The 217024-nt window shown below is 37.3% G+C and overlaps 3 protein-coding genes and 1 pseudogene across 27 annotated transcripts; 1 reads left to right on the forward strand and 3 right to left on the reverse strand.

Annotated features, from left to right (window-relative positions):
- Positions 1–17629: 17629 nt before the first annotated feature.
- On the reverse strand, positions 17630–18742 carry LOC143409000 (RNA 3'-terminal phosphate cyclase pseudogene; annotated as a pseudogene).
- A 19188-nt stretch (positions 18743–37930) lies between these two features.
- Positions 37931–45461, reverse strand: Epm2aip1 (EPM2A interacting protein 1). Of its 2 annotated transcripts, none has more exons than XM_076843405.2 (2): positions 42730–45461; positions 37931–39771 (listed from the first exon to the last, which is right to left on the reverse strand). In XM_076843405.2, exon 1 carries the CDS (start codon positions 45333–45335, stop codon positions 43509–43511), a length of 1827 nt encoding a protein of 608 aa, XP_076699520.1. In that variant the 5' UTR covers positions 45336–45461; the 3' UTR covers positions 37931–39771; positions 42730–43508. The 2 variants fall into 2 exon arrangements, with proteins under 2 accessions (XP_076699520.1, XP_076699528.1); XM_076843413.2 differs by having other exon boundaries at positions 37931–38730; positions 39688–45461.
- A 158-nt stretch (positions 45462–45619) lies between these two features.
- Positions 45620–89533, forward strand: Mlh1 (mutL homolog 1). The gene is made up of 19 exons (XM_076843424.2): positions 45620–45921; positions 48188–48278; positions 50652–50750; positions 54342–54415; positions 56178–56250; positions 57452–57543; positions 59444–59486; positions 59627–59715; positions 61591–61703; positions 64101–64194; positions 66319–66472; positions 72245–72621; positions 74407–74555; positions 80315–80423; positions 84397–84460; positions 86827–86991; positions 87509–87601; positions 87882–87995; positions 89221–89533. Exons 1-19 carry the CDS (start codon positions 45806–45808, stop codon positions 89386–89388), a joined length of 2277 nt encoding a protein of 758 aa, XP_076699539.1. The 5' UTR covers positions 45620–45805; the 3' UTR covers positions 89389–89533.
- Positions 89534–91282: 1749 nt separating this feature from the next.
- Lrrfip2 (LRR binding FLII interacting protein 2) lies at positions 91283–180958 on the reverse strand. Of its 24 annotated transcripts, XM_076843450.2 has the most exons (31): positions 180676–180957; positions 179232–179303; positions 172015–172085; positions 170479–170621; positions 153604–153690; positions 152215–152265; positions 146896–146952; positions 146755–146799; positions 142716–142784; positions 139993–140034; positions 138153–138218; positions 136266–136340; positions 134866–134913; positions 134741–134785; positions 133867–133914; positions 133377–133433; positions 131072–131149; positions 129027–129116; positions 123712–123756; positions 122143–122259; positions 119129–119200; positions 112032–112202; positions 109249–109341; positions 107875–107967; positions 102046–102144; positions 101630–101762; positions 99538–99587; positions 96393–96513; positions 93836–93915; positions 92920–93024; positions 91283–92231 (listed from the first exon to the last, which is right to left on the reverse strand). In XM_076843450.2, the coding sequence occupies exons 4-31, from the start codon at positions 170566–170568 to the stop codon at positions 92121–92123; spliced, it is 2238 nt and encodes a 745-aa protein (XP_076699565.1). In that variant the 5' UTR covers positions 170569–170621; positions 172015–172085; positions 179232–179303; positions 180676–180957; the 3' UTR covers positions 91283–92120. The 24 variants fall into 24 exon arrangements, with proteins under 24 accessions (XP_076699565.1, XP_076699558.1, XP_076699571.1 ...); XM_076843443.2 differs by lacking the exon at positions 172015–172085; XM_076843456.2 differs by lacking the exons at positions 172015–172085; positions 180676–180957 and adding an exon at positions 180240–180605.
- Between the last annotated feature and the right edge of the window lie 36066 nt (positions 180959–217024).

Consider the following 217024-nt stretch of genomic DNA (forward strand, 5'->3'; position numbering starts at 1 on the left):
GATTTTGAGAATTATAGTTCAATATAAATAGTTTTCTCTGCAATCATTTCCATTTTATTTTGTGCATTTAAAAATATCCTGAGCAGGGGTCTGTCAGATTGCTAAAGGGGTCCATGACACATAGAAGGTTAAGAATTCCTGTTTTTGATCTATCAGTTCATAGGATACAAGGAGAAATACATGTTAAAATGACAAAATGAAGATGCAGCCAACCAAATCCACTATGTGAACATTTCACAGGGAAAATGATCTGTTTTTTTTTTTTTTTTTCACCAAATAAATGGAATTTTTTTAAAAAAATAGGGAGCGGAGGAGGGATGAGTAACTCATAATGGGAGTATAAGAGATTTAAATGACATATCAATTAAATGCAGTACATTAGCCCTGAGCCCTGAGTCTAACAAGCCAACTATAAAAATACATTTCTAAGACAATCTAGAAAATAATAACACAGGTGCTTTGATGATATTAAGAAATAATTGTTAATTTGTTGTGTATAATAAGCATTGTGCTTATGTTTTATAAAGTTTTTTTCCTATCAGAAATAAATACTTGATATTTCTCTCTTTAAAAAAAACAATGCAATGATTTAGTGTATGGTATTTGCTTTAAAATACTCAATCAAAACAAACAAATCAAAAAGCTGGTTTTATAGATAAAACAAGATAACGTTGAAACTGGGTAGTAGTAGGTCTGTGGAAGTTCTTTATAGCATAGTCCCCATCCCCATCCACATTTTGTTTTTTACATTTTCAGTTACCTGCAATCAATCACAATCTGAAAATGTTAAATGTAAAATTCCAGAAATAGATTTAAATTGTGCACCGTTCCGAGTAGCGTGATGAAATCTCAAATCATCCCACTCCATCCAGCCCAGAACATGAATCATCCCTCCTTCCACACAATACCAGTACTTGCCCATTAGTCACTTAGTAGCTGTCTTAGTTATCAGATTGACTGTCACTGTATTCTATGTTTGTGTTCAGGTAACTCTATTTTTTTTCTTAACTTTTTATTTGTTATTTTTAGTTACACATGACAGTAGAATGTATTTTGAAATCATACATACATGAAGTATAACTTCCTATTCTTTTGATCGTACATGATATGGAGTTAAACTGGTCATGCGTTCATATATGAACATGGGAAGGTAACGTCCAATTCATTCTACTGTCTTTCTTATTCCCACTCTTCCTCCCTTCCCTTCATTCCCCTTTGTCTAATCCAAAGTACTTCTATTCTTCCCTCTCCCCCTTATTGTATGTTAGCCTCCACATATCAGAGAGAACATTCAACCTATGGTTTTTTGGGATTGGCTTATTTCAGATAATGTGATGGTCTCCAGTTCCATCCGTTTACCTGAAAATGCCATAATTTCATTCTTCTTTTTGGCTGAATTATATTCATTGAGTATGTATACCGTATTTTTAATCCCTTTATCTGTTGAAGAGCACCTAGGTTGGTTCCATAGCTTAGCTATTACAAATTGAACTGCTATAAACACTGGTGTGGCTGCATCACTGTAGCATGCTGATTTTAAGTCCTCGGGGTATATACTGAGGAGTGGGATAACTGGATCAAATGGTAGCTCCATTCCAAGTTTTCTGAAGAATCTCCATACTGCTTTCCAGTGTGGTTACACCAATTTGCAGGCGCTCCAGCAACATATAAGGAGTGTTCCTTTTCCCCCACATTTTCACCAACATTTATTGTTATTTGTATTCCTGATAATTGCCATTTTAACTGGAGTGAGATGAAGTCTTAGTTTTAATTTTCATTTCTCTAATTGCTAGAGATGATGAACATTTTTTTCATGTATTTATTCACTGATCATATTTCTTCTGTGAAGTGCCTATTTAGTTCCTTTGCCCATTTATTAATTGGGTTATTTGGGGGTTTGGGTGTTAATTTTTTTGAGTTATTTATCCTGGAGATTAATGCTCTATCTGAGGTGCAGGTAGCAAAGATTTTGTCTCAGTCTGAAGGGTCTCTTTTCACATTCTTGATTGTGTTCAGGTAACTCTTAATTTACTTAATAATAGCTTCAAAGCCCCAGAGTAGTGATGCTGAAAATTTCATTATGCCAAAGAGAAGTCATAAAGTGCTTCAAGTGAAAAGGTAAAAATTCTTGCCTTACAACAACATTTTAAAAAATCATATATTAAGGTTTCTGAGATCTACAGTAAGAACAAATTTTCTATCTGTGAATGAAATTGTGGAGAAGGAAAAGGAAATTGGTGCCAGTTTTGCAATCACACCTCACACTGCAAGAGTTATGGCTAAAGTGTGTGAAAAGATGGAAAGGAGTTAAATTTGTGTATGTATATATAGGAAAACGCATAATGCATATAGTTTCAGTACTGGAGGTGGTTTCAGGCATTCATTGAGGGTCTTGAAGCATATCCCCAGAGATAAAAGGGACTATTTCACTATTCTCTCCATTTTTGTGAAAATAGAAATTGTTCCATAAAGAAGAGTTTAAAGAAAAAAAAAGAATGATGAATTAAAAGCTACTTGGAAATTCAGAAGACATGAGTTCTGGATTAATAAATAGTCTTCAGACCATCAGGGAGTCAGTAGGGTGAGGAACCTTTGGGTCTTCTCACTGGCTGGACAGGTGAAACAATCTAAATAGTTTAGGAGCTAAGCAGGTATAAGGGAATTAGGGGCCTCAGAGTCTGGGATATAAATTGAACATTTGCAATGTGGTAACTTTACCCTCAGTTCTGGTATTGTCAATCCTAAGACCTATTTTTATTTCCTCAAGAGAATAAATAAAGCCTCTTTTGCCTGATGAAGAAGGGGCAGCGGAAAGCTGAGTTGGGATAGGATCTAGGAGTCTGCTTTTTTGGGGGGTGACCAGAGGGATCGTAACGGGGATTGAACTCAGGGGCACTTAACCACTGAGCCACACATCCCCAGCTCTCTTTTATACTTTTTATTTTGAGACATAATCTCACTAAGTTGCTTAGGGCCTTGCTAAGTTGCTGAGGTTGGCTTTGAACTCGCCCTCCTCCTGCCTCAGCCTCCTGAGCAGCTGGGATTACAGCTGTGCACCACCACACCCTGCCCTGTACTTCTTAAACTTTCAACCAAATTTCCTTACCTTTAAGCTGTTTCTTTATCCCTATTTCTAGAAATATCTGGCACCAATGGTTCTGAGCCTTTTGGGGACTGTTCTGTGTAAAACAGGCTGCCTCTCAGCTTTCCACACTGCCAATTTACCATCCACTCTCTTACATCTAAGCCATTTCCCACTCAAATAGGTTCCTAACTTCCAAGCATTTCTTGCTGTTGCATTTCCCCCTGTTATCCCTCTCCATATGTTTTAAATAAAAGTCCTTTTACACACTTTTTCTGAGGTTTCAGGAGGAAGAAAATGCAAAGACTTGTATTCAATCCACTATTGTGCTTATACTTTTGTGTACTTTTATATACTTTGCAGGGGATGAGGGGTGGCTACAGGGGATTTAACCCAGGGTTAACCACTAAACTACAACCTCAGACCTTTTTTCTATTTTTTTGAGACAGGGTCTCACTAAGTTGCCAGGGGCCTCATTAAATTGCTGAGGTTGGCCTACAACTTGCAATCCTCCTGTCTCAGCCTCCCAAGTTGCTGGGATTACAGGTATCCCATCACTCCTGGCCTAATATTCTTTTTAAATGGTTGGAAGGCCTACCTTTTGGAGAATGTGCTTTGTAGTGCCGGTCTTCTCATCCACACTTCCACTTCCATGCCCAGCTAAGCTTTTGCATGACACCTATCCCTTTTTTATGATCTTGAACTACAGAGCCCGATCAAGGGGTGATTCACCTGGGCAACTGTTATTCACCTCTAGGGAGCCCCCAAAACATTGCTGGAAAACTAAGAAGATGGAGAAGATTTTTTATCTACCAAAACTCTGGGGGAGTTTTACACAGGATTGGAAAGGGTATTTGAGCATACCAATTGATTTGGGGGGTGGAAGCAGAAAGGGTGGAGAGCTGCTCCAAAGGACAATGTCACTAACAACAGATGGTGTATTCAACTGCTTTCTAAGGAGGGAGGGTCCTGTTAGGTGAGGGCTCTGCTCAAGCACAGCACAGCTTATGAGTAAAGTCAGAGATCAGTTCTCTGAACCACAGAAGAGAGACTGCCATTCCAGCAGCATCTTCCTCCTCTGCTTCTGCCCATGTACTGCTCTGCCCCTTCTCTGTCAACAGATTAAAGACATTTAAAGAATATGGTGTCTATGGGTTTCTGTTCTCTGAGTCCGTGGCCCTGCATGACATACCCTTCTGCTTCTCCCATGTGGTTGGTTGGTTCAAAGAGTGGTAAGCTATTCTGCCTTGAAAATGTCCAAGGACCCATTTAATAGCCTTGAATAACTGAAACTGGTAGTCTTGAAGAAAATGGGCTGACCAGAAGAGTCATGAAAACAAATGACTCTTGAGATATGCCAAAATGACCACTATGCCAAGTGAAGACTGCAGACCTATGTGCCCAGATAGGTCACCAAGTAAAAAGAAAGACAAATATTCAGATAGATGATAAAGAACATTTTGTCATACACCATATAATGGCATTTCAATCAACGGTGGACTGAATGTACAAATGATGGCTCCTTAAGTTTATAATGGTGCTGAAAATTTTTTATTGCCAAGTGACATCATATCAGTCACAATATCATAGTTCAATGCATTATTCCTCATCTGTTTGTAGTGATGCTGGTACGAACAGACCTACTATGCTGCCTAGTATCTAGAAATGTAGCACATAAAATTGTATATTATACATAATACTTGATATTTTGGGGGAGGATACTGAAGATTGAACTCAGGGGCACTAGACCATGAGCCACATCTCCATCCCTATTTGTATTTTATTTAGAAACAGGGTCTCACTGAGTTCCTTAGTACCTCACTGTTGCTGAGGGTGGCTTTGAACTCATGATCCTCCTGCCTCAGCCTCCTGAGCTTCTGGGATTACAGGCACACACCACCACACCCAGCTCATAATGCTTAATATTAATAAGTGACTGTGTTACTGGATTATGTGTTTACTATACTAAGCATTATATCATTATTTTATTTATTTTGGGGGTGGGTGTTACTGAGGATTAAATCCAAGGGCACTTAACCTCTGAGCCACTTCCCCAGCCCTTTTAATTTTCCATTTAGAGACAGGGTCTTACTAGGTTGCTTACAGCCTTGCTAAATTGCTGAGGCTGGCTTTGAATCTGCAATCCTCCTGCCTCAGCCTCATAAGCCACTGGGATTGCAGACCTGTGCCACTGTACCTGACTTATCATTATTTTAGAATGTACTCCTTCTACTTACTAAAAAAAAAATTACTGTGAAATGATATACCATAATCATACTGACAGCAGCCCCAACCATCTCTTGATTATTGTGTCTCTTGATTGCATCACAAGACAATGTCAGGTGACTGACCCATAGCATCTAGGTTTGTGTACTCTGTGATGTTAGCACAGTGACAATATTGCCTAATGATACATTTCTTGGAACATGTCCCGTTGTTAAGAAACGCATGACTGTACATAAATAAATATGAGTTGACTTTCTTTAAAAGAAAGAGCTTACATAATGCCATGTATATGAGGAAGTACAATTTATTTTTTTTTCAACATTTGTATAGCAATATTTCTTAAGTCCTTAAGATAATGTATGTAAGTTATTTTCAAAACAGTCCTCTATCAAAAACAGTCCTCTAAGAAGGGTATTAATCATATCCATTTTACATAAAAGACAAGTAAAGAAATGAAAGATAAAGCAGTTTACTATACAACCAGTTGGTCAAATTGCTGAGACTAGAAGAAAGAAACACGCTCAGAACGGGCTTGAACTCTGAGCTCAGTCTATCCTGTACTCTGATGTTGAAGAAGGGTGTCACTGGAGATCACTGGGGACATTGTATTTTACATTACATATTACACATGCCTAGCATATGCCAGGAGATAGGCAGGTCTATACAACAGAAAGAAAACAGAAAGCAAATTCTTCCAACTTCAGTGAAACTGATTCTTACTCCGTGTAACTTTCTGTGAATATCAGTTGTGTCATAGATGAAACTAATTTATCCTGATAACAAAGGACATGCAATATGGGTTATGTAACCTCAAGACATATGAATATTTATGCTCTCACACAGATACTATAGGCATCCAGCTTGATATTAACTACAGCCATCTTGCCTACAGCATGCATTCAAAACCCTACAGAAAAACAAAGTCATTAAGATAGTCAGCTGAGCATTGTACATACCAGTCACTGATTCCCAAACTTTTTTTTTTTTTAAAGGTGGGGTCTCCGGGCTGGGGTTGTGGCTCAGCGGTAGAGTGCTCACATAGCACGTGTGAGGCCCTGGGTTCGATCCTCAGCATCACATAAAAATAAAAATTAAAAAATAAGGTATTATGTTCAACTACTTCTAAAAAATAAATTAAAAAATAAAAAGGTGACTCAGGCTGGCTGAGTTCAAGTGATCCTCCTGCCTCAGCGTCCCAAGTAGCTGGGATGACAGGCACATGCCACTGTACCTTGTTCAGACTGTTTCATAACTGACATTTGGCATATGAATAGTTTTCAAGAAAAAACAGGTACATCCAGGTTGGCCACAGCCCTCTTTGTCTAGCTTAGCCTTTGCTCCTTCATTGGACTGTGGGAATCCTCCTGTTCTGCTGCCACCAAAGCTAATTCTGTCTAATAAGTCCCTAGTATACTGAACTTTCTACAATCCTGGATCTATCTGGTTTTTCCTTCAGTCTTTCAGTGCCTTCTGCCTTTGGCAGTAATTTCTCTTACACAAAGACCTAGTTTTTCTGAAACAGATACCTACACCCACACAGAGAATGGCACATTCTCAAAAATCTATATGCAGAGAGTAAACCCATGATCATCTCATTCAAACCTATGCAGGTTCCCCCACCCAACCACCCTCACACTGGATACTCTGTTTTCTCTCCTTGTTTTGAATGAACTCAGCTATTCATATGGCACTCACCACACTCCATTCAACTCCTTCCTCATAGCAGGAGCTGCTCCTCTCAGTCTCTGGTCCAACCCTAAAGAGACAGTTATATTATTTTTAGCCTTCACACTCCCAGTACTTACTACATGCACCTGATGCTTCCCATTCCCATATAATCAGGGATGGTTCTCAACAAGGGATGGTTTACCCCTGGTGAACATTTGGCAATGTCTGGAAACATTTTCACTTGTCATACTTTTCAGGCGAGGTCACTGCTAGCATTTGCCAGGTAGAGGCCAAGGATGCTGCTAAACATCCTACAATGCACAGGTTGATCTCCCACAGAACAGAATCATCCAGCCCAAGATGTCAATGTTGGGAAACCTTGTCTTTGAAGAAGCATTAGACCATTGTCCTGCCTTTAGTCACCTACTAATAAACTACGTGGTGATGCTTCCACCATCATAACTAACCATGGTTTGTACCATGAGAACCCACTCTGGATACAGCTACTTGGGCCAAATGGACAGGCGCCTATTCTAGGGTCACCAGTGTACAGACTAGCCAGTTCCTCCTGAGTCAAACTGGCAAGAAAGCTATTCCAACAGAGACTTGCTAATCGGGCCATCTCTCAATTATTTGAACTGGAGATTAGAATGGAGAACCATGCAAATGGTAGTGATAGCAAAAGATGAAAAACAATGAGAGAAGGCAGCTAGAGGGGACCATTAGAACTAGAGACAATGAAAGCCACCTGGTAAAGAAAGATACACAGAATGAAGGCAGTTGATTGGGAAAGGAAAAGGAGAGATGGAGGGGGCAATGGAAGCAGAGGCAGAGGGACTGGGGCATCATGACGTTAGATGATAGCAAGAGTTGATTGTTAGCAAGAGTCAATGAGAACATATTGATCTTGAGGAAGCAATTCACCTTGTTCCCAATCTGCAGGAAGCCTGGACAAAAAGTGGGTTCTGTGAACATGAGTCCTACCTCTCTTGTCACTACCTGTGACTTCTTGACATATTCTGTGGTAAGCTGAATTGTTTCCCTCAATAAATATATGTTGAAGTCCTCATCCCCAGCACCTCAGAATGTGACCTTGTTTGGAGATACAATCATGAGTCACTTAACATTGGTAAGATGTTCTGAGAGATGTTGAGCAATTTTGTCCCATTTAAACATCATATACTTAAACAGTCCTAGTTACACACCTAGGATGTGTAGCCTATATATGGTGTCTGTATACGCACACACACACACACACACACACACACACACACACATGTATTATTTATATAATGATATATGGTATATATATATATATAAGATGTAATCAAGCGAAACAGTAAACACAAGATGTATGAGGATACTATCAGTATAATACAGCACGGTTCTACAGTACACTAAAACAACAACAAAAATTGTATAGTATATACATAAACCAGTAATAGTATTATCAAGTGTTATGTACTATGCATAATTGTGTATGCTATAGTTTCATCCAACTGGCAGAGTAGTAAATTTGTTTACACCAGCATCACCAAAAACATGTAATACCTTGTACTATGACATTATAATGGATATAATATCATCAGGTGACTAGAAATTTTCAGCTCCATTATAATTTCATGGGACCACTGTTATATATAAAGTCCATTGTTGACCAAAATGTTGTTGCTATGCATGATTATACAGTTGTCACAGATAGAATGTTATAATGAGATCGTCCTAGAGTAGTGCAGGCCCCTAATCCAGTGTGATTGGTGTCCTTATAAGAAGATGTCCATGTGAAGACACAGACATACAGGGAGAACATCATATGAAGATAGAATTGGAGTGACATATATACAAGCCAAGGAATGCCAAGGATTCTCAGCTGCACCAGAAACTATAGAATAGACCCTCCCTCAGAACCCTTAGAAGGAACCAATCCTACTGATGTTTTGATTGTGACCTTCTACCACACAGAACTGTGAGAAAATAAGTTTTTGTCATTTTTTTTGCATACAAAAAGAATATTGTGTATTTGAGGACTATAGTTAACAGTACTGCATCAAATTCTGAAAATCCCAAAGACAGTAGAATTTTAGGTGTGCTTAATACAGAATAAAGTAATTATGTGAGATGATGGATTTTATTAACATAAAAGTATACACATTAATGTGATTCAGTGTAATATTTTATACATACATTCACATATATTAATAATATCAATATATACTTATTACATCTTTGATACCTTATTACCCACCCTAGCTATAGTAATCAATATTCTATTTTAACAAAATTTTATTTTGGTTATCATGAATAAAAGATGTAATAGTTTTCTGTGTCTTTCTTTACTTACAACACATCATCCAATTTATTTTTACTTATGTCTGGGTAATACTGCATTATGAATATATAGTATACTTTCTGATAGATATATTAAATTGTTCAGGTAAAACTGATTTTTCTCTTTGTATGTATTGCTAAGCACAGTTATACAACTTAAACAACAAAAGAAAGTAACAACAACAACTTAAAAAAATAGAAAATTGCTTTTTGGCCTATTTTTATCAAACTTAAAAGAAATAATCCAAAACATAGAGATAAATAAATAAATACAGTTTCTTTTACTTTAAACTTATTCATAAACAAGATATCAATATGTTAATTCTCTTTGTGCCTGTCACACACAAAACTAATTTTAGAGTGTTCAGTAGATTTTATTACATTACACAGAAAACCTGCTCTAGGGCAAACAATGAAATAAAACATCAGTGTGATAGGGAATGTATGATTCATACTCTTTCTGCACATGTATACTTTCAGGGTTACAATTATTTGGCTCAATACTCCCAAGTTTACATTATCCATCAATATATCTATAATTGAAATCTTCAGTTATTTGTGTATGTGTGCATGCATGCACAAGAGACAGAGATAGAAAGAAGAGAGAGAGAGTTATATAGAGACAGAGAGACACAGACAGAGAGAGAGAGAGAGACAGAGAGAGAAAGGCAAAAAAAAAATTGATCCTGAACTTTGTCATTCTATTCTGATAACTACCACAGTCTAGGCAAGGAGTTCTGCCCATGGTGATCCCCAAGTACCGCTGCCACGCACACTTCTCTTCAAGCAAGTTTTATCTTGAGCAGAGTTTGTGTGGATGATGGAAGGAGTGGGTCATCATTATACAAAATACATGTATGAAGATGTGAATTTGGTGTTAACATACCTTATATATGAACAGAGATATGATAAATGGTGGTATGAAGGTATATTAAGAATTGTATGCAAAAAAAATAAGAGAGCTCATGTATAATGGCATAATTTGGCGTTTACATATTTTATATACAGAGTTACAAAAAATGTGCTGATAATTATGAATGTAATGCCCTCCACTATTGTCATCTATGTAATAAATAAATAAATAGGAAAAATGTAGACAATGCAGTGGATACATTTTAAAAAAATGATTATTGATAGGACTTGATCAAATATCTTAAGTTTTTGTCACTTTAAGCCATGCATTTGTGGCACTTTGATACAATCAATCTAGAAAATTAATTCAGACCTCCTTACCTACAGTAACCCAAGTGCCCCTGTGCCTGTCAACACTTCAGTCCTGATCCTGGACTTTATGAGAGTCCAGAACTCTGGATGTCCTCTCATCATACCTATCCCTAGTGGGTAAAGAGTCTACTGCTCTCTGGGGCTATGCCACCCAGACTCTATACTTTCCTTCTAGACCATGTTGTCAGTACCTAGAACCCCATAATTCCCTGAAAAAGTAGCTCTGAGACAGCAGTAAGTCTGTCCTCCTGAAAGTGGACCAAGTACCATTATGATATCCTTTGGTCCAAAGGGTGCCCCAGGGGCAGCTGTGAGTTAGCCAGGGACTTGGGAAACCTTTGTCTATTTGTACTCTGTGCTCCCAAGACAGTCAGGTTAACCTAAATTCTCACCCTCACAGATCAGGATCAAGTTTCAAGAAATGGGCCCTGAGGGTGTTTATTCATCATTCTTCCTTGTGTGCTGCTGCCTCATTTCTCTCCCTGAGTTCCTACCCATCCCCCTCTGAGTCACACTGTACCCAACCAACCTTAGCATCTGGGCCAGCTCCAGCTCCTGGGCCCTATTTCCACTTCCTGACCACTCTAGGAAAGGGATCTGCATTGGGCTTCTTAAGAATCCCAGCCAACTCTTATAACTGGAGCCCCTAAATGTGTCAAAATGGAGCTCACAAATTCAGCTGCCTCAGGGGCCAGGTAAGTATCACAACTGAGTATATCTGGCCAGGTATAAGTACCAGAAAGAGGAAAAGTCTGCAGCAAACTGCAATAAGAGTCTAAGAGTCTGCTAGGCTCCTACTAAAGTGGCTCTGGCTAATTGCTGCCATGGAGATGGTGGACTTGATGTTAAAAAAAAAAAACAAAAAAAAAACTTTTTTTTCTTTTAAGAGAGAGAGAGAGAGAGAGAGAGAGAGAGAGAGAGAGAGAGAGAGAGAGAGGGAATTTTTTAATATTTATTTTTTTAGTTTTGGGCGGACACAACATCTTTGTTTTTGTATGGTGGTGCTGAGGATCGAACCCCGGCCGCACATATGCCAGGCGAGCACACTACCGCTTGAGCCACATCCCCAGCCCCCCAAAAAATCTTTAGATATTTTTTTATAGTCTGGAAAACTTAATTGTCTTATGTGAAAATTCCTATCCAACTAATTTAATACTAATACAATATACACCAAATAACACCCAATCACAGAAAAGCCAGATAAGGTGGAAAGTTTATTACCACTAACGAAAGCAAACACCTAGACTAGGTCTAGTTGATAAGCTGAGTCAAACCCGGAGCTTTCCTCCATTTGGTTGAACCTGACCTCACTGAACCCCAGAGAGTTTGAGGAACTAATTGGATTTTCACATGTTGTTATTTTTATAGCCTGATATGGCCTTCCCACTCTCTTCTATCTGGCAAACTCCAAAACCCCTGTTATGACTGACTCATCTCTGTCATCTCCTCCCAAATGTAAACCTGGACTGACCCATCCACCCAGTCCAGCCTCTCCACTGTCACCACTTCCTTCTCAGTGCTCCTTATTTAGCCTCTGTTATAGCTCTTGTCACATTGATTTATAACTATTTGTCATCTATACAGTGAGTACCTCAAAGTCTAGGAGTTTATCATAATCATCCTATGTTCCCAGCCCCCTGGCACTCAGCTGACACAATGCCCGTGGAATGAATGAATAAATAAACTCTATGTATAAGTAATGAGACCAACGTCATGAAACAACTAGCTAAATTCCAAATTAGTATTCATGACAGTCAGTTTATTATCATATGAAATTAGTGCCAGGGCCAAATAATATTGAGCAGGATGGCTAAGAAATTTGCATTCAAACTGGGAAACTGATTCTCATGGGAAGGCAAAGGAACAAAGGAAGAACACTTAGGGAATGAAACCAGAAGACTCAAAGGACAGAAAGTAAAGGGTGAGCTCTGAAAGGGAAGATGCTGGGGTGGTAAGAAAATCAATAAATGAAATAAAGTGATTGAAACAGAGGGTTCTTGGAGGAAAAGAGTGGGAAGAGGACTGAGTAGGGACAACTGAAGTGGAGGGGAAAATAAAAACAAGAAAGTGCTGCCAGGATTCTGCTGTCGGCCATCTTGAACAGTGCCACACTGTAACAGGGGTCTACGTCACCTTTTGAATATAGCCCTTCCTGCTTATTTTAAGAGACATGTGTTTTATTTTCCTCTTCTCCCTCTCCCCCTCCCTAACCTGGGGGTGGGGCATAAGATCACCTTGAATTCTCTGTCCTTGAGCATATACCTGCCATGGGAAGGAGATGTCACCTGAAGATCAAGGAAGTGACTATCTCCCAAATGAATGAGTAAATTTCAACACACCATTAGGGAACACCTGGAATCCCCTCTCAGGGTAACCTGGATATAGCCCCCGAAGAGTTTCTTTAAAAGCCCTCTGTTGGGGCCAGGGTTGTGGCTCAGTGGTAGAGTACTTGCCTGGCATGAGGCTGAGTTCGATCCCTGGAACCACATAAAAATAAAAACAAATAAAATAAAGGTATTGTGTCCATCTACAACTGAAAAAGAGGAATATTTAAAAAATAAAATCCCTCTGTTTTCCCTTATGGGCAGAATCTTAGCCCGTTCTTCTCCTTTGCTAACAAAGCAATAAGTCTTCTTTTTACTTTTCTTAAACCGTGTCCTTATTATTGGATTGGCATCTGAGAAAAGGATGAGCTTTTGGTAACAAAATGGGCATGCCAGATAGGACCCAGGAACAGTTCCTGCTCCAGCTTTCTTTTGGACAAGGCCTGGCACTCTAAGCAACCCACTTCCATGCTGAAGATGTAAGGCAAATATGTTGAGAGCTGACTACCAGAGAGTTAGGGGATGGGCAAGTTTGAGTATGCCTCAGGTGGAAACAGAGGAGCCATTCCTGAGAGTAAAGGGAGGGACTGAGGTGGCTTAGGAACCAAATTCCTCAACAAAACTCCTAAAGCACAGAAGTAAAATCAAGAATCAATCAATAAATGGGATGGTCTCAAACTAAAAATCTTCTTCACAGCAAAGAACACAATCAAGAATGTGAAGACCCTACAGAATGGATAAAACCTTTGCCACCTGTACCTCGGATAGAGCATTACTCTCCAGGATATAAAAACTCAGAAAACTTAACACCAAAAAAACAAATAACCCAATCAATAAATGGGCAAAGGAACTGAACAGGCACTTGGCAGAAGAAGAAATATGAATGGTTAACAAATATATGAAAAGAAATCAACACCTCTATTAGTTAGCCTCACAGAGTTGCCTTCACATTTGAAAAAATCTTATTTGGGGTCTGTTACACTCACTGTCTAATGATCAACTAGCTTTTCTCAGGGGGCTCGGGGTGAAAGCATCCAGTCACAAAGAACATAGCAATGGGCTCCAGTGCTCTTAAATTACAACCTGGAGACAAAATAGTCTCCCATTTTTAGATCTGACAGGATGCCCCATTTGACCAGGGGACACTTCTGGGTGAAACCCTGCCTTTTGCCCACAGATCTAAAATACAAGGACCTCCCAGAGTCCCCATATATGGCCCTGATGATTTCTCTAGAGAGAGGTCCCTGACAGTCTCCGTATGATCAATGTGACCTTCAAGATGTGTATGTCTGTGTGTGTGTGGTGGTGTGGGTGTGTGTGACATATGGAAATGGGGGGGAATATCTCAGGGTATAATTGACAGTGGGGAACTACTTAAAGCTTAAAGGTGATACATTATGATGGTGATGAGGGAGACTAGTCAATGATATCCTGTGCTCCAACCCCTTGAATTCAAACTAGGGGAAAAATAAGATAAAGTCACAGTTTTTTGTATATGCCAGATTGTCCTGATCCCTCTCCTAAGATAAAATTTGTTATGTAAATTCAATGTATAGATAGATAACAGTCTCACTCCAAAGGCAACAACTTCATTTGTAAGTGCCTCCTAAGAAAAGAAAAAGATCTATAGGTCAGCTAAAACTAAGTAAGCTCTTTTCATCCTGAGACAGGGACCCTGAGAAAGTTGATCAATGTTATCTGAACTAAGATTCTGTTTTAGGAGAAAATAACTTGCAGGGGTCGGGAGTCACCCCTTAAGAGAGAGGCAGCTTAAGAGAGAGGCATTAATGGGGATTCATTCTCTTCGGACAAATTTTTAAAATGTGAATTGAGTCAGCTTTGCCTGATACCCTACAATAGGCCTATTCTGCCTGTTCAAAAACAAACAAAACCCTCATACTGATGAGTACCAATTTCTGCAAGTCTTGAGAGATAAAAAATATTTCAAGTGTAATGTTCATTGCTTTTAGAATTTTTCTTTGTCAGAGAAACTGATGACTTTCAATTTTAACCAGACTTGACTTTAATGAATAACCTAAATATATGTGACTCAAAATATGTGTGCTTCTGAAACTAAATAGGTTTGTGTGAACCCTATCTAAATGTTCTGTAATATTATAAATGAAAGTTCATGTAGGTTTAACCAACAAGTGCTCTATTTTTTACATTGCATCTGGCATAAAAGGGCCATACTGCCATTTGAAAAAATGGTTTATACATGTCTGCTTTGACTAAGTCTACATTTGATCATTAACACTGTTCTCTAAATGTATAAGAGGTTTAAGGCTATCCTTGATTTTTGCTAGTACTACTAAACTCTGTATAAAGTGGCACCCCCTTTCTCCACAGAAAAGCCCTCTTCACCATGGCTGGTTTTAGGATTATCAGCAAAAGAGTCTCTGAGAAAGAGTCCAATGTAAATAAACTTCCTATTTTCGTGTTGCCCTGTTTTACTTGGCCACTGGCCGGGAAGATACCAGCGTTCCAGGTGCTGGACACCCCCTACTAGTTTTTCACAAATGTATCCAGTATAGTACTTTGTTGAAATGTGCAAACAAGGCCTCTGGCCTTGAGCTGGGCTTCACAGAGATGTCTACATTTTTAAGATAAGTTACAAATGGGCCCATGGTAACAGCTGGCAGGGGGAGGAAAGAAAGGGGAGATGAAGCTCTCCCCTTCTCAGGTGTTGTCCTTGAAGAGTTAACTTGCTCAGAACAGTGAAAGAAAAAGCTGCTTTTATGTGAACTTCTGCAGACTGTGAACTTCTGAGCCCCTCCCCTTACACGCTGGGTATAAAACTCTGAAACTCCCTGAACTCGGGGTTCAGGGGATTGATTGATTACAGCAAAGGCTGTACCCTCTGAACCTGGCTGCAGCCAAATAAAACTGTTTCCTGCTATCTTCGGTGCCTTGCCTCGTTTGTCCCTACAACATGTAAACCTGTAATTATCTGTGGATTCTGAATTTTGCTATGAAAATTAAACCTAGTTAATATAAGGACATTCGTGCAATTGTGACGCTATTACTTCTTCATGTATTAAATATATTCATGTCCTTCTAGTATCCAAGTTTTAAAATATAAAGCCTAGGAGAACACTTTACCAAGCTAGATCCTCCTGTAATGCCAGATTCATGGGACCCCAGTAGACCTCCAGGAGCCGAATCCGATGCAATCACACAAGAATCTTTATTGCAAGCTCGAACCTGGACTCGGAACCATTTCCAACGCAGCAATCCCAGGGAGTGAGTCCAGGTCCTTTGTTCAGTGAGATTTATTAGTTTTGGGGGATACTCTAAACGTCACAACATCACACAGCAAATCATTCTTTACCACGGGAAAATCAAACAACAACTCTTAACATTCACTGGCGGGAACAAGTTGGGTAGGGGTGATTGGTTAGTACAAGAGGGGGATTCCTTTGAACTGATTGGTTTAAGCCATGAGGGGTGTACGTGCTAAACTACATGGTTTCCCAACATGTTATTAACCATCATAAACTAGTGGAGGGTCATCTGGCATCCCAGGTATTTTCCCTGTCTCATGCTGATTGGTGGTTGCTAGGGGGTTGTTATGGATCCTCACCTAGCCTAACTGAGTCAGGGATATCTGGCACCACAGATCTTTCCTGTTATCTGTAGACAAACAACTCATCAGGGTGGGTATGTGCTTAGGAGTGCTTTGTGGGTTTTTCCAAGGACAAGGGTCACGCCCCCTTCCTTGGACAGGCTTTGCTCTGAGGTAGATGCTGGTTTCTCAAAAATGGAGTCACATCAGTTCCTCCCTCCAAACTAAACTTGTCTGTAATGGCAATTCTGGATTTATGGAAATAGCCAATTTAATTGGCTACTTATGTCATTTAATGTTCTATAACTGGATAAAAGTAACCTGTTATCAACAGGATGTATATAAAATTTTGTGTTACTTTTTACACGGGGGTGGAAAATTGAATGTATTTTTGAATGATGAGAGTCCAATCTGTTTAAAGATTAACATTGTGAAAAATGAAAACATTTTGCCACTCTCCCAAAAAAAAGGGGTTAGGAGCTTGTTTGATTCATGTCTCAGATGTAATATTGTATTTTGTTAACAGATGTTCATATAGACTCAGGAACCAATATGTGAGAACTTTGTAAAATGCTATTTAAGAAAGAGGCAAAGATCAGCTTCAGAAATAAAATAAACTTTATCTAAGATTTATCAAGAACCCCACCTCACCATAGTTAGGACTCTGCCTCTCACCTTACTCCATGTTAGAATGGTTCCAAAGTAGGCTAGACTTATACTCATTTAAAGTTATGTTCAAAGGATAATTTTTTATTGTAAAGACTACTGTGGTCTTGAAATAAACATGCGATATAATATATAACTAAGTGAGGTTTGGGATTATGAAAATTATGTTTCTTGGATCATAGCTATTATACAAACTGAATATGTTTTTGCTATTATGAATTTTATTTTATATTTTTCTTGTAAACTATAATTCTGTTACCTGTTGATGTTTTGCAGAGGTACTCCTTTTTTTCAGGTATAAAGAATATTTTAATAATTTAATATTGAAATTGACTATCATACATATCCATCAATTCTTACATTTTATTGCCCATATCTCAGGAGATATTTAAGTAAGATCAATTTGATGAAGCATTCTCAGTAAATCTAGAACATATTTCATATCCAAATTTAGTCAGTCCCTTTAATAATATTCGCTGTTTTGTAGCATACATGAAATAAGTTAGTGCAATACATCACTGGGGTATCATTTAAGAGGTACATACCCTATAGATTTAGATTTCTCATTCCAATTCCTTGGAATTCAATAATATAAGTGTCTTTAGAGTAATCTTCATCTTCTGATTTCTTCACAGTAAATTTAGCCTTTGCTAGTTGTTCAGCAAAATGTATAGCAGTTTGTGTATGGAGTGTAACTGGTCCTGTTTTTATTCTGGAAACTCCATTGGCTAATGCCATGAAAATAATCAGCTGGTCTTGCAGAAACTCATCCACAGTTCCACCATGTCTAAGATTAGTTAACAGCATTTCAGCAGCATCAGTTCCAACCTTGTCTGCATTTACACCTCGTTTCCCAAGCAATGATCCAGCAAACAGCCTATGGATGTCTCAGCAATAATTATTATTCCATTTCCATTGCCAAATGCTTGGTCTTTGGGTTCCTGAACAGGCTGGATGTTAACATATAGATTTCTGATCTCCTTTCTGATGGATGCATCTCACAGCGGCTGCCGCCATATCTTTTGCTACTTTAAATGGCAGAACACCAGCAATAAAAGCTCTTCCATATATCTTAGTCACAGAGTCACGATCCGTCAAATTTATTGGGTTTGACTGTGTAACTGGTGACATTCGAACAATCACTTCACCACCACCTTTAGGATAACAGCCCCTCATTTTGATGTCACAATTAAAATTAAAACCGATTTTTTCAACAATTGGCTTGAAGACCATCACGGTGTAGTCGATCTGTGGTGCCATTTCAGCATTAGTTCCACCTTTCAAACCAAGTACTGATGGAGAAGCAGCAAACAGAACACATGGCATTCAAACCTGCATCAAGAGGCACACACTCCCTTCTGTCTTGGTATCTGCTGTATGGATTCCACCTTTGATCTTCTCTGGTGTGAAGGTTACTTCAGTTGAACAAATTTCTGCCCCCTCCAGTTGCCCATCACACAAATCTCCAATCATTTCCAGTCCAGATAAATGTTGAGGCTTTCAGGTCATAATACTCAGGCCCTGCGTGCTGCGGCCTGCCTGGATCTTCTGCACCCGCAAGGGGAGGCCCAGGACACAGCTGGGGGCGGTGGAGACCCTGAGGATCTGGCTGCCACCTTCCATGATCCCACCGTCGACCTCCACCCACTGCCCCGACATGGGGGGCGCCCTGGGGCCTGGCCTGCTGGACAAGGCCTTTGCAGCAGAAAGAATAAACACCACGCAGCTCTGAAACTTAAATCCACGCCCGGGGCTGCGGTGTCTTGAGCAAAGGCAGAAGAAGCTGAGCCTCCAGAGAAACCCAATCCACTGGAATAGAGGTACTCCTTCTAATAGAACAACCTGAGTTAATTGGAAATAATAAGTCATCATCTGTAAGACACACAGAATATAAGGCTGACTTCCAGTTAATACTGGAATTCAGTTAATACTGACCCCAATTAAATACTGTAAAATTAAAACCCATTACTCCCACTTTAATACTGGCGAAACTGGCCTATACCAAAAACTTGGAGACTAAAGTCAAGGGAAGTAAAAGGGTCAAGAAGAAAAGCAGCCAATACTTGGCCCTTGCCCTCTAGGGTCAGCCACGATCCAAGGAAAGACAGGAACCCTCTCTGTGTCCGGTGAGTCACCCAATCTGCTCATCAAGAAGATCAAGACGACCCTAGAAAGCAGGAAGCCAACCAGTGCACATTCTGCAAAGAAGAAAGTGACTGGAGAGGGGAATGTCCCTAATGCTTCTAGGGGAAGCCACATGTAGTCAGCAAGATGCTGACCCATCCTAGCAGATGGCACAATTGGTAGAGGAAGACAAAAGAAGTCAAGAGGCTTCACACATGTTCCCAAGAGTGATCTCTAAGGAATCCTAGCTGACTCTTAATAGTAGATAGAAACAAGGTCAGTCAAAACTGAGCCATAGCCAAAGCAGAGCCATACATGAACATTTAGGAAAAAAGAAAAAATTTTTGAATGCATCTAAAGATGTACACTTGTATCAGCCCTACCAAAAATAAGTAAAGCTGGAGACTACATAGAAGGGTTCTTATGTGAGAATACCTAATAATAACTATCATCAAAGGACTCCAGAGTCACAGGTTTGTCCTGAGTCAATTTGAGCCTGATCTCACAGACCTACAAATCTTCCTAACACCCTAACACAGAGAAACTCAATCTGTTTTTCATTGTAATAATTATGAGCTAATATGTTCATCATCTCTAGCAATTAGAGAAATGCAAATCAAAACTGGTCTAAGATTTCATCTCACTCCAACCAGAATGGCAATTATCAAGAATACAAGCAATAATAAGTAAGTGTTGGCAAGGATGTGGAGGAAAAGAAACACTCATTCATTGCTGGTGGGACTTCAAATTGGTGCAAACACTCTGGAAAGTAGAATGGAGATAACTCAGAAAACTTGAAAAGGAAACACCATTTGACCCAACTCTCCTACTCCTTGGTTTATACCCAAAGAACTTAAAATCAGCATACTACACAGCCACATCAAGGTTTACAGCAGCAATTCACAATAGCTAAACCTTGGAACCAAACTAGATACCCTTCAAAAGATGAATGGTTAAAGAAAAGGTGGTGTATATATATATTTTTTTCTCAGTAAAATATTTGTATGAATAATTAGCTCACATGATAATATTTTAAATATATTGGATTGAATAAAATACATTACTACTAAACTTGATTTCACTTTTCTTGGTGTGGCTACTAGAAAATTTAAAATGACCTCTGTGGCTGGCATCATGGTTCTCTTGGTCAATGCTGCTGCAGTGGGGAGTGAATTTCAGTAGGGATTTTTTAAATTTGTTTTAATTAGTTATACATGACAATAGAATGCATTTATGCACTTTGATATATCATACATAGATGGGGTATAATTACTCATTTTTTCTGAGTGTACATGTTGCAGAATCATATTGGTCATGTAAGTTACATATACAGTAATAATGTCTGTTTCATTCTACTATCTCTCCTATTCCCACATCCCCTACCCTACCCTCCCATCACTTCTCTCTACCTAATCTAAGGTAATGCTATTATTTCCTAGTGCCCCCGCCTTATTGTGAATTAGCATCTTCATATTAGAGAAAATATTCTGCCTTTGGTTTGTGGGATTGGTTTATTTCGCTTAGTATGATATTCTCCAACTCAAACCATTTACTGGCAAATGCCATAATTTCACTCTTCTTTAAAGCTGAGTAATATTCCATTGAGTATATATACCACATTTTTCTTTATCCATTCATATATTGAGGGACACCTAGGTTGATTCCATAGTCTAGCTATTGTGAATTGAGCTGCTATAAACATTGATGTGGCTGCATCACTATAGTATGCTTATTTTAAGTCCTTTGGGTATAAACCAAGAAGTGGGAGAGTTGGGTCAAATGGTGGTTCCATTCCCAATTTTCTGAAGAATCTCCATACTGCTTTCCATATTGGTTGTACAAATTTGCAGTCCCATCAGCAATGTATGAGTTTACCTTTTTTACCACATCCTCACCAACATTTATTGTTGCCTGTGTTCTTGATGATTGCCATTCTGAAAAAAGTGAGATGAAATCTTAGAGTAGTTTTGATTTGCATTTCTCTAATTGCTAGAGATGTTGAACACTTTTTCATATATTTGTTGATCAACTTTAGCCCTCGACCCGCGCTGGCTTCATGAAAGAAGGTTCGAGACTTGAGAAACTGCTAGGGAGTTTTGAACTAAAGAGACAAGACTCTAATTACCTTTAAACCAGCTCCAGGATGGCTCCTCCTAGCTCCAGCCTCCAGCCACCTATTGTGGCAGCGAGGTTTATTGAAGAGGCTAGCAAGAGAGAGAGAACACGCCAGGGAGTGGACTTTTATTGGGGAACAAAAAATTCTGGGGAAAATCCCATCCAATGAAGATTAAGGGGGGCAGCATCCCAAGGTCAGGGGCGATGATTGGGTCTTCCGGATAGTGGCCAGACACGTCTCCACACGGATAAGCCCTCGAACCTGGAGAAGGATGAGGAAAGCTCTGACACAGCTGTGCCTAAGCGCCTCTCACCCAGCCAGGGAGGTAGCTCAAATCACGTTCAAGGATGGCCTCCCACAATCAATTGTATTTCTTCTTCTATGAGCTGTCTGTTTAGTTCCTTGGCCCATTTATTGATTGGGTTATTTATTTTTTGGTTTTTGGATGTTCTTTTTGGTGTTAAGTTTTTTGAGTTCTTAATATCTTAATATATCCTAGAGATTAATGCTTTATTGGAGGTGCATATGGTAAAGATTTTCTCCCAGTCTTTAGGCTCTCTCCTCATGTTATTAACTGTTTCCTTTGATGAGAAGAAGCTTTTTAATTTGAATCCACCCCATTTATTGATTCTTGATTTTACTTCTTGCACTTTAGGAGTCTTGTTAAGGAAGTCAGATCCTAGGCCGATGTGGTGAAGATTTGGACCTATTTTTACTTCTAGTAGGTGCAGGGTCTTTGTTCTAGTGCCTAAGTCTTTGATCCACTTTGAGTCTATTCTTGTGCAGAGTGACAGGTAGAGGTTTAATTTCAGTTTGCTACATATGAATTTCCAGTTTTTCTATCACCATTTGTTGAATAGGCTATCTTTTCTCCACTGAATGTTATTGGCACCCTTGTCTAGTATGAGATAACTGTATTTATGTGGGTTTTTCTCTGTGTCCTCTATTCTGTATCATTGATCTACAAGTCTATTTTGGTGCCAACACCATGCCATTTTTTGTTACTATAGCCCTGTAATATAGTCTAAGGTCTGGTATTTTGATACCTCCTGTTTCACTTTTCTTGCTAAGGATTGCTTTAGCTATTCTGGGTTTCTTATTTTTCCAAGTAGATTTCATGGTTGCTTTTTCTATTTCTATAAAGAATTTCATTGGGATTTTAATAGGAATTGCACTAAATCTGTATAACACTTTTGGTAGTATGGCCATTTTGACAATATTAATTCTGCCTATCCAGGAGGCTAGGAGATCTTTCCATCTTCTGAGGTTTTCTTTAATTTCTTTCTTTTGTGCTCTGTAGTTTTCATTGTAGAGGTCTTTCACCTCTTTTGTTAGATTGAATCCCAGGTATTTTATTTTTTTGAGGCTATTGTGAATGGAGTAGTTTTCCTAATTTCTCTTTCAGTAGATTCATCAAAGATGTATAGGAATGTGTTTTATTTATGGGTGTTGATTTTATATCCAGCTACTTTGCTGAATTAATTTATTAGTCCTAGAAGTTTTCTGGTGGAATTCTTTGGATCTTCTAGATATACAATCATATGTATCAGCAAATAGTGATAGTTTGAGTTCTTCTTTACCTATATGTGTCTCTTTAATTTCTTTCTTTTGTCTAATTGCTCTGGCTAGAGTTTCAAGGATGATGTTGAATAGAAGTGGTAAAAGAGGACATCCTTGTCTTGTTTGTTTTTAGTGAGAATTCTTTCAGATTTTCTCCATTTAGAATGATGCTGGCCTTGGGGTTAGCATATATAGCTTTTACAATATTGAGGTATGTTCCTACTATCCCTAGTTTTACCAGTGTTTTGAACACGAAGGTGTGCTGTATTTTGTCAAATGCTTTTTCTGCATCTATTGAGATGATCATATGATTCTTGTTTTTAAGTCTATTAATATGATGAATTACATTTTTTGATCTGTATATTGAACCAACCCTGCATCCCTGGGATGAATTCCACTTGATTGTGGTGCACTATCTTTTTAATGTGTTTTTGTATGCAATTTGCCATAATTTTATTGAGAATTTTTGCATCTATGTTCAATCAGGGATATTGGTCTGAAGTTTTATTTCCTTGATGTGTCTTTGTTTGGTTCTGGTATCAGGATGATATTAGCCTCATAGAAATGAGTTTGGAAGAATTCCTCCTTTTCTATTTCATGGAATACTTTGAGGAGTATTGGTGTTAATTCTTCTTTGAAAGTCTTGTAGAACTTGGCTGAGAATTCACCTGGTCCTGGGCATTTCTTTATTGGTAGGTTTCTGATGGCATTTTCTATTACATTACTTGAAATTGATTTGTTTAAAGTTTGAGAAGGTCATGTGACTCCAGAAATTTGTTGATGTCTTTGATATTTTCTATTTTATTAGAGTATAAATTCTCAAAATAGTTTCTAATATCTTCTGTATTTCAGACGTGTCAATTGTGATATTTCCTTCTTCATCTTGTATTTTAATAATTCGAGTTTTTGCTCCACTAGCATGGTCAAGGATTTATCTATTTTATTTATTTTTTCAAAGAACCAACTTTTTGTTTTGTCAATTTTTTTCAATTGCTTCTTTGTTTCAATTTCATTAATTTTAGCTCTGATTTTAATTATCTCCTGTCTTCTACTGCTTTTGGTGTAGATTTGTTCTTCTTTTTCTAGGGCTTTGAGATTTAGTGTTAGGCCATTTATTTGTTGACTTTTTTATTCTTTTAATGAATGCATTCAATTAATTTCCTCTTTGTACTGCCTTCATAGAGTTCCAAAGATTTTGATATGTTGTACTGGAGTTCTCATTTAACTCTAAGAATTTTTTTATTTCATCCTTGATTTCTTCTACTATCCATTCATCATTCATTTGTGTATATTTAGTCTCCATTTGTTAGTAGTTTTTATTTTTTATTTTATCATTGACTTCTAATTTCATTCCATTGTGGTCTGATAGAATGCAGGATAGTATATCTGGTTTTTGTTTTGTTTTGTTTTGTTTGTATTTACTAAGAGTTGCTTTGTGGCATAAGATATGGTCTATTTTAGAGAAGGAGGCATGTGCTGCTGAGAAAAAAGTATATTTGCTCATTGGTGGATGAAATATTCTATATATGTCTGTTAAGTCTAAATTATTAATCGTATTATTTAGTTCTATAGTTTTATTTAGTTTTTGTTTGGAAGATCTGTGCAGTAGTGAGAGAGGTGTGTTACAATCACCCAGTATTATTGTATTGTGGTCTATTTGACTCTTGAAATTCAGAAGGGCTTGTTTGTTGTATAAAAATGCTCCATTGTTTGGGGCATAAATATGTATAATTGTTATGTCCTGCTTATATATATATTTCCCTTAGAAGTATTTCCCTTCTTTGTCTCTTCTGATTAACTTTGGTTCAAAGTCTATCTGAAATAAGAATGGAAAATCCCTGCTTGTTTATACAATCCATATAAGTTTTTTCCCATCCTTTCACCTTCAGTCTGAGGATGTCTTTGCCCATGAAGTGAGTCTCTTGAAGACAGCATATTGTTGGGTCTTGCTTCTTAATCCAATCTGCCAGTCTGTGTCTTTTGATTGGTGAGTTTAACCCATTAACATTATTTGTATGTGGTGCTGAGGATCGAACCCAGCGTCCCGCGCATGCCAGGCGAGCACGCTACCACTTGAGCCACATCCCCAGCACCCCACTTTTTTTTCCCACTTAATCCTCATGGAATATTTTGTTGAGAATGTTCTGTAGTGTAGGCTTTCTAATTGTGAATTCTTTTAATTTTTGTTTATTATGGAATATTTTAGTTTCATCTTCAAATCTGAACCAATTTTGCTGGATATAAAAGTCTTGGTTGGCATCCATTTTCTTTCAGGGCTTGAAATATATTAGTTCAGGACCTCCCAGCTTTGAGGATCTGGGCTGAAAAATCAGTTGAGATTCAAATTGTTTTCCCCCTATATGTAATTTGATTTTTTTTTCTCTCACAGACTTTAAGATTTTATTTTTTATTCTCTGTGTTATTCATTCTCATTATAATGTGTTTTGGTGGGGTCTGCTGTAATTTTGTACATTTGGGGTCCTGTAAACCTCTTGTATTTGATTTTTCATTCCATTCTTTAGGTTTGGGAAATTTTCTGCTATTATATCATTGAAAAGATTGTGTATTTCTTTGGTTTATGTCTCTGCTCCTTCACCTATTCCAATAACACTTACATTTGGTCTTTTCATGTTATCCCATAATTCTTGGATGTTCTTTTCTTAGTTTCTTACCATCTTCACTGCATGTTCAGCTCTACTTTCAAGATTTTATATTTTGTCTTCATTATCTGAGGTTCTGTCTTCCAAGTGGTCTAGTCTGTTGGTGATGCTTTCTATTGAATTTATACTTGGTTTACTAATTCCTTAATTTTAAAGATTTCTGCTTTTTTTCCCCACATCTCTCTTTATTGAAGTGGTCTTTCACTTCCTGTATTTTTTCTTTGATTTCACTCCTTATACTACCCTTTACTTCACATATCAATTGAACTATATACAATCTGAACTCCTTATTGAACATTTCTTCTACTGTGTTATCAGTGGCTTCTGTTGTTGAAGCATCTTGTTTTGTTTGGGGAGCTTTATTCCTTTATTTCTTCATGTTGTTAGTGTGTTTCCCATCTAAAAGTAAGAAAATTGTATATATACACAATGGAAGATCACTCAGTCATAAAGAATAAAATTATGGCATTTGCAGGTAAATTGATGGAATTAATGAATATCATGATAAGTGAAGTAAGCCAATCTCAAAAAATCAAAGGTCAAGTGTTTTCTCTGATAAGCAGATGCTGATCCGTAGTGGAACAGGGGAGTAAGGAAGAATGAAGGAAATTTGGTTTGTGTAGAAAGGGAGTGAGGGAAGGAATGGGGCTATGGGGATGAGAAGAAAGGTAGAATGAGATAGACATTATTGCCCTATATACATGTAATACTACACTACTTGTGTGACTCTACACCATGTACAGCCAGAGGAATGAGAAGTTTTGCTCCATTTGTGTACAGTATATCAAAATGCATTTTACTATAACAAATTTTAAAAAATAATAATTATGAGTTGCTATCTTTATGGTTTACAGAGACTGGCTGAAATACTAATTGCTTTTGTATTGTTTACAAAACAAAGTAATGCTTTGCTATCTTGTTTATTGTTGCTTAACATGATCCCTGCCCCATATATGCTTTGTCCAGTTACCCACCAACCGCCACCATGGACCTCTGGACTGCCAAGATGCTGAATAACCTTAATTGTCCATGCCCCACCTGAAAGAGAACAAGGACTTTGTGTCACTTCCCCTCAACTTCACCCTCTCTCAGCAGGAAGCAGCTTAGAGATGTCATATTCATTTTTCCATAGAAATGGCACGTGGAAACTGACAGCGGGGGAAATGTAACAGTGGTCCACTTCACCTTTTGAATTTGTCCTTGCTGCTGAATTTAAAAGGCACATGTTTTTCTTTTCCTCTTCTCCCTCTCCCCCTCCCTAACTTGGGGGTGGGGATAAGATTATCTTGAGTTATCTGTCCTGGAGCACATGCCTATCACAGGAAGGAGATGCCACCAGAAGATCTAGGAAGTGACTATCTCCCAAATTAACAAGTGAATTTCAACACACCATTAGGGACTCCCCTGTCAGGCAATACTTGGAATATAGCCTTTCAAGAGCTTCTTTAAAAGCCCTGTTTTCCCTGACGGGCAGAATCACAGCTTCTGAGACAGGAGTCCCCTGTTCTTCTCCTTTGCTAGCAAGGCAATAAACCTTCCTTTTCCTTTGTCTCAGAACTGTGTCCTCATTTTTTGGGGGGTTGGCATTGGGCCAAGAACCGAGCTTTCTGTAACACTTGTAGAGGTGTCTGTTTCCTCCAGCGATACGATCTGATATGATCCTTGCCGCTGCTTTTCTCCAGTGTCTTTTCTGAAAGGACTTGTGACACCAACAGCTGCTCTTTTCTTTTAGGTATGCTGCCACCGGGAGGTGGGAGTGTGTAGCTGCAGGACACACTGACAGCTCATGGTTACCTCAGTTCAAGTGATGGAAACGGTACAGTTTCAACTTTAATGACATTTAAATATTATACATTAGCTGAAATCAAGCAAAAGAGAGACCAAGTGCCACCCATTTTACAATCAGGCCCTCGCTCCCTAATGTTTACTTTTTTTTTCTTTGCTGGTTTGTAAAACTTTTCAAGAACAGAGGTTTCATTCATCCTTCCAAAGAGCCTTGCACAACACAGGTGCTTTAAAAATTTCTGCATTAGGTATGGTAGTGCCCACCTGTCATCCCAATGACTTGGGAGGCTGAGGCAGGAGGATTGCCAAGTTCTAGGCCAGCCTCAGCAACTTAGTGAGGCCCTAAAGCAATTTAGTCAGAATCTGTCTTAAAATAAAGAATAAAAAGGGCTGAGGATGTGACTCAGTGGTTGAGCACTAGAGTACACCTGGGTTCAATCCCCAGTACCAAAAAAAAAAAAAAAAAGAAAGGTAAAATAAAAGTGGATATATATGAAGATTATATTTTATAACAAGTTGGTTTTGTTTTGTTTTAACCTAGGGGTGCTTAACCACTGAGAAAGCCCCAGTCTTTTTTAATTATTTATTTTAACTGCTTAGGGCCTTGCTAAATTGCTGAGGCTGGCCTCAACCTTGAAAACCTTCTGCTTCAGCCTCCTGAGTCTCTGGGATGATAGATACCACACCTGGCTAGCAAGTATATTTTTAAGATCCAAAAACATTTTTTTTCAAAAAAGTGAGAGTAAAAATGTCTCACACATAATCCTATCACCCGGAAACAGTCATTGATGATTAACAATCAATTCAAAATAATTAGATGTGTTCATATTCTCTGAGGACTGTTAGACCTATAAAGTTGTTGTACCATATATATAAAAATATAGAAAGAGGTTTATTTCAGTTTAAGTGAAAAACAATTTTGGTTAGAATACTATTCACTTTAACAGAGAACCCAAATGAAAATTAGTTTAAATAGAGATGCATTGGCACATGTGCTCATAAGTTCAGAGATCCGGTGGGATTCAGATATAGTGTGTTCAGTGCTTCACTCTCAGGAAGAGTCAAGCTTCCTGGTGAGAAAATATCAGCTCCAGAAGATATAGACGTCTTAGATATAAGAATGTAAGGCTTTCTCTTGATGACATTTGGCTCCTTTCCATTCCTTACCAATTAAACCAGCCAACTAGCCTAGGATATGTAGAGTCAGCTCGGGCAAACTTCCTATTTATTCATTATTAGATATGGCTCCATACAGTTGAGGTAATCCTATACATAAAAGATGGAAGTGAAAAGGGAAAAAATGACACCCCAGGGAATAAGGATGATTGAGGAAATAGGAAAAATTTTAAAAAACTGTCCATACACATCATCATTTACAGTCAATCACTTCAAGGAAAACAAGAATCTTAGATATATACTTCATTTGGTATGAATGTTTGTATCTCTCCAAAATTCATACTGAAGGGCTGGAGTTTTAGCTCAGTGGCAGAGCACTTGCCTAGCATGTGTGAGGCACTGGGTTTGATTCTCAGCATCACATATAAATAATTAAAATAAAGGTCCAGAAAGAAAGCTTCATCAGACACCAAATCTGCTGGTACCTTGATCACTAAAAAGAAATATCTAAAAAATTCATATTGAAACTTAATCCCTGCTACAGTGTGGATCTGGAATGTCCCCCAAAGGCTTATGTGTTGGAAGTGTGGTTCCCAGTGCAGCAATCACTGCAATAGCTCCTGGAATCTCACTGAAGATCAGAAACAGATTTTTAAAGGTCTCAGTTCTTTTCTACTCCTTTAACTATCAAAGAGGTGGTAGATTAATCCATTGATGGATTCATAGCTGAAGGGACTATTGGAGGTTGGGCCTAACTGAAGGGAGAGCCTTGGAGGCATGCTCTGGGAGAGTATGTCTTCTCCCTGGCCATTTTCTCTAACTTTCTGCCTCATGTTTGCCATGAACCGAGATGTTTTCTCCATCATATGCTCCCTGCCCTGGTGTTCTACCTCATCATGGGCCCAGAAGTAATGGAGCCAAGTGACCATGAACTAAAATCTCCGAAACTATGACCCAAAATAAATCTTTCCTCCTTTGTTTTCCTCAGGTATTTTGTCACAGTGACAGAAAGCTAACAATCCTAGTGCAAAGTATTAAAGATGGTGCTTTTAGGAGGTGACTAGGACTTGAGGACTCTTATCTTCATAAATGGGATTAGCACCATTATAAAAAAATTTTTAGGAAATCTGTTAGTCCCTTTTTCCCTTCTACCCTTCCACCATGTGAGGATGCAACAAGAAGGCACCATCTCTGAAGCAGAAAAAAAGCTTCATCAGACACCAAATTTGCTGGTACCTTGATCACAGATGTCCCAGCTTCCAGAATTGTGAGAAGTGAATTTCTACTATTTTTAATTACTCAGCCTAAGATTTTTTTGTTATAGTAGCCCAAATGGATTAAGATGATGTTTTAAAAATAATTTATTGAGATGAATTTACATACTTAAAATCCAATATTGTAAAGCAAATAATTAAGTGTACCTTCATTTAGTACTTTCATCATGTTGTATAACTACCATATACTATATTCCATAGGAATGGTAAAGAAGCAGGAAGGAGACCACCTCTTTGATAGTTAAAGGAGTAGAAAAGAAATGAGATCTTCAAAATCTGTTTCTGATCTTCAGTGAGATTCGAGGGGCTACTGCAATGATAGAACAAGAATAGGTTGTATTTCTCAAAAAAAATTAATCTAATAACAAGAATAATAGCTATACTTAAAAAGGCAAAGATAATGAGTTTAAAATAAACATTGCTTGAAACCAAAATTAGCAAGTTCAGGAACTAAACTTCATAAAATTAAAAAATGAAAATTAAGACATGCTTGACATATCACTTCAGATTACTATTATGCAAAGAAATAATATTTAATTAGTAAATAATATTTTCTGCCTTGTAAATTGGTACAATATTTAAACTCTCAAAAGCCCAAATGTCAATCAAATGTCAATCAATCTCACACACACACACACACACACACACACACACACACACGAAAAGGAAATTGTTTTGTAAAATCAGAATTATAACCAGGTGTAGTGATACATGCCTATAATCCCAGCTCGGGAGGCTGAGGCAGGAGGATCACAGGTTCAAAGCCTGTCTCAGCAACATCGAGGCACTAAGCAACTGAGACCCTGTCTCTAAACAAAATTAAAAAGGGCTGGGGATGTGGCTCAGTAGTTGAATGCCCCTGAATTCAATCTCGATACCAAAAAGAAAAAAAGAAAAAGAAAAATCAGAATTATAGATATTTCTAGGAGGGAACAGGAAACTTATGGTTAGAAAAAGATGTGGGGCTGGGGAGAATGAGAGTTTTGATGTAGATGTATAGGGCTTTATAGGAATTTATAATAATTTATTAAGATGTGAATTTGTATGTTTTTTGTACATATGTATTCTATTTCATAATTTTAAGAGTTTTTAATGAATTATTGAAGCAGAACTTTAAATTTCTATAAAAAATAATTTTGAAGCCAGAAAGCCATACCTACCAAGCCAGCTATCAATACTAAGGGCAAACTAAAACCATTGTTTACACCTAAAAGGATTTGGAGAGTTTATTTACTATTTACCTTTCCTGAAGGAGATAATGAAAGATATTGGCCAGGAATTCAAGTGTGAGGAGTATGTAGACAAAAAGAAATGATAGAACTAACCATGTAAATTTAATGAAAAGAAACCCCAGATACCTTGCAGTGAGTTTTTAAATAAATTTGTCCAAATTGAAATAAGACATCAATAACTGCCCCCATGTTCTTAAGAAGAATTCTAGAACAAACCCTAAGCAGTTTTAGAATAAGAAAAAAAAAGCAATTAATATACATGTGATTTGATGAAGGTTTTTACTTCCCCAATTGGGAGAAAATGTTTAAATTCCAAGAAAGTGGGAAAAGCATGAGGTAAATTTGAAGTAAACTAAAATGTGTTATGAATTTGAGCAATGGTGTTAGTTTGAGAAAAGAAAATCCACTTTACAATTTCTAGGAACAGTTATTGTCCTTTGAGCAGTTCTAGGGCCATGACATTAGAAGTATACAAGAAAATGTAATAATATGTCATAACAACTGAATATCATTTAGTGATTTTTAACTTGTGCCATCAACTCATAAACCAAGTATGGGGGTTCAGTTATGATTTCTGTGAAGAATATAAATATTTTTCAACCTTGACCATATAAATATAAAAGTGGAGTTCACTGAAACTTGGGAGTAGAAATGGGAGGAGAGATGGAGGTAAGGATAGAGGAAAACCAAGGGATACTGGTGAAATTTATTGGAATAAAAAAAATCAGTTAAGAAAAAAAAATCTAAATTTGTAAAAGTAACCAATAGAAAGAAAACCAATGATACAACTATTAAAAAAAAAAGTCATGTTAAGAATAAGAATAGGAGGACTGGGGTTGTGGCTCAGAGGTAGAGCACTTGCCTACCATGTATAAGGCACTGGGTTTGATCCTCAGCACCACATGAAAATAAAATAAAGATATTGTGTCCACCTATATAACTAAAAAATAAAAATTAAAATAAAAAAAAGAATAAGAATAGGGGCTGGGGCTCAGCAGTAGTGCAATTGCCTGGTGTGTGAGAGGCATTGGGTTCGATTCCCAGCACCACAGATAAATACATAAATAAAATAAAGGTCTATCAACAACTAAAAAAATTTAAAAAAAGAATAAGAATAAATATGATAGGATAAGTTATCTATATCCTTATTAATAATAGGCAATAGATAGTGTCTAGAATTGATAAACTGAGAATTAGTAATATTTAGAGATATGTATGGGCCAAAAGAACTAATATGAGAAAAGGTCATAAATGGTTATTACTAAAGGGAACGAATGAGGGAGGAGAGGAGAAAATAAGGGCACTGATGCTTTTCATTTTTTGTTTTGTTTTTAACCGTCAATGGACTTGAGTGTATAGTCTAAAGAGAAGCATTTTGTAAAGAGGACTTCTTTTTTCAATGTATACTTGCTACAGACATTTCATGCCTGTTGCCTGGCACCAGGCATTAAGAAGACCCTGTTGCCAGGGAAACCAGCTCTTCGCTGATAATGAAGATGACGCTGAGGGCTGCTGTTCACAAAGCAACCTTCTTTGTGAGCTGTGACACATCCCTAAACTATCTCTTGTCTAGGCATAATGCTGTACAGCTACAGGCAGTTTACAGAGTCATCTATTTTACTAGCTAAAGGGATTATATCAGTCAGCAATAATGTGCTGTCCTTGTTTGTTACAAGTAAACCTGCTTATAAAGAAATGAATAATGGTTGTTTTATAAGTGATATGCATCAAAGCACATAGAAAACAGAAAAACTACAGTACTTTTTCCATACTTGCCTCATTGCCCCCAAAGGGAGGAGAAGAGCAGGGAAAAGACTTTCAATTCATTTTTTTTCTTTTTCCTCTCTCTTTCAGTGCTTTTATGCATGTTAAACAAGTGCTCTACCACTGAGTTACACCTCTAATCTCTCTTTTAAAAATACTAATTATGTTGATTCATAAATAATATACAGTAAAATTCACAGATCTCAATTCATAAATCTTAAGTTTACAGTTTGATGGGTTATGACAAATATATATACCTGTAGAACCAAAACCCCAGTCAATAGAGAAACACTATAAACAATCTTGAGCAAAAGGAATAAACAGGATGTTCAAAAATTACATACTGTCGTAATTAAAACAGCATGGTATTGGCATAAAAATAGACCCACAGACCAATGGAACAGAATAGGGAACCTAGAAGTAAACTCATGCATCTATAGCCAACTGATTTTCAACAAAAGTGCCAGAACTCACAGTGAAGAGAGCACAGTTTTTTCAATAAATAATGCAGGGGAAATCGGATATCCACATATGGAAGAATGAAACTAGACCCCTATCTCTCACTAGCTATAAAAATCAATTCAAAGTGAATCAACAATGTAAATGTAAAACTGAAACTATAAAATTACTAGAAGAAAACAGGGAAATGCTACAGAATGTTGGAATGGACAACAATTTTGGGGGCAAGACCCCAAATTCTTAGGAAACAAAAGCAAAAATAGACAAATTGGATTACCTTAAACTAAAAAGTTAAACAAAACAAAAGAAATGATCAACAGAATGAAGGAGGTAAACTGAGAAGAATGGGTGGGGGTTGGTTTGTGGCTCAGTGGTAGAGTGCTTGCCTAGCATGTGTGAGGCATTAGGTTTAATCCTCAGTATCACATTAATAAAAAATAAATAAAGTTGTAAAAAAAAGAATGGGAGAAAACATATGTCAGCTATACATCTACAAAGGATTAATATGTAGATTACATAAGAACTCTAACAACTCAATAGCAAACAAAAAACTTTATTAAAAATTTAACAATGGGCCTAAATAGACATTTCTCAAAAGAAGAAATACAAATAGCCAACAAGTATATGAAAAAATGCTCAACGTTACTAATACTCAAGGAAATTCAAATCAAAACCACAATGAGATATCACCTCACTCCAGTTAGAATCGACTATTATAAAAAAGACAAAAGATAACATGTACCAGTGTTGGTAAGAAACAAAGGAGTCCCTTGTACACTGTTGATAGAATGTCTATTAGTTCAACCATCTTGGAAAACAGTATGAAACTTTTCGCAAAAAATTAAAAATGGTACTACCGTGATTCAGCAACTCCAGTCCAAAAATATTAAATTGAAAATTCCAGAAATAAACAATTCATAAGTTTTAAACTGTGCTCTGTTTTAAGTAGTATAATGAAATCTTGCACCTACTGCTCTGCCCTGGTAGGACATGAATCATGTCTTTGTCCAGCATATCCACACTACATAAGCTACCCATCCATTAATAATGTAGTGGTCATCTTGGTTATCAGACTATCACAGTATCACAGTGCTTGTATTCACATAACTCTTATTTTACTTAATAATGTCAAGGATATAGAAAAATAATCTAATGGAAAAAAGTATAAGAAAACAGAAAAAAATGAATTAAAGAAAATAAAAGCAGAAATCAACGAATTAAGACATAACACTAATATATAAGTGAAGAAGCAAGCTCTTTGAAAAAGATTTTAAAAATCTAGTGAGGCTAAGAAAAAGAAAAGCTCAAACATTAGGAATGGGAGGAAACATAAGCAGAGATACAGAGGAGAAAAGAGAAAATGCCACGAATAACTCAATACATTGAAAACTTAAATGGAAAATATTCAAAGAAAACTTAAAAATATTAAAATTAGTTTGATATGTAAAAAACAAAGATGAAATGGAAAAGTTGTCAAAGAACATTTAAAGTGACATTAGCCTCTTTCTTTTCAGATAAAATTTTTTAAACCCTCTCTAGATACAGGTAATATTTGTGCTTTTAAAAGCCTTTCAAAGTACATATCACAATATGAAAATTTTCTAATTTTTATCTAACATATTGATATCTCAAAGAATTCTAGACTCCTAAAGTATAAAGAGAGATACCCAGTCTCAGCCATTAATGACGGGCTAGAAACAAAGGTCAAGACTATGAGGATTCTGAGGTCTTCCACAAAGAAAAGAGGTGATCCCATAAAAGAAATAAAGGCATAGGCCAGTCTGGTCATTACAGAAATGACACAAGGGGGAAAGCACTGAAATAGTTCAGGAAAGGGCTGTTGTCCTGGTCCCGCTGAACAATTCAAGATAACCTTAACGTCTTCTGTAGGACCCACTTTCTTTACATTGTAAAGAAGTTGGAATAAATGATCTTTCTATGAACCATTTTTCTCTTCTTTAGTTCTTACTTCTATGGACCTTTTTAACAAATCCATAAATTCTGCTTCAGAGGTATCATGGAAAACTTGGACTACAGTAGGTAATAAAGTCTTTGGGATTGCTTTGAGTGTCCACCCGGCTCAAAACCTTCCAGAAAGTTTCCTCCTCTTAGGATTCCTTCCTTAGGATTGAGGGTCTAAGGCTATGGTATTATGCATCCCTTAAGAAGAATCAGTCAGTCACAACTATGTTTTCCCATAAAGAAAATGAGTAATCAAAACTAGGACAAAGTAGATATACAAAAAGGACAGTCAAGATTCATGTGAGAAAATTTATTTGGATTTACTGCTGAATCTCCACTGCGCTAGTAGGCCTTCAATAAGCAATTGTCAATTGATTGTTGAATTCAATACCCTCACATGGCTTCCAGGGGATTTTTTTCCCTTCCTGCAGTCCCTAATCATTCCTTCATTTTTCCCCTTTAAGTTAGTACAAGTTGGTTTCTTACAACCAGGAAGCCCCATCAAATACATTATTGGACTCTCCCTTTCATAACCACCACTCACGTCACTATGGGTATATGCCTGGCCTCTGAAAGGCATCACCAAAGACTGGACTTCCATGGGGTCCTGCCCAGGAATATGTAATTGACACATTAAGAGAATGTGGCAGTGGCAGTGAAGTGTGGTAGTGATAGAAGCGAGGGAAATGTATGAAGGCTGACTAGTGATAAAAAGAAAAGCTGACTAGCAAAGTGGTAAAAAGAAAGGCAGATGCAGAGAGAAGACAATGGTAGTCCTGAAAGGTATCCCAGTATTTTCTTACTACACACAAAACATCCACCACCAAATTTGTGTGGCAAAATCCTGATTCTCAATGTGATGACATTAAGAGGTGAGGTCTTGGGAAGCATTTAGATCAAAAGGATGGAGTCCCCACAATGGGATTAGTGCTCTTATAAAGACTTGAGAGCTTTTTAAAAACATTTCTTTAGTTGTAGATTACAATACCTTTATTTATTTTTATGTGGTGCTGAGAATTGAACTCAGTGCCTCACACGTGCTAGGCAAACACTCTACAACTGACCCAGGGCTGACAACCCGGGCTGACAACAGCTTATTTTCTCTTTTCCTGCTCTTCACCACATGAGAATACAATGCAAAGATGGTCATCTGTACACTAGAGGAAGTATTCACTCACCAGACATGGATCAGAGGGCACCTTAATCTTTAACTTCCCACTCTTCAGAACTGTGAGATGTTACTTAAGCCACCTAGACTATGGTAATTTTTTACAATATGAACTGAGACATTTCTTTTCAACAAAGTCTCCCCACCACCCCCTTAATTTTCCCTTCCCTTGGTCAAAACAAATGCAAACTTTTGAGTGACATTCGTCATTATTATTATTATTATTACCTCCACTTTGTTTATCCATTTTTATGCAGTGCTGAGGATCAAACCCAGTGGCTCGCATACAAGTGCTCCACCTCTTAGCCACAACCGCAGCCTCACATTCATTATTTTGATTATGGTGATTTTATGCACTTTTGTGTATGTCAAACCTAATCAAATTTTAAACGTGTGGCTTCTTATATTTCAATTGCACATCAAAAAAGTTGTAAAAATATGAGAATTTAATAACCAAATTTCATCAGTTACGTTATAACTACCAGTAATGTACCAACAATGGTATATTTAAAGAGGCCCCTTTTATGATTGCTATTTTGGATTTAACTTGTAGTACTTATTTATTCCATTGCCTTCCTCCCTCCTCTATCCCCAATTCCCATGCCCCACCTAGCTCTTGAGCAAGCAAATAACTATAATAGTGTCATAATCAAGTTGATGAATTCTAATTCACAATAAGTATGACTAAAATATATCAAAGTTCACACTTCTTTAAATTTATCCAGGTTTTGTAATTTAATCTCTAAATGTGTTACTTGAAGAAATTAATTTACCACAAACCAGAGTTATTGCTTATGTCAAAAATGTTGGGGTAAGGAGTATAGTTCAAGGGTAGGATCTATTCTTAGTATGCACGTGGTACCCAGCAACTAAAAGAAACAATTATCTACTTAGATTACAACCTCTTTTAAGGACAGAGCTAAATTCCCAAATTGACAAGCAATATCTGGTATAGAGCATAGTGAGGAGAGGGATAAAGAATAAGATGTAAACACAGAATAGGAAGAAAAAGGATATGTGTGAGTACTGATTGTGCAGGAATTTGTAGGCCCTGATTAAGACTTCGGACATTTTTTTTTTTTTTTTAAACAAACATGGGGTCTCTATGTTGTTCAAAGCTGGTCTTTTTGTATCTTTCTTTCTTTTGGGGGGATGAGGGGAGATGTGGATTTAATCCAGGGGCATTTTAACTCTGAGCTACATCCCCAGCCTTTTTAATTTTTTAAATTTTGAGACAGGGTCTCACAAAGTTGCTGAGGTTATCCTTGAACCTATTATCCTTTCTCAGCCACCCTGCCCCGCCCAAATAGCTGAGATTATAAATGCACCTGGCCTAAAGCTGGTCTTGAACTCCTGGACTGAAGCTATCGCTATCCCCCACTTCAGCCTCCAGAGCAGCTGAGATTACAGGCATGTGCCACTATGCCCAGTTAAGACCTTGGATTTTATGGGTTGTGATATGAAGTCAAGAAGAGGGTTTTAAGCATTGAATGGACATTGTCGACCTTCTATTTTAAAATAAGATCATTCTGGTGGCTGTGGCGAAGAACCTGTATGAAGGAAATATGGAAGCTGAATAGCTACCAATGAAAATACCAAAAGGAACATGTTCACTAAAAGACACAAAAATTTTCATAGCAACTTTATTCATAATAACCACAAATTGGAAACAATCCAAATTTCCATCAGCATTAGAATAGATAAATTGTAGTAGAGTCATACAATGGAATACAACACAAAGTAAAAATGAATTGCTTCTACTACATCCACATGGATTACCCTCACAAACATGTTGAACAAAGACACGAAAGAGTGCATATAATTATTCCACTTATATAGTTTTTAAACAGGTAAAGCTAACTGATGGTGACACAGGTCAGAATAGCAGTTATCTGTATGTGAGAAAGGCATAAGGACACCTACTGGGGTGACAGAAATATTTTCTATCATGATCTGGGTGGTACATTCAAACATACACTTAATTTTTGTCAACTTTCAAGTTTTACATCAATAAAAAGGCAAAAATATATTGAAAAAATTGTATAAATGGAGAAATATAATCATGTTAATCAGTAGTGTTATATTCCAAATATTTCTGGCTTTCCTCCTTGGTTGTGGAAGGATTATGCTCCTAGGATTGAGGTGTGGCTGTGTTACTTTAAGGGTCTACAAGTTATTTGCCAAACTTTTTTCATTTCCCAAATTAAGCAGCCACATCCCTGATGGTAACTGCTTTGTCAGCCTGAGTCCCAGAATAAGGAAAATAAAGAACAAGGATTAAGAAACTTTTTCTGTAAAGGGACACAAAGTAAATATTTTAGGCTTTGTGGGACATATACTTGCTGTTGAAACTATTCAACTCTGCCACTGTAAAACACAATCAGCCATAGAAAATATATAAATGGACAAGGCTGTACTCCAATAAAACTTTTAAAAAATAAATAAAACAATTAAAAAATAGTATAAAAAAAAAGAAAGAAAGAAAAGAGAGAGAGAGAGAAACATAAATCAGGATGGATTTTGACTATGGGCTGTAGTTTGCCAACCCCTTACCTAGAACAAAGTCCCTAGACAAGTTGCAAGAGACAAGTTATTTGAAACCCTAAGATTTTGTAGCAGTTACTGAATACTGAACCCAATGGCCTAGTGATTAGTTGGCAGGCATTCAGGAAGTTACTACTGGAGGATGAAAGAAATAACTTACACAGGGACAACTGCTATTAAGGAGAGGCCAAACTATTCCTTGAGATAAACTAGAAGGCTGATAATCTGCCCTTTACTAAATAAAAAGAAAAACAAATTATTTTGTGGTTGATTTTGGCTGCATCTGACAAAATGTAGAGAAGAAATAACTCAGAAAAGAACTGGTCAGTTTACAGGCAGAAATGGAAAGAAATAGAATCATAAACTCAAATATTTACTGGGTAGAATGAAGCAACTTTTCAATTATAAGACAAAAGTGAAAAATTCTTTCACTTAAAGGTTGATTAAATAGTTCTACAGCAAGGATCAAATCACTGGATGACTGCCATATCTACTGTTAAGATCTCTGAATGAATTAATGTGACTCAGATTAAAAATACAACTAAAAGTACAATGGTAGTTAATCCTGTAAATTAGAACAGTTTAAGGAAAAAGACTAAGGGTATGGCTCCCCTATTTAAGACTGAAGGCCTTTTACCCAGAAATTAAGTTCAGAGAGGCATGGAAATATGAAAGCAAAGAAATATAGCATATCTAAAAGTATGAAATAACTAAACAGCACTTTTGGGTCATCTTCCTTGCAGAGGTGATAAGAACCTTATGCAGGTGGGAAAGCAAATGAACTGAATAACTAGTGACCAGAGGACGAAGTCATTCTTCTATTTTGTTAAATTTACTTACTTTTAAATTCCAGAAGAGCCAGAAATCATCTGTAAAGGAAAGTAGCAAAATAAATAGCATGCCATTTACTCCTAGGGTTGATGCCTACAAAAGGAAAAATGGATATTAACTCTTATGTGGCATTATCTTTCTCTAATACTGAATGTAATTTTTTAATTACTGAAATTTAATCTTAGGTCAATCTAAAAAGTTGTCCAATCTTTTCTCTCTATATGTAGGTTCCTTTGGAAATCTGCCTTTAGAATAAAAGAAAAATAGACTATATCATGAATGGACGTAATATTACACAGTGGATTTATGTGAGTACAGCTGGGTTTGAATCCTAATACTCACTGTTTACTAGGGAAAATTGCAATCTCAGTTTGTTTCCTTGACAACATTCACATCTGTGAACCACATGCTAAGCACTGCACTAAATTCTAGGAATACAACAATGAGGTCCCTAGTCACAAAGAACTTAGCTTTATTGTTAATTTGCAATGTGTCTTACAACTACCTAGTGAACAGGTAGGATGACTGTGAAGGTTAAATGCGACTGTGCTAGAGCTTCAAAGATTGTAAAACACTACACAAATATTTATTTATTCAAACATTTCTTAAAATGCCAGGCATTGTGCTAACAGCTAAAGATAAAATAATGAGCAAGGTTTATATGGTCCCTGCCCTTGTAAAGCTTAGTCTAGCAGTGATCAACAACCAGTAATAAGAGCTAAGTGTATGGCAGGAAGAACAGGGTGTTTAGGGAGTTTAGTTCAGGGGAACTAGTCTAGAGGCATCAACAAAGGCTACCTAGATGAAGGTACATATAAACTGAGACCTGAAAGATAAATAAAAATTTGTATTATATTCTAAGGGCAATGATTAAAGCATAGGACTGGCATGAACAGAATGACTCAGTTTTTGGCTTGGGTAAGGGCAATTGGATGGTTGGTAGTGGTAATTCTGTTTACTGAAGAAAAGAGGAACAATGAGCAGGAGGTTTGGGGTCAAGATCAATGATGTGTTTTGGTGCCTGTGAAGCAGCAAGGTGGATTTGTTAGCAATTAAATATATGACTTGGGAAAAATCCAGGAAAGAAATATGAATTTGGGAGTATTTGCATACAGGTGGTAACTGAAGCCATGGAAGAAGATGAGATTGGCTAGGGAGATGGAAGGGAGATAAGGCAAGGGAGAGTAGGTAGCCTTGAAAAAAAAAAGAAGAACAGATATTTAAGGGAAGAGGTGCCTGTAAAGAAGACTAAGAAAGCATACCTGGAACTAAAATCTCCTCAATCTAAAGTAACAGTTCAAGGATGGTAAGGATATTGACAAGGATTTAGTGAGCTTGATAGAACAGTCTGAGTGGCAAAACAGAAAACAAGGAGAGCAAATTTTTCAAGAAACAAGTGGGAATGGGAGATATGGGGAAGTAATTGGTAAGGACACAAAGTTTTTTTTTTTCTTTTTTTAAATGGTACTTATTTTATCTATATGCACTGATACAACAGGAACAATAACAGCTATATATTTATAAAAGAAAAGACTGCCATGCAGCTACAGAATTACTTAATACAGAAAACAGTAAAATACACTTTTTTTTTTAAATAAACAAGACTAATTATAGCAAATTCTCTTTTGCTGAGGATCAATGTTAAAATCCTTGCTTTTATCTCTCCCCACTCAGTTACTATATGGTGCAAACTAATTTTAGTTATCACGTTAAGCAAAACATACTAGAATTTCACAAAATATACAAGATTTCAATATCTGAGGAACTGGGATTAGAAAGCAGAAGCGGCCTTCAAGTCTTACAAACTTTCTCACAAGTAATAAAGCATTTGCTGTGAAAGCAACACTCAAAAACTATTGGGAAATTACCGGTAGACTTATTTTTTTTCAGTTTTTCACTGTCATCTTTTCAGATATTTGAGCTTATTCTTTGCTAATCAAAATCTCAACTTGATGTTATTAATATATAAGAGGTTTATCTGCCCTAAACTAATTGTGTATACTAGGAGAGAGCCCTTTAATCCGATTCAGAATTAATTACTGATGTACAAATGCTATTATGTGAGCTACTGGAACCTTTATTGCACCTTACCAGCTAACCTTGGAATACTGAAATTAGTCTCCCCATCAAGTATTCCATCAGTTTACCCAACTTGCCTGTCTAATTTTGCTTCTACCGGTAATTTGCCCTGTTTCTTGACATAAGATAATATGTACACTGGGGGTTTACGGGCAGGGAGAGATAATTCTTCAAAATGCCAGGCTGTTGTATATATTGCAGGAGGGAGCGGTCTTTAGGTTGAAATGCCAGCAGAAAACCCCCCCAGCAAATAAGACAACCAAAAAGGTGTCCCTACACATTTTGTAGCATCCTCTAGAAGGGAGGGTTACTGCCTCTGATTGAGAAGCACTGAAACAATTTTGCTTCCTAGGCTCTAACAGTATCCATTAAGATAGCTTGTGCACCAGTTCCTTCTAAATTCTTGGTTGTTTCCTGGTTCCTTGAATTTGCTGGATTAGTGACCACAGCATAAAGTGGTGCAATAGTTAAAGACTTAGTAGCACAAGTTTTCAAACTGTACTTGGGAATCTATGATATACAAGTTAAGTTCTGTTTTTAAATTAGTTTTATATATTGGACTTTAATGTGAGATTGCCTTGTCACAATTAATATAAGTTTAAAGTAACTATTTTAGCACAAGGCAGATGTCTTACTAGAAATATTACTATCATCTGTGAATAAGACCAATTCTTGAAATTTAAATATTTCTACTTGTGCACTGTCTTTACCAAACGTGTGAGATAGTCTTAAATTTTAGAATAAATCAATTTCCAGCAACTAGCAAAATCTGATATCATTTTAAAAGTTTCCTTTAAATAGGATTTCTTTATAAAGCGGTAACACGCACATAAAATAAGCTAAAATATCTCACACCTCCTCATCATGAAGTGCAAAAAGCTGTTTTTTTCTCACCCTTTTGATAGGGCCAAACTGCTGTCTAGAGTAGGAAAAAGAATTGCTAACTAGCAATGGTTAAGATTCTATACTTACCAAAGTCCTTTGATAGGCAAGCTGATAAAACATCCCCCAGTTGTGAAAAATTCAGGGAAAACCCCCAGAAATTGGTTAAGTCTTAGCTCCAAATTGCAGGAAGCCTCCTAAAATCAGCAACCTAAAAACAATTCTTGCTCCTTTGACTAAATTTTTGATTACTTCCTCTGTTAGTAATATCAGATTCACTGGAGTGAATGGGGGAAATTAAGAGGAAGGAAATCTGGCAATATTTATTTCAGACTCAGAAATGTTTTAAAAATATAGTCTCAAAACATTTTGTTAGACAAAATACCTCCACTGTATGTTATGTTTTTCCTTTTTTGAACTCATGAACTTGCTATGTGAGTTTTTGCAAATTAGTTTAAACACTTAAGGGGTTGCTAACTTCAGACTACAGGAATCAAAATTTTAAAACTTCATTAAAATAAAAGTTAAATTTTTGGCATATATTCTCAGAACACCTCAAAAACAGACTTCTAATTCAACTAATGTTGTCAATATTAAACTCCTTAAAATCAATTATACCATAAAAGTAAAAGACAATGACTTTGCCATTAAACAAAGTTTTTTTTAAAAAGGTGGTATTCTCATGTTTCAGTCCCATGCTGCGAAATGAAAAAAAAGGCAACTGTCAGGAAGTTCTGAATTGTGATTGATTTGGATGTCTTGTAGTAAGCTTGGTGTTTTCCAACAATCCAAATTAGAAAACTTGGGGGAAAAAAAAATCAAAACAGATTTTTGCTTCTGGTATTCTTTCAATGTTGTACTACAAAGGCTTATAGATTAGCTTCATTTATTCCTCTCACAAGATCATCCCAACTGGGAACCATTTCAGTTGTGGCAACCCGAAACAGGGCTTGAAGATGCTCATCTGTCAGTGGCTGGCTCAAAGTGTGTTGGTTTCGAGTCAGATAAGAAAAAGCCTTTTCACAGATTTGGTTACTATCGAACAAGGATGCCACCTTATAGGCAACCCCTTTGATAATTGGGTAAGATTCAGCAGGCAATCCAGCATAGAACTGTCCCAGGGTTTTCACTCTATATTCATTCCAAAGGCTAGTATTTGCCTGAAGTTTTGTCAGCTCCACTCTTACTGAAATAGGTGCATATTCGGGTTTAAAGTTAAATGGATTTGAAAAAAGTTCTAAGTCCTTTTTGATGAATCTTAGGTCCTTAAAATGTCTCTCAAAATCTTTCTGCAGACGAGAGATCACCATTTGATATCTGTCAGGATCAAATATTTTTTGATCTTCCTTATATTGCTGTTTAAGCTCATCAACAACTTCTTTGAAAGCAGGAAAGTCTGTTAGATTTTTTTCTTCAATATGTCTCTGAAATAAATTCAGCTTACTTTCAAAAGTACAAATATGGTCAAAGGCAGAAGCAGCAAAGACTTTACTAGTTTGCAATTCTTCACTGAGTTCTTGAAGGTAGTTCATAACATCCACCAAAAAGCCAAAGTCACAAAGCCATTGCTTGTCTGTGAAATGGACTGTTGTTGCCCCTACTGAAACCAAGAATGCTTCTATTTCTTTTCGTAATGAAAATATTAATTTTAAAGATTTCCCTCTTCTAAGCCAGTTGTTCAGACATCGTCCATTAATCCTTTCACCATGCTCCGACTCAGATTCAGTTAGTAAAGACTGAAACTCCGGTCGCCTAACGCCTCTGGTCTTAATTAAAACTATCCATTCTGATATGGTATTTACGATCTGATTAATATCTATGTCATAAGAGCTCAACAGTTCCAAGTGAAGAAATCCTGAATAGTGGATAACATTCCAACAGTTGGGGCTCACGGCCTTTTCTCTCATGTATGAGACCAGTCCTGAGTTCTCACCAATCATTCTCAAAGTGTGCGTCGTGGTCAGTCCAACCATTCGCTGCAAGCTAAGCCCTGCTCTCTGCAAAGACTCTAGAATGGCCGACATGAGTGCACCAACACTGAAGTGATGAGTCAGGTTGATTATGGTCAGAAGGTCTTCCTGCACCTCCAAATCATGGCCCACGCCACGAATAAAGACCAGGAGATAGTTCTCATAGGCCACAAAAGCCTGGTCGTCCAAGGCAAGAGAATAGGCTTTAAATTGTCTGGCTCGGTTAAAAAGCTGACAACGAAGATTACTGTCAATGCTCAGAATCCTCTGCCTTGTGATCTCTGGAGACAAATTAATTCTTTGCAAGACGCCTACATGCTCCGGCAGTACCTCTTTTAGCAATATCTCCATGCACTGGTGTACAAAGTCCCCCTCAGCCCAGCCGCGACCCTTTAAGGCCAACAGGCGACAGAGCCCGAGGCCTGCACGAGCAGCTTTCTCCTCTGGAGTGAGCAAGGTGCTCAACGACATGTCGCCCTGACGCAGACGCTCCACCAAGGCCGCGCGATCGCCCTCCGCCACATACCGCTCATAGTATTCGTGTTCCGCCTCGTAGTGGCGCCTGACGTCACGTTCGCGGGTAGAAGCGACAAGGCGGCGACAGACCAAGCACAGGGCCCCATCGCCCTCTGGAGGTTCCACCACCAAGTAACGCTGGGTCCATTCGGGCCGGAAAACAAGAGCCTCGTCGACTTCCATCTTGCTCCTTTTGGGCGTCATCCACATTCTGCCAGAGTACACAAGAACGGGATCAACCTCAGAGAGGCCGCAAGGCGAGGGGAGGAGCCCGACTAGCGGCAAACAGCTCCAGCGCTCTGCGCCAGATCACCTCAGCAGCCGCACACCAGCCTTTGCCATGGAATCTCTGTTCCTATTGGCTGGAGATTTCGTAGTCCCTGTAGCTACGACCAACAAACCAATTGGAAGAGCGGACAGTAATTTCTAACGCGCAAGCGCACATCCTTCTAAGCGAGTGCGAGGCAGCCTTAGGAACAGACGAAAAGGCCCAGCAGCCCACGCAGTTGAGAAACTTGATTGGCAGTCAAGCTGCCCAATCAACAGCTGCCACTACAGGGTGGTACAGGATGGTGTAAACCATAATTGAAGGAAGACCAAGGGCTTGAGGGACTGAAGTGATTGGCTGAAGGTACTTCCGGCGAGCATCTAGACGGGACTTGGGCCTCTCTGGCGCCAAAATGTCGCTTGTGGCGGGGGTTATTCGGCGGCTAGACGAGACAGTGGTGAATCGCATCGCGGCGGGGGAAGTTATTCAGCGTCCAGCAAATGCGATCAAAGAGATGATTGAAAACTGGTATGGAGGGAGTCAAGCCTGTTCACGTAGATTCTACGGGCCGCTTCTCTGGCGCGGACACGCCTCCGTGACGAGGGCGGAGGCGCATCCGGCGCAGGCCCCTGTAATTGGAAGCCGCTGGAATCCTGGGCGCGCGTCGGTCCCACCTTTTCCTTTCCCGGGAACCAAGAATTTCTCCGCTGCTCTCGCGATACCTAGATTCTAGGGCGTGTGGGGCGCCTGTAGCAGGGATGTGTTCGGCCTAGCTTTAGTGGTACCGTTAACTCAGAGAGCTACTTAAAATTACGCAGAAGATGCGAAATTAAGGATGTATAAAAATTTATCGTGGGAGAAAAAAAATCTTTCAGAGTATACCATGCTATCAATTTCTTAAGAAATCAAACGTGTTCAAGGGCACAATTGTTGAGTTTTATTAAAAATAAATCGTTGGGGGCTGAGGCTGTAACTCAGTGGTGGAGAGCTCTCAAGCACGTGAGGCACTGGGTTCCATCCTCTGCGCCACGTAAAAATCAGGAATAAAATAAACGCATTGTGTCCATCTACAGCTAAAAATATTTTTAAAAATAATAGTAAATCATTGGAGTTTTAAGACAGGCTAATGGACGTTGGGCTTAATTTTGAATTCCCTTATTACCAAGTCAGTGGCCTCACTGCCTTTTACTTTTTGGAGAGGTGCTTTGAAGATATATGACTTATTTTTAGCCCTGTCGCAAACATGGAGCAAAGATGTTAAAAAATATGTGGAAAGAAAATTGGGCGTGAACTGTAAACCTTACAAAAGACAAGTACCCAAAGACTATGTCATGTCGTTTGTATTAAAATCACTTGATGTTAATAAAGTTCATACCTTATTAGAAAAGAAAAATCTTCTTTCTGGTGAAGAATGACAGATTTGTAGAGAGATTCATTGTAAAAACATAAATCATTCAGAGCGATGGGACTGAAAGAGCACTGGGTCAGAAAGGACCTCAGAGGGAAAATAAGAAGATTGGTAGAAGAGACACACACAAAAAGAAACATGGAACCTGGGGACGTTTTCATTTGATTTGTGGTAGCAGTATAAGTCGTTGTCTGGCTTTTGTTTCTATAGTGTTAGAATAAACAGAATAACTTAAAACCAATTATTGTACCTTGCCCAAATTCTGTACAACAAAACTAAACATACTAGTTCAGTGGCTTATAATTAATTCTGTAAGCAGAGATTTTATATGGAGTCCAGTTAGACTCTTTTAAATGTATGTCATGATGGCTGATACAATGTCAATAAAGAGGCTCCTGAGACAGGTCTTTAATGTTTAAATAACTTATTTTCTTATTTCTGAATAAAGAATTTTCTGTGAGCAAGTCAGTAACTTCTTTCTCATGCAGCCCCAGGCTGAATTTATTTTCTCTAATAGGTGCTTTGTGTGTATAGGCTACTCTCTGAAAGTGTGAAAGATTTATTGACTTCTTAAAGAACTTTCTGCCTTACCATTTTTTTCTTTACCATATAGGTATGTTTTTCTTTTGTTTTGTTTTTGGTGGTACTGGAGATTGAACTCAGAGGCACCCTGCTACTGAGCTACATCCCTAACCTTTTCTGAGAGAGGGTCTCCCTAGTTACCCAGGCTGGCTTCAAACTTATGACCCCTCTGCCTTAACTTCCAAAGGAGCTGGGATTATGTGCCATCACACCTGACTATATGTTCTTAAAGAGAAAGGATAATGGAGAAAAACATTTAGAATTTTTAAAAATGACATTAGAATCACTTAGAAATCTGAATAAAATTGATAGTAAAATTAGTTGAGAAAAGAGAAAGATGTGTTTGCTGAAAGTTTCCTACTTCTGAATTTGACTTTTTTCCCTAAAAGAATAGAAATAGTTTTAGGGGCTGGGGATGTGGCTCAAGTGGTAGCGCGCCCATACCTGGCATGCGTGCGGCCCGGGTTCGATTCTCAGCACCACGTACAAACAAAGATGTTGTGTCCGCCGATAACTAAAAAATAAATATTAAAAAATTCTCTCTATCTCTCTCACTCTCTCTTTAAAAAAAAATTAAAAAAAAAAAGAAATAGTTTTAAATGACCTATTAGAAATGATGTTGTTCTTCTTTCTATCTTACACAATATTTAAATTCATATGTAGACATGGAGTGTGTAAAACAAATGAAAAACACATCAATCAAGCACTCTTTATTTGGAGTTCATTGTTATTGCTTGACATATATTAAATATATGCAATAGAATAGTTGCAGACTGATAATCTATTTTCTGTTTGATTTGCCAGTTTAGATGCAAAATCCACGAGTATTCAAGTGGTTGTTAAAGAGGGAGGTCTGAAGTTGATTCAGATCCAAGACAATGGCACTGGAATCAGGGTAAGTAAGACCTCAGAAAAGCAGGATGTTTGTGTGCTTCATGTCATATCTCTGCAGGAAAATGCAGAACCTTTCCCCTTACTGGAAACTTTAGGCTTTTGTAATTTGAAATTTTTGACTGAAGAATTCAATACAAACAATAATTATGTGTTGTATTTTGTGTTGTATATTGTTCAGTGGATACAGCAGTGAATAAAATAGACAAAAATCCTTTCTCATACTACAATGGGTATTTCCATTATAGTAATGGGAAACAAGCAGGTATAATAAATAGTATGTCATATGGCATTAACTAAAGCAAGGGAAAGATAATGGGGGAGTGGGTAGGAATGCAACTTAAATAATTCAGGAAGGCTTTAGTATGGATATGATATTTAAGGAGAGATGTGGTAGAGATCAAGGAATAAATCATGAAATTATTCAAAGGATAAATCTTCTGGGCAGAAAGAACAGAAAAGACAAAGATCATGAGAGGAAGAATGCCTGGCATGTTTAAGGACCCACAAGGAAGCAAGTGTGTCTAAAGTAGGTTGAGCAAGGAGATGAGGTCAGAGAGAGAACATGCTGGACCTTGTGGTACATAGTAAAGTCTTTGGCTTTTTTAGTGACTGTGGTATGATACTACTAGAGGTTTTAAGCAAAGTGTTATATGACTTGGTGGTTTTATAAAAAGTTCTTTGTTTGCCATGTGGGAAAATAGACTGCAGAAAGACAGGGCAGGAACAAGGAGGAGGCTCTTGCAACAATTCAGGAGGGTATATTAGCGCCTTGGATCAATTTGGCTATAGAAGAGATATAAGAAGCAATGTGATCCTGAGTTAATTATGAAGGCAAAGCTCTCAGAATTTGTGATTTTGAGTGTGAGAGAAAAATCAGATTGAGTTAGGTTTTGGCCTGTATAAATGGTGAAAAAAATTGCCATTTACTGAATGGGAAAGATTATGGAAGAAACAGGTTTGGAGAAGATGGGAAGTTCATTTTGGTGCACATTAAATTTAAGATTTTTCTTTGTGTGGGGGTCTGGAATGCAGTGTATAGTTTGCAGGTAAAACTTTGGGACTCGTCTGCATTTTGATACTGTTAAAAAGCATAAGACTAGGGGCTGGGGTTGTGGCTCAGCAGTAGCGCGCTCACCTAGCACGTGCAATGTGCTGGGTTTGATCCTCAGCACCACATAAAAATAAATAAATAAATAAACAAAGGTATTGTGTTCAACTACAACTAAAAAGATATTTAAAAAAAAAAAAAAAAAGCGTAAGACTTACCTAAAAAGGTGCTCAGCGTTAGTGAGAAGGAAGTGCAAATACAAGCCACAGTGAGATACCATATCACACCCATTAGGATGACTGTTGTCAAAATAATAATAAAATTATTGGCAAGAAGATAGAGAAATTGGACTCTTTGTGGATTGCTGATGGAAATGTAAAATAGTGTAGCTACTATGAAAAATAGTATGGTGATTCCTCAAAAAATTAAGTTGAATTGCCATATGTTTCAACAATTCCACTTCTATTACACACAGAAAGTGAAAGCAAGAACTTGAACAAATATTTGTATGATCATGTTCATTGCAGCACTATTCACGATGGTTAACTGGTAAAAATTCAAGTGTCTATCAACAGACGAATGGATAAACAAGATGTGATACATATATACACAATGGGATGATATTTAGCCTTAAATAAGAATAAAATTTCGACAAATGCTACAGTATGGATGAACCTTAAAGACACTATGTTAAGTGAAATAAATCAGTCACAAAAGAACAAATATGTGATTCCTATTATATGAGGTTTCTAGAATAGTCAAATGCATTAAACTCAAAGTAGAATGGTGGTTTCCAGGGATTGGGGTAAGATGAAGAATGGAGAGTTATTGATGATTGAGTACAGAGATTCAATTTGGGGAAGATGAAAAAGTTCTGGAGAGGTTGCTTAACACTGTGAATGCATTTATCACCACTGAACTGGATAATTAAAAATGGTTAAGATGAAAGTTTTATGTTAACATGTATTTTATTACAATTTTAAAAGTTGTAGATATTTAAAAGTTTTTCTAATTAAAAAAGTAGGCTATGAGACCGAATGAGATCATCAAGATAGTGAGTATAGATAAGGATGAGGTCCACAAATGAAATCCTGTGTTACTCCAGGGGTAGGAGGGGGAAAGAGCAAATGACACTGAAAAGGAACAGCCTAGTAAGAAAGTAGGAATGCCAAGACAATGTGGTATTCTGGATACAAAGTGAGGAAGTCACCACTAATTTAAAAACACTTCTAAGAGAAATTTATTTCTAAATTGATAAAATGGAAATTCAGGAAGATTTAGAAAAATGGATAACATAATTATTTGCTTTTTAAAAAAATTTTCTAGAAGGAAGATCTGGATATTGTGTGTGAGAGGTTCACTACAAGTAAACTGCAGACCTTTGAGGACTTAACCAGTATTTCTACCTATGGCTTTCGGGGTGAGGTAAGTTAAGGTTTAAAGAAATGTGTAAAATATCCTCACATGATGACATTGGTGTCATTTCAGCATATATTTCTCAATATGAGAGGTAATAAGATTTGGTGGTTTTTATTTGTTAAATGTATGCAAATTTGAACCAATTTAATTAAATTTAGTTTCCAGGACTGAAAAGTATTCATAAATATTTAATATTACTATAAACTCCCCAGATATTATGTGTCACTTGATAGAAATACCCAAAACCACTTATAAAGTTTTCTTGTCAAAAACTGAAATGTGGAGCTGGGTGTGGCAGTGCATGCCTGGAATCACAGCTACTAGAGAGGCTGAGACAAGAGGGTTACAAATACAAGTATAGCTTGGGCAATGTAGTGAGACCCTGTCTCAAAATACAAAAATTAAAGAAGATTGGGGGTGTAGCTGAGTGGTAATGCATTTGCCTAACATGTCAGGTCCTGGGTCCACTCTCCAGGACCACCAAAAAAAGAAAGAAACAAAAAAGTGAATCTGGGGGCTGGAGTTGTGGCTCAGTGGTAGAGCACTTGCCTAGCACTTGTGAGGCACTGGGTTCGATCCTCACACCATATAAAAATAAAAAAATAAAATAAAGGTATTCTATCCAACTACAACTAATATATATATTATGTATATAATGTATATATTTCATTCATATATATATGAATGAAAGTGAACCTGCTCAATATTTGAATCTAAGTAGCAATATAGGAAAAACATAGAAGTCAAGCAATAGTAAAGAAGGATAACAATCACCTCTAGATTAAGAGAGATTTAGAAGGCCTTATGAATCAACTTCATTTACTAGAGCTTATTGAATCCTAATGTGAGCAAAGTGTGAAAAAAAATGAGACATATTTGAGATGTATTTGAACTACTTGATAGCATTAAGGAGAAATTATTAAGTCTCTTATTATAAAATATCGTGAGGTTCATTTGAGCTTGTGTTTTTTAAGACACACTCTAAATTATATGTGGGTAAAATTATAGGAATGTATGATATGGAAAATAGACAAAAATATTTTTAAGACTGAATGGGGTCTCTATTTTTTAACTTAATTCCTATGGATACCTTGTCATCCAATAAGTATAGGCCTACATAATTTTTAAGGGTACACATTATTTTATTATTTATGCATACTATAAGTTGTTTGAGTGACTTCCTGTTAAGACGCTGCTGTTTTTTCCAATGTAAAGCTTTGATGAAATACTGCATTTTGTTTAGTTATTTTCTTAGAATAAATTTATAGAAGTAACATTCCTGGGTAAAAGTAGACATACTTTTAAGACAATTGGTAGTGTTTTATTATTGCTGACTGCCCAAAATTACCACAAACTTAGTGGCATAAAACAACACAAATTTATTATCCTGTACTTCTGGAGGTCAGAAGACTTGGAGCTTACTTGGTCATTTTCTTTCTGGAGGCTACAGAGAACCAGAGAAACTGTCATGAGTAGTTATTTTGGGAAAACAAGAGTAGAGGTAGAGAAGAGGAAAAGAGCCTATTACTTTTCATTTCAGGGCTTTCTGTAGCTTCTGAACTTTTTATCATCATGGGCATGTATTACTTTTACTTAATTTTTAAAAATTAAAAAGTGTCTCTGATCTAATCTGTGTAATGTTGTTCTATTTACTTCAAACCAGAGTGTTCTCAAGCATCCTTGTGTTCATAGTAATAGTGACCCGAGGCTGCCTCAGGTCAAGCTCCAGAAACACAGTTTCATTCTGGCTTTGAAATTCCCTGGGTCAATTTCCAAGCCCATGGTCTCTGGAGCGTTGCCCTGGCTGTGGAACATCTTTAGGGCTATTATCTCACTGCAGTTAAACAGGGAAGATTTATTGAGGGTTTGTGCCAGCCATGGTTCTCAGCAGATGTATGTATTAACTCTTAATTCTGACAGTAGCCCCACAGAGTAGGTTTTTCAGAAGCCCTGTTTTATACAGGGAGAAGTATACAGAGTGATGAAGAATGTAGTCAGGGCACACAGCTAGAAAGTGACAGAGTGGGAAACTGAACCAGGCCCTTGACTCCACAATCTGTGCTCCTGTCTGTCTGTTTCCCTGTCAGCAACAATGCCTCTTTGAAGCAGCAAGACCATCTGCTGGACCATGTGTAGTGTCACTCTCTCTTCCAGATGTTGTGTAGTACTGTACTACTGTACATATGTAATGTTCTTCCTTATATAGGTCTCCAAATAATTTGCTTTTTTTAATGATGAAAATTACATAAACCAAGGATTCTTGACAAAGTAATCTCTGAGCCCGATCCATGTTGCTTTTTTTGTTTTTGCCCAGGCTAGTCACAAACTCCTGATTGCAGGTGATCTTCCTGCCTCAGCCTGCCAAGTAGAGCTATGTTCCTTTTATTGAACTGAACCTCCTTCAAGTGTATAGAAGCTTTTATGAAGACCCCATTATAACACAGTTTCTAGGTGGCATCTTTATATACTATGTTGTCCTTGTGAAGAGATTCAGATCTCAAAGGACCAGGAAACCAGTCTGAGTTATAAGGGGAAAGAAATGGTCATGGGTTTCTAAAATATATTTTGATTTAATTGTATCATTTAAATTTTATATATGTAAACATGTAATTGCTTATTAAAATAATAGCTTTGCTGGGCACAGTGGCGTGGCACACCTATAATCCTAGCAGCTCAGGAGGCTGAGGCAGGAAGATTGTGAATTCAGAGCTGGCCTTGGCAAAAGTGAGGTAATAAACAACTCATTGAGACCCTGCCTCTAAATAAAATACAAAATAGGGCTGGGGATGTGGCTTAGTGGTCAAATGCCTGTGAGTTCAAACCCTGGTATCTCTCTCCCAAGTTTTGAGTAACAATTTATAGCATCATCTATTTGGAGTGATTTCATTATCCATTTCTGAAGGCAAGTTTTAAAATTTATTGAAGGGGTTACAGGTATGACTTAGTGGTAGCATGCATGAGGCCTTGGGTCTTCAAAAGACAATGTGTTAAGGTCTTGTCCCCAGCTTGGCATTATTGAAAACTTTAAGAGGTGGGCCTAGTAGGAGGTCTTCAGATCATTGGGGGTGTGCCCTTTAAAGAGGTAATGGGCCCCTTCCTCTCCTTCATTTCTTTTGGCATTCCACAGCCATGAGGTGAGTGACTTTGCTTCCCCTATCCCCACCCATGCTCTTCACCATTATTGTGCCTTGCTATAGACTCAAAAGCACAGAGGCTAACTCACCATGGACTAAGTCTCTGACTGAGCCACACAGTAAGACTTTTCTCTTTATAATTTGTTTATTTCACATATTTGTTCTGTAGTGATAGAAAGCTAACTAATACAATGGCTATAGTTCTACCACCTGAATATAATTGTTGTTAGCACATTAATGCTTTGATGGGTTTTCTTTTGGATTTTTTAAGAAATATATTTTCATGTTCTAATGATTATGTTACTGATTCAATTTTATATCCTCTCTTTAAATATGTCATCAAAGTGCTGGTTGTTATCACAGGTGAATACAGAATGAAAGAGGCAATTTAGATAAGCTTTCCCTTTTGATGAGGTGGGAGATTGAGCAGTGTGTTATTATTCTATTTCCTTTTCTTTCCTAGGCATTGGCCAGCATAAGCCATGTGGCTCATGTTACTATTACAACCAAAACAGCTGATGGAAAGTGTGCATACAGGTATTGTGCTGACTTATTTTACTCCTGTATGTTCATCTTGTACTTTTTGCCTGGATCTCAGAGTAATCATAACTAAATACCAAGCGTGATCTTTTTTTTGGCTGAGATATTGGGTAAGTTTTCTTTCCTCTCTATTGATAAATTGATAATCCACAGGGATGATTACTAGATGATATTCTTACTTCTTGGATTCTTAAAATATAAAATGTAACATATTAATTGTCCAGCAAGGTGTATATCTTACCCATAAATATTCTGAGTAAATGGTGGTTGCTGATGTTAATTCTGCTTCTTTATCCTTTAGTAGGATATCATTTGGGGCTGATTACAGGGCTGTGACTGGGATGTTGAAGGCTCATAGTACCTATGCTGGCTCCTGAGCCACCAGCTCATGCTATCCTTATGTTCCTGGACTGTCTTGCCTTCTCATGAGTGGCTGCTTGCTGGCTGTTCTGCTGACACAACTTCCAGAGGCTGATGAATGGCCTTGGAACAGAACAAAATGGAATTCAGGGAATCAAAATTGCACTTTGTTTTTATAAGCCCTAGCTATTTACTAGATGAAGACAGGAGTACCCAATTCATGCCAAATTTTTTTTTTTGAAAATTAGACATACAGATTATTTGTCAATCAAAATAAAAAATTTCAAGTTCTAATGATTATGTTATTGTTTTAATTTTATATCCTCTCTTTAAATATGTCATCAAAGTGCTGGTTGTTATCACAGGTTAATACAGAATGAGAGAGGCAATTTAGATAACCTTTCCCTTTTGATGAAGTAGGAGATTGAGCAGTGTATTTTTATTTCATTCTATATCCTTTTCTTAGTCTTCTTCAGCAAACAAATGTACAAAGTAATGAGCACTTCAGAGTATACAGCGTGTAAGCTAGGGGAGTTGACTAGGTGTGAATTATAATTGCCCCAGCATCTGGGTGGACTGGTATGATTTGAATCATATAAAAAACTTGAAAATCGTTGCGAATTAATGTGTCCCAAATTAATTCTTGACTTCTGGGATCATGTTTTCCTTTTGTGACCGAATGAAATCTGGAGTCATCATCTTGGCAACCAGTACCTTCCCAGTGTGTCTTTAGTTTGCCCTTCCAGCCTCTTCTCGAGACACATTCCCAGCTGCCATGTATTCAGAAGCCTCTATGCTTTTTGTTTGTTTTTCCCTTCTTAGATGGTCTTTCTTGGTTTCTCCACCTGAAACCTTCCTTCCTGAAGCCCAGATGAACTGTCCTCTCCTCTTTGATGCCTTTACCAGCCCTCAATCCCACCCAGGCCATATGGCTCCTTCTCTAGATCACTTAGCACATTCTTCTGTCCTTTAGGTAAAACTGTCCCCTCTCTAGGGCAAGTGTTTTCTAAGATCTTTCTTTATCATCAGTGCTTCCATAGGCTTGGTACATGGTTGCTCCTCAATCATTGATTGCAGAATTGTTTCATACATTTAATATTGTCTTAGGCAATGGCAAAACTATAGTAGCTCAGAATTTAGCAGCTAAAAAAAATCAAAATAAGTATCTCATTTTCTTTTTTTATTTATTTTTTTATTAGCTATACATGACATTACAATGATCTTGGCAATTCATACATTTGAATCATTAGGGTATCTCATTTTTCTGATTGTACAGATTGCAGAATCACACTGGTTATAGAGTCACCTATATACATACTGCAATCATAATGTCTATTCTATTCTGCTGAGTATCTCATTTTCTATTAGATATTAATAATCTTGCATATTTTCTGATTAGAGCAACTTACTCTGATGGAAAACTGAAAGCTCCTCCTAAACCATGTGCTGGCAATCAAGGGACTCAGATCATGGTAAGAATGTAAATTGTTGAAAAAGAGCTTTGTATAAATATTGAAAAATAAATGTCTTGGAGTTTTTAGGCTAATAATAAAATTAATTTTTGCTAGTTAATAGAAGACCAAAGATATCACCCTGTAAGCAAGAAAAATGATTCTTGGGTTTTGTGGCATGGCAGCCTGCCCACCCTTTTATCTTTTGTAAGGAGTTGGGATGGCAAAAATCAGTGGCAGGGTAGTTAGAATTGAAAAAACATTAAGGTTGGCTCCAGACAACATGATTTGGAATCCCAGCCTGATCAGTCAATGGTTGTGTCTAGAGGCAAGTCACTTAACAAGTTTTCTCATCTATTAAATGGAACAAAGAATATGTGCACAGCTGCCTCAGAGTGTATTTGGTAGATCATACGACTATATCATTAGTCAGGAGGAAGTCCATCATGCTGCCTTATTTCTAGAATGCCTTGGTTAGTCTCTTTCCATTTTCTGACCCCACAAAACATCTGCTGTCATGTTATACACTCTTTCCCGCACCACAAATCCCAACTAGAGCACATCTCCTTGAAGGTCATTCTAACATTTTAACTCCTGGGCATGATGAAGCAGGCAGTAGGCATAAATGAATGTGGTATACTTCTTAGTGCATGTTAACAAGGAGCCTTGACAGGGTGACTACAGCATGATTTCCAGAAAGTCCAAATGATCTCAGAAATTTTGTGATTATCCTTAGTTTGAAAAATATCTTTAAATGCCATGTGATATTGTCATTTTTTATAAATTTACATGTATGACCCCCTAAATTATGATTTCTCCTAAGACTACACTTTAAAATTTGTATTCATATTTTGAGTAGAAAGCAAAGAGCCTAGAGCCAGGGATGTAGCTCAGTGATAGAGCGCTTGTCTAGCATGCACAAGGCTCTGGTTGATCCCCAGCACCACAAATTAAAAAAAAAAAAAAAAAAAGCAAAGCAAAAAGGCTAACATACAGATAGCTCTCATAGTTGAGAAATCAGTGAATGAATGTGAGAGGCAGAAAAAAATATTCTTCAATTCCTTTGTCAGTGTTGCCTACTTCCCCAATCAATTCTTTTAAGTATATTGTTAGTAAATATCTTTGGATTCACTACTTTAAAACTCAGGTTTAAGTGAACAATGTGAGCCTTTCTTTCCATGTTCTTCTATAAATTTACAAGAAAAATCAATCTTCTGTTCAGGTGGAGGATCTTTTTTACAACATAACCACAAGGAGAAAAGCTTTAAAAAATCCAAGTGAAGAGTATGGAAAAATTTTGGAAGTTGTTGGCAGGTACAGTCGAAAATGTGGGAGAAAGTCTCTGAGATATTTCATCAAAGGAATGTTTTGGTGCTTGCAAATTGAAAACCATTGCTGAGCTAAATAGTAAACAGCAATACTAGCGTACATATTGTTCTGAACAAAGCTTAGTCACCAATTCTGAGCTTTTTCTCATCTCCTCAGCAAAGAACAATTGGTCTTTATTATATCAGTGAGGCTGCTTTGGTGGCAACCAAAACAAACTGACCTTAGCTACCTTGAGTTGAACATAAATGTATTGGAAGACTAGAAGCGGAAAAAGGTGTGGTCAGCTGCTTCCTGGAGATGACAAAAAGCAGGGTGCCTTCAGGATTTTAGCATTATAATTCTGTTTCAGTTGTATTTATTCTTTTCCTGACCCTGCTTGAGTATCTTGTTTCCTGGAGGTATATCTGAAATTGGCATAACTTGGGTCATATGAGCTGCACCCATGACTATGGAATGAACACTTCTTGATTGGTAGTCTTACTGAGAATGCATCAGGTGGAATGGGAACAGGATAGAGGTGATTTCCCAAGGGAAGCTTAGAGACTGTTACCAGAAGTAGAAGAGGGAATTCAGGGTAGGTGAAAGCAACATTATGATCTTGACTGACTTAATCTGCTGCTATAGATAGCTCCAGCATGGGCTTTCCAAACCCACATGTTCTTGCATTGTAATAGGTATATTAATTATTTTTCAGTATTTCTAAAGAAACCTAAAGTGAATTAGACTTTTGCTCATAATAAACTGGTACAGATTTATACATTAAGTTTCTTGGATGTGAGGGCGATCTGGCTGCAACGTCTATCACCCAGTTGATCATCAGAGATGATTTGGCTGATCTGGCTGGCTATGCAGGTGTCCCCTTTCTCCCTCTCCACTCTATGTGCAAACCTCCCAAAGCTGCATGCTTAGTGGAAGAGGATAACCTTCCCCAGTAGAGGAGGATGTTCTTAGATCAAGGGTATATGAGTAGCTGTACTCCCTGCTAGAACCTCCAAACAAGCTATTTTTTTTTTGTTCCCCCTTTAAATTTATAAATCAGTGTCAGAATATTCATTATCTCCTGAAAATAAAGGAAGTTGGGAGTTTGGGTTCTAGGTGTGATAAAGTGATTTTTTTTTTTTTAACTTAAATGCATTGTGCTAGATTCAGTATTTCAGTTTATGGGGAGTATAGAGAGAGGGGTAGGCCAACCAAGCAAAGGCTGGGAGATACTGGAACAGGATCTAGGGGCAGGGGAGAAGCCCGGAAGGAGGGTCTATTGAGGGATCTGAGAGAGAATAAAAGTGTGCAGGGTTTAAAGTTAGCTTTTCAAGATATTCTGGAGGCCCCCAGGCCCTTCTGGACACTATGAAAATAAAACTGCAAGTAAAGAAGAGACTGTGTTGAAAGATCCTTGAGTCCAGTCAGCAACTTATAAAAACAGAAAGGAACCCTGTATTTTGTTTGATTTAGTCCCATTTTAGCATTGAGATCTCTCTAAAGTCTGCTGGTTTATTTTTCTGAGGGTAAAATAGGGTGTATTGAGATATTTTTGTTTGTGTGTGTTTGCTTCTCTCCTTTAGCTCTACTGATTTAGCTGGTTTACTTAACTAGAGAGGCTCTAACATCTATTTTGTATTCTGCCTTTTTTTTTTTTTTTTTTTTTGGTACCGGGGGTTGAACTCAGGGGCACTCAACCACTGAAACACAACCTCAGCCCTTTTTTGTATTTTATTTAAAGACAGGGTCTCATTGAGTTACTTAGTACCTCACTTTTGCTGAGGCTGGCTTTGAACTCTCGATCTTCTTGCCTCAGCCTCCCGCTGGGATTACAAGTGTGAGCCACTGTGCCTGGCTTTGTATTCTGCTATTTTTTGCTTATCATTTATTTTGTTTTTATTTCTAGGTATGCAATACACAATTCAGGCATTAGCTTCTCAGTTAAAAAAGTAAGTTCTTGAATTATGAGGGATGGTTTTGTATTATAACAAAAGGGAATTTTCAATAGTTTGCCTGTGGAGATAAGGTTATGATGTTTTGGTTACAGCTATGAGACAGTAAGTCATTGTGTCTTCTATTTGTTTATTAGCAAGGTGAGACAATAGCTGACGTCAGAACACTACCCAGTGCCACAACTGTGGACAATATTCGCTCCATCTTTGGAAATGCTGTTAGTCGGTACGTTGATAACATATATAAAAAGTCTTTTATATTTCTTATCTTAGTTTTCCATCCAATCACATTATTTTGTAATCTCAAGATAGCACCTTACTTAAGAGTTTGCTTTAGTCAAATATACAGGCTTGTCTTTATGCTTCAAGTTTGCTAGTAGAATTATTATTTCATGTAATTGACATTTCCAGGGTATGCGTGGCCTCTTAGATGCTATGACTGAAATCAGTGTGTTCTCTCCTGGTGTTTGTGTTTAGGATATTCATAGCATAGTAGAATTCTGTCGTTCTTTACTGCTTCCTCTTTTCCTTGAACTTACTTTAGAATTCCATTTATTTATTATTCAATATTTATTAATCTCCTCCCATATTCCAGGCTAGAAGTTAAGAGTAAACATGAATAAAATATTTCCTGCCTTTAAAGACTTGTTTTCAAGTGTCACCAAATCTGCATTGTCAGGAAAGCCTAAGAGGGGAGCTTACTTGTGTTGCAGATTCTTCTGGTGCTCACATCTGCTTGTAAAGACCACCATTGCCATTGTAGACTTCTCAGTGAATCTCAGGTATTCAGAAAGTCCAGATTGGCCATGTTACAATCTGAGGGGAAGAATACTGAAACCCTTCCATATGGCCACACATGCAGGAGGTGCTGTGGATACATAGATGCATGGAGAATCTGACAGCCCCTGGTTCACTTTTCCCAGAAATCTTAAAAGCAGCAGCAGTTGTCCAAGTACCAGATTTCTACTTTGAAAGACGAGTTATTCATTCTTTTTACCCTTTTATTTTTAATTAAGTATAAATGAGTTACTATTTTTAAACTGTGCTCCCAGAACAGAGAGAGCTCTTTTACGTTATAACTTTTTAGATTATTGACTAATTTTTAAAACTCATAATTAGGGAAATTCCTAGAGACTATAAGAGATTAGAAATCCCACAGAGCAGCATTTTCCAAAGCAGGTTTCCCGAACACCAGCCTCTTGAGACATTTTGGGAAGAAATGGTTTATAGGTTCAGTGTGTACAGAAAACACTATGCTGTCCAACCAGCAAATCCTTAGTGAGTGCCAGCTATTCCTCTGGTGCTGGGCTAGAATATATGGTGGGGATACAGTAGTAAACAAAACAGAAACAATTCTTGCCCTCTTAGAACTCTCCAGGTGGAAAGACGCATGAGACTACTATGTCATTCATAAGCAGATTGTGTTTGTTGCCTCAATTAAAAATTCAGGACATAATGGGAAAATCTTGGGTCAGATAGTCAGAGAAGGATCTTTGAAGAAGTATTCCTTGAGAGATGTGAAGAATAAATAGGAATTAATTAACTGCCAGTAAGTTAGCCCTCCAGGCAGAAGGTTCAGTCCTAGGGAAGGCCTTTAGGCAGAGATAAGTATGGCATATCCAAGAACCAGTCTTTCACATCAACTTACCCTCCCCAATAAACACAATCTGGGGAACAACACATTGGAGCTCCATTGTGGTGTCAAGTTTTATAGTAAGTTGTTAAGCAGAAATAAGTTCCTGGAATTTTAACTCTGGGATTTAGTTACTAAGATGCATAAAACTTTCAGCAAAACAAGGCTCAGAGCTTGCACCCATCTTTATACCCCAGCAATTAGAGCAGTCCCTGATGTATAGACTTAGTGCTTCACAACACTGACTGTGTGTTGGGTCAGTGATGTGTGTAGGTATGGATGCGTGAATGGACAGATGGACAGTTGGATGGGTAGGTCCAGAGGACCTCAGTGAACCAAGTCTCTGAGGTCCTCATTTGGCTGGGTTATTTATGGGAAGGAGCTGTGTGTTTTCTAATTCTGATTATTTTATAATGTTTGAGTTTTCCAGTGTTTTCAGAGGCCTCAAAATTTATCTTTTCTAACCAGAGAACTGATAGAAGTTGGGTGTGAGGATAAAACCCTAGCTTTCAAAATGAATGGCTACATATCCAATGCAAACTACTCAGTGAAGAAGTGCATTTTCTTACTCTTCATCAACCGTAAGTGAAAAAGAACTATGTGGGGATGTATGTTCACAGAGAATTTTATGGAACCCTGCAAAAATTCCTAACTCAGAGGTTTGATTATATGTGGGGAACCCTGTGCCAAATTTTGTTTAATTAGAAAGCATTTATGCTTTTTATCCTAAATCAGTGCTTGGCCCTCTCATTCGTGCTTATTGCTGTCATGGTCTGGTTCTTGCTTATAAGAGGGTCATAGGAGAAAGCATCACAGGCCCTATACTCCAGCACCTTACCCTCTGGAAGTGAATCCTCTACAGCATGCCCTAGATAAGGGCTGTTGTTTGATATTACACAATAGAACACATTGGGAGTGAGACAAAGACAGAAACAGACACCTTAGCTATTTTTACTGCCATTACAGTAAAAGTTACTATAACTTAAAAGTTAATATAACTTTTACTGTAATGGCAGTAAAAATACCGAGTTTTAATAACATTAAGATTTTTCTTTTTAAAGAATGAAATCTGTGATACAAAGAGCAGTTCTAGAGAGAGAAAATTAAGTGCATTTGATTTTTCCCAAATTCCTTTTCAATTCTTATCTTTCTGCTGACATTGTTTATGTAATTCTTATTAAGTAATACTATTTTATGTTCTGCTTTTGTAAACTTAATTGTACGTTACAAGGTTGTTCTTTTTTTTTTTAATAACTTTATTTTATTTATTTATCTTTATGTTGCACGGAGAATCAAACTCAGGGCCTCACACATGCCAGACAAGCACTGTACCACTGAGCCACAAGCCCAGCCCCTGTTACAAGGTTTTGATAAAGAAAAAACAACACATAATCCAGACAGTCTGACTCAGTTTATCCAAAAATAACATGCATCTTTCCATGCATTCATTTTCTTATGGCTTGTTTACCTTTATTATTTTAAAGTATTTCATGATAACTTTATAATTTTTGTTTTGTTTGCTGTTAGAAATGTTATATTTCCCTCTTCCACTTATAGGAATAATAATAATAATAAATGTCTCAAAGTATGCATGTTTTGCAGAAGTTATTTAAAGCAATATAGAAACAGTGATGGGAGAGTCAATCCTTTTATAGACAGATTGTGTTAAACTCATATATTAGCAAGGTTTTTTCCTATTGCATGAGGAACAATTGAAGCCTGATAGAAAACAAAGCTGGGTGCATGTAAGACTCACAAAATGATTTTCATTGGGTTTTTTTCTAACTATGAAGAAGAACTGCTTTATAACACACTTGTTGGCTCCAGAATAGACAAGCAGAAATCAGTGTAAGTACCATCTGGCTGGCATGTGTCTGTTTCTGCTGGAACTGCTCACCATAGTCTCTGTATTATAGCAAATCCTTTCATGATGCCAGGTTCTCGGTAGCAAAGAAAGGTCAGATTCTTACAGTTATACACTATGCAGGCTCACCTAGGTGGCAGAGACAAAGACAACTTGGCTAGTCTCAAGTTTAGAAATTACAGCAAAAGGGCTTCAGCTGTCCTTTTTGTCAGGTTCCCATTCCAGCTTCAGGCCTGTATGATCAGGGCATGTATTAAAGAGTACAAGCTCATTATTGCAGAGGCTTTGGATATGGCGAGCACACAAATAATAGTCTCCTCATTGGTAAAAATTATGATTTCACTTCTTGTTGGAAATACAAAGATGTGCAACATCCTTGGCTACAGTTGGGACAATAGATCATCAGCAAGTTTTCTAAAATCTGCCTCAGAAGAAAGAGCTGTTTTCTGAAAACAGATCTTTCCTCTGATTTTAGTCTTCTTTCTCCCAGTCCTGTTATATACCCAACTCCAAACCTGCATCATTTTCTGAATTACATTAAACATGCAGTCAGACATTTGTACTGCCTTAAATTCTAGAAAACTTATTTTTATCTTTCATTACTTGGTATGGAAACCCCACTGTTGGAACCCCCTGAGAGAGTTAGCTGCTCTCACACACCATGTAGCACACACCTCTGTAAGATAATGCTGACCATTTTGGGTTGGATTAGTCATTCACTAGCATAGTTTCTCCCAGTACTTGCACATATGATAGGTAGCTAGTATGTTTTTGCCCAATGAAAATCTGAGAGCTAAGTTCATATTTGTTGCTGGGCCCAACAAGGACACAACTAGTTAATCCACATGGGCTGATTGAAGGCAAGGGAGGTGGAGAGACATAATTTATTGCCTCTCATCTCTTCTGCTTTTGGATGAGAAGAGCAAGTCCCATGCCCATATTGTAGTGCTGGGAGGTGATGACAGGTAGAGGGGCCTTTCTCTACAGGAATCCAATATGGCTCTTGCTCTGGAGGTATTCTTCCTGGGAAAATTTCATGGCTTGGTGGGAGTGCACACCTGTGACCTCCCTATAAAGACAGTTTCAAGCATGTTGCTTTCCTTTTCTTTTTTAGATCGTCTGGTAGAATCAACTTCCTTAAGGAAAGCCATAGAAACGGTATATGCAGCATATTTGCCCAAAAACACACACCCATTCCTGTACCTCAGGTATGTAGCACCAAACTCCTCACTCAAGTGTCACAGGAACAGAAATTCTGAGAAAGATGTAGGCTTGCCAATTGCCCAATCAGTGAATCCTATCATGGCTGGCAGAAGGATGCTCTGTCCCTTCTCATAGAGAAAAGGCACAGTTTTTCCTTATGTATTCACTAACTTAGCAAAATCTCACCAAGAGCCACTGCTATGTTGGTGGTAGGAAAGTGTCTTTCCCCTTCAGGAGGATTAGATAGCTTGTAGGCAGAACAGACAGATGTGCTCAAGAAACTCTGAATATTCCTTCTGCTTAGGTCAGTCTGAAAAACTGAAACAGCTACAGTTTTCCTTCCATCAGTGTCTTCTGCTCTATGGAGGTTCTTGTCTTGGCATGTCCATTGTTGATTGTTCACTTAAATAATTTAGCCACTTAAATAGTTATTTAAGTTCATTTAAATAATTTTAATGATTATAAATAATTTAGCACTCACATTTATACAAACCAAATCCTGTGGTAGTGTTTAAAATACAGAATAAATGTGAAGTGCCCTACCCTAGAGAAAATTATAGTATGGAGAATCTTTTTTCATTGTTTCTTGCTCTACTACTAGCTTGTTTATTTCACAGCCTTGGCATTTTTATCACAACATTACAGAAGACTGCTCTCTTAAGAACAGGGCCCTCCCAGCAGCTCAGGAGGTTGAGGCAAGAGGACTGAGTTCAGAATCAGCCTTAGCAAAAGCAAGGCACTAAGCAACTCAGTGAGACCCTGTCTCTAAATAAAATACAAAATAGGGCTGGGGATGTGGCTCAGTGGTTGAATGCCCCTGAGTTCAGTCCCTGATTGCAGGTGCAACCCCCCGCTCACCCCCCCCCCCAAAAAAAGAACAATAGGGCCATATTTGTACAGGGTACGGTTCATTCTGAAACATCTCTGAGCAGAAATTTGTTAGAAAGAAAGTAATTTTCTCTTCGTTCTAGTTTTGATTGAAGTGGGAAGGGGTGGGAATCATGGCCAAAACTAATTTTTAAACTAAATGTAGAATTATTGATTCCCTTTTGTATTCCCTTGCTAGGTGATAAATTGGTCCAGTTATCACCTTCTTCTATCTCCGTACCAGTCCATGTCTAAACAGGAGATAGAAACCACACAACAATTAGAACTTGGGAAGTTTAAAAAAAGAATTATAAACAGGATTAAAGTAAAGGGAGATCAGATAGTAAAAGGTGAAGTGACAGGGAGCAGCCATTCCACCAAGGGCTAAGATAGAGTCCCTTCTGCATACCTTCCCCTAACACTGGGGGTTGAGGTGCTGATCTTGTTGAGGAGAATGAAGTGATTCACTGCATGATGGAAAAGTCAATAAGGCATTCCCCTACCACTCTGAGAGGCTCTAGTGACAGCTGCCTACAGGAAGGGGCCACATGCTGCTTGAGTATGGAGACTACTCACAAATGCACCCTAACCTGGCAGAGAAACCCTTCCTCCTCCTTTGTCCCTCTGGCGCCCTCTACTGACAAAGTTTCACATTGTAAAGCTTCATTATCATAGAACAAGCAATGAAAGATGATGGACTTGGAGCACAGACAGTAAATTGATAGCTGACACAGTCTCTGAACTGATTCTTTTGTTACATTTTACTGATGGAAAGTTCTCTTGCATCTTTTCTAGTTTTGATCCTCACATAATACTGAAAAGTAAGTAGGGGACAGATTCCTGGTTACCTTATTGTTACAAATGAGAAAACATCCAGTGAAATTAAGTGACTTTCTTGAGGTCACATAATAAAAAATTCTACTAATTCTAGAATGATGTTGTTAATAGCTAATGTATTTTAAATATGTTGAGTATGCAAAGTGCTTTACATGAATTTAATTCTGACCACAAACCTGTGACATAAGTAATGCTGTTATGTCTACTTTGCAAATAAAGAAACAAGGGGCAAAGAAATATATTGTAACTTATCTAAAGCTATATAGCTCTTCAGTAGTAAAACCAACATTTGACCACTCACTTGATCTTGAGATTTTAACCACTGCTATTTGGCTTCCCAAGTTATCTAGTCACCATATACACCATGTGTGGATTACGCCCGCCCTCTACAATCTGTGGTAATTGTCCTCTTTTTTTCCTGGCAGTTTGGAAATCAGCCCCCAGAATGTGGATGTCAATGTGCACCCTACAAAGCACGAAGTCCACTTCCTCCACGAAGAGAGCATTCTGGAGCGGGTGCAGCAGCACATTGAGGGCAAGCTCCTGGGCTCCAATTCCTCCAGGATGTACTTTACCCAGGTGAGGGTGTTTCTTTTCCACCTTTGTGCTTTTGTCACCTGGTAGAGTGCCCTGTCAGACATGAGAGCCCAAATTTTTGCCTTGTGCCTTAGAACTTTCTTTGTAAGTATAACTTTGATAGGTTTCTTTTAGCAGCATTTCTTTCTTTAGGTCTAATTGTGAAGCTGTTACACTATCATCCTGGGACCTAGAGTCATAGGACTGAGTTATCTTTTTCATCTGCCTCTGTCTGGGACCTTGGACTTCCTAGGAAAATGAGCTATCTGAAAATGGAATAGGTAGCTCCTTCAGTGCATTCTTTTGCCCTTGAGATGCTCAGGAAGAGACCAATTCTACCCATGCAGGGCTGAATGGAGGGGTTGGGCCCCGGGAGGCAGTAGGTAGAGTGGAAAGAACTTTAATATTATACAGACCTAAGTTACCAGCCATTGCCTAGCCTTGCCTCCTGGTCTCCCTCAGTAGTGATGGAACTGGTCACCCGTATATCTAAGGACAGTTACAAGCAGTAGGTTAACAGTGAACAGAAGATGTCTAGTCTAGGGGCTGGCACTATGTGTCTTGTTAGAATTATACAGGTTCAATTCTAAGTTACTTTCTTTCTTTGGAGCCTCAGTTTTCCTATCTGTAAAATAAGCAATTTGGACAATATATTCTTTAGTGTCCCCTCCCATTTCTGAAATGATGTGATTCTGGGCAGCCCTCCTATTCATAGCAAGGATGTGTTCATTATAAACACAACAGACACTGAAATTAAAATGGAAATATTTTCTCTATTGTATTACACTGTATTCTACAAACAGACTTTTGTGAGAGCAAGTTTCAAAGAAAGCTTTAAAAATTACTCAGTGGATGATTGCTTCCCATAAGAACATTCATTCTGTAGAGTCCTGACCCAGTATGTCTTCAGAAGGAAAGTGTATTTCTACATCAGAGAGCCTTACTCTGATGATGCAGTAACACCGACCTTATAGACTCCTTGCTGTCATGAACATGATGTCCAACCCAGAGTCCTCCCTGGTCTATAGGGTGATCAGAATACCTTCCTCTTCATCAACAGCAGCTGACCTGTAACTGACCTCTTAACTCTTCAGCTGTAGAAATGCCATCTTCCTGCTCCCCTGCTTGTGCCTTGTGCCCCACCACCCAGGGCCAGGAAATCAAAGTCCCTGGTTTGCAGTAAAGCCATTTGGTTTGGGAATCAGGAACCCTGGGCCCTCTTGCAGATTTGTTATAATTATGTCATATTGCATAAAGTATTCCATTTTTTTAGACTTTAAAATTCCTGCCTGCAAAGTGGTTTTGTTAACTTTTGCTTCCCCAAACCCACCTATGAATGCTGCAAAAGCAAATGAAGTAAATACATTATAGTGGCTTTAATTGTCCTACAAGAAAGGTTGTACTTTTTTTCATTTTTTTAATTTGTTCGAATTAGTTATACATGACAGTAGAATGCATTTTGAGACATTATACAAATATGGAGCACAACTTCTCATTTCTCTGGCTCTACATGGTGCAGAGTCCATGTACAAAGTAACATACTCATACACGTATATAGGGTAATAATGTCTCTCGTTCTACCTTCCTTCCCATCCGCACAGCCTCATCCCTCCCCTCACTCCCCTCTGCCCAATGCAAAGTTCCTTCATCCTTCCCTACATATCCCCACACTATGGATCAGCATCCACTTATCAGAGAAAACATTTGGCCTTTGGTTTTTTGGGATTGGCTTGTTTCACTTAGCATGATTTTCTCTAATTCCATCTATTTATCTGCAAGTGCCATAATTTCATTCTTCTTTCAAGCTAAGTAATATTGCATTGTGTATATATGCCACAATTTCTTTATCCATTCATCTGTTGAAGGACATCTAGTTGATTCCACAATTTAGCTATTGTGAATTGAGCTGCTATAAACATTGACGTGGCTGTGTCACTGTAGTATGCTGATTTTAAGTCCTTTGGGTAAAAACTGAGGAGTGAGATAGCTGGGTCAAATGGTGGTTCCATTCTGAGTTTTTTGAAGAATCTCTATATTGCTTTCCAGAGTGGTTACACAAATTTATAGTCCTAGCAATGAACGAGTGTCTTTTTCCCCACATCCTCACCAACAGTTATTATTACTTGTATTCTTAATAATTGCCTTTCTGACTGGAGTGAGATGGAATCTTAGAGCAGTTTTGATTTGCATTTCTCTAATTGTTAGAGATAATGAACAATTTTTCATATGTTTGTTGGTTGTTGATTTGTTGACTGTTTGTCTTTTCTTTTCTTTTCTTTTTTTTTTTTTTTTTCTGGTACCAGGGATTGAACTCAGAGGCACTCAACCACTGAACTACATCCACAGTCATATTTTGTATTTTATTTAGAGACAGGGTTTCACTGAGTTGCTTAGCGCCTTGCTTTTGCTGAAGCTGGTTTTGAACTCTTGATCCTCCTGCCTCAGCCTCCTGAGCCACTGGGATTATAGGCATGAACCAGCACACTCAGCGATCGATTGTATTACTTCTTCTGTGAGATGTCTGTTCAGTTCCTTAGCCCATTTATTGATTGGGTATGTTGTACTTTTTTGAACAGAGTTGCTACTTTATGTAATTTTATTATTATTATTTATTTATTTTTTGAGGCACTGAGATTGAATGTATGGTTCTCTACCACTGAGCTAGAGCCCTAGAATTTTTTATTTTGAGATAGGATCTCTCTGAGCTGCCCTAGCTTGCCTCAAATTTGATCCTCCTGCCTTAGTCTCCTGCATCACTGGGATTATAGGCATTTACCATGTGCCCAACTAATATGAATATTTCTAAAAATAGAAAGTAGTCAGTACAACCAATATCTATGTACCTGTCACTCAGGTTCTACAACTATCAACATTTTGCCCTATTAGTTTTATCTATCTCTGTCTTGCTTAGGGATGGGGAAAGGAGTATTTTAAAGTACATGTCTATGTCTCCCCTAGTACCTCTTTCTGCATCAAAAAATTTTTTTCTTATGTGATCACATAAGAAAATGTAATTTTACACTTAATAAAATTAATAGCAATATCATTTAATTACCAATCTGTATTCAAATGTCCCAGTTGTCCAAAATATTTTTATAGCAGCTTTGTTCAAATCTGTATCCAGTCAAGTTCCATTCATAGTATTTGGTTGTTTTTGTTTAATTCTCTTTGAAACTAGAAAAGTTTTCTTTTTCATTGTTGTTCCATTGGCTTGTTGTATAGGTTTCCTATAGAAGAATGCACAGTTTGGATAGTCTGATTGCTTCTTCTTAGTGTCACTTAACTTGTTCTGATCCTCCATATTTTCTTTGAATCTTAAATTAGATCTAGAGGCATGATTATATTCAGAGTCAAAATTTTTTTGTGGCAAGAATTCTTCTTTTTAATAATTTTTATTCACTTTATTTTACTTTTTGTAGTGCTGGGGATCAAACCTAGTGCCTCACACATAGCTAGGCAAATATTCTACCACTGAGACTCATCCCAGTACTCATGCACATTTTTGATCCCTTGAAAGAAGAAAATATTCCAAATTGCTAAACCTTGGTTTTCCAGACTGCCAATGGCCCTCTCCAATAAAGTCAGAAACTTCCTTACTCCAGTCAAGGAGGTGGCATTCGGTTTTCTTTTAAATTGTGGTAAAAGAGATATCTCTCTCTCTCTCTGTCTCTCTCTCTCTCTCTCACACACACACACACACACACACACACACACACACACACAAATGATTGTACAGTTAAGCAACATTAAATACATTTATGTCATTGTTGAGTTCACTAGTCTAATTTTCAAAACAACCTTGGATCATGACCTAGGGTCACAGTTTCACAAATGATAGCCACCTTACCCCCACTCATTTTGTCAGAGCAGCTCTTTATTCAAAGATGCTGTCTGTGGGCTTCATTCATGTTTGTCCATTTTCCTCTTTTTGGTGATGAGGAGACACATGAAATCAGTCAGACTGTGTAGAAGGGATGCAGAACAGGAGTGAGGAGTTCCAGCAGGAAGCAGCTCAGGGAGCGTGAACATGTTGTGAAACTTGAAGATGAATGAGAGAATCCTCTGCCTAGAGCAGTACTGGCATAGGAGTGTGCTGGGCCCATAACCCAGGTGGTTGTCTCAGATCCATCCCCTGCCAGTCCACTCCTGCCTTTGACCAATGGATGGCCCTTTTGACTCATCCATATTCTAAGGAAGACATAAAGTAAGGTATCAGCAGTGATACTCAATGAGTTTAGTGGGGTTTCCTGGGGTAGGAAAAGCAGTGGACTAATTTTTGCCCCAGACTGAGGAGTTTTTCACACATCCTCCTGCAATGGGGACTGGAAAGCACTTTGGCAACGACTCTGGATAGGTGGTACCCTGTGCTTCCTATCATGTCCCAGTAGGAGGCGCAGAGTGACTAGTTGTGTCATTTTGGTGGTAGGTTCATCAATGAGGTCTTGTGGTGACAGCCTGATTCCCTTTTTGTCAAATTGCCCATCAACACCTAGCTCAGTGGTTTCACCATTTGATGACCACTACCTGAACCAGTTATTTTATTAAAGATTATGATATTTTTGGTTTTATCTGTTTTTTTTCCTCTATCAATTGATTATAATTCTTTTACACAAAAGAATGTTGACTCATTTGTTAAAGCTGTTTGGTTATCCTGAAATATAGTTCATACTAGAAAGTAAGGCCAAATGCTGAACTCTGTTCCTTTAACTACATGAATTTTCAAAGAAATTAGTTGGTATCCTGGCATTTTCCAGTGGTGCTTAATGTTTTTTTCCTTTCCTCCTTTCTTACCCTCTTTCCTTCTTTCTTACCCTCTTTCCTTCTTCTCCCTCCTCTCTCTCTCTCTCTCTCTCTCTCTCTCTCTCTCTCTCTCTGTATTTTGTCATAGCTATTAACAAAACAACCTATTTTAATCAATTATAATTATTTTTCTTATTGATGTTCGAATGATACTATCTTAATCCACTGGAAGCCCCTTCTAGCTGGTGCCCTCTCTTTTTGACCCAGTTCTATTAGGCAGGATGTTGTAGGCATATTCTGTGCTTTCCCAGCCTAAGCCCTGGATTAGAAATGGCTACATTTCTCTGAGGAGCTCTAGTTCATTTTATTGGGGGGTTGATATTTAGGGACCATAATCTGGGATCTGGGGTCCTCATGGCTTCTGAGAAGCCATTACTTTTTGGCCTTTTAAGTGTGCAGAGCTAGGAAATATGTATATTTAAAAATAGGGGTGGGGATATAGAGAGCTTAAGGCCATGGGTTCAGCCCCCAGCACTGCAAAAAATAATTAAGTCAAATAAAATCAAAATAGGCTGGGAGGAGGAAGGAATGGGAAGTTACTGTTAAACACATAGAGAGTTTCATTTTGGGAGGATAAAAAAGTTCTGGAGGTGCATGGTGGAGATGGCTGCACACAGTGTGAATGTGCTTAATGCCACTTAACTCTCATTTAAACATGGTTAAAATGGTAAATTTCATGTTATATATATTTCACTTCAACAGAAAAACAAAATAATAGCAAAGAAAGGATAAAAATATGAAAACTTTACAGTGGTATTTTAAGTTAATTTTAATATTATACAGACTGTTGAATTCTTGAATTTTATAGTTGTAAACCTATTTTATTGAATTTTGATCAAAATTGCTTATAATAATAATTGTGTAATGCTAATCATATCTAGTTCTAACTTCTTTCTCTAAGACTGCTCCATTTTGGCCCATGGGCTTCTATAATTTATATTCTGAGTCTTTCCACTGTCTTCTTTTTTGATACAGACTTTGCTACCAGGACTTCCAGGTCCTTCTGGGGAGGTGGTTAAAACCACAACAGGTGTGACCTCCTCATCTACTTCTGGAAGTGGTGACAAGGTCTATGCTTACCAAATGGTCCGAACAGATTCCCGGGAACAGAAACTTGATGCCTTTCTGCAGCCCATGAGCAAGGCCCTGTCCAGTCAGCCCCAGGCCACTATCCCAGGGGATAGGACAGATGGTTCCAGTGGTGAGGCCAGGCAGCAAGATGAGGAGATGATTGAACTTCCATCTCCTGCTGAGGTGGCTGTCAAAAATCAGAGCTTGGAGGAGGATGCAACAAAGGAGGCTTCAGAAACAGCAGAGAAGAGAGCACCCAGTCCTGGCCCAAGCAACTCCAGGTATGGCTTTTTGAGGAAAGTGAAGCTTACCTCTTTGTTCTTTAATAAAACTATCTTCTAAGTTTGGATTTTCATGAACCACTTGCATTTTCTTTTGCCTGACTTGTCATCTCCCTCCACTGTGGCAGTGCTGTGACTGTGTCCACTGTCTGTCTTTGACCATGTGTTCTCTGAGGTACGTTAAACATCTATGGTTTCCAAGTAATAGTTAAAAACACATCAGAAAAAAAGCAGGTGTATCCTTTGTTTTTAGTAAAGCATTATGATAAAACTTCAACACCAGAGGTTGCTAAAGACAGAAGCCTAAAATAGCTCTTCTATCCTACAAAGCTGCTATCACTCTGTTTAGAAGAAGCCCACTTTCTGAATCCAGTTCACAAAACTCCTGAAGTATATGAGTGAGTGGTAAAAGAGAGCTAGGAAAAAGGGACAGGAATGATACTAGTATAATACTAGACTCATTTTGTTTGAGCATTTCCTGTGTACACTATGCATATTCTCTAAAAACTGTACCTCACTGAAATCTGTGAGGTGGGTATTCCTTTTTTTTTTTTAATTGTCAATGAACCTTTGTTTTATTTATTTATAGTCAGTGCTGAGAATTGAACCCAGTGCCTCACACATGCTGGGCAAGGGCTCTACCACTGAGCCACAATCCCAGCCCCGGTATTCTTTATTTAATATGTATACATGCTGAACCTGGAGCTCAGATAAAGTCTTTTGCCCCATACTGCACATTTATGTGGTGACTGACTACCAAAAGCCCTAGCACTAAATGTCCACTTCAACTTGGACAAATTACTTAACTCCAGTTTACTTATTTCTGAGACATCCTATCATGACAGTTTCTAAGGATTTTTTTCTAGACAATATTGAAAGATACTGGTATGTATCAAACATTTATTGTGTGTTAGATATTTTGTATACATTGACTCATTTAATGCTCTAAACCCTGCAAAGGAAGTATTGCATTTTATTTTGGAGGAACTAAGTAATATTTACCACAGAACAGTTAAAGCAAAAGTCATTGCATCACTTCTCTGCCAAAAACCCCTCGGTGGCTTACCATTGCATTGGGCTAAAACCTAAATCCCTGCCTGCCTTCCCTTTAAACCTCAACTTTCCCTCTTCCTCATGCTGCTTTAGCCACATGGCTCATGTGGCTAATCTGAATTGACTGAGCTTCTTACCCTCTGGTTGCACTTGCTGTTCCCTTAACCCAGAAGGCACTGACTTCTTGCCACTCAGGTCTCATTTCAAATGCCCCTCTTGTCAGAGGCCTTCTTTGTTCATTTAGATTAAAGCTTCCTTTCCTCTCACCTTCCCATCATTTTAGTATGTTTTCTTGTTTTATTTTCTTCCTAGCATTTATTGCTACTAAAAACAATCTTTTTATTTTTTCTATTGTCTTTTGACTCTCCCACTGGAAAGTAAGCATCAGGAGGGCAGGTACCATGTCTGCTATGTTTGTTGCTGTTTGTAATTAGCATATAACAGTGTCAGATAGATGGATGGGTATATGGAGGAATGAATGAATCAGGCTTGACAGCTTTATGGGCCAAGCTAGATTCCAAATCCTGGTTACATAGCCTGCTGCTAGGATCTAAGGATTGTCAGATAAGGAGTATACTAGAGAGTAGACATCTTGGAAAGGCCTACCACCAGTAGGGATCTCTCTGCAGCTGTGTAGAAGCTGCTCTCTTTCCCAAAATGCAACATGAAAAACTTGGCTAAGTCCAAAAATTAAAAGGAAAAGCAATGACCTATTTCCTTTTTTCATTGCAGAAAAAGACATCGGGAAGACTCCGATGTGGAAATGATAGAAAGTGATTCCCGGAAGGAAATGACCGCAGCCTGTATGCCCCGGAGAAGGATCATTAACCTCACTAGTGTTTTGAGTCTGCAGGAAGAAATTAATGAGCGGGGACATGAGAGTACGTAAGTGCTGAAATCTGCCTGCTAACATTAATAGGTTTGAGAAATGCAGAAAGCATATATGTTGTCAGGGTACCCACTGCATGTACTGGGCAAACCACTCTTCCCTCCCTTAAAGACACTTTTCAGAAGAAGAGAAGAGGGGAAATAGTTGGTTTGTTTTAATTAGAATTAATCGGTTATCTCATTAAACCATAGGAGTCAGAGTAGAACAGTTATTTCAGCAATTTCTAGTTTGTCTTTGTTACTGTTTTTAGTTAAAAGCAGTTTGACAGTCAGCAAAATTCTTATCCTGTAGCCTGAATGGGATATGCTGTTGCTGAAAGTTCACAGGCTTTGGAGGTTCCTGGCACAACCATTTCTACCATGTGACCTCACACTTGGGACTTGACCTTTCTATGCCTCGGTTTTTCCTCATCTATAAAGTGAGATTAATTTTACCCTGGAAGATCATTGTGCTGATTAGAGATTAAATATAAATAAAATACTTATTATAAATAAGGAGTCAGTAGATATTTTTGTAACTTGAAGAGAAAGTAATAAACTATTATCATCTTCCTCAGAAATAGCTTTTGAGAATACCAAAGTATAAAACTCCATCTTGGTCCCTATTACTTCAAAACTAACTTAATGGTTGTAGGAATTAAAAGTGGGGGCTGATCCAGGGATTGGAGTGAGTAACAGCAAACTGGCCTTCACACCATCCTGACCCCACCATCTGAGACAAGAACACCCCAAGTACAGGCTTTATTGAGCAGTGTTCCAGGTGGAAACTCTGCACTTGCATCTGCATAAAATTTAACCATGACCTTTTCATTTTTCATCTATTATATATTTTTGATTTAAATAAATTTCAACACTATTTTTCAATGTATTTTAAAATATGAACATCTGGATTAATTTTTAAAAGGAATGAATAGCTAAGGAGCAAATCGGTACTTTCCCACTAATCCTTAACCTTTTGAAACAGTTGCTGTGACTCAGCTGCCTCTTAAGGTTTTCCTAGGCTTAGTCACCACTTAGCTGATCTAATTTAGGAAGGCCTCAACTTGCCTTTCCCTGTTCATTCTCTTTTCTTAGCACTCTGGACCTTTGTTTACGTATAGGAAGAGATACATAGGATGTCTCTACACTTGGGCAGGGTAAAAACTTCCTATGACTGACTTTTTGCCAGTTGTATGGAAACGATTGCCATTTGGATTCTAATTGTTATTTCCGTGAAGATTTGCTCCAGTTGCTCTTTCCCCTGTTATTAGCTTTCAAGCTGGGAGCTCTTAAAACAATTTTCAGTAACGTAATGCGACTTGTTACTTGATTTATTTAGCAGTTCTCTTCACAACAGTCTTAGTTGACAGAGTCTCTCAGACTTGGAATTTACTGAGTTTGTCTCCCTCATGCAAAGACTATTAAAGATCATTTCAATAAATGTTTTAATAGTGTCAGACTGCTTTAGTGCAATATAATAACCACCCTGTCTCAAGCATGGTCAGGTTTGGAGTCTTGCTGAAGCCAAGACGATAAATCTACATGGTATAAAATTATACACACACATTATCTCATTTAATTCTCAAATACTTTTATGAGGGAGGCAGAGCAGGTGCTGTCATCTCCTGTTTTTTGGCAGCAAGTACCAGGGATTGAACTCATGGGCACTGTACCACTGAGCTGCATCCCCAGCCCTATTTTTGTATTTTATTTAGAGACAGGGTCTCACTGAGTTGCTTAGTGCCTTGCTTTTGCTGAGGCTGGTTTTGAACTCACCATCCTCCTGTCTCAGCTTCCTGAGCCACTGGGATCACAGGTGTGTGCCACCACACTCGGCTCCTGTTTTAATGACAAAGAAATGGAAGAGGAAGAGGATAAACTAGTTGGAACAGCCCAATGATCCAAAACTGTCTGAGAGTCAGGTGTGACAGTGTATGCCTATAATCCCAGCTACTTGGGGGCTGAGGCAGGAGGATTGCTTGAGTCTAGGAGTTCTAGGCCATCCAGGGCACCACTGTGGGCACCTGTCTTGAGGGGAAAAAAGGCCCAGGTACTTACCTTGGAGATGGTGGGTTGTTGCTTATCTTGGCAGTTACCCAGGAAGTCTCACCCAGTATTTAATTGCAAAACCAGGTTATTGGCTTGTGCAGGACAAGCACACCCTGTGATTCTGACACCATAGGGCAAGGCCAGTATTTTCAGACATGGGAGGTCTGTAGCATGTAGGGTCTCACAGCAGGAGTAGCTGTAATATGGGAAGTGGGGTGAGCAAAGCTAGAACCCTTATGAAGCGCCTGCCAGCTATACCTTTCATTGGCCAGGCAGAAATTCACTCAGCTATTAGGGCTTGGTTGTGCTGCTCTGTAAAATGTGCCACTATGACAGCCCTTAGTGGGCTGTTGTGAATACCTGAGATACTGTGTGCATGCTTTGGAAGCTCCAAGGCACTGTTCCAGGCATCTCATTTATACCCACAGGGGAAAACTGGCTGTCTTTGAGTGGAATGCTGCACCAGATTTCTCTGAGGGTCACTGACCTTATGATCCTGTTTGAAGAGATAAGAGCTGCTTTTCTCAAGACAGCCTTCTGAACTCCAGTTGGCTGTTTCATCAGTGTGTTGTCAGTGTCAAGATCACTGTCTCATTCATGTTGCCCGGCATGGTGCCTGGCATGTAGACTCAGGAGATACTTGCTATAGGAGAGGTCAAGTGGTTGAGAGGAACAGCTGGGAGGTGAAGACCTAGGATCTGCTCTAGAGAGGTATCCAGTTGAACACTCAGACAAGTTTCTTAAGCCTGGTGGGTTTACCCATCTGTGGTGAGCACATGTTCAGTTAACAAATGAGGTTAATTTTTGGAAGGCCAAGTATCCAGTCAGGTGTTCCATGACATTAGGGATTAGTAATGATTGGATTTATTGCTAGTCCCATAATTTTGATCTAATTAAATGGGGATAATGAGTGTCATAGCTGTTTGTTTTTGGTTTGGGGTTTTGTTTTGTTTTGTTTTGTTTTTGCCCCCAGACAACCACGATTTTATTTTCTTGGTCCTTGTGAATAGACTCAGGTCTAAATATATATACTCTTAACATGGTTTGTCACAGTTGACAGTTTCTTTTGGTATATGAAATCAGTCCAGCAAGCATTTGTCGTGTATCTTCTCTATAAAATTCTTTGTGCCAAGCTCAGAGGTAGAGGATGAGATGAATAGGCCATGAACACTGCCTTCTAGAATACCATGGTATTATGTGGGGATTGTTTAGTAAATAATTGGCTACCATTGCTATAGAATGAAAGAAATTCTATGGTAGAGAGAAGGGCAGTTCAGCAGGAATTCACAGTCAGAGCTCCCCAGAGGGCCTGGTAGGCCAGTTGATCATCTCAGGCAATAGCAGAGGTCCTGGCACACAGGGCTCTAGAAGGCAGCAGCAGGGCACTAGCCTTCACCTGCAGATGGACATCAGAAACTAAAGAACTGGTTCCTTTCTTCTGGTGCTTGCTCCTGGGCCCTTCCTTAGGCTTGGTTTTACTTGCTGGCCTCAGTTGTGAATCAGATGTGCATGCAGTTTGGCTTTAAAGCCCAGAAGGGTTTTGTCCCATTTTGCTCTTTGCAAAATAGCAGGGAAATAACACTGGTGGACTTCTAGGGTTGTGGGGAGTTTAGAGTAGGAATGACCTAGAGATGCTGTGACAAGCTGGGAAGAGGCCCAGGGAAGCAGAGCCCTGTGCATGGTGAACACATGCTGCCCTTCCCTGCCCTGCTGGTGGGGCTGCGTGTCAGCAGTTATGGGTGCAGCAGAGCAGGTCATGAATATTCTGCACAGAAACATCTCTGACCCATTTTTAGTAGATTACACTGCTTTCTCTTTCCTCCAGTGCCTCATTATTCAAGATTATTTGAAGTTCTCCAGCTTTTAAAATAATCATTCTCCGCCCACGCAGAACATCCTGTAGAGACATTGAGTTTTCAGTGGGAACAGAGGGAAACACTTATTCTAAAATGAATAAGTCTGTTTTTATGGGGGTGGAGGGGTCATCACAGAACTTATATAACACTATGAAAATTTTCTTGTGATGGCCAAGCTTAAAGAAAAAATATAGTAAAAATACAACATATAGGCCTGTTGCTGAGCCTAGATCTTTGCCCTGTTTTCTCCCTTCTTCCTTTTTGGTGGAGATTGATGTCTTTCATTAAAAATAATAACTCATGGACTGGGAAGATTGGCACACACCTATAATCTCAACTGTTTGGGAGACTGAGGCAGGAGAATTTAAAGTTTGAGGCCAGCCTGGGCAACTTAGTAAGAGCTTGACTCAAAATTTAAAAAGGCCTTAGGGGTGTATCTCAGTGGTGGAATGCTTGCCCATCATGCACTAGGCCCTGTGCTCTATCTCAGCACTGCCAAGATAATAATAATACCCCCACACACACGCATGCACACAAGCATATCCAAAATCATATTACAAAATATTGTAGCATCTACAGAGAAATAAATACCCTTAGAAATAACTGTTGTCCCAAATTTGCAATTATTTCCTTTCATTTTATTATATTTTTACCACCTATGTTTGTATTAAGAAACTATTCAGTTTTGCAAGCTTTATGTGAACATACACAGGCATATTATGTTCCTAAAATTCATCCATTTGTTACATACAGCTCTGGTTTACTTTTTCTGTATAATGGATTCTACCTCATGAATATGCATTCATTCATTCTGTGGAAGGACATTTGAAAGATTCATATGGCTTCAGTCCCTGGCTACTCAAATCTTACCCAGCTTCCCACCCATGAGTTGATCAGTGGCTTGGCACACTGATTGGGAAGCTCTGCTCTAGGGTGTTTACTTATAAGAGTTTCTGCTGGGTCATAAAATGACAAACTATTTTCTAATTTTCCTTTATACTCCCATCAACCATGTACAGAAGTATATTTGTACCCAAGGAATATTCTCTCCAATATTTGATGCGTCAGACTTTTTACCAGTTTGGTAATCATGAAACAGTAATCTGATGGTGGTTTTTATTTGCATTTCATTGGTGACTAGTAAAGCTCAGTTAAATGTATTTCCTCTAATGCTAAGTGCCTCTCCAAGTTTTATGCCCATTTTTCTGTTGGGTTTTTTTATCTTTTCTGATTTTAGTAGTTCTTTATATATATATTCTAGATAGTAATCAGTTATGTGAAAATACCTTCAGTTTAGGGCTTATCCAGGAACTTCTTTTAATGAACACTCGTTTCATCTCAATTTTGTGTGTACTGCAGTGGTTTCCTATTAGAATTCCCATTTCAAACCATTCTTAGACTATTGTTCTCCTTTCTCACTCTAAAAGTTTGTGATTCCTGAGGTTCGTCTAAAATCTTTGTATAAAATTGACTTTAGAGCTCTCATTCTTTCTCTGGGTTCCTGCTTTGTCTTTGATTAAACCTTGAGTATTCCTTAATCTTTTTAGAAATTCCTCATTACATTTTAAAGATATTTTTATTAGTTGTTGATAGATCTTTATTTATTCGTATGCGGTGCTGAGAATCAAACCCAGTGCCTCACACATGGTAGGCAAGCATTCTACCACTGAGCCACAACCCCCTCATTGCATTTTAAAAGATGAGTCTATAAATTCCTCATGTATGTGTGTTTTCAGCAGGAGGTTCAGTCATGGCATGTTTATCTGTTTGGTGTGTTTAGTGCTGGTTCTTGGTACCTTGGAGTATGAAGAAGTGTTGGTAGGATTTCATTACTTACCTGTTTTATATTTCTCTTTTTTGTTTTCCAGCTCTCCGAGAGATGCTACATAACCACTCTTTTGTGGGCTGCGTAAACCCTCAGTGGGCCCTGGCACAGCATCAGACCAAGTTATACCTCCTCAATACCACCAAACTTAGGTAAGTTAATGAGCATATATAAAAAGTAGAGCCACTTGGGTGGGGTTGTGGCTCAGTGGCAGAGCGCATTCCTCACACATGTGAGGCCCTGGGTTCAATCCTTAGCATCACATAAAAATATATAAAGATATTGTGTCCATGTATAACTAAAAACATATTTTAAAAAATTAAAAAGTAGAGCCACTAGATGAATGGTCCAGGGTGTAAAGCTGGGGAGGGCTGTTTGAGGTGGTTGGAAAGGTTTGGGAGTCGGCAATTATGATTCCAAATCCATGTTTAACCATTTCCCATTCTGTGAGCAAGTTACTTTTCTAAACTATGTCTCATCTGTAAATTAGGATATTACTATTTAACTTGAAGGATTTTTTTGTGAGGAAAATAACCTGGGAAGCCTAGTCCTCACAATGGGCTTAGTGCTCAGTGTTGAACTGAGTTAATTCAATGTTGTAGCTGTGAACCAGATATTGAGGAATTGGTGCTAGTAGAGAATTATGGTATTACTGTGTGCAACAGGGTACTGTGGGGGAGGCAAGAAGATCTTATGCCATCTGGCTTTGGAGATGTACCAAAGGCATACTGTACCCGCCAAAAAAGCCAGGGGGTATTGATCAGTACAGGAAGATGGACCTCAACAGGGCCATTTGCCTAGCAACATTTCTATTGATGGTTTCCTGGGACTTTGGTCAATGAGCTGTTGTCTGGAACCATTGCTAAATATGTTCTCAAATAGGTAATAGATATGGGATACTGCTGCTACCTTACATATATTAAACACCATTCACTAACAGTCGAACTACCCCTTTCCAAAACCTGCTGTGTGGCTTCAAGTGGTTCTCAGCCTTGTTGAGTGCAACAGCCAGTATACATTGCTTAGAGTTGGCACATGACATAAAATCTTGTTTCCATCTTTTACTGAGTAACTGCCCCAAGTCCAGAAATACACCATTGCCTCCATAGCTTATATATTTAGAACTCCTTCCTAGGCTTGGAAGAAACCTTTTTGGTGCAGCTCTTTTCCAGTTCCATTGACTTCTTTGAGAACCCTTGGGTTTGTATAGTGAGCTGCCATTTACTAATTTGTTGGTAATTCTACTTTGCTTGCTCTTTCCTTTGTGGCATATCTAAGTACATAACTTTCAAGGCTTCAAATCACACTTGCATTCAGGTTCTTTCAAGTCACAGATAGAAATCCATGCCAGTTCCAGAATTGCAGCTACAGTTTGAACATCCCTAATCTAAAAGCCAAAATTCTCCAAAGTCTGACACTCTTTGAGTGCCAGCATAATTCACAAGTGGAAAATTCTGCACTGTGAAACTTTGTTTCATGCACAAAATTCTTAAAAATATTGTATAAGATTACTTTCAGGATATATGTATAAGGTGTAAAACATAAATGGATTTTGTGTTTAGACTTGGATCATCCCCAAGATATCTCATTATGTATACGCAAACATTCCAAAATTTGGAAAAAGTTCAAAATACTTCTGGTCCTAAACATTTTGGATGAGGGATACCAACTTGTATTAATAAATGTGAATGGCTTCCAGTGAGAAGATAAACGTCACAAGGAGAGAACTGGGTTCAGTCTAATATCTAGATTCACCTCCTTCCTTTGTCACTTTATTAAGTGACATGGGACACATTATTTACTCACTTGATGCCTCAGTTTCCTCACTATATTGCAGGTCTAGAGGATTCTTTGTCTGCTTTGACTGATAATGAAGTCTTTCAGCAAGATCTCCAAGGTTTAGTTGTTCAAGAACTGTAAAGGGCAGATCTATAGTAACCAAAACAACATGATATTGGCATCAAAGTAGACATGAAGACCAATGGAGTAGGATAGGAGAGAGAGACAAACCTATAGAGATGCAGGTATCTGATTCTTGACAAAGGTGCCAAAAGCATATGCTGGAGAAAAGAGCCTTTTTTAAAAAAAATTTTTTGTAGTTGTAGATGCATAGAATGCCTTTATTTTATTTGTTGATTTTTATGTGGTGCTGAGAATCAAACCCAGTGCCTCATGCATGCGAGGCAAGTGCTCTGCCGCTGAGCTACAGCCCCAACCCCAGCCCCAGCCCAAAAAAAGAGCATTTAAAAAAAAAAAAAAATGCTGATGGAAAAACTGGATATCCACATGCAGAGGAATGAAGCTATACAGCCCTCTCTCTTACCCTGCAAAAATTCAAATCAAGGGATCAAAGATGACCAGAAACTTTGCAATTACTAGAAGAAAACATAGGGTCAACACCAATTTCCTTACTGAGACCCCAAAAACTCAAAAAATAAAACGGGACAACATCAAATTAAAAGGTTTTGAACAATTAAGAATGTGAAGAGAGGTCCTACAGAATGCTAGCTATTCCTCTCACAGGTGATTAATGTTCAGAATACATAAAAAACTCAAAAAGCTTAACATCCAAAAAAAATAAATAAATAACCCAATCAATAAATGGGCAAAAGAACTAGCAAAACAAAACAAAATAACGTAGTAAATAAATGGGCAAAAGAAATTTCTCAAAAGAAGTAGTATAAATGGCCCAAAAATATATGAAAAAATGTTCAACAATTGCTAGCAATTGGGGAAATGGAAATCAAAACTACACTGAGATTTCATCTCAGTCCAGTGAGAATGGCAATCTTCAGGAATACAAATAATAATAAATATTAGGATGTGGGGGAAAGCTACATTCATACATTGTTGCTGGGACTGCTCATTAGTATAACCACTCTGGAAAGCAGTAGGTGCTTCCTTAAGACTAGCCACATCAATACAATATAACAAAAGAATTAAAATTAGCATACTATCAAAATACAGGCACATCAGTATTTATAGTATGAAATTCACAATTATAGCATTTTCTGGTAAAGAGAACTGGAAAACATCTTGCCAAGTGAAAAAAGAAGAAAATCAAGAAAAACAGAAAATCAAGGGTTGGATCATATGGAAGCTAGGGCAAAAGAAGGGGAAAAAATGGGAGGCGGGGATTGGATATTATAAAGATATAGGGAAGACCAGTGGAGTGGAAAGAGATGGAGAAGGAGGAGGGAAAGGAAAGGGGAGGAAATACAGGGCAATTTTGACAAGATTATGCAGTGTACATGTATAAATATATCACAGCGAATTCCACCTTTATGTATATCTATAAAGCAACAATTAAATAAATGAGTGGAAGGAAGTCCAGTAGAGGAAAGAGAATGGGGGGGAGGTGAAGGGAAGGAAAGGGGGAACACTGGAAACTGAAATAGAGTAAATTAAATTCCATGCGTGTATGTTTATGTCAAAAAAACCCAGTTGTTATGTATAACTATAGTGCAGGAATAAAAGCACAAAGAAGAACTAGAAAGTATCATATAAATGTGACATTTAGTCCAAGTCTTTGTTTCTGTAAATAATTCAGTATGTTCTATATTTAACAGCTGCTCTTGGATTGTTGCCAGCCAGTGTACCATCTTAAGCCATATATCAGTGTAGTATAATTCTGCCTTATATCCTCTTTCCATTACTTAGGAAGATTCCCTGTCTTGCCTATACATTCCATGTAATTTTTTCCTATGTAATTTTTAATGTTGAGTTGTCAAAAAGTTGTTATAGGATTCTTTGTTAAGTGGGAAAGGCAAACAAAAAACTTAAATTTCACTACAGGATGTCAGAAATCTTTTATAGTACCCTAGGGCTGGGAACAGCATGGGTGATAGCAAGCCAGACGTAGTAAGCTGGACATAGAAAATATTCTGTTAAATTAATCCCTCTTTGTGGAGGCTGGCTACCCAATGCCTTGGTAGGAACAAATGTTGGCACTCCCAGCTCTTTGAAGGAAGAAGAAATCTTGTTAGACTGTAAACCAGATTCCACAGCCAGGCAGAACCATCTCTGTCCATGTTTCAGAGGTTACTTCTCCCATTTTGTGCCCGCTGTTCAGCCCACAAGCATGGATTCAGCTCTTCATTAAGATTACTTCATTTTTGTTTTCAGTGAAGAACTGTTCTACCAGATACTCATTTATGATTTTGCCAATTTTGGTGTTCTGAAGTTATCGGTAAGTTTATATTCTCATTTCTGGAACTTAAACAGCTGGTCATTTCTGAAAATAGGAGCTCTACACAAATATCTTCTTTGTAGTATATTAAATTTTTCTAAATATGCATAGGATAGTTTGTGTATTGTATTATTTGCTATGTAGGAAGTATCTAATTGCCATAAGATGTTTTTTAGCCAAATAGTCATTTAGTGGCCAACTTGAACAAATGTTTATTATAATAGAAATTAATACATATCTATTTAAGAAAGCTTGGAAAGAGATGAAAATAAATATTTCATCAAAACACAACCCCAACAATTAATTTTAGTCCATTTCTTCCAAGACTTTTTCAGTACCTAATTTTAATTCAGAGTTAAAACCATACTACCCATCCAGGTAGCTTCCTTTTTCATTTGACATACTCTATGAAAAAGCCTGCTGAGATTTTGATTAGGGTATGTTAAATATATAGTTTAACTTGGGGAGAAAATATCCTTTTAAATTAATCCCTTAATATTTCATATTTTTAATGCTGTGATAAATGGCAATTCAAATCTATCAGATTTTATACATAAGTGATCATGTCATCAAAGAATAAGAAGTTTCCTTCCTATCCAGTCTGGATGCCTTTTCTCTTTCTCTTGACTGATGGCACTGGCTAGAACATCCAGAACAAAGTTGAGAAGTACTGTTATCTATGGTTTGGGTATCAGGGTGTGCTGGTCCCATACTATCCTCTCCTTTGAAAAATATCCTCTCATTTTCTATTTTCTGAAAGGGTTTTTATGGAGTTTCTTCCTTAATTTTTGATAGAATTCATGAATAATTTCATCTAGGCCTGGAGATTTGTCTATGAGAAAATTTTAAACTATTAACTTAATTTCTTTACTGGATAAGGAGCTATTCAAATTACCTGTTTCTTCTTGGGTAACATTGGGCATTTTGTTTCTTCCAAGAAATTTGTTCCTTTAACCTGTTTTTTTCAAATATATTGGCCTAAAGTTGTTCATAATATTACTTATTCTTTTAATATCTATAGATCTGTAGTGATATAACTACTCTCAATCCTAATATTGGTAATTTGTCTTCTTTTTTAGCTTGATTAATCTACTTAAAGGGATGCTGATTTATTGATCATAAGAACTAACTTTGGTTTTATCCCTGTTTCTCTTGCTTTTTGTTTTCTATTTCATTGATATGTGCTCTGACCTTTATTTTTTTTTCCTGCTTATTTTGTTTTGTCTTCTATATTATATTCCTTAAGGTAGAAGCTGAGGTCACTAATTTGAGAGCTTTCTTCTCTGCTATAGATGTAAAATACTATAAATTTTCCCTAAAAACTGCATTAGCACAAATTTTGATTTTGTTGTCATTTTCATTCAGAACAGAGTACTTTCTAATTTTCTTTTTTATTTGTTCTTTGACCTTAGAATTGTGTCATGTAGTTTCTAATCTCTTGGGGATTTTTCAGAGATTTGTTACTGATTTTTAACTGAATTCTGTTTGGTCAGAGAACACATGTGAATTCTTACACATTTATTGAGATTTGTGTCATGGCCCAGAATATGGTCTTTGTTGGTAAATACCCTGTTTGTACTTAACAGAATTAGTCTTCTGATCTTGTTGAGTTTGTTCTATAATATCAGATGTATCAAATTGATATTTATGCTTAAGTCTTCAATATCCTTGCTAATCTTCTATTTTTTCTATTAGTTATTGAGAAATAGGCATTGAAACTTCAAGCTATAAATACAAATTTATCTATTTCTCCTTGCAGTTATCTTAGTTTTTTTCTTTAAATAATTTAAAGCACTGTTATTGGGTACTAAAGTGTTTAAAGTTGTTACATCCTTTTTTTAATCCTATTATTATGAAAAAATAACAGCAAAGGAATAGTAACAACATCAGAAGGGAAAAAATGGAGAATAGCTTTATGTTTCTCCTTTTTTGACCATAAATTGCCATCCTCTTCCTCACCAGATAGATGATTTACCTGAAATGTTGCTCAATTTGATTTATTCTCCCTCCTCCCTGATTTGATTATGGGTGAATCAGTGTAAAGAAATGTTCTGCCTGGTAGTTTTCTAGAACTGTGTTAGTTGAATCCCTAGAGCTACATAAAAGAAAAGTACCTGCTGGTAGCCTCAGCCCTCCTGCTGTTCAGTAGGCCTCTTGTCTGTCACAGCCTGTTTGTTGAAACATCCATTGACAAAGAGGAAAGAGGTTTTGTGTGGACTCTTCAGGCACTTCCTTGGAGGGAAATGGGGAATGTTAACATTTGTGGTATCTCACCTGCTCTTCTGGCAGTGGTTTGGTGGGAATTTGGGCTTTGTAATTTGATGTCCTTTTAATGCTTGCTCCTTGATGTTCTCACTCCTTCCTAGGAGCCAGCACCACTCTTTGACCTTGCCATGCTTGCCTTAGACAGTCCTGAGAGTGGCTGGACGGAGGAAGATGGCCCCAAAGAAGGACTTGCAGAATATATTGTTGAGTTTCTGAAGAAGAAGGCTGAGATGCTTGCAGACTATTTCTCTCTGGAAATTGATATGGTATGATGGCCATTTGTTGTATACAGCCTCTGCCATATTCTTCAGATTCCTAGATCAAGATGAGAAGTCTGGGCTCCCCCTCAGAAGCAGCATGTGACAGAAATGAAATCTTCTCTGTTCCCTATTTGCATTTCTTGCATATACAACTGTTTATGCCATTCCTATTCTCATGGTAAAGGATCCAGATAGGAGGAAGAGCTGAATTCCACGCTCTGCAGGCTTCAGTACATGAGATTATGCCACTTGCTTCTGTTTCTTTCTCTTACCTCTTAATCTTAGGGAGTTTCTGTCTCGATGTGTTGATTAGTGAGCAGAGCCAAATAAAAGGTTGTTTTGCTGTACACTGGGACCAAAAGCTTTTTAACTGCTTGGATCTTCCTCCCATGCCCAGTCCAGTCAAGTAACCAGAAACCTTTGAGGATGAGAACTGGGGAAGCACTAATGAAATTTGTTTATACTTTGTTTAAATAAATTTGTGAAATCTTGTCCCCTTTTCTGTTCTTTTTCCCACAAGCAGGAAGGGAACCTGATTGGATTACCCCTTCTAATTGACAATTATGTGCCCCCCTTGGAGGGATTGCCTATCTTCATCCTTCGATTAGCTACAGAGGTGAGTGATAAGCACGTACTAAGCATATGGTACGTGCATGGATTCTGGGTAAAGGGGGCATGTGACCGCACCTTCGTTTGGAACTGTCAAGATGACAAAGGTAGAACGACATGAAGACTCCATCAGCCACACCAATATTTGTCCCCAGCCATACTTATCAGTCAACTATTTCAATGCCTAAGAGTCACATTTCATTTTTTAGCTATAAGTAGTTCATGATCCCCATTTACAAAAAAATTGTTTAAAGCATGTTCCTAAGTTTTTGAATTCTTTCAACCAGGTGAATTGGGATGAAGAAAAGGAATGTTTTGAAAGCTTAAGTAAAGAATGTGCTATGTTTTATTCCATCCGGAAGCAGTACATATCGGAGGAGTCGACCCTCTCAGGCCAACAGGTACTGTGGCCTAGCACACTAGAACTCCAGGATAGGGAAGGGCCCTTATACAACCTTTAAGAGATGAAACTTGCCCATCTCTAAAATCTTGAGTTCTCATATATCTAACAGGGTATGTTCTCATTTATCAAACACAGTGGTCAGCTTTATTTACGAGTTTTTTTTTTTTTTTCCTTCTGCTGCTCTAGAACTTAGACCTCTAGAATGATCTCAGAAACTGTCCAATGTAGAAGCACAAGCCATCACATTGAGACAGACTGTCCGAGGCTGGTGGGTCCCTGAGTCCCATTGTCAGCCCAAGTCCTCAGAGTCTGGATGTGTCCCTGGTCACCCTTTATTTCTGCCATATCTACTGCTGCACAGCCAGGAAATAAGACTCTGGAATTCCACTTATAGGTCAATCTGACACAAATAACAACCAGCCAGATAATAATCCCTTTCAATCAGCAAGTATTTCAGGGGTAGTAGGGGTCAGAGGAGTGGAAATAGTACATAAATTAAACGATAGCCATTTTACTGCATAGCCATCTTAATGATTGTTCATGGTCACCCTGAGATGAAGTGGTCTGCATGCTTCACAGGTCAGAAAGCTGCAGGACAGTTGGCATACTCAGGGATCCCCAGTGCCTTATAGGTGTAGGAGATTCAGTCCTGGGTCTTTCTGGCTAAAGCCATGGGAATTTCTCACTCTGGTAGAAAAGGCAAGGCAGCACACTTACCATACAGTGCTGAGAGTTATCTTATTTGATTGGGAATATGTACTTCAAGGAAAGGAACTACAGATGATAATGAACATTTTCTCATAGGAACAATAAAGCAAAATTACCATTTTTTTTTCATTTCTCATCTGTGGAGGTTTTGGAAAAATAGCTACTTTCAGACCCCCAAATTTGAAGGTGAGTTAGATACTTCAAATGTTGCCATCCAGACACCAGTCAGGATCAGACATTATGTTAGATCCTGCAGTAATCAACACATTCCTTCCTGAGTGGACACAGAGATTCCATAGGAGATGGTCCTGCAAGAGCAATGGCTACTTTGCCCTCTCAAAGACCTCATCTCTTATGTTCAAGCCTCTGGAATAACTGAGATGCTAGGCTCCTTCATAAGCTTTAGACAACACAGTCCATCGCAAGTCACAAGGACTGTCTAGGCCCAGTGCCCACCCCATTGCCAAGAAGGCAGTGTGTACAGGCAGGCTTATGACATCTAACGTGTTTTTCAGAGCGAGGTACCTGGCTCCACACCAAACCCCTGGAAGTGGACTGTGGAACACATTGTCTATAAAGCATTCCGCTCACACCTTCTGCCTCCTAAACATTTCACAGAAGATGGGAATGTCCTGCAGCTTGCTAACCTGCCTGATCTGTACAAAGTCTTTGAGAGGTGTTAAATATGATCGGAGTATTCTATTCTTCCTTTATATCCCAAGGTGGTTGGTAAGACAGGATTGAAAATTTGCATATGCCTGTCAACTTGTGGCACTTTTTCTTGCATGGTGGATTGACTATAAATAAATTTTCTGATGTGTCTTAACAGTTTCTTATTTAACATCACACTTGAAAAGTTTCCTAGATCAGATTTTTCCTAGTATATACCAGGTTGTGTTGAAGAATCACCAAAGTTTGAAAGCCCCTGATATCTAATAAGGTGTTCTACAAGCACCGTGAGGAATTCTAAAATGGTCTTGAAGACTTGGCAGATAATGCTTTGATTTGATTCTTTTTGTATTTTGGCAAATTTTTATCCTCTGATACCATATATTGTGTCAGTCCAGCTGCCTTTTAAAATAAGTCCTGAACACCTAAGTCTCTACTGATCAACTATGGAAAAAGTTTGATTTGAGAATCTATCAATATCTTCAGTAGCCAAAGCTAATTTATTCTTAGGGTAAATGTCTTCATGTGTTCTATAACTGGTGTGAGTTTTTAACTTATCCCACCTTGTTAATGGCTATGAGTACTAGCAACTTAAGTTTCTAGGGCTGGGGGACAGGAGACCCTAGGTTCGATCCCTAGTACTAAGGAAGGAAGGGAGAAAGGAAGGGAGGGAACAGAAGGAAAAAGGTGTTTCTAAATATTTGTTTTGCAGTACTGGGGATTGAACCCACAGTGTCCTACCACTGAGCTACACCCTCAGTCCTAGGGATGAAGAAATGAAAAATAAAAGTGAAGCCCATCATAGGGAGGAACTACACTAGAAGAAACTTATTCTCTGAGGAGAAACTAATTCAAAGTAAACACCAGAAATACAAGTAAAATGACATAGAAAAGATCATTTCTTGCATGGTGGATTGACTATAAATAAATTTTCAGATGTGTCTTTTTGCAGTATTCTTTTTGCAGGATAATGTGAGTACACACTTAAAACTATAAGTGCCAAAATAAGATACCTTAATATTAGCTTGCAATTACAAAAACTGAGCATTCAGCACAGGGAGGAAGAATGCCTATAGTTTTAAGGTAAAATTCAGATTTACAGGCTTCTGTGAAGAAAGTTCAGTGGAAAAGAACAGAGTATCTCATGAAGAAATGAAACCATTCCATTTAGAAAAGACTGGGACAAAAGAGTGGAAGGGATATGTTTGTTGTGTCATAAAAGGGGCAAGATCAGTTTCTGACAACTAAAACTCCAAACATTGGATTGGGGCATTTCAGAAGTGAGGTTTCATGAGCCCAGAAGAGTGCCAGCTGAGTGATCTCTGGAGGAGAGGAAAGGGGCTTCCCAGGCCTTCAGAGCTAGACTGCATTTTAGAACATCCTCCTGCCCGTGTCCAACCTCAAAACTATAGAAAGATAATTTATAGGAAATTATCTCAATCTAGGAGATTGGTTTCCATATATTAAAAATGAAGGGCTAATTACTCTAAAGAAGGGAACAATTATTAAAGATTTTATTCACTTTTGAGTTTATTATCTAGTTTTAAATCTAGTTTTATTATCTTAAGGGTCCTTGATTCATTAGATTTTCCCCAACATCTTTTTTGTGTAAACTTTGAAGCTACAGTAATCATGTCCATAAACACCACCTTGATTCCAATAGTGAAAGAAAATCACAAATCCTGAAAAGTATCTACACTCGGTTATTTAAAAAAAACAACAACAACAAAAAACCCTTGAACTGGATGCCTTTAAAGATGAAATTAAAGTTTGTAGAAGGAAAAAGTTCTATATTCCAGATAATTTTTCCTTGAGGAGAGAAAAGAGGAGGAAGCAAGATAGGAGAGACGTGGCTGCCATGATTTGTTTCACAGTCTCCTATAATAAAATGAATGTGTCAACAGCCACTTGAGGTCGGCAAGAAGGGTATTTTTAATAGAATTCACAGGCAGATTTCCCACCTGCCTGCCCTACCCTTCCCTCCACCTTTGGGCTTGTCTGAGGTTCATTCCACAAATAAGCAGCTGTTGAAAATACTTTAGAAGGTACAGCATGTTGATATGAAGAATAAGGACCCTGCTCTTACTCTAAGAGAATAGGCCTTGGACTTCCACTACCCCCTGCAATAAAGCAAGTTTTATATACATTCCCCATATCTTTTTCTAACATTTTCTTATATAAATTTAAATATTTTACAAAAAAAGGGTTTTTCCTCCAAACATATAAATTTGAGTGAAACACATTGAGTCCCCATGCTTGAACTTATTTCTTCACTAAAATATAAACACTATCTCATATGACGGGTAGATGTCTTTTGACCGTGGGATACCAGTGAAGTCTGAATTGCTCTGTGGAGAAGGCACTTGTGTTTTCTGAGGTCTCCAGCAAGTATCTCAGCGCAATAGAACTGCTGTCCTCCAGACCCCGTGCCAAGGCCTCCAAGTGCCCAGTCACCGAGGGAGCTGGGGGAAAATGTTGAGTAAACATGATTCTAAAATTATGGAAACAAAAACATGAATAGCACAGACCAGTTCTTAGTCTAGAATCAAACTACACACAAAATCCAAAGTGTTCGTTCATGAAGATTCAAACCTGCTTCATTCTCATAAATTATAAAATACAAAGGTGGATGTTTTAATGACAAAACTCAAAACAGTACTGAAAGGGTTTGTGTCAATGTACAAAAAGAGTCAGTCCCTCTGGGCAAGGCCCCACAGAGCAGCACCCAGGTCAAAGGGCAGCTGCCCTATTGCTGGGCCAGAAGTGCTGTCCTGTTGGCCTTCATCTTCTCTAGCCGCTTGGCCAGGTGACTGTTGGTCATTTCCATCTCCTCAATCTTGTCCAGTGCTGTTCGTAACTGGAGACAGGGAGAGAGCACAGTGACTTCATGTGGCCAAAAACTCAGAAACAAAACTCAGTGCTACTTTATTTGCAATTTTCTGGGAAACAGAAGCATTGCAACTTGTGATGGCCTCACATGAGATTCCAAAACAGCCTATTTTTTTTTAGTCACCTAAAGGTGTTAAACAATGATTATATGTATTATTTGTTTAAATCACAGAAAGGGCCGGGTGTGGTGGTAAATGCTTGTAATCCCAGCTGCTAAGGAGGCTGAGGCAGGAGGATCACAAGTTCAAAAAAGCTAGCCTCAGCAAAAGTGAGGCAGCCAGCAACTCAGTGAGATCCTGTCTCTAAATAAAATACAAAATATTACTGGGGATGTGGCTCAGGGGTTGAGTGCCCCTGAGTTCAAACCCCGGTACCTTCCCCTGCAAAAAATCATAGAAAGGATATAGAGAAGATGCAGAAATAGACCTGATCTGAAACAAAAATGAAAATCACTTTTTTAACTTATTAAGTCTAACTGACCAAGACAAAAAAGTAAGTGGCAGTTAACATGCAGGTAACAAGAATAAGTGACATTCAACTGCTGTTTCCTTAAGATTTGACCCAGTGTCAAGTTTCTTAGGCAGTAAAGAATTTATTTCCAAAGGATTTTTTCTTTTTAGGAATGTATTCTCCAAGAGGTATATTAAAACAAGTACCTCTCGTTGTAGCTTCCTCTTTTCTGCCTTCAGTTCATCTTCAACTTTTTCAGCATTCTCAGCAGCAGTTTTGTATCTCAGCACCTGCCCCTCAAGCCGGTTAATCTGTGAATATGAGAATACAGGCGTCTAGTATTCACTACCACTATTTGGTAGCCACAATGGAAATATAACATCATTACGATTTCTAAATAATCTAACACTAATGAGTCCCCCTAGGATGAGTCATAGGTCTTCTCAGACCCACCTACTATTTATAAACCAAGAAGAATCCCCAAGAGGATTACAGATAGAAAGTCATTGGGCCAATTTCCCAATTTTATGATAAAATATTGTTTAAGTGCCACAGTAGCACTGTAAGAGGAAACTCATTGGAGAAGTTTCTAGACTTTTTAAAATGTACACTAAGGGATTTTGTTAGATGTTATGATCTTGAATTCTTCTGAAATATCTACAAAAAAAAACAATTACTAGATATATTTTTTTTATGTTTTTAGAGAAAACAGAAGGTTAAAGCGCCCTGCCAGGTGCTCTCTGCTGGCTTCTCTATTTTAAAGAGCTTTTTTGGAGACCCAAATAGGGTCTCCAAAACCCCAAATAGGCTGGGTATGTTGATGCATGCCTATAATACCAGCAACTTGGGAAGCTGAGGCAGGAGGATTACAAGTTCTAGACCAGCCTTGGCAACTTAGCAAAACCCTGCCTCAAACTTAAAAATAAAAAGGGCTGAAAATACAGGTTAGTGGTAGAACACTGCTGGATTGAATTCTCAGTACCACCACCAAAAAAACAAATAAACAAATAAAAAACTTCACAGTAACTCTTGCACTCATAGGGTTAGCCACTTAGATGCAGGAAGCGGAGATGTTTTTAAAAAAATTTAAATCACAAAGTACCATACAGAAGAAGTACTTACACTTTGCTCCAAGGTGGTTATATCCTGTTCTGCTTTTGAAAGCTTAAATTTGTATTCACTAATTTGTCTATTGGCATCTCCTAGAACAGAATATAATGATGAATAATCTTCATCTTTTGGATATGCAGCATGCAGAGAAATGTGCCCTCCAAGACTATGAAACACAAAACAGCAATTGCCACATCTCCAGCAGCCAGGTGATGGGCTGCTGAATCTCCAGCACTTATGCTGCAACAGCATTCCCTTGAACTAGAAATTCAGAGAAAAGTCTTTCTTCACCCCTTGATCTTTGTGAGCAAAACCTGGAGAAAGAAACACTGCCAAGGAAGCAACTTCATCTGCACCCCTGTATCCCACAGAGCCTCCATGCTCACAGAACTGGGCCATCTGGTTCCCCAAACCTAACCCTGTACCTCCCACCTTCCAGGTTTTGCTTCTGCTCCCCTAAACCTCAAGTGCCCTTTCATCTCCTCCATGACTCTCTTTAGTTAACTGTATCTTCTCCTTCCCTTATGGCATTAAAATTTGCTTTTTATGACATTGATCATGTTTTCAAATGGTGTGTGTGAGTATATGTTTGTGTATGTGTGTGTGTGTGTGTGTGTGTGTAAGGGGCTCTGTCTTAGCCTTGGATGCTTCAGTATTTGCTAGAAGAATTGCTTTTTAATAAACTGTGATAATGTTTGCAAAGAGCTATGAATCATTAGATGTGCATCTGACCTAAGAAATAAATCACTTAAAATGAGAAACTGAGAAATGAATGGGGCACGGAATAAAAATTCCCTCCAGGAACCCAAATTTAACAAAAATTTCCCTATACAATGATTATAGAATCATCTTAGCTTGAAGGAGATAAAGTAAATCTAACTTTTAAACAAAAAGAAATATTCAAATAACCTAAGAACTTTTCTATATTTCCACATGGTCAAGATTATAACTACTTAATTATCTTCAATGTAAGAGATGTTTGGAATAGTACAGCTGCTATCACCTTTCATGGGGTTATAAAGCCACCCTGGAAGTGAAGAGAGCTATTCCATTCACAAGCTCTGTAACAGAAGGGTCTTGTTTTTCAATTTTAGGGTCTTGTTTTTCAATTCTTATCCCTAGCAACCTATTGATTATCAAAATATGCTGCTTCCTTCTCACTTTTCAACCCACCCATTCCTTCCTGTTTACAAAAGTATAAGTCCCTTGTCTCAGTCATTTCATGTGTCATTTCATTCCAAAACACCATGTCTGCCAAGGTGCTTTTCAAAGCCAAGAGTTGCCTGGGCCCCTTTCCTGGCCTTCTGGTCCAAGGGAGCTGCTTGCTTTTGTTTTCACCAGCTGGGCCTGGCATTCCCACAGTCCTGCTCAGCTCACTTTGTTCTATCCCCCCCCCACCCTGCCCCCCCATCCCTGGAGACTTTTTCCTTCTGCAAAAACCTGCGCTACAACACCCACTTGGCTCTAGAAAGTAGCCACGCATAAATGCCAGCCCATTTCTCTTCAATTCCTTCTGAATTTCTCCTGTCAGAAGTCCCTGTACTGATTCAGGCTCACCATCATATCTTCCTAACTAGCCAGCCCCCTCTAATCCTGTCCCTGTTTTCATCAACCCTCCACAGTGAAATGATATTCTGTAACAAAACATTCACCAGGAAACATTATTAGCATTTTAGCTGACTCCAAAAGAAGAGGTAATACTAACTTCAAAAGTTGGTACTAATAAACCTTAATTCAAAAAATCTTATCTATTTGACCTAATTCAGATTATTTACCTAATAGCCAAGATTTTAAAATCAGTTATCAGGAAAGCTATTCAAATTGGAAAAATCAGTCTTCCCCTGTCTATAAATTATGCCACCACCAACAAAACCAACTATATACCAATGGCTGCTGAAATCTCTGAGCTAGGGATTTAATATGAATGCTATATGTGTGTAAAAATAATATGGGGTCAAAAGTAGAAAAGGCTAAATACTGGAATAATCTGGATAAACAGTACACTAGACTTGTGATCTTTTTAAAATTCCATCTAGAGACTAATTTGGGTTAAAAAATACTTCCAGAAAATGAAAAGCTGTGCTGCAACTGTGTAAAATGACTCAAAATGCATTCTGATGTCATACATACCTAATTAAAATAAATTAATAAAAAAAAGTACTTCTAGAAAAAAATTTGAAACTACTTAACATTAGTATTAGTCCCAAATCTCCAATTATCCAAGATAAATTCTACAAAACTTTAATGGGGGAAGGGTGCTGCATGGGAGCTTAAAGTTACACCTGGGTGTGACAAAAGACAGTATCGGGTTGTCAAAGGCATTTCACAACTTGCAAAAAGCTCCAAGAAACCCCTTTGCCCAGAAACAGCAGGAGAGCAAGACGGTGTCCTCTCACATACCTAAAGGCCACAGACCAATGCAGCCTCTGTTCAGCTGCTTTACTAAGTGCTGTCTAGACTAACCAATGACCAAAACAAGTGAGTATGAGAACCCAACAACCTGCTCACAATCCCATTCTGGGGACACACCTGTATACAAATGGAGACTGGCCTGTCCCCTAGTACCTACTCTGCATTTCGATAAACTGCAAGTCTGAGCCATTCTGAAGTCCTGCCAGGTCACCCGCTGTGCCATCATTCCTGGAGCACTTCTGCCGTTCCTCTTCTAACTGCAGTTTCAGTTTTCTAATCTGAAATGGAAATAAATGTCACTGGCAAAATCCACTCTCTCAAATGAAGCAGATGCTTGGCCCAGTGGCCACATCACAGAACAAAGCAGATTCTCATCATATTGGCCATACAAATCATTCCATTCAGAAATGATTTTCTTGAGTGCCTACTAAGGAACACACGATTCTAGGTACTAGAGGTAAGCTCTAAACAAATATAAAAAGAAGTGAGCCCCAGGACCAGGTGTCCCAATAAAAACAGCCATATTTTATTATTTGTGTATATTTATGGAACAGTACATCTTTGGGTATTTTACTTTTATTAAAAATGGAAAGTTTCACAAGCAGTTACAATTTATTCTTATCACCAGTAATGTTTAATTTAGAGATAAGTGAAATATTTAGAAAGCTTTCTATATACAAAAATGATTGGAAACGTCCAAGTGGCTTCCCAACTGTCCTCAACTCTATCCACAGTAGTCAAGAGGAAGTTTGCCACGAACCTCATGGGGAAAAGGTGAGCTCTGCACTGGACTAAACCCACGCTTCCCAGACACCTCTGACTTCTGAACATTCATGGGGTTGCCAGTATTCTCTGCCTTGAGGAAATCATTACATCCATTTCGAAAAGGGTTGTCCTTCCTCTTCTGCACTCTTCCCCCACAAGACTATACAGCCCATAACCTTCATCTCCTAACCATTCCCAGTGCCTGGAACTCTTCTACTGTGCCCTCTGGAAGTGTCAGTCCATCAGTAGCAAGCCCCTGCCTCCTTCAGCATCTTCTCTGAGCTCTTCCTTTACCTCAGTGCTCATCTACATTCTTCTGCAGTCCCACCAAGTACTGGGTGTTTTGTTTTTGTTTTTCTTCCACAGTCTCCTACAACTGAACCTGGAAATTAATAGGTGTCCTCTTGTTTTCCTTGCTGGTACTGAATTATTCTACACCCCATCCTCCTTTAAAGGCACTGTTCTTAATTTCATCTCTTCAAATTACACACACTACCTCCCCTCTCCTCACTTCCATCATCCCACTCCATCAGCATTTTAGTTCCTCAAGACCACCCATCTTCATTCTCAGTAATTTCAAGAAACACCTACAGAGAGGCTCTTGGACTCATCTCTCAGTTTCTGGAATACTTCCTCTCCAAGGATCTTGCTATCCACCCTTTCTTGTCCCCAGCCACTCATGCTATAGTCATAGATTAGATCTCAACATCAGAGAACAGTTCCTATACAATTCAGCTCCATTCATCCTCCCTCACCACGATTCCTAATCTTTCCAACTCATTATCTATAGACCCTAACATACTTTAACTCCACTATACTTCTAGTCCACTGATTCTATCGTATTTTCACAGTGCCTTGATGTTTTCTTGGATGTCCTCTCAATCCTCCTTATCCAGATTAATTTCTAGGTCCAGTAGACTCATCATTCTCTTCTATATTCCCTTCACCTCCCTTGCCCCATTATACTTGCCTAGTAAAATATAACTCTACTCAGTCACGACCTCTACCCATGGAGCTGACTGTAGCTAGTGAAACACTTATTATAAATGCATTCACATAAACTTTTAACATAGCATATAATTTACTTCTTAATTACATTCACTATTTATTATCTCTGATCTCTTCTCTCTACAATGTAAGATTCACTGGGACAGAATCAGTTTCTGAACTGATTTATTCACTTAAATATCCCAAGTGCATAGAATAGTGACTGTTAAATAGTGGCATCTCTCTCAACACTTGATGAATGACTGAGTAGGAGGAATAAGGGAAAAGTCAACAAAATAATTTAAGAAATTTTCCCAGAACTAAAAACAGAAGTTCCTAGAATTGATAGGGTCCAGTGTCATGCAATAAAACTTCAAAACACATCACTGAAATTTTAAAACACTAAAGAGAAAGAGAATAGGACATGAGCTTTCAGAAGCAGGGTAAAAATATGTCACCTAAAAAAGATTTAAAAATCAAAATGTCCTCAAACACTCTTAACCACACTGGAAGACAGAGAAGTTTGTTTAAAATCCAAAGGGAAATGCTGCAGACCAGAAGAATTAGATACTGATAATCAAGCAAGAGAGTAAAATAAAAGACAACTTAGGCCCAGAACATCAAGAAAAGTTAACAGCCCACATACCCTTTCCTCAGGAAGTTATGGAAGATACACCAAAATAAAAGAATAAATAAAGGAAGAAGGCATCAGACTAGGAAAAGGTAACTGAGCCCAAATCATAGGCAGAGAAAAGTCCCACGTGCCAAGATAGCATGATCACATCTGCATGTGGAAGGAGAGAGAAACTAGTTTAGAATGGATCAAGTCAGAGCCAAGACTTCCGAAGATAAAACAAGAGAATACCTGATGCATGTGAAAACAACAAGAATGGGTTTAAACTACTGCTTAAAACTCTGTGGCTAAATTAATGATAAACACAAAGAAAACCAGGAAAATGAAACGAAAAGAAAAACCACAGTATTAACAAATGGTTGTGAAAGAGATGAAAGTCAAGCCTAGAATGTCACACAGCTTCCTTGTGAGTAATGCTCAGAAGTTCTGATGACATAAACAGACTAGAATTACACTGTTCCTTCATTAGGAGGATATGAGGATGGGGAAGTATGCACGTCCAAGACAGGGACAGAGGACGAAAGACAGCTAAATTCTCATCTTCCACAGAGGAATGTCAACAGAGAATGCCTAAAACAGAACGATCAAGAAGCAACATAAGCAGGTTACAAACCAAAAGAGTCAGCTATAAACTAAATAGAAATGGTCAGGGCTGATAGAGGAGTCAGGCAAAGGACTGCTGTCTCCACTCACTCTGTGGAACTCAATGACTCACTGGAGATTGTGTCCTATAGTTTTTTAAGAGTAAGAAACAACAAAGACACAAAATATGCACTACCTTTTTATCTTTTAAATTTCACTTGAGTACTGAGGTTTAAAATAAGCACATTTCCAATTTCCAATGAATAGTTTATTAAAGTCTGCCAGGTAACTTAGGTAAATTAACAATATCTTCTAAAAAGAAGAAAGTCTTTACCTGTGATAGTAGCTCTTCCTTTTCTCCTGCAAGTTTCTGTAGCCTTACATCTGAAACAAATGAAAAAGGCTATAAACTAAATTTGTAATGAAGTAGTATATAAACAATTTCTCAAATAGCAAACATCTGATAAGTTACATTACCTACAGCTCCAAGTATGAAAAGAAATAGAAATTTTCATACTATTACTTAATTATCCCAAATATATTTCCACACATTGATGTTTATCAGGGCACCAAATACAACATTTGCTCCTAAAGCAGTGATTTTTTCAGTTAAGGACAAACTGAAGCACAAAGGAGACCACTTCCTTGTTTCTAAAATTTACAAACTTTCACCAGTAGACAGAAAAACTCAAATACCAATGGGAGTCCCACAGGCTTCTACTTTTAGCAGGAGAGCTCAAAAGTTGTGATAGACAGGGACTGGGCAAGGGCAAGCTAGAGCCAAGAAAACAGAGGACCACACTGCTAGAAGGAGCAAATTCCCACAAAATTTAGTGAGAGTCGGAAAACTCTTAAGATGGGGGCAGCCATGGGCAAATCTGGTGTTGGGAAGCAGGGTCATTAGGGCTTGCTCCCAGCCTGTGGAGTATGTTGTTTCTTCCTAAGCAGGCACCAATATAAGCCCTGTTATAGTTTGGATATGAAGTGTCCCCTGAAAAGCTCCTGTGTTAGAAACACAATCCTCAATGTAGCAAGATTCCAAGGAAAAAATATTGGATTATGAGAGCTGTAACTTCATCAGTGGACTAATCCGTTTGGTGGATTAATAATATGAATGAACTACTGGGTGGGAACTGTAAGTAGGTGGGGCATAGATGAAGAAACTAAGTCACCAGGGGCATGCCTCTGGAGACTGTATCTTATTCCTGCCTCCTTGCTTACTCGTCTTTCCTTTCTACTTCCTGACTGAGAGGAGCTGAAAAGCTTTCCTCCACTACACCCCTTCCACTATGATGTTCTGTCTCACCATAGCACAACAGAGCTAGCAGACCACGGGCTGAAATTTCTGAAACCATAGCCAAAATAAGTCTTTCCTCTTCCAAATTGTTCTTTTCAGGTTATTTTGTTCACACTGATGAAAAGCTAAGTAACATAGGCCCCTGGGTCTGAGGAGACTACAATAGTTCAGTTAAAGAAGCACATCCCACAATTAATAAGGGTCACAGACAAATATAAGTTCTGTTTTCTTCAGCACTTTCCAAACAGGCAGAAGAAATACTCTGAGCTACCCTAGACTCTACTTATTCCATTCTCTAGATCTTCCCTCTCACCCACCCAGCATCTTCTACTTTATCAAAGTGCCCTATAACTACATTTCAGAAATTCTGCACATTGAAGAACCTGCTTACTAACTTTTAAAATACTATCAGCTTGTGCCACTTTTCCAGCACCTCCTGCTCCTTTAGGAAACCTTGGCATATATAAAAACAAGATGAAAAATGTAAAAGGATTGTTTCTTAATAGGTAAAAGTGAGCTGATGATACAGTAACTATCTGTGTTATTCTTCTTCCTTTAGTAGGACTGTTAGGGACAACAGATGGGCACCCTGGTGGTTTCCTTGGGAGAGGTGCCACTAGGTTCTCAGAGTGACATTTAAGAGATCCAGATTTTAAGAGGCTTAGAAGCCCTGCTCTAGAAATCTCAGGCCTCTGATACCCATCGTTCCTGATCATCTATTTCTTGCCTTAAGAAATGTGATGGCAAAGAGCTATCCCTGAACTAAGTAGTGAAACACAAAACCAGATGTTCCAGGAAGAAAACACTAAAAATACACTTGGAAAGTTGCTGCCAACCCACAGCCTCCCTGGGATGGGCATGCTTGACTTTTTTCGTGAAAAGCACTGGGTGCAGACCCATGATGCTTCCATCCAGGGACCTTGTAGCTACACTTAACTGCCTCACAATGACTCAGATGCTGGTTACCCAATGTCAAAAGATTTCTAAAGATAATACATCCAGATTTTCCTTTTAGGGAGCTAGATGAGTTTCAGATGGCCCTTATCCTGTTTTTGTTTTCCAAGATGGATTATGAACAAGCTAGAAGTCCAACAACATTGATCCAAGATAAAATAGCAACCAGTCTTACCTAGTGGCCCTTCTCCCGCTGACTCCAGGACCTGAGCAGCTTTCTGAGACACAACAGTAATGGCACCAACCACTGGTTCATGATTGACATCACCATTGGGAGTGCCGTCAGGAATTATAACTAAACCATGTTTCTGTGGGAAAGGGAAAAAAAAAAAAAAAACACAACCCACCATCACAAAAGATGGCTCATATGGAAGCAGGAAGCTCTGTGAGGTAACTCTGCAACAATGTATGTTTGCCACGGGGGGAACCTAGTTAGAATCAATTACATGGAATATATAGACACCTCTGTGAAGAAAATGACTTAATCAAACCAGATCAAAATTGTCGTTTGTATTCAGGCTAGGAAAGATGACAGGATAAGAGAAAGAGTAAAGCAGTGGGGAAACTGAGCTCTAGCTCATGCTCACATACCTCTCCTGTCACTGTCTCCTGCAGGTCAGCCAGCTCCTCTCTGAGCGTATCTCGCTCATTCCTAAGGCAGGCAATGTATTCTTTCTGTTTCTCTAGGGCCTGGTTTTAGGAAGGGTAGCAAGGGAAAAAATGGCACAGAAAAAGAGCAAGTGAAAGGTAACTAATTCAAATAAGCAAAGATAAAGGCATAAAAAGCAAGGAGGCCATTAAAAGCTGGGAAACAAGCAGTCAGGGGAGGAAATGGTTATATGGGTATACATCTGCAGAAGAGAGCTTTAGTAGAAACTGGTTCTCATGCATAAATTTAGCAAAACATGCTTATCACATCAAGCAGGAAAAAATCTTTCTTTTCCAGTCAAAGAAGAAAATAGGAAAAGGAAGATGAAGACAGCAGCAAGAGTTAAAATTTTCCTCACTGACCTCCTTAGTACATTTTCATTTGGTCAACAACAACAAGAAGTATTTCATGTTTAACTAAAACAACTTATTCAAGAATATATCTGATCTCTTTAAAATAAAAAGTTGGTTTTGGAAGAAAAATAACCAGTATACATAAGTTATTTTAATTAAATATTGGCTGTATGATTGTTCTCCAAATAGTGTGGCAAAATACTCAAATACCACTTAGTCCAAAATAGCAAGTCTCCAAAGGGATTTTCCAGGATTTCTGTTAATTTAATAAAATACAATTAAGACTCATTTGGTTTTCTGATGTACTTTCAAAACGTGAAAAGCAAAAATAAAATATTGACAAAATAAATATAGCCCACCTATGGAGGCTGGCAGATTATGGGTTCCAGGATAAAGCTTTTAGGTCCTGGCATATATTTAATTTACCTATGCCTCAATTCCCTCATCTGATAAACAGTAGAGATAGCAACAGTGCTCACCTCAAGGGTAGAGGTTTAAAGGGGTACTCAGCAAAGAGCACTACCTGCAGTAGCCAAGGCCACAGGAGAGGTTCAGAGAAAGCAGACTGGTGTTTCCACTGGGAACTCCCTGAATCTCAGAACTATCAAAGGTAAGGAGGACAATGCAAAAGCAGAAAAAAAAAAAATCAAATCTACTATGTAGTAACCCAGACTTTAAAACATTACTACCTTAAGTAATCTATGCAGGGACCTCACAGCTGGGCTACTTCAAAAAGTCTCTCTATATACTTATTCTTGTATTTAATGTTTTCTGCCAGCATTCCCATAAACCTAAGAAGTTAAATTACAACAGGTAAACTTATCTCTCAGTTGACTGGGTTTCGAAGTGGGCCAACTGCTTAGTTACTATACAATCGAGCAATTTTTTAAAATTATTGTAATTCTATTCTGCAGCCAAATTGGGACAAAAAGGAATCATAGCAATGACCATTTGTGGAACACAAATTATATGGCAGGAGCTATTTTATGTACCCATAATTTCTCCCTTATATATAATTTTATATATGAAATTTCTACTTTATGTACTCTGCAAATGTACTACTTATCTTATCCTCATTTTATAGATCAGAAAATTGAGGCTCAGAGAAGTGTTTTTTTGTATGTGGGTGTGGTGGTGGTGGTGGGGTCTTCCTTTTGTTGATTGGTTGGTTGGTTGGTTTTCCCCCAAAGTCACAGTAAGTGGCAAGACCATAAAATGAATCTAGTTCTTTTTGGTTCCAAAGACCTTGCATACACAGTTTTTTGGTTTTTTTATATCACAGTTCTATAGAGGTTGCATTATGTTACTTGATTATCATCCCAAATGATGATAGAAAAGTAGGTCACAGGGCAAGTCGGCTCTTATCCAATTGCAATGTCAATATATAACTACCTCTTTTTTTTTTTTTTTTTGGCAGGGGCCAGTGAGAATAACTGGGGATTGAACTCAGGGGCACTCAACCACTGAGTCACATCCCCAGCCCTATTTTGTATTTTATTTAGAGACAGATTTTCACTGAGTTGCTTAGCACCTCACTCTTACTGAGACTGGCTTTGAACTTGATCCTCCTGCCTCAGCCTCCACAGCTGCTGAGATTACAGCAGGATTATGTGCTAACCACAGTTGGGCTAACTTCCTTTTATAGTTTATATTTGTATTATATGATCTACCTGTAAATTAATTTGAGTTTCTAGTACCATATGGTCTTTACTCTAACACTTGGGGATAGCATTAACACTCTATTAGATTATTAACAAATGGAACATCAGGAGAACAAAGCACAGTGATATCTTCCCATCAGCGGATAGCCACACTTTAATTTCTGCTGGGTTAGGTACTTTTAGTTATTGGTATCTGCATGCATAATTATGCCATGCATCACCACATGTAACTGAGTAAATGATCACTGTCACAACATGCTCTATAGAAACAATACCATTGAATATAAAAGACCGCTTAGGAACAGACCAATTTGAAATCAAGAATTCTAGCAAATGCTAGTACATGACATTTTCTCCTCTTTCCACATTTGTACTGCTGAGTTTTAATTTTTACTTTTAGACTTTTTAATTTCATCCTCCCACAATTGTAGATGGAAAAATAAAATATATCCTGTATATCTGTCCATTTCACCACAAAGTTTGAAAACTACCAAAATACCTTATAATTGGATAAAACGTATTCATGCTGGATTTGCAATCCTGTGGCATTACCTGACCATATATAACAACTACCCTTGTGTTTGCATGTAATAATAGTTCCTACAGTTGATTTTTTTTTTTTAGAGAAAAAGTACATGTTTATGGAGATCTAAATAACCTAACCTCAGAAGGCCAAACAGAGATATATGCAATATATATGGCTGAACTTTGAGGCAGCAGGTTAAATCACCATATAATTGTTCTGGGCCACAAATATCTTACTCAGAATGGGAACAAATGTATGATGGGTTAGCCAAGCACACAGGGCCTTTGTATACACTTACTCTACACATGGGCATTTGGGGAGAACTGCAGTGGATCTAGAGGCAAGACCATTGAGCTCATTGAAGGAACAACTAGAAAAACTGAACTCTAACCTGGGAATCACAGACATATTTCAACGGGAAGTCACAAAATCTGAATCTTGGAAATGATGCTAGAGACAAATAATGTATTAAGTAGTCACTGACCATAACTGAAATGTGTCTTCAAAGTTAAAAGAGGATTACCTTGAATCTATTAGAACGGCTAATAATAATAAGATAATAATGGCTACCTACAGTAAGAAAATAACACATATTGGAGAAACTGTGGAGGAATTGGAATGTTTGTGCACTACTAATGGGAATGTAAGAGGACATAGTCACTAAGGAAAATGGAATGACTGTTCCTCAAAAATTTACATAGAATTACTATATGATTCAGCAATTCCACTGCTGAGTATTTCAAGACAATTGAAAGCATGATCTCAAAGAGATAACTGTATACCATGTTCACAGGAGAATTATTCACAACTTCCAAAAGGGAAAAGCAACCCAAGTGTACATCAATGGATAAATGTAGTATACACATACAATGGAATATTAGTCAACTTTAAAAATTAAGGACATTCATTCTGACATATGCTACAATACTGATTATTGTAGAGATTATGCTTGATGAAATAAGCCACTTATAAAAGGACAAATACTATACGATTGTACTTATACAGTACAGTACCTTCAGATAGAGTAAAAAGATGGCTGGCAAGGATGGCAGCTGTTTGATGGGAACAAAGTATTAGCTGGGGAAGATGAAAAATTCTGGTGGTGGATGGCGGCGACAGTAGCACAACACTGTGAATATACTTAAATGCCACTGAACTATACCCTTAAGAAATGGTTAAGATGGTAAATTGTATGTTGTTTGTATTTTAGAACAATTTTTCATAAAACATTCTTAAATGGCAGCAGTATAGAAATAGAAAACAGAGCTTGGGGTGGGAGGGACAGGGGTAGTAGATATGGCCAAAAGGGAGGAGTGATCTGCTAGGCACAATGGTGCATGCCTGTAATCCCAAAGACTTAGAACGCTGAGGCTGGAGGATTACAAGTTCAAGGCCAGCCCTAGCAATTTAGCAAGACCATTGTCTCAAAATAAAAACTAAAAAGGGCTGGGGATATGGCTCAGTGGTAGAATGTTCCTGGGTACCAGAGTCGGGACAGGGAAGAGAGATCCCTTTTGGGAATGGAAAACTTCTGTATCTCAACTTATTATATACAGTATCCTGGTTGTGATATTTATTATACTAGTTTTGCAATGTGGGAACCTTTGGGAAAACAGAATAAAAAAGGCATACAGAATCTTTCTGTATTATTTCTTATAGTTGCATGTGACTCTAAAATGTTCTCAAAATTAAAAATGTTTAATTTTAAGAAGTCAAAGGAATGCATAATTGTACAGCCACAGAATAAAGAATTCCAGTTATTCATTCAAAAAATGTCCAGACAATTAAAAAGCCAAGTTTATAACTTAACCATCAGCATGCCAGTTTGGTAGCAAAGAACATTTTATTGAACTAAATGTTTTAAGAGTTTCTAAGACTGGTCCACAATACTCAGTTTCAAAAACTGAGACAACTATACAAATTAGAAACCCTGAATCTGTAGATTTGTGCTAAAGGAAATTATGTAAAGTCCTAAAAGAAGCCCACTGTAGACAATGACTAGATTTTTAATTACACTTTACAAATTGCCTAATTTGTAACATAAATTTTTCATATCTCATTTTATAGTTCCCAAGTAAAAGTTTAAATAAAATCAGCAGTTCGCAACCACAATTTCAAAATGCCTAATAGAGTTGCTCATTCATCCCTCAGAAAGCTTTCCTAGGTTTGGATGAAGTTTCAGAAACTCAGTAACTTAAGCATTAGAAAATTATCTAAAAGTAGTTTAGTTCTTTAAATTCTTGATCTATGAACTCCTTTGTGTTTATTAACTGAAGATGAGGTACCTGGAATGGTGAAAAGAATGGGGTACAGCTGACCACCAGCTGGGCATCAGAATGGCCCTAAAAAGGAAGGATCTGTTGCAGAGCATTCACATCTGAGCATGTCTGTCACATCCACAAGTGCTTTTGTGGATCTCTGCCAACATTTCACTGCCCTATCTAATCTTAAACAAAACAAAACAAAAACAAAACAAGACTTTCCTCATTTGTTTTTTGTTTCCTTTCCCTAAAAAGGTAAGCCTCTGGCAACTACGTAGGACCCACGGACCCACGGCAGAACAGAAAGCTCATGCCAAAAGACAGGATTGTCAGTTGAAGGACACCTGAGGTGAACTGGTGGGAAATTTTCAGTTTCCAGAGTACTTGGAATCTACCTGCAAGACTAAGCAAAAAAGCAATGAGGAATTTTTCCCTTATCTGGGCTCTGGCTTTGGGAGTTCTGGATTTATAATTAGAGATGATGTCACAGTTTGGCAACTCACCCTAGTCTAACATTCCTATCAACTTCCATAATTGAACTGATTTTAATCTCTTCCCATTTTATTCACTGAGAATTTATAGGAGGCTCATAACTTTTTCCCTATCCCCACTCCCTATCTTTCTGCTTCTTATTCAGATTCTTGTAAACTTATCAAACTACCCACAAACTTTTAATTAAATGCCTGTGGCTGCTTCTGGATATGGATCCTAGGAGCAAGAAGAACACTTTCTTTTAAAGTTCTACTCATAGGTTTCATAAGCCCCAAGTCGGCTGGAAAGATGAATTCTTTCCAAGCACAGAATCAGGTTTTCCCGTGGAAGACCCTCTATCTTCTGCTAATCATATTTCACATTGTATAACTACTCAAGAACAATCGAAAGGCCAGATTTTTAGGAGTCCCTAAGTTAAATTCTATTGCTCTGTTCCTCATCAATGAGCTTCTAATCAAAACCCAACTTCATCTCATACCCCAATTTTTTTATCTTTCCAAAGAAGTGTCTCCTGGAGGTCAAACACTTCTTTTGTCATGGTGTCTAGTTTCTGCTGCATGCGCTGATTCTCCTGCAGAGGAAGAGGGGAAGAGAAGTAATAAAAGAGCAGAAGAAAAAAGGGAAGGAATCAGAGGGAGGAAAACAGATAAAAAATAAAGCTGAAAAACTTTTTAAAAGTGTGGGATAAACAGAAAAGGCAAGAGTGGTTTGCTAAAAGGAAAGATGACATCCAGGATCTTGCAACAGGAGTCTCACTGGCTTGCCCCTACAAAAGTTGGGGAGGGGCTTCTAGGGGTGCAGTTCACTGGCAGAGTACACGTTTAGTATGCACCAGGCTTTTGGGTTTGATCCTCAGCATCGCCAAAAAAAACCAAAAGCAAGCAAGGGGACTGGGAATAACTGTTCCAACCACAGTTATGTGGCAGCAAGCCAGCTAGATTTCTGTGTACATGTGGCTCCATGTGTGTACTCTTTCTTTGATAACTGCTTTTCCCAAACATGAAACAACTTACATTTCTAGAATTGTTTATGAACAAATGATCCTTTTTCACAGAGAATAAGTAGGATTTTTGAATTTTATATTTTAAAACAGAACTAAAAAAATAAGACATGTATTAGCTTGATAACTGATTTTCTGTTAGCAGAATCTATAATAGTAGGAACATCATGAATTATAAAGGGAACATCATGAATTATAAAGAAACATCAGTTAGAAAAACCAGAATTTAACATTTAGCAATTCTCAAAGAATTCTTTTAATTAGGCAATGATACTTACTTGATATCCTCTTGTACTTAAGTTGCTTTGTTATACATTATTGGTAAATTATCACTGCCGACTTTCCCTACTCATACTGTAATTTGTGATTCTCCTGACTTAGCCTTCTGATTATCCTGTAATCCCAGATAATCAGGAGGCTAAGGCAGGAGGATCACAAATTTGAAGTAAGCCTTGGCAACTTGCGGAGACCACCTCAAAATAAAATAAAAAAAGCCAACAAATGTAACTCAGTGGTGGAGTGCCAAAGGGTTTAATACCAGGTATAAAAATAAAGACGAAAAAGTTCAGGAGATCTCATATACAACAATGTGAATACACTTAACACTACTCAATCATATCTTTTAAAATGTTTATTGGGCTATTGAAGGGGGAATGTTTATAGGGTTCATAGTCATAATTTGTTTTAAATCTGCCTTTACGTTTCATATTTAAAATTTTTTAGGAGACAACCAAATTTGAAGACACAATGAACTCTGTAGCATTTTACCTTTCTTCTCCCAGCATATATACCTGCATCCTAATCAACTCATGTTCTATCAAAATTGAGTATTCCCACAGTTCATGGACATACCTCAATAAGCTCATCTCTTTGCCGAAGGCCTTCTTTAAGTTCATCCATCTTATGCTGCAGCACACTACACATATGTTTCTGCCTTTCTAGCTCCTGTTATTAAACAAAAGATATCATTTATATGGGTCATGGCAGAGAACATATGTGATAAAACACAGAGGCCAAGTGTGAGTTTCAGACACGTCTGGACTGCCAGTTTGTAGGAACCTAGAACAACTGTACATTACACAGAAAGATTTGAAAATCTTAAAAAGTTTCATCTTATATGAGAAAGCAAGTAAGAGAGAACCAATTAACCACACAGAAATTTAATGGAAAAAATGTAACCAAAGGTAGAGAAACTTTACCTAAAAAATCTGAAAGCAATAAGGGAAAATGAAGCAATAAATTAAACTACATAAAAATCAAAACTTTTAGCTTGGCATGGTAGTGCACATCTGTAATCCTAGTAACTCAGAAGGCCAAGGCAGAAGGATTGCAAATTCGAGGACAGCCTGAGCAACTTATAAGGCCCTGTCTCAAAATAAAAAAATAAAAAAGGGTTAGGATTTGGCTCAGTGGCAGCACGTTCTGGATTCAATACCCAATACTGGAGGAAAAAAAATGAAAAAGTTCTAGAGATCTGATGCGCAACAATGTGAATGAATACACTTAATATCACTCAACCATACTCTTTAAAATGCCAGGCATGGTGGCAAGTACCTGTAAACCCAGGTATCAAGGGGCTCAGGCAGAAGAATCACAAGTTCCAGGTCAGCCTATGCAATTAAGTGAGATCTTATTGCAAAAAACAAAAGTAAGACGGGGTGGGACTGTAGCTCAGTGGTGATACTACTATGTTCAATCTCTAGTACTACAAAAATAAATAAGAAAATAGAGTAAAATAAAATGACTAAAATGATAAATTTTATGTTGTGCTTTTTACAATAAAAAATATAAATTAAAACCCAAAAGCAACACCTACATACATACTGACTAGAAAATGCAATGAACTTAACTATATATTCATAGAGAAAATAGAGTAGCCTAAGCATGGAGAGAGAAAACTATTTCAAGTAACTTTTTAAAACAATAGTTTGGCTATACATAGCCTCGCAAAAATAAAGGCCATATCAAACCAAACATAATTGACTCCTTTCAGTAATTATGTATGTGTTGTTGTTGGCATTGCTATTCTGAGTAATATGGAATAAAGCAGTGAGAATAAAATGTAACATAACTGCTGTCATCCCCAGTGACTTTGAGGAATAGAAATTGCAGTGTGGGAAAAAGGAGATACAGATATTAAGACAGAAGAAGTTAAGTAAAATCCCTAAGGTCCTGAATATAAACTGGGACTACCAGCATGAACTCATAATAAACAAACAGGGGCTGGGGATGTGGCTCAAGCAGTAGCACGCTCGCCTGGCATGCACGGGGTGCTGGGTTCGATCCTCAGCACCACATAAAAATAAAAATGTTATGTCCACCAAAAACTAAAAAATAAATATTAAAAAAAAACCTCTCTCTTTAAAAAACAAACAAACAAACAAACAGAAGCCCCACATCCATATTTCCCTGATATATCCAATAAAAGCCTATACACAGTGAGCAACTCAGGCACAAGAAGCACCCCTATCATCCATACTGCTCCACTGAAAGAGGACCAGGGTTCCTTGGGGAAATGGCTGATTCCAAGCCTAGGCCAGAAAATATTCAAAATGAGGCAAGAACATCTTCTTCTGTCAGAAAGCAAAGAAGCTATCACAAACAATTAGACTCATCAAAAATAGTGGGGAATCAACCTGAAGAGGCTCACACTAGCCAAAAGTGGGACAATTTGAGCATCAATAAGAATAAAAGCTGCAATGCACTGAAACAAAATCAAATGTTTGAATTCATGACTTCATAATGATAATTCCTTGTTTTGAAAACTTGTAAATAAAGGCAAAGAATTAAGCCTTTATCTTACCTTCCTTATGTAAACCCATTCCCTATGTAAACCATCTCATCTGAATAATAAGAAATAAGGAAGTTTCTCTTTAAAGTGGACTTAAGCTAATAAAGCAAAAGAAAGTAAAAAGTCTACAGGAGAAGATACTTGCCACTCATGTATCTGATAAGTGACTTGTATTCAGAACTTATAAAAATTCGTATAGCTCAATAATAGACAAATAATCCAAGTTTAAAAAATGGACAAAGGATCTGAATAGACATTTCTCAAAGGAAAATATACCAATAAGCCCATGAAAATCTACTCCAAAGCATCAGACTATCAGGGAAATGCAAATCAAAACCATATCCACTAGGATGGCAAGAATTAAAGCCAGACAATAATAAGTGTTGGTGAGGATGCAAAGAAATCAGAACCTGCATAAACTGCTGGTAAGAAATGTAAATCAGTGAAGCTGCTTTGGAAAACAGTCTGTCATTCCTCAACTGAACAGAGAGTTACTCTATGGCCCAGCAAATTCACTCCTAAGGGTATACTTAAGAGAAAGGAAAATGTGTTCACACAAAGAAGTTTTGCAAAAATGTTTCTTGGAAAAAAGAAAAAATTTAAAAAGAGCACATGCTGACCAAATGTGCTAAAATAAAAATAGGGAAAATAAAAAATAAAATTAAAAAAAATTTTTTTAATGTTTCTTGGACCATTAAGTTTTGGCTAATACATCATTCTTTAGGCTGGATTTGGAGATCACAGGGAAAAAAACTCCAAATCCCTATTGACCTCATCACTTTTTAAATGGCTGGATCTTATTTTCTGATCCAATAAAATGTTATGATACAAGATAGGCAAATACCTTTGATTTTTCTTCATTTTCTCTATAAAATTCCGCCATCTGTTCCTCCTGTTCTTCAATAACATCCTTAAGGGTGTCCACTTGATAGATCAAATTGTTCTTTTCATTGTCTAATTGTGCATTGGAAACCATGGCTTTCTTGTATTTCTCTTCCACTTCAGACAAAGACTCCTAAATGATAAAGTCATCAGCTTGGTATCTTAAATATGTTCATTGCATAGTATATAAGAAATATCACAGGAAATTATAGCACTGGCACAAACATATAAAGATGCATTTTCACAAAATAAAAGCAGTCTGGGAACTCCATGTTTAGTAACATGCACATAAAACAGGAAGACGATAATAAGCCAATAGAGCCTTTCTAAGAAATATATTTCCTCTCTGCTCACCAAGAAAACAAATCAAGCAGCAATATAGCTTCTGAAAGGTGTACACGTATGTGGAAAATATATTTGTAAGAGTCAGAAAATAATGAATCATTAATATTTTCAGAAATGTTACTCCTGGTAGTGTTCAAAATACAGTGTAACAATAACAACAGAATTTTGCCACTTCTTGAACATCTGTTTTCCATACTTTCCTACTGTGTGTGATAATGCTAATGTAAATATGTAAACTTTCTTCTAGCAATTATTCAAATTTTAATCATTTTTTATAAGTGAGCAATACAAAAACAAATATTTAAAGAGAGCTACCACAAAATGCCTGATATTTTATATACCTCAAAACTTCTACCTAAAATAGCTTATAAATGTTTTTCTAATAATTATATTTAATTTGGTAATTACTTGTACCTATTGATTTTTTAAAAGCAAAAATGAAAAACATTTCACCTAGAAAAAGAAATTAAGTTCTAGAAATAAATTTTTAAAAATACTAGGACAAATGTTTACAAACCAAGGTTCAAGGGAAAAAGATCTCCAAATCCTAAACCCTTACATTTATAATCAGTTAATTTTTGGTAAGTATGGCCATATATTTCAAATGGGAAAAGAATAAATGATAGAGTTAACTGAACACTCACATATGAAAAGGATTAATTTAGGCCCCTATCTCACACCACACAGAAAATTACTCAAAATGAACCATACAGCTAAAACTATAAAATTCTTCAGAGAAAAAATATAAGTAAATCTTTAGGACATTGGGGTACGTAGTGGTTTCTTAGGTACAACAATGAAAGCTTATGAACCCCCTACAAATAAATTTAAAAGAGACTTCTTCAAAATTAAAACTTTTATACTTTAAATGACCATCAAGAAAATGAAAAGACAACCCACAGAATGGGAGGAAATATTTGTAAATCCTATAACTGATAAAGAACTTATAGCTAGAATATATGAAGAACTCCTACAACTCAACAATAAAAGACAATATAACTCAATTTAAAAATGGGCAGGGGGGGGGCTGGGGTGGTGGCTCAGTGGTAGAGTGCTCGCCTAGCATGCATGAAGCACTGGGTTCGATCCTCGGCACCACATAAAAACAAACTAATGTATCCACCTAAAACTAAAGATACATAAATAAATAATTTAAAAAAATGGGCAGGGACTCAGAAATATCTCCAACCAAGATATACAAACAGCCAGTAAACACATGAAAACAATATTATTAGACTTTAGGGAAATGCACATTAAAACCAAAAAATGAGGCTGGGTGTAGTGGCTCATGCCTGTAATTGCAGCAACTTTGGGAGGCTGAGGAAGGAGGATCACCAATGCAAGGCCAGCCTGGGCAATTTAGGGAGACCCTCAACAACTTAGCATGACCCTGTCTCAAAATAAAAAATAAAAAGGACGGGGATGTAGCTCAGTGCGAAAGGATCCCTGGGTTCATTCCTAGTTCCCCCTAAAACAACGAGATATCACCTCACATTCACTAGAATGGCTATAATCTATAATCAAAAAGAAAGAAACAAGGTATCAAGTTTTAGGGAAGATGTGGAGAAACTGGATCCCTTATAATTGCTAATAGGAATGTAAAATGGTATAGCTACTTTGGAAAACAGTTTGGCAGTTCCTTAAACTGTTAAATATAGAGTTACCATATGATCCAGTAATTCTATTCCTACTTAAGTACCCAAGAAAAATGAAGATAGGTCTACATAAAAACTGTACACAAATGTTCACAGCAGTATTATTCATAATAGCAAAAATAGTAAATGATATGTAGTAAGTAAATCTATATATGAAATATTATCCAGTCATTAAAAAAAATACCAATACAAGTTATAACATGGATGAATCTTATAAACATTATGTTAAATGAAAAAACAACCAAAAAAGATCACTACTGTATGATTCTATTTATATGAAATCTCCAGAATGGGCAAATCTATAAAGACAAAGCTAGCAGCTGCTCAGGCTGAGGATGGGAGTGGGAGAGGAAGAATGGGAAATGACTGTTAATAGGTACAGAGCCTCTGTGTCTGGGGTGATGAAATGTTCTAAAGCTAGGGTTGTAGTGGTAGGTGCACAACTCTGTGATTATGCTGAAAACCACTAACTATGCACTTAAAATGGGCAAATATTATAGTGTGTGAATTATACCTTAATAAGAATACACACAAATACATTTCTCTTTCTCTCTCCAAAATCATGCTTCAAAAAAAGATTTAAACTAGTATTAGAAACATTCAATCTAAATAAAGATTATAAGCAAAGTCAACTGTATAATAGTACATATGTAATAGAATATTAATGTAATGCAGAATTTAGTATGATTTTTGTTCATTTGACAAGCTAATAGTTAAAAAAAAAAAAAGTTCTTAACACAATTTGGTAGGGTAAAAATGCAAATTTTCAATTTCCTCCCAGACCCACTGAATCAGAAAATCTGGAGGTAGAGCCCAGCAATATCAATATATATATTTTAAAAGGCTCCAGGTAATTCTTATGCACCCTAAAGTTTTGAAGTCACTGGGTAAAGGTTTAAAATCTGACTGTATATAACTATATATTCTTTTCTCTAATAAAATGACACACTATAATTTATTATGTATATTAATATTTATTCATGCCTAAGATTCATCAATCAGTTGTCCATTTTAAAAAGATATTTCTGGAAACAACAGTGGAAAAATGCCAAGTTCCAAAAGTAATGTTGTAAAGGGCAGCAGGTCTAGTATTCCAGGCACATATTTAACTAAATTATAGTCCATAACCCTGTGGCTCCAAGTATAAATTCATATTCTTTCTTTTATTTTTAAATGCCCATATAACTCTTAGGACAAACTTTCACAGCCCTATGACCAAAACCCTCAACTAGTTTGTGTGCTACTTGATTTAATGGACATGATATCTTAATCATTTTATTCTCAGTGTGTGCCCACAGTAGACATTTCATCAGACTGGTCAAGTTATAATGTAATACTTATACCCATAGTCTATTAACTCCTTTCGATAGTTCTTCCTGGTATTACTTAAGTCAAACTCATTTCTCTCTTTATTCCTACACTTCTTCTAAGAAGCAAAGACATGGGAAATATTTGGAAGAACATTTTCTAAAAGGTCTTAATTACAAAATGATCAATAAAAATGAACCAAGTACCTATGTACTTTTACAAAGATGCATGAGTTTTGTTCTTGTCCTCTACATCTCAAAACCTAGTTAATAACCTATGAAACTGTACAAATTGATTAACAAATGTTAATTTCCTAATTTACGAAAAGACCGAGATAGCGAATATGAAATCCACAAATATTATCAACTATTTATCATTATATGTCAAGTGTTAGTAAAGGTGATACACACTTAAAGTGTTTGGGAGAGTGGAAGATGATCCATCCATTCAGGCTAAGATCATCAAGGAAGTGGAGTGTGAACTGTTTCTTATCAAAAAAACATTTATCAAAGATGGACTTTTTTTGGCTAAATCAAGATTATGTTGGACCCAAGTGATCGCAAAGATAAGCTGGTGTCGCCCCTTCCTCGTGGCCTGCTGTGAAGGTAAGCTGGTGTCCTTCCTCATGGCCTGAAAAAAATCACAGAATACTCTACTGCTAAAAGTTTGAGGGAGATACATCGAGTATCTTAGTACCAGTCCTGCCTCTCAAATTATCAAGAGGAAGTTTTGCATTCAACATTTTTAGAAATATACAGGGTCAAACCCTGGCCTCTAAGATTAGGGGTGGTGGGTGGGGATGGAGATTAACTGGATATTCAACCAGGAGTACTCGACAATTGAACTACACCCCCATTCCTTTTTAATTTTTTTGAGACAAGGTCCCACTAAGTTGCCAAAACTGATCTTGAACTGGTGTTCCTCCTGTCTTATCCTCTGGAAAAGCTGGGATTACAGGTATGTGCCACCATACCTGGCTTCAGGTAGGTTCTTGACTAATGTTATGACAATAATACCTAATAATAATTGCAGGGTATTATAAAGTATTTATATGTCTTACTGAATATAATCTATGAGTAACTCCATCAGATATTTACCATCATCCCCACTGTGTAGATAACAGATGACAGGGAGGCTAAGTAATTTAAGTTTGGTCAGATAGTAATGGTAAGCCAAGATTTTAAGAATATTTTTAGTAATTCTGAAATGTTATCTACCAGTTAAAAAAACAACTGCTCCTAAAAGTACCTAAGCAAAACATGATAAGATTTTCACTGCAAGAAAAACAATACAGATAAAGCAAATTTCTTCCTTGACCATGTGCCTTCCAGAGACATCAGTGTTTGGTGGAGAACCTATCAGGCATTTCTTATTCATTCATATGCAGTTACTGCTTGCCTCTGTTTATGTTTTTAAACATAAATTATATACTATACATTGTATGCTACAGGTTGCCATTTTTGAATGCCTTGAAAAGTTTTCGGTTGCTAAAAACAAGATTTACTACATTCTTTTATTTACTGCTGTCATTCCACATTAAAATTTAGTTAGGTATCAATTTTAATAGTTTTTAAAATGAACTTGGTTCTTTAATTTATAAAAATCATTAAAAATCTTTTAGTTCACTTGTTTCTCAAAAATATTTTACTGTATTTTATGGGTAAGTGCACACTAAACAGTACTATGGAATGTGATAAACACTGTATTGCTGAAGGCTCAACTTTCCTGATTAAAGAAAGGATAAAGGGAAGACTTGAGGAAAACATTCCAAAGGCAAACATAATAATCAAGAATAATGTCGCTGGACTTTGTGGCACATGTCTGTAATCCCAGCAGCTCGGGAGATTGAGGCAGGAGGATCACAAGTTCAAAGCCAGCCTCAGCAAAAACCGAGTCGCTAAGCAACTCAGTTGAGACCCTGTCTAAATAAAATAGGGATGTGGGTTAGTGGTTGAGTGCCCCTGAGTTCAATCCTGGCACCCACCCTCCCCACCTAAAAAGAATAATGGCATTTGCAGTGAACCAACATACTTTTAAAAATAGAATATATCACAACACAATGCTTCATCACCAGATAGACTTTCCTCCCAAGGATAAACATAATTTGAAGTCAAGTTCAGTTATATACTAGCATGAACTAAAAAAAAGGGGGGGGGGGAATCTTAACTGTTCATGTCTCAAATCTAAGCTGTTCTTTTGTATACTTCAAAGAATGCAATAAATGCAATAAATACAAGAGAAAACATCTTTAAAAAATTAAAACAAGACTGCCTCTGAATCACTTGTTTGCTTTCCTAATGATACACTGTTAGGTATGAGACTTTAATATGCACATATTTATTTAATGTACTGAATTTGCTTCCTGAACCCAAGATTTTTCTACAAATTATGTTTTTAAAAGTTTAAATCAGGATTAAATCCTGAAGACTAGACCAATAAGATTATATGAGAAGAGTAACTAACTAAATTTTCCTGCTCTTCACTCAACCTCACATGGTCCTTTTTTTTTTTTTTTTTTTTGGTGGGGGGGGGTAGCAGAAATTGAACTCAGAAGCACTCTACCACTGAGCCACAACCCCAGCTCTATTTTATATTTTTTATTTAGAGACAGGGTCTCACTGAGTTGCTTAGTGCCTCACGATTGCTGAGGCTGGCTTTTAACTTTTGATCCTCCTATCTCAGCCTCCCTAGCCACTGGGATTACAGGCATATGTGGTCTTATTAGCAGCTTTCAGGCCTCCCTCATGGATATTCCCTACAGGACTTCCCACCCTTTGTGGTCCTGAATTTGAACTTTAAGTTTCTTATGGACCAAAGCACCGGCATGAAGGTGGTGGCTGGGAGCGCAGCTACTTCAAATCATGTCCTGCTCATGAGGTTCATGCTTTATCCTTTGAGCATATCCTGAGTCACCTTTCTGAATGTCTTACTTTTGCTTTTTTAGAGACTTGGTGCATATTTTTATTGCAAAACAGGATACTATATGCAGATCTAAACTTTGGGTTTCTTCATAAAACTAGGCTTGATTCTTCATAATGAAACATGGGTGGGGAAAGAACATGGTAACAAATGCAATTTACAACCCACATGCTAAGCAAGCACACTATCATTAAGCTATACTCCATAACCCTTTATCTCATACATTTATATTGAAAGCTACTAGTCATCCTTGTTGAGAAAAGATAAAGCCCATTTAAATTTACCTCCAAATTCTTTAAGGCACTAGAGATCTTTTTGGCCTAAGTAAAAACAAAAAGAAAATATAGGCCTCATATCTTCTGATTCCTTCCTCCAAAGGGGATATTTATAATAATACTTTCTCATTTGCTTCTTATGCCTGCTTTTAATACTGACTGAATTTGAGGATAGAAATAAGTAAAATCCTTTCATTTAGCATGGAAGAATTTTAAGGTTCAATTCTCAATTTAAAAAAAAAATTCTTGAAATATTTTTAGGTGTTTGCCCAATTAAAATTTTTATGGCTAAAACACAAGAGATGTGCAACTATTTTACAAGTCTTCAGAACTGTAAGGTATAATTATTTGCTGAATATTCCAAAAATTATACTCAACATCTAAACAAGCAGAGATTGAAAGTTTGTCTTTCCTATGCTTTGCAGGTTAAGCACATGCTTGAAAGACAAACATTGTTAGTAAAGCTATGTGCAGTGGGTTAACAGAACTTGTGAAGTCACCATAACCAACACTTCTGCATACAGAGCATGCTTGGGCTGCAAAATGGACCCTGATACCTTTAGTTCTTTAAGCCCCTGCATGTATCTCCCTTCTACATCCTGTATCTGGTCCTTAAGTTCATAGATATCCTGCAGGACATAGGAATGAACCATTGCATAAAACCAGGCACAAATATATCTTAAGAGTCAGATGAAAATATGACTTATTTTTGTACATTCCAAACTAAAAGAAACCAAAGCTATTACCCCAAACCACTAGGTTAAATTGATAGTGGGGCTGGTGTAAGGTCTGGAGAAATCAAGCTAATGCTAAATATTTTCTTGGCACTAATTCTACTGAAAACAACATCAGTAAATGGGGGTAGGGTTGTATACAGAAAAAAGGTATATAAATTATAAAATTTTTAATTTAATAAATCACTTAAATAATTTTTAGCCTGCAACTAGTAAAATATAGAATAAAATCAATTATTAGCAACTTTGATTCATGTGTAAGCTTCAAAACTATTATGAACAAAGTTATCTTTCAATGACTTGGTTGCTGACCACAATTAATTTGGGAGAAAGATAGGGAAGTTAACATATTTTGAATACATTGTTAAATGAGACATTTTAACCTGATGATACCACATAAATGATAAGAAAAGCATTTGCTCTGAATATTACCACTGTATTATTAAAAAAACTAAAACAGGCCAAATTTTAAATGAAAAATATTATTTCCCTTGTGCCTGACCCTGTTATATAAGGTCTATTTTGGATACTCAATTCAGGTGGGACATAACTGCCAGAGGGCCCCAAATGCAACTCTGCTATTATAGGCAGGATCAACTGCTAAAGGCAAATCATACATATTTTGGGTATTATGCTTCCCCTGCCCACTTCATTCCCTCCCTGGGAGATTTGTCTTTTACTCATTGATTCATTCAACAAACATTTACTAAGGATCTATCAGAAACCAGGTGCTAGGGCACTAAATCTCATTCCTTCAGGGTGGTCATTTAAAGAGAGAGTTCAGTCTGAGAATAGAAGACCTTATTCTCATGTCCTTTTGTCCCACTAGAATGTAGCATCCAAAGGGAGGAAATTGTCTTATTCAACAATGTACCATCAGCACTCAACATCTTATAAATAGTAAAAGCTCAATAAATACTGACATTTTTCAATGCCACAGCTATGCTGGACTGATCAACTCTTCTCCTGTGTCCAGCCCATTTCACAAACCAGACTCCTGTTCCAACCTTACCTACAATCTTACTTGGTCACCACCTGTTCTACCTCCTCCACTGCTGTGTCAGTGGAAGGGACTTTCAGACTAGGCAAGACCATCTGAACCCTGGACTTTGCTCAGCATTTTGCTCTGTCATCCTCTTCTCTTCCTCAATCTTCAACCTTACTCTTTACTGGCTCAATCCAATCCATGAAAACAGTAAACACTCCCACTTTTTTTTTTTTTTTTTTTTTTTTTTGGTGCTGGGGATGAACCCAAGGCCTTATGCATGCAAGACAAGCACTCTACCAACTGAGCTATATCCCTAGCCCAACACTCCCACTTTTAAAAGAAGGTTAAAACCTTCTCTTAATCTCTTCTCACCCACCCCCACTTACTGCCCAACAAATTTCCAACCTCACATATTCACTTCAGATTATGTTTCTTACATTTTCTCCCTTCCATTTTGACTTGCCCATCTGATCTTTATTGTTCAACCACAGGGTTATTATTTTTCTCTATTGTGATGCTTCCTTTGAACTATAGCCAAAGTTATTTTTAATAATTCAAATCAGAGAATACTGGTCCCCTACTTAATATAACAGAACTGTCAGGGGAAAACTGAATTCCTGGGCTGGGGCTGTAGCTCAGTGGCAGAATATTTGCCTTGCATATGTGAAGCACTGGTTCAATCCTCAGCACCACATAATAATAAACAAATAAAATAAAGGCATGCTATCTATCCATGATTACAAAAAAAAAAAAAAAAAAAAAACTGAATTCTTTTCAGGCTGGCATAGAAGATTTGTGATTGGGCCCTCATTTCTTCCCAGACTTCCCTCTCACCCACCACTGCTTCTTACTTCTCAGTCTATCCTGTGGCAACTTCGCCATAACATTCTGATCCTCTGCATGCATCTAAGAAAACCCTCCCTCTTCAACTTCTTTGCTTAATTAATATTTATTCTCCCTTCAAACTCTGGCTCAAATTTGTCTTCTCTGAAAAGACTTTTGTTATCTCTTCTCCTAGTCCAATTTAGATGACACCTTTCTGAGTTAACTTAGCCTATTCTTGGTACTACTATAGTATCACACAATCTGGATTTATTGCTTTGAATCAATTTGTCTTCTCTATGAAACAGTGTGGCCTCTTGAAGGCTAGAATCTGTTTCCTTTCTCCAGGACCAAGTGTTCAATAAATTTTGAATGAAGAAAGGAAGAGAGGAAGGCAATTTCTTTCAGTACCCTTCTCTGTTCCTCACAAATTTCAAATTGAGCAAGTAGACTTTCAAGTATATTTTTTTAAGTTTTCATTTTATAAATTAAAAGGTTAAAAAGACAAGAGACACAACTAATGAGTCAAATAGGTGTTTCATTATCTCATGTATTTTGGTTGCCAAAATATTATTACTTCAAATATTATTATGAAAAAAAAGATAACTATATTCAAGTAGCCAAATACTACTACAATGGCTCAAAAGACTAATATTTCTCAGTCTGTTTCTTTGTAAACCCACATATTTTCCATTTAAAATATGGCCAGTTAATTCCGATAGAATTGCTTTTATACACGTAACAAAGTTGTTTTTGTTTTTGTTTGTTTGTTTTTGTCTTTGCATTTGTAGAACTTCTTCTAATACCATCAAAATTTCAGGAAAGAGAACAAAAAAAGGAATAATCTAATCTCTTTCCCTGCAGGCTCTGAAATATCCAAGTCAAATTTTTAAACTGTATTATTAATTATTTTTAAGGAATTTATAGTCACTTCTTTCTAATAAGTCACATTAAATATTAAAAGTTCCAGTACACTACAAAGAAACCAGAAGACTTTTTAAAAAGCAAACCAAAAGTTGCGGTTTACCCGCAATTCACTTAATGAGGTGTCTGGATCTATTAAACTGCTGGTGTCCCCACTTCCTCGTCTGGATGAGTTTCCACTTAGAGGAGTTGTTGCTGAGGCAGAATTTCGAGATGAAGGCTAGAAAGAGAGAAATATGATACTTGAATCTTATTTCTTTAAAAATATATTGCTATAGAAACTAAAAATGGGGTGGTAGAAGGGTGGTAGAAGCAGATGTGCACTTCAGATGAATATACTAAAACAGTGTAGTCAGGAAGTTACCAAGTACCATCACAATGGGCAATTTAAGTTGTTCTGGGAGAGAGCCATCAGAGAAGGGTACAGGCCTACTAAGCATAATTTTGTTAACTCAAACACCTTATTAGAATCTAGAATTCAATAACCAAGAAGGAAATTGTTTTTAATGGGAGGTGGTTCTTTTCTTTCTTCCTTCCTTCCTCTCACAATCTTTTTTGTGCCTCTACCACCAAGCTACATCCACCCCCAACCTAGTTTGTTTATTCTCTAAGTTAATCATTGCTATATTCAAATAGCACAAGGGTGATCACAATATACTAATTTAAGGCAGTTTTAAACTTTTATAACTGATATGCTAATTGGCACTTCCCCTATTTAGTTCCTAAAACTGCTTTAAGAATCTCTTCTTTTTCTAATACTTTGCTGATAAAGACAGAGATTCTATTTGCAGCTGAAAGCAACAACACTGCCTATCAATAGGAATTCAGATTGCTCTTTCCAAAATTAATTTCATGTGAGTATACTACTGATTAATAAACGATATAGATCTGTGTTGTCCAATATGCTAGCTACTAGCCACATGCAGCTTTTGAGCATTTGAAATGTGGTTAGACCAAACTGAGATTAAATATAAAATATATACCAGATTTCAAAAGCTTAGTGTGGAAAAAAGGAAGAAGTATATGTATCATTAATTTTTCACATTGACTCTATGTTGAAATATTTTGGATATTTGTATTAAATATAACATAACTTTGCCTCTTTTAATTTTTTAATGTGACTACAAGAAAATTTAGACTAATGTATATACTTAAAACAGTGGCTTACATTGTATGTCTACTGGACAAAGCTGATATAACTTTCTTGGATATAATATAAAATTATTCCTAAAAAGTGATTTCCTTAACCAACTTTCTAAAGCTACTTTCAGAAGAAAAGTTAAAGTTAGAAACTTACACAAAAAAGTTACTTTATTTAAAGAAATAACTTATGCATAAAGAAATCAAATCCTCAGTTTGTCACCACCACTCCTAAACACATTTCAATTCCAGTGTTTAATGGTTTCTCAGGATAAATTTCTAGAGGAATGAAAACCAAAAGAACAACCAAAAGCTAAAGAGGTGACATTCAATGAAATAAAATGCAGTCTTTTCTCTTCCCAGGGTTTCACATGATTTAACTAAAGAGGAATTCTGAGGGGTCAAGGACAGGAAATAGATGAAGGGAGCAAGAGTAGCTCCATCAGGCCAATTGTAGTAAAATAATGAACAAGTTATAGAAAAGTTTAATTGACCTTGAGAACATAATTCCCTTAGGAATTTATATACTCACCCTTGTATAATTTTCAGCATACTGTTTGTCAGATTTTTCATCCAACTATAAAAGAACAGAGATAAAAATCAGAAAAGATGCTTAATATGTTGATTTTCTTTCAGGAGCCAAAAAGAAGTGATCTCATTTGAGTTTCCCAAGTTCAGTGATGTTTAAAACCTAAAAGTAAATATACTAAAACCAATATAAAAGTTAAGACATATAAGACAAAATGTCAAGAACTTTATTTCTTATCCTAAGAAAGACATGCATTAAGCAAGCAATATTCATTAAAAGGATAGATTTTGGATAGATTTTCTTTTCATGGTATTTAAAATGCATTAAAGAAAACTATATATAAAATTAGGTTTTAGTACTGCAAATGTTAATACAAAAAGTGTATACATATCAAAAGAAAAGTCCTGATAAACCAAAAGCCAAAAAAAAAATATTTCTAAACATTATTAAGACACAAATAGATAAGACTAGTATACTTAGCCAAAGAAGTTCAGATTGAACTAAAGCACATTAAATATAATCATCAAATATTTTTTCCTCACATCATTAAGAATGTTTTTGTTCTGTTTTGAGTAATATTTGCATACATGGCCAAAGAAAATGGGGATGGTGATATCAAAAATAGGTCTTTCTCCCTAACATACTATATTCTGACCTCCAATCACCAATGGCAACCAATCCGTAAATCATTAAAAATTCTGATACTAGTGTCCCAGATATATTCTGTTTCTTCTATTCCCTTACCAAATTCTCAATGTTTTGAGAAAGTATTTCATTTTTCTTCATAACATTTATCACTCTGATACTATATTTATTCACTTACTTAGGGTCTGATCTCTCTACAGAAGTACTGTTTTTCTCTGTATACCTAGTGCCAATAATAACATCTAATATATAGTATTTAGTATAAAATTTGTTGGATATATGAATAAGTACATCCTATACTCCATCTGTACTTATATATTTATTTACCTCATTTATTTGAACGGCTTTACAGTAGTCTGTTATCCTGATATATCATAAGTGAATCAACCCATCTCTGCTGAAAGGCTTTGGGGTTGTTTTGGACAATGTTTCAAGAGGAGAAGAACCTCAAAGTTCTAGTCTAAATTTCTGATTTTAGAGCTAAGGGGGAAAATTCAGAGGTGAAAGATTTTGCTGAAGGTTGAACAATTACTAAATGTCAGAGTTGGGTCCAAACCTCAGTTTTATGAAATCCAGTGTTCATGTTATTTACTTGCATATACTATCCCAATTACCACTAGGGGGAAAAGGCACATAAGGGTTTAACTAAAGAAACATAAAATATACCCAGACTCCAAACTCTACATCAGCCTTCCCAGTCCAAACTAGAGAAGAAATCTGAAAACCTTCATCAGTTAATTATTAAAATACAAAACATTATTATTACTGGTTCTACTCAGAACACTTCAACTTCCTATTTTTTAAAAAAGTTTTTAGTGTTCTTTTTATTACTCATTTTCATCATGTTTATAAACACCTTTTATTATAACAGTAACTGAAATATTAGACATTTAACTCTAAATGTTACTTCTTGCTACATTACTCTCAAAAAACAGTTTTATACGGATTTTTTAAAAACAATATATAAAATGTTTTGCAACAAACAAGTAATAACAGTAAGCAAAAGTTGTTTTTTAATATTGTCAATTATTGCCTTAAAAGGTAATAGTCCTTCCTCAAATCTGTACTAGTAAAATGCACTGCCTGATATTTAAGGAGTTATTCTTCAAGGAAAAGAATTATTATATCTGAATAAACTGCCTTATTTTTCTCAGAGTGTTTTCGTACTCATTTCTGCTAACAAGCTAAGGAGAAAAGCAAGAAATATTCAAAATAAAAATATTCTTCTGTCTATTTAAATCCTTCTTCCTATTTGCTGTTTACAAAAATTACCCCCAAACTCACCCATTTTGTAGCAGAACATCACCTTGGAATAATCTTACATTTCAGAAGTTGGCATCACCAAACTGGGCCATCACAACATTGAATCTTACCACTTTCTCTATCTTCTGACAGATCCCAACTGTCGCAACTCAAAAGAGATCATGCGCCAAACCTCAGGGATTGTTAAGCCAGCAGAAAATGCCCAGAGCAGTCATGCTGCAGTCCAGTTATTGTGGCTGCAGTGACTTGGCCAGAGATGCTTTGGCTCTCACTTCTGAGACTTTTACTGTAAAGCTAGGTGAAATCTGGTATTCTAAAGCCCCAGGGGATTCAATAGCCTGGATGTCTAACTAGCAGCAGTGCAATGACAAGTTAATATTTATAATGAGAACCAAAGAGTCTGCCAAGATCCTGAAAAAGCTTTTCAAGTTTAATAAAATGTAATCATATTTAAGGTATAAAACTATAATCTACAAAGGTATTCATAGTGTAATTTGTTAAATGTAGTCAGTAGATCAGAATCCTCTGTTTAGTGTGTGTGTGTGTGTGTGTATAAAACCTGTTTATATATATTTAAATATGTATATTTACATATACAGATTAAGTATCCCTTCTTTGAAATGTTTAAGTGTTAAGATTTTGGATTTTTTCAGATTTTAGAATATTGGTATATACATATTGAGATATGTTGGGCACGGGATCCAATCTGAATATGAAATTCACTTATTGTTCATGTACACCTTATATACATAGACTGAAGATGATTCTACACTTTATTTTTAGTGTGCCAGAGTACTGACTGTGACCTCTCACAAAGTCAAGAGTGGGATTCTTCATTTGTGACACTATTTTGGTTCCCCAAAAATGTCAGTTTATGGAGAATTTCCGATTTCTGGTTTTTTGGATTAGAGTTGCTCAACCTGTACTGGCTTGTTATTGCTATTCAAATATTGTTTGAAAAAAGAAAAAACAAAATGGAAGATCTGATTCCCCAGCCAAAGAAGGGAAGAAAACAATCATTTTTAATAAGTTCCTAAAGCAAAAATGGCTGACAATTACAATCAGAAGTGGATTTAATTATCAGCAATCATCAAAATTTTAGTTAGCACACTTACATTATTTTCCTTTATTCCAGTTAAACCTTTAGAACAAAAATGAAGCCAATAAAGAAAAAAAAAATGACATAGAGCTAAGGTGACCATAAATAGTATACAGACTTGCAGAATCAGGACCTGACTGTCAACACCTCTTAGCTCAGAAGTTATAAAACTATTAGCTATAAAAACATATTTGGTACACACAATGGAGCAGTCAGAAAGTATCTTCTAGGGGCTGGGGCCATGGCTCAGCGGTAGAGCGCTCGCCTAGCATGTTCGAGGCCCTAGGTTCGATCTTCAGCACCACATAAAAATAAATAAAGTAAAGGTATTGTGTCCATCTATAACTAAAAAAAAAAAGAGAGAGAGAAATAAATATTTTAAAAAGTATCTTCTAAAAATTTGAATTTATTGTCAGCATTTTAAAATCAGAATATTTCACAGTGAAATTGCAGATTTCCAACTTATCTTTAAAAATGGGTGAGGGGCCTACCAATATCAAGTCAGCCTTTTATTTGTCTACAATGAAGTGAATCACAGCACGCTCTGTGAAATAAATACTATTAGGAAAAATTACTTGCTCTAGATGGAGAAACAGCAAATGTTTTAGGCTTTTCCAAGACACAAAATTAAAAATATCACATAAGTCCTTATATAGTCATTAATAAAAGCCAGTGAATTGAAGGCTGTAAAATAACAAGATTTGCAAGCTCTACTCTAAGACATTTTTTTTTCTTTCATTAGAGTTACATGTAATTGGTAGAGATAGGGAGAGATTTAAATAACTGTCAACTTTTTCATTTCTATGTAATTACTAAGTAAATTTCCAAGAAATAAATGTAAGAAGGACATAACCATTAACTCAGACACCCTAAATTGAAGAATGACAGAAACAAAATCTGTATGAGAACAAGTATACAAAATAAATGTAACTGTCCATATCTAGGGGGGGAAAAGAGGCTACTAAGCAAATTAATATTTCAGAATGACTTGGGAGGTAATCATCTAATTTTATATGTAGAGAGAGTCCTTGATTCAACCCACAGCAAGCTGATACTATTGCATAGGCAGATTTGAAAGCCAATAATCAGGAATATTTAAAAGGCCACACTTGAAATTATTTTCTAGGATTAAAATAGTTCAGAGATTGCTATTTGAAATAATCCCTGAATTTCTAATTATAATTAGACATTAGAAAACTAATGTCTAACTTTTCTAGAAGGAAATGCTGCCATTCATCCCCTCCAAAGTGCTTGACAATCAGGACAGCACTGGTCAGTGGACAAAACAACACTAATACAAGCAACAAAGGTCAAATGTCACAAAGATGAGATCAGCAGATAGATCCTAATCTGATGGTTAGAGCTCCTTTAATAAGACAAATGACCCAAGTTATCTCTGCTGGACAATCTTTCCTTAATTCAGTTCCTAATGAATGTGAAAACAATGGATAGACACATTTCTTCAAAACAACACTATAATCTACATGTTTAAAATCTATTCAGATTCATGGGGCTGGGGATATAGTTTAATTGGTAAAGTGCTTCCTCACATGCACAAGGCCCTGGATTCAACCCTAGCACCATGGGGGGGGGGGGGGAGATCTATTCAGATTCTTCCCAGTTGTTATCAACTAATGACATTTTACTAAGTAGTATACTTTCTTATTCATCTTTTAAGTCTACTTATCACTTTATAGATTCAGCAAAGCCAAAAGGGGAAATTTAAAAAAATTTTTTTTACATTGAGATAGTCACAAAGTTGCCCAGGGTGGCACTGAATTTTCAATCGTCCTGCCTTAGCCTCCCAAGTCTCTAGGATTACAGGCACGTGCCAATACTTCAAAAAGGGGGAAAATTTGTAAGATCAATCAGGAATATCTGGATATAGGGTAAGAATTGGATGGCATTAAGGAATTGCTTTTTTATTTCATTAGGTATGATAATGGTATAGTAGATCTGAAAAGATTTTGAATTAATGGAAAATGACAAAATGTGTAGAATTTGCTCTAAAATAATTCAGAAAAAAAAAGTAAAAACAGTAAAAAACAGATGAGACAAATTGGCAAAATAGTGATAATTGCCTGAAGCTCCTGATGGGTTCTATGAGCAAAAATAATCACAGGAAAAATAATTTTTTCAAAAGGACATAATAATAAATACAGTCCAAAACAAATAGCTATAGTTTATGTTAGTAGATTCAAATAAATATTACCTAGGCAGTAAATTAAAGTTCCTAATTTTTAAAAAGTTACCATATTAACTGTTAGTCACAAGTGTAAGACAGAATCATTGTGACATGCGATACACTCACACTGGTCGTATCTGGGATACTGATGTTATCAACCTCAGAGACAACACTTCCCCTACGATTGGAGCGACTAAAATAATCAGCAGCAGAAACCTTCAGTCAGAAAAAAAATGAGATGCTTTAAAAGTTAAGAAAAGAGAGAAGAAAAAGATAAAAACATTAGCCAATAAGGAGAAAGTTTGTTTAAATTTTGGTGTGTGATAAAATGCCATGAATTGAAATAATTTCACAATTAATACTCAAAAAAGTAAAAAGAAAAGAGAAGGGGTTCCTAAGTGGAATCACAGTTCCCTAAAATAAACTATTTTATTCATTTTAACTTGAATTCTATACTATAGATTGTTTACTGCCTGAGGGCAAGAAAATGTATGCTTAAGACATCTGTTACCATCAACAGGGGGTCTCTAGAACACTACTGAAAGCCTTTACTGTATTTCACAAAATTTATAATTCATTATAATACTCACTCTGTTGAGTACATACATGCTGAATACTAAAGTATTTTCAAGGTGCTTACCAAAAATTTGACTCAATTTCCACAATACTCTTTTTCATATTCCCCACACCAAGGATTATAGGACAAAATAATGAAGGAAGGGAATCACACTGGTCTTTTTTGGGTTCCTCAAATTCACCAAGTTCTTTCCCATATAAATCCTCAGCACTGGCCTAGAAAGTTCTTCTCCCAGCCCACTGAGCAGCTGACTTGTCCAATTTCAGGTGTCAGCTCAGAAGTCACTTCCTCGAGAGCTTTCTCTTACCACTCCATCCAAAGGACTACTCACATACAAACACACACTTGTATGTTCCCTATCATATTGCCTGCTTTTTCTCTTTATAGTCACTATAATTTCTTTTCTTTTTGTTCCTTTCTTAACAGCTTATTTCCTAATTTTTTTTTCACTAGCACATAAACTCCAATCATGTCAGAGGCTGACAACATTATCTGTAGAACTTAACACACTGCCTCAAATTCAAGATACTCCATTAACACTGAATTAATAATTTTTAACCTTGATCAGCTATTTCTTACCTCAGCTGATCATTTACCTTGCTTTAAAACTATTCTCCTTAAAGGAATTCAGAAGCCCAATCACAGAGACAAAACAGGCTTAACGGTATAAAGTTTTGCTAAGGATTAATACAATTAAGCAATGCTATTTTTATTCAAAACAATAGCATACTTGGACTTACATGTAGTAATTATCGGCATCTACTATTCAGAATCTTGATAGGTATTTTCCACCTTGTCATTCATTTAATCCATATTAAGCCTGACTACAAAGATAGCCATTAACATCTCCATTGTAAATATTAAAAAACTGCTATCAGCACAACTATTAAGTGCATATGAGACCAAGCATCATTACATCAAAGCCCCTGCCCTTTCCACTCCATTGCCTTCTGAGGTGCTTTCAGATGTTTCGGTTTCTTCTTTCTCCTTTAGCTGTATGCATGAGCATTAATTAGTTGGCTAAGGTATCACAACTACTTTAATTAGGTAAATCAGATTTTGGCAACAAGTCTCAAAAACATTTGGTGTTCCCTTTCTTTATGAAAACTTTGGATTTATAATCTTTCACATAACGTACTTGCATTAAATGCCCTTGGTTTTTTTCTAAAGAAATCACAGCTTCCTAGGGCTCTTTATTCTAGCTCCAAGCTAACACACATCCTCAACAATGTAATTTCCAAATCAGTTCCTTAAATATCACAAAAATGTCATTAATTCTATAAATTTCCCTGCTTCATAAAATAACCTTCAACTATATCATTTGTATTCTAAAACAGATATCTGTTGCCTCTACAATTAATAATTAGTTGAATGTGTCAGACAAGAATTTTTAAAATTTGTGGTATTGGTAACTTTAAAAAGGTCTATTCATAGTCTCAAGAGCACACATTATTTGGCAAATTATTCATACAAACTAAATTTAAGGAAAATGTTCTTTCTGTCAAATGCAAATTTTACCAATAGATTTCATGTGATCACACCCTGTTGTCATTTTAATATTCATCATATTTGTTTGCATGCAAACCATGCTCACCACACTCTCCCTTTGCCCATGACTGGCACCATCAGAAGATAGAGAAGATACAATGCTCGCGGTGTCATCGTTGACCAACTATAGATATGAAATGCAGATAATGAAAAAAAGATTGAGTTTCACTACAGGTCTTACCTGATTGTAAGCATGACAGGGAAGGTTTGAGAAGCATACAAACACTCCATATAATTGGCACAATCTGTTGTGTGTCATTAAATAGAAAAGCTATTGCAAAGCGTAATGAACTATCATTAAAAATCAAAAGCTATTTCCAAAAAGCATAAAAAATAAAGTAGAATTTTACACTGAAATTAAACAAACTGGAAGACATGAGTAAAAGCCAAAACTAGCTAGGGATTTCATGCTTTTTAAACCTCCAGATCCTTTGGGGTCCTGTCACGGAGCCAATAAATATATTCAATGTTTTAGTTTGAGAAAGGGGAAAAAAAATTTCAACATTCAATAATATGTATCAAAGACAGAATTTCCTACCTGCAAGGACACTGAAGTGATGAATCGTTTTTCCTTTTATTCATCCCTATGTAATTTGTAGAGATCTAATATTACCCTACATGGATGGGGCAATCTTCTTCCTGCTTCCCCATTCTGACATCACTAAGAAACCTTTCTGGCATCACAAAGTAACTCTGAATCCAAGTTGCAAATGAAACAGGATATAGCCAGCTCACAAGGGCAAGGTCCTACACTTGACTGAAACTACATTACCAAGTTCTATTTGCAAGGTGCCACCAGTCCTGGAACATTAAAAAAATGTTACCAGGCCCAAAAATTGACAAGCAGAATTTTATTACTAAATGGGTTAAAAATAAACTTCCTCCTTATGTGAAAAGTCTTTATATCCTTAAACATCTGTATATAATTTTTTATAAATATAAGAATGGCGTTTTTGAGAACTGCCACTTGGACATGGCAGAAATGAACCAAAGATAATTTTAAAAGAAAGCCCACAGAGCTCATCTATTCCATTCCACAAAGTAAATCTTTGATGATAATAAACTGATTAAATAATTTCCCCAGTTTTGACATTATTGAGAATAATAAGGTAGATTCTAAAGTCATCATTTACCTTTGGGAATGTGAATGAATATAGCCTTTTATTGACGATATGGTAATATGCATCATAATTAAAAGCATATACTCTTTAATCCTATTATTTCATGATGTGCAGATTACCTTGAAGATCCATTCATAGAAGTACTTAATAATATAAATGGATAAATGTATATTTATAGATAGCACATTTATTTACATGTATTATATAAAGTGTACACAGCACAATTATTTACATGTTCTATATACAGTGTACACAGAAGTCCACAATACACATAGATAAGTATGTATATAGTTCATTATAAAAGTGTTATAGGAACAAAAATCTGACAACCTTAATTGCCTATGAATAGGGAATGATTTTTAAAATGTATACCTATGCATTAATGGAATAAAACTGCCATTAAAAATAATATGCTAATATGAAACTGTCTCTAAGAGGCATTAAGTGAAACAAGTAAGGGACATGGCTTACTTGTTAAAAAAATTTAATGTCAAAAAAGAGTGAAATAAATCTCTATGTTCTGATATAGAAAGATACTTTAGAGAAAACGTCAAGGAGCAGTATGTAGTATATAGGAATCTATTTGTGTTCAAAATAAAAAGCACTCATGTGTGCAGAAAATACCCTGAAAGGTATTATAAAAACAGAGGCTCCTTTTGGGTATTGGAAATGGGGAAGAAAGGACCTGGGGAATTTTACTTCAGACTTTCCTTAACTGATATTATTTTTGTAAAGTTTGATATTCCACAAAGATTAGGTAACTAGATTTATTCCAGTTTTATTTTCCATAAATATATGAAAAATTATATAAATATAAATATAAATATATATATATTTGTTTGTTGGCTTGTTTTATTTCTTTTCCTTCCCCTCTACTTACAAAAGTGCTGGTGAGCAAGTGAAATGGCACAAGACAGAAGTTCAGATAGAAATGAAAAACAAAAGGTAGCCAACCAAACACTGAATTATCCCCACTTAGAAGATAAGAAGTTTCACAGAAATGAGAAATACACAATCTTAAAATTTTCTTAATGACCATGATTCAAGACTCACTTGAGAAATTATGTGCTAAGGAGAAATTAGTGCTTCATTTTGTGCAGTGAGGGAGCATCATAATCCATGCTCAAAGCAGTGAAACACACCACATTCTTAATATTCCAAACTGTGAATGCAGGTTAACAAAACAACCAAAAGTTTCTATAAAACATGCAAAGAAACTAGACAGCTCACCACAGGACTGCTTCGGGCTGAACTTGTTCTTGATGAGTAAGAACTATATTCAGATGGCTATAAAGTTTCCAAGAAGAAAGGTTTTATAATAATGATCAGGTCCTATTTCTGCTGAGAATACATTAATGGCCCTAGACCTAACTTGACCCTGATCCCCAAGGCAAAAGGTAACTATTACTCTCTGGTCTGAAACAAACAGCCCATAGAAAGAGAGAGAGGAGAGAAAGGGGATGCCCTGAGAAGTGCTGCTCAGAACTTCAGGAAGAATTAATGAGCAAGAAAAGAGGTTTCCCTACTTATTTCCCTCATATTTCAAGTCATGACTGCTAACAGGCACCTTCTCATAGCGTGGGTGAGAGTCACGACTGGCTAACTGAGTGATCACAGCTTGTTAAGTAATTACAGGTCAGATTGAGTGACTTTTTCTTTGTAAGTCAATAGTACCCTCCTACATCTCCCTGCTCTTCACGACTTCCCCATTTAGACTTACAGTTCGAGAACTATAAGGGTTATATAATCCACCATCGTAGAATGATGCCTAAAGAACAAAAGAAATACCATTTATCCATTGTACATCAAAGTTATTTTGAAAATGTCTTAACTTTTTTTTTTTGAGTACTCAGTTCCCAAAAAAGTTTTAAAAAATGACATAAGGGTATAACTTTCCCAAGTAAAGACTTTAAAGGCTACCAAAACATTCATTGATATACACACAACAATCTCATGATAACTTTAAATTTGTACTTCATTAAAAAAAAACACTGACTTTAGCATTTTCTTTCATCATCATGTAATAAAACTAGAAGAACCAATATTTAGTTATTTATTCTCTAAAGAGGAAATAGAGCAGAAAAGGGAAATGAAGTACAGAGAACATTTTGCCCACTATCACAATAAAATTCAGTTTTCCCAGTCCACTAGCATAGGCCATGACACAACAAACCACAGCTTAAAAGTCACCAACCAACAATTCACATATTACAGAGAGCTACTGCTTTTGTTTTTCTAGCCAGCTTGCTTTATCAGATCCTAGATTAATATGGCAAAGGTTGTAGCTGTTCAAACTAAAATATGACATCCCTTGCATAGGCAGCCATCTCATACTGTGAGTACATGGAACCCATGCAAATCTATCAGTAGGAAATGGATTCTAAAAAAGACTACCAACTATCAGCAGTACCTACTTCTGTGAAGGGAATAAACTACAGTTTTGTACTTTAAACTCACGCAGCACATTATGCAGTACACATGTCATTAAAGCCATGTATTCTTGACTATTTTGGAGGAAGGCTATCAAGCCACAGAGTTAGCCCATGCCAGCTGCCCCACCAGCACTGCACACACTGGAATAAGAAAATACCAACCAGGCTGGCACTTCTCAGCAGACCAGAATTTGCAGTAGGGGAGGCCTATGAAAAACGTGCATTATTAAACCCAAAGAAAAGCTACTGGTAACTTGCAGGTAACACACTCCCCCAATAGTACTAACCCTGTGACTCTTAGATGTTGCCAGAGGGTCACTGCATAGGGAAGAAGACTGTTGAGAAAGAAAGACAAAATAGATAAACAAAAACAAAAACTGGTCCCACCATTATGAAAGCAAAAGACTTCAGTTTATGATTTTATACTCCATAATTCATTAGCGATTCCTGAGTGGTTAGGGTAGTTTAGGAACACATGAAGTAAAAAAACTTTAGTCATTAGAGATCTTCTTGAACACCACTGTAAACGATAAGAAAGAAAAACACTTGGACCAGTCTTTTATAAATGTGTCTATGTCCTTTAAACACTATTGTTAGGATATAAGATAGGAATCTAAGGAACCATTGAGAAACAGAGAGCACTGCAAGCGGTAACCACATCCGGTCATTAGCAGCTCCTATGATATTTTCAGTGATTTCATAACAAGACTCCTAATGGGCTTAGGCTGTTTTGCAAGGAGCAGATAAATGAGTTTTGAGTTATCACTACACACATTCTTTTTCAAATACATTAGAGAACCTATATTTAAAAACATGCTGTGGACAAAGTGCCTTTGCCTTAGTTTAATCAGCTAAAATTATACCAGTCACAATGAATCCATGCACTACAAGGGCACAATATTTTTTTTTAAAGGAACTAAATCTCTCTTTTCTGATGTCATCTGAGGATACAAGTTCTCAGTTCTTTTCACCAAAACCAATGAGACGTAAAAAACAAGAGTACTGAAGTTTTGTGTGCAGGTTTATAAATTATTCTTTTTCCAGTACTGACTTGCATACACTAAGCAAGCTCTCTACCACTGAACTAGACCCTCAGCCCTGAATTATTTTCAATGTACTGTGTGTCATATTTAACATGTTTCAAATGTGTGATCTGTTAAATACATTGGGAAAAAAAAAGATTCTAACACTGGAAACCAAATTACATTCTTCTCATTTCGTGTAATTTATTCTTTCACATGCAAACTTTACTAAAAGGGCACCCATTGTGAAGCATATTGATGCCTACAACTTATTTTGAAATGCTTCAAAAAATAAGATGAATCAATGGATGGATACAGGAATGGAGAAATAAATAATTATGTGATAAAGGAAATATAATAAATTTTATAATCTAAGTGACAGGTATGGGATGTTTACTATATAATTCTTTGAACTTTTTGTACATTTAAAATTTTCACTTAAAAATGTTTTTTGGCGGGGGGAAATGGAACTGATTTATAAACAGGGTGATTCAATAATCCCCACTGTTTGAAAGCACACTCACATGGACTACATGAAGTCAGTTACCAAAAATGGGTTCAAACACAGTCATTCCCAGATTAGTTACAACTAGTCAAAATGCAAATGAGGAATTAGAAAGTTAAAAGTGGATAAAACACAAGAAGCCAAAAAACTTTAGACAGACCCGAGTGTAGTAAGCAGAGGTGGGTTTGCTATGTCTAAGACTGCTATAGTTTCTCTGATCAAAGTAGAGGCCACTCTGAAAAAAGCAAAATGAAAAACATTTTTCTTAGACTAAATGCTGTTGACCAAACAACACACAAAGGCAAAACCTGACATTGCCAACTTCCTTCTCCAAAACAATGTCTTTAAAGCATTGGATCATGCTAAAAAAAGTCAAAGCAATAATTATTTCAAGTCTCTCAAAAGAGATTGGTATTAGGGCTGGGGTTGTGGCTCAGTGGTAGAGCATTTGCCCAGCATGTATAGGCATTGGGTTCAATTCTCAGCACTGCATACAAATAAATGAATAAAATAAAGGTCCATCAACATGTAAAAAAATATATAAAAAAAGAGATTGGTATTAAAACATAACTATTTTCAAACTAAGTCATCACTAATTTTTTTTGAGAGAGAGAGAATTTTTTTAATATTTATTTTTTAGTTTTCGGCGGACATAACATCTTTGTTTGTATGTGATGCTGAGGATTGAACCCAGGCCACACGTATGCCAGGCAAGCGCGCTACCGCTTGAGCCACATCCCCAGCCCCATTACTAATTTTTATTACTTTAAAAAACAAGAACTACCTCCGAAAAAAATGAAATAAAAATAAGCGATTTATTCTCATGTCATACTTAAGAATGTCCTTGAAAACCTAGGACAACTGAATGATTACCACTTTTATAATCCATTTGGCAAAGCCACAGAAATGATTAAAGAGTTATTTGGTTCCAAACTTTTCCTCATCCCATTATTTGTCAAAATAAATTGATCAAATTAAATTATAAGAAAGAGAGTGCAATATGGTTTGGCCTAAAACATCAATGGCAAATTCATTTTTAATACACTATACAATAGTTGTATACAACACAGTTACTTGAGAACAGAAATCATCTATAAAATTTCCTCTAGTCATCTTTTTTACTCAAGGTTAAGAAAATATATGCAATCTCTGACTTAAACGACTTCCCTCTCTACTGTTGACACTGCAATCAGGGATATCCCTACTCTCACCCAAACCCTACCCCTCCTGCCCAGTCTTTCCTGCACCACTCCCAACTCACACCCCCAAGGAAGTGCCACCGCTCACCTCTCCCCAGAGCTCCCAATACCCCACCATCCAAGGCCTCTCTTAAATTTCTCATCCATTACATTCTCATTCCCACTAGACAAAGCCAGCCACCCACCTCCCCATGGTAACCCTAAAATAGCAGGGAGCTTGGTAACTGCTTCTTTTTCCAGTACTACATCAGCAAAACAGGAAAAAGGCATTCCTAGTGTCTCAGGTGGGCATTCTGAAGATGATTCCCCACTAAACTAGATATCTAGCAAAGGTGGCTAGCATGGAAAAAAAGGTAGTTTGCAGCTTAGTTACATTACAGGTTAAGAAGTTTTCTGTGAACTAGGGAAACTGTCATTACATACTTTATTGTTTCCACCAGAAAATGCATTCCAAGTTTCAAAACAAAACAAATTTTCATAATGAAACCTACCATAATTCCATAATCAAATCAATTATAAGTTCTAAAATAAGGATGAAAAACCTCACTATTCTTGAGGTATACTTCAAAAGATAATTCATAAATGAAAACACCTCACTTATTAGCTTCTTGTGATACCTTACTAACCTAATTCTAGCCCCAAAGGTTGGCATATGCTAATCTGATATTAAATCTTACAAGTAAAAACAAAATCACTTCAAAAGTTTCTGATAAATCATCTTTCAGCATATTTTCAAGTTCCAATTATGCCTTAAGGGCACATCAAAACAAAACCAAAAACACCAAAGCAGTCATAATTCTTACTTAAAGTAATCAGTAAATTATGATATGTGACACAACAGAACTAACCAGTGGGTCTTTATGAAAATGAGAAGATCGCTTCTTCGTTCCATAAGAGTGACTGTAAGAATGATTCTGGAAGTAAATATTTTAAGTTAATGTCAATGATCATATAGTCAAGTTTTTTAAACAATTTTTAAAAATTTGTCTTAAAATTATATGAGATACATAGTAGTAGTATTCATGCAATCCATTTCCCATCCATTAATAAATGATTCATTGCACTTGGCATGGCTAAGATACCTGGCCTCTCTACACATCTACATCCACCCTCACTTTCCAGCATCCAGCTTAGTGACTAGTCAGCTATAGAAAACTTGATTAGGGCTTAGAGCTAGTCAGGATGATGGTGGGTACCTTTACCCCACATCTCAATTGAGTCCCTTCATCTTCTTTATAAAAGTATAGATAACAAGACTCAAACTCCTTCTATAGTCCTCTTTCCTAAAGCCAAAAGCAATCCTTTATATAAACCAAATCAAATTGAAAAACAAACAATGTAACATTTCACTGCCCAGGACAATACTCATTAACTCAGTTAGTGGTCCCACAGCATGTACTGCTCAGGAGGAATAAAGCCAAAATGGTACAGATTGCCCAAAGTAGCAGCAGCATTACTAAATGATCACATTATACAAGGATCCTCAGAAATTAAGGCTGTTTTAATATATAACTTCTCCAAGAAGCATAGAGCCAAGTGTAGAGAGGGGAATACTAAGAAGTCTACTGGCAGACAAAGAAATCCAATACAGGGGGCCAGGCACAGTGGTGTATGCCCATAATCCCAGCAACTCAGGAGGCTAAGGCAGGGGATTACAATTTCAAGGTCAGCCTGGGCCAGACTATCTAAAAATAAAATAAACAAAAAAGTCTGGGGATGTAGTTCAGTGGTAGAGCACTCCTGAGTTCAAGTCCCAGTGCCTAAAAAACAATGTATATGTGTGTGTATATATAGAGAGATACATATACATATATAAATGTACATATATAAATATATACATAAAATAAATATATATAAATATATAGGTATGTAAAGTGTGTCTATCTATGAACAGCCAACAACTATACAACTAAAAAATAGCAAATAAAAAATAAAATGAAGATATTGTGTCCAACAACTAAAAAATATATATTAAAAAATTAAAATTAAAAAAAGTCAACAACAGACTGCTCTAGAAAAACTATTTGACATGCACAGCTAGATCCTGAATCAATAATTATAAACCCAGTTTTCTTTTATTATTGAACATGCACCTTTCCTTCTATATATTAGTGTAACTATTTTAAGAGATGTCTAGGTAATCTAGAAACTCGAGCAACCTGCTTACCTAATATTAACCCCAGGAAAACAATCTATAGCTTAACTACTTAACTAATATGACATTACCAAATCAAGCCAAAATGCCTGAACATCATTAATGCCTAAAATATCATCTATCACTACTGGATACTTTCTATTCACCAACCTCATGCCCGCTAGTTTGTGACACATAACATGAAACAGGCCTGGGGAGCAGAATGTGAATCAAACACTGTTAGAAACATGTCCTCCAGGGTAATGAGTGTTATTAAGGGAGTGGTTCACTATTTTAAGAAATAATATTACTACCAATCTTAATCTTGAATAGGGAATCAAAACATTTTTATATATCCTAGAAATTCTAAAGAAAAAAATCACTATTTACATAATAAATTATGCCACCATTACAATAATTTTTGCTTGTTAATCACACATTTTCCCCAGAAAATCATAAGAAAACCATGAAAGTTAGTCATAATCTATGTTTACTAATAATTGGTGTTTATGAAGCAAAACTCCACACTTAACACAAAGTCATGCACTACATACTAATGATGAAAGTCTTGATGATCTATCCTTGAGAGTATCATACTTAATTTCAGGAAAAGATGAAAGAATGGTTGTAGTTCCAAAGTAAAGAACATAAAAAAGAAGGTGGGGGGGAAAGTAACATTTGCAGGTTAAAATCCAGCATTATTTTAAAGACAAAAAAAAAAAAAAAAAATCATCAAATACAAAAGCTATTACATTTGAATTAAAGAATTTTCTTCCCCTTAATCTTTCCTAGTTTAAGTTATTGCTGAACTGTATGTGTAATTACAAATGTATGTTTAAAGATGGGCATAGTGGATCACATTTATAGTCCCAGCTATGCAGGAGGCTCAATAAAGGAATGCTTACGATAAAGGAATGCTTACACCCAGGAGTTCAAGGCCAGCCTGGGCAATAGAGCAAATATCTTAAAATCCCCACGTCTTAAAAACTATCAAAAAGAAACAATTTATTTTTCTTTCAAATATCAAATTCATAATCAGTAATGGTGAGATGATTCAATCTCAGTATATTATAACACAAAACCTAAGGGAGCCTTCAAAAGTAAGGATTACATATCCTGAAGTCAATGATACTTTTAGTTACATGACTATTACTATCACTTCCCACTATTTGAAAAATGGCAAAAGCAGGGAATGAACAGGCAATGAGGCAAGACCAAGCTTACAAAAGAACCACTGCAGCAACAAAATGCAGAGCATTCCCTTGGATCTACTCTAAACACACACCTGATAAACTTCCTTCCTCAAGAAAATGCTAAACAATATGAGAAACTTGGTCATAGCAAAATATGGAATGCACAGAATACAATACAAATGTGACATTAAATATAAATCAAAGAAAATATACAAAATTCATGCTAAAAACCACAAAATCCACAATTAATCTAGGGTCCTTTAAAAAAGTAAGGGTTGAGGAAGTAACTTAATGGTAGAGTGCTTGCCAAACTACACGCAAAACACTGGGTTCAATCCTCAGCACTACACAAAATAAATAAATAAATGTTTAAAAAAAATAAAAACCACAAATATAAAAATAAGATAGTATGTGTGATACCAAATTTCAAATCCAAGAAAATGAAGTAAATAGTAACTACACAAAATGGTGGTTTCCTAACATTTTTTAAGCCTTCTAGCTTACATGTTGAAAGTCATCTTACCCAGCATGTCAATGTATAAAATAAATAACAGCAATGAACAAGTTCTTCAATTATTTTAAACACTAATTGTTTGGTTTAAAAAAAAAAAACCTTTATGACTCTTACATCCATTTAGGATTTTATAGAATGCTAATCAAAAATCTGATCTAAAGTAATGTTTTCCTAATTACAGGTTACAAGCCAGTCATGAAATCAATTTAGTGGTTTCAACTACCATTTTAGAAGATAAAATATTAGAAAGCGTTGAGCACAGTAAAAGTTAACATTATTTTGTAAAACTTTTGTTTCAGTAATATTTTTCATATATTTGTATATTCATATACACACATCCAGGGATCTGCATTATATACTAGATCATGATATAAAAAATATTTCTTATTGTAACGGCCGCAATTCTAAAAAGCTTAAAATATATTAGAAGACCAGACTATACAATCTACTTCTTATATAGCATTAATATAATAGCATGAACAGAACAAAGTCACGCCCTTCGTGCATAATAATTGGTCATTTACAACACAGATGGCAGAAACATCAAAAAATGCAATTCATAAAGTATTAGGTTAGGAGGAACAATTTTACCATTGGTTTCAAATTATTAAAAATGTTATTGCTATATCAAAAAAGACTTGAACAAATTATCTACATGTGTGTGCTTTTTCTTTTATTCTGAAAGTAGCAGAAAAGCAAACAATAAGGAGTGTTATTGTTGCATATGTAACAAAATTTTCTAAAATGCATACAGGTGTGCATTTGGTAAATGATGTATGATGGTAAAATATGACTTCATGGTGAGAGATGTTTCTCAGAAAATAAAGTTCCTTTTCTACAGAAGTTTCATTTACTTTTTTTCCTCAATTAAAATATCTTAAGTTAAAAAGATATACCTTTAGTATAACTAAAATACCTTTAGTTTAAAAAAAAATCCATGGCTCAAAAAACATATTACTCAAGTCACACCTCTAACATATAAATGATTCTATCTCATCAACAAGATAAATTCAGCGAAGAGAAAGGACATATCTTCTTATACTCTGTTGTACCAATTGCATTTTGCATAGGAATAGATTTTAACAAACTGAACTGAAAAATTTATCTGTTTCAATTCTTTCTCCAAAATATAATGCAAAAGTTCGGCTGGTTTTAAAACTGCTCAGTCTATCTGGTAGGGGTATACATCATAACTGCCACCAGAACAACTGGGCAAACGAAAAGAGTTTGGCTTAATAAGTGAAAGTTGCTATTTATGTTGCTTAAAAACAAATGATATATCAAAAGAAGGAAAATTGGGGATATTAAGGGTGCTAGCTAAAACATTTCCAAATTTGCTATTGCAATCTATTTAAAAGAGAAAAAAAAAAAAAAAACCGCTCCAACTTTCAAGAGAAACCTGCCTGAAAATTTTCACATGGAAACAAAATAAAGTAGAGCAAAAGGTTGTAGAAACAAAGTTCAGCAAGTGTCAGTTTTTAATCAGAATGCACCTATTACTCAAACCCCAGGACACTGAAAATCAATGAATGTACAGAACTCTATCACCACACATTTCTGGATTACACACCATGATGTCTCTCCTCTTCGGTGTACAGGTTCTGCTCCAAAGTGTCCCAGTAACATCCTTTGATGGGTTCTTTAGTAATATTAGACAGTATAGCAGTTAATGATAAAAAAATAAATTATAAGGATATTTTAAAAACTAAATTCATTGAAATTATATCAAGGCTATTAACATATAAATAGAAACTAAAAGTAAAAATCTTTACCCACGAGAAATGGCAATTATTCCTCCCAGTGTAATTCAAGATCATATCATTTTCTAATTTTAGATCTTTACCTTATTGCCCTCTAGTATTTCAATACACAAACCAATAACCAAGCATTTCTACCCCATCTTCAATACTGGAACTGAACTCAAGGATACTTAACACTTAACTATATCTCCAGCCCTTTTAATTTTTAATTTGGAAACAAGGACTAAGTTGTAGAAGCTGGCTTCAAACTTGTGATCCAGCTGCCTCAGTCTCCTGAGTTGCTGAGATTACAGGCATGCACCACTGAGCTGATCATAACCAAGCATTTTTAAGATTAATTTTAAGGCAGTTTTTAATATTCCACCCTGTTAATGATCTCATCATTACACATAACTAATAGATACAGATTATCTCAATAATAAATTGAGGTTTTGATTTATTCTCCCTCCCCTAACTCTACCATTCACAGTCTTGAACTAATTTTGCTTTTTTTAAAATACTAAATCTATAACATTAACACCAACATTTCCAGCTCAAATAGCTTCTGGCAAGTCACCTTTCAAAAGGGTAATATCTGCGAGGTAACTGAACAAAAGGATAAAATCATAAATGCAGCTGCCTCACATCCAGATCCCATTAAGGTTCTCACACCAAATATGAGGTTCAAAAAAGTATTAGACCTCCTAATACATAGCTTGTAAGTAAAATTTTTTTAAAAAAATAAGGGGAAGAGGGCTAGAGTTGTGGCTCAGTGGCAGAGTGCTTGCCTCGCACATGTGCAGCACTGGGTTCGATCCTCAGCACCACATAAAAATAAATAAATAAAGATATTGTGTTCATCTACAACTAAAAAAAAATATCTAAAAAAATTATATGGTAAAGCAGAAGAAAATTTTGGCCATCATTTATTACATTTATTTACACAGAGGACAAAAGTTCTCTAACATATTCAGCTTAGCAGATAGTTATTTTAAAAAGCAAATAACCAGAGACTGAAGGTGTAGCTCAGTGGTAGAATGTATGTTTAACATGTTCAATCCACACCCAGCACCCTGTCCCCGCAAAAGGCAAACAATCTTACGAAAACTTAGAACTTCCAATATTATCTAGTTAAAACAGGAAAAAACTCAATTGTATTTCTTTTAAACAATGTAACGAGTGAGCATTCTGACTTATTTCTGGAAATGTCCACATATCTCCAGTGTGTTTAATGTATACACTTAGAGATAACAGAGTACCATAGTCTCCTCTAGGGTGTAAAACTTCTATTACTCTTCAAGTTCACACATTGATTTTTTTTTTAAATATGTCAAGAGCTTTGTAATGTTTTGAACAACCAATAAAAGAAAAATTTTAAAAAATTTTAAAAATTTTAAAAATAAATAAATATTGAGAACTTTATCCCATAATAACAGATTTTCATTAATCATTATGGTGGAGGGAAAAACTGACCCAGAACAATGGCACACCTATAATCCTAGCAATTCTGTAGGTTGAGGCAGGCACAAGTTTGAGGCCAGCCTTAACAATTTAGCAAGAACCTTAGTAACTCATTAAGACCCTGTCTCAAAATTAAAAATAATAAGGGTTGTGGGTGTCACTCAGTGGTAAAGCACTTCAGGGTTTAATCCTTAGTACCACAAAAACTGGTGAGTTAAAATTATCCTTACATTTGTTTATTAATACAATTTACACACACACACAAAATCAACTTCATTAGTCTACAGACACTCTAGGAAAATACCACCCTAGAAGCTTAATGGTAGATTTCTTTTTTGTTTATTTGTTATTTGTTTATTTAAGTCAAACTTGGTAGATTTTGCCATTTAAGTTAAACTAACATAATCAAGTTTCCCTAATGTCATACAAATTTACAAAGAAATTTGATACCAAATATGTGAAAATTCACACTATGAACATAATAGAAAACAAAGTAAAAAGTCATACATTAAAAACAAGGAGTGGGGACTGGGGATGTGGCTCAAGCGGTAGTGCGCTCGCCTGGCATGCGTGCGGCCCAGGTTTGATCCTCAGCACCACATACAAACAAAGATGTTGTGTCCGCCAATAACTAAAAAATAAATATTAAAAAAATTCTCTCTCTCTTAAAAACAAGGAGTGGGGGCTTAGGTTGCGGCTCAGCGGTAGAGCACTCGCCTAGCATGCGTAAGGCACTGGGTTCGATCCTCAGCACCACACAAAAAGAAAATAAAGATGTTGTGTCCATATACAACTAAAAATACCTACATTTTAAAAAGGGGGGGATTATTTTCATAGCCCCTGACATTCAACTTTGAAGCGTTTGTTAACTCACTACATGATTCTTTTCAAAGTATTTTTAAAAAAAGTATCTCCAGAGGAAAGCATTAAGAAAGCATTTTCTTTCTGAAAAACAATCCACTTTTTTTTGGACTATGGATTGAACCCAGCGGCACTCTACCACTGAGCCACATTCCCAGCCCTATTTTGTATTTTATTTAGAGACAGGGCCTAATTGAGTTGCTTAGCACCTCACTAAGTTGCTATGGCTGGCTTTGAACTTGAGATTCTCCTACCTTAGCCTCCCAAGCCGCTGGGATTACAGGCATGCACCACCACACCCAGCCTTGAAAAACCACATTAAGCCACTGATTATCTTGGACTTTCTTGAAGATTTGTTAATATTCTTAAAATTCTAAAAAATTTGTAACTAACCAAAATATTCATGATTCAAAAATTAGTCTATGCACTTACTCTAAAAAGAAAAAGATTACATTCATAAACAAAAACAACCAGCATGATAAACTATTTATGAATACAAAGATGTCAATAACTAACATGTCAGAACACACTTATCATTATTACATATTATAAAAAATAGGAAGAAAAATTAAGAGTTGGGGGAAAATAATGAGAAAAAATCATTTTACTAATGAAAAATCTATATGTAAAAAAATATATTATATATGGCATTATCACTGTAAAAATTAAAAGCATTGCTTTACTATAAAGCATAATTCCCTAAGAAAAGAGAGATGAGTGTTTAAGCACAATATGCAAGTATGTAAGGAGCAAATTCTCATTTCCTTTGATTTTTAATAACTTATGCTAAAACACCAGAACATTCTATAAACTATTGATCAAAATGTCAAAGCATAATTCCTATACATAAGAAAAGCAAAGAATTTTTTAAATCAACAGCTCAAATTTTCCATGTAATAAAATTGTAATTAGCCACCCAAGCCTCAAAGCTACTTCCCATTTAATAAACTGTCACTTTTTAAAATATGAAAGTAGGCCATGTGCAGTGGCACATGCCTGAAATCTCGCAGTTGGGGAGGCTGAGGCAGGAGGATTATGAGTTCAAAGCCAGCCTCATCAAAAAGTGAGGGGCTAAGCAACTCTTTGAGACCCTGTCTCTAAATAAAATATAAATTAGGGCTGGGATATGGCTCAGTGGTCGAGTGCCCCTGGATTCAACCCCCAATACAGAAAAAAAAAAAGAAAAAAGAAAATATGAAAGTAGGAGAAATCTAAAAGTCAGACCCAAACAGATATTATTCTATAAAATCAATCTTATTATTTTGTGATAATTTTCTGAAATCAAAGGGCCTTCTATAGAAAAATAGAATAGATATATTAATAGACGAAAATATTCAAGATTTTAAAAATGATTTACTTATAGCAATAATTTGAGAGAAAGCATCTTTTTTTTCCAGTGAGATAACTTTGACAATATTTCCACTTTAAAAAAAAAAGGAAAAAGAATATATGAACACTATCTGATTGTTTATATAATCACTGATTCTGAAGCAAGCTCACATATAAAAGCTTTGCTACTATGGTATGTAAACAACTTAAAATACCAACCCTGTGACTGCCAGGACTTCGGAAGGACAATGTATCCTCAACTCCCTGATAAAAATAAAAATAAACAGTACAAATTTGTGAGTGACTACATAAAATTAATGAAGAAAAGCATTAGGGGCAAGTTTATATGTTATTACAAACCAGATAAGAACGGTGATGACTGGACCGGTGCGAATACCTGGCCCTTTCGGAATCTTCCTGGGAAAGGAGAAAGTACATGGAAGGTTATTCACTGAACAGACCAGTGTTTATCAGAAAAATGGAGCAAAAATCAGTAAATTAACAGTACAACATCTTAGCGCAGGCAGGTTTGGACAACTTCACTTTAAAAGCTGAGTTTGTGGCAATTGCATGCTTTGGTTAGAAAGCAGAAATAATGTTGGCAATTTTTATCATATGTATGTACAACTAACCACATGTAAGATACTATCTACATCTGACCAAAAGAGCTCAAAACACCAAGATAAATATACACAGTTATACTTAACAGATGTTGAGCTCAGCATTCAAAATAGATGTTTAGCCAGGTGTGATGGCACACACGTATAGTCCCAGTGATTAAGGAGGCTAAGATAGAAGTACCACAAGTTTGAAGCCAGCCTTGGGAACTTAGTAAGACTCTATCTCAAATATAAAAATGGGCTGGGGATATAGCTCAATGGTAGAGGCTTCAAACCCTAGCACCAAAAATTAAAAACAAAAACAAAAACAAAGTAAAAGAAAAAAAAACTAATTATGCTTAGAAAAAAAATCACATATTTTAAAGTTGATTAAGTTATCTCAAGAGTCACACCTGATGTGGTTTATAAAGATTGACTATAGCTTAACATTAGTTGACTAAAGCATACATGATTCTAAATTTTTCCATATTCTGTTATTAGCAATGGAGCACTAAAGCCTGACACATGTGAAATCAAATGGCTAGCCCTAAGAACATTGTCACCTAAAACCAAAAGGAATTTCTGATATTTCATAATTTCAAAGTCAAAGTATTAAAGTAATTTACATTAAAGTCTACACAAAATGTCTTAAGTAGATTCACTTCTGTCAATATTCACAATATCTTTTCCAAAAACAATCAATGCCACAACACCTCATGGCAATCCAACATGATCATTTCATAAGTAGAACAAATACATGGGGGTATATATGACTATTCATTTCAAAATAGAAACAGTAATTCAACCAAAACATAATAATATATTATCTCTTTTTGGTCATGATCTTTGAGTATAATTCCAAAAATATCCTGGTTGACATCTGCTATGTACATTGCCAAATTGATCAAATTTGCTCTGACATGTATTCATAAGCACCATTATGATTCAATGTTTCAATTTCCAATCAGGTGTTCTGATCTTTAGATTCACATTTTCTGCTATACAACAGACACAGGAACCAAGCAAATTTCTTCATTTTCTTTATCCAGTTACACCACAAAAGTTTTGGGAGTATATGCATTAGCCTGGCAGGGTATACAGCTTAAACAATAACCAATGCCAGTCTGGTTAACTTGGTTAGTTTAACCAACCAGGAGGCAAATTTATTCTACATGCACCTCTCAGCGAAATTAATTCTACATGCACCTCTCAATGTTATTTTGGGTATTAGAGTAATATTCAAGGTTTAATGTTCAAGCTTCACTTTATGTTAGCCTTTCTTCTCACTGTACCAACCACATAGGAGTATTTGTTTAAAAAAAATCTAAAAAGCATATTCCAAAGATGCAGCAAAGACAGTTGAATTCATATTTATTTTCAATTATTATTATAATTCTAAATTAATTAAAATACCTTATGAAGTTCAGATATACCTCTATATTTAAACAGTTTTTGGGCTGGGGGTGTGGCTCAGCAATAGAATACTTGCCTAGCAAGCAAGCACCAGGCCCCAGATCCAATCCCAGCACCATATACACACAAAAAAATGAACAGCTTTTCATTTAGCTCCATTTGAAAGCCTTGCTTAAAGAGACATCAAAAGACTGAAAAGAAAACATAACTCCCATATAGGCCAGGCAATTTGAAGAGAGAATACAGTTTATTCCCATAATCATAAACTATACCTTAAATAAGCACTATCCAACGGCCTTTTCTGAGAGAATGAAAGTGTTCTTTATTTGTGCTCTCATTACATGATAGCTAGTAGCCACATGTGTCTACTGAGCACTTGAAACTAAATTTTAAGTTGCATTTATTTTTGGTCAATTTAAATTAAAATTTAACACCTACACATGACTAGTGGCTACCACACTGAACAGAAGAACTTCTCTAAACCTAACTAAAAAGTAAATGTTCAGGTAAAATAGTAAGGCAAGCTCAAAGAAACTTTTATTATACCAAAAACATTCAAAACACATGTTCTACCCAGAGTCTACCAAGAATCTACCAAGAGTCTGCCAAGTATCACCTCTCTTATATTAGGCAAAGAAAGCACATGGGAAAATTTTAATTACTCCTCATACTTTGAAACTTTTGCATAGTAGCAAACAGAAGGAAACCCTTGTATAAAAGACTCTAGTAACAACTCTATAATTATTTTTAAGAGTTCAAAGGGTCCTTAGAGACCACCTAGTCTGATCCCTTCATTTTACAGGAAGAAAAGTTATACCACAGAAAGATTAAGTAAGAGGGCTGGAGCTATGGCTCAGCAGAAGCACACTTGCCTGGCGTGTGTGAGGCACTGGGTTTGATTCTCAGTACTGCATATAAATAAATAAAATAAAGATCTATCAACAACTAAAAAGAAATATATTTAAAAAACAAAAAGAAAGATTAAGTAAGTATCTGCAAAGTCATAAACCTGGGACAGGCATACAGATCCTCAGGCTCACCAGACCACCGAATCTTAAAGATACCATCCTACACTAGCTAATTCTTCATTAATTACAAGGAGCCAGGTGGTGGTGGTAAGGGATTCTGTTTTTTACTCAAGACTCCTCCTTCTCTGGAAAAACAAAAAGCTTCATCTCCCAGGTATTTCTAGAGTAGGATTTAACTGCCAATGACTTTTCTTGAATTAACAGCACCACTGGCCAAATATAAATTACAGTAAACCGTGTTTTTAGGAACAAATTACAAGGCAGAGTATCCCTTTCTTGCATAGTCAAGGAAAGCAACACACATTGTCATTACTCCAGGAATCCTCCTTATGATTAAAGAAACCTGAGTTAATAGAATGATGTTGTAAAAGATGGTTGTATATTTGTTCCAAACGATCTGGTAAATAATGTTTTAATAAATTTAAATTCAACTTATGAAAATAAAACATACTATGTTTTGGTAAAGTTCACTTGAAGTGAGTATGAAATGGTTTCCTTAAAAGAAAACCACAAACCAGGCCATGGTGGCACACAACTATAATCCCAGTGGCTTGGGAGGCTCAGGAAGGAGGATCACAAGTTTAAAGCCAGCCTCGGCAAAAGCAAGGTGCTAAGCAACTCAATGAGACCCTGTCTCTAAATAAAATACAAAATAGGGCTGGGGATGTGGCTCAGTGGTTGAGTGCCCCTGAGTTCAATCCCTTGTACCCCCCCCCAAAAAAAAAGAAAGAAAACCACGGCCCCCATGAAATTGACTATCTTCTCTATCAACAAATTAAATTTTCTAAGTTCAGGCTAGAGTCACTCCTTCAGTTTCAAATTGGAAAACATTAGAAACTGCATCTACTCCTCCAGACATACACCAACATGTTACTGATTAAAGGCAACAGATTTAAAATCAGAATGATTAGGTTCATTGAAAGTTGGCTAAATTAAGATTATCTGGAGGCCCAGGAAAATGTAGGCTCCACCTGGTTGTGTCACTTTGCAAACTACTGGCAGCTGTGGCACTCTCTACCTTGAAAATTCCAACTCTGCCAAGAACTATACAGCAAGTTAGTTTAACAATCCTTTATCTTCTCATCTATAAAATGGAAATAGTGTTACCTGTCTTAAAATGTGAAATGGAACCTAGGTAAAAAGCACTAATACAGCACACTGATTGATGCACAGGGGTTTCTCAAGTTAGCTTCATTGCTGAGCCCATGAGCCCCATGTCCTTCTGTTCCCTAATTCATGTTCCAACAAATCAGTCTCACACAAAAAAGTATTAAAGTTAGGGGAGATTTTCATGGTCCTTGAATATACAAATCAAATATTAGATTTCTAATATATGCTTTTCTATTTTTGTTTAATATTTTTTTGGTTTGCTCTATAACACTAAAAGCTTTGGCCATTTAACTTTAGAATGATAATACACAATTTAAACAACAAATAAAGCTAATTTTCCTGGGAAAATTTGCAATTAAGTGATTTGTTTTATTTACATGAAGCATTTTTAATGCATCAACAATAATACTAACCCACAGAAGGCACATTAAATACATAAATTAGGCTAGCTTTAGTTACAAGCAGGAACAAACTCCACTCCAAAATAACAAACACATCCATAAGGAATCATGCAATTTAAAGTTACCAAGCATCTTTTTTCTTTCTTTTATAAAACAATATCTCAATGAGAATTATGATAAAGGTTTAAGTTCAAGGGTCATTACATATAAATATTTTAATTCTGGTTATACCTTAAAATTCTGCTATAGGAGAAATTTGCTTATGGAAGCTGCTTGTTTATCAGCAATCAGACAATGGTTTTTAACCCTGCAGGAGTCATAGACTTTCTCTTATGATAAAAATACCTGTGAGCACTTCCCATAAAAATACATATACTTCTGGTTTTGGGGTATTCAGTGGAAAGAGTACTTGCCTAGTACACACTCAAAGCCCCTGAGTTCAATCCCCAGCACTGTCAAAAACAAAAAACAAAAATCTATACGTACTTTCAATGTCTACACATACTTCCAAAAGTCTGCATGAAATTTTAAGGTTTTATATTTTACCTCCCAAGTTCAGTCACATACCAAGTTCAGAACCCTTACAAAAAGAGACAGAGAACTAATAAACTTTGAAAAACATTCAAATTTAGGAGTGATTCACAATAACTTTTACTGATTTACGAATTGCTTTTAGAGCTAACAAACCTGGAAGTTGTGGTAAAGGACTTGGAAAGGAGCTGAGAGAGCTGAGCTAAAAAGAATCGTTTTCAGGGAACATGGAAGAATGACTTATGTCATCTCTTCACGGAGACCCAAGGGACTCAGTTTTCTTAAAGAGGATGGGGGAAAGGAAGGATATGAAGAAGAAAAGGACAAACCCATAAGAAGAAAACAAGCATTCATTTTCTCAATCTTTCTTTTTCAGGGGCACTCATGAAACGAAAGTGAAGTTGCTGATCACAACAGAAAATGATTGGATTCCAAGTACACATTTGGTTCACTTCAGCCAGAACAGATATTTCATGACCTTTAGGTTCACACAGGCCAAACACTTCTACTTTGCAAACCATTAGTCAATGTTTTACTTCAAAACTGCATTATGTCAGCAACTTATCACAACATGCAGGACAGGCAATTCTAGCCTACCAGCCACTTGTGAATTTGTCCCCATTTCTTGTCAAAGGAATGATGAGAGTGCTACAAATACAAAAGTTTCATAACTGAACAGTTTCCAAAACACTGTATTCTCCAAAAAATTCTTATTCATACATATTTGCCCTAAAGAACATGATAGGTGACTCAAAGTTACACATTCACCTATACAAAACTATGAAGCTAAATAGGTTCAATAATAGAAAGATGCATGGTTCTCTGAAGTTTAGAAGATCATAAATAGAACTTATATGTAATAACTGTCTCCTGTTTATATTCTAGTAAAATCCTATGAATATAAAAGACAATACATGGTAACATTTCCATTTTCAGTCAAAATTTCTATTTGATATTTGAAACTTTATGAGGTTAAAAAAATTAGCAACATCAACTATTTTTGAACTATGATAAAACAGACTACATAAATTTCTTTTTAACTCACTAACAGAAAATCCACCACTAACATAAAACAAAAGTGCTTAATATTTACCCACAGGTGTTTCCCCCTTGTACTAATACAATATCAAAAATATTTTTATGGGGATTTTTAGGGCCAAGTCACTGTCAGAAGGAAAGCATAAAAAGTATTTCATTTTAGTCAGTTCAATTTCCATAAGTCTTTTTCTGCTTTTCTGATGACAATATCGTATCAAAAATTTGTAAGCTAGGGGCTGGGGATGTGGCTCTAGCGGTAGCGCGCTCACTTGGCATGCGTGCGGCCTGGGTTCGATCCTCAGCACCACATATAAAGATGTTGTGTCCACCAAAAATTTAAAAATAAATATTAAAAAAAAAAAATTTGTAAGCTAGGAAAAAAAAGTATGTAAAATCAATCATAACTCCAACACAGTCAAACCAAAGTGTTGATAGTAATCAATATTCTTTCTAGGAGGTTGACCCTATAGATTGGTACTAATTTTTGTAACACAAAATTGGGTCCTATCAGTTTTACAGTTTCACTTGTTTTTCTTTTTCTTTTCATTTTTTTACATGAATATTTTTAATGATTATTAAATATGTCTCAAAATTATAAGACTAATCTGTCACTGTTTTACTATACAGATATCACAATTAATCCAAATACTAGGACATTTAGGGGTATACTAAATAGTTTTGTCATCTCCACACCTACTTTAGTGAACATAAGTAAAGCACTTGTTAATAAGAACTTCTAACAATGCATACACAAAAAAACAAAATCATTTACTATTTAAAACAAATATTACATTTCATTGATTAACACATAATGGCTTATTAAAACACATATAGCAGGTTAGACTATTCCCAGTGTTTCAAAAGGAATCAGAATTAAACAGGCCAAGTATTGATTTTTTTGGGGGGGAGAGGTAAGCATGAAATTATGGTTCTATTTCCCCAAATTACCTCTTTTTGTTGTCGTTCCAGTTCTCTCATGCGTATATCTCTTGCTTCTGCCCGGGCAGCGCGTTTTGCTGCTAGCCTTGCCTCTGCCTGAAAAGTAATGTAAAACTCAGCTTTACAAAACAAAAACAAAAACAACCTTTATACCACATTTGAGGATACGAAGCAAAAAGAACATGACTTTCTAAAGGAGATATGGAAGATGTCAGCAAGTTTGACTGGCCTCTTCAGTCAACTTCTATACATCTGTTTCTCTCTCTAGTTCCAAAGTCTCTCCTCACAGCTAGATTATTATCTTTAATGGCCTACCTTGCTTACACATTTAACATATTTCAAACAGTTCACTACATATGTCTCCAAAATGATCTTTTTCTAGCATTTCTTTCCCCATCAATTCAATCACACAAAACTAGAAATTTCAGAACCAGCTACTATTTCATTTTGCATGTTGGCAATATTCAGTCTCTAAATGATACCAATTCTCCATCACTGAATATCTCTCAAACCATACTTTTTTCAGGAACTCTACATACATTCTATATAGTCTCTTTCTGTCTCTTTTTCCAGCCTTGCCTTTTCTTAAATTAGGATACACTTTGCATGTTATCAAATTCGCCATTTAAACAAGCATACCAGCACCTCTTTGTAATTCCAGCTGTTCAAGAGGGTAAGCAGGAGGACAACAAGTTCAAGAGCAGGATTCTATCTCAGAAGAAAATAAAAAGGGTTGGGAGACTAGGATGTAGCTTAGTGGTAGAGCACTTGCCTAGCATGTGCAAGACCCTGGGTTCAGACCCCAGTACAACCAAAAATTTTAAAAAATCACTATTTAAAAGTATACATTCAGTGGTTTTTAATATAATATTGTACAAGGACATACAATAATCACTACTGTGATAGGATAGGATATTGTCATCACCCCAAAAAGAAACCCTTTATTTATTAGTAGCCACTCCCTATCACACCTTACCTCCAGTTCCTGGCAACCACCAAACTACTTTCCAATTAATCTACCTTCTAAATTTGCCTATGCACATCTCATATAAATGGAAGCATACAACAGGAACACATCTCTTGCTTGGACTTACTCCAACTGCCTCCAAAACCATCTTCTTACCTCCAGAATCTGCCCTCTAATGCATACTAACATATTTCTGTTTATGTCACTCAGCCGTGTAAAATACCTCCCTTGCTCCCCACTATTAATAAAAAACTATTAAAGCAAAAACTCCAAGAAACAATGCAAAAGAAGATAAAAGAGGCAAATACAGAAATAAGACTACTAAATAGTAAGGTCCCCACGTTATTTCCCAGAACTTGTTACATATGGACCAGGTGCATCCCATCTCTCTCTCTCTCTCTCTCTCTCTCTCTCTCTCTGCCTGGACTCTACAACTGTGTTTGGCTAAGCCTCTCTGACTATCTGCTTGGCAGGAAGTACTCTCCCTTCTCTGATTTAGCTAAAATATTATCTTCTATGAAGATTTCCCTGCATTCCCTCTTTCATAGAGCAATATAATATACCCATGCCTCTGTCGTGCTTTATTAATTGTAAGCTTCCATCGTCCCACAACTTCATGCTTTAATGTCTGCTAAATAAACAAATTTCAGGCCATAGGCCAGAGTCACAGTTAGGAAATGAGATAAGGAAATAACTTGATGCATCCTATGAAACCTTAAAATCTGCTCTCTGGTTTCTATCTTACAGGTTTCCTCTGTCCTTGGCCACATTCTAACTCTGATTTAGATTATTACTTTTGATAACTACAGTAGTTGCTTCTTCCCGTTTTATTATATTTGTGCAAGTCTCATAATAAAAGACTCAAACAATGTTTAAAAGGATCTACTATGTGTAAGCAATTATGTGAGATGATTAAAATACACAGTAGGATATGACATTTCTGCCCTAAAGCAGCTCACAATCAAAGTTAAGGGAGATAAGCACAAGGATTATGGGGAACAAAGCAGGCTGGAGGGAGAAATTCGTTTTACCCAGCAAGGTCACAGAAGGCTTTAAGGAGAGAAAATAGTTTAATAGTTAACTTCTATTTAACTCCCTCAATTTTGTCAATTTCCCATTCTGCTTACCTGGCCTTTTAATAGAAAAAACCATGCAAAATAAATTATAATTTACATACCCTTATGTGATAACCACTAACATATCCATAACAATTAGTATTCTCACATAAATTTTACATTGACTTCTATCTTTTAAAAATCTTATATTCTGGGGCTGGGGTTATGACTCAGTGGTAGAGCACTTGCCTTGCACATGTGAGGCACTGGGTTTCATCCTCAGCACCACATAAAGATACACAAAGAAAATAAAGATGTTGTGTCCATGTAAAACTAAAAAAATATTTTTTAAAAATCTTGTATTCTGCTCCAAGATGTCTTCTTTACCCCTCTGGACTATGAGTAGACAACATTCTTCCTAGCCTTTGTATTTTATAGAAAAAGACTTAGAGGCTAAGTTATACATCAATACATAGCAAAAAAATACATATTTTTTTAAAACACAGTAACAAAACTTGCAAATCCTTTCTAACATATTACCATGGCAATAAGCAGGAATTTTCATTGCCATGTGTATTAGCTTTGTACCTTTTTTAGAAATTCAACTCGAAAATGCCTATTCTACCTTCTAGGATCTGTCTATGGCCAATTCTGCACAATTATACTAAAATGAGACTTCCTAACAAAACATAAGTTATAGATCAACAGAATCTATTCTTTAATAAGACTTCTTTCACAACAAAAGAGAACAACAACAATCAATCAATCAATCAATCAATCAATCAACAAAACAAACAAAAAAAACCCTTGGGCTCCAAAGACAAACTTTCTTTCCTTGGTTAGTTAGCCAACTTTATCTAAAACTCAGGAATTATCTCCTTTGGAGATGATATTAAAGAAATACCACTAAGCTACACACTTTAAAAGAAGTAAACAGAATTTAATACTCCCTTATTTGTTTCATTCTATACATTGTTACCACATAGTAAGCACAGCAAGGAGTAAAGGTTGATTTCCTACCTTCTAGAGACAAACATACTTTATAACTGACACATTTTTAAGTAGAATATTTTGAGTACATAAATTATACTTCTAGGAAGTACTACTAACATTTTTACCTCAGAATAAAGTGGCATAAAAGAACTGCTTTAGATTCATTTACCATGTACCTCACACACATAAAACAAACGAAACAAAGTTAAAAAACCAAACACATAATGACCATTTGAGCCAATATTCCACTTGTGGATATACATACAAAAGAATTAAAAGCAAAGACTCAAGATAATGTAAACAACAAGGTTCATAGCAGCATTATTCACAATAGCCAAAAGGTAGAAACAATCTAAATGTTCATCAGTGGATAAATAGATAAAATTGTGATTTATACATACAATGGATTATTATTTGGCCTTTAAAAGAAAGTTTTAATATATGCTAATATGTATGAATCTTAAAAACATGATAAATGACTTAAGTCAGACACAAGAGAATAACTATTGTATAACTCCACTTTAATGAGGTACCTAAAGTAATCAAATTATAGAGACCAAAAGTGGGATGGTAGTTGCCAAAGACTGAGGGGAAAAGGGAACGGGGAATTATTAATTACTGGGTACAGAGTTTCAGTACTGAAGAATGCTTTGGAAAACAATTTAGCACATCCTCAGAAAGTTAAACAGAGTTGTCATACGACTCCCATATCCACCTCCAGACATGTACTTATGAGAAATGTTCATAGCAGCCTTAGTCACAAAAGTCAAAGAGCAGAAATAATCCTAACTTTCATCAATTAATGATTAGATAAATAAAATGTGAGATATCAAAAAATGGAATATTATTCAGCCATAAAAAGGAATAAAACATTGATACAGGCTACAACATGGATAAATCTTGACAACATGTTGCTGAGTGAAAGAAGTCAGACATAAAAGGCCACATATTATATAATTCTACTTATAAGAAATGTCCAGAATTGGCATACATTCAGACAGAAAGTATATTACTGGTTGCCAGGGGGGAAAGGAAGAGAAAGGAAGTGACTGCTAACTAAGAAGAGAGTTCTTTTGGGGCTCAGGAAACATTACAATTAGATAAAGTGATGATTGCATATCTTTATGAATACACTAAAAAGCATGGAATATTCTAAAATGGTGAAATTGTTAGTATCTGAATTATATCTCAATTTAAACTTTCTTAAATAGATGAGACTGAGTATATAAAATAAATACTGAAATATATAAAACTCCAATACATAAAATTAACTATGTAAAGAGGAGAAAGGAGATCTTAGGATAACAAGTTTGGTAAGTTTGGAAAATGCTAAGTTAAGGGGGTTTTTTGGTTTTTATTTTTAACCAGAGTCCTTAATAATATACATTATGAATCCCAAAGAAGATTGTAGAATATATAGCATTTCTGAGACTGTACCACATTATTAAATAAACTCTAAATAATCTTCAAGCATCATGTGCCAGGTACACAGTCTGAGACATAGTGATTAAGCTTATGGCAATATATCAGGATCAAATTCCAACTGTACTAAAATCTGTTAAGGAATACATCTGCCTTCGTACTCTATAAAATTAACCAATATTATCAGAAAATCTCACAATCAAAACCTCAAATTAAATACAGGTATGAAGACACAAATTGGTGTGAATATACTGTGTATACAACCAGAGATATGAAAAACTGTGCTCTATATATGTGTAATAAGAATTGTAATGCATTCTGCTGTCCCATATAAATTTTAAAAAAGAAGGAAAAAAAAAAACACCTCAAACTTTCCAGATAATAAGGAAGATGAGACCTAACAATATAACTACCATTTTCAAGCACTTATTTATTAGCAAGGCTAGATGCTTATTTTCTTTTAATACACAAAATAATCTTTGTTGCTGTTCTTTTGTTTGTTTTTTGGATTTTTTTCCCCTGGGGACTGAACTCAAGTCCTGGCGTATGATAGGCAAATGCTCTAGCACTGAGCTATATCCCCAGCCAAAATAATCCCTTGAGGTACAGCCAGGAAAGGTAACTTGCCCAGTTTTACCTGGCCAGCAAATATTGGAGCAGAAATCCACATCCTAAGAACTTTACTCCAGTTCACACTCTTAACCATGCTGCACACCTATATCTGTATACTCCAAGTCTAAGAGCATACATACCCTTGGACAAATCAGAAAAGTTTGCTTTGAGTGAGTTACCCTAGGATTTTCAACTTAGCACAGATCCTCTCTTTTCTGTGAAACTGTACTATTCTGGTTCTATTATTGCTTTGACTACACCTTTATTCCAAATGTAGATAATGTCCTTCTGTTGTACATAGTCTTTCCTTTCATCTTTTTATTCCACAGTTTCAACTATCAGCCAATGAAAATGATTCAAATTTTACATCACAAACTCTTACAAAATCAAAGCTTATATTTCTAACTTCTAATGGATCTTGTCAGCAACACAAACTTAGGTTGAATGGAAATAACTTCATCTTTCCCCTCTAAAAGGGCTGTGCCTCTACTTTCCAGACTCCAGAAATGGAAATTTTGTCACCCTTCATCAAACCTAGGATCTCAGAACCTCCTACCTTCTCATTTAGTCTTCCTTGAATCCATCCTTTAATTTCCATTCCAATACTCTCCCCCATCTTCCCACTTTCAACTCGAGTAAAGTTTCCTTTTTTTTTTTTTTTTTTTTTTTGGGAGACAGAGTCTTGCTAAATTGCTTAGGGCCTTAATAAATTGCCGAGGCTGGCTTTGAATTTTTGCAATCCTCCTGCCTCGGCCTCCCAATCACTGGGATTACAGGCATGTGCCACCATATCCAGCTAAAGTTTTCTAATTTCAGTTTCTCCATGTCAGCTCTCCTCTGTTCCTTGCTATTCCACAATACACACTGTTGAATTAATCTACCTGAAAGTGTAAGGAAAAGCAAGGTAAGACATCTCAATGCAAAATATGATAAGCCATAATATATAGTGCACAACATCCAAAAGCATTCTTAAGCCTTTTGAATTCTGAATTTAAATTTTGTAATTGCTTCAGTTAAATAAACACAGGGGAACAGTTAAAATAAACATGCCTGTGGCTCTTAGTGGCATTAAAGGCTCATCTGAAGATAATTAATTCTATTATAAGCCTTTCCTTCCTCATCCAGTCGATCTACAAGTAAGAAGGAATATATCCAATCTGCTGGATCTTGCTCACTATTTCCTTTGGATATATATAATCGACAAATTAGATTTCATTTGGGAGTATTATTCAGGAGGAAAAAAATATGTTTATTTTTTAAAAATTAGTTTAAATCTATCACCTTATGATGCGAAGCAAAAGAGTTAACACAACTTATAAACATACTCAAATACTATAAGTTGGGTGTGGTCCATTAAGTAAATGCACTTAATGTATCACCTCTCATTAATCACAAATAAATAAGCATATTTTTCAAGTACATGTACTCTAAGTATACAATGAACCACACGGGCTTTTAGAAACAAAACAGGCACTGTGTCGCAGTAAAAATCTGTAGCCTGTTTTCAAGTAAATAAGAAGAATATTTCTAAGAAATATAAAGGTCATCATTATCAATGGGAAAAATTCTACAAAATCTGATAGTCCAGCACTGTTCTCTTTGCATTTATTATTCTAGCCCTTATGCTTTTAGGATTTCCTTTCCTGTGCCAATACCTTTTCATGACAAAAGGAATCTTGAGGCATAAAGGAGGCATTCTATCTACACCTTCCCCAGCTTCCAACAGATTTCCCAATCTTGGAACACTTCCTTTTTACTTTGTCATTCCCCTAGAAGAAATGCCCCACCTCCTGTCATTTCAGGTCAAACATGCCCAACCCACACACATACTCCTGAACACATCTTCTCCATGATGTGAGCCTCACCTTCCTCAGGGACCTTACCCTATCATCTATCTCCTTAATCTTTACTTTCTCCTTCTATTGGTTTCTTCTCAAAGGTAGGTTCAAAGTCTATGCCATCTTTAAAAAGCAGAACACAACAAAAAATCCCACCATACTTCAGTTCTACCCTGTGTTCTATTTACAGCTAAGTTTTCTCACACCTTCCTCCTCTCTTCTCACTCTCTTCAAATGATAGCAGTCTGGCTTCTGCCAAAGTCACTTAACTGAAGCTGTTCAAGGAAAGCTCATGAATGACCTGTACCAAACCCAGTGGAATTTTTAAAATTCTTATCTCAATTTTCCTTTCTGGACTTTCAATGCCATAATCACTCATTGCTTCTTAAAATTCTCATCTCTTGACATTCTGCAAGAGTTTTTGTCTGCTGGTTTTCCCCTTTACTCTGACCACTCTTCCCCAGAATCCTTCATGGGCACATTCTTCTCTGTTAGGTCCTTAAATCTGTAATAACTAAAGCTTCCAGGCTTGATCTACTCTTTTCATTTTAGGTTCTCTCCTGGGAGATAGAGATAGTCTGCAAATCTTTGTATCCAAGCCAAACCTTTCCCCCAACAATTCTGCTCTAACTGGCTATCAAACACTAGAGCTGTCCCTCTACCCACTAGAACCTTGAACTCACTATACCCCCAATTTAATTTATAATCCTTCCTTTAAACTTCATCTTCCTCTTCATATTTGCCCTTCAAATATTTCATTAGCCAAAATATGAAATAAGAATCATAAGGCTTCTTCCTTTTTTTTTATCTTCCCACCATATTTAGTCTCAATGACCTCACTCCCATTAAGTTCCCATCTCTTGATTATTTCTTCTATCCCAACTTCCCATTCCACTGTCTCTGCCTAAATTCACACTCTCATCACCTCTCACCAAGATTAGAACAGCCGATTTCTGTTTTCTGCCTTCTACTAGTCCCTCCCAACAAGGTAGATAAGGTAATTATAGTAATATAATTCAAATCTGATAAGTTATGTATGCTTTAAGTGGCCCCCACAGTATTCAAAATCAAATGCATAAATACTTTCCTGACTGGTCCCTCCTTCCTCCCCAGCATCACCTCCTCCCACTCCAACTCCTCTCTAGCAGCATGAGATGCTCCTATTCTGGGAGTCTTCCACAGTATTCACACACATCCATACAGAGCAGTTACAAACCAATACACAAAAATCCACAAAACAATACTGTTTATGCAGATAAATGTTAGAACTTCAAAAACAGGGACAGGAAAGACACTTTCTGATTTTGTTAGTGATTCCCCATGATGGGGAGAAAGGGTGAATAAGCCTGAAAAATGAAACAAAGGGCCTTAAACTTGGTTTATAATTTCATCTTTTCCCTTTCTTCCCTCCTATCTTTTTAAAGAAAAGATTTGAAGTAACTGTAACAAATTGACATTTGTTCATGTTGGGAGTGCTGAATTCGGGAATATTTATATCATTATCAAAACCTTTCTGTATTGAATAAGAATACTACATTGAACCACTCATTCAAATGCCTTTAGAAGAAGAAAATCCTCCAGCTTAAAAATTTCTGTGACACTGCAATCATGTAACAGTTTTAAAAGCAGGCAAATTTAAAATTCATAATTTAACAGAAATATACTGAACTGAGTCAACAGAGTCTGGAATTGTCAGCCCGCGCTTATATTTATAATATAAAACCTATAAAATTGGCTGGAATAAAAGAGGTAAGATATAATCTGGGCTTTTACAGACTATGCTTTAACTTCAAGGAATGTTAACTATAGAATTTTAGAAAGTGATACATTCAAAGAAAATTACTAACTCAGGTAACTAAGACTCAGACTTTGCTGTGTTTAATTTGTTTATTCTTCCATGACACTCATGCCAAAAGAACACTGAAAGACAAATTAAGAGACATAATATTTATTGTGTTGCCATGGTTACCAAATTAACAAATAAAAATTATTACTCCATTTCCTAGCAACTTCCTTTTAGTACAAAATCTTAGATACAATTTTTCTTAATTAGATCTTGCAATGTATTTAACCATTTCTAAAAAACTTTTGGTAATTGACAAATACTTAAATTTTTCTGAACATCAACATCAACATGTATTACATAAAAACCTAGGAATTTTAACTCATCTTTTTTCTGGTGTCAAGCAAATATATCTTTCTTTTATTCAGAGGCCTTTTGACAGTGAAAATATTCAATGATAGAGGAAATCAAAGGTTAAGGACTTTATTACTGAGGTCTGAATATAAGCTAATGGAGCAGAAAAAGTGAAACTTTTTATCTACAATGACATATCTAACCAAAATGAATCCTGGTTGTAGTAAAAATGCTTCTGGAGTGGAAAAAGGTGTTTCCAGCACCACCTTCACGTTTAGGTTAATGCTACTGTACTATCTGAATTTTTTTCCCTCTAAATCCTTGTAAATCACAGAATATGGCAAAGATTATGACACTGAAAGTTTCAGTCTGAGACAAAATTAAATCTTAGAGCACAAAAATCCTCCTTTAATTCTGAATAGAGAAACACATCAAGGAACAGTGAGATACTGAGACTAACACTGGCAATGACAGAAAAACTGACCAAGGCCATGCTGCGCATGAGGGTAAGGCAAAGGACAAGAGAGTGCTACCCTAACCACACATCCTACTGTCCTTAACTTTAGTTCAGTAAGTGGGAAAAACATGGAGGAAGGTCTGCACTCACCAGGAATTGGCTAAATTCATGCATTAATACCGCTTGAAGGAATTCTAAATGACTAAAACCACAACTTAAATTTGCTCTTTTCAAAAGAATTAACTAAAGGGCTGGAAATATGGCTCTGCGGAGAGCACTTGCCTAGCATATACAAGACCCTGGGTTCAATCCCCAGTACCTGCCCAAATAAATAAAAGATCTTCCTAATAAAAACAGGAAAGGGGAGAATTTTGATTTTTTTTTAAAAAACTGGCTAGAAATGGAAAAAACTTCACTTTCTATATTGATGAATTTTTATGTACTGAGAACACGTTTAAGTTTTAAGTAACAGTAATTCTCAGTAATTCTACCTCCTGTGGAGTTATTTTTTTTTTTTTTTCAGACAAATCCAGTTTACATAGGATAATCTGGACCAAGCACATAAGATAATTTAAAACATATCAGAGGGCTGGGGATGTGGCTCAGGAATAGAGAGAGCACTTGCCTAGCATGTACAAGGCCCTGGGTGGATGCCTAGCACATGTCCAAAAAATAAAAAAAGTAAGTGTGAGTGTGTGAGTGAGTGTGTGTGTGTGTGTGTGTGTGTATGTGTATGTATGGCAGAACTAAGAAAACCTCTAGACTTGGTTTTGAAAATTCTGTAGCATTTTATGGCTGAGACCAAAGAGGGATCTTCTTGAACGCTATACGTTCTCACTAAATGATCTCATTCACATTTATGGGTTCAATTACTTCTATATACTCACAACTCTTAAATGTTAATCTACAGCCCAAACCTCTTCATTGAGCTCTCGACCTATATTCTCAAACCACTTCTTTATAATGTCCATGTAGGTGTCTCACAGGCACCTTAAACACAACATATATTCATAGTCCCTCCCCACTCCACCATTCATCCAGATAAAAAAGCAAAACGTCTCTCTCTGCCATTCAACTATAATTATTCATTGGGCACTGACTACTTAACTTCTCCTTCCAACCACCTTTCACCAACTCCACTGTCACCATTCTAAGCTGGCCATCATCACCTCTATATAGTCTCAGGCTTCATTTCCTTGATTGCACTAAAGACCCTCTGATAACAATTTCCAACCTTCAGTAAGTCATTCTTTTAAAGCTCAAATATGATGATGTCATAACCCTACAAAAAATTTCCAAAGCTTTCCCTTGCTTTTAGTACAAAGAGCAAAATCCTAAATACAGGCTGTAAGAACCTATATAGGATTCTCAATTTCATCCCTATTGACCTTTGGGCCAGATATTACCTTGATGTAGGAAGCTGAACTGTACACTAGGATATTTAGCACCATCCCTGGCCTCTGTCCACAAATGCCAGTAACACGTCTTCCCTACTCTAATTTCTTTTATTGAGACAGGCAAAAATTTCTCCGTACATTGCCAAACATCTCCCAGAGAGCAGTGAGTAGAACCATTGACCTAACTCTGGCTTCTCTATCCTCCTTGCTTCCAGGTTGATGCTATGGGACGGACCACAGTTAAGAGTGCAGAAGCCAAGTGCAATTTTTGGCTCTAGCCATTCTTAAGGCAAGTTACTTCACTTCTCCATACCAAGGATTCATCACTGATAAAATAATAATAGTAGACTAACTCACAGGATTGTTGTGAGGATTAAATTCATTTAAAGTCCTTAGCCCATGCCCTCAATATTTACTGAGCAAATGACATCAAAAAATTTGTGTTTTTTAAAAAGGAACTATATTCTAAAATGAAAGATGGCATTAATGCTCATATTTATTACTGATTATGATAATTCTCTACATTTTAAAAAAGCTTTTATCCCTGCCAAAAGTTTACCAGAGCCTACAAATGAATAAATTACTAAAAGTAGTGAAATTACTGTGAGAAAACTATTCCATAAAGCAGTTAACACTGGAAAGTATTTTAAAGTAAGCAAAATTCTCCCTTGTGTATCTTTCTCCTGAAGCTGTTAATCTAGAATCATAAACCACAAACTTCAGATTCTCCAAGATGCCTCATCTGGCCATTAACTTTCTTAGGCAACAAAATGAAATCCAACCAAGGATGCATCAATAGAAAAACATATATAAACAAAAGGTAGTACATACACACAATGAAATATTATTTGGCCTAAAAAGGAATAAAGTTATTTAAAAGAAGAAAAAAGGAATGAGATCTGGTATATGTTACAACAAACATGAATCCTTAAGATATTATGCTAAGTGAAATAAGATACACATAGAAGACAAATATTGCATAATTTCACTCACATGAAACATCCAGAAGAGACAAACTAATAGAGACATAAAGTAGATTAAAGGTTACCAGGAGTTGAAAACAGTGAATACTAGGGAGTTATTGCTTAATAGTTAAGAGTTTCTGTCTGCAGTGATGAAAAAGTTTTGGAAATCAATAATGGTGATGGGGTGATAGTTGCATAATACTGTGAATGTGAATGTCATTAATGCCACTGAATTATATACATAAAAAAAAAAAAGGAAACCAGAACATTCCAGCAGCCACAAAAGTTATATAACCATAGAGCTACCACTCTTCCTTATTATCACAAGTACTTTTGTATTCCAAATGTATTTACATGTATCTTCTGGTCAATGTAAAAAATCTCTGGACACTATCAACTACACTCCAGTTCTTATAGATTATAATCAGTTCCTATGTCCAACATTCATTCTTTAGATTTAAAAGAACTGTGCATATGAACATCAATTTCTTTTTCTGGGGGAGGGGGGCAGGGAATCAAACTCAGAAGCACTCAATCACTGAGCCACATTCCCAGCCCTATTTTGTATTTTATTTAGAGACAAGGTCTCGCTGAGTTGCTTGGCACCTAGCCATTTGCTGAGGCTGGCTTTGAACTTGAGATCCTCCTGCCTTAGCCTCCTGAGCCACTGGGATTACAGGTGTGCACCATTGCACCTAGCGTCGTTTTTTTTTTTTTTGGTAAGACATAAATCTTAAAAGAAATCTCAAAATTTTAGAGCCAAAAGGAATCTCAGATCATCAGTTCAAAAACTAAACAATATGCTGATGAATTCCATTGGAAGAAGTGTGCATAAAACATGTTTTCTTCATAATTTCAACTCAAATCAAGGAAAACAATAATATTCCAGGCTTTAGTGACACCTTCAAATGACTGTTTGCAGGGTTGGGGTGTAGCTCAGTTTGGAGCACTGGCCTAGAATACACAAAGCCCTGGGTTCCATTCCCGGCACTGCAAAAAAAAAAAAAAAAAAAAAAAAGGAGGGAGAAGAGGAGGAGGAGGAGGAGAAGAAGAAAAGATTGTTTGCAAACACTTCAAGAGGCTTCAATTTCTTCTCATAGAAACATTCATCAAACTAAATATGGGAAGGCAGCAGAACTGGCTTTCATTCCACCCTTATCTTTCTCTTGAGACAGAGGCTAGCTGCCTAGAGGTCCCCAATTCAATACACTAGATATATTCTTTCAGATGATTTTCACTAAAAGTCAATAAGCCTTCAGATTGGTCTTCTGATAATTCTAGTGACCTTGCTGACAACTTCTGACACCTCCAAAAACTGTAAAAGACTGAGCTCCCCCAGCAAAACAGCAATGTTCCCATCACAGACATGCAAGGCTCCTAAATCCACCCACATTCCTACTTCCATGGAACAGACTTCAAACATTTCAACATCTTTTTTAAATGCATTCAGGTTTTGCAATATAAAAAGGGTTCTAGAGATGGACGGTGGTGATGGTTGCACAACAGCGTAAACTTACTTCATACCACAGAACTATACGTACACTTAGTGGCTAAGATGGTAAATTTTATGTGTGTTTTACCACATATTTTAGCACAAAAGTTATCCAGATATGGAACACATTTATATTCTTTGTTTCCTTTCCTTCTCATCCTCTCTGGTTGTCTGCTTTCTTGCTAACTGAGAAGCATGAAAACTTGAACAGATACTAGTTAAGATGAAAAAAAAAAAGTTATTTTGCTTTATTTATGGTCTTCCCTATCCACTTCAAAAAACAACCTGAAGTGAGGAAAGACAAACTCTTAAGATTTAACTGAAGAAAAAAAAGAATAAGCTGTCATTTTTATTGTTGTAGAGGTTTTGCTCATTTTCATTTATTTCTAATGCAAGTCAATATTTTTTGGTGAAAGGGATGATCCCACTGGAAAAAATAAGGATCAAGGACTATCCATGAATGCCAACCGTCCAGTGTATGAGTGGAAGCATATGAATGACTATGAAAGTGTTAAAGAAAAGAGAAAGAATTGATTAAAGGAGTTATTTTAGAATTATAGGAATGAAGAGGAAACAATTTTCTATACCTAATTCAAGGCAAAGGGGTATTTAAAGTGTCTCAAGACATAAAGCATGGTTATAGTGGGGGGGGGGGGGGGTTGGTACTGGAGACTGAACTCAGCAGTGCTTAAAATCTGAGCTACATTCCCTCCCCTTTTTATGTTTTATCTTGAAACAGGGTCTGGCTAAGTTGCTGATGTCCTCACAAGTTTCTGAGGCTGGCTTTAAACTCACAAGTTCTTGCCTCAGCCTCCTGAGCCACTGGGATTATAGGCACACACCACCACACCCAGCTTTCACTATTTCTTTTTAATAAGCAAAAAAAATAGCCTCCACAAGCCTAACAATAAAGGTTCACAGGCATTATCTCCTTTAATCATCACAATAGCCTACTAGACAGGAAGACAGTATTATTTCCATTTTACAGATGAGAAAGCTGAGGTCAAGAGAAGTGACTTCACAAAATTACTCAACCAATTATTAGCCAGAGCCAGAATTCAAAACCATGTTTACAAGTCTGCAAAGTCCACTTCTCTTGGAAGCAAGTATGGTAGAGTAGAATAAACAACAGCTTTAAATGGCTGAATCGGAGACCAGATTCTAATACCTTTTAGATAGTTAGCTCTCTCCTTCAGATGATTCCTCAACTGTAAATAACACTAATAATGATACCTATCTTACCTAGATTAAGATTTTTGTGAGAATCAAGATGCATAAATGGTTTCAAAGTCATGAAAAAACAAGCTATGGGGGAGCTGGAGAAGATTAATTAAATAGTGTAGTATAGGAAGCGGTTAAATGCACAGACTGGAGCCAAAATTCATGTACCTAAACCTAAGTTCTTCTATTTCCCAGTTATGTAACCTTGGGAAAGTTATTTAACTTTTCTGTGCAATGGTTTCCTCATCTGTAAAATGGAGATAAAAATAAAACCAATCTCAGAAATTTGCGAGGGTTAAATAAAATAATGTATGAATAATGCTTAGGTTAATATTTGTCATAAAGTAAGGACTCAACAATATTGGATATTAGACTCCAACCCAATTTTTTAAAGAAAGGATCACATCAAAAAAGGGGAAGGAGGGAGGCTGAGGTGTAACTCAGTGGTAAAGCACTTGCCTTGCATGCATGAAGCCATGAGTTTGATTCTCAGCACCAGCCAAAAAAAAAAAAAAAAGGCGGGCGGGGAGGGGGGGTTTCAAATACTTAGTGAAAATACAAAAGAAGCCTAGATGACGCTGGCATTTTCTTCTCATTTAGCCCTCCAAATTTGGAAGTAAATATTTTGAGAAGTTTCAATTTTTAAGTAAAACAATGTGGCTTCTAAAATGTTTCATTTGTGCAGATACTTTAGATTATTGAAACATAATATCTACTTTTTCACTTTTAAATGTCTTTTGCATTTTTATCTAAAAACATGTCATCAGACTGGGGCATAGTTCAGTGATAAAGCTTGTGTGCTTGAATAAGGTCCTGGTTTCATCCCCAGCACAACACACACACACACACAAAAGCTAAGAATGTCTCATTTAATTTTTTTTTTAAGTAATTTTGTTAAAGTAGTATCATGAACTTCTTTAGTTTTGTTAAAGTAATATCATGGGGATTGAAATGAAGAAAATCATGTTACATGAATTTATGAATATGTTAAAATTAGTCCCACTATGGGCTTATTATTGTACAACTATAATGTAATTTTTAAAAGTATACTTAAAATTTAAGGTTAAACATCAGCATTTAAATATAGAATTTTAGAGTATTAAAGGAAAAAGTAACATCACAACTTGGTTATCAGTTTTTAAATAACTTGTTTCATATACTCTTCAAGATTTGGTTTTTGGTTTTGGTTTTTTTGGAGAATCCTTTATTTTTTATTTGCTATATATGTCTGCAGAAAATTTGGTTTCTAATTCAAAGGCAAACTAAACAGCTTTTAAGAGGAAAAATATGGATCAATTAAAAAAAAGAAAACAGCATTAATAATAAATAAGTTATTTACTAAGAACAAAGAAGTGATATGGGAATAACTCTCACAAAAAGAATATAATTTAATGCTAATCTAAGCAATTCTTGTACCAGATTGGTTTACAGTCAGTTTGTAACTGAAGACAGAGCTGAGGTCTGAATCAAAGTTGGTATCTTGCTAAGAAATCCAAGGTGGAAGTTATCTTAAATATCCATTATATAAGGAATTGCTGCTAGTAATTTAACAGGTGACACCGATTCTTATTTTCTTTTTCTGAATTATTAACAAACAAACAATGCTCCAGAAGCTCTGCTACTATAAGAATTAAACAAAAAATTTTACCACAGGGCTGAGAATGTAGCTCAGTGGTAGAGCGCTTGCCTGGCATATGTGATGCCTTGCCTGAATTTAATATCCAGTACCACCACCAAGAAAAAAAAAAAAAAAAAAAAAAGACTTGGAAAAAAAAAAATTCCACTGCAGTATTTCAAAAAAATAACTTAAAGGGGTTGGGGTTGTTTCTCAGTGGTAGAGTGCTCACCTAGCATGTATGAGCACCACATAAAAATAAAAACATTGTGTCCATCCACCTAAAACTAAAAAATAAATATTTTTTTTTAAATAAGTAACTTAAAAACTCTGAATAGGCACCAAATAAGAACTATTTCTGTCAAAATTCACATAGCACCTCTTGGAACTACAGTCAAATGAGCATTTCAATAGTTACATCTCCAACATTCTAATTAATTACCCTAAGTTTAAATCTTGAAGATTAATTATAAATTTAAATACATTAGGACAATACCTTGAACTCAAAATATAATGAAAAATTAACGCAGGTGAGGTTAATAGCTATCTAAGTATATTTTATTCTAATACAGTATTTTAGAGGCTAACAATATCTTATTCATAGTAAACATTTTGAAACTAGCTCAATGAATGAGTATCTATATGTCACTCCCACATTTTTACAATACTCTCATCTGTGTAACTTGGTGTTGAGAAGAATTTACCAGACACACCTCTCTGGCAATGTTACTCAAAGCTTCATCTTCTGCAGAAAATCGATCTTTCACAGGTGTTCGTTTCCTTCCAGAACCAGGAGTCCCCATCTTGTGTTCTTAATAGTCTTCCAACTCTTTAAGTGATTTCACTGTGTTCAGCCCTGAAATAAAATAAATGCAGTAAGTTAGGATGTTTCCCTTTATGCAGTTTTAATGCCCATTTAAACATTCAACTTTAACAGAAGATTTATATTTGTCTTTGGAAAAATTAGTCAATAACTACTTTTGCACACGATCAATTATTCCAGTAAATTTTAAAATATTTAAACTTACTAAACCTTCTAACTTCATTATGATATTCACAACAACTATGAGAGTATATTAGCCTCAGAAAACGGAAGTCAGCAGCAATTCTGCCTAACAGTTTAAAATTAATACAACTATTTCTAAAATCTATTTCCATTCCTGAGTGAAAGGCATATCAGAAAAGTCATTCAGCCTAAAGTTTCAGAAGAACATGTTCAAGAGGTTTTAATACCTTAAAATTACATAAAGATAACTTCTTATCTTTATGTAACCTAAGAAATTCTTGTACCAGATTGGTTTACGGTCATTTGTAACTGAAGACAGAGTTAAGGTCTGAATCAAAGTTGGTACCTTACTAAGAAGGTAGCAAGGTGTAATTTAAGAAACAATGCCAATTAAATCATGACCACATAAAAAAACAAATGAAGGCTCATTATTCAGTAATTAATAATAACCAACACTGTCCATGCAAAAAATATGTATCTGTTATTTTCAGTTACTATAGGGACTGAAGATAGAGCAATGAACAAAACTGATGTAAACAAATGGCTAAGTATACATATGTGGGCCAGGAACAATGGTCCACACCTGTAATCTCAGTGACTCAGGAAGCTGAGGCAGGAGAATCAAAAGTTTGAGGCCAGGCCAGGCAATTTATGGAGCCCCTGTCTCAAAATAAAAACTAAAAAGAGCTGGGGCTGTAACTCAGTGGCACAGCACCCCGGGTTTGATCCCAGGACCACCAAAAATCATCCTCATCATCATCGTCATCATCACCACCTATAACTCTATCATAATTATCATTATTAAATAGACCCATTTTTACAGTTTTGCCATGTATATTTAAGTCTATGATCCATTTTCAGTTAACTTTGGTATTATGGTGTGAGTCAGGGATCCAACTTCATATTTCTGCATGTGAACATGTACTTATTTATCCTGGCACTATTTTTTGAAGACTTTATTCTTGCCCTATTGAATTGTCTTGCCATCTTTTTTGACAATACTGGAGACTGAACCCAGGGGCACTGTACCCCTGAGCTAAATCCAGCCCTTTCTATTTTTCATTTTGAGACAGAGTCTCCATAAGTTACCTGGGCTGGCCTTGAATTTACAGTCTTTCCTGCCTCAGTCACAAGTAACTGGGATTATAGGTATGCACCACATGCCCAGCTTGTCCTGCCACCCTTATTGAAAATCAGCTGACCAGAGAAGTAAGGGCTTATAATTCAGCAGAATGGCACACACCTGTAATCCCAGCTACTCAGGAGGCTCAGGCAGTAGAAGCACAAATTTGGGACCAGCAACTTAGAGGCACCCTGTGTCAAAATACAAAATAAAGAAAAGGGTTGGGATACAGCTCAGTGGTAGAGTACCCCTTGGTTCAAACCCCAGTACTTTAAAAAGGGGGGGGGGGGCGGATATTTTTTATTTGCAGACATCTTTTTTTGTGTGTGTACCAGTTTTGTACTCAGGTCACTAAACCACTGAGCCATATCCACAGCCCTTTTTTGTATTTTATTTACAGACAAGGTCTAACTAAGTCGCTGAGGCTGGCTTTGAACTCAGAATCCTCCTGCCTCAGCCTCCCAAGCCACTGGGATTATGCATTACTGTGCCTGGCTTAGACACCAATTTTTATTTTATTAATCTGTATGTGTATTTTTATGCCATATCACATCATCTTGATTACTGTGGCTTTGCAATAAGTTTTAAAATTGGAAAAAGGAGTCCTCAATTTTTTGTTTAAGACTGATTATTTTGGATCCCTTACATTTCCATATAAATTTTGAATCAGTTTGTCATTTTATTTTCGGGGGTAAATGGTTGAAAAAGAAAAAAAGAAGGTAATCAGGATTACAAAGCAGTTACACTGAATCAGTAGATCAATCTAAAGACAACTGCCATCTTAATAATATTAAGACTCCAATTCATAAAAATAGGATTCTTTCCAATTATTTAGGTCTTCTTTAATTTCATTCCACCATATTTCATGTTTTCAATGTGCAAGTATCTCATACATGGAAACTGGAGCAGAAAAAGGGAAAGAAGGCTGTAGGTGGGGGGGAAAGTGGGGATTGTACCATTAATATGTAAAAGTGGTGGAGGAGGAGGGAGAGAGGAAGGAAGGGGAAGGGGAAGAAATATGAAATGAATTTAATAAAAATCATGTTATATAATATATAAATGTGCCAAAAGGAATTTCACCTTTATGTATATGTAGAAAGTACCAATGAAAAATAAATAAAGGAGCCGGGTGTGGTGATGCACATCTGTAATCCCAACAGCTCAGGAGGCTGAGGCGGGAGGATTTCGAGTTCAAAGCCAGTCTCAGCAACTTATCGAAGCCCTAAGTAACTCAGTAAGATCCTATTTCTAAAATATAAATAAGGGCTGGGGATGTGACTCAGTGGTTAAGTGCCCCTGGGTTCAATCCCCAGTACCATAAATAAATAAATGGAAGATCAGTAGATAGAAGAGGAACAAAAAGAGGAGGGAAGAGGGTAAAAGGGGACAATGACTGAAATCAAATTCCTTGCAAGTATGATTTTGTCAAAATGAATCCAACTATAACTATCATACTCTAATAAAAATTTAAAAAATAAAAGTAACCATAAACATTTTTTTTAAAAATTTTTTAAATAAAGGTTGGGGATGTAGCTCTGTGGTAGCATGCTTGTCTAGCAAGTATAAAGCTCTGAGTTCAATCCCCAGTAATGCAAAAAGTGTTTTTGTTTTTGTTTTTTGTTTTGGGGCAAGGTAAAGCTTTACTTGTGCCAGAAGGGCGTGCTAGGGAGCAAAAAAATGTTTAAAAGTAAAAAAAAAAAGTCACTGGGAATGGTGGTACATGCCCATGATTCCAGCAACCCAGGAGGCTGAGGCAGGAAGATCAAAAATTCAAGGACAGCCTCAGCAACTAAGTGATTCCAACAGCAACTCAAAGAGACCCTGTCTCAAAATACAACATAAAAACGGCTGAGGATGTAGCTCAGTGGCAGAGCACCCCTGGGTGCAATCTCTAGTACCAAAAAACAAAACAAACTTGTAGATCACAAAAAATGAAATTGGCAAGACCAGGAGGGCAATGACTAAACAGATAAATAGACAGATAGATAGATAAAAAGATAGATAAATATAGATATCATTATTCATGACAAGAAAAAAAAAACACATCTAAAACTTAAATTTTTTCTATCTTTAGTCCTATAATGCTTGAATCACTTAGACCAAATAATTAAAAAAAAAATAGCTATGACACATATGCTTGCTAAACATATTGTTTGTTATCAGACATAGATGATTTAAACCATTCATAGGAAAATAAGTGTGCCTCTGCAGAAAGTATACTCTTTAACTTTAAAATAGTCAAGATTGCTCCAAGCTGTTAAAATGTTTCTACTTGAAAAGTGGGACTGTAGAAAGAATAACAAAGTGTTCAGAGCAATTTAAAAAATTAAATGTATTTCCTAAAGCAGTAAAAATATATAAAAACTAGTTAAAATTCTGATGTTCATAATAAAGGTATATATAGGTTTCAAAGTGAAAACAACAGAAAAAGCTGAGCTATAATTCTTTAATTGGGGTAGGGTGGGAGGTGGATAATATTCTACCTCTGAAAAAATAAAACACTTTGATATGCACCCTAAGGCTTTTCCCAACTGCTTAACCTCTTCTTCTAGGAGGGAAAAGCTGAGACAGGGAAAGAATAATAGGAATAAACCAAATAATAGCATTAAGGAAGAAAAGAAAAACACTACTATTTTATTTTTTCTCCTCACACTGAATCCTAAATATACCATCATCATAAAATGCTACAATACCAATTTTTGAAGACAAGGAGAAACTATTTCCTGGAGCCACAACCTAATCTTAAACAAAAGAAAGGGAAACCATCTGCAGGCTTGTGTCTATAAATTAAGTCTGCATGCTGAATTCTTCAAACAACTTTGACTGTAATATAGCAGTTAAATACACTAATGTGAACCTTGGTCAAAGGGTGGAACACTAAGTTCCTTAACAGCTTTCTAGTTTAAGAAGTGACATAGCTAAAGAACTATAAACTCAAGTGTTTCATTCACTAAATATAGAAAACATCAAGGTTTTCATGAGGCACCACATGACCCAGGGACACAACTATGCTAGGAGACAGCATCTGGTAACAACTAAGAGTTTAAAACAAAAACTGCATGGTACTCTATACTTTTGTGGAAAAAACAGAATGAGAATTTGAGAAGAAGCTAATTTATCTTAACTCAAAATAATCCTGTAAAACAATCTATCATTCCAAAAGTCCAAGAGTTCATATTTGTGATCCCAGTGACAAGTGTGAAGGTGTCTGAATTGGAATGCTATTTCAAATTATGGTATGGCCTCCCTGTGTCAGTAAGAGTAATGATTTTTCCCTTGTTGTAAAACATTCCACTGATCCCTGGCAAACACTCTCAAATAACTAGAATATAACATCAGTGCTGTGACAATTCTTTGCTCTCCTTGTACATCTCTTTATAAAAACTTGCTCAGTTTTCCCTAATCATCCTCTTTCCAAAACAATAAATAAATAAAATAGCCAAAAACCTAGATCCTGGGATACACCCTAAGCAGATTTCCAGCCCCAAAAGAGCCTTAATCTTATGAAGACAAATGTTCTTTATAATCCCCTCTACTGTGGTTGCCACTTTTTCTAAACCACAAGCCTTCCTGACTTGCAGCAGGGCCAGGCCAGATTACAGTTATGTGGTAGGTTCTGTCAGATGAGCTTTGACAAGGCCTCAAAATAGATCCCGGGCACCAGCCAGGGAAACTGCCACTCACAAGTTCCAACTTCATCATACTTGAACTTCTCAGCACTTAACTTTTTTTCTCTAGTCTCTCTCATTTAAGAGGACAAAGGATCCTGAACCTCCTCCTGGCCATTAGTGAACTTTTATGTTAATCAAAATTTAAAAACTGGACCTCCCTTATTCTGCTTACAAATGCTTTGCAGAATAAAAACTGAAGCTGAAGGTCTGGGGATGCAGCTCAGTAGTAGAACACTTGCCTAGCATGTGTGAAGCCCCAGGTTCAACTCCCAGCACCACCACAACAAAAGAATCTGTACCTTCTTCCTGCCGTGAAAAATCAATCCATTAAAAACACTATGAATTACAGAGAGATTTTTCAGATCCCAAGCTCCAAAGAGGTTGGTTTTTTTGTTTGTTTTGGGTTGGTTTGGTTTTTTTGATACTGGGGATTGAATTCAGGGGCACTCAACCACTGAGACATCTCCCCATCCCTATTTTGTATTTTATTTAGAGACAGGGTCTCACTGAGTGGTTGAGCACCTCACTTAGGTGAGATTGGCTTTGAACTCATGATCCTCCTGCCTCAGCCTCGCAAGCTGCTGGGATTACAGTCAATGTGCCACCGAGCCCAGCTTCCACAGAATCTATTTGTATTTTTATTACAAACAGAATGTAAAGGAAGAAGTCAGACTATTTATTTCTCTATTAATATTAATTATTATTATTTATTATTAACTATTATTATTATTAACTATTAATATTAACTGTTAATATTATAATTATTAACTATTAATATTAGTAGATTTCAACAGTACAAAAAATTAAATAGACTATATACTTTTTTTTTTCAGTACCGGTGTTTGAACCCAGGGGCGGTCTACTACTGAGCTAGATTCCCAGTCCATTTTAAATTTTGTTTTGAGACAAGGTCTTCCTAAATTGTTGAGACTGGCCTTGAACTTGCAAGCCTCCTGCCTCAGCTCCCAGAGTGGCTCAGATTATAGGCTTGGGCTATCAAGCCCAGCAATAAGTCCAGCATATATACAATGTTATTAATTGACATAAAACATAAAATTCTGAAACAACTGAAGAAGACGTAGCCACTTAACTATTACCAAATATAAATGGTTTGTATGTGAAAATACCAGTCTTCAAACTACCTTGTTTCTAATTGAAACAAATGAAATTAAGCATTTGATACTCTAATATGTCTTAAATCACCTTATAAAATACATTTGCAGTTTTTTTTTTAAATGAAAAAATGGGTAGAGAATACAAAGTAATTAAGAAGTCTTTTCTTCTACAAGCCTATATAGTCCAATATAGGATTTAAATAAATTTTTAAATTTTCACAACTTAAGTCCCAAACTCCCAGTCATACATTCAAATATACACTATATATACATACTTAAAAACTAGAGCCAAGACTTGTTTTACAAGTTTTTCATTATAGTAGTGCTTGTAGTAGTCTAAAAACAATCTAAATGTCTGTTAGTAGGGAATGGTAAATTATGGAAAATGAATAAATCAGAATCCATCTACACTAAGCAGGACATCCAATCTTTAGAAAAAATGAGGTGAATATATACATTCATCATATAAATATATATGTATGGGAGGGTTCAAAGATACATCAAGGGTTAGAATGAAAGGTACAGGATATTTCTCCTAAACGTATGCTTGTGTATATATAATAAAAAATTGAGAAGACACACGGTAACCATTAGCAGTGCTTGCTTGGATTAGGAGGTAGGGATAAGAAAAACCTAGGAGTTTGTGGCAGAAAGGAAACTTACATTTTCTTTTTAAATATTTTATCAATTTTTTAAAATCCCACATATTCTACTAAACCCATGAAATCAGCATTATCCTATATATGCCATTTTTTCCCTCTTCCTAACCATCTCTACTTTTACCTATTGCTTTGTGTATCACTAGAGTAAAACAAATGTATACATATGTAGCAAGTATCAGAGACTATCCAAGAAAGCAGAATTCTCTTGGTTCCCCTAACACCACCAAAATCAATAAATAACAGAACAAATGAAAGAGTATAGCATACAATAAACCCAGTTTTTATCCTAGTATCGCATTCCTTTTAAGTCTAGCCTAATTTATTTCAAGTTTTTAAAAGTGGAAGTGCAAAGTGCAACACTAAAAAAAAAATCACTTCCAAAGATATCCTATCTATTATCTTAGAAGGGAAAATGGAGAAAAGAATGAAGTAGATTACTCACAAGGTAAATTTTGCTCAATTCCTTCCTTTCAAAGTTTTAAAAGCTCAGTTTTGAAAGATGGTCATAGAGCCTAATCTTTATTTGCAAACTGGAAAAGTATATTACATTTTTTTTAGTTATGGAATCATCCCTCTATTCAGATTCTCCAGAGAGAAAGTGACTACCTAAAAGGAAAAGGCTATGAAATGGTTTCCATTTTTGTTGGTGCAATAGATAGTGCTCCTATGTTAAGGACAAGAATTTTACTTCTCAATGATCCTCATCAACATTCCCAGCACATTGCAAGAAGAATTTTTTTCCCCCTCTACATCATGAACTGTGTTCTTTACACTAGGACGAGGATAAACAATTCATAGAGCTTTGCAAGAAAGTGTTCCCTCCCTCTTGCTAAATTCATTTCTAGTAAAAATTTGTTTTTAAGAGATACATTGCCAAATATATTTTGCATATCTCTTTTTTCCTCCATTATTGAGATGCTTAAATTTTTTTTTTTAATTTTAACATTTATTTTTTAGTATTTGGCAGACACAACATCTTTATCTGTATGTGGTGCTGAGGATTGAACCCGGGCCTCGTGCATGCCAGGCAAGCGCGCTACCACTTGAGCCACATCTCCAGCCCAAGATGCTTAAATTTTGATCTAAGAAGATTTCACTTGCATATTTGCCCACCAAGGCTGTCAGTTATGGTGGTTTCCACAAGGGATTTTCCAAAAGGGAATCTCTATTCGCAAGGAACTGAAACTCTTAAGTCACTTTCAGCTGGACAAAAATCAAAAGCAACATTAGAGAATACTGAAAATAAGAATACATAAAGGGGGGCTGGGGATGTGGCTCAAGCGGTAGCACGCTTGCCTGGCATGCGTGCGGCCAGGGTTAGATCCTCAGCACCACATACAAAACAAAGATGTTGTGTCCGCCGAAAACTAAAAAATAAATAAATAAATAAATATTAAAATTCTCAAAAAAAAAAAAAAAATACATAAAGGTAAAAAAGGATGCCAAATTTTAGTCAAAGAATTAAAGAAATTTTGTAAGACCAATTGGATAAGTTTAGTATTACTTTAAAAAAATAACTAATTGAAGGTCTTCATGAGTGAAAAATAAAGGTAAAACAAGCTGAATCCCCCTCTCCCAAAAAAAGGAAAAGAAAAACATGGTTAAAAGTATCAAGACCTCTGTAATTAAAATTTATTTTGCTTAACAACATTTTGAAAGCCAAAAAATGATCAAATTACATTTCAGCAATAAAAAGTTATTTCTAGTTTAATATCAATCCATTCCAAAAATAAATCACAAATCAAAACACACTTTCTTCTGTAACAAAACTTAATTAACAGTATAGTCTCATTCTATATTTTTAAGGATAGAATGGCAAAATGGGTAAGGCATTCCACTCAAAAGACTATTTTGTATAATGCAAATTCTTTCAGTGAACTTTTTCTTACCTTAGTGATGGTAGTTCTCCTTGCCAGGGTCATTTATTTTGCTTCTACACCCCTTCATTTATCTTGCCACATCTAGTCCAAAAAGAAAAAAAAAAAAAAAAAATGGGCAAAAATCACAACAATCCACTTAGTAATTAAAGCATTTTGCAAAATTTCAATTGTCATTCTTAGCATACTTTATGACAAAAAACATTCAGCAACAAACCTAACACTTCCTATAAAATAAGTAAAGGCATCTAATTAAACAAGCATAAACAAACTTAGTTTTCCTCTATTTCACTGTTAAGATCCATATCAGTGATTCACAAGGTGAGTGATCTAACTTCCTATATGAATCACACTTTCCAAAATTCTTATTCAATACAAGTATAGTAGGTCATCATCTCTGTATTTGTTAAACAGAGCATGACATTGGTGAAACAGGGTTTTACTTCAAGAATTTCAAACCGTGGCATACTTGAAGTTCCTGCCAACTAACTTTACCTGCAACATTTTGCACTCTCCAACAACTGCACCTTTTCATACAGATTATCACCGAATAAAGTATTATTTTGAAAAAATATTTCTTTAAACACTAAGAACTTACTCATCCCTACCCTCCTCTCCATCTCTCAGTTCCACTACTGCATCCACATTCTCTTCTCAATGTGATAACATAAAAATTAACAGCAATTCTGTCATTCTTACATACTGCTTTTAATCAATTAAATTACAGTTTTTCTGTTTATGGCAGAAATGCTGAGTCATTAAAAGAAAACAAGCTATAAACAATTAAAATTTAGGCTACAGCTTCCCCCTAGCCGTGTCTCAGAAAGCTGATATTTGTAACTCCCACGGTATAAAAAATACTGCAAACACTTGAATCTTTTTCTCCCCAAGAAAAGGAAGGGGGCTTCTTCTGGCTGGATATCCACAAAAAAAGGAAGCCAGGACTGACTGCAACTGTATAACTCAACAATCTGGGTGTGAATAATGCCCCATATTAGTCAAGCATTAACCCTGACCCACCTAGCTAGCTCCTGTTAGCCCGCGCTTCAGTTCAGGTCAAAGGAGCAAAGAGAAAAAAAAATTCCATAAAAATGCTACGCCGTCCATCGGCCTGACACCGTTCCCGAGAGTGCTTCTCCCGGGACCGAAACCCAGAGTGTGGCGTCGGGAACAGAAGGAGCCGCGGACACCCGTGTCAGAGGAGCAGCCGTCCAATTTAATTTCTCCCACAACTGGAACAACACCTTCCCTCCCCGCGGAGGGAGGGTGCGCGACAGAAGATGCCCGAGATCTCGGCAGTCAAGCGGCGACCGGGCCCAGGAGCTGGGCAGTCCCAGGGTAGCCCGGCCCCCAACAGGGGTCGGCGGCGGCGCGGATCCTCTGGGCTGCGGAGGCCGGGAAGAGGGGCCTCCCAGCTCCCTGCTCACACAGAGCGGGCGGGAGGAGCGGCCCTTACCTGCCTCTTGGGCGGGCTGTGGCTGCGGCGCCGCCTGGGAAGGGCCGGAGCGCGGCTGGCCGGCCCGGCACCCGCCCGGCACAGCGACGAAGGGCGAGGGGCGCTGCGGCCAGAGTCGGTCCCGGGTTCCCAGCCAGGAGGGCCGAGCTGAAAGCGGTGGCTCCCAGCACCGGCGGCCGATCTATCAAGCTGGTGCGCCCTGAGCGCGGCGGCTGAGACAGCGGGAACCGGCCCCGGGATGAGCCGCAGCCCCGGCGGCAGGCGGAGGCGGCCAAGGAGGGGCGGGGCCACGGGGTCACCGACCCGCTCACCCGGAAGTAGTTGTGGCCAGGACGGCCCGCGAGCGCCGCGCGCTGCGGCCGGACTAAGCCTCGACGAGCCAAGTACCCGAGGCTGGCGGTAGAGAAGTCCCAGGCAGCAGTGTGCCTGCTTCCCCACTCCGCCACCGCGAGCCTCTGGGGTGGCGCGGGAGGGAAGAAGGAAGGGCGGGGAGCGCGGCCTCCGGTAAGGCGGGGCCTGAGCCACCGGTGGGGCGGAGGCCCAGGGCTCTTCGAGGCAGGCGTATCCCTGACCCGGGATAGGGACTGACTGATATGCCAATTGATGCGTGTGCTGGCTCATGGTTGCACCTGCCGGGGTTGCTCTAAACCGCCCGACTTTGTGGGCTTCGGTAAGTGGGCGGGAGTGGCGCTCTGGCTGTAGGAAGCCAGAGAGTGCGGATGGGCGTGGTTGAAACACTGCAAGCCATATTTACAAAATGGAATTGCATTATTTTAAAATGATTTCTATAGAAGAATGCTTGGCGAAGTGAGGGGAAAGGAAGAGTTTAGAGTCTGTTAAAAATCGGATAATCGGACGCGATGGTGCGCACCTGTAGTCCCGGAGCCTGTGAATTTCAGGCCAGCTTGGGAATCAACAAGACCCAGTATTCAGGTGGAAAAAATAAAATCTGACAGACGCGGACCTGTCAGTCATTCATTTCAGAAGTATCTGTCGAGGCACATCAGGTCGAAAGCACTGGGAAAGACCAGGTTCTGCTCTTGGGAATCTTGCCTTCTAGTGAGATAGATACACTGATGCAGATAAACCAGGTAAAGACAGCTTGTAAATACGACTCTGCAAGAAACTGTGATGAGAAAGATTTTATGGCTGGAGAAGATGGCTAGAGAAGATCCTCTGAGAGGAAGTGATAGTTTAGCAGCCTCCTGATGAAAAAGGCAGGAAATGCACATACACATAACATATAGGGACTGCAGGTTCCAGAACTCTCCGAATAAGCTCAAAGATTCCATGTGAAGATCCTAATTGTAGCCCGTGCAGTGGCGCACTCCTGTAATCCCAGCAGCTGGGAAACTAAGGCAATAGGATCACAAGTTCAAAGCCAACTTCAGCAATTTAGTGAGGCCCTAAGCAATTCAATGAGACCCATTTCTATATATTAAAAAGGGCTGGGGATGTTTAGTGGTTAAGTGCCCCTGAGTTCAATCCCAGTACCCGCCCTCCAAAACAAAACAAAACCCTCTACAATTAGAAAGCTTGCACCCTTTGAGTTCTTGAGTGCTGCCACTATGACACTAATATTGGGGGTTCAAGAGACACAGAAAAATATATCCATCAGCCTTGGAAGACAAATTCTATAACCTTTGGCTGATTCCGTTCCATGTCATTCTTTTTATTGGACTCATGAGTAAACATGAAAACTGATTTTTACCTGCTCTCTGTAACAGGCTGTACTGTTATCTGAATAAAAGGATTAATGACATGTCATCTTTTGTTAAATCACTTGAAGACAAAATAAAAACCCTACTTGCAAGGAAGAGGATCTAATCAAATATTAATGTGGTTCCAAAATAATACCAAAAAATCCAAATATGAACTGTATGATTAATGAAAAGATTGAATAATATTAGAGTTAGATTCTCTTGCCCTTTTCATTTTACTGCTTAGCCAATTATTTTGACTCATGACAAACTAAATATTTTGCAGTGTCATTTTGGAAAAACTGAGGGAGCTAAACTTATTGAGTATACACTTCTTACACAGAATTGTGTAAGTTGCTTAAATATCTTCTCCAGTACTAGGACTAAACTTGAGATATAGGTATTATTATATCCATTTTAGTAACAAAGACATTGAGGTTCAGAGACATTGTGACTTCCCTAAGGTAACAAAACTAATATCTGGAAAAGCCAGAATTTGAGCTCAGGTTTTTCTTGCCCTAATTTCCCCCTTTCTTCACACCATATATTTTGCTGCTTTAATTGTTTGTTTGTTTGTTTCAAAAAAGGATCTTGCTCTGTTGTTTAGATTAGCCCCGAATTCCTGGGATCTATCATTTCTGTCTTCTGAGTACCTGGGACTACAGGCCACCAGACCTGGCTTATTTTAATAGTTAAAAGGGAAAGATAAGTGTCCAGCCAAGCAGAATTCTATATTGGTTTTGGGATTTTTACTATGAAAATGTACTTTAAGGTAGAGTGTTATGGAGGAACTTCTCTGTGTTTTTACTTCTCCCTCACAATTTACTGTCTGTTTGGCAACAAGAAAATGAAAACTGTTCCACTTGTTAAGAGTTCATCGTGTCATATATGATTTGAGTGCTGCCAAGAATGCTGTAAAGTGTGACACTAACATTTTGTCATTGCAAGGGGATTCTGACTAAATGTATAACTCTGAATTATATCATGGGCAGTCTCTCCCTGCGTGTTAACCATTTCACCAAAAAATATGTGCTCTCAGATCTTTATGGAATAGTCTGAGATATGTATACCCCCAGGAGTGTATGGGCTGGCTGCTCTGAGGACTTATTAATAGATAAAGGAAATTTTTGAAAGTATCTATGTAGTTCTGGGACTGAAGTGGTAGAATTTGTATATTTTTCTTCCTTTATAACCAATCTTTTATATTTTTCTTTGATGGCAATAAATGTTTCCTTTCTTAAGAGCAAATAATCATTGCCATGGTTTTCACAAAATTGTCTTTCACAAACAATATTTTTGCCTCTCTATACATCTTTGGAAACTTTGGTTTAAACATTAAAAATAGGATGCCAGGGGCTGGGGTTGTGGCTCAGTGGTACAGAGCTTGCCACACATGTGGGAGACACTGGTTTTGATTCTCTGCCCTGTGTATAAATAAATGAATAAAATAAAGGTCCATTAACAACTAAAAAAAATTTTTTTAAATAGGTTGCTACTTTTGCAAGTATAATTTTATGTGTCTGTGTATACATGTATGTTAATGTGTTGGGAGCACTTATTAATTTTGGATAGCTCCTTAGAAGGCTATCTGAACTTGACAATATAACTGCCTTACACTATGTGTAAGTTCTCTTTCTAAAATTTCCTGTCTATATTTACTATTTTCTCTTGCTGTCATCTCTCTCTCTCTTTTTTTTCCTTCTATGTACCATTCACCCAATTGTCCCTGTTGGTACCATCTTACATAACTATAATGATCTGGGCGTTTGGTGGTTGTTGTATTTGTTTTGTCTTCTTGCTGTATTGGAGACTGAACCCAGGAGCACTCTATCACTGAGTTACATTCCCAACCCTTTTTTTTATTTTGAGACAGTCTCTCTAAGTTGCTGAGAATGGTGTTGAATTTTTATTTCTTCTACCTCAGCCTTCCAAATTAAAACTTAGGAAACTGACATCTTATTATCTTCTTCAGGTGTTTAGTTTCTTTTTATGTTTCATAACATCAAAAGGTTGCCATTTTGGAAACAACTCTTTTATTATTTGATTTGGTTCTTCTCCTATTTCTTAATTAGCAAATATTAATAGTTAATAAGTTTGCTAAGGTGCTCAACTCAAATTACAAGTTTATTTGAAAATTCTGTGGGACAACACAATTGAAAGTGATTGATTTGTAAGGCTTACTGTTTCATATTACCTTGACCTAAATCCATTTATACAACTGTGTATGTATGTATTTTAGTACAATCTCTGACCACTGAAATATTTTCAAAGAGATTCTTATTAAAAATTTTTAAAGGTAAAAGAAAACTCCTCACTTGACTGGGAGAAAAATATTTCTAAACACCTAACTATTCAAATGAGAATAATCTGTTGGGTTAGGATTCAGAATCTCACTTGCAGCTAATTCTGGCTCTGCATGGATTATCCTAGCCAGGGCAGCTCACTCTTCACTCAGAGCAGGGGAAAAAAAAAAAAAGATGTAAATTACTTTCTTTGGTCTTGGCAGTAGGTTGATGAGAGGGGAGAATTTATATTTTAGGTATCAATTATGTATGCATGCTTCATCAGAGATAATCAAGTGAGGGCTCCTCTGCATTATATACTTATAAATGAGTAATAAAACATCCTTTATATTATGGCTCATTTATAGCAAACTATAATTCATTTGCTGTATACTGGCACCTAGTTAGGCACTAGAAACACAGGGACAAAATAGGATTTCTGCCTTAAGGAGGTAGAATTCCCAAGTTTTGTTTTGTTTTCCTAAACAGAAATTTCTTTCTGACAGAAATCGGAGATCAAGGTGTTGCAGGGTTGGTTTCTCCTGAGGCCTCTCTCCTTGGCTTGCAGTTTAGCCACCTTCTGTGTCCTCTGCCTTCCCTTCATGCCCTGAATCCTTGGTATCTGTGTTTCTTTTTTTTTTTTTAAATAAGCTCTTATTGTGTACCAGACACTTCCTAAATGTTAGGGATACAATGGGAAGAAAAAAGAGTGGGATTCTTTCTCTCAAGAGACTTTCTGATAAGGGAATCAATCTCACAGAAGTAACTTCATAATACACCAGGTATTACTAAGGATGATATGTACTGCCATAAGGACACAAAAGATGTGGGACTTAACCCAATATGGGGTGTCAGAAATAGTCCTTAGAATAGATGCTTCCCATCAGGATTTAAAAGTGCCTGAGATTATGCTGAAAAGAGCATATAGACATCATGATGGAACCAGCAGAATCCCAGGGATTAAAAGAAAGAGACAGGGCTGGGATTGTGGCTCAGCAGTGGAGTGCTCACCTAGCATGTACGAGGCCCTGGGTTTGATCCTCAGCTCCACATAAAAATAAAATAAAAGATATTGTGTCCAACTACAACTAAAAAATATATATATTTTAAAAAAAGAAAGAAAGAGACAATGTGATATTTCATGGCTTACAGGCTAAGTTATCCTGCTGAGCATGGTGGTACACACCTTTAATCCCAGCAACTCAGGAGGCTGAGGCAGGAGGATTGCAAGTTTAGGGTAGCAAGACTGGGGCGGGGGAAGCAGCTAAGTAAAGGTCTACCAGGCAGGATGTTAGAGGCTGTGGTAAAGATTCTTATCTTCTGAACTCAATGAAAACCAGTTGAAGAATTTTTAGTGAGAGTGGCATGATCTGATCATGTGTATTTTCAAAAGATTACTCTGGCTTCAGAACAATAAAATAGAATTCAGTCTTTAAATAAATGTGTCCTGTACCCATAGCACAAGAGTTAATAACTAGAATCAACAAATGGGACTTATTCAAATTAAAAAGTTTTTTCTCAGCAAAAGAAACAATAAGAGAGGTAAATAGGGAGCCTACATCGTGGGAACAAATCTTTACTCCTGCCCTAATATCCAGAGTATACAAAGAACTCAAAAACTTAAACAATAATAAAACAAATAACCCAATCAACAAATGGGCCAAGGACCTGAACAGACACTTCTCAGAGGAGGACATACAATCAATCACCAAGTACATGGAAAAATGCTCACCATCTCTAGCAGTCAGAGAAATGCAAATCAAAACCACCCTAAGATACCATCTCACTCCAGTAAGATTGGCAGCCATTAGGAAGTCAAACAACAACAAGTGCTGGCGAGGATGTGGGGAAAAGGGTACACTTGTACATTGCTGGTGGGACTGCAAATTGGTGCGGCCAATTTGGAAAGCAGTATGGAGATTTCTTGGAAAGCTGGGAATGGAACCACCATTTGACTCAGCTATTCCCCTTCTCAGTCTATTCCCTAAAGACCTAAAAAAAGCATACTACAGGGACACTGCTACATCGATGTTCATAGCAGCACAATTCACAATAGCAAGACTGTGGAACCAACCTAGATGCCCTTCAATAGACGGATGGATAAAAAAAAAAAATGTGGCATTTATACACAATGGAGTATTACTCTGCATTAAAAAATGACAAAATCATAGAATTTGCAGGGAAATGGATGGCATTAGAGCAGATTATGCTAAGTGAAGCTAGCAAATCCCTAAAAAACAAATGCCAAATGTCTTCTTTGATATAAGGAGAGTAACTAAGAACAGAGTAGGGAGGAAGAGCATGAGAAGAAGATTAACATTAAACAGGGATGAGAGGTGGGAGGGAAAGGGAGAGAGAAGGGAAATTGCATGGAAATGGAAGGAGACCCTCAGGGTTATACAAAATTACATACAAGAAGAAGTGAGGGGAAAGGGGAAAAAAAACAAGGGGGAGAAATGAATTACAGTAGAGGGGGTAGAGAGAGAAGAGGGGAGGGGAGGGGAGGGGAGGGGGGATAGTAGAGGATAGGAAAGGCAGCAGAATACAACAGACACTGGTATGGCAATATGTAAATCAGTGGATGTGTAACCGATGCGATTCTGCAATCTGTATACGGGGTAAGATGGGAGTTCATAACCCACTTGAATCAAAATGTGAAACACGATATGTCAAGAACTATGTAATGTTTTGAACAACCAACAATAAAAATTAAAAATAAAATAAAATAAAAATAAATGTGTCCTGAAGACCTACTTTGCACCAGAAACTATTCTGCATACTAAGGACACATGACAGTGGACAACAAATTTCCTATCTTTGAGCACCTTAGGTACAGATAATACACAAAAAGTACATAAGATGATAGTGTTATAAAGAATATTATAAAAGGATGAGAATAAAATAATTGGATGGGCTTGCTATTTTATTAGCTTGAGCCATATGAAATTTTTGTGATTTTTTGTATTGTTTTGTTTTGTTTTTGAAAAGGAATCCCACTACATTGCCCAAACTGTTCTCAAACTTCTGGGCTCAAGTGATACTACCATCTCAGCTTCTCAAATGGTACTATAGGTACATGCCACCCTTCCCAGCTTAATTTTTAAATTATTTTTAACTCAAAATAACATTAGAGTTATATTATCCAAACCAGTGTGTGGCATGAGGATCATATGATTCAACATAATACTTGAAGAGTCAGAGAAGACCTCTAACGAGGTGATGTAAAGAGAGGCAAGCCATGTGAATTATTGGAGGACAGAGCATCCCAAGCAAAGGAACAGTAAATGCAAATGTCCTAAAGCAAAAATGTGCATGCCATATTTGAAAAGCAACAAGGAGGCCAATGTGGCTGAAAAGTGATGGATAAGAAAGAAGAATGATGATTAGGACCCAATCATGCCATCACAGGAACTTGACTTTCCTCTTTGAATAATGCAAGCCATTTTGAGCAGTAGTAGAATCTTAAGTGATGTTTAGAGGTTATCACTGTACAATTCTTTCAACTTTACTGCACTCTTGAAATTTTTCCCAATAAAATGATGTGAGTGTTTTAACCTCTGTGCTGTAAGTAGACTTTTGGGGGAGGAAGAATGAGAGTAGGAAGACCAGTTAGGCTATTGCAATGATTCAGGTAGCAATAGAGAAGTGGTTAGACTTTGAATAAATTTTGAGTAGAGAACCAACAAAATTTGGTTATAGAATGGATTTGAGATGTGAGAAAACGAATAATAGATAGCATAGGTTTTAGATTTAAGCAACTGGAAGAATTACTTGCCATCAACTGAAGTTTGGAAAATAGGGCAGCTCTAGAAGATTTGGAAGAAGACTTGAACAAGGTGAGTTTGAGATGCCTATTAGACATCTAAACAGAGATACAAGTCAGTAATTCAGAGAAACCAGGTAGGAAATACAAATGTATGAATCATCCACCTAAAGATTAGGAGTGCAAGCACCAGTGGCTTGACAATAAACCCTTGAAAGAGTTTGGTCTAAAGTCTTTTATTCATGTTTTTGTTATAAGTTGGTTTTGTTTGCAAATATAAATTACTGTATATTGCCATTCAGAATTTTTTGTATTCATTATTGTCTGCAGTTCACTTGTGTTCTAAAGGGCTTCTGTTTTTTGAGATTTTTTCACTGTTTGTCTTGCCTTCCTAAGCAGATTCGATGTTTTTAAGGAAAAAAAAATTATTTTATTTCATACACTCCACAATACCATGTCCCTAGAAGACATTTATATTGTTCATAGAATAAAATAAACTATTTGAATATAGAGGTTTACATTTGTTTTCATAAAGTATCAATTTTCTTATAAATATTTAGACACTGCTAACTGTCTTATGAAAATAAGGATAGAATTAGAACTTTCAATCTATTGCAGCTTATGCTCATCTCAAGTCAGACAAATAAAAGCTAGCCTTTTGTAACTAATAAATGGCCAGCTCTCCTCCATATTGGCTTTATTCTTAGACTTCATGTGATAGCAAGACAGTTCTTTTTTTTTTAAGTTTTGAAAAGGAATCCCACTACATTTTTATTCATTTGTATGAGTGGGGCTGAGAATCAACCCAGTTCCTCACACATGCTAAGTGAGCCCTCCACCAGGGAGCCACAACCCCAGCCCAGCAAGACAGTTCTTAATAATGAATGTTACCTGTACTCTTGAGTTCAGCAATAAGGAGATCTTTCCCAGTAGATTTGCTGAACCAGTATGGGTTAACCCACCCCACTCCCTCCTTTAGCAGGTTATCCTGGCTATAAAATTCTGTGCTGTGACTGGTCAAATCTGACTCATGCTTCTTCTCCAGGTCACCCAAGAGCATGAACTATTATAGGACAGGAGTGGCTCCCGGTGGGGTGGTACAAAAGGGTTACTGTCACTCAAATGAGAAAATAAATACTGAAGGGCAAAAAACAATACCTACCTACTATGCCAAGTAACTCAAAACCTCAGCACTGTTTCTTCCTTAGTCTTTTAGAAGAAACTAGTAATGCCATGGCACTCATGTTGAATTTCTCCCAATTTCATGCCCAATACTGCAGTTTTCCCTGAATCATCAGGCTGTCACAGATTCCATTGTCATTAATGAATGAACATCACAAAAAGTAAATGCACAAGTATAAAAGTTACCCAGCTGGAAGGGTCAGAATTTCAGCACATTGCTTGTCTGGACACTCCCACCTGGTATTACAGGTTGTTTCTTGTCCTTATAATTCTTTCCTATTATCAGTTTGCCTGAAACATATTCTTTGCCCTCAGTGCCTTGGGGGCAAGGTGGCTGCTAACTAACAGGCCTGGGAAAGACTGCAAAAGCAAAAGACTGTGAATCAGCTCAAGTACATCTTCTGTTAGAAGGACATTTACAGTGTAAAATCTTGAAAATGTACAGATGTGTCTGTTTTTTCTTCCACCTCTTTTCAGTTTTACTATTTCCTTCCCTTTTTATACTAAGATGTTTTTCCACATGACCTTTGACCTACTTAATATAACATTTTTTAACATTTAAATTAAATATTTGCTGCAGAATATGGATAACTTTGGTATACAGAGGATGTTTATATTTCTGGAATTTGGGATGGCTCCTCTAGTTTGCTGCTTCCCTGGACACCAAACATTACACTCTCTGTTCTAGTATGTGCTTCAAATCAGTCATAAGATTGGCAGAATATCAAACCAAACTAAATGAGTAGTTGTTGAAATTACTCTCACATCCTGGAGCTGTACACGCCATGGAGTAGCCAGCTTTTATTAGCAAACACAATTCTGACAAGAATCACTGCACTGTGGTCCTGTTCATCAGAATTCAGTGTTATGGAAATTAGGTTTGGGTATGGTTACTTTGGACCACTACTGGATTCAATCCCCAATATCTTAAAAAATAAAGTTATAATAATGAAATAATCATGAAATATAACAAAATCTCTATTAAAGGAGATGGGTTCATTTGTAAATGAAAAATGATTTGGGGTTGGGGTTGTAGTTCAGTGGTAGAGCACTTGCCTAGCATGTGGAGGCACTGGGTTCAACTCTCAACACTGCATATAAATAAATACAATAAAGGTCCATCGACAACTAAAAAAAAATCTCTTAAATATGGTTTATATCACTGCTATGGTCTATTTGTATCCCCTCAAAACTCATATGTTGAAACCCTAACACCAACCAACAGATGTTATTAAATGGAGCCTTTGGGAAGTGATTAGGAGGAAACCCCTTTGGGGGTGGGGGGGAACCTATAAAAGAGACCTAAGACAGACCTCTTAACATGTAAGATTAGAGTAAGAAAACAATTTTTTTATTGGAACTGGATCCTCATCAGACACCTAATTTGCTGACTCCTCGATCTTGGACATCCCGGCTTCCAGAATTGTGAAAAATAAATTTATTTTCTTTATAAACCACTCAGTCTATCATATTTTGCAATAACAGCCCAAATGGACTATCACAATTACCAACACTACCAGAGTCTAACTATGCAAATAATATAACTTTAAAAATAGATCTGATTATTGTCCTCACTGCTTAAAGCCATTGTTGATTTTTCTCTTATCTTACATAGATCATTTATTTTTTCATTAAAAAAAAAATCATGTACTGGATACTGGGAGTAAATGAATGGATGTGATTTCTTCCCTCCTAGAACTATCTTAACTGTCTAGTGGAGACATAGCAAGTAAGCTGACAAACAGTCCAGTGTATCACAATCAGTAACTGAGTTTAATACATTTTCCTTGAAAACACCTAACTGTCCTTTTACACATCAAATGCTGATTTTGATGCATAAGCTGACAAATATGTTGAACCCATGCTGCATGAATCATACAGCAGCACTGATCTCTAGTCATTGCTTCAGTTTGAGCAGGATCCCCATTGTTGTCCACATAGTAGTGGTCAATTATTTGAGCATGTGTTTGTTCTTATGTTATGAAAATGAAAATACCATTAATTATAAGAAAATGGGTCTTATAATTTGAATTATATCTGGGTTCCGTGGTGCACACCTATAGTCCCAGCAACTCTGGAGGCTGAGTCAGGAGGATAGCGAGTTCAAAGCCAGCCTCAACTTAGGGAGGCTCTAAGCAACTCAGCAAGACTCTGTCTCTAAAAATAAAATACAAAAAAGGGCTGGGGATGTGGCTCAGTGATTGAGTTCTCATGGGTTTGATTCCTGGTAAAAACAAAATTAAATGAAAATAATTTGAATATGGAAATCATTATTAGGTGTACCAAAAGAACAGTATCTTTAGCTTCAATCACACAACCAGATAGATATCCAACAGCTGAGTAGTCCAATCCCACCTACTCAAGAGGCTGAGTCAGGAAGATTGCAAGTGCAAGACCAGCCTCAGCAATTTAGCAAGAACTTGTCTCAAAAAGTCTGGGATGCAGCTCAGTGTTCAATTCCAGTTTTTTGTTTTTTTTTAAAATGAAGTCCAGTAAACTGAAGAGAAGAAGGAAGTCAGAAAACAAGTACAGAATCCATTATTAAAGGTGAGTCTATAAGTTTAGGTATGTTTAAAGACTTAGGGCTTAGAATTTAGTTCTTTGAGAAAGGATTCCTCCTAAGACAAGTAAGTTGTTTGTTTTTAGATAGTTTTCAGGTATGCTTTATGTTGAAGAGTTAGAAACTGCCTGTGGTAGTTCACCATTGCCTACAGAATATATTCTAAATCACTTGTTACATAAATTATGTTTAAATCCACGGTTTATAATGACTAAGAAAATATTTACTAGTCACCTATAGAAGTTTCTGTGCCAAGGTGTTTATTATGTGGTAAAGGTAGTTGGTAAATAAATAAAGAATCAAAAGTTCATTCTCCCTTTATTGTACAAATTATATTTCATTGTAGTCTGCCGCAGTCCGGCTGCAGCAAAATAACGGGGGGTGACGAACAACTTGTGTACATTGATACAGCAGGAATGGGAGCCGTTTATTGTAGGACAGGAGGGGTATATATATACATTACACACAGCTTATCTTAATTAACATAAACTAGCTACAGCAGTCAACCAATAAGGAATCTCCACACTTAATGGCTCGCTGGTGTTACTTCACAAACGACTCCCTCTGGCAAAATGCCAGGTGCCATCCTGACTTGTTTATAGACTCTAACAGTAGTCAATGAGTTTCTGAAAAATAAGTTTTTATATAGAATATTTTCTATTAATAAATAATATTAATGTTTTAAGAATAATAATATTTTACATTAATAAAAGGAATAATACAATTATAGTATTGTTTCAGAAACCTCTAGTGAAATAATAGATTTAAGTAATAATTATAAATAACTGATAAAGCCATCAAATGAAAGATTGGTGGCAGAGTTATAATGGATAGATCAGGTTAACAACACCTGGACTCACTGATCAATTTTAACAACACTAAAGTCAAAGAGCCATAAATCATAAGCATCCTGATTAGCATACTCCAAAATTCATGAGCTGCTTATGAAATATTTTTGTCACTCTCCCAAAATATTGTTTAATTTGAAATCAAATTAAACCTCTAAATAGAAGAACAGTAGGAAATGTCAAACAATACCAAGAGGGGGCTGGGGATGTGGCTCAAGCCGTAGCGCGCTCGCCTGGCATGTGTGCGGCCCGGGTTCTATCCTCAGCACCACATACAAAGATTTTGTGTCCACCGAAAAAACTAAAAAAATAAATATTTAAAAAAAAATACCAAGAGAATACAGCCAACTACAGAATGTGGAAAATTCTACAGGACCAATGACAAGATTTCTTTAACAAATAAATTACCTTAATGAATTAAGAGACTTAAGAAACATAATAATCAAATATAATATGTAGATCCTAATTTGATAAGTCAATTATAAAGACATTTTTGAGATGATGGGGAAATCTTTCTGTATTACTGTGTATTAAATGATAAAGGCTCAATAATAATGTTGGTATTATTCAAATACTATGGTTATATTTTTGAAAACAGTCTTTGTTGTTAGAAATGTACACTGAAACCAGGAGTGGTGCTGCATGCCTGTAATCCCAGCAGCTCAGGAGGCCGAGGCAAGAGGATCACAAGTTCAAAACCAGCCTCAGCAAAAGCGAGGTGCTAAGCAACTCTGTGAGATAAATAAAATACAAAATAGGGCTGGGGACATGGCTCAGTGGTCGAGTATCCCTGAGTTCAATCCCTAGTACACACCCCCCAACAAACTGTACACTGAATTAATTAGGAATGAAATTAGTTGATCTTCAGTATTTCCTTCAAAATACTTCAGAAGGGAAGAGGCAGGGCAGAAGCAGCAAGATTGGATGAGAGCTGATAAGAATGAGAGCTCGGTGATAGGTACATGGGGAGAGAAGAGGAAAACAGTATAAAATCATATCTCTACTTTTTTGTATGCTTGAAAAAGCCCATAACAGTAAGCTAAATTTTAAGTAAGTAAAGGCTTTAGGAAAATGTATTTCCACATTTGACTTGTGCCCTGGGGAAGAATCTGAGTGAAGAGTCTAGAGAACTTTAACATTGAGATCCCTGAGCTAATTGGCATTGGATGCACGACCTAAATGTATAATCATAGAAGAACTGAGGGGACAACCACCAGTATCAGCCACAGTGAGGACACAGCTCTGACCAAGTCACTTCCTGCATATTCCTATGGCTCAGCAAGCCATCAAAGTAGTGGTAGCTGAGCTTGGGTCTGGCATGGGCTGTGATTGTTTCAGACAGGGCCTTTATTAGCTATAAGACACTATGCTCAAACCCCATGGGCAGCAGTGAAGTCTGACAAGTGCATTGCCTCTCAAGGGCATAACTGATGAGGGTATTGCTTTGGAATATTCTGGACTCAGTAGTGACACCTAGTTCCCAACTTCTACAGCAGCTAAGTTAACACCTTCCAGAGCAATCAGCCATGGATGATGGATGAGATCATTCTGATTCCTAGACATACTGGGAAGGAGGAAAGGAGAAGGTAATGTCTGGATTTCCCATAATTAGGCACGTGGAGCACAAGTTGATAAACCAGAGGCATCTCTGTGGAGGGACACTGTGTATTCCTCAAGTGGTGAGGCAGGATTTACTCATTACCCAGTTCTTGAATTGCATGATTGTATCATTAAGTTTTATGGAAACAACTCTTGACTATGATTCAGAGGTGTGACTGGAGTGTTCCTCCCACTCCCCTGTCCCTTGTGTAATCTTGGGCCAGTTGCTTGTCTTTAAATTAGGATAATATTACCTTGACTGTGTACCTCCAGGGTTGTTGTAAAGATCCTGAAGAAATATAGGAAACTACAGTTTTTGTGAACTATCCAATGCTATATAATTGTAAGGCATTGTTATTATACATCGTAATTTATACATCATAAAACTCCTTATTTTCCTTATTCTGTGTTAACAATCAATGTTCAATTAGTATACTGTGCAATTAGATAGTCAAGAAAACAAGTACATAGACAGTCATTTTATAGTAAGCTCATTCTGCATTTCTATTACATTTCATAGGAATTCTTGTGAACAAGGAAATCTTACCTGTTTAATGTTTTATAGGTATATACTTGACTATATGCTCATAACTTTAGGAGACAATAAGTTATTATATACTCTATAACTAATGCTTATTATTTTATAATCTCAATTTCATAAACCAATATTTCTTTTGTTCAATAATATACAATCAATTGGAGGATTAGGGCAGGAGTTGGCATGCTATGGCCCCTAGAACAAATCCGGCCACCACCTGTTTTTGTATGGCCTGCAAACCAAGAATCATTTTGATATTTAAAAATTTTTTTTTTGAAAAATCAGAATAAGAATATTTTATGACACATGATAATATGAAATTCAAACTTCAGCATCCATTTTTTGGAACATGACCATGTGGCCATTTCTTTGTATTCTGTCCATGGCTACAACAGCAGTTGAATAGTTGTGAGAGACACCATATGGCCCAATATTTACTATGTGGTCCTTCAGAGAAAAGTTTGCATATTTAGGTTAGATAATTCAAAGGGACAGAGTTTTTAAAAATCCTAAATTGGTAGCCATCTCTTAGTATAAATAAACCTGGAGCATATGGACTCAAACCATGGATATGTAATAAGTGAAATTCACAGTTATGGTTTTAATATGGCAATGACTTGTTTTAAGCCAATTAAGGAGATTTTATTTATAAAATACAAATAAATAGAATATAGTTAAATCTTTCAAAAATGCTCCATTTTGCTCAATGATTGTGGCAGAATAAGAATAGGGAGATAGTAGGCAATACCAAGTATTTACATAAATTTCCTTTTGGGGGGCATTAAACCCAGGGCCTTACACATGCTAGGCAAGTGCTCTTCCCCTGAGCCACATCCCTAGCTCTATACATTTTACTTGAACTTCATATCATCCCTAAAATAAATAAATAAATAAATATGTATCTTATTGCTGTGCTGGCAAACAACCAAGTATCCAGAGAGATAAATTTACAAAATTTTTACTGATTTAAAGCATGTTTAGCATACACCTTAGACAAAACGAATATACTTCTCTTGTGAATACCATAATTCCACAGCCAATTGATTCCACGTGCTTTCAGTGATTTTTTTCTGAATGCTTGATTGAATAACCAACTTATGTTTGCAATTCAACATTTGATAACTCCAATTTGCTGAAATTTTTTCAACGTATTTCTTGTCATTGAAGTCTGATATGTAGTCTACTATTAAACTATCATTGCTCATCCTCAAACCAAAACCAAAAAAAAAAAAATAGGGGAGAATATAAATTTTCTATTAGCACTAGAAACTGGCTCTAAGGAGTTTATTGGAAAGACTGTTCTTGGATTGTTCCAGTACTAAGGGAAGAGCAAGACCATGGCCTTTTGAAAGACAGAAAGCTGGGGAGCTCCAGGTTCTTACCAGCAGGAGATCCTTGGCCTGTTTTCAGGGCACTTCTTAAAGACTCCAGAAGCCTTCCATGTGAGCTTCAAATTTGGAGGAGGCTGGGATTGATTGACCCCGTTTATATCCTGAAACCAAAAGGATGGAATGGTATGATGGGAATCTCACTGTAGAAAAGGAACAAAGAAGTGAGAAGGCTGGGCACAGTGGGGCATGCCTGGAATCCCAGCAGCTCAGGAGGTTGAGACAGCCTGAGAAACTTAGTGAGGCCCTAAACAACTTAGTGAGACCCTGTCTCAAAAAATAAAAAGATCTGGGGATATAGCTCAGTAGAACAGCATCCTTGAGTTCAATCCTCAGTACCAAAATAAAATAAAAAGGAATAGAAACGTAGCTCAGTGGTAGAGTGTCTTAGGGTTCAATCTTCAATACCAGTAGGGAAAAAAATCCCTAAGAAGTAAAGAATAAGGGATGCCAGGCAGATGAAAACCAAGAAAGGGGAGATAACGCTGTAGTACTATTCACTCTCCAGATCCCACTAGAGAGTAAGGCTGAGACAGGCTTCTTAGCTCTGTCTCCTGCTCTATCCTGTTTTCCTCATTCCCTTACAGGTTTCTCTTGAGAGTACTTCCCCAATAAATCACTTGCCCCAGACTCCCTCTGCTTCTAGGGAACTGAGTTAAGTCATAGGATCCATAAGATCCTTTTATCCCAAAGAGCCAGAGAACTTAGGCCTTCAGAAACAGAAGCATAGCACTGGCAATGCAACCATGAGCTCCTGGTACTAATTTTCTTGTGAGTTCTGATTATTCAGCTATCAGCTCTCTTTGGATTTCATAAAAAAAAACCCAGAAGCTTTCCAAAAACCCTTATTTTTGTTTAAGCCAGGCAAAATCCATTTCTCTTCCTTGAAGCCAATATAACCTCAACTAATGTGATGGGTGATCCAGGCCTGACCTAACATAACTTTGGAAATGTGACCCAATGCTTTGTGGGATAACATCAGTTGGAATGCTGAGGGGAAAATTAATTGATTGCCCTTCCTATTCCCTTGGCATCAGTAACTAGAAGCTAGAAGCATTGCTGAGAACACTCCCCAACCTCTAATCCTCCAGGAATGTGCCTTGCTGGGGAGCTAATTTGTTACCCAGGAGTGAGTTTCCCTGAGACCTTCTTGATTCCCAGGAGGTAGAAAGCACTAAATTCCTTCCATTGGCCATCATCCTCTCACATCTTTCTCTTTTTCCAGTCCGGTCCAAGAAGGCTCTAGCATCCCTCTGAGCCTTCCTCTTCCCTTCTGTCCTGTATTGCTCTCCAAATGCGCATGTGTGTGCACGCATATGTAGTCTATTTCCATGTATGCCAGGAAAGCCAGGAGAAAGAGGAGGAGGAAGGGAAGTCAAAGGAGGGTGGTCAAATTTCGAATCAGTGAACTATGGATTATAGAGGAAGGGTGACATGCACAAGCCTGATTAGTTCCAGTCAGAATTATTCACTGATTCATCAGAAAATTGATCCTTCTGACCCAGACTGTCCCCTCTCAGTAGTCAAAGGCAGCTTTTGTTTGAGCCTGTAATTGTGCCTCTATAGCAATTTTGTGTAGTTTAACCCAAGACAAGTCTTCTCCCCAGCCAAATGTGGATATAGTAGGGTATTACCGAAGTTATCAACCTACAGTTTTCCATTGGGGATGGCCTCTCTCCCTTCCAATTGGTCACATAATCTCAGGGGAGGGACTACAGAATAATGAAGTTAGAAGTTCTTAAGTCTTTCTAGCTTATTTCTAGTGATTGATGATGCCATAAACAAGAGGATGCCCCCGGCTTAGCGCACCCACAGATGAGGTTTGTTTGGCCCACACAGTACTTTTAGAAGTCTGAGTTTGGACACATAGGACTTAGCTGTCCAGTTCCCCACAGTCCCTAGCACTTCCTGTTGTGTCACCGTGGACTCTTCCTGCCTGGCCTCTTCCTGTCTGCACTGGAATCTCTGACCCCAAGCTTAAATTCTTTAAGGAAGATGTGTTGCATGCCTGGGAAGCAAATGTTCTCCTCCACTAAGAATAAACAGGAAGATAAAGAGAGGGAAAGTTTGGGGCTGGGGCTGTAGCTCAGTGGCAGAGCACTTGCCTAGCATGTGTGAGGCACTGGGTTCGATCCTTAGCACCACATGGAAATGAAACAAATAAAATAAAGGCATGCTGTCCATCTACAACTACAAAAAATAAAAGAGAGAGAGAGAGAGTGGGGGGGGGAGTTTTCCTCAGAAGAGGGGAAACCCTAGGGTTATTTAGTCAATAATGAGCCAGGAATTTGTCTTAGCATCATAGAGAGCGGGAAGAATCAGATTCCACAGTTCACCTCTGGGTTCAGGCCTGGACTCTGCTTTGGTTCAAATGCCTGAGGGGATGGGGGAGTTGCAGAAAGAGCAGCAGTATTCCCAAGACAAGGGAGGGGAAAAAGGTACATGGGAGGAACTGTAGTCAACATAGGAAATTCTCCCCCTACTCTTCAGACCTACCTGTTAAGTCCCCTTCCCCTTTCCCACATGGTTCACCCACTGAACAGATGGTGTGTCCATCATTATTCTAGAGCTGGGGACACAGCATTGAATCAATTTTGTGAAATTTTAATTACATTCTCATTCTCTCTCTCTCTCTCTCTCTCTCTCTCTCTCTCTCTCCCTCCCTCCCTCCCTCCCTCTCATTCCAAACTCCTTCCAAATACTATCACTAAGTCCGGGAGTGGTGGCAAGTATCTCTAATCCCAGTGACTCAGAAGACTGAGGCAGGAGGATCACAGGTGCAAAGCATTGCTCAGCAATTTAGCAAGGCCCTGAGGAACTTATCGAGACCCTATCTCAAAATAAAAGGTAAAAAGGACTGGGGATGTGGCGCAATGATTAAGCACCCCTGAATTCAATATCCACTACCAAACAAATTTTTAAAAACCCACTATCAGGGGCTGAGGTTGTGGCTCAGTGGTAGAGTGCTTGCCTAGCATGTGTGAGGCACTGGGTTCAATCCTCAGCAGCACATACAAATAAATAAAATAAAGGTCTATCAACAACTAAAAACATTTTTTAAAAAAAACCCCACTGTTACCATGCTTTATATGTTGGGACACTTTGAATACCCCTTTGTCTTGAATTAGATATAGAAAATTTGTTATATCTTTTTTTTTTTTTTTTTTGGTACCAGGTATTGAACTCAGGGGTACTTGACAATGAGCCACATCCCCACCCCTATTTTGTATTTTATTTAGAGACAGGGTCTCACCAAGTTGCTTAGCACCTTGCTTTTGCTGAGGCTGGCTTTGAATTTGCAATCCTCCTGCCTTAGCCTCACAAGCCTCTGGAATTACAAGCGTGTGCCACTGCGCTCGGCTAAAAATTGTTATGTCTTCATTCCTATAATTCTAGAACAGTATGTCTGAAAAAGCACTGAGAGCTGATGAACACCTCCTGCCTCCAAGAAAAAGATTTAGAAATGGAGACTCAACTGGTTGGGCAACTTGTTTCTTGCCTGATCATCCAATTATTTGTAGGATCCCTTGCTAGAATTTGATCTAAGCAGGGCAGAGATTTGGTCTCTTTGATTCAATGCTGAGTCCTTAGTAGTGCTTTGAATAGTGCCTGATATATAATACTCACTAACTATTTGTTTGTTGAATGAATTAAAAAATTACAAGCTAAGCAGGTAGGGGTTATAGTTGACATCAAAATGTCCCAAATCCCTATCAAAGTTCTTTCTCAAATGGCAGGTTAGTAGAGGGAATGTTGGTGTTTTCCTAAGGGCTCTAACAGAAAAATATCATAAAAGGAGAGCCAAGGCAGGGCATGGTGGCACATACCTATAACCCCAGTGGCTAGGGAGGCTGAGGCAGGAAGATTGTAAGTTCAAAGCCAACCTCAGCAAAAGCAACTCAGTGAGACCCTGTCTCACTGACAAAATAGGGATGGGGATGTGGCTCAGTGGTCAAGTGCCCCTGAATTTAATCCCCCATACTCAAAAAAAAAAAAAAAAAAAAAAAGAAGAGTCAATGATAGGGGTGGTTTCCAGAAGCACATGTGACCACAGTGGAAGTCTAAAGGAGCCTGACCCAGTGCCAATTTTGCACTGCGATTCTTTGTTCAAATTCTCTCAGAACTTGATATCATTGTTCTCACCTGGGAATAGGTATATTCTGGTAGTAAAAGGCTTCCCACTTACCTGAAGCCCCTCAACCTCCACATATCCTGTCCCTCCACACAACATGCAGCACACGAAAGGGCTCTAGGCAAACCTATGGAATTAGGAACCTTGGCTCTTGGCCCCAAGGAGTTTACAGAGTGTAGGAAGGTAATTAACTGTGCGCTCTGCAACAAGCTTATTGAGGGCTATGGCACTGGTTTTTCTGCACACAATTTAAATATCACCCCTAGGCAAGGCAGGTGGTAAGAGGCCATCAGGAGGTGCATCTAAGGCTTGAGAAAAAGAAAAGAAGTTGTGGTCCCGCTGTCTGGCCTGCTCGCCACCCCTCTGCCCTGGTTTAGAATCTTGAGAAACTTATTCTACCCAGTTACATGCAGTCTTTTTTCTTTTTCTTTTCTTTTCTTTTTTTTTTTTAGTTATAAATGGACACAATATCTTTATTTTATTTATTTTATATGGTGCTGAGGATCAAACCCCATACCTCATACGTGCTAGGCAAGTGCTGTACCATACATGCCCCTCCTCCACCTTTGTTCCCTACTATAGCAGCCATTACATGCAGTCTTGATGGGACTGTCAAAGTGCTGTGGCTAAAAGGTGTATGTGGCCAAGTGACCAAAATGAAATGATTAATATTATAATGTTAATATTAAATAATTAATATTAAAAATAAGTAAATAAGATAGGGTCTTTCTGTTACCCAGGCTAGTTTTAAACTCCTGGGCTCAAATGTTCCTTTCACCTCAGTCTCCCAAATAGCTGGACTAGATTCAAATTTTGAGCACAAGGATAAAGAGTGGAAATTGTATGCTGGACACAAACCTCCTGAAGAGATTTCCCATTCATTCTTGCTGTTTGGATTCCTCAAACACCCTGATTCCTCTCCTTCCTGGGGCCTGCCTGTTCAGATTCTGTAAATTCTGTGAGATTTCCACATCATTCTAATAAGGCCTTTAAAGGGTCAGCTTCTGTTGCTGAGAACCTGCCTTTTTTTTTGTTGTTGTTGTTTTTTTAAAAAAAGAGTTCTGAAAAATATAGGATGTGAGCTGATATAAATAGCTGGAAAAGACGCAGGGCTTATTCCAGGTGAGGTTAGCAAAATCTCTCCAGAACTCCGCAGCCTGGCTCAAAGGGAGATTTCAAAGGAGGAAGCATGAAAAATCAGACAGAAGATGTGAAGTGGACCAGAGTAGGAAAGTCCTCCCCACCTGCAAGGAGGGCATGGGCTTTCTTTAGAGTGGAGGTTCCTGCCATTCTGTTGGACACACTCTGGGCCGTAGTCAATGAGAGCTGCCGATGGAGTTGGAGCCAGCCAAGAGATTTGGGTAACGCACATTAAAAATTGGGGTTGAGGGGTGCTGGCTGGGGTTGTATGTCAGTGGTAGAGCACTTGCCTAGCATGTGTGAGTCACTGGGTTCAATTCTCAGCACTGCATATAAATAAATAAAATAAAGGTCCCTTGACAACTAAAAACATTAAAAAAAAATGTGGGTTGGCCAAGGAAGTGGTTTGTGCTGGTGAATTATGAAAATCTGTCTAGTGATTTGAGGGAACAAAGAGTTTGGAACCATAACTGAAGAAAAACAAGAGCTGGGGGGAGGAGGGGAGAATAAGAGGATGCTGTAATTTTAAATAAAAGAATGGACTCATGAGCCCAGTTCTATCGCTGACTGCATGTGACCGATTTTCTTACACTTAAGTGGTCCCTGCCTAAATTTAATATAGTGGCTGGGAAATAACAAGCACTCAATAATTGATGCCCACTGTTATTATTTTAATCAATAAAATTTTATTATTCATCCAAATTATCAATTATCAATTATCATTATTATTATTACCAGTTAAACTGCAGATTCAAAGATACAGACCATGCCTGCATGCACATCTACCCACACATAAAGCACACAGTTATATTTCAGAAATGCCCCGGTACCTAGCCTGAAATTGCACAGTAGTAAACCTGAGATAAAGCCAATAAGGTATAAAAGCAAAGATCCAACAAGATAGAAACTCCTATCATTATATAGAAGGAAAAGGTGGTCTAAGAACTATGGAAGTGGCAAGAACTCAGGTGACTGGCAGAATTGGGGCAATAACCTCGGATTGCCTCCTGTTCTGATAGGATGCTTGAAAAGTGGATGCAGATGCAATACATAGTGCTTAAACAGGAGTGTGATGGTCCATGGGGTATCCAGTGAGCCAAGGAACTGAGCCTGAAAACGTAACCATATTATGAAAATGATTACATTTATCACTCTTGGAGAACATGGAGTGATGAAGAAAGTAGTGTAAGAATCAGAAGTCCTGGAGTCCACAGAGGGTCTACTAGGGACTTCCTGGGAAGTGGTTGATCTTTTCCAACCCTGAGTTTCCCATATCAGTAGTCCCTGATGAGGCATGCATGCCCCTCTTCCCCCTTTGTTCCCTGTGTCTGGAACACTGTAATCCACATCTCACTTAGTGACTTACTAGATCTCTGAGTTTTAAACACAAATGTGTCCTTCCCAAAGCTGGTATTTTATCACAAAGACCAGTTGGTAAACCTGAAGATAGACATTTCCTTGGGTCATTGAGGTGTAAGAATTTGAGTTCAAAGGCCATGCTTCCTACCACACTCCTGCAAGGCAGAAGAGACTTGCCTATATTTCATCACTATAGGCAAGGAAACTGAATCTCAACGAGGGGGGATGACTTGCCCAGGATCACACACCTAGGGAGTGGTCAGTCAACCCTCATCTGCCTCAAATGCAGGGTATTCTTTCTCATATTCAACTGTATCTTCAGCAATCTTATCATATCAATGTTATATGGGCTCTGAGGGGTCTTCTGGGCTCAGATTCTGGAAAACAGTCCCCTCCAGGTAGAGGGGAACACTTGGAGAAAACCTCAAGGCTATGTTGAGAATCATCTTAAGAAATATTTGGATTATATCAGTAAATAAAACACAAAGATTCCCTCCTTGTAGGTGGAATAATCATTCTAGTATGAAGAAAGAGACATACAGAGAGAGAATAAGCATAAATAAATAGATTATATTAGATGATAAAATGTTATAAGGGCTACAAAAAAGAAAGAAAGAAAAAGGGGGAGTGGGAAATGAGTATCGAAATGTCAGGAAGTATTGCAATTTTAAATGGAGTGGTACAGGCAGGTATCACTGAAAAGCTGACATTTGAACAAAGACTTGAACAAAACCAGAGACTCAACCCTGGGGTATATGAGCAAAGAGGATTCCAGGCAGAAAGAAGAGCCAGAGTAAAGCGCCTGAAGGGAGGACAGCAAACAGAGTGTGGACAGGAATGTGAGAAGAGAACAGATAAGGCCAAGGAGGCTAGTATTTGGGGGAGTTGTTTTAGTTACATACTGCTGCATAACAAATTACCCCAAAACTTAGTAGCTTAACACGATAAGCATGATTGTACAGCTACTGAGGGAAAGGAAATCAGCAACACTGGTGGTTCAGACGGAGTCTTTCATGAAACTGCAGTTAAAATATTGCATAGAGTTGTTGTTCCAGAGGAACTAGGTTGTTCCAACCCTATGAAGACTGGCCCCAAAGTGCCTGGAGGCCAAAGAAAGAAAAGCAGACAGGAATAGAATTGCAGAGTGCAACTTATCACGAGACTTAGTGACAGAAGGATGGTCCAGAGTGGCACTAAGGCCAGTAGAATCCCTGCAATTTGGGTTGGAAAGAAGGGCATATTTCTGGGTTAAGATGAATGTGAACTGATCCTGGCTGGAACATATCTGGTTTATCTTAAGATAATATTGAAGCATCAAGTGCATCCCTGGAGCCAGGATTCAATTGTAAACCCCTAATGGATTTTTTTTTGAGGGTTATCTTATTTATTCAGTCAATTAATACATGACTTTGCTAATCTCTGGAAGCTTCCTTACAGACACAACCAGACATAACTTAACAGCGTTGGAGCTTCGCCCAGTCAAGTGGACACCTAAAGCACAAGTCTACTTGTCAAGTGAGCATCCGTACAAATGTCCTTAAAACAAAGACTATCCAAAGATGATAACAGTGTCAAAACTCTACCTAATGTGATACAAATAACCTATATACAACTGAACATCCAATAATTTCTTCCCCACCTAATGGATTTATCTATTTATGGTTTATTGGGAAACTATGTGGAAAAAAACAAACAAGGGTTAATTATGGGCAATCATGGCAGTTACGACTCAAGATTATTGTAATTATGTTGAGCTGTATCCATTCAACTGGGGTCATCTGAAGGCTTGACTAGGGCTAGAAGACCTGTTTCCAAGGTGGCTCACGTATGTGGCTGGCAAGTTACTGCAAGATGTCAATGGGAAGCCTCAGTTCTTCTCCACATTGACTTCTACATAGGGCTGCTTGAGCATCTTCAAAATATGGCAGCTCGTCTCCTCTAGCATGGGTGATCCAAGAGAGAGCAAGGCAGAACCTGCAAGTGTCTTTAATGACTTAGTCTCAGTGGACATGTGTTGTTTCTTCTACATATTATATCAGTCACATAGACCAGTATGGACAAGAACATTACAAGAGAATAGATACCAGGAGAAAAGAATTGTTGGGTGGCCATCTTGGCGACTGGCTACCACAGATTGGAGCCAAGCATGGCTGGGTATTGAGACCTGATAGAATTAATTGGCCTCAGAGTTGCAAACAGAGCTCTGATACAAATACTTTTTTTTTCATGAAATCACAGGTATATTTGGGTTCCCCAGTAGAGTTGTTCCTCAGCATCTCAGTGCTGGGACATCTTATGTAGACTTTGAGGTTGGTACAAAAAGAAGTCTACCAGTGGGCTGGGGTTATAGCTCAGTGGTAGAGCACTTGCCTAGCCTCGATGAGGCACTGGGTTCAATTCTCAACACCACATATAAATAAATAATTAAATAAATAAATATCCACCAACAACTAAAAAATATTTTTAAAAAATATTTAAAAAGAAGAAGTCTACTAGTATGGATCATTTCTTTTTCCTTTGAGAACCATAAATCAGCCTAGGCTGAGACCTGTCATGCAAACGCTTCATTAAGGCTATTTGAAACACAGACTCCCTCCCTTGGAAGATATAGTACACAATAGTTGGACCTGGAAACCTATGTAACCATATGGAAGAAGCACCATGATCAACATATTTAAAAAAATATGTGTACGCTAATTCAGGGTGAACTTCACACACAGTAAATTCATCTCCTTCTGAGGTTCCTTTTTAATTTTACGATAGTAAAAATCATGACTTCAGGAAAATTTTTTTACTTTCAAAAATGTGTAGCCATCAATCAATAAAGGCTAATATTGGTAGACACAACACCTATTTTGACAGCTAAAGGTCTGGATAAATCTGTGAAAACAACTAGAATTTTCTAGTTAGTCACTGGTTGGGAATTCTCTGCTGATGCCATCTTGTGGCCACTTAGAATAATGACAATTAGAGTGTTGGTTTTGGTTCAGGGAATCACCACTGTAAAGTGTCCCCTGGATTCTGGGTGAACATTTCCAGGGATAGGCTGTTAATTATTCTGCAAGACTATACCTATGCTGTAAAAGTTTGATTATTAGAAAGTTCTTTCTGATACTAAGCCAAATTCTTCCTAGGTCTAATTTCTACCTCCCCCTCCCTTTTTCTTTTAGTATTTGAAGGAAGCTACTTATCATATTTCCTCAAATCCTTTCTTCCCCCCTCGACTAAATAGTCCAGCTCCTTCTCTCTCCTTGAATGATATATAAATAGAACCCTTATCCAGAGTCACACAGGCATTCTGGTGCAAGTGATTTACTAGGGAGTGGTCACATGGAAACCTGTAGGGAAGCAGGGTGGGACAAAGGACACAGCTAAGCAAGGATGTGATTTCAACTAGAGACCAGCTTCAGCAGGGGATTCCTTGGGGATCTCTGGGGCATGAATAGCATCAATAAGTTAGTCCCACCTAGAGGCAAAGGGTTCTGTCTTTTGCATTCTGTCACTCAGTCATTAGCTCTGCTGATGGGAGTTAGGGGTAACTTTCCTGAATGCAGAGGTCCCTGTTTGGACAAGGGCAATTCTCAGGCATATTAGCAGCCAACACAACACTTGAGGAAGGGGGCCCAGGAAAGGGAATCTGCATACCTTCTTCTAATACCCCATCTCCGTCCTTTTACCCAGACCAGGATCTAAATGGCCCGGCTGTAGTCTAATGTATAGCATTCCAGAGGACCACTGAGTCACATTCTCGTTAGCACAGGATTAATAGTCTGGGCTCACACTTAAGTTGTGATGATCTAAAGCCCAAGATGTTTTTCACATAAAATTGTTCCTATGACAAGTATCTTCCATTAGTGTTTATGATACAGTGATACCAAATACAAAAGCATTTCTATTCCCTTCAAACTTTATATTGCTATTACCAGCTCATTTCTAGTCACCTTGGTTCTCTTTGAATCTAATCCAACACTCTCTGGTCTGTCATTTGCAGCCTAGTTGAGTGTATTTATTTATTTTTTGGTGGCCTTTAACATCCTTGTGTGTTCTTTACAATGGATGACCAGTCATCTCTTTTTCTTTCGAGGGTGGGTGGGGGAGTACCAGGGATTGAACTCAGGGGTACTCGACCACATCCTCAGCCCTATTTTGTATTTTACTTAGAGACAGGGTCTCACTGAGTTTCTTAGTGCCTCACCATTGCTGAGGCTGGCTTTGAACTCTCCATCCTCCTGTCTCAGCCTCCCCAGCTGCTGGGGTTACAGGTATGTGCCACTGTGTGCAGCGCCAGTCACTTCTTAATATCTGTGCTTACTACCTCTGTCTGATGATTTCTATTTTGTTGCTGTCCTCCTTTCAGCACCATAGACAGAATTTGCTTGAAAATGACCAATGGCAGGCCTGAGATCAGGGCTGGAGAGAGTCAGCCACATTTCAACAGAAACATGAGTCTGAAATAAGTAAACAGCCTAGAACCAAGGTGTTTAAGTAGGCAGTGTGGGTGATCCAGATAGAAAATGCAAGAATACCAGCACAGTAGCCCTGAGCCTTCTGATAGCTTGGTAGGAAGTTAGGGAGGGATCTAAAAATAATTTAGGGAATGTATTCAGTCAATGTTCAACTCATTTAAATGGGTGGCAGAGTGGCATATGATTACCTTGAACTTGATAATCATACAGAATTACCTTTGATAGTTGTCTCCACGAATCCTCTCGGATAATGTATCTGTGTATCCAACTGCAGCATCACTTTCAACATTATACCCAGGGGAAGTAGGAATCATGGTGTTCTTCCCCTCCATCAGCTCCAGTGCTCACACATCTAACAGGCCCTGGAATACAGAGGTCACCTCTCCTCTCAGACCCTGATGGAGATATTGAGCATGGCCTTCTCTCCCCAGGACCCCATCACCAGAAGGAGCCATTAATGTGAGCAGTCCTGCAAGCATGTTTTTCCCATCCCTGTCCAGAACTAGAAAACCCTTTTCCTCAAAGGGCAGTGGGTGACAAGGGTCACCATGAAAGGCAGATCATACTTAGGAAAGACTAGGAACCACCTAAAATCACCTCATGGACCTCCAGAGATGTATGTGTCCTGCCTACCTTTAGGAAACAACCACTTGTAGCATATATAGTGGGGTAAAGAATAATCTAGTTTTTCTACTAATTTCAGCCTCCCACCTTCTTGGTCACTCCCCTGAGATTTAAATCCTGAGAGCGGTGAGACTGCAAAGTGGAAACCATGGTGGAAAACTATTGTCTTCATCACCTCTGGACCACGAAGTAGATTTCACCCCCACCCCTGCCTCAGTCCAAGTAGAACCATAGAGCTTTGTGTATGAGTCTGATATCTTTTGTTACTCTGCCACCAATTTCTGTAGGTCCTTACATGATTGTGTTTTCTTTCCTTACTAAGCAGAAATTCTAGAGACGAGGGACAAATGGTACTGAATTCCTCCCCAAAATGCAGGCATAAGGCAAATTCCTTACTGGGATGATTCAACCTGAGTACCTGATTTCAAAGTCACCATGCCCCAGGCACAGTGGCACATGCCTGTAATCCCATCGACTTGGGAGACTGAGGCAGGAGAATAGCAAGTTGAAGGCCAGCGGAATCACAGTTTGGGGCCAGCCTCAGTAACTTTGTGAGGGACCCTATTAAAAAAATTAAAAAGTCTGGGGATGTAACTCTGTGGTAAAGTGTCTCTTAGCTCAATCCCCAGTACCAAAGAATGAAAAAGCAAAACAAAAACAGGTAATTATTTTTTTTTTAACTAAACCAAAACATTCAAATTACAAAAGGTCACAGTGAAATGTAAACTTCCCCCCCACATTTCCAGTTCTTTTCCTCAGTGGTAAATTGTGTTGTTGGTTTCTTTGCATCTTTTCTTTCTTTGTTTTTAAATTTTATTTAATTTTGTGTGCTGGAGATTAAATCTAGGGCCTTGTGCATGCAAGACAAGCACTCTACCAATGGAGTTATCTCCCTAGCCTTTCTTGTGCATCTTTAATAATGGCTAACCTTCAAAGTAGACATCAACTGTGCTGTATTAAACTGTACTCATAATTTCTTTGCAAGTTTTCTAATGATAGTTTAAGAAATCTTTGTTCCTTTCATGCCCCCTGTTTCAGTGGTGCAAGTAATATATTTGAGAGGTGATCCAGGGAGCAGAAATGAAGGAGTGACAAGGAATTGAGAGAAATCAAGACAGGAACACAAGCATAGATACTTACTCCATCAAAAATTTTATTTTGGACATATTAAGTTTGAAATGTATTTGATTTATTTATTCAAAAAATTATTAGACATTCAGTAAAGAAGTTAAAATGGCAATTGGCAAAAAGAGTCAAATTGTTCATTATCAATAAAATGTAACTGATTACTGTTTGGTTTCTCTAGCAACAAGTTTCCTCACTTGGCATAACGTCTGCAAAACTGCCCAGGCTTTCAGCCCTGGTGACTGATGTTAGTTAACAGGGGAGTGAGCAATCTATCAGGCTCCATTTAGAGTCCAGAACATAAACAACTCGTCTTTCCTCTTGGTGTCAGCTGCTTTCCAGATGCTAAAGTCACCCCCAAGATCTTTTATTGCATTAAAAAATGGTTCCAGATGACACTTCCCACAAATTTCATGCTCATGTCTATCTTCTATAGGTTTTTTTGACATTTTACTCCACAAAGAGAAAGCCATTATCATGCTCATTTATTTTTCATGAAGTGCTGTAACAGGAATGGTGGTTCAGCCAGTGAAGCTGAAAGCCATATTAATAATGCATGTTAAGTAGGACTGATAGGAACTCTTGTCATCTTAACATCACCGAGAGTGTTAGAGCGAAAAGGCAGATGTGTGGCATTATGGTCACACACAGCATCCCTCTGCATTTGAGACTGGTAATGAAGGCATTGACAGGGAATCTCTAAGTTTCAGCTTAAGTTAGTGATTAATGAGCAGAGAAGCCATCAGAGGGTGCTTCTAACTTAAGAAGTCTTTCCAAAAAATATCTCTAAAGGTTTTGCATGTATCAGACTGTGCCTTAGGTCTTAGAACGTCCATAATAACTAACCCTCTAAAAGGTTACCTGAGAACATGTGGTAGCAGAAGCTGGTTTAAAGAAACCTGTAATTGATACTGTAGTGAACTTTATCCAATTCCCTATTCTGTTCACAGATGCTATGCTGTGTTCAGGTTTCTACCCTTCTTCGCCAGCCACCTGCAGCAAAGGCTGGCCACAGGCCCAGCAGGCAGGTCCCTACTGTTCTCAGGCAGCATCGGTGGTTCTCCCATTTCCCTTTGCAGAGATTGGTTTGGACATGGCCATGTGATGTCATTCTGACCAATAAAACAGAAATCTGCAGGGGGATTCCAGGAAAGACTGTCTTGCTTCTAATAAAAGACACTCAGGAAAAGATGGTCTTTTTTTCTTCTAGACATAACTGCAACCAGATGTGAAAGCTGGCACTAGGGGCAGTCAGCCATCTTGTAGCAGAAAGCCAACACCCTAAACTGGATTTGGACCTAAAGCACTCTCCTTCGCCTCCCTGCTCTGCACCACCTCCTCCTCCTTCTTCTAGTAGTTCCAAGGACTGAGCCCAGGGCCCTGCCCATGTTAGGCAAGTCCTCTACCACTGAGCTACATCCCAATCCCTCCCCTTTCTTTTATGAGACTGGACCTCACTAAATTGCCCATTCTGACCTGGAACTTGCAATCTTCCTGCCTCAGCTTCTGCAGTAGCTGGGATTACAGGCATGCACCTCCATACCCAGCTGGAGCACTTCCTCTAAAAATTTAAAAAAAAAAAAAAAATGTTTGTTTGTTTATTTCAGTGCTAGGAATTGGAGTCAGGGGCACTCCACTGGTGAGTTACATCTTCAGTCCTTAAAAAAAAAAAAAAAAAAAAAAATTATGTTTTTTAAATTTTAAGAAAGGATCTTGCAAAATTGCCCAGGCTGTTCCAGAACATGTGATCCTCCTGCCTTAGCCTCTCAAATAGCTAAGATTTACAGGCCTGGGCCACCATGCCTGGCTAAAAAAAATGTTTACCAGAACAGCAGGATAGGAAATAATTTGGTCCTTGGAAATGTCATTGAACCACTGAATTATCCAGCCTTGGAGCTGTCCTGTCCTTGGGCTTCCAGCTGGAGGATAATAAATTTCCTTGCCTCAGCTGGATGAGCCCAGGATTCTTTCAAAGTTTGTGCTAAAAACATTCTGACTGCTAATAGCCCAGTGTAGTGACGCATGTCTGTAATCCCAGCAGCCTCGGAAGGCTGAGGCAGGAGGATGGAGAGTTCAAAGCCAGCCTCAGCAAAAGCGAGGCACTAGGCAACTCAGTGAGACCCTGTCTCTAAATAAAATACAAAATAGGGCTAGAGATGTGGCTTAGTGGTCAAGTGCCTCTGAGTTCAATCCCCAGTATCCCCCCCACCCCCCAAAAAACATTCTGACTGATACTGAATTTATATGTGCCCTTTGATTCAGAGTCTAAGCTTTCTGGCTACTGGGGAGGCTGAGGCAGGAGGATCGCAAAATTTGGGGCCAGCTTGGACAACTTTATGAGACCCGATCTCAGAATAAAACTTTTTTTAAAAAGGGTGGGGGATGTAGCTCACTGGTAGAGTGTTAGCCGAAGCGTGCATGAGGCCTTGGGTTCAATCCCTAGTACCACAAAAAAGAATTATAACAGTGCTTCAGGTGGGTTCTTTAGATGCTGAGCCCGAGACAGGGGGTAAGGTACACATGATTTTTTGAGGTTATGCTCTCAGGAGAAACCAGTACAGGAGGGAGTAAAGCAGAAAAAGGAAAGGGGGATAGCGATGAGCAAGGTTGTAGTCTCAGGGTAAAGTCTAGCTTTGGCCGGATCCATGGGAGGGAGGCTCTGGAATGTTGTCCAACATGGTATCCACTAGCTACTACATGTAGCCACTCAAGTTTAAATTAACTCAAGGGAAATAAAATGTAAAGTTCAGTTCTTTAGTCATAGGCCAAGTGCCCAAAGGTCACAGAGGAAGTTCACAGGTAAAGTCATCAACCACAGCACTCAAAGCGACTCCAAACTTACAGCTCTGGAAAGGCATCCAGGTTGAGTACCAACAATGACCACTGACCACTGCATCTAAGCAGGCACAAGCTGGGCGTGCAGTGCTTCTGGAAGAGTGATTAGGCAACACGCCTTCCCTGTGATCTGCACTGGGAATTCAAATTCTCCAGGGATTGCTTCTAAGGAGCACCTTTAATTCCTGTCAGTCTTAAGGGTTCAGACATATGCCAACTATATAAACATAGCTGATGAGCAGGTTCCTCCAGTGGTGCTGTCATTGAAGGAGGGACAATGGAGCTCGACGTACAGACTCTAAGGGAGAAAGAGATCTGACCCGGTGAGTAAGACCTAGAAAAAACTGCCTGTATATGAGGAGAGGACTGAGGACTCTGAACAGAACATGCAGCTGCTGCTGGAACTATCTCAACCAGCCACTGTCTCATACGATAGAAGAGGGTAGACTTTTATTTTTTTAATTAAGTGCTAATTAAGCTATGTAGATTTTCCTATATTTTATGTCTATTTGTCTATTTTTTGGTTGCCTCTTCATTTGACACCAGTTTTGTAATCCCATCTTCTGTAAACAGAATAAAGTATTTAGTCTTTTGCATGGTTGATGAAAAGTCATTGCTATTGTCATTATAATTACTACTTTAGAAGCATTTCTTTTTGCTTCATAACTTGTTATGGGAGACGCCACATTTCTACCTTTCTCCTGGGTTCCTCCATCAAGTGTTAACTTCTTGTCTGGGAGACAATCCTCAGATAACACAGCCATGTGATCTCACACTCCACAGCCTCTCACAAGCTGCTGCCAGGGTAGTTGGTCTAGCTCAAGTCAGATCCTCACTGCCCATTGGTTGAGTCCCAGTCAGGGAAGGGATAGGAGGTGGGAGTTTGTAGGAGAAAATGGTCATGAGTCTGAGTCATAATCACCCCTAAGCAGGAAGTCCTTGGTGTCAAAGATAGAATCCAGAAGCTAAATGACACTGATGGCATTATACCCACCCAACTTCCAACTGGCAGTTGGCACCTGCAACTCTGCCTAGGGGCTGTTCTCTGGCCCCCGAGACCCACTTTGCTTATCTGTGTGGCAAGCTGCAGATGTCCAGGAATTATTGTGCTCCTTCCCCATCCTTCAACCAACCATTAGTGGAAGTTAGTGTATGAACACCAAAGAGCCTCATCCCTTGGATGGGATACCTGAGCATTAGTCCACACTGGCTCCCCAGCTTCCCATCATAATTGAGCTCCAGTCGTACCCCTGCTACCTGGCCGACAGTGCCCAGGTGTCCTTTATTTGGCTGCCTTTCCTATCTTGTCTTACTTCTACTCCTGCTGGGTTTCTCTGTCTACCTGCCCTGGAGTTATTGTCTCAGCAGTTGGTTCTTGGGATACCCAACTAAGGTCCTAGATGAAGTTCACTAGAGCCAGTTGTCACTGGGGACTGTGTGATGTGGACATAGTGCTGGCAGCCAGGATGTTGAGGATGGAATCCTGTTGATGTGACTAGAGTTCATTTATCAGAACTGGATCACTGCAACCAGAATCCAGTAACATCCATGCTGACACAGAGCTCTGGGCAAGAGCTAATGGAATGCCTCCTTGATCAGGCTGATTGGGCCTGGGGGCAGGAGGCTGGGCTGCGGCTTAGGACCCAGTAAACTCAGCTGTGGTCAGAATATGAGGAAACAGCCTGATACTGATGATTAATTCTCTAACCCAGCTTCAGAAGACTGGCACAATTTTTGTCTTTCTGGTTTGCAAAGGGGCAACACTGTGCTTTGTCAAGCCACAGCAAGGAAAAGGTGCTTCTTTAGAACCTCTTTTCAGATTTGGCAGACATTAGTTTAAAAAAATCTTTCTGCCTGGATTCTCTCTTTCATCTTCTCTGCTCATGAATCACGAGGGAATACAGGCTGCTCTAAAAGACTTCGCATTTGTCCTGACCCAGCTAAATTGCATGCCAGGTATACAGGTCAGGACTCTGTCTCTTACAAGTGACAGAAACCCAACTAAAACCAGACTAGGCAGAAAGAGAATTTATCACTTCAGATAAGTGGGAATAGTCCCGGGTTAGTTTAGAGAGTGGGAAGAATAGGAATAGCCAAAAAATCCAGGGACTCGTAGACTGGATACCATTCTTGACACAGGCTATCTCTACTCTTCTTTGTGTATTCATCTTATTCTCTCTCACTGCCCAAGGCACCTTGAATCCCCGCAGCAGTCCAAGAGTCACTGACCTGCTCTCACTTAACAATGCCAGCAGAAAGAGATGTGTGTTATCACTTCCCTGGGAAGACACTGATAAGCACTGCCTGGGTCTTACATCTGTTTCATGGCCCATATAATGGACAATCATATAATAGACAATCAATCAATACTCTTGAATGAATGAATAAGGTTATAATGGCCTATGTATCTGACATAGCACTTATTGCTGCTAATTAATATATTTTAGTTTATGGTTCTATATTAAGATTCTGGTTTATATGCACTTGTTTCTAGGAGATGCCTGCTTCCAGGGTGTTGAGGAGATAGTTTCTGAACCTGCACCACTAAGAGCTTTGCTAGATTCAGCAAGGTAATCAAATGCTACCCTCGGGGTCCCTGGATGGCAGTCTGTTCTACTGCCTCAGATAACCACCTGGACTCTAGGGCTGATGGAGCCAGCTTTATCTAATTGAATCTCTACACTGAAAACTTATCTGTGACTTATTGCATATATTTTTGAAACTTACATTTACAATAGAAGTATGAAGTGATTATTGTCTCCATTTAATAACAGAGTCTCCAAACACACATTGGGTAAGTCAGTGTTGCCCAAGATATGCTTTCCAGAACACAAGCCCCTTGGAGATCCATGAAAAGGGGTTCTGTGGTCAATGATGATTGGGAAGCCTTTGATTGATTCACCATGCATGTTAGTATGTTAAATGTTCTGAAAGAAACTGCAGTTAAGAAATCTATATGATCTGAAATCTGCTTAAAGTTGATCAAAAGGATTTTGCAAAGTTATTGAACATTAAATCTCTTGTTTCTGCATGTGACTTCAGTGTTTCCTGTTGTTTTCACAGAGGATCTATCTCTTTCCACTCTAAGGCTAATTACTGAGTCATGAGTGCCTGTGGTTCTACCTTTACCCATTCTCAGGTCTCTTCCCTCTTTTTTATTTCATGGTGGATCAACATCCTCTCCCTCCAGGATCTTCCCCATCAATATTTACATAAACTTAAGAGTCTTACTAAGTGCTGCAGTCCGGCTGGGCAAAATAACCTGGAGGTGACCAGCAACTTGAAGGTTGAAGCGGGAACTGCTTTATTATGGAACAACAGCGGTATATATACCTAACTGATTACACACAGCTTGACTCAATTAACACCATCCAGATACAGCAATCAGCCAATAAGGAATCCCCACCATCTTAATGGCTCGGTGGTGTTGCCTTACAAACCACTCCTCCTGGCAAACTGCCAGGTGCCATCTTGACTTGATCTCAGCCCCCAACAACTAAGTCCTTGTTTTGAACTTGACCCATGAATCAGGAACATCTACATCATTTAAAAATGCAGATTCTAGCTGGGCACAGTGTAGCAAGCCTGTAATCCCAGAGGCTCAGGAGGCTGAGGCAGGAGGATCTCATGTTCAAAGCCAGTCTCAGCAATTTAGCGTGGCCCTAAGGAACTTAGTAAGACCCTGTCTCAGAAAGGGAGGGGGTGAAGCTGGGGATGTGGCTTAGTGTTTAAGTGCCCCTGGGTTCAATCTCTGGTACCCCCCTCCCCCCAAAATTGCAGATTCTGAGGCCTCAATCTAGACCCACTGAATTATCTGTATTTTAACAAAAGCCCCTAGAGATCTGAATGCACATTAAAGTTTGGAAGTCCTCCTCTAAACTACAGCCAGATTTCTCTGGTAAAAATGCAAATCAGATCTTATTTAACCTCTGTTAAAAATACCCCTGTTTTCCAAGATTCTTTCCTCCCTCCCTTTTATAACTCCTAACATTTTCTGAAATGAGGTGAAAGTCATCAATGAGCTGGGTAGTCATTGGTTCTACCTTGGTGATAGTGTCTGACTTCTTTGCTCTGAGATTTTTTTCCCAGTGCTGGCAGTAGAATCCAGGGCCTCATGCATGCTAGGCAAGTGCTCTACCACTGAGCTACACCCACAACCTCTGCTTTGTGAATTTTGTACTATGTAACACAGTCAGATCACAATGCACAGTCTACTTGTAGAGGACTTTGATTCTTATTTGTTGCATAAATAACATCCTCAGAGTGTCCTGATCAACCCTGCCTGATCTATGAAAGTATTAGAAGATGGGTAATGGCGGTAGGGAAAACACTTGAGAAATAAATTCTACCTCAATGTAAAGTCAACTCAAGAAAAGTAATGGAGACCAGGAGAGGCAATGGCAGTTCATTGATGTTTGTTTATTTGTTTTGGCATTGGGGATTGAACCCAGGGGCACTTTACCACTAAGTTAGATTCCCAGCCCTTTTTATTGTTTATTTTGAGACAAGTCCTAACTAAGTTGCCAAGGCTGGCCTTGAATTTGTGATCCTCCTGCCTCAGCTTCCCAAGTGACTTGGATTACAGGTGCATGCCACCAGGCCCAGCTGACACTGATGTCTATAAGTTTGTACCCAGACAGCACCCTAACAGAAGTTTCCTTTGATAGCTTATATCCTCCACCCTAGGAGTAGGGGTGGGTAGGTTTCATGAATAGAGAAAAGGGCAGGTTACAGAGGACAACATCTCCCAGCACGTGAGTGATACTCTGGTGGTTGTCAGTAAGCCACAGTCCATCAGGGCTGTCGTC

The sequence above is a fragment of the Callospermophilus lateralis genome, chromosome 1 (assembly GCF_048772815.1).
Source record: "Callospermophilus lateralis isolate mCalLat2 chromosome 1, mCalLat2.hap1, whole genome shotgun sequence".
NCBI lineage: Eukaryota > Metazoa > Chordata > Mammalia > Rodentia > Sciuridae > Callospermophilus > Callospermophilus lateralis.

Excerpts from the sequence above, each read along its gene's own strand:
- Mlh1 (XM_076843424.2), top strand. The coding sequence starts at position 45,806 with ATGTCGCTTGTGGCGGGGGTTATTCGGCGGCTAGACGAGACAGTGGTG. Across the intron at positions 50,751-54,341 it reads CCTATGGCTTTCGGGGTGAG|GCATTGGCCAGCATAAGCCA; the intron begins GTAAGTTAAGGT and ends TTTCTTTCCTAG. Across the intron at positions 84,461-86,826 it reads TTGGTGTTCTGAAGTTATCG|GAGCCAGCACCACTCTTTGA; the intron begins GTAAGTTTATAT and ends ACTCCTTCCTAG.
- Epm2aip1 (XM_076843405.2), bottom strand. The coding sequence starts at position 45,335 with ATGTGGATGACGCCCAAAAGGAGCAAGATGGAAGTCGACGAGGCTCTT.
- Lrrfip2 (XM_076843443.2), bottom strand. The coding sequence starts at position 170,568 with ATGGGGACTCCTGGTTCTGGAAGGAAACGAACACCTGTGAAAGATCGA. Across the intron at positions 153,691-170,478 it reads TGAGTAACATTGCCAGAGAG|GCAGAGGCAAGGCTAGCAGC; the intron begins GTGTGTCTGGTA and ends ATTACTTTTCAG. Across the intron at positions 93,025-93,835 it reads TAACCACCTTGGAGCAAAGT|ATTAACCGGCTTGAGGGGCA; the intron begins GTAAGTACTTCT and ends TCATATTCACAG.